The sequence below is a fragment of the Protopterus annectens genome, chromosome 1.part1 (assembly GCF_019279795.1).
Source record: "Protopterus annectens isolate FY-2018-M chromosome 1.part1, PAN1.0, whole genome shotgun sequence".
Classification (NCBI taxonomy): Eukaryota; Metazoa; Chordata; order Ceratodontiformes; family Protopteridae; genus Protopterus; species Protopterus annectens.
The window spans coordinates 1,460,475,113-1,460,763,470 of NC_056726.1; the positions used below are offsets into that span (position 1 = coordinate 1,460,475,113).

The 288,358-nt window shown below is 44.4% G+C and overlaps 1 protein-coding gene across 1 annotated transcript; it reads left to right on the top strand.

Annotated features, from left to right (window-relative positions):
• Window positions 1-46,380: 46,380 nt before the first annotated feature.
• On the top strand, window positions 46,381-215,422 carry ZBTB8B (zinc finger and BTB domain containing 8B). The gene is made up of 4 exons (XM_044082438.1): window positions 46,381-46,499; window positions 81,176-82,174; window positions 138,952-139,130; window positions 212,074-215,422. Exons 2-4 carry the CDS (start codon window positions 81,220-81,222, stop codon window positions 212,380-212,382), a joined length of 1,443 nt encoding a protein of 480 aa, XP_043938373.1. The 5' UTR covers window positions 46,381-46,499; window positions 81,176-81,219; the 3' UTR covers window positions 212,383-215,422.
• The last annotated feature ends 72,936 nt before the right edge of the window (window positions 215,423-288,358 follow it).

Consider the following 288,358-nt stretch of genomic DNA (forward strand, 5'->3'; position numbering starts at 1 on the left):
GCTGGTAGCATTTACTGCAGGTGCAGAGGGGAAGGCTATTTCAAAGCAAACCACTTCTAAATGGATAGGCCATTGCATTCTTTTCTGCTATAAGCACCATGGAAAACCTATCCCCCAGGGGATCAGACCTCACTCCACCAGTGCTGCATCTACCTCTACAGCCTTTCTCAGAGACGTCCCTACCAGGGACATCCTAGAAGCTGCTACCTGGAGTTCTGTACATACTTTCACCAAGCATTATCATTTGCCAATTTTCTCTAAATCCAGAGCTGGCTTTGCCACTGCAGTCTTGCAGGGCCTTATAGATGGTCCTTATGCTATCTAAATTCTTCCTCCCAACCATAGCTTTGGGAATCTACCCAAATGTAATGACTGCAACAGTGAAACACGAAGAACATAGTAGAGTTGTGTACACTTACCATAAATGTAGATGTTCGAGTGTATTCACTGTTGTAGTCCTGGTTACCCTCCCTCCAGCCTCCTAACTTATTTTGGCTATACCTCTACTTTCCTTTACTATGCTTAAAAACCTTTTTGGTGTATTTGCTTTTTTGTTGGAGGTATATCATTGTACTTTTATATTTAATTGCTCCCATTAGGGGGGCACCTGACATCTGGAGCAAGAAAAACTGATGTAATGGCGTCGGCTGCATGCTTTATACCCTTGACGACCTGACGTCATGGAAGAAGGGACAGCAACTGACGCAGGACCCAAAACTTTGTTAATCAGGCCGACTGAGGGCTACCTGCAAGCAGATAACCCAAATGTAATGACTGCAACAGTGAATGCACTCGAACATCTACATTTATGGTAAGTGTATACAACTGTACTTTTCGAGTAGGCCCATGCCTCCTTCGGAATGGGGCATATATAATCTTGCTGTACTGATTTTTATAAGTCATTTGATGAAGCATCCTTCTTGTTTTCTTATCCAACCGATCCAGTGCCTTTTGGGGCTAGTCAGTCACTCCAAAACTGTAAGTTAGGACAGGAAGAGCAAATTGGTTTAAAGCTTGGTCTTTATAGGTTCATAGGTTCATAGGTTCATACTAGGCTATCTGCCTGAGGGCATTTATAAGCCTAGCCCATTGTTTTGTGGCTTACGCCACCCCTTTAGTATGGGGAACTATACCCATTATTTTGCTGTGCCTCTGTCGAGCAGTGACACTGAGGTAATTCCTGGGGTATATCTGCGATCTCCCATCCATTGGTCAAGATTTCTCTTGAACAAGGCCAGCGAGGTGCTCTGCCTCACATGTACCGGGATTTTGTTCCACAGCATAGGGAGTCTTTGGGTGATGAATCTATCTCTCCAGCACGTCCTATTAATAGCCGTGTCGAGGTTTAAGTCTCCCGCCCTTGTGGCTCTGATGGATCTAGATTTTTGAGGTGAAGCATATTCATCAAATCTGGGTTTGACATGGCCTTGTATGTTAGGCAAAGGTCACCTCTGAGCAAAGCGGTGGCGACTGAATAGAGCTGGAGTTCTTTCAGTCGGGCAGCATAGGACAGATTTTTGAGACCCTTTATCCTTTTGGTGAGGAACTTTTGTGGCTTCTCCAGCTGCTGCAAGTGTCGGGTCAGATACATTCGAATGGGGCATTGTACTCAATCATTGGTCTGATGAGTGATGAGTAAAGGGAGACTATGACCTCCCTTGATCTAGATGAGAATCCCTTCATGATAAGGTGGGCAATGTAGAAGGACTTCCTAACTACTTTAGCTACATGGGTGTCGAATGACAGACTACTATCAACCTGGGTCCCCAGGTCCCTGATAACTTCTTCTGTGCTCAGTGGATTGCCACCTATTTGGTAGCTATGGGTAACCTTGTTTTTCCCGAAGGGTATGACTATGCATTTTTTGGCATTTAACTTTAGGCCGTGGCTCTGGCACCAGTTATCCGTTTCTGTGAGACCCTTCTGAAGGATATCTGTGTCAGATGTGTTTTCTACTATGGCGCCCAGTTTGCAGTCATCTGCAAACTTTGTCAGCCATAACCCTCCTGTGTTTGCTTGTACTTCGGAAAAGTAGATGTCAGGGCAGTGCTGTTTTCAGTATAGGTGCCTCCATTTAAAATGAGCTCAGTTGTGTATTGCTTTTGAGGTTGTGCACAAAGCTAAAGACTACCTTGTGGTTGTCATCTGCCTGGAAGGGCGAATTACTTCAAATTTAGCTTTGGTAGACTTTATTTTTCCTCTGAAGTTGTTTAGCTTGATGAGAGTGCTTTTATTCCGCTGGTTGCTAAACCTCCTAATTTTTGCCAGACTTTCTTCCTTTAATTACTGAGCCTATTGATGTGTTGTTTCCACCAGAGTGGCTTGTTTTTTTTGAGTTAGTTCTGTACTTTTTCCAGGTGGGTACAGCTGCCTCTATGCAACTGTTAACATGCCTGTATGTGGTTTTTGTGAACTGTTCCATGCAGGCAGCGTTGTTCTCAGGGTTTGTGGGGGCTTGAAATTTTGATAGGTTATCACTTAATAGTAGGATGTTAGCCTTATAGTAATTCCTGAACATTCCAGGTTAAATTGGGGTTCTGGATTTTATTTTTACTTCAAAGGAGACTGTTTTGTGATCTGACCTTACCATAGAGGACATTACAGTGGGGGGGGGGGGGGTGCAGCACTCTCCCATATCAGTGAGGACCAGATCCAGCATGTTTGCGCCCCTGGTTAATGTATTGACAGTTTAGTCCAGGGAATTTGTGTTTACAAAATCCAGAAATCTGTGCCTGTACATTTGGTATTGTATACGATTCTCAGTTAATAGTGGGGTAATTAAAGTTGCTAATGAATATGGTATTGGGTTGGATGTTGGTGAGTGTTTCCAGTAAGCTTCAATACATGTTCATAGGTTCATAGGTAGATACTAGGCTAGCTGCCCTAGGACATTTATAAGCCTAGCCAGAGTGTATTTGGCTTCCGTCTCCCTATTAGATTAGCCTACTGTGCCTCTGTAAAGTAGGTCACAGAAGGTACCTTTTTAAGATTAGTTTACTGTGCCTCTGTTTAGCAGGGACACACAAGAGATCCCAGGGATGAATTTGCGATTTCCCATACACGCGTCCAGATTTCGCTTGAAGAGGGTCACCGAGGGGCTATGTCTAACATAAATTGGGATTCTATTCCAGAGTGAGGGGAGCCTCTGGGAAATGAATCTGTCCCTCCAGCATGTCCTATTTATTTTTGTGCTGAGGTTTAGGTCCCTGGAGCGTGTAGCTCTAAGGGACTTGGATTTTTTGAGGTGGAGCATGTCCATTAATTCTGGGTTTGACATGGCTTTGTATGTCAGGCATAGATCGCCTCTGAGTAGGCGGTAAGCAACTGAGTAGAGCTGGAGGGTTTACTATTAAATGTTCGAATGCACTCCGTGCGAACGGCGACCCCATCGACGCATTTTTTTTGACGAACGAAAACAAACCGTTTCGATAGAGAGCGGAAACAAACGACTCGACTCGTCGACATTACACACGCGCCAACACCTCCACACCCATGTTACCATGGGTCATCTGGGCGCGGTGTAGTGGCGTCGCACAAAATGGGATCGACAATTTGATAGTAAACCGAGCTGGAGTTTCTTTAGTCGAGCTGCATAGAACATCTGTTTGTAGCCCATGATCCTCTTGGTGAGGTACTTTTGGGGCCTCTCCAGTTGCTGCAGGTGTCGGGTAAGGTACATCCCAAAAGGGGCATTGTATTCAATTATGGGCCTGATGAGTGACGAGTAGAGGGGCACAATGACCTCTCTTGATCTAGATGCGAACCCTTTCGTGATAAGGTGGGCTATATAGAAGGTCTTTCTAACCACTTTGGCAACGTGATTGTCAAAGGAGAGATTACTATCTACGTTGGTCCCCAAATCTCTAATTACTTCTTCCAGTTTAATGGATTACCACCTATGTGGTAATTTGTGGGCACCTTGTTTTTCCCAAAGGGGATGACTATGCACTTTTTAGCATTTAGTTTGAGGCCGTGGCTCTGGCACCAAGCATCCGTCTCTGTGAGACCCTTTTGGAGGATGCTTGTGTCAGCTGCAGATTCGATTATGGCCCCCAGTTTGCAGTCATATGTGAACTTTGTTAGCCGTAATCCCCCCCCGTTTTAGCCTGAACCTCAGAGAAGTATATACCAAACAAGAGAGGTCCCAGAACTGAGCCCTGTGGGATGCCACTTGTAACTGGTTTGGATTCGGACATGGCACCTGCGATTCTGACCATGTGGGTTCTATCTCTGAGCCAGTTTGCAACCCATCTTGTGACATAGTGGTTGATATTTAAGCTGGTAAGCTTATTTATGATGCCCGAGTGGGGTATTGTGTCGAACGCTTTTGCGAGGTCCAGGTAGGCTGTGTGGACTACCTTGCCCTCGTCTATGGCTTTGGTAACTATTTCAAAGAAATCAACTAGGTTTAAGAGGTAAGATCTGCCCTTAACAAAGCCAAATTGGGTAGGGTCCAGTGTCTGGAGGCTCCCAATATCTTTGTTTATGAGTTCCATGATAATACACTCCATAGCTTTACAGACCACACTAGTCAGGCTTATGGGGCGATAGTTTCCGGGGTCTGTTGTGGCACCACCTTTGTGGTGTGGGACCACTGTAGCTGTACGCCATTCTTTGGGTACATATCCTGTAGTAAGGCTAAGTTTGAACAGTGACTTAATGTGAGGGTTCAGTTCTTCTTGGAGCTCGTGTAAGACACAACCTGGGACACCATCCGGTTCCATAGAGGCTGTGTTTTTTGCTTTGGAGAGGGCAGCTTTCACCTGTGCATCTGTGATGTCAGGGAGGTTACATTCAGTTGGGATAGGCATTTGCTCCTTTGGGGGAAGGGGGTTTGCTGAATCTGTCTGCTAGGATGTTGGCTATGTCTGTAGGTTCGGTATATTTTGTACCGTTATGCAACAATTCAGAGCATATCTGGGAGTTTCCGCCCATGTTCCTGACATAACTAAAGAAGGCCTTGTGATTATCTTTAGTGTCTAGGGCAATTTTTCTTTCGAAGCTGGCCTTTGATGATTTTATGAGGGATCGAAGTTTCTTGCTAATACTGATCAGAGATGCCTTCCCTTTTTGGGATTTTGCACTGTCATGTAGTAGCTTCCTCTTTCTTTTGTATAGCTTATTTATGGCCGGGGTCCACCAGACCGGTCTCTTGTTTTTGGAGGAGTGAGTCTTAGTTTTATTTGGGATAGCACGATCCATGCATTCCTGCAGGTGCTCATAGAATGCATTTGTAAAGGATTCTGCGGATTGGGCTGTATTATCCTCTGGCCCAGGGGCTTTGAAGGATTCCACCTCAGTCTTGAGAAGTGCAAAGTTGGCTTTTGAGAAATTCTTTACAATGATTTCCTTGGCTGGGGGTGGGGACGGGATATGGATGTCCAGGGAAATTTGTTTATGGTCTGATCTTACCAATGAGGGTTTACCTCTGGTGTGGAACATAGAGTCCCCATGTTGGTGATGACCAGGTCCAATATGTTGTTCCCTCTTGTGGGAGTGGTGACCAGTTGTTCCATTGCGTTAGAGTTTATAAATTCAAGGAACCGTTGGGCGAGGGTGTTTGGGCTTGAGTAGTTTTCCCAGTCAATGCTTGGGTAGTTGAAGTCCCCCAATAACATAGTGTTTGGAGAGACCTTCATATTCTCCAGTGTTCTCAGGAATGCCAAGTGGGGTTCCTGTAATAGGGAGGGTGTTCTGTAGCAGGCTACAAACTGAAAGGCAGTTTTGCCCTCTGTTAGTTGCACATGGATGGTTTCCGATGCTTCGTGCAGTGACACTAATCTGGAGATGTAGGTATCTTTGATGAATATAGATACTCCCCCTCCTTTTGTGCTTCGGTCTGAGTTTTGGGGCCGAAACGCATGGTATGAGTTATAACCTGGTAGTGCTGGGGTGCTCTCAGGAGCCTTGAACCAGGTTTCTGTTACTGCACAGACATCGATTTTCTTCATACTGAGGAGAGCCTCGAGTGCGTGCATCTTGAGGTTTAGACTTCTGGCATTGAGTAGCATTACCTTTAGTTTTTTTATCGTTGGGTTGTCTATGGAGGTGGGTTTGTCCTTTGAGCCTTGCCTAAAAAGGCACTATGGGGTGGCAAGAGCCTTGGCCAGTATAATGAAAGCCTAAGGGTGACAGGTGCAAGCCGTCCCTAGCGAAGCAACGTGGCTTATCGAGCATGTCATCCCAGGCTGACAGACACTGGATCCCCTTTGATTGACACCAATACTTTAGCCAATTGTTGAAACTGATCATTTTGTCTTTATACTGTGGCATCATTCTTGGTGAGGGCAAGATGCTACTCAAGGTCAGGGTCATACCAGCCTGGGCTACATGGTCAGAGAGCTCCTCTGTCTCTTTTCATGTAGTCCAGGGAGGTACGTTTCAGGTCATTCACACCAGCATGGACAATGACGGAGTCGTACTTGTACTTGCGTTGGAGTGACCTGAGTGCTTGCGTTATGTGGCGGATCCTGGCACCCGACAGGCAGCTTACAGTGACCTTCTCCTTGTTCAGTCTGGTGAGCGGGACGTCAGTGTGTCGGACAGTAGAGTCCCCTATAACAAGTGTATTTGGTGTGTTGTTTGGCCTTAAGGGCTGTGACTGTGAGGCACACTGATTTTGTGAGATATGTGATTCATGGATATTGTTGAGGAGTGGCTGTTGCTTGGATATCTGCTTAGGAGGTCTTTGCTGTTTAGGCAGATTTTTATTTAGAGCCTCCGAGTATGTTTTTGTGTGTTTATGTGTTGGGTATGCAGATGCAATAAGTCTGTGGGAGACTGGATTTGTGGTGTGGATGGTTACCTTTTCCTCCTGACTGACTGTGCCAGTCTTGGGTTGAGAGAGCTATGCCTCCAGTTTGGCTGTGTAACTGCATCTCTCACATGTATTAGAGTTTGTTGGAAGGAGGAGAGGGTTGTCTGTGTACATAAGGCAATTGTAACATTGCCTCAAAAATCCCAGATTCACCAGCTGGACTGGAGAGTAACCTTGAAACTGACCCTTGGACATACCAGATTAGTATAGGGAACTGTTTTTTTTACTGATCAGATTAGGGAAGGGAACTGATTTTTCACTTGATCAGGAAGGACCAATCGGGAGCCTGATACTTATGAGAAGTCAAGGAGGGTGTAGTGCTTTAGTTAGTTAGTGTTTCCTTATAAGAGCTGAGCAAGTGCAGGGCTTTAGAAAGAGAATAGAGTGATTACTTTGAGAGTTATGGGTTTCCTGGGTCAGATTGGGACCTTTAGCTTGTAAGGAAGTGATATGGGATTTTGCCTGTGGTGATCTGAACATGGAGAAGCTCAAGTGCTTCTTCCTGTTTGACCAGCCATGAGGTGTATTCATTTTTGATGTAAATCGAGACACCTTTGCCTTTAGTCCCTGTCTGTGTAGTAGTTGGTCTAAATATGTGGAAGGCATTATAGACTTGCACTGCTTGTGTTCTCTCCATGGCTTTAAACCATGTGTCAGTGATTGCACAGATGTCAGCATTCTGTAGGGTGAGGAGAGCTTGTAGGGAGTGGAGTTTCTTGTTTAGAGTCCTAGCATCGAGCAGTAATACCTTTAGATTTTCTTGGTTTTGATTTGCTGTGTCCAAAGTATTTTCAGTTTGTCATTGCCTAAAAAAGGCTCTATGGAGGAGGACACTGTTTTTGGCTAATATTCAAAAGTCTAGAGAGGAGAGGTGCAGACCATCCCTGGCAAAACAGGGTGGCCTGTTGACCATCTCTATCCATGCTGACAGATATTGCACACCCTTAGAACCACACCAGAAGCTAAGCCAATTATTAAAGTCAGTTTTCTTCCGTTTGTATTGTGGCATCAACCTTGGAGATGGTAAAATGCTGCTCAGTGCTAGGCTCATACCAGCCTGGAACACATATTCCAGGACTTCCATGATGTCTCTCTTGATATAGTCTAGGGAGGTGCAGCTCAGGTCACTTACATACACGCACATAGACTGTGATTGAGTCATATTGGTACTTTTGGTCTAGTGACCTGAGTGCATGCATAATGTGGCAGATTCTGTCCCCTGTGATAAGCATCCAAACGTGACTTTCTCCTTATTCAGCCTGGTGAGAGGGATATCACTGTTTCTCACAATGGAGTCTTCAGTGACCAGAATGTTGGATTGTGTGGTGGCTTGCCTTATGGGCTAAGAAGTAGAGACTCCATGAGAAGTGGTTAAATGTGCTGATGTGGGTGTTTTGAAAGAGTGCATTTGAGGCTGTTGTTTCTGTAGGAGGTCATTAGGGTTTAGGAAGTTTACATTTAAGTGCCTCAGCATATATGGGTCTGTGTGACTGCTCTGTACTGTGTGTGATGGGTGCAGCACGTGTACTACTGACAACCTGATTTGCCTCCACTGACATTGGGTAAATACATCTCTCACATACGTTCCCAGTTTGAGAATTATCTGGTTGTCGGTAAACATGAGGTAGATGTTCATCGTGCATACAGCTGCAGTAATCACAGATGGGTTTTCAGCCGTCAGGCGGTCCCTCGGTCGGCCGAATTCCAAAGTCTTGGTCCGGCGTCGGTTGTTGTTGCTTACTCTTCTGACGTCAGGAAGGCCAGAGTATATAAGACACAGCCGGCGCCATGTTCTTCAGTCTTTTTTGCCACGCGGTGCCCGAAGCAGAAGCAGTTCGCAAGTGCCGGTCGGCCAGCTCCTGAATTACGAAAATATTTGGAACCGAAGTCTTCATTAAAGCTAAGTACCCCGTTGGAGAATCTTTTCTTGCCTCAGACCGATGTCAGAAAAAGTTAATAATTGTATTTCTTGTGGGAAGCAAATACCGCATAAGGATTTCCATTCCCTTTGCATACCTTGTTTGGGCCCAGACCACGACGTCTCGGGCTGTCGCTTTTGCGCTACCTTCAATAAACGCACTATAAAGCGTCGAGCGGAGTTCGCCCAACACTTTTTTGGTAAAGCTTTTGACTATAAAATGTCGTTGGACACTCCGACTACCGTTTTATCCAAAAAACGCAAGGAAAAGGACCGACATGCGAGGCCCGTGGTCCCCACCGACACCACGCCGAAACAGGCTCCACGTGGTCCGGTTCTCAGTGAGACGCCTTTGCAGTCCCTGACTACCGACGACACTCCTTCGGTGGTGTCTTCTGTACCCGAGACCGCTGGGTCATCGGCCCTTTCCCAGACTACAACCGAAGCTCCAGCTTATGTCGAGCCTACTAATGTGGACAGATCTACATCCACCCATGGTGTATTTAGGCCTTCATCCTCTTTTTCTATTAAGGCCTTTACTAAATCCAAAACAGCCAGGCATCAAACTAGGCCTGCTGCACAAAGCCCATCTCCTGGACCCATGCCTAAGAAGCAGATGCTTAAAATGGCTGAGGATCTAATAACTCTTATCAGAGGTTCTCAGCCCCCTCCTGACAAGAGACCCAGAGTGGAGGAAGAATCCCCCTCTTCTGATCAGGGATCCATTTTATCAGAGCATTCTGATGCTGAGGAACACTCTTATTCCCCCTTTGAGGATTCGGATGCAGAGCAGTCTATTCCTTCTGTATCCCCCCCTGAGGATTTTTCTTTTGGGGAAACCTTGCACACCTTGAGGGAACACTTCCATTGGGAAGGCCAAGACTTTTCAGATTCCAAGAAAAGACTTAGGGAATTTCTTTGGTTACCTCAGCACAGACCTCTGGCTATCCCCCCTGTTTTGGAGGTACTGGATGATGTCTATTCGGAGGCTTGTTTTAATCCTGATTCACTGCCTCCTGCACCAGTTAAGCCTGATAGATATTACAGAGTACCCAGCTCTCACCAATTTCTCTACAAAGGCCATAATGCTGACCCTGAAACCATAAGGGAATAAAGGCCTCCACTGCCAAGAATCCACTTCCTGCAGAAAGGGAATCTAGATCTCTAGAAAGGTGGGGTAAGAAGGTTTATACCTCGGCCACCCTAGCCATGAGGGCCTTAAACTGCCAGTTTCATATGATTAAATATCAGCAGTTCCTGTTATCACAATTAAAAAACAAAATGTCTCAACCTGAACAACCAGATTTAAAAGAGTTACAGGATATGATGCATAGTGCAGAACAAGTGGGTAAGCACACTTTACAATGTGGTTATGATGCCCTAGAGGCCTCCAGTAGAGCGGCTGCAACAGGATCAGTCATTCGCAGACATGCCTGGCTTAGAGAACAAAATCTGCCTGATCATGTGAAAGCAAAACTTCTTGATGCACCTTTACAAAAGGATGTTCTTTTTGGTACTGATGCTGAGGATATATTACGAAAAATGGAAGAGAAAGCCAAATCTATGCAAACTGTCAAAGCTTTCTTACAGGTCCAGCCACCACGATTTAGCAGGAATTGGCCATCAAAAAACTGGTCCTTTCCAGCCACTGACAAGCCCCAAAGAGGCAGATACAGACGCGGAAGGGGCAGAGGGCAATCACAAGGGTCATATAGAGGCAGACAATGGCAATCTCCAGCACCAAGAGGTGGTGAAGACAGTGCACAACAATACAGGAAGCAAACTCAATGACTCCCTCATTTCCATGCCAAACAAGTCTCAACTGGCAGCACCTTTGGGAGGGAAACTAGCATTATTTGCAAGCAATTGGCATATTTTCACAACAGACAAATGGATACTGGACATTATAAACAGAGGCTACAAATTTCAATTTCACACTCTTCCAAAAAGGAGAGGCATGCCAAACCTACCACAAAATCAAAGGGTAGAGGCACAACTGCAAATTTCAAAGCTCCTAAACATGAGGGCTATACAAAAGGTACCTACACACCAACAAGGTCAAGGTTTTTATTCAAGACTTTTCCTGGTACCAAGAAAAGGAACCGACTAGAGACCCATTCTGGACTTATCCATACTAAACACATTTCTGCTCGTACCAAAATTCAAGATGCTCACACTACAGCAACTTCTTCCCATGCTGGGCAAGGAGTTTTGGCTGGTAACATTGGACCTCAAGGAGGCATACCTGCATGTCCCAATCAGACAAAGCTGCAGAAGATACCTCAGATTTCTTGCAGGTTCAATCCACTATCAATTCTCTGCATTGCCCTTTGGCTTATCTACTGCGCCCAGAGTATTCACCAAGTGCCTGGCATCAGTGATTGCCTATTGCAGACTTCAAGGGATACAAATCTACCCTTATCTGGACGACTGCCTGATCCAAGCGGACAGCAAACATATACTACTGGAACATCTGGCATATGTGACACGGTTACTGCTTTCTCTGGGATACACCATCAACAAGGAGAAATCAAAGCTAACACCTTCTCAGAAAATAACCTTCCTGGATGCCAGCTTGGACACAAACACCCAGATGGCATACCTTACCAGAAAAACAAGGGCAATTATCTCAGTACTTCAAAATACTAGCAAAAAGTACCAGGCTTACTGCAAGGAAAATCCTGCAGGCTCTGGGATTCATGGCATCTTGCATTCTTCTAATCCCGTGTGCAAAGCTGCATATGAGGAAACTTCAATGGTACCTAAAAAATCTATGGTCTCAACACAGTCACAGCTTGGAAGCAATTATTCCAATAATTCCATGTCTACAAAAGGAATTCCTATGGTGGGCCCAAGCATGTCAAGTAAACACAGGCCTCCCATTCTGCAAGCCTCAAGCAAACCAAGTCATAACCACAGACGCCTCAGATTACGCCTGGGGGGCGCACATGAAGGACAGGTGCATTCAGGGCAGATGGTCCCAAAAGGAAAAGCACCTTCACATCAATCAAAAAGAAATGCTGGCAGTAATACATGCAATTACAGCTTTCAAGGACTTTCTGCATCCAGGACAATTGCTCATAAGAACAGACAACACCACAGTAATGTGGTACATAAACAAACAAGGAGGAACTCACTCATACCCCTTGTGCAGACTAGCCATGACTCTTTGGAACTTGGCTCTGGAAAGACAAATCGAACTTCAAGCACAGTACTTGCCAGGGATGGAAAACACTCTGGCAGACACTCTGAGCAGAAATATGACAGACCCACACGAATGGAAGCTACATCCGCAGGTGTTTACGGAGATAGTCCAAGCGTGGGGGAGGCCAGATATAGATCTTTTTGCCTCCCACAGAAACCATCAATTGAAAAGGTTTTGTTCAAGGACCTCCCATCCAAAGGCCTGGAAAGTGGACGCCCTTTCATTCAGTTGGACAACATGGACAGTTTATGCATTCCCACCTCTACCTCTTCTGCCCAAGGTACTTTTGAAAGCAAGAACAGACAATCCGAGGATGATACTGATTGCTCCAGACTGGCCAAGGCAACACTGGTATCCACTCCTGAGGAGCCTAACACATACTCCTCCCTGGCCCCTGCCTCTAATACCACTTCTGCTGATGCAGAACAACTACAAAACCCTTCACAGCCAGCTGAAAACACTCAACCTCGCTGCATGGAAAATTCCTTAACACCACATCAAACTCTACTCTCCAAGGAGGTGCAGGATGTCATTTTGGAGGCCAGAAGACCATCTACTAGAAAAGCTTACTCCATAAAATGGAAGCGGTTTTGCTGTTGGAATGAGAAAGAGGGCAGGACCCTAGAAAATTGAACTTGCCTCAGGTGTTACAGTACCTAGCTGAACTACTGAGCAGTGGACTTTCATTTTCTTCAATCAAAATACACGCCTCAGCCATTTCTGCAGAATTCAACACGGATCCTCCTTTATTCTCACACCCACTCTTACGGCAGTTCCTCAGAGGGGCTAAGAATATAAGACCTCCAAGGAAACAACCAATACCAGCCTGGGACCTTAATTACATACTAGAAAAGTTAACATTGCCTCCCTTTGAACCTGCTGCTTCAACAGATCTACAATTTCTGTCCTGGAAAACAGCTTTCCTTCTGGCCATCACTTCAGCTCGTAGGGTTTCTGAACTACAGGCCCTCATGGCGGTGCAGCCCTTCCTCATCTTCCATCAGGACAGGGTTTCCCTTTGTACCAACCCATCTTTTATGCCTAAAGTGGTATCTAGGGTAGCCTTAAACCAAGCCATACACCTTCCTACCTTTTATCCTAACCCTCAAAACAAAGTGGAAAGGCTGCTTCACTCTTTAGACATCCACAGGCAGCTACGTTACTATTTGGACAGAACAAAGTCCTTCAGGAAATCAGACCAACTTTTTGTGTCCTATGCCGTAGGGGCTCCAGGGAAACCAGTTACCAAACAGACCATTTCCAAGTGGATTGGCCACTGCATACGTTTTTGTTACTCCCATCATGGGAAACCTGTCCCTACTGGTATCAGATCTCACTCCACCAGGGCCACAGCCACCTCTACAGCCTTCCTCAGAGGTGTGCCTACTAAGGATATCTTGGAGGCAGCCACTTGGAGTTCTGTACATACCTTCACAAAACACTACCATCTGCCCTTATATTCCAGAACAAGAGCAGGCTTTGCCACTGCTGTTTTGCAGGGCATTCTGGCTCAACCCAGTTCCTCATAGTACCTACCACCCTATGCATAGCTTTGGGACTCTACCCATCTGTGATTACTGCAGCTGTAGGCACGATGAACATAGTACAGTTTTGTACCTACCATAAATGTAGATGTTCGAGTGCTAATACAGCTGCAGTACAGGTTTCCTCCCTCCTTCCCCTCTTGGTAAGGCCATGGGGCCTAAAAACCTCTTCATACCGCCTGACTGGGTTATCCTGCTATGTTTTATTTGCTTACATTTGTGGATTAGCTTTATTTATGTATTGCCTTCCTTTTGGGGGCACCTGACATCTGGGGCAAGAAAGACTGAAGAACATGGCGTCGGCTGTGTCTTATATACTCTGGCCTTCCTGACGTCAGAAGAGTAAGCGACAACAACCGACGCCGGACCAAGACTTTGGAATTCGGCCGACCGAGGGACAGCCTGACGGCTGAAAACCCATCTGTGATTACTGCAGCTGTATTAGCACTCGAACATCTACATTTATGGTAGGTACAAAACTGTACTTTTCTGCACTGCCTCAGGATGCCCCGTAGCAACCAAGCTGGTAACAGAGATAGTGGAAAGTTCTTACTCATGGCAACAGGCCTTTTTTTATTGATTAGATGGTTGAGGTAATAATACAGTGTCATGAGTATCTGACTTGCAACTCTGGGGGAAGTGTTTGTCACAACCTTGTGTGCAGCCAGGTATTGGTAAAATTTCAAGGTGCTTTTACAGGAAAAATGTCAACTCAAGGTGCCTCCGTCTGTACAAAGCACTGCCTACCACTTGAAACTACAAAAGTAGACCCCGATGATTTATGGATGAAGTATTTAGTGAGATATTCTGAAGTTAGGTTAGACAGCTAATTAAGCGGTATTTACTGAAAAGAAAGAATTAGCTTTGTCAAGAATGATGAACGGCGGAAATTCACCTGATTGGCTAGTACTAGTGCTGGTCTCACCACAGCTTCATGCTGATGGGATACAGTACCCCTTGGCTTCTTCTCTCAGCAGAAGCAAAAACAGTAGCACCATTCCCAAGATCAGAAGCAGGCCACAAGTTCTTTGTTGACATCCAGTATTACCCGAGATGATACAGGGGGTATGTAGGCTTGTTGTAGCCTTTTCCTGGTGTATGCTTTGTATAGCATCCAGACGAGTGGGGAAGGTCTCACAGAGACCGTCAGGAATCGGTGCCTTCTGCTCCTTCTCTCACCATGCGCAAAATATAACACAGATTCCAAGTTGGCACCTGTGAAACACTTATCAGGCTTTCAGGTGATCAATATTCTCCAGGAAATAATGTCCATGTGCTCCTTCTTTCACCAGGAGCAACACAGAAGCACAAATCCCAAGATGAGTACTGAGGGGCAGAATGTGAGCTGTCCAGTAATTAGTAGCTTTGGACAAGGTGTTGCAGATTTTAGAAGTAAGATGGAAAATGGGGATAATATCCTCAGAGCTACAGTGTGTACTAAGCAGTTAAATATGATAGAGGGGATAACTCAAGCTTTAACAGTCTGAGGGGAGAGCCACTAATTTTAAAGAGCATGATAGAGTGGAAGGGGTGGACACTTAGTATTTTGGCTGAATAGAATACAGCAGAATTGGCAGTAAATGTAAATAGCTGCAGGAGAGTGATTCCACAAAATGATTTGTACTTACTGACAATACATAGGCAATCCGCGGTGGTGCAGCGGTAGCGTTGTTGCCTCATAGCAAGAGGTTCTCCCGTTCGATTCTCGGCTGGAGTGCGGGGAGTGCCTTCTGTGTGGAGTCTGCATGTCCTCCCCACAGTTGGGTGGGCGTTTGAAAGACATGCATAAATGGGCGTGCCTTCGTTGAAGGTTGAACGTCGAGCTGGGACCTCGGCGTTCGTGAAAATCTACTGCCAATCATTAGCGGACTGGAGTTCCACTGTGGCGACCCCTAACCGGGAAAAGCCAAAAAGACAAACAACTTTCTGACAATACATACATTTATACAAATATTTCAAGCACGGGCATTAATGCTCTTCTAGCCTGCCAATATACCAAAACACTTGTTCCCATAATAACTATCCAGGCTGTTCTCAAAAATGTCTAAACTAGTACTTCTTTAATGTAATTTGGTAGTCTGTTCCAAGCATCAGCTACTCTGTCAAAGAACCAATTTGTACACTTCTCATTCCTATAGAATCTTCTACATTGGTTGTCTGATGATTCTCTAGTACTTTTTGATAACCTCAAACATTCCCAGAGGTAGTTGTCCCTAAATGCCCTATATACCTGAATAAGATCTCCTTTTAGATATCTGTAAGAGACATTGTACAAGTTCAGGTATTTTAGTCTTTCATAGTAACTTAAATTTTCATATCCATGGATGCCCCTGGTATATTTCTGCTGTACTCTTTCCAGTTTACTTATACTCGTTTTCTTTTATGGTTTCCATAGTATTATTATTCCATACTCATGGGTGGGTCTAATGTAAATGACAAAGAGTGACTTCATCATTTTTGATTTCTTATACTTAAAATCTTTTTATACAACCTGTAGTTCTATAACTATTAACCAATTGGTTGATATGATTAATAAAATTCATATATGGATCTACCCATATACCCAGGTCCTTAAATAAGCCCACAGTTTCAATCACTGTGTGCTGTATTAAATATTCACCCTTCAGTTTATGTCTCCCAAATCTCATATGCTTAGTTTTTGATGCATTTATCAGCATGTTATTCTCCTGTGCCCAAATGGTCAGTTTAGTCAAGTTATTTTGCAGACATGCCTTATCTGTAACACATGTAATCAGTTTGCCCAATTTCAGGTTTTCTGCATATAGAGTGTAGAACACTTCAGATGAAAAAGGTAGGTCTGAAAGATAGAATCTAAACAAGTAAGGGCCTAGGACAGAGCCTTGTGGGACACCCTGACAGTAACCAAGGATTTCACCTGTCCATTTGCTGTATGGTACTTGCCATGTTCTATTTGTAAGCCATGCAGCTGTCCATCCTGCCATAGATTCATAGGACGATACTAGGCTATTGGCCCGGAGGCCCTTATAAGACTAGCCAAGAATTTCACCCATGTTCCCACAAAGTTGGCACCTATTTTCCCTGTCCAGCAAGACACAGATCTATCCTGCCAACAAGTTCTGTTAATGTCACAGACCAGGTTGAGACCTTGCGTGCAGGTTTTACGAGTGGAGTTTGACTTACTGATATGCAGCAACTCCAGAATACATCAGTACCTTGTTGTTCTAATTTATTGATCAGTGTATTGTGTATGACCCTGCCAAATGCTTAAGTTAAATCTATATAAATTACATCACAGCACAAGTTTTCATTCATAGCTGTTAGTATATTGTTATAGAACATCATGTTACAGGTGGTTGTTGTGTCTTTCGGCTTTTCCCGGTTAGGGGTCGCCACAGCGGAACTCAGGTCCGCTAATGATTGTCAGTTGATTTTTACATGCCGAGTTGCCAGCTTTGATGCACAACCTTCAACTAAGGTATGCCCATTCACGCATGTCTCCACACAGAAGACGCTTTAGCTGAGAATCGAACAGGACAACGTCTTACTGTGAGGTGACAATGCTACCGCAGCAACACCACCGCAGTTATCATGTTACAGGTGGTAATAGATCTATTTTCAACATATCCATGCTGATATATGGATGTCCTTCATGGATGCATCTGCAGTCATAACAACTGGGTTGTCCTGTCGTCAGGCAGCCCTTCAGTCGGCCGGATTCCAAAGTCCGGGTCCGGCTTCGGCTGATGTCGCACTTCACCCGACGTCATCTCTGTTGGTCTTCGGGTATATAAGCATCAGCCGACGCCATTTTCCCCAGTCTTTCTTGCCGCGTGGCGCCCGAAGCAGAAGCTGTTCGCAAGTGCCGGTCGGTCGGATCCAGAGATTACTTCTACCGAATACTACTTCGAAGACTTCTAAAGCTAAGTACCCGTTGGGGACTCTTTCTTGCCTCAGCCGATGTCAGAAAAAGTTAATAATTGTTTAACCTGTGGGAAACAAATACCTCATAAAGATTTCCACTCTTATTGTCTGCCTTGTTTAGGCCCAGCCCACGACGTAGCAGCCTGTTCGCCTGTGCTCTTTGCAACCGACGAACGCTTAGGCGTCGGTCGGAGTTTGCAGAACAGTTTTTCGGTTCTGATTTTGCGTACATTATGCCGTCGGATCCTCCGACTTCCCAATCTGCCAAAAAACGCAAAGATAAAGACCGACACTGCATGGTCCGCGGTTTCGGCCGAAACCATGGTTAAGCAAACATGAGTGTCTCGGTTTCGGCGAAACCGAGAAAACTGATCAAAGTACAGCTGAACCTATCTCTACAACTGAGGCCCCTGCTACCACTCTTGAATCGGCCTCAGAAATTTTATCCACTACGGTGGTTGCCACTGACTTATCAGACACCATTCCCTTGGATGTCTCTACCCCAGCACGTGGTGCTGCTAGGCCTCCAGCAGCCATGTCCATTAAGGCCTTCGCCAGGGCTAAAGCAGCCAAGACTACTAAAACAGTGCCTATTAAACCCCCCACAACCAGGCCCTCTTCTAGTTCTCAAATGCTTACTTTGGCAGAAGATTTAATTTCATTAATTAGAGGATCTCAATCTCACCCAGACAGGGCCTCTCAGCCCCCAGAGAAGAGACCTAGGGCAGAGCCCCCTGAGCCAGTGTCCTCTGATGTCTCTGCTGATGAATCAGACATAACTGACCAGCCAGAGGCTCCTTTCTCCAATTTTGAAGATTCTGATGCTGAAGAATCCATTCCAGCTGCTTCCCCACCAGAAGAATTCTCCTTTGGGGAAACCTTACATGCCATGCGAGAGCAGTTCCAATGGCAGCAACAGGATTTTTCAGACTCCAGAAAAAGACTTAGGACCTTTCTGCACCTCCCACAGCACAGGCCCTTAGCTATACCTCCTGTTCTCTTTGTAGTGGATGATGCTTTCAATGATGTCTGCTCCGCTCCAGATTCTTTACCCCCAGCCCCTGCCAAACCAGACAGATTCTACAGGGTGCCAGATACTCATCACCACCTTTACAAGGCCCCACTTGCAGACCCCGAAACTATATCCCAGGGTCCCAAGGCAGTGGCCGCGACCATAGCTAAAAACCCTATTCCTTCTGAAAGGGAAGCAAGGTCATTAGACAGATGGGGTAAAAAGGTCTACACTTCAGCTACTCTCTCAGCTAGAGCTTTAAACTGTCAGTTTCACATGATACAATACCAAGAGTTTAGGCTTGATCAGTTAACTAAAAAACTAACCACTGATGAATCTCTTGATAAGAAATATGTATTAGACATGGTAAATAACATACAACAGGTTAGCAACCATTCCTTAAAATGTGGCTATGATGCACTGGAGGCTTCATTTAGATCAGCCATGACTGGCACAGTGATAAGAAGGCATGCATGGCTAAAGGAGCAAGTTTTACCGGATCATGTTAAAGCTAAGTTGCTAGATGCTCCTATGGATAAGACAAGTTTGTTTGGTACACCTGCACAGCAGGTTATGAAGAAAATGGAAGAAAAGGCAAAATCTGTTCAAACGGTTAAAGATTTCTTGCAGGTTCAACCACCAAGGTTTAGCAGGAACTGGCCTGCCAAAAATTGGTCCTTTCCTGACTCCACAAAATTTCAAAGGGGCAGGAATAGACGTTCCAGAGGCAGAAACCAATCCAGAGGAGGTGCCTACAGAGGACGGCAGTGGCAAGGTAACAACAGAGGTACAGACACAACCACTGCCACTACATCAGCACAACCACAGTGACTTAACCCTAAATCCGCCTACCAGGGAACAAATAGCAGCTCCTCTAGGCGGAAAGTTAACCTTATTTTCAAAGAACTGGCACTACATAACAAAAGACAAGTGGATTTTACAAACCATAGATCAAGGTTACCGGTTTCACTTCCACACTTTACCAGTCAAAAGAGGAATGCCAAATCTACCTCCAAATCAAAAAACAGAGGCACTACAACAGATAATGGAGTTAGCAAACATGAGAGCTGTAGAAAAAGTGCCAACAGCAGAGCAAGGAAAGGGGTTCTACTCCAGACTATTCCTAGTTCCAAGAAAGGAAAAAAGTTGGAGACCAATTCTCGACCTGTCCACCTTAAATACATACATCATTGTCCCAAAATTCAAAATGCTGACCCTACAGCAACTTCTTCCCATGCTGGGCAAGGAGTCTTGGCTGGTAACTCTAGATCTCAAGGAGGCATACCTGCACGTCCCCATTCGACCAATCTGCAGAAGATACCTCAGATTTCTTGCAGGATCAGAGCACTATCAATTCTCAGCATTGCCCTTTGGCTTATCTACTGCCCAGAGTATTCACAAAATGCCTGGCATCAGTAATCGCCCATTGCAGGCTACAGGGAATTCAAATTTACCCATACCTGGACGACTGCCTGCTACAAGGGGACAACAAAAGCAAGCTGACAACGGATTTACAAAGGGTCATTTACTTGCTACAAGCACTGGGATACACAGTCAATTTACAAAAGTCAAGGCTGATACCATCCCAAACAAGGACATTCTTGGCTGGAATTGGACACAGTAAAACAAATGGCATTCCTGACTACAGAAAACAAAAAGAACTCCCTCTTTACTTCTTAGCACTAACAAAACTGAACAAGTTAACAGCAAGAAAAGTACTGCAGGCCTTGGGCTTCATGGCATCATGCATAATCTTGGTCCCATTTGCCAGACTACATATGAGAAAACTACAGTGGTACCTAAAGAATTTATGGTCCCAACACAGACACAGCCTAGAAACAGAAATCCCACTAATTCCATGCTTAAAACAGGAGTTTCTATGGTGGGCTCAGGCATGCCAGTCAAACCCAGGCCTACCCTTTCGCAGATGTCAAGCAAGCCAGACCATCACAACAGACGCTTCAGACCTAGGATGGGGGGCCCACATGCTGGACAAATGCGTGCAAGGATTGTGGACACAGGATCAACTTCTCCTGCACATCAACCTAAAAGAAATGCTGGCAGTAAAACTGGCAATCCAAAAGTTCAAACCATTTCTCCAAGAGGGCCAGTTGATGATAAGGACGGACAACACCACAGTCATGTGGTACATCAACAAACAGGGAGGCACTCATTCATACCCCCTATGCAGAATGACTTTGGAGCTGTGGACCCTGGCACTCAGCTACAACATCCAGTTACAGGCAATATTTGTACCGGGAAAAGAAAATACTCTAGCAGACATATTAAGCAGAACCACATCGGATGCCCACGAATGGAAGCTGCACCCGGACATCTTCAAGACCATCTCAAAGAAATGGGGAATGCCTCAGATAGATCTATTCGCATCACCTCTCAATCACCAGCTCAAAAAATTCTGCACAAGGACATTCCACCCAGTAGCATGGAAAGTGGATTCGCTCTCCTTCAGCTGGAAAGGCCTAACAGCATATGCATTCCCACCTCTTCCCTTGATACACAAAGTACTACTAAAAATCAAGGAAGAACGTCCAAGGATAATCCTGATAGCTCCAAACTGGCCAAGACAACACTGGTACCCACTGCTAAGGAGATTGTCTCGGAACAATATGTGGCCAATACCCCTGATGCCTTTGATGTTAACTCAGAACAACTACAACATCATACATCCAAACCTAAAAACGTTACAACTGACTGCATGGAACATCACATAGCAGCAGCTAATCCAGAACTTTCCCAAAGAGTTAAAGACATTATTCTTGAAGCACGCAGACCTTCAACAAGAAGGAACTATGCTGGAAAATGGAAAAGGTTTGTCATCTGGAGTACGGAAAGAGGAAAAGATGTGTCAAACATAGATATGCCTAACATTCTGGAGTATCTGGCCGAACTTCTTCATTCAGGCCTGTCCTACTCCTCCATCAAGATACATGCATCAGCTATTTCAGCAGAATACAGCTTTGATCCACCTGTTTTTTCGCACCCGTTGCTCAGGCAGTTCCTTAGAGGAATCAAGAATGTAAAACCTCCAAGGAAACCACCATTACCAGCTTGGGACTTAAACTTTGTGCTAGAAAAGTTGACACTCTCACCCTTTGAACCAGCAGCAACAGCAGACCTACAACACCTGTCATGGAAAACTGCTTTCCTACTGGCAATTACTTCAGCAAGGAGGGTTTCAGAACTACAGGCCTTAATGGCAGTGCAACCCTTCCTAATCTTCCACCAAGATAGAGTGTCCATGAGGACTAATCCTACATTTATGCCTAAGGTGGTATCCAGAGTGTCTTTAAACCAGGCAATCCACCTACCTACCTTCTTTCCCAACCCACAAAACAGAGGGAAAGAATACTGCATACCTTGGATGTACATAGACAGCTACGCTACTACTTGGACAGAACAAAAGTAGCAGAAAGACTGACCAACTTTTTGTAGCCTATGCAACAGGAAGGGAAGGAAAAGCTATTTCCAAACAGACAGTCTCCAAATGGATAGGAAATTGCATACGATTCTGTTACTCCTTCCATGGAAAATCAATTCCACAGAACATAAGACCTCACTCTACAAGGGCAACAGCCACTACCACAGCCTTCTTACGAGGAGTGGCAACCAAAGACATTATTGAGGCGGCTACTTGGACCTCCGTGCATACATTTGCCAAGCATTATAATTTGCCTCTATATTCCAGATCCCGAGCAGGGTTTGCCACTGCTGTACTGCAAGGGATCCTAAACACACCATAATCTACTTTTATCCTCCTCCCCTAGTTGGCTATGGTATTCTACCCAGTTGTTATGACTGCAGATGCATCCATGAAGGACATAGTACAGTTTTGTACCTACCATAAATGTAGATGTCCGAACTGGATAGCATCTGCAGTCAGATTACCCTCCTCCTTCCCTCTGTGGTACTCCTAGGGTGTTTACCCTCCTAATAGCTAGCTGGTGGGGGGGAGTCTTTTATGGTGTATTTGTTTGTATATATGTACATACATGCTTATTTTTGTGTTTACCTCTATCTTTTGGAAACATTGGCATCTATCCAAATTTTAGCCTTCAAGAGGGCTACTGGCATCTGGGGCAAGAAACACTGAGGAAAATGGCGTCGGCTGATGCTTATATACCCGAAGACCAACAGAGATGACGTCGGGTGAAGTGCGACATCAGCCGAAGCCGGACCCGGACTTTGGAATCCGGCCGACTGAAGGGCTGCCTGACGACAGGACAACCCAGTTGTTATGACTGCAGATGCTATCCAGTTCGGACATCTACATTTATGGTAGGTACAAAACTGTACTTTTCAAGTCCCAACCTATCCATTTCTGGCAATAACTTATCCAGTATTACCTTCTCCATTATTTTTCATTGACAATAGTCAGTGAAAGAGGACAGGGAAAGAAATATGTGGTCAAATTAAGATAATGGGCGAGCAAGTATAGAGACAGCTGAATATAAGAACACAACAGCAGGAGTGAGGGGAACATCTATTTTCTGTGTGACTCAGAAAAGATGTAGCTCTGGTCTCTTTCCTAGTTTTTAAGTATGCAATTGAAAACAGAATACAGTTAAAACACGGTGTAAAGAAAATACTCCACAATGTACAAAATAGAAGGAGGCAATGAAGCAATACAAAATACAAGAAAGTAAAAACAAATGGTACTTGTGTATTATCGCACCCAGATTTCTGAAGTGTCCGAAGTGCCATAATTTGTTACATTTCCGCATTAACAGGTATCGTAAACTGAAAAGGAGTCTGTAAAGAAGTACATAGTAGTCTGTTACAATGGGTAGGAGGAAGGAAGAGGAGTAACGGTGATATTTTGTACTCCTGGGTGTCGCGCTTCATTTCTTGTATGAACTGCACGGTGGCACACCGCTGTACACATCCTGCATTCCTGATTACACTGTTAGCAAAGGGAGACTTACTCAGGAATATACACTCTGACTTTTCATGGACAGTAAGCATCCAAAGCAAATATGGCTATAAAGAATAGTAAGGGACAGGGCACAGATTCCTCAGTGAGTGGTAGCTTTGTCCCCAGCTGGAGTCATGTGCGAGGGGTGTTACACCTTATCCTGCTTCAGACACAGATAGTTGTATACATCTCACCTTGCTGACTACCAACAGGCAGTTACAGTACTAAGAAGATGTCCTGTACATGTTGACTGACTCAGGTAAATATGTACCAAATTTAACAATCGCAAATTATGGCATGGTCATGGAAAGGGCTTTGAAATGGGACACTTGCCTTGCTGAGAATATGCTTGTAACATTAAGGACGACTGAGCAGCATCAAGTCATGCGTATACACTTGTAATAGGTGACTCCATTGTCAGACACACTGACGTCCCACTCACCAGACTGAACAAGGAGAAGGTCATTGTAAGCTGCCTGTCGGGTGCCAGGATCCGCCATATAACACAAGCACTCAGGTCACTCCAAAGCAAGTACAAACATGACTCCATCATTGTCCATGCTGGTGTGAATGACCTGAGACGTACCTTCCTGGACTATATGAAAAGAGACATAGAGGAGCTCTCTGATCATGTAGCCCGGGCCGGTATGACCCTGACCTTGAGAAGCATCTTGCCCTCACCAAGAATGATGCCACAGTATAAAGACAAAATGATCAATTTTAACAATTGGCTAAAGTATTGGTGTCATTCTAAGGGGATCCAGTGTCTGTCAGCCTGGGATGACATGCTCGACAAGCCACGTTGCTTCGCTAGGGACGGCTTGAACCTGTCACCCCTGGGCATTCGAATACTGGCTAAGGCTCTTGCCACGCCCATAGTGCCTTTTTTAGGCAAGGCTCAAAAGACAAACCCACCTCCATAGACAACACAAGGAGTAAAAAACTAAGGGTAATGCTACTCAACGCCAGAAGTCTAAACCTCAAGATGCACGCACTCGAGGCTCTCCTCAGTATGGAGAATATTGATAACTGTGCGGTAACAGAAACCTGGTTCAAGGCTCCCAAGAGCACCCCAGCACTACCAGGTTATAACTCATACCATGCTTTTCGGCCCCAAAATCCGGACCGAAACACAAAAAGAGGGGGAGTATCCATATTCATTAAACATACCCACACCTCCAGTTTAGTGGCACTGCACGAAGCATCAGAGACCATCCATGTGCAACTAACAGTGGGCAAAACTGCCTTTCAGTTTGTAGCCTGCTACAGATCACCCTCCCAATCTCAGGAACCCCACTCGGCCTTCCTGAGAACACTGGAGAATATGAAGGTCTCTCCAAACACCATAATACTGGGTAACTTCAACTACCCAAACATTGATTGGGTAAACTACTCAAACCCCAACACCCTTGCCCAACGGTTCCTAGAATTTATAAACTCAAACGCTATGGAACAACTGGTCACCACTCCCACAAGAGGGGACAACATATTGGACCTGGTCATCACCAACATGAGGACTCTATGTTCCACACCAGAGGTAAACCCCTCATTGGTAAGATCAGACCATAAACTAATCTCACTGGACAACCATATCCCGTCCCCACCCCCAGCCAAGGAAACCACTGTGAAAAATTTTTCAAAAGAAAACTTCATACTTCTCAAAACCGAGGTGGAATCCTTCAAACCCCCGGGCCAGTAGAAAATACTGCCCAAACCACAGAATCCTTTACACACTCATTCTATGAGCACCTACAGGAATGCATGTATCGTGCTATCCCAAATAAAACCAAGACTGTCTCCTCTAAAAGCAGGAGACCTGTCTGGTGGACCCCGGCCATAAATAAGCTATACAGCAGAAGGAAAAAGCTACTACATGAAAGAGCAAAATCCCAAAAAAGGAAGGCATCTCTGATGAGTACTAGCAAGAAACTACGACCCCTCATAAAATCATCAAAGGCCAGCTTCGAAAGAAGAATTGCCCAAGACGCTAAAGATAATCACAAGGCCTTCTTTAGTTATGTCAGGAATCTGGGTGGCAACCCCCAGATATGCTCTGAGTTAGTGCAAAATGGCAAAGAATACACTGAACACACAGACATTGCCAACATCCTGGCAGACAGATTCAGTGCAAACTCCCCCCCCCCCACTTCCCCCCAAAAGAGAAAATGTCTATCCCAACAGAATGTTGCCTCCCAGACATCACAGATGCACAGGTGAAAGCTGCCCTCTCCAAAGCAAAAAACACAGCATCAATGGGACCGGACAGTGTCCCGGGCTGCGTCTTACACGAGCTCCAAGAAGAACTGAACCCTCACATAAAGTCACTGTTCAAACTCAGCTTTACTAAAGGATACATACCCAAAGAATGGCGTACAACAACAGTGGTCCCGCTCCACAAAGATGGTGCCACAACAGACCCCGGGAACTATCGCCCTATAAGCCTGACTAGTCTGGTCTGCAAAGCTATGGAGTGAATCATCATGGAACTCATAAACAAAAACATTGGGAACCTCCAGACACTGGACCCTACCCAATTCGGCTTTAAGGGCAGATCTTGCCTCTTAAACCTAGTTGACTTCTTTGAAACACTTACCAAGGCCATGGATGAGGGGAAGGTAGTCCACGCAGCCTACCTGGACCTGGCTAAGGCCTTCGACACAATACCCCACTCGGTCCTCATAAATAAGCTTACCAGCTTAAATATCAACCCCTATGTCACAAGATGGGTTGCAAACTGGCTCAGGGATAGAACCCACATGGTCAGAATTGCAGGTGCCATGTCAGACTAAACCAGTTACAAGTGGCTTCCCACAAGGCTCAGTCCTGGGACCTCTCTTGTTTGGTATATACTTCTCTGAGGTACAGGCTAACATGAGAAGACTATGGCTGACCAAGTTCGCAGATGACTGCAAACTGGGAGCCATAATCGACTCTCCGGCTGACACAAGCATCCTCCAAAAGGGTCTTACAGAGACGGATATCTGGTGCCAGAACCACGGCCTCAAGCTAAATGCCAAAAAGTGCATAGTCATCCCCTTTGGGAAAAACAAAGTGTCCCCAAATTACCACATAGTTGGTAATCCATTAAGTATGGAAGAAGTAATTAGGGATTTGGGGACCCAAGTAGATAGTAATCTCTTCTTTGACAATCACGTTGCCAAAGTGGTTAGAAAGACCTTCTATATAGCCCACCTTATCACGAAAGGGTTCACATCTAGATCAAGAGAGGTCATCGTACCCCTCTACTCATCACTCATCAGGCCCATAATCGAGTACAGTGCCCCATTTGGGATGTACCTTACCCGACACCTGCAGCAGCTGGAGAGACCCCAGAAGTACCTCACCAAGAGGATCACGGGCCTCAAACAGATGCCCTATGCAGTTCGACTAAAGAAACTCCATCTCTACTCGGTTGCTTACCGCCTACTCAGAGGCGATCTATGCCTGACATACAAAGCCATGTCTAACTCAGAATTAATGAACATGCTCCACCTCAGGAAATCCAAATTCCTTAGAGCTACACACTCCAGGGACTTGAACCTCAGCACAGCAATAAATAGGACATGCTGGAGGGACAGATTCATATCCCAGAGGCTCCCCTCACTCTGGAACAGAATCTCAGTTCATGTTAGGCAGAGCCCCTCACTGACCCTCTTCAAGAGAAATCTTGAGGAGTGGATGGGAGATCGTAAGTTTACCCCTGGGATCTCTTCTGTGTCCCTGCTTGACAGAGGCACAGTAAACTAACCTTTAAGGGCCATCTTCTGTGACCAACTATACAGAGGCACAGTTAACTAAAGGGAGGCGAAAGCCAAACACACTCTGGCTAGGCTTATAGATGCTTTAAGGCAGATAGCTTAGTATCTACCTATGAACCTATGAAAGGACATTTCCATGAAAGATTAATGTTACCATTAATCCTCTTCCTATGTGAGAAACAATCTGACACAGTAGTACTTAAACAGTCGACAACACCCCTTCTTAGTTTTGAGAGACATCATTTTGTGAAAAGTTGACAAAGTATAGCACTTCGGAAATCTGGTTGTGATAATACATAAGTACCAAACAAACTAACCTTCTGACTGAGCTTTTCTGGTAAAGTCTGGTGTGGGAACATCTTAGACATGTAGCAGCAGAGTGAGTACATTCCAGGCGATGGAAAGATCTAAAGCTGCAGCAATGTTGAAACCTTGATGGGATTTGGAGTTTGGTTGAAAGCACAGTAGATGCTTTGAAGGAGAGATGGAGCTAGTTCAGCAGCAGAGTGGACACTTGAGTGGAACCACTGGAAGGTCTGAACAGCTACCTGAGAGCAGACAGTAGTTACTAGTCAGATACTTCTTATTGTATGAGTAGTTCAACGCTTGCTTTTTATAAAGGGGGACGAGCAACCTATGCTTGCATTTCTTGTAAATTTTAAGGTGATTCTGTAGTACATGTATAAAGAGAACGGCCGTGTCAGCCGGTCAGATTTCAGTCAGTTGGTGAGGTTTCCTTTGGAATGCTTGCTGCAGTTCTGAGAACTTCATATTCATAAGAAAACAGTAACAACTGACAAAAAAGAAGTCAACAACTAAAATGTTGGAGAGTCTGCCTCGAATGGCATATGAAAAGAAAGGCTACAAAACTCATACGTATTGTGGAGAAAAGAAAAAAGAACGACATAAATTTTCAAGTACCTCAGCAGACTGTACAATGTCCAAAAGAATAACAAATTTTACAATAGATGACAGACAAAAAGATAATCAAGGGGGGTCCAGAAAGAAGGCGAGTATTTTTTTAAAGGAAGAAGAAAACAACAGTATGTTTCGGACAATAACAAATTAGATGACTAAGATGTACATGACATACATGCACTATTGTTTTACTTCAATGTCACTGTCATGTATAAGTCTTACGGTATGCATTGCTCCATTCATTACACAATGTACATAACACCTATCCTCCAGGATCAGAATGATATCCCTTTGCCTCATCAGAATGTTGTCCTCCGCAAGGTTAGCATGATGTCAGTGTCATGGCCAGATAATGACCTCACTAAGACAAACATTGTACTTTCACTGATACCAGGATAACATTCGCACCATGACTGGCAAGACACCCTCACTGAGACAAGCATGATAACCTCACCTACCAACTTATGTGTTTGCAGTGCATTCCTTAGTGCTGTATGTGGAAGTCGAGTTACTGCTAAACATGCCATCTGCAACATGGGAAAGCATTATAGACACCTTTTACAGAAAGAAGCAGCTTGGAGGAGCTTTTTATATTACACCATTTTTTATTTCCTCGAAGAAAGAGATTCTTTATATATTTTATATTGCTGATTCATCCCAGAGGCAATGTTTGCAACATGGATTGCTAAAGGTTTTAGGTTCAAGGCCCGATCAAAGACGTACATTTTCTTTTCATAGTCCCTCATGTTTAGCTGAGAAACAACATGGAGGCTATTTTTCTAGACTGGTAACCAAAATGGTTTCTCTTCCAGGGTGATTACTAGTTTCATTGGTAGAATACGACAGACTTTATATAATACCTTGAACTACTTTCAAAGTAATAATGAATTTAAAGATTCACTAAAACAAAGATGAAGGAATTAAAAAATCAAATTAGGAATGTTGGATCCATACAACTAAAAACTATGTATACACTAGCTATATATTAAAATGCATCCTAAGAGAGAAAACTGAGGCAGTTAAATATTTTAAGCATTAAAATACACTCCGTTCAAATTACTTAACACTTGAAATTCAAAGCAATCATATGGGAGATAAACCCTAGTTAAAGTATACATAGTATAATAAAAAGGCTTTTGTTTTGTTTGATCATGATTTTATAATTTAAATGGTATGTTTATTTTAATTTTTAATGTTTGCTGAGGTTGAGCCTATAATTTGTCATTGTTTGATCAGTGTTCTACGCCAGTAAACAAACTCAAATAAGTAATTAAATCATTTTAGAAACAATTTTTTCAGGTGTGACTTGGTGGCATTTCAAATAGCACTGTCGCCCAAGAGTCTCATCTCTGATTTGAGTCCCAGATATTGTGCTTTCTTTGTTGAGTATGCATGTTCTACCTGTGTATATGTAGGTTTGCTCCGGTTTCCCCCATCTCTCATAGGCATTCAGTAGATGAAATGCCTTCTACAGATTACCTATAGTGTGCTAATATAGTGTGTGAGTAACTGAGGGTATGCATTCTGCAACAGACCGGCACCATATCTAGATAACATTCAATCCCTTGTGCAGCTCTGTAAATGCTAAGTGGCTTATCAGAAAATGGAGGAAAGGGTTTTGCCCAGTATTTCTATAATCTGTTGACATTATGATTTATTTTTAAAGTATTTAAAATTATGTTATCTTATATTTCATAAAAGTATCTACACTAGATTATATGTTCTTTATATGATCAAAGTTTCTATATAGAACAGTTTAATCAAATCATTGTATTAAACGTGACTTTAAGATTAATGCGTAAGATCTGCACCAGTTTAGAAAGCTGAATATATTGCTTTGATTCCAAGAGCTTGCATTTCTAATTAATGTATAAGTAATCTAAAATTTTAATTCTAAATCCACCTTTCATAATAGTGCATGCAATACAAGACTTAAATTTGTTTGGATAACTTTGTTTAATGTCCAGACTGATTATTTGCATATTTAGTCATCTGTATAGCACTTAATATATGAAAATTCATCTGGATAAAATGTCCAGACACCAGATTCACCCCAGTTTGGCTTTGTCAGAAGAAGATCATGCTTACTAAATCTGGTGTACTTCTTTGAAAAGTTCACTAAGGCAATGGATGAGGGGAAAATGGTGCATACTACCTACCTAGATCTGACTAAAGCATTTGGTACAAAACCCCACTCAGGCATTTTGAACAAACTTATGAACTGGTTATAAACCACTTTATAACATGCTGAATGGCTAGCTGGCTCACTGATAGGACCCATGATGTTAAAATCTGTGAGGCCCCTCCACAAAGAGGATGGTCACCAGTGGAGTTTCCCATGGCTCTGTGCTGGGCCTACTCCTCTCTGGCGTCTACTTCTCATATGTCAAAGTGAATGTCAAAGGTCTTTGGCTGACCAAGTTCACAGATGACTGCAAACTGGGAGCAGTCGTCAAATCCCCCCAAGATGAGAACATCCTTCAGGAAGATCTAATACAGACAAACACCTGGTGCCACAGCAGTGGCTTAAATTTCAGTATCAAGAAATGCATTACAGTACCTTTTGGGAAGTCTGCCACCCCAGGTAACTATGTGATAAATAAAACACCCTTAAAAGTAGATTCACTGCTCATGTAGACAGTAACATAGTCTTCAACCAGCATGTGTCCAAGATAGTAAGAAAATCCTTCTATGATGTCCTTCATGGATGCATCTGCAGTCATAACAAGCGGGTTGTCCTGTCGTCAGGCAGCCCTGCAGTCGGCCGGATTCCAAAGTCCGGGTCCGGCTTCGGCTGATGTCGCACTCCACCCGACGTCATCTCTGTTGGTCTTCGGGTATATAAGCATCAGCCGACGCCATTTTCCCCAGTCTTTCTTGCCGCGTGGCGCCTGAAGCAGAAGCTGTTCGCAAGTGCCGGTCGGTCGGATCCAGAGATTACTTCTACCGAATACTACTTCGAAGACTTCTAAAGCTAAGTACCCCGTTGGGGACTCTTTCTTGCCTCAGCCGATGTCAGAAAAAGTTAACAATTGTTTAACCTGTGGGAAACAAATACCTCATAAAGATTTCCACTCTTACTGTCTGCCTTGTTTAGGCCCAGCCCACGACGTAGCAGCCTGTTCGGCCTGTGCCTCTTTCAACCGACGAACGCTTAGGCGTCGGTCGGAGTTTGCAGAACAGTTTTTCGGTTCTGATTTTGCGTACATTATGCCGTCGGATCCTCCGACTACCCAATCTACCAAAAAACGCAAAGATAAAGACCGACACTCGCGGTCCGCGGTTTCGGCCGAAACCACGGTAAAGCAAACCGCGAGTGTCTCGGTTTCGGCCGAAACCGAGAAAACTGATCAAAGTACAGCTGAACCTATTCTTACAACTGAGGCCCCTGCTACAACTCTTGAATCGACCTCAGAAATTTTACCCACTACGGTGGTTGACTTATCAGACACCATCCCCTTGGATGTCTCTACCCCAGCACGTGGTGCTGCTAGGCCTCCAGCAGCCATGTCCATTAAGGCCTTCGCCAGGGCTAAAGCAGCCAAGACTACTAAAACAGTGCCTGTTAAACCCCCACATCCAGGCCCTCTTCTAGTTCTCAAATGCTTTCTTTGGCAGAAGATTTAATTTCTTTAATTAGAGGATCTCAATCTCACCCAGACAGGGCCTCTCAGCCCCAGAGAAGAGACCTAGGGCAGAGCCCCTGAGCCAGTGTCTTCTGATGATTCTGCTGATGAATCAGACATAACTGACCAGCCAGAGGCTCCCTTCTCCAATTTTGAAGATTCTGATGCTGAAGAATCCATTCCAGCTGCTTCCCCACCAGAAGAATTCTCCTTTGGGGAAACCTTGCATGCCATGCGAGAACAGTTCCAATGGCAGCAACAGGATTTTTCAGACTCCAGAAAAAGACTTAGGACCTTTCTGCACCTCCCACAGCACAGGCCCTTAGCTATACCTCCTGTTCTCTCTGTGGTGGATGATGCTTTCAGTGATGTTTGGTGGGCTCCAGATTCTTTACCCCCAGCCCCTGCCAAACCAGACAGATTTTACAGGGTGCCAGATACTCATCACCACCTTTACAAGGCCCCACTTGCAGACCCAGAAACTATATCCCAGGGTCCCAAGGCAGTAGCCGACCACAGCTAAAACCCTATTCCTTCTGAAAGGGAAGCAGGGTCATTAGACACATGGGGTAAAAAGGTCTACACTTCAGCTACTCTGTCAGCTAGAGCTTTAAACTGTCAGTTTCACATGATACAATACCAAGAGTTTATGCTTGATCAGTTAACTAAAAACTAACCACTGATGAATCTCTTGATAAGAAATATGTATTAGAGATGGTAAATAACATTCAACAGGTTAGCAACCATTCCTTAAAATGTGGCTATGATGCACTGGAGGCTTCATTTAGATCAGCCATGACAGGCACAGTGATAAGAAGGCATGCATGGCTAAAGGAACAAGCTTTACCGGATCATGTTAAAACTAAGTTGCTAGATGCTCCTATGGACAAGACAAGTTTGTTTGGTACACCTGCCCAGCAGGTTATGAAGAAAATGGAAGAGAAGGCAAAATCTGTTCAAACTGTTAAAGATTTCTTGCAGGTTCAACCCCAAGGTTTAGCAGGAACTGGCCTGCCAAAAATTGGTCCTTTCCTGACTCCACAAAATTTCAAAGGGGCAGGAATAGACGCTCCAGAGGCAGAAACCAATCCAGAGGAGGTGCCTACAGAGGACGACAGTGGCAAGGTAACAACAGAGGCACAGACACAGCCACTGCCACTACATCAGCACAACCACAGTGACTTAATCCTAAATCCGCCTACCAGGGAACAAATAGCAGCTCCTCTAGGCGGAAAGTTAACCTTATTTTCAAAGAACTGGCACTACATAACAAAAGACAAGTGGATTTTACAAACCATAGATCAAGGTTACCGGTTTCACTTCCACACTTTACCAGTCAAAAGAGGAATGCCAAATCTACCTCCAAATCAAAAAACAGAGGCTCTACGCCAGACAGTGGAGTTAGCAAACATGAGAGCTGTGGAAAGAGTGCCAACAGCAGAACAAGGAAAGGGGTTCTATTCCAGACTATTCCTAGTTCCAAGAAAGGAAAAAAGTTGGAGACCAATTCTCGACCTGTCCACCTTAAATACATACATCATTGTCCCAAAATTCAAAATGCTGACCCTACAGCAACTTCTTCCCATGCTGGGCAAGGAGTCTTGGCTGGTAACTCTAGATCTCAAGGAGGCATACCTGCACGTCCCCATTCGACCAATCTGCAGAAGATACCTCAGATTTCTTGCAGGATCAGAGCACTATCAATTCTCAGCATTGCCCTTTGGCTTATCTACTGCCCAGAGTATTCACAAAATGCCTGGCATCAGTAATCGCCCATTGCAGACTACAGGGAATTCAAATTTACCCATACCTGGACGACTGCCTGCTACAAGGGACAACAAAAGCAAGCTGACAACAGATTTACAAAGGGTCATTTACTTGCTACAAGGACTGGGATACACAGTCAATTTACAAAAGTCAAGGCTGATACCATCCCAAACAAGGACATTCTTGGGCTGAATTGGACACAGTACAACAAATGGCATTCCTGACTACAGAAAAACAAAAGAACTTCCTCTTTACTTCTTGGCACTAACAAAACTGAACAAGTTAACAGCAAGAAAAGTTCTGCAGGCCTTGGGCTTCATGGCATCATGCATAATCTTGGTCCCATTTGCCAGACTACATATGAGGAAACTACAGTGGTACCTAAAGAATTTATGGTCCCAACACAGACACAGTCTAGAAACAGAAATCCCACTAATTCCATGCTTAAAACAGGAGTTCCTATGGTGGGCTCAGGCATGCCAGTCAAACCCAGGCCTACCCTTTCGCAGATGTCAACCAAGCCAGACCATCACAACAGACGCTTCAGACCTAGGATGGGGGGCCCACATGCTGGACAAATGCGTGCAAGGATTGTGGACACAGGATCAACTTCACCTGCACATCAGTCTAAAAGAAATGCTGGCAGTAAAACTGGCAATCCAAAAGTTCAAACCATTTCTCAAAGAGGGCCAGTTGATGATAAGGACAGACAACACCACAGTCATGTGGTACATCAACAAACAGGGAGGCACTCATTCATACCCGCTATGCAGAATGACCTTGGAGCTGTGGACCCTGGCACTCAGCTACAACATTCAGTTACAGGCAATATTTGTACCGGGGAAAGACAATACTCTAGCGGACATATTAAGCAGAACCACTTCGGATGCCCACGAATGGAAGCTGCACCGGCCATCTTCAAGGCCATCTCAAAGAAATGGGGAATGCCACAGATAGACCTATTCGCATCACCTCTCAATCACCAGCTCAAAAAATTCTGCACAAGGACATTCCACCCACTAGCATGGAAAGTGGACTCACTCCCCTTCAACTGGAAAGGCCTAACAGCATATGCATTCCCACCTCTTCCTTTGATACACAAGGTACTACTAAAAATCAAGGAAGAACGTCCAAGGATAATCCTGATAGCTCCAAACTGGCCAAGACAACACTGGTACCCACTACTGAAGAGCATGTCTCAGAACAATATGTGGCCAATACCCCTGATGCCTTTGATGTTAACTCAGAACAACTACAGCATCATACATCCAAACCTAAAAACGCTGCAACTGACTGCATGGAACATCACATAGCAGCAGCTAATCCAGAACTTTCCCAAAGAGTTAAAGACATTATTCTTGAAGCGCAGACCTTCAACAAGAAGGAACTATGCTGGAAAATGGAAAAGGTTTGTCATTTGGAGTACGGAAAGAGGAAAAGATGTGTCAAACATAGATATGCCTAACATTCTGGAGTATCTGGCCAACTTCTTCATTCAGGCCTGTCCTACTCCTTCATGAAGATACATGCATCAGCTATTTCAGCAGAATAGAGCTTTGATCCACCTGTTTTTTGCTACTCTTTGCTCAGGCAGTTCCTCAGAGGAATCAAGAATGTAAAACCTCCAAGGAAACCACCATTACCAGCTTGGGATTTAAACTTTGTGCTAGAAAAGTTGACACTATCACCCTTTGAACCAGCAGCAACAGCAGACCTACAACACCTGTCATGGAAAACTGCTTTCCTACTAGCAATTACTTCAGCAAGGAGGGTTTCAGAACTTCAGGCCTTAATGGCAGTGCAACCCTTCCTAATCTTCCACCAAGATAGAGTGTCCATGAGGACTAATCCTACATTTATGCCCAAGGTGGTATCCAGAGTGTCTTTAAACCAGGCAATCCACCTACCTACCTTCTTTCCCAACCCACAAAACAGAGGGGAAAGAATACTGCATACCTTGGATGTACATAGACAGCTACGCTACTACTTGGACAGAACAAAAAATAGCAGAAAGACTGACCAACTTTTTGTAGCCTATGCAACAGGAAGGGAAGGAAAAGCTATTTCCAAACAGACAATCTCCAAATGGATAGGAAATTGCATACGATACTGTTACTCCTTCCATGGAAAACCAATTCCACAGAACATAAGACCTCATTCTACAAGGGCAACAGCCACTACCACAGCCTTCTTACGAGGAGTGGCAACCAAAGACATTATTGAGGCGGCTACTTGGACCTCCGTGCATACATTTGCCAAGCATTATAATTTGCCTCTATATTCCAGATCCCGAGCAGGGTTTGCCACTGCTGTACTGCAAGGGATCCTAAACACACCATAATCTACTTTTATCCTCCTCCCTAGTTGGCTATGGTATTCTACCCACTTGTTATGACTGCAGATGCATCCATGAAGGACATAGTACAGTTTTGTACCTACCATAAATGTAGATGTCCGAACTGGATAGCATCTGCAGTCAGGATTACCCTCCCTCCTTCCCCTCTGTGGTACTCCTAGGGTGTTTACCCTCCTAATAGCTAGCTGTTCGGGGGGAGTCTTTTATGGTGTATTTGTTTGTATATATGTACATATATGCTTATTGTTGTGTTTACCTCTATCTATTTGGAAACATTGGCATCTATCCAAATTTTAGCCTGCAAGAGGGCTACTGGCATCTGGGGCAAGAAACACTGAGGAAAATGGCGTCGGCTGATGCTTATATACCCGAAGACCAACAGAGATGACGTCGGGTGGAGTGCGACATCAGCCGAAGCCGGACCCGGACTTTGGAATCCGGCCGACTGCAGGGCTGCCTGACGACAGGACAACCCGCTTGTTATGACTGCAGATGCTATCCAGTTCGGACATCTACATTTATGGTAGGTACAAAACTGTACTTTTCTCAGCTTGCAAGCAAGGGCATGGCATCTAGGTCCAGAGATGTCATCATACCACTGTACTTGGTCCTCATCAGACCTATCATAGAGTATAATGCCCCCTTCAGTATGTACTTGACCATACACATGCAGCAACTGGAACATCCACAAAGTTTCCTTACAGAAAGAATACAGTGTGTAAACAAAATGCCCTATGCTGAACACCTCAAATCCCTTTCTCTTTACTCAGTATCATACAGGCTTCTGAGAGGTGATCTTTGACTGACATACGAGGCATCCCTGGACCCTGTTTTGATGAACCTTTTTCCCATCCACAAAACAAATGGCATCAGAACTACTAGATTAATATACCTAAATTTTGCTTGCAACATGAATAGGACATGTTGGAGAAACAGATATGTTTCTCAGAGAATTGCCATTATCTAGAACAGCCTCCCCATTCATGGAAAGCAGAGTTCCTCCCTACCTCTTTTTAAGTACAACTTGAACCAGAAGACAGGTAATTGGAAATTCACCCCTGGTCTTGTTACTATGTCTCTGATGGACAGAGGCAGTCAGTAAATCACCACCTGCATAAATGAAATTTATGACTGACATATGGGTTGCATGGCTAGGCTTATAAGGGCCGTAGTGGTCGTTAGCCTAGTATATACCTATGAACCTATGAGCAACATGTAGATGGTAAATATCACCAGCGGGCAAAAGAAGGTATTTTCCCCCTTTACATCATGAGTAAAATTCTACCTTGACTATTTTCTTACTTTTGGGACTATTTATGAATTATATTTATATTAAGCAGGTTTCTGGACTGCACCACTCAGGCTAGTTTCACTCACACTCTAGTTACATAAAACAAAAATAGTTACAATGAAATAGTATAAACAACGCAAGGAAGCATTCTAACACAGAAAAGATAACTCAGAGGCATGTTATAAAGGACATACAAAGGTATGCCACGAGTACGTACGTGGGAGGTAGTAAACTTATTTTGGTGCAGATTTGTATAGACTGTATCACTAAGCTCTGATCAACTGAGGATGACTTAACAGTGACACTCCTAAATAAAGGAAGACAGTAAGTCAAACATTCATCTTCATATATACCGTAACCATACCTCTCAATTGTACCAAATTCCTTGATATTTACCGGTTTTGAGGGCAAAATAATGGGGTGCCACAAATTTCCGAGTGGCCCCTTCAGTTCCCGAATTTCCAGCGTTTTTTCAAATTTTTTTTGAAAGTTGGTCCTGATGTCATCACGTGCGACGTCAGCTTTGAGAGGCAGACTGCCAGCCTGTCGGAAACAGAGTTCAGCTGAGAGGGGAGGGCTCAAGTCAACTATGTACTGTCCGTATTAACTGATCTGACAGGCTAACAGACCCATTCGTTCGCAGTTTGCAAATGCATACATCACATTCTCATTCACACTGTGAAAAAATTGGATTTAAGTAGCAGCAACCAGGGAGCGGATATATACATCTCTTGTGGGTTGCAGGAGTTGGCAAAATATTTACACAACATACAATGTTAAGTTGTCAATCTCGCCTTCATTCTTGCTGGATGGGTTCGGAGCCGATCCTCGGCTCCGACTCGGCACACTAAAAAGCTCGAGAGCTAATTCCACTGGCTCGAGGCTCCCCTATATCCCACAATGCTAGGCGGTAACTACTCAGATCTCGTTTGCCGCTATAGCTGACGAGGTGCTTCTCTACCGGCTCAGGCAGGTTAGTTTTATTAAACTACTTTTTGGTACTTCAAAAATCTTTTTTATCTTTTATATATTATAGATTTAGCCCCTATTACTGTTTTTTTCTTACCTTAGACTCTCGACTCCATCCCTTTTGTCGAGTATTTAGTGTTTTTCTCTCCCTTCCCCCTTTAGGCCTTTGGCCCTCCCCATTCCCACTAGTGACTAAATTTTTTTTCTAAGGGCGTGTGAGTGTGTTTTTCTTCATAACCTTTTAAAATATTTTACTAAGTGTGTCTGTGTGTTGTGTTGTGTAGACACTATGTCGAAGGAAAAGGTCTCAGGCTTCAAGAAGTGTGATTCGTGCTGTCAGAAGATGTCTCTGACAGACGGTCACACTTCTTGTGTCTATTGCCTGGGGCCTGTGCACCTGCAGGACTCATGTGCTGTATGTCATGGCTTCAGCCCTCGAGTCCTGCAGGAGCGTAAAAATAAGCTCATCCTTCGAGGTTTATTGAAACCTGAAGGTCCCCCGACACAGTCCAGTTCGGGTAGACCTTCTAAGGCTCCAAAACAATCGACTCCTGCCCTTGAGTCGACTGTTCAGGTGGCCAAACAGGTCCTGACATCGGCTCCGGCCGAGCCGCGTTCTTGGGCCAGAGACTACTACCTCGGCTCCGGCTGGAGCCGAGACCATTAAGGCTTTATCGGCTCCGATACCATCGGAGCCATATACTAAGAAAAGGTCAAGATCCCCTTCTGGATCTTCTGTTACCATCTCTTCGGCTCCGGCTGGAGCCGATAAGAGTAAGTCCCCATCGGCTCGATACCAGTATCGAGCCATCTTATAGGAAGAGATCCAGGTCTCCTTCTGTCGGATCCATACATTCGGCACGGGATCTCCTCTCCTCTCGAACGGAGCCATAAATCACATTCCTCTCGGTCTTCCAGGTTATCGGACCATGACTAACAGCGGGAGGTGAGTAGACTTCTTAAGTCCGAGGCACGAGCCCAAATGCTCCATACCCCGTCTCATCAGTCCTTGGCTATTCCACTCCCCCAATATATTCCTCCTCCGACTCCTTGAGTTCGGAGCGCTTGTCGGACCTATCACTGTCGGTGCGTCGGATCCGATACCTTCGTATTCGCTCCGTCGTCCGCTCCGATCTCCTCTTTGGAGGGATCTCGGCGCCGGCTTCCATCGTCGGCTCCGAGGCGAGTGGCATCGGACCCTTGTCCAACCCGTTCTCCCTCTCGGAGCTTGGCTGGTGAGTTCGGCTCCAACATCGGCCGAGCCGTCTCTGTCGGTGCCGGGAGGGGTTCTTGTCTCTTGAGCGAGGGCCTCGGACCTTGCCTGACAGGGATGCTTCGAGGTCATGCGGAGCGTGCTAGAACCCAGTTCTGCCCACAGTTGGTTCCTTCAGCTCCACCTCAACAGTGCCTGCGGAGATCTCTGCTCACCCCCTTGTTTTACATCGTAGAGAACCAACTCCTCAGGTTTCCCCATTGGGAATTTCCTCCTCTTCCGAGGTCTCTCCTGATCCTGCTGGAGATCCCCCTAGGAAGAGGCAGTGCAAGAGGAAGCACATTGACTCCCCTGAGTCTATCACCTCTGACACTGACTTGGAGGAATCCGAAGGGTCCCCGCGTTCCCCCTCTGAAGACGTCTCCTTTGCAGACATTCTAGAGATTCTCAAACAGAGGGGAAACTGTCCAGCCCTAAACCCTTCGGAGGATGAGTCGGTGTATCTTGAGGCGTTTGGTTCTTGCCCTTCTACCTCCTGGGTGTCCCCTCCCTTTGACCCCCTTATGGAAGTGGTGTCAAGGAAGGCTTGGACGGCTCCTGATTCAGTGGAACCTACCCCGAGAAGACCATCCAAATTCATCACGGCTCCTTCAGACAAGCAATTTCTTTCCAAAGGTGTCCCGGTTGATGCTATGGTGGTGGCTGCGGCCACAAAGAAGGAACTAGCTGATCCTTCTGTTCCTGTCCATCCTCCTAATAAAGACTCTAGGACCATGGACAGGTGCGCAGCGGATGTTTTCGTCAGCGACCTTTTCTATGCGGTCACTGAACTACTTATGCCATTTCACCCGTCTCCAAAGAGATTTGATCAAGGATATGGGTGAATTGATGAAGGATCCTACAGCTGAGGGGTTCAAAGATACTATGAACTCCCAGTTGGCTACCCTAAATTCTATAGTGAACTCTTCCATGCAGCTGGTTTCGTACGCAGCAGATGGAGCGAGTAGATCTGCAGGCACAGGCATTGCATTACGAAGGCACGCCTGGATGCGGTTGTGTAATTTCGCGGACCCTTTCAAGGCGTCCTTCACCAACTCCCCATTTGATGGATCATCTTTGTTTGGTCCACAGGTGAAGGATACATTGACCAGGTGCGAGGTGGAAGGTAAGACTCTCTCTGCCATAGGAGTCCGTTTTTCCACCCCTTCTAGACCCTATCCCAAGGGTCAAAGGGGAGGAAAGATGTGGTTCCGCAAACAATCTCAGGGAGTCTCATCTGACGCACAAGGTCGTTTTCCCTCTAGAGGCAGAGGGGGGTACAATAACCGACGCCACCCCAGAGGCAGAGGAGGTCCGCAAAACCAGGGTAGCAGGGAAATGTTCTCTGACAAACCCTTTCAGCACCCCTGAAGGGCTGCCCGGCTGTCCGCCTTCGGAGGCAGTCGGGGGAAGATTATCGCTGTACCCGGAAGCCTGGCTTTCCCTAACTCAAGACAAATGGGTACAGTCGATCATATCCGAGGGTTACAAAATTCCCTTCGTTCACGTCCCATCGCAACCAAAAAAATCCCTTCCAGACGTTCCACCCGGTCTAAGGGAACAAGCAGCTTTGGAAATTTCAAAGCTACTATTAAAAAGAGTCATCCAACCAGTCCCAGCAGACCAGCAAGGATCCGGAATCTACTCCAAATTCTTTTTGGTACCCAAAAAAACAGGGGACTGGAGACCCATCCTAGACCTCAGTCGTTTAAACAAGTTTGTCAAGAAAACAAAATTCCGGATGGTCACGCTACAGTCCATCCTACCCTTCTTGGGTCAGAACAATTGGATGTGCTCTATAGATCTTCAGGACGCGTACTATCACATCAAAATGAACCTACGCTCCAGGAGATATCTCCGCTTCAGGCTAGGAGCCAGTCACTATCAGTTCAGAGCCCTGCCCTTTGGTCTCACTACAGCCCCCCGAGTGTTCACCAAATGCATGGCAGTGGTCACGGCTCACTTGAGGCGCCAGGGATTCCAGGTGTTTCCATATCTGGACGATTGGCTCCTTACGGCTACCACCAGGCATCAGCTCTTACTTTCCAGAAATTTCACAGTGCAAACCTGTCAAGCTCTAGGCATATCAATAAATTTCGAAAAATCTGTCTTGTCGCCTTGTCAGTCTATTACCTTCATAGGCGCCAAATTAGATACGCAGACTCTGTCGGCGACGCTCACAGAGCAGAAGGTTTTAGACATTCGAAACCAAGATGTCCTTCATGGATGCATCTGCAGTCATAACAACTGGGTTGTCCTGTCGTCAGGCAGCCCTTCAGTCGGCCGGATTCCAAAGTCCGGGTCCGGCTTTGGCTGATGTCGCACTTCACCCGACGTCAGCCTCTGGCTGGTCTGTTATGTCTGATTCATCGGCAGAATCATCAGAGGACACAGGCTCGGGAGGCTCTGCACTAGCTCTCTTCTCTGGGGGCTGAGAGGCCCTGTCTGGGTGAGATTGAGATCCCCTAATTAATGAAATTAAATCTTCTGCCAGAGTAAGCATTTGTGAAGTAGAAGAGGGCCTGGTTGTAGGGGGTTTAACAGGCACTGTTTTAGTAGTTTTGGCTGCTTTAGCCCTGGCAAAGGCCTTAATGGACATGGCTGCTGGAGGCCTAGCAGCACCACGTGCTGGGGTAGAGACATCCAAGGGAATGGTGTCTGATAAGTCAGTGGCAACCACCGTAGTGGATAAAATTTCTGTGGCCGATTCAAGAGAAGTAGCAGGGGCCTCAGTGGTAGTGATAGATTCAGCTGTACTTTGATCAGTTTTCTCGGTTTCGAAACCGAGACACTCGCTGTTTGCTTAACCATGGTTTCGGCCAAACCGCGGACGCGGTGTCGGTCTTTATCTTTGCTTTAGCAGTTTGGGTAGTCGGAGGATCCGGCGGCATAATATACGCAAAATCAGAACCAAAACTGTTCAGCAAACTCCGACCGCCTAAGCGTTCGTCGGTTGAATGAAGCACAGGCCGAACAGGCTGCTACGTCGTGGGCTGGGCCTAAACAAGGCAGACAATAAGAGTGGAAATCTTTATGAGGTATTTGTTTCCCACAGGTTAAACAATTATTAACTTTTTCTGACATCGGCTGAGGCAAGAAAGAGTCCCCAACGGGTACTTAGCTTTAGAAGTCTTCAAGTAGTATTCGGTAGAAGTAATCTCTGGATCCGACCGACCGGCACTTGCGAACAGCTTCTGCTTCGGGCGCCACGCGGCAAGAAAGACTGAGGAAAATGGCGTTGGCTGATGCCTTTATACCCGAAGACCAACAGAGATGACGTCGGGTGAAGTGCGACATCAGGAGACACGAGACCCGGACTTTGGAATCCGGCCGACTGAAGGGCTGCCTGACGACAGGACAACCCAGTTGTTATGACTGCAGATGCTATCCAGTTCGGACATCTACATTTATGGTAGGTACAAAACTGTACTTTTCTCTACTTCTGAATTTGGTCAAAGTCAAAGTCAGGCTGGTGTTAAAGGTATTGGGACTCATGGCGGCAGCTATTCCTCTTCTTCCCTTAGTTCGCTTTTACATGAGAATCCTCCAGTGGATGCTCTTCACCCAATGGTCCTTTCAGTGACTCCCGATGTCCCATTCCATACTAATCACTCAAGTATGCAGAAACCAGCTATCTTGGTGGGTCACGTCACCTCAACTTCTCCAAGGAAGACCCTTCTCTCTTCCCCCTCCAGTTGCCACGTTGACAACAGATGCCTCCCTGATCGGGTGGGGGGGCATTATCAGGGCAGGACAGTCCAGGGCACATGGCAACCATTCGAGTGCCACTTGCACATAAATGTCCTAGAGATGAGAGCGGTGCTTCTAGCGTTGCAAGCCCTACACGACTCTCTTCCCTTGGGGACTATTGCAATTCAGACGGACAACATGTCCGTGGTGTGGTACATCAACAAACAAGGTGGAACCAGGTCATACCCCTTATGTCGAGAAGCACTCAGACTTTGGCAATGGGCGATCTCCTCTCAGCGTTTTCTGACAGCAACGCACATCCCCGGGAAATCCAACGTCATTGCAGACAAATTGAGCAGAGCAATCCTCATGCCACACGAGTGGTCTCTAAAGACGTCAATTCTAGAAGAGGTATTTCTAAGATGGGGTTATCCTTGCTGCGATCTTTTTGCTACTCCCCAAAACAGCAAGTGTCAAGACTTCTTCACGCTTTTCCGTTACCAGGCCAACCCACCAGAGACTCTAGTCCACGATTGGCCCGGGACTTCTGTATGCCTTTCCAGAGTTTCCATTGATACCTCGTCTAATACAGAAAGCCATCGCGATGAGAGCGACCATGATCCTCATTGCCCCTTACTGGTCTCGACAGATATGGTTCCCCTTTCTTCATCGTTACCTTTTGGAGCAGCCTTGGCATCTGGACCCAGTACCAGACCTGATTACCCATCAGTCGGGTCAGCTGCACCAATCTCTGTCTTCCCTAAACCTCACAGCATGGTTTCTCCAATTCCTACCTTAGCCAGGCTTCCCTCAATATCTCGCTCGGTCAGAGATATATTAATAGCCTCTCATAAATCCTCTACCCGGAAGATTTATACTAGTAAATGGAAACGTTTTTCCTATTGGGCATCATCGAAAAACATTGATCCTTTTACTGCATCTATCCAATCCATTTTAGACTTCCTGGCGGAACTTTTTCACTCAGGATCGTCTGCATCAACAATCAGAGTTCAGTTGGCTGCCATTTCTAATTTTCATGTCGGGGTTTCAGAATCTAGCATAATGGCTCACAAACTCTGTAAGGCCTTTCTAAGAGGTGTATTTCTCCTCAAACCTCCGATCAAAGACCCTCCACCTCAATGGGATTTAAACTTGGTTCTGGCATCTTTGATTCTTCCCCCCTTTGAACCAGCGGCTTCATGTTCTCTGAAGTTGCTTTCCTGGAAGACACTTTTTCTGGTGGCCATTACTTCAGCGAAAAGAGTTTCAGAATTGCAAGCCCTCTGCAGTCGTCCTCCTTACCTACTTTTTCACAAAGACAGAGTATCTCTCCGGACGAATCCCTCCTTTTTGCCAAAAGTCTCCTCTCAAGTTAACCTAAACCAGGTTATTGATCTTCCCGTCTTTTTCCCTAATTATTCAAATAGATCAGAGCAAAAGCTGCATTTTTTGGATGTTCATCGCCAACTGAGATATTACTTAGACAGAACCAAACATCTCCGGAAATCTGATCAATTGTTTCTGTCATATGCAGAAGGAAGGTTAGGCCTTCCAGTTACCAAAGTGTCTCTGTCTAGATGGTTAACTTCCACGATTACCTTCATCTATGAGATTAGACATCAGAAATTACCCTCAAGACCTAGAGCTCACTCAACCAGGGCATTAGCTACATCCATTGCCTTTCAGGACAGGTTGCCAATAGACTCAATCTGTGCAGCAGCCACATGGGCTTCTCCTCATACATTCATTTCACATTACAAATTGGACATGGTTTCTAGAAGCCGTGCCAATTTTGGTTCCACTGTTCTCAAGAGTCTGTTCCGATAGGCCACCGGGATAAGGTGCTAGGGACGCGGTCCCATCCAGCAAGAATGAAGGCGAGATTGACAACTTAACATTAAGAAGTTATGTACCTACCATAACGTTCCATGTTAGTTGTCTTCTTCTCGCCTTCTTTCTTGCGTCCCACCCTCCTTCCCCCAAGCCCGGACAGACCGACAGGAATTGTTTTGTGTTTCTTTTCCGAATCTTGTTATTCCATTTTGCAGTCTAGTATTGCTTGGTATAGCTACCAAACGAGATCTGAGTAGTTACCGCCTAGCATTGTGGGATATAGGGGAGCCTCGAGCCGGTGGAATTAGCTCTCGAGCTTTTTAGTGTGCCGAGTCGGAGCCGAGGATCGGCTCCGAACCCATCCAGCAAGAAAGAAGGCGAGAAGAAGACAACTAACATGGAACGTTATGGTAGGTACATAACTTCTTATTATACACACACTGCACACAAAAATGCCAGGTAGGCGCTTGCATTATACAGGGTTATACAACTCTGCAAAATTGTATTGAACAGGAAAACATTATTCCTCATATTAATACCCACCCATTCATATGAAATTCAAACGCTGTATTAAATGGAACTTAACCTCAGACACACAGTTAGATGGGCTATCGCACCAAGCACCCGCAGCCCATCCCCTATTACAGCATCATTGCATACTTCCAAATTCTTCTGCGTTGATGTCAGTTCTGATAACACTGAAATGTTCAGTTCTCTGATAGGAACGATGGGCTTGTAGTCCGACACAACTGCTATACCTTAAACAGCACGTTTAACATAAACCGAGAGCATCTTAAGTGAATGGGATCATTCCAAGCACTAGCAAATCATACACTTCTCCATAAATGCAAAACGTACCATCTCAAAATAAAAAAAAAAGAAATGATCAGTAAACACAACTTCAGATTTAATCCTTGAGGAACTTTTCTAACTATGGCAACGAATCACCCCAATACAGTTGCAGTCATCCTGAAACACGAAGATGCTGAGCCTGAGTTTAACTAAATTACCGTTCCTTAATTTGCATCGGATCTATCTTGCAATTTTTCCGTTGTGAAGTAGCTCGGTTTGTGGACACGCCCCTGTGTTGGAAAGCGTGATGACGTGAGCAGGAACACACAAGCGCATGTGCAACAATTCAGTGATGGGGATTGAAAACCTGTGTGCTGTTTAATTGTTGCAAATATTATGTATTGGAGTTGACAGTTGACTTAGACATCTTTTAATGTTATGAAGCACACTATCAAAGTATAGTTTGTTTTTTAATAAGAAATGCAAGCAGATTTGTATCTGATGTGGACATCTGCCACAAGGTTTAATATGTAGACTTGTTCATCAAATTGCTGGAAACTTTTTAAAGTGTGATGTGCTATACTGCTTGATTGTAGCTTAAAGGAAATCACTCATTTTCACTGTGCAACATCATTGTAATACCGTTTGTTCACAAGTTACACTAGATTGTTTGCCACCTATTTCAGACAGTAAATTATAGGCCACCATAAAAGCAGGTTATTTATCTGTACTATAATGTTTCCGGTCAACCTTGAATCATGTTTCATACTTACGTGGTGCATCCTGCATGTCTCATTTTTACATAAGATTTAATGCCATAATGGAGTGGAACGGAAGACGACTCTCTCAGGCAACAAGCTGTTTTAAAATATCTCCGATCATGGCTCCCCTTCCTCCGGCTGCTCCAGACTCCAGGTAAAAAAAAAAAAAATGTGACTGCTATATTTATTTTTGCAGAACATCCAGACCAGATTATTTATTTACTCATATTTTGGCCCATTCCGTTTCTCATAAAATTGTATTTTTCTAGCAAATCACTGTGGTAGTGGCCGATCTTAGAAAATAATGGCAGGCTGCAGAGACATGTCACATTATCGTATATCTGATTTTCAGACTTCATCCTTCAGAAAATTCATGCTATGCAAAATCTGTTATCTGACTGCCAACATTCTAAGTTTGGAAGAAGGTCTGGGTTCATCCTAAAACTACAAAAGTTCAAGCTCTATGTTTTCAGGGAGAGGAGAGGAGTTATTTGGAGCACCCACCGACTCCTCTGATATGCAGAATCTGAGCTGAAAATTCTTGCTGATTTTCTGCATTAATATAACTGCCATTTCCTACTGTCAAGTGAAGAACTTCCTTTATCTTCTAAGACCTACTTTTCGATTTTAAAAATTGAGAATATTACACTGAAATGAGCAGGGCATGTACTTTCTCGATTTAATTTGCCCCTTTCTTGTGGTACTCTGTGTGGTATTTATGTTCTCTGTTGATGTTAAGGCAGTTCTTACTTTCAGGATTTATTTTCCCTTTAGGTTTATTTACGTGAATGATGAGGTGCTGATGTCACATTTAATTCTTCTTTCTCATTGTAGGTAGCAACAGACAACATTCCATCCTGTTTGATGCCATGAAATTTTGTTTTGCTTTGTCTAGATGTTTTGACATGGTCTGTATGTGATGAGAGGCAGTTTCACACCTTAGCAGTACACTGTGAGATTTGTTCAAAGGAAATTATTGGAAGTTACAGTAAAAAGATTTAGCTTTTTGTGTGGGATAATAAGGTTACTTTGGAAGATAGTTTTGCAACTTAAGAATTAATCAAACAAGTGGAAAAATGCTGACACTAGTCAGAGAAGTCTCGATTCATACAACCACCATTTTAAATAAATGCAGAAACAAAACTCCTAATCATTATGGTATCTGGGTCATGTCACGTTGTAAGGGCACAGTGTGTCACTCTAGAAACTCCCTAAAACAATATTATGTTAGCATAGTGGCCCAATCCGGCAATATTTTACAGCAAATTATAAAATTAGCCTCTAATAATGAAAGGGGGTTAGTAGATTATTACTGCATAGAAGGTTAATTGTGTGTGTGTGTGCGTGTCTGTGTGTTATCGAAGTTGTTACTGGTTCAGATAGATATATAGGCTTTGAGGTCTACCTTTCCCAGTTGCCGGCATTCATATTACAGGAGACGAGCTCTGCCGGCATATACTTGTATATTGCATTTTGGGTGAGGTAGTTTGCAGCAAAAGATTAACCACCTTGAGGAGGGAGTAAAATATAATAAAAAATCGGTGTGCATTGTATAGTATATTGAAAATGCTGTTCTGGAAAGGCTTTATGAAAAATTGAAGAAAAAGGTACAATATGGTAAGTTTAGTATGCTAGAAGTGAAATACAGTTTATTTATAGAAACAGGAATAATCTAACAGGATGCTTAAAAAGGTGTACATTTTTTCAGAATAAAATATGACACGCGTTCAAATGTTTAAATAAAATGCTATTTTGGTTATATTTTGTTTTAATATTTTGTCTGTTCTTCAATTTGTGTTTGAATGATGGCATCCCGCAATTCATTTGGAGTGGACGGGGCTATATAATTATGTATGCAAACTGTATGTTAATCAGCGTACAGGTTTGTACCTATTTTCATGGGCCTTTGTCCAGATTTTTGATGTTTCCAGGTTGAGAGGTATAACCGTAACCCCTTTCTGAAGGTTATTTATTTACTCACTTACTTTCTTACTGTTTAGTAAACAGATAGTTGGACTGGTCCAGAGAGCCTTTTCAGCCACAGCTCAGACAGTGCACTGACACACAGGCCATAATATGTAGAACATTGTGCGATAGTAGTTGAGAGTTCTGTCTCTCAATCTCTGGGGTCATTCCCGACCTCTGTTTACAGTCTGTGTGGAGTTTACACATTGTTCCTGTGTCACTGAGTTTCTCTGTATAATTTATTTTCCTGTTGTGTTACCAGTACATGTTGGTTGAGATGCTCGAAAGTTCCATATGTACTTGGCCTTGCGGTTTGGCGTATGTCTAAAAAGAATTCTCATTGGACTGTTAGCAAATTATTAAATCAGTGAATTAGAACTGCATTTAAAATGATTGTATGTATGAATTGGAAAGCCTACTGGGACAATAAAAGGGAAGAGTCGGGGTGTATATCCAGAGTAGAAATGACAAAAGACTTTTAAGTACATCATGGATGTTCGCAAAATGCAGAAAAATGTTTTCAGCTAAAAAGAAAGAAAGGAAGGTATACATAACAAAATAGAAAAGAAATTCCTTAGAATATTAGCTAATTTAATAGCTTACCAGTGAACTTAGCTGCAGTGAGGGAGCTCCATGAATGATCCTGGAGACTGTTAAGACATATTTTATTTGCGATCTTGTGTTCCGTATAGTACTTAACTGTTTTCACAGTTTATCTGCTGAATTCAAGAACATGATGCTTTATGACTCTTATGGAGCAGTTTATTGGGTAAAAGAAAGGTGACAGATAAATGCTGTACCCGTTGATTGCATTATCTTACCTGATTTCTGTCATTTTTTTGCACATTGATGAGCTGGGCTGTGCAGATGCAGAGATGCACCACACCTTTGTACATGAGGTCCCAGAGATATTTTTTGGTAATGATGATGATGATAAACCTAGAGACAGCGGTTATGCCAAAGTATGTGATATATGGATGACCTTGACATCAGTGTTGGACATTATGGTGGTCTGCAGGGACTATGCACGTCAGTCAGGGACATTAGGACATGTTGACATTATTGTTGCGTCTCAGTGATGTGTGACAGCCAGTACATACTCCATTTACATTCTGTTTGGCACATAGTACAGCTTTCTCTACCTGTGCTGCATAGCCATATTCAGCATTTTCCATGCACAGGGTAAAAATGTAGTCCTAGCACATACATGCATATATCGTGTATGTTTACTTTATGCTAGTTCCATTATATAGGAATAGCCATTCCATTTGTGCTACAAACATCTCTCAACTGTACAGACTTTTGTAGAATGTCCAAGAGTTTTACCTCAAATTTTTGGCCTGTTTTTCATAAAATTGCAGTTTTCTGACAAATTATTGGCAAGTCATTAAAGATTCAAGACAGAAAATACTGACAGACATTTGAGTTTCAGACTTCATACCCTTCAGAAATTTCACTCTAAAGCAAAACCGGTCATTCTATCAACTTTGTAAGTTTGTAAGAGCAATATTTATAAATTGTCCCTATTTTTGGGCCTTTGTCCCACCATTATTTATGGCTTTGTCCAAATTTCTTGCTCTAAGAGGTTGAGAGGTGTGGTTACAAAGCTTAAAATTTGAATCTAATTCTCCATTGCTGTGTCCTTTAGGTAAGGGAAGATGGGACTTAAGTTGTTAAAACAGTTCCAGTGTGTCCCTGTCTGTATCAGATGCAGCCACTGCCCCCCTGTAGTTTTGCTGGTGTTGTGACTGTTGTCACCGTGATTATCTTGTGCGCTGAGGGCAGATTTTATCTTTAAGGAATTGAAAGGACAGATGTTCTTCGTGTTTCACTGTTGCAGTCATCACATTTGGGTTATCTGCCTGCAGGTAGCCCTCAGCCGGCCTGAATACCAGATCTGATATTGTTAATCCTCGTTCATTCCTTGCGCATGAGACATTTTCCAAGCTCGCGTTAGCTTCAAACTCTCAAGCTAAACTGTTACCCACAATCCCCCTCTCCTTGTTATCTCAGATTTCGTTTGCCGCATTGCCATTCGGTCATGTCAAGCTACTTCTCTTGAGCTAAGTACAGTCAGTTGTTGTTTAATAGTTTTACAGATTACTTTTGTGTCAGGAAAGTTCATATTTTATTGTCTCTTACCCTATCGCATCCAGCGTTCATAATTTCTTCAGGTTTTTCTGCTTCTTTCTTTACCACCTTTTCCACGAGGTATTCTCTCTTTACCATCGTTGGTAATCCCTTTCCCTTTTCTCTCATACCTTCGGGTACTCTCTTGTACCATTGCTGGTAACTTTTCTATTAATTAATTTGCTGTCATGGCAGATAAGAAATGTAGTCCGGGGTTTAAGTGGTGTTCTGATTGTGGACACAAACTGCCTACTTGTGATGCACACTCTTTGTTTGTTTATTGTTTGGGAGCTTCCCATTTGTCTGTTGCCCCACCCTGTACTATTTGTGAGAACTTTTCTAATAGAACCTTGTTGGAAAGGAAAAACAAGCTGTTACTGAAGGGACTTCTAAAAATCTCCCTTTTCAGAGGCTATTTCTGGGTCGGAGGCCTCAACCCCTCCTAGAACCCATAAGAAAACCTTGGATGTTCCTACTAAGGCTAAATCTTTGCCTCCGTCCCCAGCTGGGGACTCCCGCCAACCAAAACCTAAAAAGGCTAAAGTTTCGGCTCCGGAGCTTAGTCAGCCCCAGTGCTTTTGGTGCCTAGACCTTCGGCTCCATTAGTGATTTTGGCTCTGTCTTCTGCTGCAGCCTTCTGTATATCGGCACCGAGGGGCTCCTCGGTTCAGACCATTACCACTGTATCAGCACCAACCGTTCAGTCGGCGCAGACCTTGACCGCGTCAGTTCCAAGATCTACCTCGGGACCGATGCCTGTATTGTTGACTCCAGTTTTGTCGGTTCCAGCTTTGGCACCGACAACCACTTCGGCACCGATTCCTGTGTCGGTGCAGACCATGACCTCGGCACTGATGACTTCTTCGGTGCAGACAACAGTAGTCCAGTCTCTCTCTGCACTGTTGTCCTCTGCGCGGTCAGATGAGATGGGCACCGATTCTGCCTCTTCTGTGGACAGGCATGTTTCTCCCTCAGTCTCTGTGAGGTCCACTAGAAGCCTTTCCGAACATGTGTGGCGTCTTGTGGACCAGGTACTCTTGGCCAGAGATATCCCACCCCTCAGGAACTATCCTTCCTTGGGGGGTGATCACCCATCTCCAAAGACCCCTTCTTATTCTCCTCCTTCATTGCCTTTGAAGTCCATGGATATAGCACAGTCTTCCCCTTCTGCGGTTCCCTTTATGGATCGCACTAAGAAACCACAGTTGCCTTCGTGGCAGGAAAGTTTTGCTACGACCCAGGATGTCAGTTGTGACACGCATAGTTTGCTGTTCCACAGCCATCCAGGGACTCCGGGTCGGCAGGCTGAGACACTTAGGGGAGGGGTGACCCCTGTCCTAGACATGCACTCCTCTTCGGGTGGACCAGCCTTCCAACTGATGGAGAAGGCTTTCGCTGCTGCTGGTGATACCGGACTGTATATACCTCCGCTCTCCTGTGGCACACTGGTTTCACAAGTCACACCTAGCGGACACCGGGTGCAAGGGCCGCAGGACATATTCCCTCAGGAATCCCCTTTTCCGCTGTCTTCTCCAGCTTCTCCCGCTGAGGAGGTCTACCGGAAAAGTTCGTGTAAGAGGAAGCACATGGACTCCACAGAGGAGTCCCTCACCGAAGACACAGATTTCGATGAGGGGGAAGGATCCCCTCGGTCACCCTCTGAGGTATCCTTTGGTAATATCCTCGAAATCCTGAAACAGAGAGGTGACTGGCAGTCCTCTAATCCGACCTCTATGGAATCTGTGTTCCTGTAGGCCTTTCGCGCCCGGCCCCCTATTTCCTGGGTTACTCCACCTGCCGATGAGCTTGTCCGGCTCATTGTGCAGCATGCTTGGAAGGCTCCTGATACCGTCAAAGCTATTCCTCAGAGGCCAGGTAAGATGTTGTCCCCTCCTGCTTCTGATCCCCATTGGTCCAAAGGTCTTCCTGTGGATGCTTTGGTGGTGGCGGCCGCAACTAAAAAGGATCTGGCAGAAGAAGAAAGCCAGACTGTCCATCCGCCTAACAAAGAGTTCCGGGCCCTGGACAGGATAGGGAAGCGCACCTTTGCTTCAGTGACCTTTGCTATCAGGTCCCTGAATTATATGGCACATTTTACCAGGCTTCAAAGGGATCTGGTTTCTGAGCTCTCCGAAACCTTGGCTGGTGCCGTATCTGATGAGGTCCGTGACAAAGTGGCCATTCAGCTGGCCACCATTGAATCTATATCTAACTCTTCTATCCGACTGATATCTCACGCATCAGAAGGAGCAGCTAGAGCAGCGGGTTCAGCTGCGGTTTTGGGATGACACGCCTGGATGCGCTTGTGCAACTTCGCGGAACCCTTTAAGTCTTCTTTTCTTAATGCCCCATGGAGGCCTCCTCGTTGTTTGGGCCCAAAGTTAAAAGTACACTGGCCAGATGTGAACAGGACAGTAAGACCCTTTCTGCCATAGGTGTCCGTTATTCTTCCCCTCAACGTGCTTTCTTCCGAAACCAAAAGAGTGGGAAGATATGGTTCAAGAAATCTCAAGGTCCTTTCAGTGACACACAGACCGAGTTCTCCCCCAGAGGCAGAGGGGGAAACTCACAGGGAAGACGCTCCTTTCGGGGCAGAGGGGGTCTGCGTAACCAGGGTTTCAGGGATTCTTTCCCTGGTCAATCCTACCAGCGCTCCTGAAGAGCAGCCCAACTCCTTTCCTCTGGAGGTGGTTGGGGAACGTTTCTCCTTGTACCCTTCTGCCTGGCTAACCATCACCACCGATTCCTGGGTACAAAGGATCATAACCAGAGGTTATCATATCCCCTTTGATCTTTGTCCCGTCCCTTCAAAAAACCTTCCCGACGTCCCACCCAGTCAAAGGGAAGAAGCAGCACTAGAGATGGAAAAGCTGCTAAGAAAGAGAGTCATTCAAATAGTCCCTCCAGACCAGATCGGATCCGGATTCTACTCGACTATTTTTGGTGCCAAAGAAAACCGGGGACTGGAGACCAATTTTGGATCTCAGTGTATTGAACAAGTTTGTGAGAGTATAAAAATTCTTCATGGTCACAGTACAGTCTATCCTCCCGCTTTTGGAAAAAGACGATTGGATGTGCTCGATAGATCTTCAAGATGCGTACTACCACATAAAGGTGGACAGGCCATCAAGAGGATTTCTGTACTTCTGTGCGGGAGCCAGTCACTACCAGTTCAGAGTACTGCCCTTCGGACTCTCTACACCCCCCAGAGTGTTCACAAAGTGCATGGCAGTTGTCACAGCTCACTTGCGACTTCAAGGATTCCGGGTGTTTCCATACCTAGACGACTGGCTCATTTCCGCCCCCACCAGACATCTACTGGAAAAGGCCCTGGCATACTCTCTCCTCACTGCTCAAAGGCTAGGTGTCGAAAGATTTTACTCTTCTAACATATTCTGGAAGAATCACACCAAGTTCTTGTAAGCAAGTAAAACAGCTTTATTTTACATGCATGGAGATCTGCTACATGATAGTAATATGCCAGCAGTCTGGCTACTTGTACTTTGAGTTCTGCTTATATAGACCCTCCTGCACGTACATACACGTAGCACACAGAACATAAATTAGAAGTGATAGTTTGATTACTTGTTTTTACCAGCCAGTACCACAGTTATTCTTGCACCATTAACTTTATCAGCAGTTTAAGATTAACTCCTGCATTCCTCAGTGATCAACATTTTCCAGAACATTTCAGTTTGCACGCAGTGAACATTTTTCTGCTTAACCCTTTAAATACAGAATACAAAACATGTTGACTTCAGTATTTTTCCACATTTCCCCCCTTACAACATTTTGTATACTGTTTATTTTACACAATCCCAGATCGTTGTATACCTTCTCATAATCAGAGAAATATGCTTTTGTAGCATTGGCAGAGATAACCTTCGATATTATCATTTTGATACATGGTATGCAACAGCAGCCAAGCAGCAAAAATATGATTGCACCAGCACATACAGCAATTAAAATGTTCATCAACACAGAACCCCAGTTTCCAAACAGGTTTTGGAAAAAGTCAGTCAAGGGGTTTGAACCAGGTTTAGTCAGTTCAGAAACTTGTTGAATTATTTTTCCTTCGCCGCTAGGGTGAAATCGAGCGCCATACGGTTCTGCAACACTACTGTTCTCATCGCTGTTAATTCGTCCATCACCAATTCTAGCACTGAAAATGTCACATTACTCAGAGTCTCTAACAGTTTTGACAGTTTTCTCAGTTCTCAGATGGATTTTACTGTCCCATACGCTGGCAAAATACCAGCCCAAGCAATTACATCATCGCCTAGGTCCATATGTGAGAGTCCTTTGCTGCTGACGTGTGCCAAGTCATGGTGATAAATCCATGACGCATCAATGTTACCTACGGGATTAATAGGTTTATTAAGAGAACGTGCATTTCGTATTTTATCTTGAGGTAATACATTTGCGTATCTGATACCTGGTATCAGATATCCCAAAACAACTTCCTGACCAGCCATATGGTAACCATTTATATGCTTTCCTACCACAAATAAAATAACAATCATTTGTTTTGATGGTAATATTGGTTGCAAATTCATAACTCCCATTTGGCTTTAGCCCTTAAATAACAGGCCATATACATACAGCATTTTTCAACCAAACTAGTATCATTTACATTGATGTCTTTTTATAGCTCCAAACTTGGTCTCACACTGCCCTTCTAGGGTACAATTATGAACTATTGTCATATTACATAGGCTCAGCCCCACCTTAACGTTCCCAATCTTTTGAAAACACACTGTTCCGTTTTGGCACCCCAGAAAGGCAGCCACCTTGTCTCTCAGTGGTACTTCTGTGGTTTCAAACAACAAATTATTCAAGTATCATTTGTTCCCAGAGGGCTGTCCCTAACATTAAGCCACTATATACAGTAGGTATTGCAGTACATACCCAACAATTTGAGACATTCATTGAGGATGCATATGCATATTTAATCGCTTGATATGTATTAAAGTTTGGATGCCAGCTGGTGTGTTTGTCCCTTTTGAATGGCTAGCTTCATTAAAAAACAAAAATATTACAATCACAATAGTTATAAACAATAAAATATTGCAATAGAACCATTTTCTCTTATTCTCATTATTGTCCTTCATGGTTACTGCTATCTGTCTGTTCCTCAGGGGAATTCAATTTTTTATCTAACTTAAAATGTTTTACAATGTGTTAGGTGGATCCATGAGGACCTTTCTTTAATCCGAACTGCCATTGGAGTTGCGATGACTTCCGTGATTTTGTCGTCTCTTGAACCTGAAAAATAATCATTCGTTAAACAGCTGTTAGAATTGGTCAGCATTTTCCTCATGTACTCAGCTAACTCCTCACCCCCCTCACGTTCCGCAGGCAACAAGTTTTGCCACTGCGGGACGTAATAAGGTCTCCCATACAACAACTCAAATGGGGTGACTCCTTTTGAGTTGGGAGTTGTCCGCATGGAAAGGAGGGCTAGAGGTAGACAGGTAATCCAAGACTGATGTGTCTCGGCCATGAGTTTTCTCAACTTGCCTTTTAGAATGCCGTTATGGCGTTCCACCAACCCTGCTGACTGTGGGTGGTAGGCACAATGGTGTTTCAATTCAATTTGGAAAACTGTAGACAGTTTCTGTATGATCTGATTGACAAAATGCGTGCCGTTGTCAGAGTAGATGCGTGTAGGAAGTCCAAAGTGCGGGACGATGTGATTGACCAAAATTTTAGCCACTGATTGAGCATCCGGATGTGTCACCGGAAAAGCCTCAACCCACTTAGTAAATGCATCTACTATTACTAACACAAACTTCTTTAGTTGTGCCGGGTCCAATTCGACGAAAGCCATACACATTGTATGAAAAGGATAGGGGGTGTTGGAAATGATGCGAGCAACTCTGACCCCTCCCGTGGTATTTAGCACATACTATGCAGGATAGACAAAAACGTTTTGCATATGCAATAAAACCCTTGGTCCAAAAGGTACGGTGGATAATTTTAACCATAGCTGCAGGGCCCAGATGGGAAGGGCCATGCACAACTAGTGCTGCATATCTAAAAAGATTAGTAGGCAAAACATATTTATTATCCGGTCCCACATAGATTCCTTTGTTCTGCCTAACACCATACCTAGTCCAGCGTTGTTTTCCTGTACTGTGCTAAGTTCCTGCATGACTTGTAAGGTTTGCAAATCAAATTTATCTGTTGGTTGTAATTCTGTAGGTGTGGTTTCAAGTGAAAAGGTACTGGACATAGCTGCCTCTTTGGCTGCTTTGTCTGCTAGGGCATTACCAAGTGATACCGGGTCTTTAGCACGGGTATGAGCAGCGCATTTACAGATGGCCAAACCCGTGGCCGTTGGACGGCTTGTAGTAATTCAAGGATTAGGTCTTTGTGCATAATGTCTTTCCCGAGGTTGTAACCATCCCCTATTTTTCCATTGCTGAGCAAACACATGCACCGTAGAAGGCATATTGACTATCCGTATAGATAGTGACATTCCTGTCCTCTGAAAGGAGACATGCCCTTGTCACAGCAATCAGTTCCGCTGCTTGAGCGGATAAGTTCCCGAGGAGTGGTCTTGCCTCTATTATCTGAGTTGCAGTAGTAACTGCATACCCTACCTGCGTGGTGCCTGTTTCTGTTTTGCGTGCTGACCCATCTACAAACAGTGTCCAGTCCGCATGTAGTAAGGGTTGATCTTTAAGATCCGGTCTTGGTAGAACTTTAGAATGTATGAGATCTAAGCATACATGCGGAATACCGTCTTCAGCAACAGGTAGCAATGTCGCTGGATTTAAGGTAGTGCATCTCTCAATTGTCATGTGTGGCTGCGATAACAGCGTAGTCATACAAGATAAATGTCTGCTAGGTGACAGAAATGTTAACTTGTCCTGCAGAAGGATGACTGCTACAGAGTGCGGGACTTTTAACGTAAGATCATGGAACAATACCAACGTGGCAGACGCTTGTACCGCCAAAGCGGCTGCAATTACTGCTTGCACACAGTGTGGTAATGCTCGTGCTACTGAGTCTAATTTGCTAGAGTAAAATGCCAATGGTCTTAACTTATCTCCATACATTTGCATTAAAACAGATGTCATAAATCCCTGCTTGCAATCTACAGTCTGTATAAAGGTCTTACTGTAATCTGGAAACCCTAGTGTTGCTGACCCAGCTATCAGTTGCTTGATCCTAGTAAATGCCTGTACTGCCTTGTCTGTCCAGTGCAGCAAATGTTTGGCTGCCATCGGTATTGCAAAAATTAAGTCTGATAGTGGGTGCACTTCTTGGCGTGGTTGGGAATCCAACTACGACAGAAGTTCGTAATGCCTAAAAGGACATCATTTCTTTTTTGTAGTTGGCATGGGGCTTGTAAAATAGCTTTCTTTCTGCTGTCATCTATACGCCTGCCCTTCCCAGAGATAGTATAACCCAGGTAACGACTTTTAATTTACAAAATTGTAACTTAGACTTATTTACCTTATGTCCTTCGTGTGCCAGAAAGTGTAGTAGTCGAATAGTCTCGGACTTACAGAGTTCTTCCGTAGTCGCGGCCAGGAGGATATCATCCACGAACAGCAGTAGGTGGCACCCTTGGGCTGGTTGGAACTGAGCCAAATTGGTGGACATCTCTTGTGAGAAGATGGTCGGACTTTCGCAGTATCCCTGCGGTAACCTGGTATAGGTATAACGCTTGCCCATAAACGTAAATGCAAACCAAAATCTACTATCTTCCTGCAAGGGAATAGAGAAAAGGCATTACTGATATCAATTACAGAAAAGTAGTTATCCGTTGGAAGGATATCGTTCAGCAGAATAGACGGATCCGGGACTATGGGGCCCGAGGTACCACCGGCATTTATTGCCTGTAAGTCTTGTACCATCCTCCATGTCCCATCCGCTTTTTACTGGAAATAAGGGTATTACGGTGAGTCTGTGCACAGAATTAATACTCCAGCTTTCAAAAGTGCTGTGATTACCGGTAAAATGCCCTCCTCTGCCTTTCTGCTCAAGGGATACTGCCGTTTATGAGGTCTAAATTCTGACTTGGGTGTAATCTTTACCTGTCCTGCCGTTCTAATCAGTCCGATATCGTGCTGACCCTGCGACCATAATGAGTTTGGAATCATCTGCAATTGAGATTCTTCCATGGGGTAAGGAGACATAGTCATAATGTCCCAGGGGATTGTATCGGTTTGTCTTCCCTGAGGTGCACGGTCGGTCTGGCTTGTGTAACCCAGTTAAGTTTTTGAACCTGAATGCCCTTACCTGCCAACTGTTCTGGTGTCCATCCTACCCATTCAGTTATTTTCTTACCCACGAGGTACCATGACATTCCTTCACCCTCCGTGACTGAAATATGTGTGGTTAATTCATTCTTATACAGCAGCTGCATATCCCTTGTAAGGCTACATGTGACTGCAGAATTACCTAGTGTGTCCCAAAAAGGCTATGCAATACTAGTTTGGTGTCTTTAAAACTATGAAATTTCTTTTCAGTATTCTAAATCAGGTCCGGCACATCTTCTGTAATACATTGTGCAATGTAATGGATCTGACACCTTCGGATTTGTTATGCCGTATTTGCTTAATGCCAAATTTGTAAGAGCCGTCACTACACTCTGGGGGCCTGTCTCTATCAAATCATTACTATACCAGTAATGTAGATCTCCCTGCCCCTCTAATAGCATTGCACTATTCAGTTCTATTCTCCTTGCCACCATCCCCGTGGAGGTTGGGACAGCTGCTATACCGAACACTTGCATTAAATCTCTTCCTAGTAAATGTATTGGGCAGATTTTTGAAATTATTACTTGGAACCGTATGGTTTGGTTCGTCTCTGGGTCGGTAAACCACAGAGGTTTGGACAATGGCTCTTTGTAAATACGACCATTTGCTGCTTTTACAAGCACATATTCATCCGAGGTAACATCGGATGATATGGCAGTACTTCTGACTAACATTCGAGAAGCCCCTGAGTCACAAAGAAATTCTATGTCTCGGCCCTCAACTTGCAACGTGATCACTGGTTGGGATTCCAATTGCATAGTTGATGCTAGTGCTGTTAGATTTACCATTTGATATTTCTCATTTTCTGCCATTTCCTGTCCCCACCCATCGTCTTCACTTGTACCTACTTTCCCATTCTCACTTTCTTCTTCTTCCTCATACCCTCCATCTACATCTTTTGACCGTCATATAGTCATGCGGTACCACCGAAGCAACCATCGGTTTCTCCGGTCCTCTGCAATCTCTGGCGAAATGTCCCTTCTTACCACACTTAAAACATTCCCCTCTTTTGCCTACCTTGAAATCCTCAGAATGACTTATGCCTCCCGTCCTCGTCCTCTTCCCTGCCACGCCCTCTTCCGCGATTTGGAACCTTGAACTAACATTAAAGTTCCATCTTCACTAACTGTAAAAGTCTGGGCTTTTTATTTTTTTTTCCTTCAGGTATTTCTCAGCATGTCTAGCATAATCCATAAGGGGCTGTAGACGCTGTCCTGTGTGTGATCATATGCTTTTGTATAAAGTTACCAATGGCTGTCTTGCAGCCCTTTAGGAATGCATTTTCAGTTGCTGTTCATAGGGCGAGTCATTGGCCTGATTTTCTGCCTTAATCAACCCACTATGAGCATCAAAACATTGTGTGAGACGATGTAGATAATTGTCTACGGTTTCGTCATCTGATTGAACGCATTGATTAATGCAAGTCCAATCTGCTTTGGGCTTCCAATGTTCTTCTATTTTATCTAGGAGAGTCTTTATTCTGGTTCTACACACCGGAGTTAAACGGCAAGGCTCCCCTTCCTCTGGTAGCAGGGGTCCCAAGTTCCGCAAATAAGGTGCCAATCAGGTCCTAGGATTTGCCTTATTACTTGTTCAAATTCTACAGCGTTTAATCTATAACTCATTCTCATGCCCCTACGCCTGTATGGAATTTACGCATATCTACTTTTGGATGGGGAATCCTCTACCGCTTTTCGATATCATCATGGGTCCACGGTCGGTAGACCAATATGGTAGGACCCTCGCCTTCTCGCGCTTGAGGATTTGCCACTTCTATCAGTGGGTATTCCTCTCCTTCCTGATCTACCTTCTCCTTAATTTTCCAGTCCCTTCTCTCCTAATACTTACGCTACGTAACTCATGAATGTTGGCAGGCTCTCTCTGTAACATAATACGTGGCGTGGGGACACTCACAAGCCTGGTATTGCGGTGGGTCATGGTCGGGGCACCTCAATAACCTGTGCAGGGTCTGGATACTGGATGGGAGGGGCCGAGGGATTCTGGTGACTACGACTGACTATGGAAGTTTCATTATCTTCCTTTTGAACAAAGTACACATCTTTTACACTTGAATTACCACACACTAATTTCAAATTTACTTCCTTATGTTTATTGTTTGCTTCCTCCAGCCATTTCTGTGCCTGGGGAATCCCTACCTTCTTTTGCTTCCTTGTCTTATTTCCTGCCTGTTTGCAGTAATCTTACTAGATTTTGACATTCTGACTTATTTAAACATCCACTAAACCCATGTTCTTTTTCCATTTATCTAAATACTTTACATTCTTTGGGTGTAAATCAAACATAAACTTTTCATCTTCAGTTTTGTCGCCTTTGGCAACTGGTTCCTGTTCCCATTTCTCTTACGAAACTATTCCTGTTCCTGAGATCTCTTGTATATGGAATCTATTCACATATACCCTTATACTTTGAGAAAATTCAATTTCTCCCTTGACTAGTCCCTTAAAATTTAGACAAAAATTCCAATCAGAAACAACAAAAATAGATTTTCTTTTGCTTACCTTTGTGATTCGTCCGCCCTGTTTCTCTGCCACCTCACGGATTGAATCTGGAAAGAGTGACTGGCCTCTAATTTCAACCTGTTTCAGTTGGAGGTCTTTCATTCGAGGAGAGCCTGATCTCTCTCCACCTGCGCAGGTTTTCAGCCTCTCTTTGTTCGATTCGCCCGTGCAGGGCCGCCTCTAACGTTGCCAGTTATGTCGAAAGATTTTACTCTTCTAACATATTCTGGAAGAATCACACCAAGTTCTTGTAAGCAAGTAAAACAGCTTTATTTTACATGCATGGAGATCTGCTACATGATAGTAATATGCCAGCAGTCTGGCTACTTGTACTTTGAGTTCTGCTTATATAGACCCTCCTGCACGTACATACACGTAGCACACAGAACATAAATTAGAAGTGATAGTTTGATTACTTGTTTTTACCAGCCAGTACCACAGTTATTCTTGCACCATTAACTTTATCAGCAGTTTAAGATTAACTCCTGCATTCCTCAGTGATCAACATTTTCCAGAACATTTCAGTTTGCACGCAGTGAACATTTTTCTGCTTAACCCTTTAAATACAGAATACAAAACATGTTGACTTCAGTATTTTTCCACACTAGGCATAACCATAAACTGGCAAAAATACAATCTCACCTCATCTCAGTCGACAGAATTCATAGGGGTTATCTTGGACACAAAAAACTGCAGAGCTGCTATTCCAGAGCACAGAATTCTAAGGATAAAGCAACAACTAATTCCAATCCTTTCAAAGGAAAAATCCATGGTTCACTCTGTTCTACAGCTGTTGGGTTCCATGGCAGCCTCCATCACCATTGTTCCCCTGGCCAGGTTTCACATGAGGCTTCTACAATGGCTACTGCTCACCCAATGGTATCCTTTTCAGCATCCTCTTTCAGCCATGATTTGAGTAACCCACAGATGCAAACAGGATTTAAATTGGTGGATGACACAAATCTCTCACAATGGTCTCGCCCCTTCTCCCCACAGCAACCCAAGGCCACAGTGACCACGGACGCCTCCCTGATGGGGTGGGAGGGGGGCTATGTCAGGGACAGACTGTCCAAGGCACTTGGTCCGAACTGAAGGCCCATTTGCAAATAAATGTTCTAGAGCTCTGAGGGTGATGCTTCTGGCGTTGCAAGCATTCCATCCCCTGCAGCCATCTGGGACAATTGCGATTCAATCACACAACATGGCGGTGGTGTGGTACATCAACAAGCAAGGTGGAACCAAATCTTACTCCCTTTGTCGAGAGGCCATGAGGATATGGCAATGGGCGATGGCTACCAACCGTTTTCTTCTAGCAACGCACATTCCCGGGAGTTCCAACCTGATAGCAGACAGACTCAGCAGGTGCATTCTTCAACCTCACGAGTGGTCCCTGAATCCCTTGATAGCGGTGGAGGTCTTCCACCGCTGGGGCCGTCCTTGCTGCGACCTCTTTGCATCCCCAACCAACTACAAATGCAGCAACTACTTCACCCTGATTCCCCTTCTGGGACAGTCACCCAGGGACGCTCTAGTCCATGATTGGCCCTTGGGTCTTCTTTACGTATTTCCACCCTTTCCCATCATTCCCCAGTTTCTGAAGAAAGCCCATTGGTTGAAGAGCAAGGTGATCCTCATAGCACCATATTGGCCTCGACAGATTTGGTTCCCCTTCCTTTGGCCTCGCCTACTAGATCGACCATGGATCCTCTATCCAATCCCGGAGTTGATATCACACCCACAGAACCTGATTCATCCCAACCTGAACAGCCTGAAGCTAACGGCTTGGCTACTCCAATTCCCTTGATTGCCAGGCAGAATGATCTTTCTTTACCAGTACGGGATATTCTCATTGCTTCTCCTAAGTCTTCCACTAGAATTACTTATCTGACCAAGTGGAAAAGATTTACCTGTTGGCTGAAAGATAAACAAATAGACCCCTTTTCAGCACCAGTGTCGGTAATACTAGACTATTTGGCCGACCTGTTTCAATCGGGTCTATCAGCCTCTACCATTAGAGTTTATTTGGCTGCAATTTCTAATTTTCATGAGGGTGTGCAAGATTCCTCTCTTATGTCCCATAAATTGTGCAAGACCTTCATAAAAGGTGTGAATTATCTGAAGCCACCTTTTAGAGAACCTATTCATCCGTGGGATTTATCATTAGTTCTACAAGCTCTGAGAATGTCACCTTTTGAACCAGCCTCTTCTTGCGACCTCAAGTATTTGTCATGGAAAACCTTGTTTTTGGTCGCCATTACTTCTGCCAGACGTATTTCTGAGCTTCAAGCTTTATGTATCAAGAGTCCATACTTGATTTTTCATAGAGATAGAGTGTCAGAGAACTAATCTGTCATTTCTGCCTAAAGTGATCTCTGAAATGTCCATTAATCAAGCCATTGAATTGCCAGTTTTCTTTCCCAATCATTCAAACAAAGGAGAGTATTGCCTACATACCCTAGATATACACAGGCAAATCCGTTTTTACTTAAACAGGACTAAACCCTTTTCGTACTTCTGACCAGTTATTTTTGGCCTTTTCTGGACCTAGATTAGGATCTGCTGTTGCCAAGGTCACATTAGCTAGATTGTTGAAGGACTGTGTGACCTTTATTTATACACAACGTAATATCTCGATGTTCATCGTGTTACCCTGCTGCAGTCATCACACTTGGGTTATCCTGCCGTCAGGCGGTCCCGCAGTCGGCCCAAATTCCAAAGTCTTGGTCTGGCGTCGGTTGCTGTCGCTTCTTCCCTGACGTCAGTGCGCCAGGGGTATATAAGAGGCATCCAACGCCATTTTCTTCAGTCTTTCTTGCCACGCGGTGCCCGAAGCAGAAGCAGTTCGCAAGTGCCGGTCGGCCGACATCTGAGATTTTCGATTTGAATTTCAGTCCGAAGTCTTCAATAAAGCTAAGTACCCCATTGGGGAACATTTTCTTGCCTCAGTCCAATGTCAGAAAAAGTTAACAATTGCATTTCTTGTGGGAAGCAAATACCTCATAAGGACTTCCATTCCTATTGTATTCCTTGCCTAGGCCCAGACCACGACGTCACAGGTTGTCGGTTTTGTGCTAGGTTTAATAAACGAACTATCAAACGTCATTTTGACTTTTCACAGCATTACTTTGGTAGGAAATTTAATTATATCATGCTGTCAGAGCAGCCAACGACCGCCATACATAAAAAAACGCAAGGATAAGGACAGGCAGCCTAGGAACAAGCCAGACTCCGAGGCCTCATCTGGGCCTGTCGCCGGTTCTCCGGTTTTCAGTGAGGCACCTACGCAGCCCCTGACGACCGCAGAACTGGAACCCCAGACAGCTGCGGATTCCCAAGCGGAGCCTACTAGGCCGACGCAGCCATCTTCCGACACCGGAGCAGAAGTAGACCCTGGTGCAGAGGAAACGCCTTCGGTTGCAGAAGGTGTCTTCAGACCAACTACACTCACCATTAAATCTTATGCTAAGCTTAAAACTCTTTTAAAACCTAAGAAAACTGTACATCAGTCTACAGTTCAAGGCCCCATGCCTAAGAAATAGATGCTTAAGATGGCTGAAGATTTGATTACCCTAATCAGGGGTTCCCATCCCCCTCCTGATAAAAGACCAAGACAAGAGGAGGATTATGCATCCTCTGATCAGGTTTCACTCTCCTCAGATTCTTCTGAGGAACAGTAGTACACTTTTCCACCTTATGAAGACTCTGATGCTGAAGACTCCATTCCCTCAACATCTCCCCCTGAAGACTACTCCTTTGGGGAAACTTTACATACCATGACGGAACATTTCCACTGGGAAGGCCAGGACTACTCTGATTCTAAGAAAAGGCTCCGAGAGTTCCTTTTACTACCCCAGCACAGACCTCTTGCTATCCCTCCTGTTTTAGACATTGTGGATGATGTTTACTTGGAGTCTAGTTTAAATCCAGACTCTCTACCTCCTGCTCCAGCCAAACCAGACAGATACTACAGAGTACCTGACTCACACAAATTCCTTTATAAAATCCCTGTAGCTGACCCAGAAACAATTTCCCAGGGTCCTAAGGGAGCTGAGTAACTTGTTCCCCATTGGCCCTTTTTTTTCAATTATAAAGGAATTCCCAATACTATTCTAGCATGTCCAAAGGTCAGTTGTCAATCTCCTCTCCGGTCCAGCTGGTGAACCTGGGAATCTTGAGGCAATGTTACAACTGCCTAATGTACACAGACAACCCTCTCCTCCCAACAAATTCCAACACATGTGAGAGATGCAACCATATAGCCAAACTGGAGGCTAAGCTCTCTCAACTCAGTAACCAGTCAGGAGGAGAAGGAAACCACACTCACTACAATTCCAGTCTCACATAGACCTACCACGACAGCAAACCAAACACATAAACACACAAAAACATACTTGGAGGCTCTAAATAAAAATCTGCCTAAGCAGCAAAGACCTCCAAAGCAGACACCCAAGCAACCGCTACCCCAAAACAAAACACATGCAACACATAGCTCACAAAGCCAGTGTGCCGAACAGTCACAGCCCTTAAGGCTAAACAACACACCTGATACACTTGTAATAGGTGGCTTTATCATCAGGCACACTGACGCCCCGCCCACCAGGCTGAACAAGGAGAAGGTCACGGTGAGCTGCCTATCGGGTGCTAGGATCCGCCACATAACACAAGCACTCAGGTCACTCCAAGGCAAGTACAAATATGACTCAGTCATTGTCCATGCTGGTGTGAATGACCTGAGACGCACTCCTGGACTACATGAAAAGAGACATAGAGGAGCTCTCTGGGCATGTAGCCCAGGCCGGTATGACCCTGACCTTGAGTAGCATCTTACCCTCACCAAGAATGATGCCACAATATGAAGACAAGATGATCAGTTTCAACAATTGGCTTAAGTATTGGTGTCATTCAAAGGGGATCCAATGCCTGTCAGCTTGGGATGATATGCACGACAAGCCACGATGCTTTGCTAGGGACGGCTTGCACCTGTCACCCTGGGCTTTCGGATATTGGCAAAGGCTCTTGATACCCCCATAGTGCCTTTTTAGGCAAGGCTCAAAAGACAAACCCACCTCCATAGGTATCACAAGGGATAAGAAACTAAGAGTAATGCTACTCAACGCTAGAAGTCTAAACCTCAAGATGCACGCACTCGAAACTCTCCTTAGCATGGAGAACATCGATATCTGTGCAGTAACAGAAACCTGGTTCAGGACTCGCGAGAGCACCCCAGCACTACTAGGTTATACCTCATACCATGCTTTTCGCCCCAAAACTTGGACGAACCACAAAAGGAGGGGAGTATCGATATTCATCAAAGATACCCACACCTCCAGGTTGGTGGCAAAGCACTAAGCATCAGAGACTATCCATGTGCAACTAACAGTGGGTAAAACTGCCTTCCAGTTTATAGCCTGCTACAGACCACCCTCCCAAACCCAGGAACCCCACTCGGCCTTCCTGAAAACACTGGAAAATATGAAGGTCTCTCCAAACACCATTATACTGGGCGACTTCAACTACCCAAACATAGATTGGGAGCATTACTCTAGCTCCAACACCCTTGCCCAAAGGTTCCTAGAATTCATAAACTCAAATGCTATGGAACAACTTGTTACCACTCCCACAAGAGGGGAAAACATACTGGACCTGATCATCACCAACATGGGGACTCTATGCTCCAGACCAGAAGTGTATCCCTCACTGGTAAAATCAGACCATAAACTGATCTCATTGGATATTCACATCCCGACCCCACCCCCTGCCCAGAAAACCACAGTGAAAAACTTCTCTAAAGCAAATTATACACTCCTCAAAACCGAGGTGGAATCCTTCAAAGCCCCCGGGCCTGTGGAAAATACGGCCCAGACCGCAGAATCCTTTATAAATGCATTCTATGAACACCTTCAGGAATGCATGGATCATGCAATCCCAAATAAAACCAAGACCCAATCCTCCAAAGGCAGACGACCTGTCTGGTGGACCCCAGCCATAAACAAACTATACAATAAAAGGAGGAAGCTACTACATGATAGAGCAAAATCCCAAAGGGGAAGGCATCTCTGATCAGTATTAGCAAAAAACTAAGGGCACTCATAAAATCGTCAAAGGCCAGCTTCGAGAGAAAAATTGCACAGGACACTAAAGATAATCACAAGGCTTTCTTTAGTTATGTTAGGAACCTGGGTGGGAATTCCCAGATATGCTCAGAATTAGTCCAAAATGACAAAAAATACACTGATCCCACAGACATTGCCAACATCCTAGCTGACAGGTTCAGCGCAAACTTCTCCCCCCCCTCCCCACCAAAAGGGCAAATATCTATCCCAGCAGAGTGCATCTCAGATGCTCAGGTGAGAGCTGCCCTCTCCAAAGCAAAAAACACAGCATCAATGGGACCAGACGGTGTCCCAGGCTGCGTCCTACATGAACTCCAAGAAGAGCTAAACCCAAACATAAAACTACTGTTCAATCTCAGCTTTACTACAGGATATGTACCCAAAGAGTGGCGTACAGCACCAGTGGTCCCTCTCCACAAAGGTGGTGCCTCAACGGACCCTGGAAACTATCGCCCCATAAGCCTGACTAGCTTGGTCTGCAAAGCTATGGAAAGGATCATCATGGACCTCATAAATAAAGATATTGGGGACCTAAAGACACTGGATCCTACCCAGTTTGGCTTTGTTAAGGGCAGATCCTGCCTCTTAAACCTGGTTGACTTTTTTGAAACAGTCACCAAGGCCATTGAAAGGGAAGGTGGTCCACACAGCCTATCTGAACCTCGCAAAAGCCTATGATACAATACCCCACTCAGGCATTATAGATAAGCTCACCAGCTTAAATATAAACCCCTATGTCACTAGATGGGTTGCAAACTGGCTCAAGGACAGAACCCACATGGTTAGAATTGCTGGAGCCATGTCAGACTCCAAACCAGTTACAAGTGGCGTCCCACAAGGCTCAGTCCTGGGACCTCTCTTGTTTGGTATATATTTTCGGAGGTACAGGCCAACAGGGAAGGTCTGTGGCTGACCAAGTTCGCGGATGAGGACAACCTCACCGCCATAATCGACTCTCCAGCCGACACAAGCATCCTCCAAAAGGGCCTCATAGAAACAGACAACTGGTGCCAGAGCCATGGTCTCAAGCTAAATGCCAAAAAGTGTATAGTCATCCCTTTGGCAAAACAAAGTGCCCACAAATTACCACATAGGTGGTAATCCATTAAGTACAGAAGAAGTCATTAGGGACCTGGGGACCCAAGTTGATAGCAATCTCTCATTTGACAACCACGCCAAAGTGGTTAGAAAAACATTTTATATAGCCCACCTAATCATGAAGGGATTCACATCTAGATTAGAGAGGTCATCGTGCCTCTTTACTCATCCCTCATCAGGCCCATAATCGAGTACAATGCCCTTTGGGATGTACCTTACCAAACACCTGCAGCAACTGGAAAGACCCCAAAAGTACCTCACCAAGAGGATCAAAGGGCTCAAACAGATGCCATATGCTACCCGGTTAAAGAAACTCCAGCTCTACTCAGTGGCATACCGCCTGCTCAGAGGTGACCTGTGCCTGACGATAAGGCCATGTCCAACCCGGAATTAAGGGACATGCTGCACCTCAAAAATCCAATTCCCATCGAGCTACACGCTCGAGACTTGAACCTCAGCACTGAAATAAATAGGACATGCTGGAGGGACAGATTCATAACCCAGAGGCTCCCTTCACTATGGAATAAAATCCCAGTCCAGGTTAGGCAGAGTCCCTCATTGACTCTCTTCAAGAGGAATCTTGATGAGTGGATGGGAGATCATAGGTTTACCCCGGGTATCACTTCTGTGTCACTGTTAGACAGAGGCACAGTATACTAACCTCGAAAAAGGGCATAGCAAAATTAATTTAAAATGGGTGGCGAAAGCCAAACATACTCTGGCTAGGCTTATAAATGCCCTAGGGCAGATAGCCTAGTATGAACCTATGAACCTATGAACCTATGGCTAAAAATCCTGTGCCCTCTGAAAGGGATTCCAGAGCCCTAGATAGATGGGGAAAGAAAATATACACCTCAGTAACTCTGGCTATGAGAGCATTAAATTGTCAGTTTCACATGTTGAAATATCAGCAATTCCTAATGTCTCAGTTAAAACAAAAAATAAGCACACATCCTGAACAGTCTGAATTCAAGGAAATGCAGGATCTGTTGCATACAGCTGAACAGGTGGGCAAACATACTTTACAATGCGGATTTGATTCATTGGAAGCTTCCTGTAGAGCAGCTGTTACTGGCTCTGTCATACGTAGACATGCTTGGTTAAAAGAACAAACCCTTCCTGATCATGTTAAAGCAAAATTATTGGATGCACCTTTACAGCAGGATGTATTATTTGGTGTCAAAGCAGAAGAGGTTTTAAAGAAAATGGAGGATAAGGCAAAGTCTATGCAAACGGTCAAGGATTTTTTGCAGGTACAACCCCCTTGTTTCAGCAGAAATTGGCCAACAAAAAACTGGTCCTTTCCAGCTTCTGACAGATCATAGAGGGGCAAATACAGACGCCCAAGGGGCAGAGGTCAGTCACAAGGCCCTTACAAACCTCGCCAATGGGGTACTGCTACCCAGAAAGGAGGAGAAGACAGGCCCCAGGCTAGCAGAAGACAAACACAATGACTCTATCCTCAAACTACCAAGCAAATGTCTCCTGGCAGCACCCTTGGGAGGAAAATTAGCATTTTTTGCAGACAACTGGCACATCATCACAAAAGACAAATGGGTTCTAAACATTGTCTCTCAAGGATACAGATTCCACTTTCATACCTTACCAAGGATAAAAGGAATGCCAAACCTGCCACCAAATCAATGGGCAGAGGCACAAAAACAAATTACAGCTCTCATGGACATGAGAGCCATTCAACAGGTACCTACACAGGAGCAAGGACAAGGATTTTACTGAAGACTCTTCCTAGTCCCAAGAAAGGACAAAGCATGGAGACCCATTCTGGATCTTTCAATTCTGAACACCTATCTGCAAGTACCAAAATTCAAGATGCTAACACTACAGCAGCTTCTTCCCATGCTGGGCAAGAATGCTTGGCTAGTAACTTTGGACCTCAAGGAGGCATACCTGCATGTCCCTATCAGACAAAATTGCAGAAGATATGTCTGCTTCATTGCAGGTTCAACGTATTATCAATTCTCTGCACTGCCCTTTGGCTTATCTACTGCGCCCAGGGTCTTCACAAAATGCCTGGCACCAGTAATTGCATACTGCAGACAAAGAGGAATTCAAATATACCCATACCTGGACGACTGCCTTATTCAATCAGAAAGCAAGGACATTCTTTTAAAGCATCTGGCATTTGTCAAACACCTTCTAAGTTGCCTAGGGTACACAGTAAACGAAAAGAAATCAAAACTAGTGCCCTCACAAAACATAATATTCCTGGGAGCCAGCTTGAATACAACGGCCCAGATGGCTTATCTCACGCCAGACAAGCAACGAAAGCTGATTCAATATTTCAAAATAATGGCAACAAAGACCCAACTCCCTGCAAGAAAAATTCTGCAGGCCTTGGGATTCATGGCATCTTGCATACTACTAATACCATTTGCAAAACTGCATATGAGGAAATTACAATGGTACCTGAAAAGTGTATGGACTCAGCACAGCCACAGCTTGGAAACAATGATACCACTCATTCCCTGCCTTCAACAGGAGTTTCTATGGTGGGCACAGGCATGTCACCTCAACAAGGGTCAGCCTTTCACCTTACCCACAGCCAGGCAAACTATGACAACAGATGCATTGGACTATGCCTGGGAGCACACATGGCAGGACAGTGCATTCAGGGCAAATGGACTACAGATCAGAGGCATCTGCATATCAATCAAAAAGAAATGCTAGCAGTACAGAATGTCCTAACAGCTTTCAAGGGCCTTTTACCCCCAGGACAACTAATAATAAAGACACATAATACCACAGTAATGTGGTACATAAACAAGCAAGGAGGCACACATTCCTACCCTCTATGCAGGCAAGCAATGACCTTGTGGATCACTGCACTGTCTTACCAGGTTCAATTACAAGCACAATTCCTGCCAGGAAAGAAAAACACATTGGCAGACGACCTAAGCAGAAACATCATGGATCCACACGAATGGAAACTAGATCCACAAGTATTTGCAATGATAGCTCAAAAATGGGGATGCCCAGACATAGATCTGTTTGCAAGCCCCCACAACCACCAACGTCAAAAATTTTGCACAAGGACCTTCCATCCACTAGCTTGGAAAGTGGACGTCTTCTCATTCAGTTGGAAAACATTAACAGTGTATGCCTTCCCTCCACTGCCTCTTCTAGCAAAGGTACTGCTGAAAGTCAGATTAGAGAGGCCACAAATGATACTCGTTGCACCAGACTGGCCACGCCAGTATTGGTATCCAATTTTAAGGAACATGGCCCACGGCCCACCATGGATTTTGCCACAAATTCCTCACCTGCTCACCCAGTGAGACAATCAGATTCTACACAGCCAGCTCAAGACTTTAAACCTGGCTGCATGGCAAATTACCTAAACAACCAGCCAACACCTTTATCCAAAGCTGTTATGGATGTCATTCTGGAGGCCAGGAGGCCCAGCACCAGGAAAACCTATTCAGACAAATGGAAAAGATTTTGCGCCTGGAACCAGGCTAAAGGCCAAAATCCCCTTGATCCAAACATTCCTCAGATTCTACAATATTTAACTGAGATGTTGCACAAAGGACTTTCCTTTTCATCTATTAAGATCCACGCCTCAGCAATTTCAGCTCATTACAACACAGATCCTCCTTTATTCTCACATCCACTCCTAAGACAGTACCTCAGAGGGGCTAAGAACATAAGACCGTCAAGGAGAGCACCAACACCTACTTGGGATCTCAACTTTGTTCTGGAAAAGCTTACACTGCCGCCCTTTGAACCAGCTTTTTCAGCTGATTTAAAATTTCTTTCATGGAAAACTGCCCTGCTACTAGCAATAACCTCAGCTAGAAGAGTCTCAGAGCTACAGGCACTAATGGCAGTGGAACCTTTCCTCATTTTTCATCAAGACAGAGTCTCTATGAACTAACCCTTCCTTTATGCCAAAGGTGGTATCCAGTGTGGCCCTAAACCAAACCATTCATTTGCCCACCTTTCCCCAAATCCCCAGAACAAAGGAGAAAGACTCCTGCACTCTAATTGGACATTCACAGGCAATTACGTTACTACTTGGATAAAACTAAGGCTTTCAGAAAAACTGACCAGCTCTTTGTAGCCTATGCTACAGGATCACAAGGAAAAGCCATCTCAAAACAGACCATTTCTAAATGGATAGGGCATTGCATACGTTTCTGCTACACACATCATGGGAAACCGGTACTTGCTAACATTAGGTCCCACTCCACCAGGGCTACAGCTACATCCGCAGCCTTTCTCAGGGGAGTGCCAACCAAGGATATTCTGGAAGCTGCAACTTGGAGTTCAGTGCACACCTTCACCAAACACGATCACTTACCTCTATACTCTAAGACTAGAGCTGGTTTTGCCACTGCAGTTTTGCAGGGCCTACTAGCTTCTTCTAAAACTGTTTGACTCCACCTCCCATTCTTAGCTTTGGGATTCAACCCAAGTGTGATGACTGCAGCAGGGTAACACGATCAACATAGTACAGTTTTGTACCTACCATAAATGTAGATGTTCCAGTGTTCACCCTGCTGCAGTCCAGGTTACCCTCCCTCCATCCCCTCTGAACTAGCTGAACTTATCTCTACCACTCTATCCTATACTACCTCTGTGGTGTATTTGCTTGTGCCTAAGGGTATTGTTTTATTTTTATCTAGATATATATATATATATATATATATATATATATATATATATATATATATATATATATATCTGGGGCAAGAAAAACGGAAAAAAATGGCGTCTGATGCCTCTTATATACCCCTGGCGCACTGACGTCAGGGAAGAAGTGACAGCAACCGACGTCGGACCAAGACTTTGGAATTCGGGTCGACTGCGGGACCGCCTGACAGCAGGATAACCCAAGGGTGATGACTGCAGCAGGGTGAACACTCGAACATGTACATTTATGGTTGGTACAAAACTGTACTTTGCCTACTACCATGAAAGCTCATTCAACAAGGTCGGTGGCAACTTCTGCTGCCTTCCATGCCAGAGCTTCTTTACATGACATCTGTGCAGCTGCAACTTGGGCTACGCCTCATACCTTCATCAATCATTACAAATTGGATGTGGCCTCCAGGGGAAGAGCATCTTTCGGTTTTATGGTGTTCAGGAATGTCTTTTCCATGAGAGCCTCCCAGGAATAGAGGTAGCTGGGGACTCTGTCCTATGCATAAGGAATAAACAAGGATTAACAATATCAGATAAAGAAGTTATGTCTTACCATAACGTTCCATCTGTATTGTTGATCCTCGTTCAGTCATTACGACCCTCCATCCTTCCCACTCCTGTGGTTTCTAGTAGATCTCACCATCCGGTTCTCTTAGGTTATTTGACCAGAGGTAGCCTCTACCTTCTTTGACTTGCAGACTCAATCTGAGGTAACAGGGAGAGGGGGATTGTGGGTAAGAGTTTAGCTCGAGAGTTTGAAGCTGATGCGAGCTTGGAAAATGGCTGGCTCGGTTCCGAGCTCGGAACCAATACCCATGCGTAATGACTGAACGTGGATCAACAATACAGATGGAACGTTATGTTAAGACATAACTTCTTTATTCTTTGGATTTCTGCATCAGATGCTGTTGCTTCTTCCATGACTTCAGGTCGTCAGGGGTATAAAACATGCAGCCGATGCCATTACATCAGTCTTTCTTGCTGTGCGGTGCTTTAAGCAGAAGCAGTTCGCAAGTGCCGGTCGGCCGACTCCTGAAATTTTCGTTTTCGAGTTTTAGACCTGAAGTCTTCAAAAAGATAAGTACCCCATTGGGGATCCTTTTTCTTGTTCTAACCAGTGTCAGAAAAAATTAATAATTGTCTTCCCTGTGGAAAGCAAATACCTTATAGAGCTTTTCATTCTTACTGCATCACCTGTTTAGGCCCAGACCACGACGTCCCTCGCTGTCGGGTTTGTGCCTTGTTCAACGCCCGAACTATTCGTTGTCAGCCTATTTTTGTAGCTAAATACTTTCGTTCTCGATCTCCGTGCTCCGAAATGGCTTCGTTAAGCCACCCGACTACCGATCTTCCGAAAAAACATAAAGATTAAGACAGAGACAGAATGCATAGGTCCAAAACTGCCGACGATGCTTCCGTTAAGCTAGTCGCCAGTCTGCCGGTACTCAGTGAGGCGCATTCGCAGCCCCTGATACCCGCTACTACAGATTTGCAGGCCTCTACTGAGACTCATTCGGAGTCCTGTATGCCACGAGATGCTTCTTTGACTATGGAACCTGCGGATGTCTCTACCTTGGATGGGTCCGGAGCCGCTCTGCAGGCACCGACTTCTGAGGGTGTATTCAGGCCTACCGATTTTCATATTAAACCGATGACTTTGTTTCAAGCTAAGAATACCGAATTCCTCAGGCCTAAAGCTCGCATTACACCTAGAAAACTGACGACCAAACCTCATTCTCAGGCCCATATGCCTCAAAAACCAATGGTTAGAATGGCTGAAGACCTTATTATCTTAATTAGGGGAAGCCAGTCTTCCCCCTCTAAGAGACCTAGAACTGATTTTCTTTCTAATTCTTCTGATCAGGAATCTGATATCTCTGTTCCTTCTGACTACCAGAATTTACCCTTATCCACTCATGAGGATTCTGATGCAGAGGATTCCATTCCCTCTGCTTCCCCTCCAGAGGATTTTTCTTTTGGTGAAACCTTGCATACCCTTACGGAACATTTCCACTGGGAAAGCCAGGACTACTCATTGAGTCCTAAAAGAGGCTTAAGGAATTCCTAGCTATCCCTCCTGTTATGGAGATTGTAGATATTTTCTTGGAATCCAGCCTTACTCCAGACACTTTGCCTCCAGCTCCCAGGAAACTTGACAGGTACTACAGAGTACCTGACTCTCACAAATTACTCTTCAAGAATCCTACTGCGGATCCAGAGACCATTTCCAAGGACCTAAAGGCATTAAGGCTACTACTGCCAAGAATCCTACCCCTTCTGATAGGGACTCTAGAGCTTTAGACAGATGGTGTAAGAAGGTATACACTTTGCTACTTTGGCCATTAGGGCTTTAAATTGCCAGTTTCATATGTTTAAAGTATCAGCAGCATATTGTGGGACTACTTAAACAGAAAATGATGTTGATTCCTGACTGTGCTGAACACAAAGATTTGCAAGAGTTAATGCATTCTGCTGAACAAGGTGGTAAACATACTTTGCAATGTGGTTTTGATGCTTTAGAAGCATCTTGCAGGGCTGCTGTTACTGGGTCTGTTCTTAGAAGGCATGCTTGGCTTAAGGAACAAAACTTGCCAGATCATGTTAAAGCTAAATTACTGGATGCACCCTTAAACCAAGACCACCTTTTTGGCAACAAAGCAGAAGTCGTCCTCAAAAGGATAGAGGAAAAAGCTAAATCTATGCAAGCTGTTAGATTTCTTACAAGTACAGCCTCCTAGATTCAGTAGGCATTGGCCTTCAAAGAACTGGTCTTTTCCAGTCCCTTCCAGGCCTTCTCAGTCCAAACCCAGGAGCAGCAGACCACCAAGACTTCAGTCTTAGGCTATGTACAGATCTAAGCAGTGGGGGGCGCCCACTTCCAAAGCAGGGAGTACTATGCCACCCCCTATGGAAAAAATGGCACAATGTCTTATCCTTAACTCTTCCAAGCCCTGCTCAACTACTTGCTCCCTTAGGAGAACAGCTCATCCTTCATGCAAAAAACTGGGAACTCATTACCCAGGACAAATGGGTTTTAAACAGTTTCCCTAGGATACAGATTCCACTTCTACTCTCTTCCAACCCCAAGTGGATGGCCAGAACTCCCCCCAAATCAGTGGGCGAAGGCCCCAAAACAAGTGCTCTCTCTCCTCAGTATCAGGGCTATTCAACCTGTCCCAGCAGAACAAAGGGGACAAGGTTTTTATTCAAGACTGTTCCTGGTTCCCAGGAAAGAAAACTCCTGGCAACCTATCCTGGACCTGTCTATTCAAAACACCTTTCTGGTGGTTCCAAAATTCAAAATGCTAACTCTTCAACAGCTTCTTCCTATGCTAGCCAAGGATGCCTGGCTGGCAACCCTAGACTTAAAAGAAGCTTACCTGCACATCCCAATAAGGGAATCCTACAGACAATTTTTACGTTTTCAGGGTGGGCTCCATGCACTATCAGTTCTCTGCACTTCCCTTTGGCTTATCTACTGCGCCCAGGGTATTCACAAAGTGCCTAGCTCCAGACATTGCATTTTGCAGGCAGAGAAATATTCAGATTTATCCATAGTTTGACGACTGCTTGATTCAGGCAGAAAGTCAGAACTTTCTTTTGCAACACCTGGCATTTGTAAAGAGACTTCTAACCTCACTGGGGTACACCATCAATGAGAGAAATCACACCTAGTACCCTGCCAACAGATTGTATTCCTGGGAGCAAGCTTGAACACAACTTCCCAGATGGCATTCCTCGCTTCGGAGAAACAAGTTTATTTGACAACCCACTTCAACCTACTGGCCACAAAAAACCCAGCTTTCTGCAAGGAAAATCTTGCAAGCCCTGGGGTTCATGGCCTTTTGCATTCTGTTAATTCCATGTGCAAGACTGCATATGAGGAAACATCAGTGGTATCTAAAAAGTCTATGGTGTCAACATTCTCAGGACCTGGAAACAATGATTCCTATTATTCCTTGTCTAAGGACAGAGTTCATTTGGTGGGCAGAGGCGTGCTACCACAACAAGGGACTCCCTTTCACTCTACCCCCGTCACCCAAACCCTAACAAGAGATGCATCAGACTATGCATGGGGGGCTCACATGGCAGGGCAGTGCATTCAGGGCAAATGTAACCCAAGGCAGATGCACCTGCATATCAATCAAAAAGAAATGTTAGCTGTACAGAATGCTCTGACAGCCTTCAAAGACCTTATTCTTCCAGGACAACTATTGGTAAAGACAGACAACACCACAGTTATGTGGTACATAAACAAGCAGGGGGAAACCTATTCCTACCCACTCTGCAGACTAGCCATGGCTCTGTGGTTCAGAGTCTTGAGTTACCAAGTGAACCTGCAAGCTCAATTCCTGCCAGGCAAACTAATTTCACTGGCAGATGACTTAAGCAGAAATCTCATGGACCCACACGAATGGAAACTGGAACCCAAAATATTCAAGCTCTTGAGGAACAAATGTGGACACCAGAGGTAGACTTTTTGCCTCCCCTCAGAACTACCAATTGAACAAATTCTGCACCAGACCTCCCCACAGTCAAGCTTAGAAAGTGGATGCCCTGTCCTTTACCTGGGAAAGCCTCTCAGTTTATGCCTTTCCACCTCTGCCTCTCCTCTCGAAGGTTCTACTAAAGATCAAACAGGACAAGCCAAGGACAATACTGATTGCCCCAGACTGGCCATGCCAGCACTGGTACCCCCTTTTGCACAGTCTGACAGTGCTACAACCATGGCACCTGCCTCAGACCCCTTCCCTGCTGTTCCAGCAGGCGGGTCAGATTCTGCACCGTCAGCTTCAAAGCCTGAACCTTGCAGCCTGGCTAATTCCCTGAGCTCACCTCTAGCAGCCCTCAGTAAGCAGGTGCTGGATGTCATTCTTGAGGCAAGGAGACCTAGTACTAGAAAATCCTATTCAGAAAAGTGGAAAAGATTCTGTTCCTGGAGCAAGGCTCAGGGGATGGAAACAACTGTGCCCAGCTTACCTCATATTCTAGATTATTTAACAGAAATGCTCCACAAGGGACCTATCTTTCTCTTCAATTAAGATTCATGCCTCTGCCATCTCAGCACATTATAATACTGAGCCACCCCTCTTCTCTCATCCCCTGCTAAAGCAATTCCTTAGAGGGGCCAAAAATGTAAGACCCCCCCCGGAGAGTGCCCACTCCAGCCTGGGACCTTAACTTTGTATTGGAAAAACTCACCCCCCCCCCCCCCCCTTTGAACCAGCTGCTACAGCAGAGTTGAAATTCCTTTCTTGGAAAACAGCCTTACTTCTAGCCATCATTTCAGCAAGAAGAGTGTCTGAACTGCAGGCCCTCATGGCACTGGAAACCCTACATTATCTTCCATGCGGACATGGTTTCCCTCAGGACTAATCCATCCTTTATACCTAAGGCGGTGTCTAGTGTGGCTCTAAACCAGTCCATTCATTTGCCTACCTTTTTCCCTAATCCTCAAAATAAGGGGGAAAAGATGCTGCATTCTCTGGATGTGCAGAGACAGCTTAGATTCTATTTGGACAGAACTAAGCCTCTCAGAAAATCTGACCAGCTGCTAGTTAGCTTTGCTGCAGGGGCAGAGGAGAAGGCCATTTCTAAGCAAACCATTTCCAAATGAATAGCACATTGCATCCATTTCTGCTACAACCACCATGAAAAACCTATCCCACAGTTGATAAGATCACATTCCACCGGTGCTGCATCTACCTCTGTGGCATTTCTCAGAGGAGTCCCTACTATGGACATCCTGGAAGCTGCTACCTGGAGCTCTGTACATACTTGTACCAAGCATTACCACCTGTCTATCTTTTCTAAATCCAGAGCTGGATTTGTCACAGCAGTCTTACAGGGCCTGATTGCTAGCCCTAGTCCTCTTTAACTGCCACCACCCTTCCTTAGCTTTGGGAATCAACCCAAATGTGATGACTGCAACAGTGAAACACAAAGAACATAGTACGGTTGTGTACACCATAAATGTAGATGTTCGAGTGTATTCACTGTTGCAGTCCTGGTTACCCTCCCTCCAGCCCCCTGACTTCTCTTGGCTCTACCTTTCCTTCTTGTTTGCCATATATTATTTCATGTGTATTTGCTTTTTGCTGGGGGTGTTCCATACCATATAATTGCTTCCTATTGTGGGGGCACCTGACATCTGGGGCAAGAAAAACTGATGTAATGGCATTGGCTGTATGTTTTATACCCCTGATGACCTGACGTCATGGAAGAAGCGACAGCATCCAACGCAGAAATCCGAAGACTCTGGTATTCAGGCCAGCTGAGGGCTACCTGCTGGCAGATGACTCAAATGTGATGACTGCAACAGTGAATACACTCAAACATCTACATTTATGGTAAGTGTACACAACTGTACTTTTTCTGCTCAACATAACTTGTAGCACATTGCCTTGCTGTCTGCACTCTGACTGACTTGGATTTAAGTGCACAGTGTGGAAAAAAATGGATGTCATTTTTGTAGCCTTTTTTTGTTGTTTCATCAAGGAAGGAGCATACATTGGGGTGCTCAAGTCTTGGTCTTAGTTTACTAATTTTTGAGGATAGATTTTAGAGGAGCACAGTTTGGAAACTGTTAATGCCAGGATGGGGGTTCAGCTTTACTTGTTATATAATTCCAGACTATTCCATGTCCATAGATGTTATGTGATTGTTACCAACTGGCCAAAAAGGCTTTTTTAATCCTGTGTGTTTTGACCCGACCCCCCCCCACCCATGAATTTAAGTGGTTGACAGTGAGCATGTGTGAGCTGCTCCTTTGCATTAATATTCATAGGTTTTCTTTTGTAACTTGTACATGTCACATCCTGGTATTTGACAGGATCTGGTGTTGGAAATCACAGATTAACCTTATCCCATTACAAAGGATATGTGCAGTCCTTAGAAACGTTGGTTTCTTCATTTGTACAATCCCAAGGAAGCCCATATTCATTGCTAAATTAGGGATGATAGAATGGAATGTGATTAAAATGTTTTTTGTTTCCGTGGTCTCATCACCAATGTGAAGGATCACCTGTCTTCATTTTCCCCTTTGGGGCCTATACTAAAAGCAGTTCATATTGCATTCATGAATAAACCACAGCATGTATATTAGTTTAAGCTTAGAATGTAATTTTATAGCCAAAGATTAGCTATTACTAGACGTTTGCATAATTGAGCTGTTGTGTTCCTGGTAGCTCTTTGTGTTTGCTTCAGATTTATCACAATTTCCCTGTTTAAACACCTGTGCTGTAAAACTGCTTCAGGAATCTCTGCTTACATAAATTGTTTTGCTGTATAGATGGGTGAAGCCATTTCTTCACAACCTTTTTTTCAGCCACAACCAAAGTGCAGCTGCAAGTGTTAAAATAATTGGTAATGCAGATGTGCTTAATTAGAGAGCAGGACAAAATACATAATCAATAGAAATATATGGCTCATAGGTTGGTACTAGGCTATCAGCCCTAGGGCCTATACAAGCCTAGCTATAACAATTCCATGGCTATTTCTTCCCACAGTATTTACTTCCCTGGACCCCTGTCTAGCAGGGCGACTTACATGATCCCCGAGGTGAATTTCCTATCTCTCCCATCCAATCATCAAGGTTCCTTTTGAAGAGGGCCAAAGAGGCACTCTGCTTGACATGTATGGGCAGTCTATCCCAGAGTCTAGGGAGTCTCTGGGTCAGGAACCTATCCCTCCAGCATGTTTTGTTCATTGTGATGACAAGTTTAGATCCCTGGAGCGTGTGGCTCTGAGGGATTGGGATTTCTTTACGTGTAGCATGCCCAACAACTCTGGGTTTGACATGGCCTTGTATGTTAAGTAGAGATATGGATTGGTTATAATGGAAATAATCAAGAAAATGAGCTACTGTATTTACATATATGTGTCTTAAGTGAAATTCAGGTAGCTGTATGTTCCTGTCTATTCATCAGCATTTTTTTTTTGGGGGGGGGGGGGTATAGTAGCCCTTTTTGCAGCTCTCTTTCATGCATAGAGGTTTAGATCAAACTGACTTGAGTGCCCTTTTTCTTCTTTTTTCCTAATGCTGTCTTTGTTTTATGTTTCTTCTAGATCCACAGGAAAAAAATACTATCCCAGGAAGTAGTACATGAAATATGGAGATGCCTTCTTATTCAGCCAGACTCCTGGGAGAACTAAATGAGCAACGCAAAAGGGACTTTTTTTGTGACTGTAGCATAATTGTGGAGGGCAGGGTGTTTAAGGCACACAGGAATATTTTATTTGCAAACAGTGGTTACTTTCGTGCCCTCTTGATTCACTACATTCAGGACAGCGGGCGACACAGTACCGCATCATTAGATATCGTCACTTCGGAGGCGTTCTCCCTCATTCTGGAGTTTCTTTATTCAGGAAAATTAGACCTCTGTAGTGAAAATGTTATTGAAATCATGTCTGCAGCTAGTTATCTTCAGATGACAGAAGTGGTCAATTTTTGCAAAATGTATATTAAATCCTCCTTGGACATTTGCGTAAAGCAGGAGAAGGAAGACTCTTACAACACAGTGGATAGTGGCAGTTGTAATACTGTTGAAGAAGGTACATCTCGCTTCATAAAGAGTCAGGCCTCTTCTGCTGCATCTGTCCCTACAGCTATGGAGGAAGCCCAAAGTGCGGATAGTCGGAAAGACTTTGCATATAGTGACTGTGGCCCCTGCCGTCCTGTAGACCTTGCCTTAAAAGAGCAAGCTGGAAGCAGCAGTAGCAGCTCCCTAGATAAACTTAACACTTCACCCCCAAAACTGATTGAACCAAAAGTGGAGTTTGATCCAGATGACATAGAAACAGTTGAACGGTTCCAACAGTACCCTCCCTCCTCGTCTGTGGAACCAGTAGAAGAGGGGATGCATTCAGGACCGAACATGGACCTAACTTGTAACAACTACCACATGAAACAGTTTCTGGAGGCCTTACTTAGGAGTGGGACCTCCCAGCGAAGAGAGGACCTTGTGCAGCACTTTGCCCGGGGATTGGGCAGCAGGTCAGAAGAAAGTGCTATTACCATGAGTTCTATCATGGACATTCAGAGCGACTGGTATGGAGAGGATGCAGGTAAGATGTACCTTGTCATTTCTGAATATCTGGCAGGATTAGCCTTATGACCTCAGACTGCTTGTAGAATATTTGCTAACATCTGTGCAGCACCCTTTGTGGTTTAATACTGCTTATTTAAAAACAGTTTTGACTGCAGCTAGACTTTTGTTGATTCAATACAATGTTGGGTTCATAAGTTAGTATTAGGCTAATTGCCCTTGTGAGCCATTTTAAGCCTAGCCACTTACCCCATTTGAGAGTCAAACCCTGATCTTTGTGTCTGTAAGGTAAACACCTTAACCATTATGCCACCCTCCCTATATGAACGTGATCCTAGATTTTTAGTATAGGGTTGTTTCCATACAGTACAGAAATATAACTTTTTAGTAATTATTTAGTTGCATCAACAATTTTAGCATTGTAGTTTCACTTAATACGCAGGATCCTTTTTCAGGAGATAGAGGCGAAATTTAGATGACATGCTGCCACAGTGGTTGGAACTAATTTTCTTGCATTTCTAAAGGGTGGGATTTGAGACTGACTGACTGGAGCTCATATGCACTTCCTTTGTTTTTATGGTGTGCCTTTAGGTATTAGAGATTTATAACATTTTTCAAAGATGTGCCTCTTAAGTTAATTGTCTGCTGTAATTTTATTTATCAGTGCTACTCTGGGGTTATGTATATATATGTATGTATGTATATATATATATATATATATATATATATATATATATATATATGTATGTATGTATATATATATATATATATATATATATATACACACACACTGTGTGTGTGTGTGTGTGTTTATATTCATATTATGTTTTGAGGCAGACACACACACACACACACACACACATATATATATATATATATATATATATATTTACACACATTTTATATACATATATATATATATATATATATATATATATATATATATATATATATATATATATATATATATATATATAAAACACACACACACACACATGTATATATGCGTATATACTTAACGCCGAATGTGTGAGAAGAGACCTTGGAATCCAGGTGGACAGTAGTCTCTCCTTTGATAATCACATCACCACAGTAGTCAGGAAATCCTTCTATGTGGCACAGCTCATCACAAAAGGGTTCTCATCCAGGAAAAAAGAGGTCATTGTTCCCCTCTATTCGGCAGTCATTAAACCCATTGTAGAGTACAATGCCCCTTTTGGAATGTACCTTATAAGACATCTGCAGAAGCTTGAAAGGCCACAGAAGTACCTCACAAAGAGGATTACTGACCTCAAACAGATGCCCTACACTGACCGTCTCAAAAAACTCCAGCTTTACTCTGTAGCATATCGCCTACTCCGGGGAGATCTCTGCCTAACATATAAAGCTATGTTAAACCCAGAGCTGTTGGACATGCTACACCTAAAGAAATCCCAATCTCCCCGAGCTACATGCTCTAGGGACCTAAACCTTGTTACCACAATAAACAGGACATGATGGAGGGATAGATTCCTGTCCCAGATGCTTCCTATACTCTGGAACAAGCTACCCATCAATGTCAAGCAAAGTTCTTCATTAGCACTCTTCAAGAAAAATCTTATGAGTGGATGGGAAATAGGAAATATACCCCAGGGATCACGTCTGTGGCTCTGCTCGACACGGGTACAGGAAATTAACTTTCTTGGGTGGCGTAAGCCAGGGAACCTTGTTAACTAGGCTTACTTAGGCCGATAGCCTAGTACCTACCTATGAACCTATATATATATATATATATATATATATATATATATATATGTGTGTGTGTGTGTGTGCGCATCTTTACTATACTGTGGGATCCTATGTTAGCTTGTAGTGAACATTGCCCTTTTGTACGAAAGACATGGGGAGAAAAGCGTCGTGATTACTAACAAATATTCATTTTATGGTTATGTTTAAGTAAAGACAGCACAAAGGACCTAAAACAGAGTTAACTGAAAAACAAGGAAGATTGCATACATTCTTTGATGTTTTGTGATAAGTTATCGTACTTTGTGAATTCATGCTACACTAGCAGTATGATAGCTAGTTATCTGTAGAGAAAGAGAAGTGAATTCTTATTAATGTAGGATATTCAATAATATACAGAAGTTTATAGAAGTAAAAATGATCTTGTGAAAGTATGCCATAATGCATAATTACAGTACTGAGCTTTTTGTAGGCAAAAAAGGAACAACAAATAGAGAGCCAGGCAAGTGGAAAAGGTACCAGAGAGAGAAAGTAGGCTTATCGTAGAAGAAGTTATTAAAAACTACTACACATAATTGAAAAGAGTGATGTGTATAAATGTAGTGCTAAAGAAGTAGCTGTCTGAACTAAGATGAGGGCGCTAAAGCAGATGGCCTAAATGAAAAACAAAGTGGCTGCTTCTGGCCGATTCGATGTTCTGCATCAAAGATTCTACTAAGATTTATTTATTTATTTAACATTTGTTAACTGGGAAAGTCTGACTTGGAACAAAGCCAGTTTTCAGAGGAAGCCCGGAGAGAAACACTTCAGACGCATGTCTTTGTAACGTGGGAGGAAACTGGAGCACCCAGAGGAAACCCACACGAACGCAAGGAGGACATGCAGACTCCACACAGAAGGCACCCCAGCCAAGAATCGAACAGGAGAACCTCTTGCTGTGAGGCGACAACGCTACCGCTGTACGACTGTGCCATCCAATTTAGTAAATAAAATACACTGTTGGCTTTGTGGTGGTGAGGAACTGTTTGATCATGGATAAAGTTATTTTACACTAGATATTATAGCTCTCTGGGGTGACACAGTGGCACATAAGGTTGTGTTGATGCATCACTGCAAGACGTTCTGTAGTTTGGTTCCTAGCTGGGGTGCCTTCTATGTGAAGACTACATGTCCTCCTTATGTTTGCATGGGTTCTCTGAGTGCTTAGATTTCCTTCTACATTCAAAAAACATGACATAGGTGGTTTGGACACACTGAATTTGTTTAATGGAAGAACAGTCGCTGCAGGCTAGGCACTCAGTGATTGTCACTTTTTATGTGACACCCAAGCCCTTCTATAAAAATGTGTAAAAGGGGTTGTGGATGGCTGGATTATAACTGGTGTTCTGCATGTAACATTTGTGTAGTGCCCTTTTTGGCACTCTGGCGTAGTGGGATAACAGGCTGATAGTGGCTGAGATGACCTTGGATCATTTGGGTGGTGGAGGAGCTGGCAGACAGAGTGGATGTGAATGGTCAGTGCCATTCTGTCCCTTCCTGGGGAGGTGATTGTTCCAGTCCCACTGCAGGAGTGACATCTGCGGGTCAGACTGCAGGTGTACTCTCTATTTCCAGGAAGCAAGTCATGGGGACCCAAGCCTGCCAGGGATGTATAATACTTTTAGTTAGTTGTAAACATCAAAAATAAAAAAATCAAATAAAACAACAAAATAAAAGCAGCAGTTCTATTTTCCTAATGCTTTAGTCAGAAGATCTTCAAGGGTATAAGAAAGAAAACAGACACAAGATCATATACTTCAGTAACCTTGCTCCACAAAGGTCTTGCAGGTCAGACCTAACAAAGCTTGTTAGAATGTTGTTACAGTAAAAACATTTATACCATGACAGAACTGTTTTCCGGTCATTGTTCTTTAACCATGTTTTGCAAACAATAACATCAGTCTTGTGGGAACATAACAAATTTTCAAGTCATCGTTAATGCTAGCATCAACAACCATCAGAGATGCATCAAATGTTACTAATGTCATGTACAGTGAAATAAATGCTATGTGTATTTAAGGGTAACACCTGATAACACTGGTGATCTGTGTTCCTCATATCAAAAGTTGGATTATTTGCTTACCATTATTAATAGTAAAGACTCTCACATAAGGACAAATTGAATGCCAAACAGGTTGTCAGCACACACACACACTTCCCACAGTACATAGGACATGACACATAAACCCACATATGCGGAGGTACTCGCGTAACTTACCAAAAGATCAGAGGGCTCCCAAACGGAAACCACTTACACACATAACAATGCAAAAACAACCCCAACACATAATGACACACATACAAATATCTCAACAAATAAGGCGTAACACCACAAAACCTAATGTATTGGGTCATATGTGACTCCATTGTGAGACACGTGGATGTTCCCCTCAGTAGGCTGGATTAGAAGCGGGTTATGGTTAGCTGCCTGTCAGGTGCCAGGATCCGTTACTTAGAAAATTCACTCAACCACAGGTACCAGTATGACTTCATCATAGTCCATGTGGGGGTAAATGACTTGAAGTCACTGGACTATATGAAGAGAGACATGACTGAGCTCTCAGATTGTGTCACAGGCAGGTACAAGCCTAGCCTTAAGCAGCATTCTACTTTCTCCAAGGATGATAAACAATACAAACAAAAAATGATTGACTTTAACAGTTGGCTTAGCTTCTCATGTCAGTCCAAGGGGATCCAATAGCTGTCAGCCTGGAAAGACATGGTTGACAGGCCACTCTGCTTTGCCAAAGATGGTATGCACCTGTCTCCTCTAGGCTTTCAGATACTGGCAAAGGCATTAGCAACCTATTGTGCCTTTTAGGCACTCTTAAAGTAACCAACCTCCCAACATAACAAAATCTCCTCTAGATAAACTCAAGGAATTGCTGCTTAATGTAACAAGAAACTGCACTCCCTGGAAGCACTCCTCACTTTGGAAAATGCTGGCATCTGTGCAGTCACCGAGACATAGTTCAAAGGCATAGAAAGCACTCCGGTGGTGCAGGGCTACTATGCATTCCATAAGATGTTCATCGTGCATACAGCTGCAGTCATAACAGATGGGTTCTCCTTCCGTCAGGCGGGTCCTCGGTCGGCCGAATTCCAAAGTCTAGGTCCGGCATCGTTTGTCGTCGCTTCTTACCTGACGTCAGTGCGACAGGGGTATAATGGAACCAGCCGATGCCATTTTCTTCAGTCTTTCTTGCCGCGCGGTGCCCGAAGCAGAACCAGTTCGCAAGTGCCGGTCGGCCAGCTCCTGAGATTACGAAAATTTGGAAACCGAAGTCTTCTTAAAAGCTAAGTACCCCGTTGGGGAAACTTTTCTTGCCTCAGACCGATGTCAGACAAAGTTAATAATTGTATTTCTTGTGGGAAGCAAATACCGCATAAGGATTTCCATTCCTCTGTATACCTTGTTTAGGCCCAGACCACGACGTCTCGGTCTGTCGCTTTTGTGCTACATTCAACAAACGCACTATTAAGCGTCGGGCGGAGTTCACCCAGCATTATTTTGGAAAAGCATTTAACTATACTATGTCGTCGGATACTCCGACTCCGGTTTTGTCTAAAAAACGCAAAGACAAGGACCGACACACGAGGTCCGCGGCCTCTACCGACACCACGCCAAAGCCGACTACACGTGGTCCGGTTCTCAGCGAGGCTCCTACGCAGCCCCTGATTACTGACGACACTTCTTTGACGGTGTCTCCTGTGCCCGAGGTCACAGGCTCCTCGGCCCACACCCCGACTACAGATACCGAAGCCACTCTTTGCGTTGAAACTCAGAATGTGGACAGGTCCACCTCCACTCAAGGTGTCTTCAGACCTTCCTCTTCTTTCTCCATCAAGGCTTTCACAAAGTCTAAAGCAACCATGCACCCTAAGAGACCAGCTACACAGGGCCCATCTCCAGGCCCCATGCCTAAGAAACAGATGCTTAAAATGGCTGAGGATTTAATTACTCTAATCAGAGGTTCTCAGCCCCCACCGGACAAAAGGCCCAGAGTGGAGGAAGATTCCCCCTCCTCTGATCAGGGCTCCATTATTTCAGAGCACTCTGATGATCAGGAACATTCTTACTCCCCTTTTGAAGACTCTGATGCAGAGGAGTCCATCCCTTCTGTATCCCCCCTGAGGATTACTCATTTGGGGAAACTTTGCATACCTTAAGGGAACACTTCCACTGGGAAGGCCAGGATTATTCAGATTCCAAGAAAAGGCTCAGGGAATTTCTCTTGTTACCTCAGCACAGGCCTCTGGCTATACCTCTGTCTTGGACATCCTAGATGATGTTTACTCGGAGGCCTGCCTTAACCTGGACTCTCTACCTCCAGCTCCAGTTAAGCCTGACTGGTACTACAGGGTTCCTGACTCACACCAGTTTCTATACAAAAGCCATGCTGCTGACCTAGAAACCATCTCACAGGGCCCCAAGGGAGTTGAGGCCTCCATTGCCAAAAATCCATTGCCTTCCGAGAGAGATTCCAGATCCTTAGAAAGGTGGGGAAAAAAGGTATATACCTCGGCTACCTTATCCATGAGGGCCTTAAACTGTCAGTTTCATATGCTAAAATACCAACAGTTTTTGTTATCACAATTGAAAAGTAAAATGTCACAACCTGAATAACCAGACTTGAAGGAGTTGCAGGATTTGATGCATAGTGCAGAACAAGTGGGTAAGCATACCTTACAGTGTGGTTTTGATGCTCTAGAGGCCTCATGTAGAGCTGCTGTTACAGGATCAGTCATACGTAGGCATGCCTGGCTCAAGGAACAAGCCTTGCCTGATCATGTCAAAGCTAAATTACTAGACGCCCCTCTTCAAAAGGATGTACTATTTGGTGCTAATGTTGAGGAGGTATTAAGGAAAATGGAGGAAAAGGCTAAATCAATGCAAACTGTGAAAGAATTTCTACAGGTTCAACCCCCACGTTTTAGTTTCCAAAAATTGGTCCTTTCCTGCCACAGACAGACCCCAAAGAGGCAGATACAGGCACCCGAGGGGCAGAGGACAATCCCAAGGATCGTATAGAGGCAGACAATGGCAAGCTCCTACACAAAGAGGTGGTGAGGACAACTCGCAATCTTTCAGAAAGCAAACCCAATGATTTTCCCCTTTGCATGCCAACCAGGTCTCAAATGGCAGCCCCCTTAGGAGGAAAGCTGGCATTATTTTCAAAAAATTGGCATGTTGTCACAAAGGACAAATGGATCCTGGACATTATAAACAGAGGCCACAAATTCCATTTTCACACCCTTCCAAAAATGAGAGGCATGCCAAACCTGCCACACAATCAAAGGGCAGAGGCACAAAGGCAAATTACAGATCTCATAAACATGAAAGCTATTCAAGAGGTACCTACATCGAACAAGGTCAAGGTTTTTATTCCAGGCTATTTCTGGTGCCAAGGAAGGGAAAAGATTGGAGACCTATTTTGGATCTATCCATCCTAAACACATTTCTACTGCACCAAAATTCAAGATGCTCACTCTACAGCAACTTCTTCCCATGCTGGGCAAGGAGTCTTGGCTGGTAACATTGGACCTCAAGGAGGCATACCTGCATGTCCCAATCAGACAAAATTGCAGAAGGTACCTCAGATTTCTTGCAGGTTCAACCCATTATCAATTCTCTGCATTGCCCTTTGGCTTATCTACTGCGCCCAGAGTATTCACGAAATGCCTGGCATCAGTAATTGCCTACTGCAGACTTCAAGGGATACAAATATACCCCTATTTGGATGACTGCCTGATCCAAGCGGACAGCAAGCACATTCTTCTGAAACATCTGGCTTATGTAATAATGTTATTGAACTCTCTGGGATACACAGTCAACAAAAAGAGATCAAGGCTAATACCCTCTCGGACGATAATTTTCCTGGGTGCCAATTTGGACACAAACACCCAGATGGCCTACCTCACGCCAGAGAAGCAGGGGCAACTAATTCAATACTTCAGAACACTAGCAAATTGCACCAGGCTGACTGCAAGGAAAATCCTGCAGGCTCTGGGATTCATGGCATCTTGCATCTTACTAATCCCATGTGCAAAGCTGCATATGAAGAAACTAGAATGGTACCTGAAAAACATATGGTCTCAACACAGCCACAGTTTGGAAACAATAATACCACTAATTCCATGTCTGCAAAAGGAATTTCTGTGGTGGGCTCAAGCATGTCAAACAAACACAGGTCTTCCATTCAGCAAGCCTCAAGCAAATCAAGTCATCACAACAGACGCCTCGGACTATGCCTGGGGGGCGCACATGACAGATCGGTGCATTCAGGGCAAATGGTCCCAAAAAGTAAAGCACCTTCACATCAATCAAAAAGAAATGCTAGCAGTAATAAATGCTATTATAGCTTTCAAGGACCTTCTACAACCAGGTCAACTATTGATAAGAACGGACAACACCACAGTTATGTGGTACATAAACAAACGGGGAGGAACACATTCTTACCCCCTATGCAGACTGGCCATGTCACTTTGGAACATGGCCATGGACTTACAAATTTAACTACAAGCACAGTACTTGCCAGGCAAGGAAAACACGCTGGCAGACAACCTAAGCAGGAATATGACAGATCCACACAAATGGAAATTGCATCCAAAAGTTTTTACAGAAATAATCCAAGAATGGGGAAGGCCAGACATAGATCTCTTTGCCTCCCACAAGAATCATCAATTGACAAAATTCTGCTCAAGGATCTTTCATCCAAAGGCCTGGAGAGTGAACGCTCTTTCTTTCAGTTGGACATCAATGACAGTTTATGCCTTCCCTCCTCTTCCTCTGCTTCCCAAAGTTCTATTAAAGCCCAAAGCAGACAGACCAAAGATGATTCTCATTGCTCCGGACTGGCCAAGGCAACACTGGTACCCACTCCTGAGGAGTCTGACGCATTCCCCACCATGGACCCTGCCTCTAATGCCTCTTCTTCTGACTCAGCACAGTTTCAAAACTCTTCACAGCCAGCTAAAGACACTCAATCTAGCCGCATGGAAGATTCCTTAGCATCACAACAGGCCCTACTCTCCAAGGAGGTGCAGGATGTCATTTTGGAGGCCAGAAGGCCATCAACTAGAAAAGCTTACTCCAAAATGGAAACGTTTTTGTGTCTGGAATGAGAGAAAGGGCCAGGATCCTGGAAAACTGAATTTACCTCAAATACTACAATATTTGGCTGAACTGCTAAGCAGTGGACTTTCTTTCTCCTCCATCAAAATCCATGCCTCAGCCATTTCTTCAGACTACAACACTGATCCACCTTTATTCTCTCACCCTCTCTTAAGACAGTTCCTCAGAGGGGCTAAGAATTTAAGGCCTCCAAGGAAACAACCAATACCTGCTTGGGATCTTAATTTAATTCTGGAAAAACTGACCTTGCCTCCCTTTGAGCCAGCTGCCTCATCAGATTTGCAATATTTGTCCTGGAAAACAGCTTTCCTTCTGACTATCACCTCAGCTCGTAGAGTTTCAGAACTACAGGCTCTCATGGCTGTCCAGCCTTTTATCATCTTCCATCAGGACAGAGTTTCCTTACGAACCAACCCGTCCTTTTTGCCTAAAGTGGTATCCAGGGTAGCTTTAAATCAGGCCATACATTTACCTACTTTTTATCCTAATCCTCAAAACAAAGGGGAGAGATTACTACATTCCTTGGACACCCACAGACAACTGCATTATTATTTGGACAGAACAAAGCCTTTCAGAAAATCAGAACAGCTCTTTGTGGCCTATGCGGTAGGAGCTCAAGGGAAGCCAATTGGCTGTGCAACCTTTCATCATTTTCCATCAGGACAGAGTTTCCTTACGAACCAACCCTTCCTTTATGCCAAAGGTAATTTCCAGTGTAGCCTTGAATCAGGCTATCCACTTGCCTACTTTTTATCCTAATCCACAAAACAAAGGGGAGAGACTACTACATTCCTTGGACATTCACAGACAGCTTTGTTATTATTTGGACAGGACAAAGCCATTCAAAAAATCAGAGCAACTCTTTGTGTCCTATGCTACAGGTGCTCAAGGAAAGGCTATTTCCAAACAGACAATCTCAAAATGGATAGCCCACTGCATACGCTTTTGCTATTCCTTTCATGGCAAAACTGTTCCTACAGGCATTAGAACTCATTCCACCAGGGCCACAGCCACCTCTGCAGCCTTCCTCAGAGGAGTTCCTACCAAGGATATTTTGGAAGCAGCCACTTGGAGTTCTGTGCATACCTTCTCCAAGCACTACAACCTACCATTATACTCCAAATCTAGAGCAGGCTTTGCCACTGCGGTCTTGCAGGGCATTTTGGCTCCTCCTAGTTCCACATAGTGCCTACCACCCCTTTCTTAGCTTTGGGATTCTACCCATCTGTTATAACTGCAGCTGTATGCACGATGAACATAGTACAGTTTTGTACCTACCATAAATGTAGATGTTCGAGTGCTAATACAGCTGCAGTCCCGGTTTCCCTCCCTCCTTCCCCTCTTGGGACAGGCCTATAGGCTAACACATCCTCATACAACCTGATTGGGGTTTTCATTTATGATGTATTTGCTTGCAACTACTGTATTTTGATTATATTGCACTGCATTATCACACAAGTTTATGTATTGCCTTCCTTCTGGGGGCACTTGACATCTGGGGCAAGAAAAACTGAAGAAAATGGTGTCAGCTGGTTCCTTTATACCCCCTGTCGCACTGACGTCAGGGAAGAAGCGACGACAGCCGACGCCGGACCTAGACTTTGGAATTCGGCCGACCGAGGACCCGCCTGACGGCAGGAGAACCCATCTGTTATGACTGCAGCTGTATTAGCACTCGAACATCTACATTTATGGTAGGTACAAAACTGTACTTTCAGACCACAAATTGAGCATGAAAGAACCAAAGGTGTACCAAGGATAAGTACACCACAAGACTGGTCAAACAGTATGACTATCTTGAGCTACTCATTGTCCAGTTTAACTATAGGTAAAGCTCCCTACCACATCATAGCCAGTTATAGGTCCCCTACCATAAAAGAGGAAAAGCATAACGCATACCTGGTCTTTCTGGAGTCGCTTACCATACAGCTCAACACCTTACTCATGGGTAATTTTAATTATACTGCCATTGACTGGTAGATATAACCACAAACATATCAGAGGACCACAAACATACCAGAGCTTCTTGGATTTTGTCAAAGCAGATGCTGTGGAACAGCTAGTCAGCACACCCACAAGATGTTCAAATGTCCTGGACATAGTACTCACTAACATGGGAGAACATTGCACTCCTTCTGGTGTGATGTCCTCCCTGGTAAGATCGGACCATAAATCAGTCTCGTTTGATTTAATTATAAGACCAGATATCCCATCAGGCTCAAAAATGCTTAAGAAATTTTCTAAGATAAATTACCTCCTACAAAGTGATGGTATAAAAAGTTTCAAAGCCCCCTCGAATGGAGGTATTATAGACTCCTATGCAGATGTGTACAGTAATTCCCTGTATTAACCACTTAAGCAGTTGTATCGATTCGGCTATACCCGACCAGATTAAAACTGGTTCTTGCCAAAAAATCAAGGTACCCTGGTGGACTATAGTATGAACAGGCTAAACAACAAGAGAAATAAACTAATGTCCAAGAACAAGGGGAAAGTGCCTCAGCAGATCTCTAGCTTAAACAAACAAATTCAAGATCTTGTCAAGTCCTCCAGACCTAATTACGAAGCAAAAATAGCGTCCGTAGCTAAGGATAATCACAAGGCATTCTTCACCTACATCCAAAATCTAAAAAGGAATACCCTGCCATGCATTGAACTGGTTGTGGGTGGCAACACCCACACTCAACCGGAGGTAATAGCCAACCTGCTTTCTGACAGATTTAGAGAAAACTTCATCCCCTCTCCCCTGCAATCATCCCCCAAATTATACCTGCCACCATTCCTCAGCCTATTATCTCAAGAGAGCAGATCATCTTGGTGTTATCCAAGGCCAAAAACACAGTATCAGTGGGACCAGGCAACATCCCAAGTTGCCTTTTAAACAACTTAAAACATGATCTAGCAGACCCACTTGGATCCCTGTTTATTTAACCACAGCCTGATAACTCTTTCTGTTCAGTGAAATGGATGACAGCTACAGTAATCCCTCTGTGCAAAGTGGGACCGTCAACTGACCCTGGGAATTATAGGCCCATAAGCTTGACTAGCCTCATCTGCAAGGAAATGGAAAGAATCATTATGGACCTTATTAACAAGGGCATAGGTAATGTCCAAACTCTGGACTCAACCCAGTTTACATTAATTAAAGGTAGATCATGCCTGTTAAACATGGTTGACTTCCTCGAGAAAGTCATCAAGGCCATAATCAAGGGAAAGACCGTGCATACTGCCTGTCTTTACCTCCCCAAGGCATTTGATACTCTCCCAATTGGGAATCAACCTGTACATTATCAGATGGGTAGCCAGCTGGGTCACCAACAGGACACACACTGTCAAAGTGGTTGATTTCACCTGTAGCAAAAGATCAGTCACCAGTGGCGTACCACAGGGTTCTGTGCTGGACCCCTTAATGTTCAGAATTTGATAAAAAGTATATATATTTAGAAAGCTTGTGAGGAAATTATTACTCTATTTTTGTTTTACTTGGATAGCTTGTCTGTGTACTTAAAGGATTTTCGACTGGAAACAGACTGCCTGCCTTGCTTGGATTACTTTCGAATATTTAGTAATGCTGTACAATTATATATTTTCTATTAGTTTTTGTTTTGTTTTGACTTAAGATGAGTTTACGTTCGCTACTTCTACATCTGATTAATATACAGTGATTAACTAGAAATATATGGACTGAAAATCTTCCACACAGAGAAGTTTCTTACATTGTTTTGTTTTTGGACCCACTACACTTTAGTGGGTTGTTTTGAGACTTCGGGGATACCATGGAGACTACTTGTTTTTTATTTCTCATAAATCCAGGCAAACGTGGATGACCAATGGCTGACCAAACTCGCTGACGATTGGAAATGGAGTGCATTCATCGAGTCCCCCAGCAATCTTAATATACTGCAGGCAGGGTTAACACAGACAAATGACTGTTGCCAAAGCCATGGATTAAAACTAAATGCAAAAAAATGCATGGTTATCCCCTTTGGGAAAGGTGACATCCCTGCTAATTTCATTATAGACAGCATCCCCCCAAGTCTACCCAGTGGTACATGATCTGGGTACACAGGTTGGTAGCAATCTGAACTTTGCACTCCACATATCAACATTAGTAAGGAAATCCTTTTATGTTGCAAATCGTATAAGTAAAGGCATCGCATTTAGATTTAAGGCTGTTTTAATTCCATTATACTCAGTCCTCATCAGACCAGTAATTGAGTACAGTGCTCCCTTTTGCATGTACCTCACCAGACATATGCAAAAATTGGACAGACCACAGAATTTTCTCACCAAGAAATTGCAGGGTACACAAAAGTCTTATGCAGAAAGCCCTGTCACTGTATTCTGTCTCCTACAGGTTGTTAAGGGGTGACCTGTGCCTGGCTTACAGGGCCGTCTGTCACCTGGCCCTGATAGAAATGCTACACATACATAAATCCAACTGAAGGAGGTTCACTCTCTCCAGAGAGCTTAACCTAGTCTCTGGCTTCAACAGCTCATGCTGGAGGGACAGATAAATCTCCTAGAGAGTCCCACTTCTCTGGAATAAGCTTCCTTTTCATGCGTAACAGAGCCCCTCCCTGATCCTTTTCAAATACATCCTAGCTCAATGGATGGGTGACTGCAGATTCACTGCTGGGGTGGTGCCCATGTCCCTCCTGGACAGAGGAAATTGGTATTAACTACCTTAGACCCTTACCTCTGCAAATTTCACTGACTTAACCATCAACAAACTGGGCCAGATCTGGATAAATATGGCTGTGCTTGTAAGGGCTGTAATGGTAACAACCTATGAACCTGTGAACCTAGACTTATCAATAACGATTTCACTTGTGCAGTTGGCATGGCTTGGAGAAATGTTGTTGCATGTATTAATAACTTGACTGATGAGATGAGTAATTTTAGGCAAAAGCAAATAGAACACATTTAGGAAAGGTTGTGTCTATTGTCTGTAAAGATCACTCAACGACTGTGAAGTAAGATAATGCCTCTGACGACTTTGGAATTCTGCATACAGGTATTCAGCAATCAAGGATTCAGAGAGTATAGAAGGAAATAAAAAACAAGAGAGAGAGAGGTAGAAGTTAAAGAAGAAAAAAAAAAGTGATAATTGTCCGTAAAGCAAAGAGAATAAATACCGAAAATGACACTGCTTTGTTATGTGACACACAGATTACAGGGAAAGACAACATTTTTCTGTCAGAAGAGAAAAAAATCAAAATTGAACGTGGAAGGGTTGACAAATGTTACTGTAAGAAAAAAAGGAGTAAGACAGATGTTGATAACATGGCTCCAGCTGTGGATGTACAAAGCCAGCAGGATGAGAATTGTATGCTTGTAAATGTAATCATTTATTTATTGACATTTGGTTACTGGGAAAGTCTGACTGGGTAGAAGCCCATTTTCAGTGGGGAAAAAAGCTCCAAATTATTACAAAGCATTTTAATAACAATAATTTTACAATTTTCAAAAATAAAACAAAAACAGCTGCAGTTTAAGTAATTATAACAAATTAGACATAATATAAAAACTTTGATAAGAATCGATGCAAGGCACACGACAGTCATTAATATTTAGAGAACTTTTAGACAGTTTGCAGAGAAATTAAAGGTAAGTTAGTATACAAATAGGAATTGCAATATTAAGCATTGTAAACAGCGGGATTAATAAGAGGGCATTTTGAGGTTTAGACTTCTAGCACTGAGTAGCATGGCAGTCTTTGCGAGATGAACCTGTCCCTCCAGCATGTTTTGTTAATTGTGGTAATAAGGTTGTGACCTCTGGAGCAGGGAGATTGGGATTTCTTTAGGTGTAGCATTTCAAGTAGGGCTGGGTCGGACATGGCTTTGTAAGTCAAGCAGAGATTACCTCTAAGTAGACGATAAGAGACTGAGAACAGCTGAAGTTTCTTGAGTCTGTCCATGTAGGACATGTGTTTAAGGCCTAGAATTCTTTTTGTGAGGTACTTTTGTGGCCTATCCAGTTGTTGTAGGTGTCTCGTCAGGTACATGCAAAACAGGGCATTATATTCGATGATTGGTCTAATGAGGTATGAGTAGAGAGGGACGATGACCTCTTTCTTCCTGGATGCGAAGCCTTTGATTATAACATGTGCCACGTAGAAGGACTTTCTGACCACAGTGGCAATGTGGTGCTCGAAGGTGAGGGGACTGTCGACCTGGGTGATCAGATCTCTTATGGCCCCTTCAGTGTTCAGTGGGCTCCCATCAACGTGGTAATTCATGGGAACTGAGTTTTTTCCAAAAGGGATGATAACGCATTTTTTGGCGTTAAACTTCAGGCCATGGTTCTGACACTAGTCATTGGTCTCAGAGAGGCCCTTTTGTAGGATGTCTGCATCACTTAGGGTGTTGATAATGACTCCTAGCTTGCAGTCATCAGCGAACTTGGTCAACCATAGGAAAATATTTTATAGATACATATAATGTAGGAGGAGTAAAGACAATAGAAATTGATAAACTGTGTTTAGATTCTATAATTTATTCTTAGATACAACAGATATAGATATATTTACAAAATCGTATGCAAAAGAGTGTGCCTTCACAAAGGGGATGATTAGTTGTCCTAGTGGCATTCAGGTAACCTCAGATACTGAAATCAAATTAGGTTATATTGAAAACGAACTGCTAACTGTATCCCAGCAAATCACAAGGAGGAGGCGGAATTAGTAATAATGACCTGAGAGCACTTATATCTGTTGTTTACTATGTCATATAAATATAAGGAGATTCCTCAAGATTGAAGACGTGCTTATTATACCTGTCTTTAAGGAAAAGGAGAGTAGGACAAACCAAGAGTTGCACAGACCCTTAAGTCTACTTTCATGTTGTGGAAAAATAATGGAGAAGGTTATATTGGATAAATTACTGTCGGAACTGGAAAGGTTGGGACTTCAAAACATATATCAGCATTCATTTGTTGAAAATAGATGTATTACCACCTGTAACATGATGTTTTATAACAATATAATAACTGCTCTGAATGAAAAATTGTGCTGTGATAAAAAATTATCAGTTACTTACTTACCATAACTTGGTATCTGTGTTGTCCTCTTCTCATTCTGCTTCACATATGTGGTCTCGGATCCGAACCTTGGATCCAGCTTGGCCATCTCCCACAGACTTGAACTTCCAGGCTCAAAAACCTCTCCTACTCATAATCCTCTACACCCAACCTCCTCAGATCAAGTTTGCTGACCCCAAAGCCAAGGAAGAAATAAAAATAACCAGGAGTTCCAGTTAAGTCTTTCTAGGATATGCTGGAGCACTGTAGAACCAAAGGACATCCTGCTCCTGGACACAAGATCCAACTTAGTGTGATACAAAGGTGTGAGAGCTAGACCAGTTGGCTGCAGCACAAATGTCATCAATGGGAATCCTAGAAGAAAAGGCAACAGACGCAGCAACAGATCTTGTCGAGTAACCTTTGGGCAGACCTGGCAACTGCCAACCATTCTTATAAATGAAGGCAATACAGTTAGCAATCCACTTTGCAGCTGTCACTTTAGACATAGCTTGACCCTTACGATTAGGGGAAAAAGAAACAAATAACTTCTCAGACTTCCTGAACTGCTTAGTCCTATGAAGATAGAACCTAAGATGCCTGTGAACATTCAAGGAATTCACCTTTATTAGAGTAATTCGGAAATAACACTGGTAATTGAATACATTGGTTAATATTGGAAGATGTAGACACCTTCAGGATGAAAGAAGGATTAGTGTGGAGGAACACTCTGTCCTTGTTAAAAATGATGTAAGGATGTTTAGAAGAAGGTGCTTGCAACTCAGAAACCCTTTTTGCTGATGTAATGGCAACAAGAAAAGTGGATTTCCAAGACAAAAACTTCAAGTCACAGTCCTTAGCCGGCTCAGTGGGACTCTGTGTTAAGGCTTGCAGAACCAGAGTGAGGTCCCACAGAGGTGTAGGATCTTTAACAGGAGGCCTCAAAAGAAAAACCTCTTTCATGAATGCTTTGCATAACCTACTAGAAGCAATAGATCCTGTAGACAATCCTGAATGAAAATTGGAAATGGCCTCTTAACTGAAGTTTAATGCTAGGAAAAATAGAACTTTGCTTATATAAGGATTCCAAAAAGGACAAAATAGAAGTGATCGGAGCTGGAAAAGGATCAACGTTATTATTTCTCACCGAAATGGAGAACCTCTTCCACTTACTCTTGTATACCCTCCTAGTAGATTGTTTCTGAGAAGCCAAAAGAATCGTTTTGACCGGAGTGGAAATCCTGGGCTCTCTAGCAAGCAAAGGAACTTGAGATACCATGCGGTCAACTTGAGGAACATGGAGATCGGGGTGGTGTCCTAATGGGTGAGAAAGGAGATCCGGTTTGGGTTCCAGCATCCATGGAAGATGCTTGAGATGAGACCAGAGAAAGGGGAACCTAATCTGGTGTGGCCAGAAGGGTGCAATGAGGATTACTGAGCTCTTCAACTGTTTGGCTTTCTGAAGAAACCTTGGGATCAAAGGAAGAGGAGGATGGGCATAGAGGAGTCCAGGGGGCCAATCGTGGAACAGAATGTCCCTTGGGGAGACCCCTGAAGGGGGAATCAGAATGAAATAACTGCTGCATTTGGTGTTGTAAGGGAACACAGAGAGGTCGCAGCAGGGGAGATACCAATGGTTGAATATCTGTTTCGCCATTGATTGATTGAGGGACCACTCGAGAGCCAACTGAATAAACCTGCTGAGCCTGTCCACTAACACTCTGGATTTCCCTGGAACATGTGCTGCAAGCAGAAGGCAGTTTGAAGAGATTGCCCATTCCCAGACCCCCAAGGCCTCCCTGTAGAGAGGGTAAAAATGGGTTCCTCCTTGCTTGTTGATGTAACAGACAACAGACATTTTTGTTGGTGTGAATTGCAATAGTCCCTGGTGGGACGACATCCTGAATGGCTTGCAACGACAGAAGATTTGCTCTCATCTCCAAGACAATATGCAGACTGGTCTCTGTCCGAGTCCATGTGCCTTGAACCATCTTCCCCTGGAAATGCCCTCACTCTAGATGGGAAGTGTCTGTGGTCACAGTGGCTGAGGGTAAGGGAAGAGTGAATGGTCTGCCGATTGTCAGTTCTGTTTGAATCCACCACTGTAGAAGGGATCTACAGATGTTGGTCAACCTAATAGGAGCAGATAGGGGTTGATATAGAAAGGGCCATTGAACAGACTGTGTCCATTGGAAAATGCGCTTATAATACCTCGCCAGTGGAACCAGGAGAATGGCAGCTGCCATAGAAACCAAAGCTCTCAGAATCCAACCTGGCTGCAGGGGATGGGGAAAACAGAATGGCCCAAACTTTGGACTTCAGAGTGTCGCTGCGATGTTGGGGCAAGGCAGCTATTTGAGTAGAAGTGTTCAAATGTAACCCAATGAACTCTAAGTTCTGAACCAGCATTGGTTATGACTTGTCCACATTGATAGTAATGCCTAGAAAGTGAGACAAACTGGTAAAGGTAATCCCTGGCCTAGCGCAGTTGATGCTGGGTGGGGCAGGCAGGAGCCAATTGTCCAGGTATGGGAATACCTGAAACCCTTGCAGTCACAGATGAGGTGCATCCTCTGCCATGCACTTGGTGAACACGCGGGGGGGCTGTGGTAAGACCAAAGGGCAGAGCTCAAAATTGGCTCCCAGATGGAAGTACGGATGACTTCTGGATTACCTGCCTATTTTCATGTGATAGTATGCATCCTTGAAGTTCAACGAGCACATCCAGTCGTCCTTCCACAGCAATGGGAGTATGGACTGTACCATAACCATCCAGAACTTGTTTTTCTTCATGAACAAATTGAGATTGCTTAGGTCCAGAATGGACCGCAGGTACCCTGTTTTCTTTGGCACCAAAAAAAAAACAGAAGTTCCAGACATTTTCTGATGAGTCATGACCTTTTGGATAACTCTCTCTTGCAGTAAAACTTCGATATCGGCCACTGCCAACTCCCTCTGACTGGGTGAAATGTCCGAGAGAGATTTCCATGCATTTGGAGGAGGAATGGAAAAGGGAATGTAGTAGCCTATGGATTATAATCTTTCACACCCGAGAGTTTGATGTGATTTGGGCTCAGGTGCTTGTGTGTAGAGAAAAGCGACCCCCAACTGTCTAGAGGAAAACAGTTGTTAGTACTTAATAAGTAAGCACCTATCCAGGCATGTCTAAGGGTCAGCTCCTGGTGTTTCCTCCTGTCTACCTGATGAATCTGGGTATCTTGGGGCAATGCAGCAATTGCCTCATGTACACAGACAACCCTCTCCTCCTACCACTCAACACTACAACCTGTGAGAGATGCACTTTTGTAGCCAAACTGGAAGCAAAGGTCTCTTCACCCAAGACTGGACTAGACAGTCAAGAGGAGAAGGTAAACACTTGCACCACACCACACTCATCATATAGTCCCTCAAAACCTACACCAACAAAGCACACACATAAAAACACAAAACACATACCTACATTCGCAGAGGCTCTCAATAAAAATCTGCTCAAGCAACAGAAACCTCCAAAGCAGAAATGCAAGCAACCTCCACCCCCCCCAACACAACCCAAATGACACATAGCTTACAAACTCAGTGTACCACTCAACCACAGCCCATAAGGCATAACAGCGTACCGAACACTCTTAGTCATAGGTGACTCTATAGTCAGGCACACTGATGTTCCACTCATCAGGCTAAATAAGGAGAAAGTTACTGTCAGCTGCCTGTCGGGTGCCAGGATCCACCACATAACGCACGCACTCAGTTCACTCTACAACAAGTACAAATATGAGTCTGTCATTGTCCATGTTGGTGTGAATGACTTGAGACGTACCTTCCTGGACTACATGAAAAGAGACATGGAGGAGTTCTCCGATCTTGTAGCCCAGGCAGGTATGACCATAGCCCTGAGTAGCATCCTGCCGTCACCCAGAATGATACCACATGCAAGGACAAAATGATTGACTTCAACAATTGGCTAAGCTTCTAGTATCATTCTAAGGGGATCCAGTATCTGTCTGCCTGGGATGACATGATCGACACACCATGATGCTTTGCCAGAGATGGCCTGCACCTGTCGCCCTTGGGATTCCGGATACTGGCTAAGGCTCTTGCCACCCCTATAGGACCTTTTTTAGGCAAGGTTCAAATGAAAAATTCACCACCATAACAGGTACAAGCAAGCAAAATCTGAAGATAATGCTACTCAGTGCTAGAAGTCTAAACCTCAAAATGCACTCACTTGAGGCACTACTTTAAAATGGAGAACATCGACATCTGTGCCGTGACAGAGACCTGGTTAAAGGCTCCAGAGACCACCCCTGCATTACCAGGCTATAAGTCATACCACACCTTTCGGCTACCTAACCTGGTCCAAAACACTAAAGGCGGATGCGTGTCCATATTCATTAAGGATAGCCACACCTCCAGGCTAGTTTCTCAGCATAATGCAACCGAGATTATCAAAGTGCAACTAACTCTGGGCAAGACCGTAATCCACACCCCCACTAGGGGCAGCAATATCCTAGACCTGGTCATTACCAACATGGGCGACTGGTGTTCCACACCAGAGGTCAATTCCTCGTTGGTCAGATCCGACCACAAGATAATCACCCTAGACATCCACATCCCACCCCACCCCCATTAGGGAAACCACCGTAAAAAATTTCTCCAAAGCCAACTTTATGCTTCTTAAGACAGAAGTGGCAAACTTCACGACACCCATGCAGATGGACAATAGAGGTAAGACTGTTGAATCCTGTACAAATGCAGTTTATAAGCACTCACACAAGTGCATGAATCGTGCTATCCCTAACAGAACCAAGATGCTATCTTCCAAAATAAGGAAGCCAATCTGGTGGTCCCCTGCCATAAGCAAACTCTACAACAGAAGAAAGAAACTGTTACAAAAAAGAGTAAAATCCCATGATTGGAGGAACTTCCCTGGTCAGCCTCAGTAAGAAGCCGAAATCCCTCATAAAATCCGCCAAAGCTAGTTACGAAAACAAAATCACCTCTGATTCTAAAGACAACCACAAAGCATTCTATAGCTATGTCAAGAATCTCAGTGGCAACACTCAGATCTGCTCTGAGTTACAGCACAGTGGCACTAAATATACAAAACCAACTGATATTGCCAACATCTTGGCAGATAGGTGCAGTGCTTACTTTACCCCCTCTCACCCCCTAAAGAGCCCATCTCTATACCAGAAGAATGCAAAGTTCCTGTAATCACAGCTGCACAGGGAAAAAAAAAAACACTCTCCAAAGCCAAGAACACAGCATCCATGGGACCTAACAAGATCCCAGGCTGCATTCTACACGAACTGGCAACCCACCTAAGTACCATGTTCAGTCATAGCCTCTCCTCAGGCATTGTGCCCACTGAATGGCGCACAGCGATGGTTATCCCACTCCACAAAGGGGGAGCCACCACAGAACCCCGGTAACTACCGCCCCATTAGCCTGATGAGCCTGGTCTGCAAGGCCATGGAACTTATAAACAAAGACATTGGTAATCTCCAAACACTGGGCCCCATCCAGTTCGGGATTGTAAAAGGCAGATCATGTCTCCTAAACCTGACATACTTCTTTGAAGCAGTCCCCAAAGCCGTAGACGAGGGTAAAGTGGTTCTCACAGCCTATCTAGATCTCGCCAAGGCTTTCGACACCATCCCCCACTCTGGAATTATAGATAAACTCACTAAACTAGGTATAAAGCCCTATGTCATTTGATGGGTTGCCAACTGGCTCACTGACAGAATCCACAATGTGAAAGTAGCAGACTCCAAGTCCGACTTCAGACCAGTGACAAGTGGAGTACCACAGGGTTCAGTCATGGGTCCTCTCCTGTTTGGTATCTAATCTGATTTCACTCTGAGCTAATCGGAGAAAGGGCACTGAGCAAACCCTGATCTGCAATATATAACATTAAGTTTCATGTTTTTTCTTATTTTTATGAGTTATTTATAGCACTTTTATTGTCTGCTGCATACTTTTCTAGCTTGTTTAACTGTGTGTGAGGTATTAACTGGCAATTTTCTACATTTGTTAAGCACCTGTTTGGGTTTGTTTGTTCTGATTTCCTGCCAAGGAGTGTATCATATTTGTTTGCAGTTAAAAGCATTCTCTAGAGTCTCCTTGCTCCTTTATCTGTTTAAAACTTTCAGTTAAAGGCTCACTGCTGCTTTTCTGCTGTGATAAAAATTTCTGCAGTTTTTTCTACCTAAGGAGTGTGGGTAGTTGTAGCATTGTCCATATTCAGGCTTGTGTTTTGGGTCTAGTTGTTTGTTTGTAGAGGCTGTGTGTCTGAGCACATGTTCCAGGCCATCTTAGTTTAGCCAAAGCCATTCTTGCATTTCAGTGAGAGGGGAGTGTTTATCGTCATTGGCTGATTGGGGTTACCTGGACTATGGGTTGGTAAAGGCACCTCATTGGTTCTTTTGAGCTTATTTTTAAAGTTGTTTCAGGTTTCAACTTTCTTGTACTTAAGACGTTAACTTGTGAGTGTTTCTGCCATTTCACACTGAGCTAATTGGAGAAAGGGCACTGAGCAAACCCTGATCTGCGATGTATAGCATTAAGTATCCTGTTTTTTGCTTATTTTCACGAGTTATTTATAGCACTTTTATTGTCTGCTGCATACTTTTCTAGCTAGTTTCACTGTGTGGGAGGTATTGACTGGAAATTTTCTACATTTGTTAAGCACCTGTTTGGGTTTGTTTGTTCTGATTTCCTGTCGAGGAGTGTATCATTATAACTTATTCGTTTGCAGTTAAGAGCATTCTCTAGAGTCTCCTTGCAGCTGAAGTACAGGCTAACACAGAAGTTCTTTGGCTAACGAAGTTCGCTGATGACTGCAAACTCGGAGCCATAATCGAAACTCCTAACGATGTGGACATCCTGCAAAAGAGGTGGTAGGCTAGCTAGGCTCATATCCAAGAGGGAACGGTGCAGGAAGAACCTCAATCTAAATCTGGGCCTTGATTGTGGATCTGACCATCCTGTCCATGTCCATGTAGACGTTTAGAGAGGAACTAGAAGAAGTTACTGATGGACAAGAGTACCTGGGTGTTTGTAAAATCTTGGATGCAATGTAGGGGACACCAAGGAGCTAGATCTCCACAAAGACTGCTCATCCTGAGACCGACGGATCTGAGATGGGGTACTTAGATCCAGAGTCGTAGGATACAAGGGTACAGTGGAAGCAGAGGGTTGACTTAGAGCCATCAGGTTGACAGAGCTGACAAAAAGCCTCGGTGTCGACAAGATTGGATCCGATCACTTCGGAGCCTTGTCAGGCAGCTCCAAAGAAGCCCTTGGCTCTTTAGGATGCTTTTTCTTAGCATCGGAGCCGATCAATGGGTTAGAAGGGGTTGAGCCCTGGAGAAACATTTGTAGCATGCAAAAAGACCTTTCAGTATAAGTTTATTTCTCCTCTCCTGCAAGGCCCTAGGGTTAAAACCCTCACAGATGTTGCAAGGAGAGTTGAGGTGAACTTGGCCCTAAGCAATAGACACAATGGTCATGGGCATGGAATTTTCCGCTCGCACTGAAAGCACCTCATAAATCCAGAAGGCTTCTCCAGCCCAAGAAAAAAAAAGTACATTTGTGTACACTTACCATAAATGTAGATGTTCGAGTGTATTCACTGTTGCAGTCATTACATTTGGGTAATCCTGCTGGCAGGTTGGCCTCAGTCGGCCTGAATTCCAAAGTCCTGGGTCCTGCGTCGGCTGCTGTCGCCCCTTCCTTGACGTCAGGCTGTCAGGGGTATAAAACATGCGGCCAATGCCATTTTCTTTAGTTTTTCATGCCCCAGATGTCAGGTGCCCCCTGAAAGGGTAGCCAAAATGTGTGTGTGTATATACGTATGTATGTATGTATATATATATATATATATATATATATATATATATGCACCAATATAAACTTACCTTCATCTACAAGCAAATACACCATATATGGCGGGTGGGTAATCTGGACTGCAACAGTGACTACACTCGAACATCTACATTTATGGTAAGTGTACACAACTGTACTATGTTCTTTGTGTTTCACTGTTGCAGTCATTACATTTGGGTAGAGTCCCAAAGCTATGGTTGGTAGGCTGGAGCTAAACAGCGTTAGGAGTGGCTATGAGGCCCTGCAGAACTGCAGTGGCAAAGCCTGCCCTGGATTTAGAGTAGAGTGGCAGATAATAGTGCTTTGTAAAGGTGTGCACTGAACTCCAAGTAGCAGCCTCTAAAATGTCCTTGGTTGGTACTCCCCTGAGAAAGGCTGCTGAAGTGGCTGCAGCTCTGGTTGAATGTGGCCTAATGCCCTTGGGCACTTGCTTGCCATGGTGTAAGTAGCAGAAACGAATGCAGTGGCCTATCCACTTTGAAATAGTCTGCTTTGAGATGGTCTTTCCTTGTGATCCTGCAGCATATGCCACTAGTAATTGCTCTGACTTTCTGAAAACTTTGGTTCTGTCCAAGTAGAATCTAAGCTGTCTGTGTATGTCCAAAGAATGCAGAATTCTCTCCCCCTTGTTCTGTGGATTTGGATAAAAAGTTGGCAGATGGATAGTTTGGTTAAGAGCCACACTGGACACCACCTTAGGCATAAATGTTGGGCTTGTCCTCAGAGAGACCCTGTCTGGATAAAAAATGATAAAAGGTTCCACTGCCTTGAGTGCCTGTAGCTCGGAAACTCGTCTTGCAGAAGTTATTGCTAGGAGTAGAGCTGTTCTCCAAGATAAAAACTTTATATAAGCAGTAGCAGCTGGCTCAAAAGGAGGCAGGGTGAGTTTTTCGAAGACATAGTTGAGGTCCCATGCTGGCATTGGTGATCTCCTTGGAGGCCTTAAATGTTTGGCTCCTCTGAGGCACTGCTTCAATAAGGGATGAGAAAAGATTGGTGGCTCTGTATTGTAATGAGCCGAAATGGCAGAGGCATGAATTTTAATAGATGAAAAAGATAGGCCTTTGTCCAGCATCTCAGTTAAGTATTGCAAAATCTGAGGAATATTTGGCACAGCTGTATTACGTCCTTGTGCCTGGTTCCAAGCACAGAATCTCTTCCATTCTCCAGCATAAGATTTTCTAGTACTAGGGTTTCTGGCTTCCAAAATGACATCCATCACAGCTTTTCTGAGAGGTGTTTTGTATGACTACATTATCCGCCATGCTGCCAGGTTTAAAGTCCTGAGTTGGCTGTGCAGGATCTGATTGTTTTGCTGGGACAGTAGATGAGGTATGTGAGGTAAGGTCCAAGCTGAGCATTGAGACAAGTTCCTTAGTATTGGATACCTGTACTGGCGGGGCCAGTCTGGGCAATTAGTATCATCTTTGGCTTCTCCTGTCTGACCTTTAGGAGTACCTTGGGGAGAGGCAGTGGGGAAAAGGCATATACTGATAGGTTTTTCCAGCTGAAAGATAGGGTGTCTACTTTTCATGCCTGTCTGTGATAAATCCTTGTGCAGAACCTTTTTAGTTGGTAGTTCTGAGGGGGGGGGTGAATAGATCTATGTCCGGGCATCCCCATTTCCTTGTTATCATGCTGAAGACTTGTGGATCCAGCTGCCAGTCTTGGGGATCCATGTGGTGTCTGCTTAGTTCGTCTGCCAGAGTATTTTTCCTTCCTGGCAGGAATTGTGCCTGCGACTTGGCAAGTCAATGCTGTGTCCAACAAAATCATGGCTAGTCTGCAAAGGGGGTAAGAATGAGTGCCCCCCTGCTTGTTTATATACCACATGACCGTGGTATTGTCTGTCTTTATCAGTAGTTGTCCCGGATGAAGTAGGTCCTTGAAGGCTGTCAGGGCATTTTGAACAGCTAGCGTCTCTTTTTGATTGATATGTAGATGCATTTGGTTTGAGGTCCATGTGGCCTGAATGCATCTTCCTGCCATGTGGGCCCCCCAGGCATAATTTAATGCATCCGTTGTTAGTGTCTGCCTGGCTGGGGGTAATGTGAATGGCTGTCCCTTGTTTTGGTGACAAGCCTTTGCCCACCATCGAAACTCCTGTTGCAGGCAGGTAATGAGAGTTATCATAGTTTCCAGGCTATGGCAATGTTGAGTCCAAACACTTTTTAGGTACCATTGAAGTTTCCTCATATGCAGTCTTGCATATGGAATTAGTAGGATGCAGGATGCCATGAAGCCCAAAGCCTGCAGAATTTTTCTTGCAGATAACTGGGCCTTTGTTGCCAACATTTTGAAATAGGTAGTCAGTTGCCTTTGTTTGTCTGGCGTGAGATAAGCCATCTGGGCAGTTGTGTTTAAGATTGCACCCAGAAATATTATCTCTTGAGAGGGTACTAGTTTTGATTTATTTTCATTGACTGTGTACCTTAAGTATGTTATAAGTCTTTTCACAAAAGCCAGATGCTGTAGAAGAATGTCCTTGTTCTCTGCTTGAATGAGACAGTCATCCAAGTAAGGATATATTTGTATTCCTCTTTGTCTGCAAAATGCAATTACTGGTGCCAGGCACTTTGTAAAGATCCTGGGAGCAGTAGATAACCCAAAGGGCAGTGCAGAGAATTGGTAATGCATTGAGCCAGCCTTGAATCTGAGGTATCTTCTGCATATTTGTCTGATTGGGACATGCAGGTATGCCTCTTTTAGGTCTAAAGTCATAAGCCAAGCGTTCTTGCCCAGCATGGGCAGAAGCTGCTGCAAAGTCATCATCTTGAATTTTGGTATATCCAAGAATGTGTTCAGAATAGATAGGTCCAGTATTGGCCTCCAGGCCTTGTCCTTTCTGGGTACCAAGAACAGTCTTGAGTAAAATCCTTGTCTCTGCTCTTGCTCTTGCACTTGTTGAATGGCCCCCATGTCCATGAGGGATGAGACTTGTTTTTGTGCCTCTGCCCATTGGTTTTTTGGCAGATCTGGCCAGCCGTTTGCCTTTGGCAGGGTATGGAAATGGAACTTGTAGCCTTGTGACACGATATTTAGAACCCACTTGTCCTGGGTTATGATGTGCCAATTTTGAGAAAAAAGTGCTCATTTTCCCCCTAAGGGTGCTGCCAGGAGATAAGTGCTTGGAGCAGGCAGGGGAAAGTCATTGGGACTGTTTCCTGTATGGTTGTGATTTGTCTTCTCCAACTTTGGAGGTAAAAGCACCTCATTGCTTTGACCTGTATGAACCTTCCACCTGGGATCTGCCCCTTTGAGGTCTGTCTGACGCAGGAAAGGACCAGTTCTTTGTTGGCCAGTGTCTACTAAACCTAGGTGATTGTACTTGTAAAAATCTTTAACAGTTTGCATAGATTTAGCTTTGTCCTCCATTTTCTTTAACACTTCTTCTGCCTTAACACCAAACAAAGTATCATGCTGTAAAAGTGCATCTAATAATTTAACTTTGACATGATCAGGCAGATTTTGTTCCTTTAACCAAGCATGCCTCCTAATTACAGAACCCGTAACTGCGGTCCTGCAGGAGGCCTCCAAAGAATCAAAACTACATTGCAAAGTATGCTTTCCAATTTGTTCAGCTGCATGCAATAAATCCTGCATTTCCTTGTTTTCTGCACATTCAGAGTTCTGTTTAAGCAATGCCATGACATGTTGCTGATATTTGAGCATATGAAACTGACAGTTTAAGGCCCTTATAGCCAAGGTAGCAGATGTGTAAACCTTTTTACCCCATCTATCCAGAGCCCTAGAATTTCTGTCAGAGGGGGCAGGGTTTTTTGCAGCGAAAGCCTTAACTCCTTTGGGACCCTGTGAAATAGTTTCTGGGTCTGCAGCAGGGTTTTTAAAAAGGAATTTATGAGTCAGGAACCCTGTAATATCTGTCAGGCTTAACAGGAGTTGGAGGTAAGGAGTCAGGGGTAAGACTAGACTCCAAAAACACATCATCTACAATGTCTAACACAGGTGGAATGGCTAGTGGCCTGTGTTGAGGTGGTAAAAGGAAATCCCTGAGCCTCTTTTTAGATTCTGAAAAATCTTGGCTTTCCCAGTGGAAATGCTCCCTCATGGTATGCAAGGTTTCCCCAAAAGAATAGTCCTCTGGAGGAGAAGCTGAAGGTATAGATTTTTCAGCATCAGAATCCTCATAAGGGAGAAGAGAATATTCCTGATCAGAAGAGGAATCAGAAGAAATGGAAACCTGATCTGAAGAGTCATAGTCAGTCTCTTGCCTAGGCCTCTTATCAGGAGGGGGATGGGAACCCCTGATCAAGGTAATCAAGTCTTTGGCCATTTTGAGCATCTGTTTTGTGGGCATAGAGGCCTGACCATGTGGCGCTTGAGTTTGTTTCTTTGCTTTAGAAGGTGCTTTAGTCTTTGCCTTTGAAGCTGAAGTCGGTTTAATGTAAAGATGTTTAGGTCTGAATACACCCTCAGAAGCCAGTGCCTGCTCAGCGGCTCCGGACCCATCTGAAGGAATAGTATCCGAGGCTCCAATACCTTGAGTTTCCAGCGGCATGGCCGACTCCATGTGGGAGTCGGTAGCAGCCTGCGACTCTAAAGTAGCAGGCGTCAGGGGCTGCAAAAGCGCCTCACTGAGAACCGGCGACTGGCTTAGGAGAAGCTTCGTCATCGGTTTTGGGCCTCGGTTGTCTCTCTCTCTCCTTTTCTTTGCGTTTTTTGTGAACTTCGGCAGTCAGATGACTATCCAACGACATTTCTGGATAATTAAACCGACATCCAAAATAGTTTAAAGCAAAATCATACCGATGCTTAATAGTGCGTTGGTTAAATCTAGCACAAAGCCGGCAACCAGAGACGTTGTGATCAGGGCCTAGGCAAGGAATACAGTAAGAATGAAAATCCTTATGAGGTATTTGCTTTCCACAAGAAATACAATTATTTACTTTTTCTGACATCGGTCTGGAGCAAGAAAAAGTTTACCCAACGGGTACTTAGCTTTATTGAAGACTTGGATCTGAAATTGAACAGGAAAATCTCAGGAGTCGGTCGACATGCACTTGAGAATGGCTTCTGCTTGGGCACTGCGGCAAGAAAGACTGAAGAAAATGGCGTCAGCCGCATCTTTTATACCGGGAAAGGGCGACAGCAGCCGACGCAGGACCCAGGACTTTGGAATTCAGGAAGACTGAGGGCAACCTGCCAGCAGGATTACCCAAATGTAATGACTGCAACAGTGAAACACGAAGAACATCAGCAGTAGACACTACCACACTAATAGCTAATAATAACACTAGTAACTACAAGATGATTTTTTTGTAAAGAGAAAGAAAGAAGGGCCGAAGTCTGGAGAAAAAGCAGAAAGGGAGAGAGAGAGAGAGAGAGAGAGACCCTAAGGTAGCCCGAACCTAAACAGTGGAGGATAGAACAAACTCTAACTGTAGAAAGAAAATAGCAAGAAAAGTATCAAAGGTCATCAGAATATGATATCACTTAACTGAGCCTGGAAAACCGGGTCTGGTTGTACCGGCGGCAAACCAGATCTGAGGAGGTTGGGTTTAGAGGATTATGGGTAGGGGAGAGTTTGACCCTGCAAGTTCAAGTCTGTGGAAGGTGGCCAAGCCGGATCCCATGTTCGGATCCGAGACCCCATACATGAAGCAGAACGAGAAGGACAACATCAGATTTATATAGATTTTACTTCAGTCTCATGCACAAAACGCTCATCAGTAAATTAGAACAACTAGGTATTGATGTACTCTTAATAAAATGGATAGTTGCCATGTCCTATCTGTAAGATATGCAAGTATCAGCAGTTGGACAGGTGAAATTCTTGGTTACAGTCAGGGTGTCCCACGGGTTCTGTTCTAGGCCCTTGCTTGTTTAGATTGTATTTTTCAGGTCTGTCTTTTTCATCTGAGGTGTTCTGTAGTCTTCATGCAGATGACTTGAAACTGGGTAAACTGATTATATCTGTTACAGATAGGACATGTCTGCAAAAGAACTTGACTAAATTACCATTTGGGCACAGGAGAATAACATGTTGATGTATACATCAAAACTAAGCATATGAGATTTGGGAGACATAAACTGAAAGGTGAATATTTAGTACTGCACACATCGAGTGAAACTGTAGATTCATTTAAGGTAAGGACCTAGGTATATGGGTAGATCCAGCTTTGAGTTTGTCTAATCACATTAACCAATTGGTTAATGATTATAGAATTATAGGTTGTATGAAAAGATTTATAAAGTCTAGGAAATCAGACATAAGATCATAACACGTTACTAAGCTACTGGCCCAGAGCCCCTTGTAAGCCTAGCCAATAAATTAGCCCATGTTCCCACAAGTTAGCACCCGATGCCCCTGTTCAGCAAGGACACAGGTGGAATCCCAGGGGTATATTTTCTGTTTCCCATCCAGTCATCCAGGTTTCTCTTAAGAAGGGATAATTAGGTACTCTGCTTGGTGTGGAGAGGGAGTCTATTCCACAGATGGGGGAGTCTCTGGAAGACAAATTTGTCCTATCAGCAAGTCCTAATGATGTCGCAGACCAAGTTGAGGTTTTGTGTGTGGGTCAAGCGAGTGGAGTTTGGCTTGTGGATATGCAGCAGTTTCATCAAGGTGGGGTCAGAGATTGCACTGTATACCAGACATAGATCACCTCTGAGGAGCCTGTATGAGACAGAGTAGAGGGACAGGGCTTTTAGCCTATTCATGTAGGATAAATTTTTGAAGCCCTGGATTCTCCTGGTCAGGAAACCCTGTGGTCTCTCCAGCTGCTGCATGTGCTTCACGAGATACATGTCAAAAGGGGTGTACTACTCCACGTCAAGCAGTCTACCTCTTTAAACCTTTTTAAGCGCAACCTGGATAACTGGATGGGAAATAGAAAATACATCCCTGGGATTCCACCTGTGTCCCTGCTGGATAGGGGCATTGGGTGCTGGTTTGTCTGTACATGGGCTAAACTCTTAGCTAGCTTATAAGGACCTCAAGGCTAATAGCCTAATAACTTCCTAGGATCCTATGATGGGCCTGATAATGGAGGAATATAGGGAAGTTATAACTTGCTTGTTCGACGTGAGCCATGTAGAAAGCTCTCTGTAGAATGGAGGCTACATGGGTGTCAAACGTTAGATTACTGTCAACTTGTTTGCCCAGGTTCCTCACAACTGCTTGCATGCTTAGGATGTTGTTATTAATGTGATAATTTGTGGAGACATCAATTTCCCCAAAGGGGATGATGCATTTTTTGGCTTTTAGTTTGAGGCCGTGTGTCTATCACCAGTCATTTGTCTGAGTGCGATCCTCTTGTAGTATGTCTACATCACTAGGGGAGTCTTTGACAGAGCCCAGCTTTCAGTCATCTGCAAACTTGGTTGGCCGTAGATCTATGGTTTTGGCTTGCACCTCGGAGAATTACATCCCAAACAGTAGGGGCTGCAAAACCGATCCCCCCTGGGGTACGCCACTCATTACAGGTCTAGTACTGGAGGTAGCTGCCTCTATTTTGACTGAGTGAGTTCTGTCAGTGAGCCAGTTAGCTACCCATCTGGTCGCATACAGATTTACACCTAGCTGGGATAGTTAATCTGTTATGCCTGAGTGGGGAATAGTGTTGAAGGCATTGGCCAGGTCAAGGTAGGCAGTGTACACCGTCTTTCCTTCATCTATGGCTTTGGTGACTGACTCAAAGAAGTCTACCACATTTAACAGGCATGATCTCCCCTTGACAAAACCAAACTGTGTGGAATTAAGTGTTTGGAGGCTGCTGATGTCCTTGTTAATGTGGTTCAAGATAATGCATTTCATGGCCTTGCAAATCAGGCTAATTAGGCTGATGGGTCTGTAATTGCCTGGATCGGTGGATGCTTTACCTTTGTGCAGAGGGACAGTGGTGGCTGTCTTCCACTCAGCCGGGATGAAACTGGTTCTCAGGTTTAGGTTGAATAGGGTGTCTAATGGTGCTGCGACTTCCTGCCTGAGTTGATGCACGATGCAGTCTGGGATGTTATGGATTCCCATAGAAGCTGTGTTTTTAGCCTTAGAGAGGGCGCTAATGACTTGTTCCCTAGAGATAAGGGGTGGGCGACAGGTGCTGGGGATATCCTGGATTACTGATGGGGGAAAGAGGGGTAAGGTTTTCACTGAACCTGTCTGTCAGCAGGTGGGCTATATCCACAGCATTTGTGTTTGTGGTCTTCTTGACCATCAGTTCTGAGCAGATTTGGGTGTTTCCCCTTAGATTGTGGACATATGTGAAGAAGGCTTTATGATTGTTTTTAGTAGATGTGGCCAGTTCAGACTCAAAGTTAGCTTTGGAGGACTTCACTAATACCCTTATTTGCCTGTTTAGGCTAAGGAGAGGTTTTGCAAGATAGAAACCTGTCCTAATTATTGGACAGGTCACTTTGCATGTCATACAAAGTGGATATAAAAAGGGTACACACCCTTGTTAAAATGCCAAATTTCTGTGATATAAAAAATGCGACCACAATAACTCATTTCAAAACTTTTCCCACCTTTAATGTGACCTGTAACCTGTACAGTTCAATTGAAAAATAAACAAATCTGTTAGGGGAAAAAATATAAAAAATAAGAAAATGTACAATAAGCTGGTTGGATAAGTGTGCACACCCTTAAAATAATACTTTGTTGAAGCACCTTGAAGTGTTAACTCTCCTGTCCTCAAATCTGAATCCTATTCCCTTTCTGGATCCTGCATCTGAGCCTTCACATCATCCACCTCTGAGACAGCCAGCCTAGAAGGGTTTCCACACAGTTCCTCCTGTTTTTTCCAATACCTCCCTGGAACATCCCACTGAGGAGGTTCCTTGTAAGGCAGCATGCAAGAGGAGGCACCTGGATTCCCCTCAGGAATCCCTTACAGATGACACCCACTTTGATAAGGGGAAGGGTCCCCTAGATCTTCACAGGAAGATGTCTCATTTGGAGACATCCTAGATATCATTCACCAGAAAGGTGGTTGGAATCAGTGTTTTTGGAGGCCTTTGGGTCTGACCATCTACATCTTAGGTTACCCCTCCCCCCAGTGGATGAGCTTGCAGATATTGTCTTCTACAGGGCATGGAAAGAACCGGACTTCATGGAACCTATCCTGAAGTGACAGTATAAGATACTTAATGCCCTGATGGATAGACAGCACTGGACAAGAAGTGTTCCAGTAGAGCTCCACTCTCCATCCCCCTAATAGGGACTCTAGGGCTTTGGACAGATTCAGGAAGTGGCTCTATGTGTCAGCGATTTTTGCATTGTGCTCACTGAACTAACTGGCACACTTCACCTGATTACAGAGGAACTTCATAAAGGAACTCTCTAATTCTGTCCCAGGGTCCATGTCTGCAGAGAAACAGAAAACATTTTCCTGGAGAATGGCCACCCTGCAGTCAGTCTCGAATGCATCCATGAGGTTAATCTCAAACTCCACAGAGGGTACCTCAAGGGCAGCTGGTTCAGGCATAACCGTAAAGAGACATGCCTTGATGCAAATTATGTGACTTCACAGAACCTTTCAAGGTGTCATTCATCAGTGCTCCCTTTGATGGATCGTCATTGCTTGGCCCAGCAGTGAAAGAGATTCTCTTCTGGAGTGAAGAGGATGGGAAGACCTTGCCTGCTGTTGGAATTCACTTTTCTACCCTACAGAGACCCTTTTCTAGGAACCAGCATGGTGGTAAGAAAATGTGGTTCAAGAAATCTCAAGGTCTTTCCAGGAGTCACAATGAGAATTTTCCCCCAGCAGCAGAGGCGGAAACAGTTATAACAGTAGACGCCTCCTGTGCTGCAGAGGGGGTCTACAGAGTTAAAGATCTCAAGATTTCTTTCTCGGACAGGTCCTTCCAGCACTCCTGAAAGGTTGCCAAACTGTCCCTTTCTGGAGGTAGTTAAGGGGCACCTGTCCTTGAACCAAGACACCTAGCTAGCTATCACAATTGACTTGTGGGTGCAAAGGATCATATCCAGAGGATACTTCATTCCCTTTTTACAACTTCCAGTGAAACCAAAGAAAATTCTCCCCAATTTTCCACCCAATCAGAGGGAGCTAGCAGCTCTAGAAATTGCAAAGTTGTTAGACAAAAGAGTCATCAAGGAGTTCTCGCCAGACTAAACAGTATCCGGAATTTATTCAAGGTTCTTTTTAGTGCCAAAAAAGACAGGGGACCTCAGACCAATTCTGCACCTAACTTATCTGAATGAGTTCATAAAGGACTCCAAATTCCAGATAGTCATGGTCCAGTCCATTCTACTTATTCTTCAGAAGGATGATTGGATGTGCTCAGTCAACCTTCAATATGTGTATTATCACATCAAATTGAACAGGTGATGTTAAGTTGTCTATCTTGCCTTCGTTCTTGCTGGTTGGGATCGGAGACGATCCTCGGCTCCGACTCTGCCATCTTCTATAGCTCGAGAGCTGTTTACTGGCTCGAGGCTACCCCTTATCCCATGATGCTTAGCGATAGCTACCCAGATCTCGTTTGCCGCTTCAGCTGCGAGGTGTCGTTTTTCTGGCTCAGGCTCGTATAAAGTTTTTTGGTATAACTTTATTACTCTAGATTTCTATAATTTCAGTGTTTTATTGTTAACGATTAGTCTTGTTTTTTTGTGATAGCTAGTGTTTAGTTGTAGTATCTCTTCTTTTCCTTGAGAACTCGTTTAACTTAGAGAGTTCTCCCCCACCCCTCCCCCCTATCCTCTTCTTGTCAGGTTAGCCGTTTAGGTTAGAGGCTTTCCTTCTACCTTTCTTTCATAGGCTAGCCGTTTAAGTTAGGGGCTTTCCTATTTAAAAAAAAAAACGTTTAGCTATAGTCTTGTAGTACAGTGTGTTTTTTGTGTAGACTGTATTTTGCTTTTGGTAGCTGTTGTTGTATTTGTTGTTTCCTTCTTTCAGGATGTCAAAGGAATCCAAAGTATCTGGATTCAAGAAGTGTGACTCATGCTGTCAGAAAATGTCTCTGACAGATGGGCACACTTCTTGCGTCTATTGTTTAGGTGCTGTGCACCTGCAGGACTCCTGTTTCTATCTGCCATGCCTTTAGTCCAAGAGTCCTGTAGGAGTGTAAGAATAAGCTTATTCTTAGGGGTCTTTTAAAACATCAGTATTCACCGGCTAAGAGCTATCAGCCTGTGACATCCTCTAAATCTACCAAGCCGTCTGTTCCAAGTTCGGAGCTGTCCTCTGTTCAGACTCTACCTTCTACTTCGGTTCCGCCTGGCACCGATAAGACTATCTCCCCGTTGGCTCCATCAGAAACTTCGGAGCCTTCACGGAGCCAAAAGAGGCTGAGGTCCCCTTCACTGGAATCTGTACATTCGGCTCCTCGGTCTCCGTTGCTTCAGAGCAAGCGCAGTCACCGATCCTCTCACTCCTCTCGATCCTCTAGGCTGTCTGACCACGATGTGGAGACAGTGGTCAGTAGGTTGCTAAAGTCGCAGGCATTTGCCAAGATGTTGTCCAGCCCTCTTCAACAGGTGTCGGCTCCGTCCACTTCTCTCGATGTTCCTCCTCCGACTCCAATGAGTTCAGAGCCGGAGTTCGTTGGGGTTCAAGTAGTGGAACCGTCGGCTCCGATGTCTCTTGTCTCCTTTGGTTCCGACGTTGGCTCCGATCCCCTCGGTGGTGCTGTCCATCGAGGGATCTGGGCACCGGGGTTCCCTTGTCTGCTCCGAGGGGGTGAGTGGCATCGGACCCTTGTCCGACCCTGCTCTCCCTCTTGGAGCTTCGGCGCAGGTGAGCTCGGCTCCTACATCGGCCTCGGAGCCGTCTCCCTCGGTGCGGAGAAAGATTCCGATTTCCTTGGAACGGAGCTTTCTCTGCATCGTGGCAGGGACGCCTTCGATGTCATGAGGAGTGTGCTGGCCACTGAGTCAGCTCCACTATCGGCCTCACCGGCTCCATCCCCTGTAGTGCCTGTGCCAACCTCTGCTCCTCCTCCAGACCCCAAGCGTAGGGAACCGGCGCTCCAGGGCACCCCATTGGGTGTTTCCTCTACTTCCGAGTCCTCCCCTTATCATTCAGAGGAGCCCCCTCGTAAGAAGTGCAAGAGGAAGCACATTGACTCCCCTGAGTCTGTCACTTAGGATACAGACTTAGATGATTCGGAAGGGTCCCCGAGATCCCCCTCTGAAGATGTTTCCTTCCCGGACATCCTAGAAATGCTTAAGCAGAGGGGGAACTGGAATCCCCTAGCCCCTACCGAGGATGAGTCTGTATTTCTGGATGTGTTCAGCTCCCGACCTTCCGCCTCCTGGGTTTCTCCGCCTTTCGATCCACTTATGTCAGTGGTGGCTCGAAAGGCTTGGTCAGCTCCGGATACAGTGGAACCAACTCCAAGGAGACCTGGCAAATTCATCACAGCACCCCAGGATAAGCAGTTCCTTACCAAAGGTGTTCCTGTTGATGCAATGGTGGTAGCAGCAGTCACCAAAAAAGAGTTAGCGGAGATCTCTTCGTCTGTCCATCCTCCTAACAAGGAGTCTAGGATGATGGACAGATACAGGAAGCGAATGTTCGCTTCAGCGACCTTTTCTATGAGGTCACTGAACTATTTGTCATTTTACCTGGCTTCAGAGGGATCTCCTTAAAGAGCTCGGAGATACCCTTCAAGATCCATCAGCTGAGGGGGCTCAAGCTAAAGTAGTTTCCCAGCTGGCAATGCTTAATTCTGTAGTTAACTCCTCCATGATGCTCATTTCCTACGCAGCTGATGGTGCTAGTAGAGCTGCAGGTACGGGTGTGGCCCTTAGGAGGCATGCATGGATGCGGCTGTGTAATTTTGCGGAACCCTTTCGAGTGTCATTCACCAACACCCCCTTTTGATGGTTCCTTTCTCTTTAGACCACAGGTGAAAGACACTTTGACTAGGTGTGAGCAAGAAGGCAAGACTCTCTCTGCCGTGGGAGTTTGTTTTTCCACTCCTTCTAGACCGTACCCTAAAGGTCAGAAGAGTGGCAAAATGTGGTTCTGAAAATCCCAGCCTTGCCTGACACACGTAGCGATTTTTCCTCCAGGGGCAGAGGGGGAAACAATAACAACAGACGCCACCCTAGTGGCAGAGGGGGTCCGCAGAACCAGGGCAACAGAGAATCTTTCTCTGATAAGCCCTTTCAGCATCCCTGAAGGGTTGCCCAGCTGCTCACCTCTGGAGGCAGTCGGGGGAAGACTTTCACTGTACCCCGAAGCCTGGCAAAATTTAACACAAGACAGATGGGTACGGTCCATTATATCCGGAGGTTACAAAATTCCCTTCTGTCAACCCCCCTTACCGTCAGGGAAATCCCTTCCAGATGTTCCACCCAATCTGAAGGACCAAGCAGTAATAGAAGTTTCAAAACTGCTAGAAATAAAGAGTCATCCAGGAAGTCCCGGCAGACCAGCACGGATCCGGAACTTACTCAGGGTTCTTTTTGGTACCAAAAAAGACAGGGGACTGGAGACCGATTCTGGATCTCAGCAGACTAAACAGGTCTGTACAAAGAGCAAAGTTTCGGATGGTCACGCTACAGTCCATTCTACCCTTTCTGGGTCAGAACAATTGGATGTGCTCGATAGATCTTCAGGACGCGTACTACCACATCTAGATGGACAGGCGCTCCAGGAGATTTCTTCGCTTTCGGCTGGGAGCCAGTCATTACCAGTTTAGAGCTCTGCCATTTGGTCTCACCACAGCCCCCAGGGTGTTCATCAAATGTATGGCAGTGATCACGGCTCACCTGAGACGTCGAGGATTCCAGGTGTTTCCATATCTAGATGACTGACTTCTCACTGCTACTACCAGGCATCAACTTGTACAAGCCAGGGACTACACAATCACAACCTGCTCCCAGCTAAGCATTACAATAAACTTAAAAAAATCTGCCTTGTTGCCCTGTCAATCTATCACCTACATAGGAGCAGACTCAGACACAAGAAACATGTCCGCAAGGTTACCGCTAGAAAGGGTGTCTACAATTCGTCAATAAGTACAAATTCTAATGCAGAGCAAAATAATCCAGGTCAGGTTCGTCCTTCAAACTCTGGGTTCCATGGCAGCAGCCATTCTTCTATTCCCACTGGCCCGCTTTCACATGAGGATCCTTCAGTGGCTTCTGTTCACACAGTGGTCTTTCCAACAGCTGCCCATGTCTCACATGATCATGATTACAGCAGCATGCAAAAAGCACCTTTCCTGGTGGATGGTCTCCCCACTAGTGACTCGGGGCAGACCCTTCACTCAGCCCCCTCCAGTAGCCACAGTGAACACAGATGCCTCCCTGATAGGGTGGGGGGCATTATCAGGACAGGACAGTCCAAGGCACTCGGCAGCCTCACGAGTACCATCTGCACATAAACGTCCTAGAAATGAGAGTCGTGCTCCTAATGTTGCAAGCCCTCCAGGACTCTGTTCCTTCTCGGACCATTGCAATTCAAGCAGAGAACATGTCAGTGGTGTGGTACATCAACAAGCAGGGCGGAACCAGGTCCTACCCCCTGTGTTGAGTAGCACTCAGACTGTGGCAGTGGGCTATTTCCTCCCAACGTTTTCTGATTGCGATGCACATCCCTGGGAGGTCCAACGTCATAGCGGACAGGCTGAGCAGAGCTATCCTCATGCCTTATGAGTGGTCTCTGAATCAGGAAGTTGCGGATCTTATCTTCCGCAAATGGGGACAGCCTTGCTGTAATCTTTTTGCCACCCCCTTCAACAGCAAATGCAGCAACTACTTCTCCCTACTTCCGCTTCCAAGTCATATACCCAGAGATGCTCTAGTCCTCAACTGGCCTCAGGGACTTCTTTATGCCTTTCCTCCCTTTCCCCTGATACTGAAACTCATACAGAAAGCAATATCGTTGGGTTGCAAAATGATCCTCATTGCCCCCTACTGGCCTCGACAGATATGGTTCCCGTTCCTGCACCACTACCTTCTCGATCAGCCCTGGACTCTGGACCCGTTTCCAGATCTACTGATTCATCAATCAGGCGGGTTGCATCAATCCCTCCAAACTCTCCAGCTCACAGCTTGGTTGCTCCACTTCCAACCTTAGCCAGGCTTCCCAGCATTTCCCCGGCTGTACGTGAGATTATTGTCTCCTCTTACAAGTCCACAACCCGAAAAACTTATGCTAGTAAATGGAAACGTTTTTCTTGTTGGGCAGAGGCTAGGAACGTAGATCCCTTTTCAGCCCCAGTCCACGAAATTCTTAGCACAACTTTTTCATTCCGGGTCTGCTTCGGCTACAATCAGGGTTCAATTAGTGGCCATTTCTAACTTTCATGTTGGTTCGTCAAATTCAAACATTATGTCAAATAAGCTCTCTAAAGCTTTCTTGAGAGGGACCACTCTCCTTAGGCCTCCAGTGAGAGATCCCCCTCCTCCTTGGGACCTTAATTTGGTACTAACTTCATTAACTCTGCCCCCTTTTGAACCAGCAGTGTCCTGCTCCATTAAGTTTCTATCTTGGAAGACACTCTTTCTGGTAGCTATTACTTCAGCCAGACGCGCCTCTGAACTTCAGGCACTATGTGTTAGTCCTCCATACTTGGTTTTTCATAAGGACAGGGTTGCTCTGAGGACTAATCCTTCGTTTGTGCTCAGAAAATAATTTAAACCAATCTATAGACCTTCCTGTGTTTTCCCCTAACCACACCAACAAGGCAGAGTACAAATTACACCAATTGGATGTTCATAGACAATTGCGTTTTTACCTGCATAGGACTAAGGAAATAAGGAAGTTGGACCAACTATTCCTTTGCTATGCTCTAGGCAAACAAGGTCTCCCAGTTTCCAAGGTGACCTTATCCAGGTGGTTGTCTCACACTATTACTTTCATCTATCAATTAAGGAACAAAGAGTTACCTATCAAGCCGAAAGGTCATTCTACTAGGGCCTTGGCCACCTCTGTAGCCTTCCAATCTAGGTTGACCATGGATTCTATTTGTGCAGCTGCTACGTGGGCAAACCCTCATACCTTTATTTCTCATTACAAGCTAGATATGGTCTCCAGGAGCAGAGCTGACTTTGGTTCCACCGTTCTGAAGAGTCTGTTCCAATGAGCCACCCAGGATATTAGGTGCTAGGGACGTTCTCCCAACCAGCAAGAATCAAGGCGAGGTAGACAACTTAACATAAAGAAGTTATGTACCTACCATAATGTTCCATGTTAGTTGTCTTCATCTCGCCTTCTTTCTTGCGTCCCCCCTCCATCCCCCTATCCTGTTGAACCGAGAGGAGTTCAATTTTTCACTGGCTGAGTGTTTGCTGGTTTGTTTCCTTTACTGACTTAGACAGTAGGACAGGTATGTGTAACCATTTGTTTGGAGGGGTTTCTTCCTATAGCTATGTCTGGGTTAGCTATTTCAAACGAGATCTGGGTAGCTTTCACTAGGCATCATGGGATAAGGGGTAGCCTCGAGCCAGTAAACAGCTCACGAGCTATAGAAGATGGCCGAGTCGGAGTCGAGGATCGGCTCCTATCCCAACCAGCAAGAAAGAAGGTGAGATGAAGACAACTAACATGGAACGTTATATTAGGTACATAACTTCTTTTTCAAAAAGGTGTCTCTGCTTCTGGCTGGGAGCCAGCCATTACCAGTTCAGAGACCTACCATTTGGTCTCACCACAGCCCCCAGGTTGTTCACCAAATGTGTGGTAGCAGCTCACCTCAGACTGCTGGGATTCAGAGTGTTTCCTTCCCTGTTTAGATGACTGGTTCCTGACTGCAGCAACCAGGCATCTACTTGTAAAAGCCAGAGATTACCTGCTTCACCTCTCACCTGCACTGGGAGTCACCATCAACATGCAAAAATCTCATCTGCAACCAGTCCAAGTGATAGATTTCATAGGGGCTCGCTTGGACATAGTCAGCCGTCTAGCTTTTCTGCCTCAGAACAGGATTCTTACATTAAGAACACGTCAGACAGATCCTTTCCATTCCAATGCCCCTGGCAAGACTGAGCTTCAAAGCATTAGGTTCGATGGCTGCCACTAGAACTTTGATTCCCACAGCTCGCTTACATATGAAAATTCATCAGTGGACACTAGTGGTGCAGTGGTCCTTTCATCTCAATCCATTGTGCCATCCCATAAAATTGTCTCAAGTGTGCACAAATTCTCTTCTTTGGTGGATGAACTTCAAAGAAATTGAGCAAGGGTATCCATTTATCCTTCCTCTCCCAATTGCCATATTGACCACAGATGTCTCCCAGTTGGGGATGGGGGGCATTTGTTGGGACGGATGGTCCAAGGCATGTGGTCAGTACAAGAGACCAATTTGCATATCAGCGTCCTAGAGATGAGAGTGGTGCTTGTTATGTTGCAGGCCTTTCAGAGCTTTCTTCCTAATAGGGACTATTGCAGTACAATCAGACAACATGTCAGTAGTCTGGTACATCAACAAACAGGGGGAACCAGATCTTATCCCCTTTGTTGAGAAGCAGTGAGGGTTTGGCAATGGGCGATCTTTTCAAACCACTTCCTACTAGCAGCGCACATACTGGGGAAGTCCAGCATTCTAGCAGACAGGCTGAGCAGGATCATCCTCCTGCTTCATGAGTGGTCTCTTAACCAGTCGGTGGTAAACATGATTTGCATCTCCCTCCAGTAATAAATGCAGCAGGTTCTTTGCCCTGATCCTTCCTCAGGGACACTCACCGAGAGATGCTGTAGTTCGTTTGGCCCTGCAGTCTCCTTTTACGCATATCCTCCCCTACCTCTCATCTCCAAATTTCTTCAAAAAGCATTATGGTTGAAGAGCAGAGGGATCCTCATTGCACCGTTTTGGCCTCGACAGGTATGGCTTCCCTTCCTTTGGTCTCACTTAATACATCCTCCTTAGACACTGGATCCCAGTCCAAATTTCCTGTCTCATCCATCAGGACAGATTCATCCAGATCTTGTAGGCCTCAAACTAAACGCATAGTTTCTTCGATTCCGATGATGGATAGACATTCTAGGCTCTCCTGTCCAGTTCGAAAAATTTTGTTATCTTCCCAAAAAGCTTCCATTAGAAAAATCTACAAGAGTAAATGGAAAAGATTCACTATCTGGGCACACCGGAAACAATTAGCTTCCTTCACTACTCCAGTCCCAACAGTACTGGACTTCCTTGCTTCAGTTTTCCAGGACAGAGCAAGTTTTTTCACTGATAAAGTTCAGTTGGCAGCCATCTCCAATTACCGTATAGGGGATAATGCTTCCTCTTTACCATCATCTAAATTGAATAAAGCTTTTCTTTGGGGTACCTTCTTACTTAGACCTCCAATAAAGGACCCCACTCCACCTTGGAATCTCACCATGGTTTTACAAGCCTTAGTACATTCCCCTTTTGAACCATCAGCAAAGGTGGATCTCAAATTTCTTTCTTGGGAAAACAGTGTTTTTGGTAACTATAACCCCTGTAAGACAAGTATCGGAACTTCAAGCACTATCTTCCAAACCACCATATTTGATTTTTCACAAAGTCTGATCAACTATTTGTTTCCTTTTCTGTAATAAGAATGTAAAGGCCAGTTTCCAAGACTACTCTGGCCAAATGGATAACAAATTGATTTCCTGCATCTTTGAAAGGTTCATAGGTAGGTACTAGGCTATTGGCCCAAGGGCCTACGTAAGCCTAGCCAACAAGGTTCCTTGGCCTACACAACCCAAGAAAGTTATTTTCCTGTGCCACTGTCGAGCAGACACACAGAAGTGATCCCCGGGGTGTATTTCCTATTTCCCATCCACTCATAAATATTTTTCTTGAAGAGTGCTAATGAAGAACTTTGCTTGACATAGATGGGTAGCCTGTTCCAGAGTATGGGAAGTCTCTGGGAGAGGAATCTATCCCTCCAGCATGTCCTATTTATTGTGGTGACAAGGTTTAGGTCCCTAGAGCGTGTAGCTTGGGAGGGATTGGGATTTCTTTAGGTGTAGCATGTCCAACAGCTCTGGGTTTGACATAGCTTTATATGTTAGGCAGAGATCACCTCGGAGTAGACGATATGCTATGGAGTAAAGCTGAAGTTTTTTAAGGCGGTCAGTGTAGGGCATTTGTTTGAGGCCAGTAATCCTCTTTGTGAGGTACTTCTGTGGCCTTTCCAGCTGCTGCAGATGCCTTGTGAGGTACATTCCAAAAGCGGCATTGTACTCTATAATGGGTCTAATGAGTGTCGAGTAGAGACGAACAATGACCTCTTTTTTCCCGGATGAGAACCCTTTTATGATGAGGTGTGCCACATAGAAGGACTTCCTGACTACTGCGGCGATGTGACTATCAAAGGAGAGACTACTGTCCACCTGGGTCCCAAGGTCTCTTATCACACATTTGGTGTTAAGTAGATTGCTGCCTATGTGGTAGTTCATGGGTACAGAGTTTTTACCAAAGGGGATGACACTGCACTTTTTGGCATTGAGCTTGAGGCCATGGCTCTGACACCAGGCATCTTCTGTAGGATGTCCACATCATTTGGGGACTTGACTACGTTTCCTAGTTTGCAGTCATCTGCGAACTTCGTTAGCCAGAGGCCTTCTGTGTTAGCCTGTACTTCAGAGAAGTAGATACCAAACAGGAGAGGTCCCAGGACGGAACCCTGTGGTACTCCACTTGTCACTGCTTTGAGGTCAGATTTGGAGTCTGCAACTTTTACAGTGTGGGTTCTGTCATGGAGCCAGTTGGCAACCCATCTTGTGACGAAGGGATTTATACCTAGTTTAGTGAGTTTAGCTATAATTCCAGAATGGGGGATAGTGTAGAAAGCCTTGGCGAGGTCAAGATAGGCTGTGTGAACCACCTTACCCTCATGTACAGCTTTGGTGACTGCCTCAAAGAAGTTGATCAGGTTCAGGAGGCATGATCTGCCTTTCACAAACCCGAACTAGGTGGGATCCAGAGTTTAGAGGTTACCAATGTCTTTGTTTATGAGTTCCATGATGATACGTTCCATGGCCTTGCAGACCAGGCTCGTCAGGCTAATAGGCCGATAGCTCCCGGGATCAGTGGTGAATCCCCCTTTGTGGAGTGGGATAACTGTTGCTGTGCACCATTCAGTTGGCACAAAGCCTGATGCGAGGCTATTATTGAACATGGTGCTTAAGTGGGGAGCCATTTCATTCTAAAGTTTGTGTAAAACGCAGCCTGGGATGTTGTCCGGTCCCATGGATGCTGTGTTTTTGGCTTTAGAGAGTGCAGCTTTTATGTGCGTAGTTGTGTTTACAAGGACTCTGCATTCTTCCTGTATAGATATGGGCCCTTTAGGGGGTGAGGGGGGGGCAAAGTTTTCGTGCCGTTGTGTTGTAGCTCAGAGTAGACCTGGGTGTTGCCATCGAGATTCTTGACATAGCTATAGAATGCTTTGTGGTTGTCCTTAGAATTAGTGGCAATTTTGTTTTCGTAGCTAGCTTTGGAGGATCTTATAAGGGATCTCAGCTTCTTACTGAGGCTGACCAGGGAGCGCCTCCACTCATGGGATTTTACTGTCTCTTGCAACAGTTTCTTCCTTCTGTTGTACAGTTTGTTTATGTCAGGGGACCACCAGATTGAATTCCTTTTATTAGAGGATAGCGTCTTGGTTCTGTTTGGGTTCGCATGATCCATGCACTCATGTAAGTGCTTATAGAGTGCATTTGTGTAGGATTCAGCAGTTGTAACTGTATTGTCCATCTACATGGGTGCCATGAAGTTCGCCACTTCTGTCTTAAGAAGCATGAAGTTGGCTTTGGAGAATTTTTTTACCATGGCTTCCTTAATGAGGGGTGGGGGCAGGATGTGGATATCAAGGGTGATTAGCATATGGTCGGATCGGATCAACGAGGAGTTAACTTCAGGTGTGGAACACCGGTCACCCATGTTGGTAATGACTAGGTCTAGGATATTATTGCCCCTGGTGGGGGTGTGGATAAGTTGATCCAGGGCAGTAGTTTTCCCAGTTAATGGTGGGGTAGTTGAAGTTGCCCATTTTTAGGGTGTTTGGTTGAACCCTAATATTTTCCAGTACATCAAGAAAAGAGGAGTGGTAATCCTGGGGCATGGTGGGGGATCTGTAGCAAGCTACAATTTGGATTGCAGTTTTGCCCTGAGTTAGTTGCACTTGGATAACCTCGGATGCATTATGCTGAGCAACTAGCCTGGAGGTGTGGATATCCTTAATGAATAGGGACACACCTCCACCTTTGGTGTTTCGGTGCAGGTTACATGGCTGAAAAGTGTGGTATGAGTTATAGCCTGGTAGTGCAGGGGTGCTCTCTGGAGTCTTGAACCCAGGTCTCAAGTCACTGCACAGATATCGATGTTCTCCATTTTAAGGAGTGCCTCGAGTGAGTGCATTTTGAGATTTAGATTTCTAGCATTGAGTAGCATTACACTCAGTTTTTGCTTGCCTCTTCCTGTTACGGTGGTGAATTTGTTATTTGAACCTTGCCTAAAAATGCACTATAGGTGCAGCATGAGCCTTAGCCAGTATCCGGAATCCCAGGGGCGACAGGTGCAGGCCATCTGTGGCAAAGCATCGTGGTCTGTCGACCATGTCATCGGAAGCAGACAGATACTGGATCCCCTTAGAATGACACCAGAAGCTTAGCCAATTGTTGAAATCAGTCATTTTGTCCTTGTACTGCGGTATCATTCTGGGTGATGGCAGAATGCTACTCGGGGCTAGGGTCATACCTGCCTGGGCTACAAGATCGGAGAGCTCTTCCATGTCTCTTTTTATGTAGTCCAGGGAGGTACGCCTCAGGTCATTCACACCAACATGGACAATGACAGAGTCATATTTGTACTTGTGGAGTGACCTGAGTGCGTGGGTTTTGTGGCGGATCCTGGCACCCGACAGGCAGCTGACAGTAACCTTCTCCTTGTTTAGCCTGGTGAGTGGGACATCAGTGTGCCTGACTATAGAGTCACCTATGACTAGTGTGTTGGGTACGTTGTTTTACCTTATTGGCTGTGGTTGAGTGCCACACTGAGTCTGTGGGTTATGTGTCATTTGGGTTGTGTTGGGGGATGGAGGTTGCTTGCGTTTCTGCTTTGGAGGTCTCTGTTGCTTAGACAGATTATTATTGAGAGCCTCCACGAATGTTTTTGTGTTACTATGTGTGGATTTTGGTGGTGTAGATTTAGTGAGACTATGTGATGAGTGTGGTGTGGTGCATTTGTTTACCTTCTCATCATGACTGTCAAGTTCAGTCTTGGTTAGAGAGAGCTTTACCTCCAGTTTGGCTAGTTAAGTGCATCTCTCACAGGTTGTAGGTATTGCATTACCAGACAATAGAAGGTACGTTCGGCCAGGTCGATGACTACTTCAGCAGCTTTTTGTTCAAGAGCTTCTATGGATGATGATTGTGCAGCTACTTTTTGGTGTAATACTTGTACCTTTTACTGTGCATTACAAATTAGATTTCTGTAAGTGTAAAAACTATAAATGATCCCAGTTACTTTACATAATTAACTGAGTGAAATGCATTATAAATGATCCCAGTTTCTGTTATGTGAGTCTTGGTCTGTGTGTATGTCTGTATCCTTCTTCCATGCATGTACGCTCACTGTCATTATCTTATCAGACTGTTGATGATAATACCAGAGAGCAGGGGTCTCAAACTCCTAGCCTTTGGGCCTCAAGCCTGACTGCAGGTGAGGGAAGATGTAAACTCTTCATTCCTCTTTGCACTATCTTTTTGTTGTAGAGACTATGGCCTTCAGTTGTCCTTAGGATCATTTGAGGTTGAGACCCCTGCCAAGAAGTGGTAATAAAAATGTATCACAACTTTGTACGATTGTATTTGGCTCATGCACCAGTCCCCTTACCAAATTAAGAAATAAATAAATAAAAAAAATAACAACAAAAAGGCTACTAGACCAGCAGAATTGCGAGTTTAATAAAACTTAGCGCCTCTGTCTTCAAAAGCCTTCCATGACTCTTGGATGGCTTTTGCAGGCCAAGGCGCTAAGTTTTATTAAACTCGCAATTCTGTTGGTGTAGTAGCCTTTTTGCTGTTATTTTTATCTGCTTTGTTGGTGGCTTGCTAAATAAAGAAAAAATCCTGATGAAAGTGAAAAATTTATACTAACCTTTACAACAGATCTGCAAGAAAAAAGTAAGTCTTCCACTCTGTCCTAATTAGATCTGTTACAAGTATGAGGTCCTTTTTCGATGCACCTATCTAGACAAATTAGATGATTGGAAAGGCCCAAGAGATTCCTTCTTCTTCTTCTCCTACTTCTTCTTCTTCTCCTACTTCTTCTTCTTCTTCTTTTGGCTTTTCCCGGTTAGGGGTCGCCACAGCGGATCATCTGTCTGCTCATGATTGTCAGTAGAGCTTTACGGTGTTGAGTTGCCAGCCCGGCGCCCAACCTTCCACAGAAGGCACACACACTCACACCTAGGGCCAATTTAGTGTGTCCAATCCACCTACTGCATGTGTTTGGAATGTGGGAGGAAATCGGAGCACCCGGAGGAAACCCACGTGACCACAGGGAGGACATGCAGACTCCGCACAGAAGGTACCCCAGCCGAGAATCGAACCGGAGAACCTCTTGCTGTGAGGCGGCAATGCTAATCGCTGCACCACCGTGGCCGCCCCGCCCAAGAGATTTCTAATAAAGACTATTGCTAATCTGAAGACCCTGAGCTACCAGTATATGATGGAAGTAATTTCCTAGTCACTGTCTAACAGGCTGTTACTGGGAGATGTGTTCTTTGCAGGCTGAGCCATTAGGGACCCCATTTTCTGCGATTTCCTGCCTGTCAGCAAATCAAATGGCTCTGCTAACACCAGATCAAGAGTCTTAAATTTCCACCAACAGCTAAATAAAACTTGATATGGGGGATAAATAACCCAATGCCTATTACATCACTGGAATAGACTTCCCATGCAGGTTAAACAGTGTGATACACTAGCATCTTTCTGATATACCCTGGATGATTGGATGGGTACACATAAGTTCATAGGTGTGTACTAGGCTAATGGCCCTGGAGCCTTTATAAGCCTAGCTCATAGAAGTGCCATGGCATCGTGCCGCCAGACGTTAGTTCCCAGTGTCTCTATCAAGTAGAGCCACTGAAGTGATCCCCGGGATGAACTTTCTATTTCCCATTCACTCATCAAGATTTCTCTTGAACAAGGCCAGTGAGGTGCTCTGCTTGACATGTATGGGAAGTCTATTCCAGAGCATGTTCAGTCTCTGGGTTATGAACTTGTCCCTCCAGCATGTTCTGTTGATTGTAGTAATGAGGTTGAGGTATCTGGAGCATGTGGTGCGGATGGATTGTGATTTCCTTAGATGCAGCATTTCTAACAGAGCTGGGTCAGACATGGCTTTGTAAGTCAAGCAGAGATCGCCTCTTAGTAGATGATATGAGACAGAGAATAGCTGGAGTTTTTTGGGTCTGTCCATATAGGACATGTGTTTAAAGCCTAGGATCCTCTTCATGAGTTTATTTTGTGACCTTTCCAGCTGTTGCGTGTGTCTAGTGAGGTACATGCCAAATGGGGCGTTATACTCAATGATTGGCCTAATGAGGGAATAGTAGAGAGAGATGATGACCTCTTTCTTCCTGGATGCAAAACCCTTGGTAATGAGATGTGCCAAATAGAAGGACTTTCTGACCACAGTGGCAGTGTGGTAGTAGAAGGAGAGCTTGCTGTCAACCTGTGTCCCCAGATCTCTTATAACGCCTTCAGTGTTCAGTGGGATCCCATCAATGTGGTAATTAGTAGGAAATGAGTTTTTCCCAAAGGGGATGACAACGCATTTTTTGGCTTTAAGCTTAAGGCCATGGTTTTGACACCAGTCATTGGTCAGAGTGAGGCCTTTCTGTAGGATGTCTACATCACTTGGAGAGTTAATAATGTCCACCAGCTTGCCGTCGTCTGTGAACTTGGTCAGCCAGAGTCCCTCCGTGTTGGCCTGGACTTCTGAGAAGTAGGTGCCAAACAGGAGAGGACCTGGGACCTATCCCTGTGGGACTCAACTCGTGACTGGTCAGCAGTCTGACTTGGACTCCACTACTTTCAAACTGTGGGTTCTCTCTGTGAGCCACTTTGCAACTCACCTAATAATATAGGAGTTGATGCCTAGTTTGGTGAGTTTATCAATAATTCCTGACTGGGGAGTGGTATCAAAGGCCTTGGCCAGAGCAAGGTAGGCTGTATGAACTTTCTTTCCCTCATCCACAGCTCTGGTGACTGACTCAAAGAAGTCAACCAGGTTGAGCAGGCATGATCCACCTTTCCCAAAACTAAACTGCGTGGGATCTAGATATTGGAGATTCCCTATATCCTTGTTAATTATGTCCATGATGATGCACTCCATAGCCTTACATATCAGACTCATCAGGCTAATGGGGCAATAATTCCCAGGGTCTGTAGTCGCTCCCCCTTTATGAAGAGGGATGACTGTAGCAGTGCACCATTCGGTAGAACAAAGCCTGAGGTGAGGCTGTGATTGAACAGGGCACACAGTTGTGGTGCCAGTTCACTTTGTAGTTCATGTAGAACACATCCAGGGATATTGTCGGGTCCTATGGAAGCTGTATTTTTGGCCTTAGACAATGCAGCCTTAACCTGTGCTGCAGTAATGCTGGGTGCCTGGCATTCCTCCGGTATTTTGATTGGCCCTTTAGGGAGGGGGAAGACAGGGGTAAAGTTGGCACGGAATCTGTCGGCCAGTATATTGGCAATATCTGTTGGCTCAGTATAGGAGGTACCATTGTGCAGTAACTCAGAGCAAGCCTGGGTATTGCCATGGAGATTCTTGATGTAACTGTAGAAGGCTTTGTGGTTGTTTTTAGTGTTTGCCGCAATTCTGCCTTCATAGCTGGCTTTAGAGGTTTTAATGAGGGATCTCAACTTTTTGTTGAGGCTAATAAGGGAGTTTTTCCAGTCTTAGGACTTCACCTTTTTCTGCAACAGTTTTTTCCTTCTGTTGTAGAGTTTATTAATGGCAAGGGACCACCAGATTGGCTTCCTTTTTTGGGAGGAGAGCATCTTGGTTCTGTTTGGTATGGCTAGTTCCATGCATTTATGTACATGTTCGTACAGTGCATTGGTGTGCGATTTGGCAGTCATGCCTCTATTTTCCATTGACATGGGTCCCGTGAAGTTAGCAATCTCTGTTTTTAGCAGCCCAAAGTCAGCTTTGGAGATGATTTTCATGGTGGTTACCCTTGTGGAGGGGGTGTGGGTGAGATGTGGATTTCCATGATAATTAGTTTGTGGTCGGATCTAACCAGGGAGGAATTGACTATTGGTGTAGAGCAACGGTTGCCCATGTTTGTAATTACCAGGTCAAGGATGTTGCTTCCTCTAGTGGGGGTAAGAATGAGCTGGTCCAGGGCATTAGAATTGATGAATTCCAGGAAGCGTTGGGCCAGTGTATTGGTGCATGAGTAGTTTTCCCAGTTGATGGAGGGGTAGTTGAAGTCATCTAGTATGAGAGCGTTAGGGTGGACCCTAATAGCTTCCAGGTTGCTTAGGAACGTGGAGTGAGAGTCTTGGGACATGGTTGGGGACCTAGAGCAGACTACAACCTGAATTGCCATCTTACCCAATGTTAGTTGTACCTGAAGTATCTCAGAGGCTTTATGCTGGGCTACTAGTCTGGAGGTGTGCATGTCCTTTTTGAATATGGAGACAGCACCACCTTTGGAAGCTTCGGTCCATGTTCTGCAGCCGAAAAATGTGGAATGAGTTATAGCCTGGTAGCGCAGGGGTGCTTTCTGCTGCTTTAAATCAGGTCTCCGTTACAGCACAAATGTCGATGTTCTCCATTTTGAGGAGTGCTTTGAGCAAGTGCATCTTGAGATTTAGACTTCTAGAGCTGAGCAGCATGATCCTCAGATTGCATTTATTTATAGTTGCTACAGTGGTAATTTGGTCTTTGGCACATCGCCTAAAAAAGGCACAATATGTATGGCAAGAGCCTTAGTCAGTATCCTGAAACCCAGGGGTGACAGATGCAGGCCATCTCTGGCAAAGCATTGAGGTCTGTCAGTCATGTCATCCCAAGCAGAGAGATACTGGATCCCCTTAGAATGACACCAGAAACTTAGCCAGTTGTTGATGTCAACCATTTTCTGCTTGTACTGCGGTATAATTCTGGGCAACGGTAGAATGTTGCTTAGGGCTAGGGTCATACCTGCCTGGGCCAGGTAATCCGAGTGCTCTCTGTCTCTTTCATGTAGTCCAGGGAGGTGCGTCTCAGGTCATTTACACCCATATGGACAGTGATAGAGTCATACTTGTACTTGTTGTGGAGTGACCTGAGTGCGCATGTTGTGTGTCTGATTCTGGCACCTGATAGACGGCTGACTGTTACCTTCTCCTTAGTCAACCTAGTAAGTGGGAGATCAGTGTGCCTCACTATCGAGTCACCTCTGATTAGTGTATTGGGCAAGCTGTTTTGCCTTAGGGGCGTAGGTTGAGGGGCACACTGTGTAGGTGAGTTGCGTCTTGTGGTTTATGCTGGGTTGTGGTGGTCGAGTGCATTTCTACCTTGGAGGTCTCTGCAGATTGGTAGATTTCTATTGAGAGCCTCTGCGAAGGTGGGTGTGTGGTTTGTGTTTTTATGTGAGAGCTGTGGTGGTGGGTGGTCTTGAGGGCTATGTGCTGCATGTGGAGTGGTGCAGGTGTTGACCTTCTCTTCTTGACCAGCTAATTGGGTGTTGGCTTGAGAGTGCATGGCTTCCATTTTGGATATATAAGTGCATCTCTCACAAGTCTGTGTGTTGGGAGGTAAGAGGAGAGGGTTGTCTGTGTACATGAGGCAGTTGCTACACTGCCTCAGGATGCCCATGTTCACCAGGTTAACAGGAGAAAGCACAGGGAACTGACTTTTAGACATGCCAGGACGGATGGTCATTATTACTAAGTACTGGAGCTGTTTCCTTATATATTCCTTTTACAGGCAAAATGTTACTCAAGGTGTCTGAGTCTGTACAGAGCACTGCCAAACACTTGATGGGAAACTAATATGCAGACCCCGAAAATTTAAGGATGAAGTATTTAGGCAGATATTCTGAAGTTAGAAAAAAATAAAGCGATACTTACTGAAAAATAAAAAATTAGCTTGTCAAGAAAGATGAAAAGAGGGGAGTCACATGAATGGCTACTACCTGGCTACTACTATTTCTGGTCTCAGCACAGCTTCACTCTGTTGGGATACAATACTCTTTTGCTTCTTCTCTCACCAGAAGCAAAATTCTAGCACCAATCCCAAGAAGAGAAGCAGGCCACGGCCTTTTTGGTGATCTACAGTCTAGTCCCAGATGATGCAAGGGTCTGCAGGCTTGTAGCCTTTTTCTGGTAGATTCCTCGAATAGCAACCAGACCAGTCAGGTATGTTAAGCACAGACACTCACTCTCCAACCAGAAAGAGTCCGGAATCAATACACTCTGCTCCTACTCTCACCAGGATCAGAATGTATGCACAGATTCCAAGCTGTCACCTATAAAGCAGTTATTATGCTTTCTGGTGATCAGCAATTTCCAGGAAATAATGTAACTGCACTCCTTCTCTCACCAGGAGAAAACAGAAGCACTAATCCCAAGATGACTACTGAGAGACAGAATGTGGGGTCTCCAATAACTGGTGGTCTTGCAGTAGATGCTTAAAGGTAAGATGAAAAAAATGGTTTATCCTAAACACATGAATTTGTTCCTGGACTGGCCTGCTTTGCCTTTCTTGACAAAAGGGTAAAGCATAAAGATGGATGTTGGCAAGATGAAAACTGTCTTTTGACTGAATTGCTCTGAAACTCCTTTGACCCTTTAAATATATATCATTGTGACTTCATGCTTAAAAAGAATATACATTTTTTTGTACAAAAGTAGTATTCCTGTTATTTTAATTGTCATGGAATAAGGAAGTCAGTATACAATTAGATTTTTTTCCCATTGAAATGTAAGCTGTATTTCCTGTTTTGCCTTTGAAGCAAGAAGCACAAGGTGTTCCTTGGGCACTTATTCCTCGCTGTTATTTCCTGAAAAATTAATGAGAATATATCAAACTATTTTGGAGATAGTTATTTATATACAGGGAGCAAAAAAGTCAGTAGTCTCTTAGGACAGTTTTTCTGAAAATGTATGATACTAAAGTAGTTAAATGCTCTCTGATGTTATTGTTAGGTTTTCTCCTTTACAGAGGTGTTTAGTTGGGTGTGAATATCTGTCTGGCAAATGGCTTGATAGTAGCCAACACATGGTTCAGAAAAGAGACAGTCACAAGATCACATACAAGAGTAGCCAACATGCAACTTGTGTAGACTTCCTCCTAGTAAGGAAAAGGCACTGGGGTAGAATCCATGATTGCAAAGTCATCCCCAGTGAAACAGTCGGCCCACAGCATAAACCACTAACTGCCACAATCGGCTGCAAGCAGTGGTCAGAGAAGGGTCTAAGGTCAACAGAGACCAAGCTGAAGACCTGGAAGTTGACTGGAGAGAAAGTACAACATTTCAAGGAATTACTCTGGTCTCTAACTTCATAAGAAGAGGAGGAAAGGAAAGGAACCGACTGGAGACCCATTTTTGACTTATCCATCCTACACACATCTACTCGTGCAAAAAAAAAAAAGATGCTCACACAACAGCAACTTCTCCCACATGCTGAGCAAGGAGAGTTGGCTTGGAACATTGGATCTCAAGAGGCCATGTCCCAATCAGACAAAGCTGCAGAAGATACCTCAGATTTCTTGCAGGTTCAATCCACTATCAATTCTCTGCATTGCCCTTTGGCTTATCTACTGCGCCCAGAGTATTCACAAAGTGCCTGGCATCAGTGATTGCCTACTGCAGACTTCAAGGGATACAAATTTACCCTTATCTGGACGACTGCCTGATCCAAGCGGATAGCAAACACATACTTCTGGAACATCTGGCATATGTGACACGGTTACTGATTTCTCTGGGATATACAATCAACAAAGAGAAATCAAGACTAACACCATCTCAGAAAATAACCTCCCTGGGTGCCAACTTGGACACAAACACCCAGATGGCATATCTTATGCCAGTAAAACAGGGGCAACTATCTCAGTACTTCAAAATACTAGCAAAATGTACCAGGCTTACTGCAAGGAAAATCCTGCAGGCTCTGGGATTCATGGCATCTTGCATTCTTCTAATCCCATGTGCAAAGTTGCATATGAGGAAACTTCACTGGTACCTAAAAAAATCTATGGTCTCAACACAGTCACAGTTTGGAAACAATTATACCAATAATTCCATGTTTGCAAAAGGAATTTCTATGGTGGGCCCAAGCATGTCAAGTAAACACAGGCCTTCCATTCTGCAAGCCTCAAGCAAAACAAGTCATAACCACAGACGCCTCAGATTACGCCTGGGGGGCGCACATGAAGGACAGGTGCATTCAGGGCAGATGGTCCCAAAGGAAAAGCAACTTCACATCAATCAAAAAGAAATGCTAGCAGTAATAAATGCAATTACAGCTTTCAAGGACTTCCTGCATCCAGGACAATTACTGATAAGAACAGACAACACCACAGTAATGTGGTACATAAACAAACAAGGAGGAACACATTCATACCCCTTGTGCAGACTAGCCATGACTCTTTGGAACTTGGCTCTGGAAAGACAAATCGAACTTCAAGCACAGTACTTGCCAGGATTGGAAAACACACTGGCAGACAATCTAAGCAGAAATATGACAGATCCACACGAATGGAAGTTACATCCTCAGGTGTTTACAGAAATAATCCAAGCGTAGGGGAGGCCAGACATAGATCTTTTTGCCTCCCACAGGAATTATCAATTGGAAATGTTTTGTTCAAGGACCTTTCATCCAAAGGCCTGGAGAGTGGACGCCCTTTCATTCAGTTGGACAGCATGGACAGTTTACGCATTCCCACCTCTGCCTCTTCTGCCCAAGGTGCTTTTGAAAGCAAGAACAGACAAACCGAGGATGATACTGATTGCTCCAGATTGGCCAAGGCAACACTGGTATCCACTCCTGAGGAGCCTAACACATACTCCTCCCTGGTCCCTGCCTCTAATGCCTCTTCTGCTGACTCAGCACAGCTACAAAACTCTTCACAGTCAGCTGAAAACACTCAATCTCGCTGCATGGAAAATTCCTTAACACCACAACAGACCCTACTCTCCAAGGAGGTGCAGGATGTCATTTTGGAGGCCAGAAGGCCATCTACTAGAAAAGCTTACTCCACAAAATGGAAGCGGTTTTGCTCTTGGAATGAGAAGAGGCCAGGACCCTAGAAAACTGAACTTGCCTCAGGTATTACAGTATCTAGCTGAGCTGCTGAACAGTGGACTTTCCTTCTCCTCCATAAAAATACATGCCTCAGCCATTTCTGCAGAATTCAACACGGATCCCCCTTTATTTTCTCATCCACTCTTACGACAGTTCCTCAGAGGGGCTAAGAATATAAGACCTCCAAGGAAGCAACCAATACCAGCCTGGGACCTTAATTACATACTAGAAAAATTAACATTGCCTCCTTTTGAACCAGCTGCCTCAACAGATTTGCAATATTTGTCCTGGAAAACAGCCTTCCTTCTGGCCATCACTTCAGCTCGTAGAGTTTCTGAGTTACAGGCCCTCATGGCGGTGCAGCCCTTCCTCATTTTCCATCAGGACAGGGTTTCCTTAACCAACCCATCTTTTATGCCAAAAGTGGTATCCAGGGTAGCCTTAAATCAAGCCATACACCTCCCTACCTTTTATCCCAATCCTCAAAACAAAGGGGAAAGGCTGCTACACTCTTTAGACATCCATAGGCAGCTACGTTATTATTTGGACAGAACAAAGTCCTTCAGGAAATCAGAACAACTTTTTGTGTCCTATTGTGTAGGGGCTCAAGGGAAACCAGTTACAAAACAGACTATTCCAAGTGGATTGGCCACTGCATACGGTTTTGTTATTCCTGTCATGGGAAATCTGTTCCTACAGGTATCAGATCACACTCCACCAGGGCCACAGCTACCTCTACAGCCTTCCTCAGAGGAGTTCCTACCAAAGATATTTTGGAGGCAGCCACTTGGAGTTCTGTACATACCTTCACAAAACACTACCACCTGCCTTTATATTCCAGAACAAGAGCAAGCTTTGCCACTGCTGTTTTGCAGGGCATTCTGGCTCAACCCAGTTCCTCCTAGTACCTACCACCCTATGCATAGCTTTGGGACTCTACCCATCTGTGATTACTGCAGCTGTATGCACGATGAACATAGTACAGTTTTGTACCTACCATAAATGTAGATGTTCGAGTGCTAATACAGCTGCAGTACAGGTTTCCCTCCCTCCTTCCCCACTTGGTAAAGGCATGGGGCCTAACAACCTCTTCATACTACCTGACTGGGTTATCCTGCTATGTTTTATTTGCTTGCTTCCACTGATTTTGGTTTATATTGCATTGCTTGTATATGTAGATAAGCATTATTTATGTATTGCCTTCCTTTTGGGGGCACCTGACATCTGGGGCAAGAAAGACTGAAGAACATGGTGTCGGCTGTGTCTTATATACTCTGGCCTCACTGTCGTCAGAAGAGTAAGCGACGACAACCGACGCCGGACCAAGACTTTGGAATTCGGCCGACCGAGGGACCGCCTGACGGCTGAAAACCCATCTGTGATTACTGCAGCTGTATTAGCACTCGAACATCTACATTTATGGTAGGTACAAAACTGTACTTTTTCTGTAACTTAGGTGTATCACAAATAGGTGAAAAATGCTTTGCTAAATAGAATAAAACTCTTGTGGGTATATTCTATTTCCTTTGATGAATTTCATGGATGGTGCCATAGCTGCTGCAGTAGAAACAAGCAGGATTTTACAGAAGAGTATTGCAAAGAAACATTCTAATTTTAAAGTGGTGTGAAAGGTAAGTACTTGCACATGAAGGGAGCCCTTGTTTTCATGCATAAAGGTGTACATGAAATAACCAGCATTTTGACTAGTGGTCATACATTTCATGTAGTGTAATGCACCCAGTTTACCAACTATTTACAACATTGTCATCATTATGTTTTTGTGAGCATTTCTTTCTTTTTCTTTTTTTTTTTTTTGCAAAGGAGATGGTCTGATTGTGCCAATCAAACTGCACAAGTGCCCATTCTGTCCGTATACTGCCAAACAGAAAGGAATACTGAAACGACACATTCGTTCTCATACTGGAGAGAGGCCGTACCCTTGTGAAACCTGTGGGAAAAGATTCACCCGGCAGGAGCATCTCAGGAGTCATTCTCTTAGTGTGAGTTTTTATACTTCTTTTTTTTTTTACTTCCTTAGGTCCCTCAATATTGTCTTACATTTAGTGCCTCTGAACTTGGGATGACCACGACCACCTTCATTACTCCTTTGTTGGACTCGGTACATTTAAGTCTTAGCCCTGCTTGCCCCTTCTTTGAAGTGTGATGCCCTAGTTTCAAGGAGAGAGGAGCAGAATTTGTGAATACAACCCTCTCTCAAGTAAATGTACAAATCGAGAAACGTAGTGGTGATGTATATTGGTGGGGGGAGTGGTTATTCTGCTTTGTACATGAACTTAGACTGCATTTTGAGTGACTTATTTTCCACCTTTTGGTAATCCCTCTTTTCAGTTGCAATTGTTCAGTGGACAGAGGGGGAATTATTAACATTCAGGAGTAGTGAATGAGATTTGATAGTAGGCTGATAATGTTTTACCTACATCCTGAATAAGTAGGTTAATAAATCAAGCTGGGGTCAGTTGGCTGGGACACATTGCAGCACTTTGAAAGAGACTAGTGACTCCATTTTCCCACTTCATTTGTCATTGAGTACAGTTTCCTGACCTGATTTTATGCTTTTTGTGTATTTCTTTGAAGTTTATTTTGTCATTAATTTTGAAAAGAATCCATCTTTTTCCATCTGCTACAAAATAAAATTAGCTATAGAGAATAAAGATGGGCTTAGTGAGAACTTTATAGCATTTAGAATCTTGATGTTAACACAGCATAAATGAAACCAGTAAAAGAACACTGTTGAATGTATTTAGTTTGCCCAGTATTGCAGATTGCCTGAAATAGCTGCCTGTCAGCCTTCTATCTGACCTTCCAAGAATCCCAAGATGTCCTTCTGATGTTCATCGTGTGACACTGCTGCAGTCATTACACTTGGGTTATCCTGCCGTCAGGCGGTACCCCAGTCGGCCTGAGTTCCAAAGTCTTGGTCCAGCGTCGGTTGCTGTCGCTTCTTCCCTGACGTCAGTGCGCCAGGGGGATATAAGATGCAGCCGACGCCATTTTCTTCAGTCTTTCTTGCCGCGTGGTGCCCGAAGCAGAAGCAGTTCGCAAGTGCCGGTCGGCTGACTCCTGAGATTTTCATACCGAATCCAGAACCGAAGTCTTCTAAAAAGCTAAGTACCCCATTGGGGAAACTTTTTCTTGCCTCAGACCGATGTCAGTAAAAGTTAATTGTATTTCTTGTCGGAAGCAAATACCTCATAAGGATTTCCACTCCTACTGTATCCCATGCCTAGGCCCTGACCACGACGTCACTGGTTGTCGGTTTTGTGCTAGGTTTAATAAATGCACTATTAAACGTCTGTTTGATTTTTCCCGACATTATTTTGGCAGAAAATTTAATTACACCATGCCGTCGGAACTTCCGACGACCGGTATTCTTAAAAAAACGCAAGGACAAGGACAGGCATCCGAGGCCCAAGACTGACGACGAGGCCTCTTCTAGGCTGGTCGCAGTTTCTCCGGTTTTCAGCGAGGCGCCTACACAGCCCCTGACGACCGCTACAATAGAACCCCAGACCGCCTCCGACTCCCATGTGGAGCAGGCTGGGCCTTCGGACGCCCCTACAATTCAGATTACCAAGCTTAATCCCACAGAGGGAACCGAGGTAGCTGACCTTTCTACAGCTTCAGAGGGTGTTTTCAGACGTACACAGTTAACAATTAAACCCTCTGTTTAAGCCTCCTATTAAAGCAAAGAAACAGACACAGCAATCTCCAGGGCAGGCTTCCATGCCTAAGAAACAAATGCATAAAATGGCCGAAGACCTAATCACCCTGATCAGAGGGTCCCAACCCCTTCCAGATAAAAGGCCCAGACAAGAAGCAGACTATGAATCTTCAGACCAGGTGTCCATTTCCTCTGACTCTCATCCTCTGACCTAGGGTACTCCTTACTCCCTTATGAGGATTCTAATGCTGAGGAATCCATTCCATCAGCTTCTCCACCTGAGGACTACTCCTTTGGGGAGACCTTACATACCATGAGGGAGCATTTCCACTGGGAAGGCCAAGATTATTCAGAATCCAAGAAAAGGCTCAGAGACTTCATTTTATTGCCTCAACACAGACCCCTTGCTATCCCGCCAGTGTTAGATACTGTGGATGATGTATACACTGAATCCAGCTTAAACCCTGACTCCTTACCACCAGCCCCAGTTAAGCCAGATAGATATTACAGAGTCCCTGACTCTCACAAGTTTCTTTATAAAAGCCCTGTTGCTGACCCTGAAACTATATCTCAGGGACCCAAAGGGATTAAGGCTTCATCAGCAAAAAACCCAGTCCCCTCTGACAGAGATTCTAGAGCATTAGACAGATGGGGCAAGAAAGTTTATACATCTGCAACTTTAGCCATGAGAGCCTTAAATTGACAGTTTCACATGTTAAAATATCAGCAATTTTTAATGTCTCAGTTGAAACAAAAGATGCTTCAGATTCAGATCCGCCTAATTTGAAAGAAATGCAGGATTTATTGCATGCAGCTGAACAGGTGGGAAAACATACTTTGCAATGTGGTTTTGATTCCTTGGAGGCCTCCTGCAGAGCAGCAGTTACAGGCTCTGTCATTAGAAGGCATGCTTGGTTAAAAGAACATACGCTACCAGAACATGTGAAGGCCAAATTACTGGATGCACCTTTGCAACTGGATGTGTTGTTTGGAGTTAAAGCAGAGGAGGTATTAAAAAAGATGGAAGATAAGGCAAAATCTATGCAGACGGTCAAAGATTTCTTACAGGTTCAACCCCCTCATTTAAGCAGAAATTGGCCAACAAAAATTGGTCCTTTCCAGTCACAGACAGACCTCAAAGAGGCAGATATAGACGTCCAAGAGGTAGAGGTCAGACACAAGGCCCTTACAGACCTCGACAGTGGGGTGCACCATGCCAGAAAGAAGGGGAAGACAGACCTCAACCTTAAAAAAACAATGACTTCCCACTACGGCTGCCAAACAGATATCTCTTGGCAGCCCCCTTAGGAGGAAAACTGGCTCTTTTTTTATCATAATTGGTTTTGCATCATCAAAGACAAATGGGTTCTCAACATTATTCATCAAGGTTACAGGTTCCACTTCCACACTCTCCCAAGATTAAAAGGAATGCCAAATCTGCCACCAAATCAATGGGCAGAGGCTCAAAAACAAAACATGGACATGAGAGCTATTCAAAAGGTACCACCACAAGAGCAAGGACAAGGATTTTATTCAAGGCTCTTTCTGGTTCCCAGAAAGGACAAAGTCTGGAGACCCATTCTGGACCTTTCTTCTCTGAACACTTACCTGGACATTCTGAAATTCAAAATGTTGACAGTACAGCAGCTTCTTCCCATGCTGGGCAAGAAAGCTTGGCTCGTGACTTTGGACCTCAAAGAGGCATACCTGCATGTCCCTATCAGACAAAACTGCAGAAGATACCTCCGATTTCTAGCAGGTTCAATGCACTGTCAATTCTCTGCCCTGCCCTTTGGCTTATCTACTGCGCCCAGGGTCTTCACAAAGTGCCTGGCACCAGTAATTGCATTTTGCAGGCAAAAGGGAATTCAAATTTACCCATACCCGGACGACTGCCTAATTCAAGCAGAGAGCAAGGACATTCTTCTAAAGCATCTGGCGTACGTAAAACAGTTATTAAGTTGCCTGAGGTGCACAGTAAATGAAAAGAAATCAAAACTAGTGCCCTCACAACAGATAATATTCCTGGGTGCCAGCTTGAACACAACGGCCCAGATGGCTTATCTCACGCCAGACAAGCAAGGACAACTGACTCAATATTTTCATTTAATGGCAACAAAGACCCAACTCCCTGCAAGAAAAATTCTGCAGGCCTTGGGCTACATGGCATCTTGCATACTACTAATTCCATATGCCAGACTGCATATGAGGAAAATACAATGGTATCGAAAGAGTGTATGGTCTCAACACTGTCAAAATTTGGAAACAGTTATACCACTAATTCCTTGCCTTCAACAGGAGTTTCAATGGTGGGCTCAAGCTTGTCACCTCAACAAGGGACAGCCTTTTACTCAACCCATAGCCAGGCAGACACTAACAACAGATGCATCGGATTACGCCTGGGGAGCACACATGGCAGGAAAATGTATTCAGGTCGAGTGGCCCGCAGAACAAAGACATCTCCACATCAATCAAAAAGAGATGCTAGCTGTACAAAATGCAATTATATCTTTCAAGGACCTGCTACATCCAGGACAACTACTAGTAAAGACAGACACCACAGTTATGTGGTACATAAACAAGCAAGGGGGCACACACTCCTACCCCCTCTGCAGAAAAGCCATGAACTTGTGGAACACAGCTTTAAACTACCAAGTTCATCTGCAGGCACAATTCCTGCCAGGAGAGAAAAACAAACTGGCAGACGACCTAAGCAGAAACATCATGGATCCTCACGAATGGCAATTGAGTCCACAAATATTCAGAATGATAGCACAAAAATGGGGGAACCAGACATAGATCTGTTTGCAACCCCAATGAACTGCCAAATACAGAAATTCTGCACAAGGAGCTACCATCCACTAGCATGGAAAGTGGATGCCCTCTCATTCAGCTGGAAAAAACTACAAGTATATGCTTTCCCTCCTCTACCTCTCCTTCCAAAGGTACTCATAAAAGCCAGGCAGGAAGAGCCAAAGATGATCCTGATTGCACCAGACTGGCCGCGCCAGCACTGGTACCCAATCTTAAAGAACTTAACACCCTGGATTGTGCCTCAAATCCCACAGCTGCTGACACAACACAACAATCAGATACTTCACAGTCAGCTAAAGACCTTAAATCTAGCTGCATGGAAAATTCCTGTACCAACCAAGTATCGTCTCTCTCCAAAGCTGTTGTGGATGTCATTCTGGAGGCCAGGAGGCCTAGCACCAGGAGAGCCTACTTGGATAAATGGAAGAGATTCTGTGCCTGGAACCAAGCACACAGCCTTGACCTTCTTGTACCAAACATTCCTCAGATACTTCAATACTTAACTGAGATGCTGGACAAGGGCCTCTCTTTCTCATCCATCAAGATTCATGCCTCCGCCATTTCTGCTCATTACAACACGGATCCACCAATTTTTTCAAATCCTTTGCTCAAACAGTACCTCAGAGGGGCTAAAAACATGAGACTGCCCCGTAGAGCACCTGCACCAACTTGGGACCTCAACTTAACTTTACCTCCTTTTGAGCCAGCTAGCACAGCAGAATTAAAATACATCTCTTGGAAGACTGCTCTGCTACTAGCAATAAAATCAGCAAGACGAGTTTCAGAATTACAGGCACTAATGGCAGTGAAACCTTTCCTCATCTTCCACCAGGACAGGGTGTCCTTAAGAACTAACCCTACATGTATGCCAAAGGTGATATCAAGTGTGGCTCTAAACCAAACTTTTCACTTGCCAACTTTTTATCCAAAGCCACAGAACAAAGTAGAGAGACTTCTACATTCCTTGGACATTCACAGACAGTTACGCTTCTACTTGGACAAAACCAAAGCTTTCAGGAAATCTGAGCAATTATTAGTAGCATACGCTGCAGGAGCACAGGGAAAAGCCATTTCAAAACAGACTATTTCAAAATGGATAGCTCACTGTATATGTTTCTGCTATACCCACCATGGAAAACCTGTACCTAGCAGCATTAGATCTCACTCCACCAGGGCAACAGCCACTTCAGCTGCCTACCTCAGAGGAGTGTCCACCAAGGATATTTTAGAAGCAGCAACATGGAGTTCTGTCCATACCTTCACCAAACATTACCATTTGCCTTTATATTCCAAATCCAGAGCTGGCTTTGCCACTGCCGTACTGCAGGGCCTTATAGCCACCCCTAATGCTTTATAGATCCATCCTCCCTACCTCAGTTTTGGGATTCCTCCCAAGTGTAATGACTGCTGCAGTGTCACACGATGAACATAGTACAGTTTTTACCTACCATAAATGTAAATGTTCGAGTGTAGACACTGCTGCAGTCCAGGTTACCCTCCCTCCTTCCCCTCTAACTTTCTGGTACATACCTAGCTCTTCTACCCTTATTTCCTAAAAGGGAGTATTTGCTGGTAATTAAAATTGGTTGTTTGCTTTTCTTTTATATATATATTTCACTAGCTATTTGTAAGCCCTACCAATTTGGGGTCACCTGACATCTGGGGATAGAAAAACTGAAGAAAATGGCGTCGGATGCATCTTATATCCCCCTGGTGCACTGACGTCAGGGAAGAAGCGACAGCAACCGATGCTGGACCAAGACTTTGGAACTCAGGCCGACTAGGGTACCGCCTGACGGCAGGATAACCGAAGTGTAATGACTGCAGCAGTGTCTACACTCGAACATCTACATTTATGGTAGGTACAAAACTGTACTTTCACTTGCTGCAGTATTCTTAAATTAAAGGATACCCCTGCCAGAAGACACCCGACGTCGGCCACTTTACAAAAGTCTTTTGCCACTATAGGATACATGGCACATCCGATGTCCGCTGCAGTCAGATGTAGGCCATAAAATGGATGTAGGCATGTACCATCCTTAGAACTTTTCTGCCACTAGTCAGAACACCAGCTCCTACCATCGGTCATACAGTTTCCAGTATTTCCAGCTTCTGCTTTCAGGTACATGCTCCGTTGGGGAATCTCTTTTCTTGTTATTGTTTTGTTATGTCATCCAGGAAGGGCAAGTGCCAGTGTGGAAGACAGACGCCACATAAGGACAGCCATACCCAGGGTCTTTTTTGCTGAGGCCCTAACCATGATCATAAGTCATGCAGTATCTGTCAGTCATTTCTTCCTAAGACCCTTAGAAGTAGGCTTTCATCACCTTCGTCCAGGCACACTAAAACTCCTGGATCAGTACAACATGACAATTCAGGTCATATACATTCCTCCCAACAGGAACCTTGTGGCAGACTTTCTGAGCAGGTCCTGAACCCAGTCCCACGAATGGATGCTTCACAGGGATGTGTTCCCTGACATAGTCCACCAATGGAGTACTCCACACATAGACTTATTTGTTTCCCCCATGAACAGACAACTTCCAAAATTCTGTGCCAGAGTCCCAAGTCCTGTGGCTTGGAACGTGGATGTCCGCTCCATCTCATGGAAGGGGATGTTCCTGTACGCATTTTCTTCCCTACTTCTAATACCAAAAGTCCTGCTCACAATCAAGCACGATCAACAACAAATCTTGCTGTTGACTTCCTTTTGGCCAAGACTGCATTGGTTCCCCCTTCTCCTGCAATTAGTCAAGGGCCATCACCAAAAGTTACCCCACAGAGTGGACCTTCTCACACACAAAGGATCCCTTGCATATCCACACCTGTCAACACCACAGCTGATGGCTGTGGGTGATGTGATTCTAATTCCCTTCTGACACATTTTCTCTTAGGATGTGCTCAGGGTTTTGCAGGAGGCCAGAAAACCCAACACTGGAAATTCTTACATTTCCAAATGGAAAAGATTTTCACTATGGTGTCTCTCCAAGAACCAAGACCCACTGGCAGTGGGAATACCACTGGTTCTGGAATATATCTGAGAACTGCTGTCAGCTGGCCTGGCTTATTCATCAGTTAAAGCTCACATGTCAGCTATCTCTGTTTGTCTGCGTTTATCCCCTACTCTGGCATCCAGGTTTGAGGTAAAACAGATTTTCATCTTGCATACAGCTGCAGTCATAACAGATGGGTTCTCCTGCCGTCAGGCGGGTCCTCGGTCGGCCGAATTCCAAAGTCTAGGTCCGGCGTCGGTTGTCGTCACTTTTTCCCTGACGTCAGTGCGACAGGGGTATAAAGGAACCAGCCAACGCCATTTTCTTCAGTCTTTCTTGCCGCGCGGTGCCCAAAGCAGAAGCAGTTCGCAAGTGCCGGTCGGCCAGCTCCTGAGATTATGAAAATTTGGAAACCGAAGTCTTCTTAAAAGCTAAGTACCCCGTTGAAACTTTTCTTGCCTCAGACCGATGTCAGACAAAGTTAATAATTGTATTTCTTGTGGGAAGCAAATACCGCATAAGGATTTCCATTCCCTCTGTATACCTTGTTTAGGCCCAGACCACAACGTCTTGGTCTGTCGCTTTTGTGCTACTTTCAACAAACGCACTATTAAGCGTCGGGCGGAGTTCACCCAGCATTATTTTGGAAAAGCATTTAACTATACTATGTCGTCGGATACTCCGACTCTGGTTTTGTCTAAAAAACGCAAAGACAAGGACCGACACACGAGGTCCGTGGCCTCTACCGACACCACGCCAAAGCCGACTACATGTGGTCTGGTTCTCAGCGAGGCGCCTACGCAGCCCCTGATTACCGACGACACTTCTTTGACGGTGTCTCCTGTGCCCGAGATCACAGGCTCCTCGGCCTACACCCCGACTACAGATACCGAAGCCACTCTTGACGTTGAAACTCAGAATGTGGACAGGTCCACCTCCACTGAAGGTGTCTTCAGACCTTCCTCTTCTTTCTCCATCAAGGCTTTCACAAAGTCTAAAGCAACCATGCACCCTAAGAGACCAGCTACACAGGGCCCATCTCCAGGCCCCATGCCTAAGAAACAGATGCTTAAAATGGCTGAGGATTTAATTACTCTAATCAGAGGTTCTCAGCCCCCACCGGACAAAAGGCCCAGAGTGGAGGAAGATTCCCCCTCCTCTGATCAGGGCTCCATTATTTCAGAGCACTCTGATGATCAGGAACATTCTTACTCCCCTTTTGAAGACTCTGATGCGGAGGAGTCCATCCCTTCTGTATTCCCCCTTGAGGATTACTCATTTGGGGAAACTTTGCATACCTTAAGGGAACACTTCCACTGGGAAGGCCAGGATTATTCAGATTCCAAGAAAAGGCTCAGGGAATTTCTCTTGTTACCTCAGCACAGGCCTCTGGCTATACCTCCTGTCTTGGACATCCTAGATGATGTTTACTCGGAGGCCTGCCTTAACCCGGACTCTCTACCTCCAGCTCCAGTTAAGCCTGACAGGTACTACAGGGTTCCTGACTCACACCAATTTCTATACAAAAGCCATGCTGCTGACCTAGAAACCATCTCACAGGGCCCCAAGGGAGTTAAGGCCTCCATTGCCAAAAATCCATTGCCTTCCGAGAGAGATTCCTGATCCTTAGAAAGGTGGGGAAAAAAGGTATATACCTCGGCTACCTTATCCATGAGGGCCTTAAACTGTCAGTTTCATATGCTAAAATACCAACAGTTTTTGTTATCACAATTGAAAAGTAAAATGTCACAACCTGAACAACCAGACGTGAAGGGAGTTGCAGGATTTGATGCATAGTGCAGAACAAGTGGGTAAGCATACCTTACAATGTGGTTTTGATGCTCTAGAGGCCTCATGTAGAGCTGCTGTTACAGGATCAGTCATACGTAGGCATGCCTGGCTCAAGGAACAAGCCTTGCCTGATCATGTCAAAGCTAAATTACTAGACGCCCCTCTTCAAAAGGATGTACTATTTGGTGCTAATGCTGAGGAGGTATTAAGGAAAATGGAGGAAAAGGCTAAATCAATGCAAACTGTGAAAGAATTTCTACAGGTTCATCCCCCACGTTTTAGTAGAAATTGGCCTTCCAAAAACTGGTCCTTTCCTGCCACAGACAGACCCCAAAGAGGCAGATACAGGCACCCGAGGGGCAGAGGACAATCCCAAGGATCGTATAGAGGCAGACAATGGCAAGCTCCTACACAAAGAGGTGGTGGGACAACTCGCAATCTTTCAGAAAGCAAACCCAATGACTTTCCCCTTTGCATGCCAACCAGGTCTCAAATAGCAGCCCCTTAGGAGGAAAGCTGGCATTACTTTCAAAAAATTGGCATGTTGTCACAAAGGACAAATGGATCCTGGACATTATAAACAGAGGCTACAAATTCCATTTTCACACCCTTCCAAAAATGAGAGGCATGCCAAACCTGCCACACAAACAAAGGGCAGAGGCTCAAAGGCAAATTACAGATCTCATAAACATGAAAGCTATTCAAGAGGTACCTACGCACGAACAAGGTCAAGGTTTTTATTCCAGGCTATTTCTGGTGCCAAGGAAGGGAAAAGATTGGAGACCTATTTTGGATCTATCCATCCTAAACACATTTCTACTCGTACCAAAATTCAAGATGCTCACTCTACAGCAACTTCTTCCTATGCTGGGCAAGGAGTCTTGGCTGGTAACATTGGACCTCAAGGAGGCATACCTGCATGTCCCAATCAGACAAAATTGCAGAAGGTACCTCAGATTTCTTGCAAGTTCAACCCATTATCAATTCTCTGCATTGCCCTTTGGCTTATCTACTGCGCCCAGAGTATTCACGAAATGCCTGGCATCAGTAATTGCCTACTGCAGACTTCAAGGGATACAAATATACCCCTATTTGGATGACTGCCTGATCCAAGCGGACAGCAAGCACATTCTTCTGTAACATCTGGCTTATGTAATAATGTTATTGAACTCTCTGGGATACACAGTCAACCAAAAGAAAATCAAGGCTAATACTCTCTCGGAAGATAATTTTCCTGGGTGCCAATTTGGACACAAACACCCAGATGGCCTACCTCACGCCAGAGAAGCAGGGGCAACTAATTCAGTACTTCAGAACACTAGCAAATTGCACCAGGCTGACTGCAAGGAAAATCCTGCAGGCTCTGGGATTCATGGCATCTTGCATCTTACTAATCCCATGTGCAAAGCTGCATATGAGGAAACTACAATGGTACCTGAAAAACATATGGTCTCAACATAGCCACAGTTTAGAAACAATAATACTACTAATTCCATGTCTGCAAAAGGAATTTCTGTGGTGGGCTCAAGCATGTCAAACAAACACAGGTCTTCCATTCAGCAAGCCTCAAGCAAATCAAGTCATCACAACAGACGCCTCGGACTACGCCTGCGGGGGGGCGCACATGACAGATCGGTGCATTCAGGGCAAATGGTTCCAAAAAGAAAAGCACCTTCACATCAGTCAAAAAGAAATGCTAGCAGTAATAAATGCTATTATAGCTTTCAAGGACCTTCTACAACCAGGTCAACTATTGATAAGAACGGACAACACCACAGTTATGTGGTACATAAACAAACAGGGAGGAACACATTCTTACCCCCTATGCAGACTGGCCATGTCACTTTGGAACATGGCCATGGACTTACAAATGTAACTACAAGCACAGTACTTGCCAGACAAGGAAAACACGCTGGCAGACAACCTAAGCAGGAATATGACAGATCCACACGAATGGAAATTGCATCCAAAAGTTTTTACAGAAATAATCCAAGAATGGGGAAGGCCAGACATAGATCACTTTGCCTCCCACAAGAATCATTAATTGACAAAATTCTGCTCAAGGATCTTCCATCCAAAGGCCTGGAGAGTGGACGCTCTTTCTTTCAGTTGGACATCAATGACAGTTTATGCCTTCCCTCCTCTTCCTCTGCTGCCCAAAGTTCTATTAAAGACCAAAGCAGACAGACCAAAGATGATTCTCATTGCTCCGGACTGGCCAAGGCAACACTGGTACCCACTCCTGAGGAGCCTGGCGATTCCCCACCATGGACCCTGCCTCTAATGCCTCTTCTTCTGACTCAGCACAGTTTCAAAACTCTTCACAGCCAGCTAAAAACACTCAATCTAGCCGCATGGAAGATTCCTTAGCATCACAACAGGCCCTACTCTCCAAGGAGGTGCAGGATGTCATTTTGGAGGCCAGAAGGCCATCAACTAGAAAAGCTTACTCCATAAAATGGAAACGTTTTTGTGTCTGGAATGAGAAAAAGGGCCAGGATCCTGGAAAACTGAATTTACCTCAAATACTACAATATTTGGCTGAACTGCTAAGCAGTGGACTTCCTTTCTCCTCCATCAAAATCCATGCCTCAGCCATTTCTGCAGAATACAACACTGATCCACCTTTATTCTCTCACCCTCTCTTAAGACAGTTCCTCAGAGGGGCTAAGAATTTAAGGCCTCCAAGGAAACAACCAATACCTCCTTGGGATCTTAATTTCATTCTGGAAAAACTAACCTTGCCTCCCTTTGAGCCAGCTGCCTCATCAGATTTGCAATATTCGTCCTGGAAAACAGCTTTCCTTCTGGCTATCACCTCAGCTCGTAGAGTTTCAGAACTACAGGCTCTCATGGCTGTCCAGCCTTTTATCATCTTCCATCAGGACAGAGTTTCCTTACGAACCAACCCGTCCTTTATGCCTAAAGTGGTATCCAGGGTAGCTTTAAATCAGGCCATACATTTACCTACTTTTTATCCTAATCCTCAAAACAAAGGGAGAGATTACTACATTCCTTGGACATCCACAGACAACTGCGTTATTATTTGGACAGAACAAAGCCTTTCAGAAAATCAGAACAGCTCTTTGTGGCCTATGCGGTATGAGCTCAAGGGAAGCCAATTTCCAAACAGACAATCTCAAAATGGATAGCCCACTGCATACGCTTTTGCTATTCCTTTCATGGCAAAACTGTTCCTACAGGCATTAGAACTCATTCCACCAGGGCCACAGCCACCTCTGCAGCCTTCCTCAGAGGAGTTCCTACCAAGGATATTTTGGAAGCAGCCACTTGGAGTTCTGTGCATACCTTCTCCAAGCACTACAACCTACCATTATACTCCAAATCTAGAGCAGGCTTTGCCACTGCGGTCTTGCAGGGCATTTTGGCTCCTCCTAGATGTTCATCGTGCATTACAGCTGCAGTAATCACATATGGGTTTTCAGCCGGCAGGCGGTCCCTCGGTCGGCCGAATTCCAAAGTCTTGGTCCGGCGTCGGTTGTTGTCGCGTACTCTTTTGACGTCAGGAAGGCTAGAGTATAAAAGACACAGCCGACGCCATCTTCTTCAGTCTTTTTTGCCACGCACGCGTGCCGAAGCAGAAGCAGTTCAAGTGCGGTCGGCCAGCTCCTGAATTACGAAAAATTTTGGAACCAAGTCTTCATTAAAGCTAAGTACCCGTTGGGAATCTTTTCTTGCCTCAGACCGATGTCAGAAAAAGTTAATAATTGTATTTCTTGTGGGAAGCAAATACCGCATAAGGATTTCCATTCCCTTTGCATACCTTGTTTTGGGCCCAGACCACGGCGTCTCGGGCTGTCGCTTTGTGCTACCTTCAATAAACGCACTATCAAGCGTCGCGGAGTTCGCCCAGCACTTTTGGTAAAGCGTTTAATTATAAAATGTCGCCGGATACTCCGACTACCGCTATGTCTAGAAACGCAAAGAAAGGACCAGTCGAGAACCGCGGTCTCCACCGACACCACGCCGAAGCAAGCTCCACGTGGTCCGGTTCTCAGTGAGACTCCTTTGCAGTCCCTGACTACCGACGACACTCCCTCGGCGGGGTCTTCTATACCCGAGACCGCTGTTTCTTCGGCCTTTTCCCAGACCACAACCGAAGCCCCTGCTTATGTCGAACCTACCAATGTGGATAGATCTACATCCACCCATGGTGTATTTAGGCCTTCATCATCTTTCTCTATCAAGGCCTTCACTAAATCCAAAACAGCCAAGCAACTTACTAGGCCTGCTGCACAAGGCCCAAGACCTGGGCCCACGCCTAAGAAGCACATGCTTAAAATGGCTGAGGACCTTATCACTCTTATCAGAGGCTCCCAGGCCCCTCTGGACAAGAGACCCAGAGTAGAGGAGGATTCTCCTACTTCTGACCAAGAATCCATTTTATCAGAACATTCTGATGCTGAAGAACACTCTTATTCCCCTTTCGAGGATTCGGATGCAGAGCAGTCTATTCCTTCTGTATCCCCCCCTGAGGATTTTTCTTTTGGGGAAACCTTACACTCTTTGAGAGAGCACTTCCACTGGGAAGGCCAAGACTTTTCAGATTCCAAGAAAAGGCTTAGGGAATTTCTCTGGTTACCTCAGCATAGACCTTTGGCTATTCCTCCTGTTTTGGAGGTATTGGATGATGTCTACTCGTAGGCCTGCCTTAATCCTGATTCTCTGCCTCCTGCACCAGTTAAGCCGGATAGGTATTACAGAGTACCTAATTCTCATCAGTTCCTCTACAAAGGCCATAATGCAGACCCTGAAACTATTTCTCAAGGCCCTAAAGGAATTAAGGCCTCCACGGCCAAGAATCCACTTCCTGCGGAAAGGGAATCTAGATCTCTAGAAAGATGGGGTAAGAAGGTTTACACCTCGGCCACCCTAGCCATGAGGGCCTTAAACTGCCAGTTTCATATGATTAAATATCAACAATTCCTGTTATCACAATTAAAGACCAAAATGTCACAGCCTGAACAACCAGATTTAAAAGAGTTGCAGGATATGATGCATAGTGCTGAACAAGTGGGTAAGCACACCTTACAATGTGGTTATGATGCCCTAGAGGCCTCCAGCAGATCGGCCGCTACCGGATCAGTTATTCGCAGACATGCATGGCTAAGGGAACAAAATCTGCCAGACCAGGTGAAAGCAAAAATTCTGGATGCACCTTTACATAAGGATGTTCTTTTTGGTGCTAATGCTGAGGATATATTACGTAAAATGGAAGAAAAAGCAAAATCTATGCAAACGGTCAAAGCTTTCTTACAGGTTCAGCCACCACGGTTCAGCAGGAATTGGCCTTCAAAAAACTGGTCCTTTCCAACCACTGACAAGCCCCAAAGAGGCAGATACAGACGCGGAAGGGGCAGAGGACAACCCCAAGGGTCCTATAGAGGCAGACAATGGCAATCACCAGCACCAACAGGTGGTGACGACAGTGCACAGCAGTACAGGAAGCAGACTCAATGACTCCCTCATTTCCATGCCAAGCAAAATTCAACTGGCAGCACCTTTGGGAGGAAAACTGGCACTATTTGCAAAAAATTGGCATATTGTCACAACAGACAAATGGATTCTGGACATAATAAACAGAGGCTACAAATTCCATTTTCACACTCTTCCAAAAATGAGAGGCATGCCAAACCTACCACAAAATCAAAGGGTAGAGGCACAACTACAAATTGCAAAGCTCCTAAACATGAGGGCTATACAAAGGTACCTACGCACCAACAAGCACAAGGTTTTTATTCAAGGCTTTTTCTGGTGCCAAGAAAAGAAGCGACTGGAGACCCATACTGGACTTATCCATTCTAAACACATTTCTTCGTGCCAAAATTCAAGATGCTCACATTACAGCAACTCCTTCCCATGCTGGGCAAGGGGTTTTGGCTGGTAACATTGGACCTCAAGGAGGCATACCTGCATGTACCAATCAGACAAAGTTGCAGAAGATACCTCAGATTTCTTGCAGGTTCAAACCACTATCAATTCTCTGCATTGCCCTTTGGCTTATCTACTGCGCCCAGAGTATTCACCAAGTGCCTGGCATCAGTGATTGCATACTGCAGACTTCAAGGGATACAAATTTACCCTTATCTGGACGACTGCCTGATCCAAGCGGACAGCAAACACTTACTTCTGAAACACCTGGCATATGTGACACGCTTACTGCTTTCTCTGGGATACACCATCAACAAGGAGAAATCAAAGCTAACACCCTCTCAGAAAATAACCTTCCTGGGTGCCAACTTGGACACAAACACCCAGATGGCTTACCTTACACCAGAAAAACAAGGGCAACTATCTCATTACTTCATAATGCTTGCAAAAAGTACCAGGCTTACTGCAAGGAAAATCCTGCAGGCTCTAGGATTCATGGCATCTTGCATTCTTCTAATCCCATGCGCAAAGTTGCACATGAGGAAACTTCAATGGTACCTAAAAAATCTATGGTCTCAACACAGTCACAGCTTGGAAGCGGAGATACCAATAATTCCCTGTCTTCAAAAGGAATTCATATGGTGGGCCCAAGCTTGCCAAATAAACACAGGCCTCCCATTCTGCAAGCCTCAAGCTACACAAGTCATAACCACAGACGCTTCAGATTACGCCTGGGGAGCGCACATGAAGGACAGGTACATTCAGGGCAGATGGCCCCAAAAAGAAAAGCACCTTCACATCAATCAAAAAGAAATGCTGGCAGTGATAAATGCAATCTCAGCGTTCAGAGAATTCCTGCATCCAGGACAACTGCTCATAAGAACAGACAACACCACAGTAATGTGGTACATAAACAAACAAGGAGGAACTCATTCATACCCCTTGTGCAGACTAACCATGACTCTTTGGAACCTGGCTCTGGAAAGACAAATGGAACTTCAGGCACAGTACCTGCCAGGAATGGAAAACACACTGGCAGACACTCTGAGCAGGCATATGACAGACCCTCACGAATGGATGCTACATCCACACGTATTTACAGAGATTGTTCAAGCGTGGGGAAGGCCAGATATAGATCTTTTTGCCTCCCACAGAAATCATCAATTAAAAAGGTTTTGCTCGAGGACCTTCCACCCAAAGGCCTGGAAAGTGGACGCTCTTTCCTTCACATGGACAACTCGGTCAGTTTATGCATTCCCACCACTGCCTCTACTGCCCAAGGTACTTTTGAAAGTAAGAACAGACAAGCCGAGGATGATACTGATTGCTCCAGACTGGCCGAGACAACACTGGTATCCACTCCTGAGGAGCCTAACGCACACTCCTCCGTGGCCCCTGCCTCTAACACCTCTATTGCTGACGCAGAATAATTTCAAAACCCTTCACAGTCAGCTGAAAACTCTCAGCCTAGCTGCATGGAAAATTCCTTAACATCTCATCAGACACTACTCTCCAAAGAAGTGCAGGATGTAATTTTGGAGGCCAGAAGACCATCTACTAGAAAAGCTTACTCCGCAAAATATAAGCGGTTTTGCTGTTGGAATGAAAAACGAGGGCAGGACCCTAGAAAATTGAACCTACCTCAGATTTTACAGTACCTAGCTGAACTTTTGAGCAATGGGCTTTCATTTTCCTCAATCAAAATACATGCCTCAGCAATCTCTGCAGAATTCAACATGGATCCTCCTTTATTCTCACACCCACTCCTACGACAGTTCCTCAGAGGGCCCAAGAACATAAAACCTCCAAGGAAACAGCCAGTGCCAGCTTGGGACCTTAACTATGTACTGGAAAAATTGACATTACCTCCCTTTGAACCAGCTGCTTCAACAGAATTACAATATTTGTCCTGGAAAACAGCTTTTCTCCTGGCCATCACTTCAGCTCGTAGAGTATCTGAGTTACAGGCCCTCATGGCGGTGCAGCCATTCCTCATATTCCATCAGGACAGGGTTTCCCTTCGTACCAACCCTTCCTTTATGCCTAAAGTGGTATCTAGGGTAGCCTTAAACCAGGCCATACACCTTCCTACCTTCTACCCTAACCCTCAAAACAAAGGGGAAAGGCTGCTTCATTCTTTAGACATCCATAGGCAGCTACGTTATTACTTGGACAGAACCAAATCCTTCAGAAAATCAGATCAACTCCTAGTTTCCTATGCAGTGGGGGGTCAAGGGAAACCTGTTACTAAACAGACCATTTCCAAGTGGATTGGTCACTGCATACGCTTTTGTTATTCCTATCATGGAAAGCTTGTCCCTACTGGTATCAGACCCCACTCCACTAGGGCCACAGCCACCTCTACAGCTTTCCTCAGAGGAGTGCCTACTAAAGATATCTTGGAGGCAGCCACTTGGAGTTCTGTACATACCTTCACAAAACACTACCATCTGCCTTTATACTCCAGAACAAGAGCAGGCTTTGCTACTGCAGTTCTGCAGGGCATTCTAGCTCAACCCAGTTCCGTATAGTACCTACCACCCTATGCATAGCTTTGGGATTCTACCCATATGTGATTACTGCAGCTGTAATGCACGATGAACATAGTACAGTTTTGTACCTACCATAAATGTAGATGTTCGAGGGCTATTACAGCTGCAGTACAGGTTTCCCACCCTCCTTCCCCACTTGGTAAGACCTTGGGGTCTGAATAACTATTCATACCTGCTGACTGGGTTATCCTGCTATGTTTTATTTGCTTACTTTTGTGTATTAGACTTATTTATGTATTGCCTTCCTTTTGGGGGCACCTGACATCTGGGGCAAGAAAGACTGAAGAAGATGGCGTCGGCTGTGTCTTTTATACTCTAGCCTTCCTGACGTCAATAGAGTACGCGACAACAACCGACGCCGGACCAAGACTTTGGAATTCGGCCGACCGAGGACCTGCCGGCTGAAAACCCATATGTGATTACTGCAGCTGTAATAGCCCTCGAACATCTACATTTATGGTAGGTACAAAACTGTACTTTCCACATAGTGCCTACCACCCCTTTCTTAGCTTTGGGATTCTACCCATCTGTTATGACTGCAGCTGTATGCACGATGAACATAGTACAGTTTTGTACCTACCATAAATGTAGATGTTCGAGTGCTAATACAGCTGCAGTCCAGGTTTCCCTCCCTCCTTCCCCTCTTGGGACAGGCCTATAGGCTAACACATCCTCATACAACCTGATTGGGGTTTTCATTTATGATGTATTTGCTTGCAACTACTGTATTTTGATTATATTGCACTGCATTATCACACAAATTTATGTATTGCCTTCCTTCTGGGGCACCTGACATCTGGGGAAAGAAAAACTGAAGAAAATGGCGGCTGGTTCCTTTATACCCTGTCGCACTGGCGTCAGGGAAGAAGCGGCGACAACCCGGACCGGACCTAGACTTTGGAATTCGGCCGACCGAGGACCCGCCTGACGGCAGGAGAACCCATCTGTTATGACTGCAGCTGTATTAGCACTCGAACATCTACATTTATGGTAGGTAAAAAACTGTACTTTTCCTTAAGGTGTCCTCCACATTAGGCCTCCCAGGAAACTAATTCCTCCTTCTTGGGACCTTAATTTTGTTCTAGAGAAATTGACATTCCTTCCATTTGAAGCAGCAGCTTCTGCCTCCCCTCAAACATTGCTCGTGGAAGACTCTTGCTAGTAGCCCTGACTTCAGCTAGAAAGGTCATGGTACTCCAAGCCCTGATGACCATTCCCCCTTTCTTTGTCTTTTATAAGGACAGGGTAGCATTGAGAACTAACCCTTCCTTTATGCCTAAGGTGGTTAATGAACTATCCTTTAACTGATCTGTTTAACTACCAACCTTCTTCCCCTCTCCACAAAATCACAATGAGACGATTCTGCTCTCCCTTGATTTTCAAAGACAACTGATATGTTAGCTGGACAAGACAAAAAACTTCAAAATCTGACCAGCTTTTTGTTAATTTTCATCCAAGGGCTCTGGGTCTTCCTGCATCTAAGCAGACTTTCTCTTCTTGGATTTCTAAATCTATCTCCTTTTGCTGTACTCGCCATGGAAAGGATCTTGCTGCACCTGTGAAAGCCCATTCTACCAGAGCTATGGCTTCATCAAAGGCATTCTTGAAAGGACTGGATAATAATAGTTCCATTCTGTAATCAGCCACCTGGTCTACTGTTCATACCTTTTAAAAAACATTACAAGCTGGATGCTATATCCAGATCTAGAACCAGTTTTGCCAAAGCCATTTTACATGGCTTCATAGACAGTTCCTCTGCTTTTCCTCCTCCCTTTCCTCTTGAGCTGTGGTATTCTCCCTCAAGTTAAGAATACTGCAGCAAGTGAACAGAAGAACATAGAAAAGTTGTGTAAAATCTTACCATAACCATAGATGTCCTTCTCCAAAGTCCGGTCCGCTTCGCTGATGTCGCGACCATCGCCCACGGCGTGCAAGCCCTGTCCCTGTGCCTCTCTCAACCCAACTAACGTGACTTAGGCGGTCGAGGGCAGGTTTTTGAATTCTTTTTCGGTTCTTTTTTTTATTATGCATTATGCTCCTCCGATCTCCCCACTACCCCACGAGAAAGAGGAAGACATTTCATGGGTCGGGTCGCGGGAACGTTTCGGTAAAGCCCAGGGTCCCAAGGCAGTAGCCACCACAGCTAACCATTCCTTAAAATGTGGCTATGATGCACTGGAGGGAGGCTTTAGAAGTTTGTTTGGTACAGTTTGGTACACCTGCCCAGCAGGTTAAAATGGAAGCCACAGTGACTTAATCCTAAATCCGCCTAGGGGGAACAAATAGCAGCTCTAGCGGGAAAGTTAACCTTATTTCAAAGAACTGGCACTACATAACAAAAGACAAGTGGATTTTACAAAACATAGGATCAAGGTTACCGTTTCACTTCACACTTTACCAGTCAAAAAAAGGAATGAACAAGGAAAGGGGTTCTACCAGACTATTCAGAGCACTATCAATTCTCAGCATTGCTTTTGCTTATCTACTGCGCCCAGGTATTCACAAAATAAATGGCATCAGTAGTAATACGCCATTGCAGACTATTCAATTCAAATTTTACCATACCGACTGCACGACCTGCGCTAAAAGGGACAACAAAAGATTTACAAAGGGTCATTTACTTGCTACAAGGACTGGGGATACAATTTCAATTTACAAAGTCAAGGCTGATACCATCCCAAAACAAGGACATTCTTGCTGAAATGGGACACAACAACAAAATGGCATTCTTTACTTCTTGGCACTAACAAAACTGAACAAGTTAACACAAGAAAAGTTCACCCTTTCGCAGATGTCAGCCAAGCCAGACCATCACAACAGACGCGAGACCTAGGATGGGGGCCACATGCTGGACCAAGGAAGAACGCCCAAGGATAATCCTGATAGCTCCACTGGCCAAGACAACACTGGTACCCACTACTGAAGCTTTGATCCACCTGTTTTTCGCACCTTTGCTCAGGCAGTTCCTCAGAGGAATCAAGAATGTAAACCTCCAAGAAACCACCATTACCAGCTTGGGATAAACTTTAGGTTAGAAAAGTTGACATTATCACCCTTTGAACCAGCAGCAGCAGCAGCAGACCAACCGTCATGGAAAAAAAACTGCTTTCCTACTTCAGGCTCAGCAAGGAGGGTTTCAGAACTACAGGCCTTAATGGCAGTATGGCTCCTAATGACTAATCCTACATTTATGCCCAAGGTGGTATCCAGTAGTTTCCAAACCAGGGCACTCTACCTACCTTTTTCCTTCCCACCCCAACAAGGGGAAAGAAATGTCCTTCTCTTCACTGCTGCAGTATTCTATCCCTCCCGCCTTCCCCACTGGTCTATTGTCTTTCCTGGATGTAGTGACCTCTTATATCCTTAGCCTGGCTTTCCTCCCGAGGCATTCACATCTGAGGATGGTACGTGCGTATCTGTTTTACTGTAGGATTGTAGCCGACGTTGGGTGTACCACATATCCTGTAGTGGCAAAAGGCGTTTGTATACTGGTCGACGTTGCACACTTTCTGGCAAGGTATCCCTCAAGTAAAGAATACTGCAGCAGTGAAGATAAAGACATCTATGGTTGTGGTAATATTTTGCACAACTTTTCTTTCATGAGCCAATGGTTAGGGATGAAAGTAGTGTAGAAGCTGAGGAACTTACTGCTGTATCCCATTGTTTTCTGTTAATTAATCCAGTTGTACATTTAATTGTATTACATTTGTTACTGTTTTAAAATGCTGATCATTTGAAAAAGATGGACTGCTGTCTAGAATGGCGGAGTGTTAAGTAAGAAGAGTCGTGGGAAATGATGAGGTGTTTTAAAAGAGTACTTGCTGTGGATATGCTAAAATGCAGGAATATAAAAAAGTATTAATGTGGAATGAAGTGGGTAAGCAGAAACATTTTTGGTGTCAGTAAATAATGATAGAGTTTTATGATGCTGCTGCTTGAGATGATTTGAGTGATGAGATCCAGCACTCAGTATAATATAGAAGAAGGTTAAAGAATGAAGATTACATTGTTGTCAGGAGTTTTATGGGATTATTGTGGAAAAAGCTGCAAATCAAAGGTCTTGTGTATTAGTTCAGGAAGAAAGATTTTGTGGTAAATGCAGAATGGAAGAAACAGTCACTCCTGTTTTTAAAACTGGGAATTACAACAGTAGTAAAAGAGATGCATATGGATATATTGCTATATAAGGCATTACCTGAGGAATACAGATTGGTGGTTTGGCTCTGTAAGTGTTTGGAAGGCAAGAATAAAGGAATTGTAATTTAATAAAAATGGGCTGAGGAAGACATTATAAAGGGTGTCAGAGTTTGGCCTTGGAAAAAGGATGTGAAGGCTTGAGTTGAAAATATGTTGATATATGGACTGTTTGTGCTAGTATTTTCATAGGATCATAGGAGAATACAAGGCTATCGACCCGGAGGTCATTTTAAGCCTAGCCGTTTCAACTCAATGTAATACCGTAGAAGTACTACTCAGTACCCAAGATTGCGTTTAGTTATGACTGCCCGTGTCCAGGAGTGTTATGGGCATTGTCCCCAGTAAGAATTTATAGTGCCCCATCCACTTGTCCAGATTTCTCTTGAACAGTGTCATAGAGGTGCTCTGTTTCACATGAATTGATAGCCTCTTCCAAAGATGTGGCAGTCGCTGGGAGATAAATCTGTCCCTACAGAAAGTCCTATTTAAGTCGCAGGCCATATTTAAGTCCCTGGAACAGGTAGCCCTAGACCCATTTGATTTACAGATATGCAGCAAGTTCATTAGGTTTGGATCTTGGGTTGCTGTGTAGGCCAGGCATGTCTCCGCTAAGAAGTCTGTAACGTTATGTAGATATTCTTCATGTTTCACTGTTGCAGTCATCACATTTGGGTAATCTGCTGGCTGGTTGCCCTCAGTCGGCCTGAATTCCAAAGTCTTGGGTTTTGGGTCCTGCGTCGGTTGCTGTCTCCTCTTCCATGACGTCAGGTCGTCAGGGGTATAAAACAAGCAGCCAACGCCATTTTCTTTAGTCTTTCTTGCCGTGCGGTGCCCGAAGCAGAAGCATTTCGCAAGTGCCAGTTGGCCGACTCCTGAAATATTCGAGTTCAAGTTTCAGAACCGAAGTCTTCACTAAAGCTAAGTACCCCATTGGGGAAACTTTTTTCTTGCTCCATACCGATGTCAGAAAAAGTTAATAATTGTATTACTTGTGGGAAGCAAATACCTCATAAGGATTTCCATTTATACTGTATTCCTTGCTTAGGCCCTGATCACAATGTGCCTGGCTGTCGGTTTTGTGCTAGATTTAACCAACGCACTATTAAGCGTCGGTATATTTTTGCCTCAAAATATTTTGGAAACAGATTTAACTACCCAGAAATGTCGTTGGATAGCAATCAGACTACCGGAGTACACAAAAAATGCAAAGAAAAGGACAGAGACAGACAGTCGAGGTCCAAAACTGACACAGAAGCTTCTCGTAAGCCAGTCGCCGGTTCGCCAGTACTCAGTGAGGCGCTTTCGCAGCCTCTGATACCCGCTACTTTCGAGTCGCAGGCCCCTACTGAGACACATGTGGAGTCCGGCATGAAGCGAGATACTCAAAGTATTGGACCCACGGATGTATCTCCCTCGGATGGGTCCGGAGCCGCTGAGCAGGCACCGGCTTCTGAGGGTGTATTCAGGCCTCAACATTTTTATATCAAACTGATGACAGCTGCAAAACCAAAGACAAAAGCAACTTCTAAAGCTAAAAAACTGACACATGAGCTACGTGCACAGGGCGCTGTGCCTAAAAAACAGATGGTCAAAATGGTTGAAGACCTTATTACCTTGATCAGGGGATGTTCATCGTGCATTACAGCTGCAGTAATCACATATGGGTTTTCAGCCGTCAGGCGGTCCCTCGGTCGGCCGAATTCCAAAGTCTTGGTCCGGCGTCGGTTGTTGTCGCGTACTCTTCTGACGTCAGGAAGGCTAGAGTATATAAGACACAGCCGACGCCATCTTCAGTCTTTTTTGCCGCGCGGTGCCCGAAGCAGAAGCAGTTCGCAAGTGCCGGTCGGCCAGCTCCTGAATTACGAAAAATTTTTGGAACCGAAGTCTTCATTAAAGCTAAGTACCCCGTTGGGGAATCTTTTCTTGCCTCAGACCGATGTCAGAAAAAGTTAATAATTGTATTTCTTGTGGGAAGCAAATACCGCATAAGGATTTCCATTCCCTTTGCATACCTTGTTTGGGCCCAGACCACGTCTCGGGCTGTCGCTTTTACCTTCAATAAACGCACTATCAAGCGTCGGGCGGAGTTCGCCCAACACTTTTTTGGTAAAGCGTTTAATTATAAAATGTTGTCGGATACTCCGACTACCGCTTTGCCCAAAATTTGTACCAAAATTCAAGATGCTCACTCTACAGCAACTTCTTCCCATGCTGGGCAAGGAGTCTTGGCTGGTAACATTGGACCTCAAGGAGGCATACCTGCATGTCCCAATCAGACAAAATTGCAGAAGGTACCTCAGATGTCTTGCAAGTTCAACCCATTATCAATTCTCTGCATTGCCCTTTGGCTTATCTACTGCGCCCAGAGTATTCACGAAATGCCTGGCATCAGTAATTGCCTACTGCAGACTTCAAGGGATACAAATATACCCCTATTTGGACGACTGCCTGATCCAAGCGGACAGCAAGCACATTCTTCTGTAACATCTGGCTTATGTAATAATGTTATTGAACTCTCTGGGATACACAGTCAACAAAAAGAAATCAAGGCTAATACCCTCTCGGAAGATAATTTTCCTGGGTGCCAATTTGGTCACAAACACCCAGATGGCCTACCTCACGCCAGAGAAGCAGGGGCAACTAATTCAATACTTCAGAACACTAGCAAATTGCATCAGGCTGACTGCAAGGAAAATCCTGCAGGCTCTGGGATTCATGGCATCTTGCATCTTACTAATCCCATGTGCAAAGCTGCATATGAGGAAACTACAATGGTACCTGAAAAACATATGGTCTCAACACAGCCACAGTTTGGAAACAATAATACCACTAATTCCATGTCTGCAAAAGGAATTTCTGTGGTGGGCTCAAGCATGTCAAACAAACACAGGTCTTCCATTCAGCAAGCCTCAAGCAAATCAAGTCATCACAACAGACGCCTCAGACTACGCCTGGGGGGCGCACATGACAGATCGGTGCATTCAGGGCAAATGGTTCCAAAAAGAAAAGCACCTTCACATCAATCAAAAAGAAATGCTAGCAGTAATAAATGCTATTATAGCTTTCAAGGACCTTCTACAACCAGGTCAACTATTGATAAGAACGGACAACACCACAGTTATGTGGTACATAAACAAACAGGGAGGAACACATTCTTACCCCCTATGCAGACTGGCCATGTCACTTTGGAACATGGCCATGGACTTACAAATGTAACTACAAGCACAGTACTTGCCAGGCAAGGAAAACACGCTGGCAGACAACCTAAGCAGGAATATGACAGATCCACACGAATGGAAATTGCATCCAAAAGTTTTTACAGAAATAATCCAAGAATGGGGAAGGCCAGACATAGATCACTTTGCCTCCCACAAGAATCATCAGTTGACAAAATTCTGCTCAAGGATCTTCCATCCAAAGGCCTGGAGAGTGGACGCTCTTTCTTTCAGTTGGACATCAATGACAGTTTATGCCTTCCCTCCTCTTCCTCTGCTGCCCAAAGTTCTATTAAAGACCAAAGCAGACAGACCAAAGATGATTCTCATTGCTCCGGACTGGCCAAGGCAACACTGGTACCCACTCCTGAGGAGCCTGACGCATTCCCCACCATGGACCCTGCCTCTAATGCCTCTTCTTCTGACTCAGCACAGATGTCCTTCATGGATGCATCTGCAGTCATAACAACTGGGTTGTCCTGTCGTCAGGCAGCCCTTCGGTCGGCCGGATTCCAAAGTCCGGGTCCGGCTTCGGCTGATGTCGCACTTCACCCGGCGTCATCTCTGCTGGTCTTCGGGTATAAAGGCATCAGCCGGCGCCATTTTCCTCAGTCTTTCTTGCGCGTGGCGCCAAGCAGAAGCTGTTCGCAAGTGCCGGTCGGTCAGATCCAGAGATTACTACTACGAATACTCCCGAAGACTTCTAAAAGCTAAGTACCCGTTGGGGACTCTTTCTTGCCTAAGCCGATGTCAGAAAAAGTCAATAACTGTTTAACTTGTGGGAAACAAATACCTCATAAAGATTTCCACTCTTACTGTTTGCCTTGTTTAGGCCCAGACCACGACGTAGCAGCCTGTTCGCCTGTGCTTCTTTCAACCGATTTAACGCTTAGACGTCGGTCGGAGTTTGCTGAACAGTTTTTCGGCTCTGATTTTGTGTACATTATGCCGTCGGATCCTCCGACTACCCAAATTGTTAAAAAACGCAAAGAAAAAGACCGACACTCGCGGTCCGCGGTTTCGGCCGAAACCACGGTTAAGCAAACCGCGAGTGTCTCGGTTTCGGCCGAAACCGAGAAAACTGATCAGAGTACAGCCGAATCAATTACTACTACTGAGGTACCGGCTACTTTACTTGAATTGGCCTCAGAAATTTTACCTACTACAGTGGTTACTAGTGACTTATCAGACACCATCCCTTTGGATGTCTCTACCCCAGCACGTGGTGCGGCTAGGCCTCCTGCAGCCATGTCTATTAAGGCCTTTGCCAGGGCTAAAGCAGCCAAATCTACTAAATCAGTGCCTGTTAAACCCCCCTCAACCAGGCCCACTTCTAGTTCACAAATGCTTACTCTGGCAGAAGATTTAATATCCTTAATTAGGGGATCTCAATCACACCCAGACAGGGCCTCTCAGCCCCCAGAAAAGAGACCTAGAGCAGAGCCCCTCGAGCCTGTGTCCTCTGATGATTCTGCAGATGACTCAGATATTACAGACCAGCCAGAGGCTCCTTTCTCCAATTATGAGGACTCAGATGCTGAAGAATCCATTCCAGCTGCTTCTCCACCAGAAGAATTCTCCTTTGGGGAAACCTTACATGCCATGAGAGAACAATTCCAATGGCAGGAACAGGATTTCTCAGACTCCAGAAAAAGACTTAGGACTTTTCTGCACCTACCACAACACAGGCCCTTAGCTATACCTCCTGTACTCTCTGTTGTGGACGATGCATTTAATGATGTTTGCACTGCACCAGATTCCTTACCTCCAGCACCTGCCAAACCAGATAGATTTTACAGGGTGCCAGACACTCATCATCACCTATACAAGGCCCCACTTGCAGACCCCAAAACTATATCCCAGGGCCCTAAGGCAGTAGCCTCGACCACAGCAAAAAACCCTATTCCTTCTGAAAGGGAAGCCAGGTCTTTAGACAGATGGGGCAAAAAGGTTTACACCTCTGCTACTCTCTCAGCTAGAGCTTTAAACTGTCAATTTCACATGATACAATACCAAGAGTTTATGCTTGATCAGTTAACAAAAAAGCTATCCTCTGATGACCCTATAGATAAGAAATATCTATTAGAAACGGTTAATAACATACAACAGGTTAGTAACCATTCCTTAAAATGTGGCTATGATGCACTGGAGGCTTCATTTAGATCAGCCATGACTGGCACAGTGATAAGACATGCATGGCTGAAGGAACAAGTCTTACCGGATCATGTTAAAGCTAAGTTATTAGATGCTCCTATGGATAAGACCAGTTTGTTTGGTACACCTGCCCAGCAGGTAATGAAGAAAATGGAAGAAAAGGCAAAATCTGTACAAACGGTTAAAGATTTCTTGCATGTTCAGCCCCCAAGGTTTAGCAGGAACTGGCCTGCCAAAAATTGGTCCTTTCCTGACTCCACAAGATCCCAAAGGGGCAGGAATAGACGTTCCAGAGGCAGAAATCAATCCAGAGAGGCTGCCTACAGAGGCGACAGTGGCAAGGTAATAACAGAGGCACAGGCACAGCCACTACCACTACAACAGGGCAATCACAGTGACTTGATTCTAACTCCGCCTACCAGGGAACAAATAGCAGCACCATTAGGCGGAAAATTAACCTTATTCTCGAAGAACTGGCACTATATCACAAAAGACAAGTGGATTTTGCAAACCATAGACTAAGGTTACCAGTTTCACTTCCACACTTTACCAGTCAAAAGAGGAATGCCAAACCTGCCTCCAAATCAAAAAACAGAAGCTCTACAGCAGATAATGCAATTAACAAAGATGAGAGCTGTGGAAAGAGTGCCAAAAACAGAACAAGGCAAAGGATTCTACTCCAGACTATTCCTAGTTCCAAGAAAGGAAAAAAGTTGGAGACCTATTCTCGACCTGTCCACCTTAAACACATACATCATTGTCCCAAAATTCAAAATGCTGACCCTACAGCAACTTCTTCCCATGCTGGGCAAGGAGTGTTGGCTGGTAACTCTAGATCTCAAGGAGGCATACCTGCACGTCCCCATTCGACCAATTTGCAGAAGATACCTCAGATTTCTTGCAGGATCAGAGCACTATCAATTCTCAGCATTGCCCTTTGGCTTATCTACTGCCCAGAGTATTCACAAAATGCCTGGCATCAGTAATCGCCCACTGCAGACTACAGGGAATCCAAATTTATCCATACCTGGACGACTGCCTGCTACAAGGGGACAACAAAAGCAAGCTGACAACAGATTTACAAAGGGTCATTTACTTGCTACAATCACTGGGATACACAGTCAATTTACAAAAGTCAAGGCTGATTCCATCCCAAACAAGGACATTCTTGGCAGAGAATTGGACACAGTAAAACAAATGGCATTCCTAACAGCAGAAAAACAAAAAGATCTCCCTCTTTACTTCTTGGCACTAACAAACCAGAGCAAGCTAACAGCAAGAAAAGTTCTGCAGGCCTTGGGCTTCATGGCATCATGCATAATCTTGGTTCCACATGCCAGACTGCATATGAGAAAACTACAGTGGTACCTAAAAAATTTATGGTCCCAACACAGGCACAGCCTAGAAGCAGAAATTCCACTAATTCCATGCCTAAAGCAGGAGTTCCTATGGTGGGCTCAAGCATGCCAGTCAAACCCAGGTTTACCCTTTCACAACTATCAAGCAAGCCAAACCATCACAACGGACGCCTCAGACCTAGGATGGGGGGCTCACATGCTGGACAAATGCGTACAAGGATTGTGGATGCAGGACCAGCTTCACCTGCACATCAACCTAAAAGAAATGCTGGCAGTAAAACTGGCAATTCAAAAATTCAGACCATTTCTCAAAGAAGGCCATTTGATGATAAGGACAGACAACACCACAGTCATGTGGTACATCAACAAACAGGGAGGCACTCATTCATACCCCCTATGCAGAATGACTTTGGACCTTTGGAACCTGGCACTCAGCTACAACATCCAGTTACAGGCAATGTTTGTACCGGGAAAGGAGAACACTCTAGCAGACATGTTAAGCAGAACCACCTCGGATGCTCACGAATGGATGCTACACCCGGACATCTTCAAGACCATTGCAAAGAAATGGGGAATGCCACAAATAGATCTATTCGCTTCCCTCTCAATCACCAGCTCAAAAATTCTGCACAAGGACATTCCATCCACTTGCATCGAAGTGGATTCGCTCTCCTTCAGCTGGAAAGGCTTGACAGCATATGCATTCCCACCTCTACCCTTGATACACAAGGTATTACTAAAATCAAGGAGGAACGTCCAAGGATAATCCTGATAGCTCCGAACTGGCCAAGACAACACTGGTACCCATTGCTGAGGAGCATGTCTCGGGACAAAATGTGGTCAATACCCTGATGCCTTTGATGTTAACTCAGAACAACTACAGCATCATGCATCCAAACCTAAAAACGTTGCAACTGACTGCATGGCACATCACATAGCAGCAACTATTCCAGATCTCTCCCAAAGGGTTAAAGACATTATCCTTGAAGCCCGCAGACCTTCAACAAGAAGGAACTATGCAGGGAAATGGAAAAGGTTTGTCATTTGGAGTGCTGAAAGAGGAAAGGATGTGTCGAATATAGATATTGCTAACATTCTGGAGTACTTGGCAGAGCTTCTACATACAGGCCTGTCCTATTCCTCCATCAAGATACATGCATCAGCTATTTCAGCGGAATACAGCTTTGATCCACCTGTTTTCTCGCATCCTCTACTCAGGCAGTTCCTCAGAGGGACCAAGAATGTAAAACCTCCTAGGAAACCACCACTGCCAGCTTGGGATTTGAACTTTGTGCTAGAAAAGTTGACACTCGCACCTTTTGAACCAGCAGCAACAGCAGACCTACAGCATCTATCATGGAAAACTGCTTTCCTACTGGCAATAACCTCAGCAAGGAGGGTTTCTGAACTTCAGGCCCTAATGGCAGTACAACCCTTCCTAATCTTCCACCAAGATAGAGTGTCCATGAGGACTAATCCTACATTTATGCCTAAGGTGGTATCCAGAGTGTCCTTAAACCAGGCAATCCACCTACCTACCTTCTTCCCCAACCCACAAAACAGAGGGGAAAGAATGCTGCATACTTTGGATGTGCACAGACAGCTACGCTACTACCTGGACAGAACAAAAAGTAACAGAAAAACTGACCAGCTTTTTGTAGCCTATGCAACAGGAAGGGAAGGAAAAGCAATTTCCAAACAGACAATCTCCAAATGGATAGGAAATTGCATACGATTCTGTTACTCCTTCCATGGAAAACCAATTCCACAGAACATACGGCCTCATTCTACAAGAGCAACAGCCACTACCACAGCCTTCTTACGAGGAGTGGCAACCAAGGACATTATTGAGGCGGCTACTTGGACCTCCGTGCATACATTTGCCAAGCATTATAATTTACCTCTGTATTCCAGATCCCGAGCAGGGTTTGCCACTGCTGTACTGCAAGGGATCCTAACCACACCATAATCTATTCTTCCTCCTCCCCTAGTTGGCTATGGTATTCTACCCAGTTGTTATGACTGCAGATGCATCCATGAAGGACATAGTACAGTTTTGTACCTACCATAAATGTAGATGTCCGAACTGGATAGCATCTGCAGTCAGGATTACCCTCCCTCCTTCCCCTCTATGGTACTCCTAGGGTATTTACCCTCCTAATAGCTAGCTGGTGGGGGGGAGTCTCTTATGGTGTATTTGTTTGTATATATGTACATACATGCTTATTTTTTGGGTTTGCCTTCTATCCTTTGGAAACATTGGCATTTTTACCCAAAATTTTAGCCTTCCAAGAGGGCAACTGGCATCTGGGGCAAGAAACACTGAGGAAAATGGCGTCGGCTGATGCCTTTATACCCGAAGACCAGCAGAGATGACGTCGGGTGAAGTGCGACATCAGCCGAAGCCGGACCCGGACTTTGGAATCCGGCCGACCGAAGGGCTGCCTGACGACAGGACAACCCAGTTGTTATGACTGCAGATGCTATCCAGTTCGGACATCTACATTTATGGTAGGTACAAAACTGTACTTTTCAAAACTCTTCACAGCCTGCTAAAAACACTCAATCTAGCCGCATGGAAGATTCCATAGCATCACAACAGGCCCTACTCTCCAAGGAGGTGCAGGATGTCATTTTGGAGGCCAGAAGGCCATCAACTAGAAAAGCTTACTCCGCAAAATGGAAACGTTTTTGTGTCTGGAATGAGAAAAAGGGCCAGGATCCTGGAAAACTGAATTTACCTCAAATACTACAATATTTGGCTGAACTGCTAAGCAGTGGACTTCCTTTCTCCTCCATCAAAATCCATGCCTCAGCCATTTCTGCAGAATACAACACTGATCCACCTTTATTCTCTCACCCTCTCTTAAGACAGTTCCTCAGAGGGGCTAAGAATTTAAGGCCTCCAAGGAAACAACCAATACCTGCTTGGGATCTTAATTTCATTCTGGAAAAACTGACCTTGCCTCTCTTTGAGCCAGCTGCCTCATCAGATTTGCAATATTCGTCCTGGAAAACAGCTTTCCTTCTGGCTATCACCTCAGCTCATAGAGTTTCAGAACTACAGGCTCTCATGGCTGTCCAGCCTTTTATCATCTTCCATCAGGACAGAGTTTCCTTACGAACCAACCCGTCCTTTATGCCTAAAGTGGTATCCAGGGTAGCTTTAAATCAGGCCATACATTTACCTACTTTTTATCCTAATCCTCAAAACAAAGGAGAGATTACTACATTCCTTGGACATCCACAGACAACTGCGTTATTATTTGGACAGAACAAAGCCTTTCAGAAAATCAGAACAGCTCTTTGTGGCCTATGCGGTATGAGCTCAAGGGAAGCCAATTTCCAAACAGACAATCTCAAAATGGATAGCCCACTGCATACGCTTTTGCTATTCCTTTCATGGCAAAACTGTTCCTACAGGCATTAGAACTCATTCCACCAGGGCCACAGCCACCTCTGCAGCCTTCCTCAGAGGAGTTCCTACCAAGGATATTTTGGAAACAGCCACTTGGAGTTCTGTGCATACCTTCTCCAAGCACTACAACCTACCATTATACTCCAAATCTAGAGCAGGCTTTGCCACTGCGGTCTTGCAGGGCATTTTGGCTCCTCCTAGTTCCACATAGTGCCTACCACCCCTTTCTTAGCTTTGGGATTCTACCCATCTGTTATGACTGCAGCTGTATGCACGATGAACATAGTACAGTTTTGTACCTACCATAAATGTAGATGTTCGAGTGCTAATACAGCTGCAGTCCAGGTTTCCCTCCCTTCTTCCCCTCTTGGGACAGGCCTATAGGCTAACACATCCTCATACAACCTGATTGGGGTTTTCATTTATGATGTATTTGCTTGCAACTACTGTATTTTGATTATATTGCACTGCATTATCACACAAATTTATGTATTGCCTTCCTTCTGGGGGCACCTGACATCTGGGGCAAGAAAAACTGAAGAAAATGGTGTCGGCTGGTTCCTTTATACCCCTGTCGCACTGACGTCAGGGAAGAAGCGGCGACAACCGGCCTTGGACCTAGACTTTGGAATTCGGCCGACCGAGGACCCGCCTGACGGCAGGAGAACCCATCTGTTATGACTGCAGCTGTATTAGCACTCGAACATCTACATTTATGGTAGGTACAAAACTGTACTTTTCCTTAAGGTGTCCTCCACATTAGGCCTCCCAGGAAACTAATTCCTCTTTCTTGGGACCTTAATTTTGTTCTAGAGAAATTGACATTCCTTCCATTTGAAGCAGCAGCTTCTGCCTCCCCTCAAACATTGCTCGTGGAAGACTCTTGCTAGTAGCCCTGACTTCAGCTAGAAAGGTCATGGTACTCCAAGCCCTGATGACCGTTCCCCCTTTCTTTGTCTTTTATAAGGACAGGGTAGCATTGAGAACTAACCCTTCCTTTATGCCTAAGGTGGTTAATGAACTATCCTTTAACTGATCTGTTTAACTACCAACCTTCTTCCCCTCTCCACAAAATCACAATGAGAGGATTCTGCTCTCCCTTGATTTTCAAAGACAACTGATATGTTAACTGGACAAGACAAAAAACTTCAAAATCTGACCAGCTTTTTGTTAATTTTCATCCAAGGGCTCTGGGTCTTCCTGCATCTAAGCAGACTTTCTCTTCTTGGATTTCTAAATCTATCTCCTTTTGCTGTACTCGCCATGGAAAGGATCTTGCTGCACCTGTGAAAGCCCATTCTACCAGAGCTATGGCTTCATCAAAGGCATTCTTGAAAGGACTGGATAATAATAGTTCCATTCTGTAATCAGCCACCTGGTCTACTGTTCATACCTTTTAAAAAACATTACAAGCTGGATGCTATATCCAGATCTAGAACCAGTTTTGCCAAAGCCATTTTACATGGCTTCATAGAGAGTTCCTCTGCTTTTCCTCCTCCCTTTCCTCTTGAGCTGTGGTATTCTCCCTCAAGTTAAGAATACTGCAGCAAGTGAACAGAAGAACATAGAAAAGTTGTGTAAAATCTTACCATAACCATAGATGCCCTTCTCTTCACTGCTGCAGTATTCTATCCCTCCCGCCTTCCCCACTGGTCTATTGTCTTTCCTGGATGTAGTGACCTCTTATATCCTTAGCCTGGCTTTCCTCCCGAGGCATTCACATCTGAGGATGGTACGTGCGTATCTGTTTTACTGTATGATTGTAGCCGACGTTGGGTGTACCACATACCCTGTAGTGGCAAAAGGCGTTTGTATACTGGTCGACGTTGCACACTTTCTGGCAAGGTATCCCTCAAGTAAAGAATACTGCAGCAGTGAAGATAAAGACATCTATGGTTGTGGTAATATTTTGCACAACTTTTCTTTCATGAGCCAATGGTTAGGGATGAAAGTAGTGTAGAAGCTGAGGAACTTACTGCTGTATCCCATTGTTTTCTGTTAATTAATCCAGTTGTACATTTAATTGTATTACATTTGTTACTGTTTTAAAATGCTGATCATTTGAAAAAGATGGACTGCTGTCTAGAATGGCGGAGTGTTAAGTAAGAAGAGTCGTGGGAAATGATGAGGTGTTTTAAAAGAGTACTTGCTGTGGATATGCTAAAATGCAGGAATATAAAAAAGTATTAATGTGGAATGAAGTGGGTAAGCAGAAACATTTTTGGTGTCAGTAAATAATGATAGAGTTTTATGATGCTGCTGCTTGAGATGATTTGAGTGATGAGATCCAGCACTCAGTATAATATAGAAGAAGGTTAAAGAATGAAGATTACATTGTTGTCAGGAGTTTTATGGGATTATTGTGGAAAAAGCTGCAAATCAAAGGTCTTGTGTATTAGTTCAGGAAGAAAGATTTTGTGGTAAATGCAGAATGGAAGAAACAGTCACTCCTGTTTTTAAAACTGGGAATTACAACAGTAGTAAAAGAGATGCATATGGATATATTGCTATATAAGGCATTACCTGAGGAATACAGATTGGTGGTTTGGCTCTGTAAGTGTTTGGAAGGCAAGAATAAAGGAATTGTAATTTAATAAAAATGGGCTGAGGAAGACATTATAAAGGGTGTCAGAATTTGGCCTTGGAAAAAGGATGTGAAGGCTTGAGTTGAAAATATGTTGATATATGGACTGTTTGTGCTAGTATTTTCATAGGATCATAGGAGAATACAAGGCTATCGACCCGGAGGTCATTTTAAGCCTAGCCGTTTCAACTCAATGTAATACCGTAGAAGTACTACTCAGTACCCAAGATTGCGTTTAGTTATGACTGCCCGTGTCCAGGAGGGTTGTGGGCATTGTCCCCAGTAAGAATTTATAGTGCCCCATCCACTTGTCCAGATTTCTCTTGAACAGTGTCATAGAGGTGCTCTGTTTCACATGAATTGATAGCCTCTTCCAAAGATGTGGCAGTCGCTGGGAGATAAATCTGTCCCTACAGAAAGTCCTATTTAAGTCGCAGGCCATATTTAAGTCCCTGGAACAGGTAGCCCTAGACCCATTTGATTTACAGATATGCAGCAAGTTCATTAGGTTTGGATCTTGGGTTGCTGTGTAGGCCAGGCATGTCTCCGCTAAGAAGTCTGTACGTTATGTAGATATTCTTCATGTTTCACTGTTGCAGTCATCACATTTGGGTAATCTGCTGGCTGGTTGCCCTCAGTCGGCCTGAATTCCAAAGTCTTGGGTTTTGGGTCCTGCGTCGGTTGCTGTCTCCTCTTCCATGACGTCAGGTCGTCAGGGGTATAAAACAAGCAGCCAACGCCATTTTCTTTAGTCTTTCTTGCCGTGCGGTGCCCGAAGCAGAAGCATTTCGCAAGTGCCAGTTGGCCGACTCCTGAAATATTCGAGTTCAAGTTTCAGAACCGAAGTCTTCACTAAAGCTAAGTACCCCATTGGGGAAACTTTTTTTCTTGCTCCATACCGATGTCAGAAAAAGTTAATAATTGTATTACTTGTGGGAAGCAAATACCTCATAAGGATTTCCATTTATACTGTATTCCTTGCTTAGGCCCTGATCACAATGTGCCTGGCTGTCGGTTTTGTGCTAGATTTAACCAACGCACTATTAAGCGTCGGTATATTTTTGCCTCAAAATATTTTGGAAACAGATTTAACTACCCAGAAATGTCGTTGGATAGCAATCAGACTACCGGAGTACACAAAAAATGCAAAGAAAAGGACAGAGACAGACAGTCGAGGTCCAAAACTGACGCCGAAGCTTCTCGTAAGCCAGTCGCCGGTTTGCCAGTACTCAGTGAGGCGCTTTCGCAGCCCCTGATACCCGCTACTTTCGAGTCGCAGGCCCCTACTGAGACACATGTGGAGTCCGGCATGAAGCGAGATACTCAAAGTATTGGACCCACGGATGTATCTCCCTCGGATGGGTCCGGAGCCGCTGAGCAGGCACCGGCTTCTGAGGGTGTATTCAGGCCTCAACATTTTTATATCAAACTGATGACAGCTGCAAAACCAAAGACAAAAGCAACTTCTAAAGCTAAAAAACTGACACATGAGCTACGTGCACAGGGCGCTGTGCCTAAAAAACAGATGGTCAAAATGGTTGAAGACCTTATTACCTTGATCAGGGGATGTTCATCGTGCATTACAGCTGCAGGAATCACATATGGGTTTTCAGCCGTCAGGCGGTCCCTCGGTCGGCCGAATTCCAAAGTCTTGGTCTGGCGTCGGTTGTTGTCGCGTACTCTTCTGACGTCAGGAAGGCTAGAGTATATAAGACACAGCCGACGCCATCTTCTTCAGTCTTTTTTGCCGCGCGGTGCCCGAAGCAGAAGCAGTTCGCAAGTGCCGGTCGGCCAGCTCCTGAATTACGAAAAATTTTTGGAACCGAAGTCTTCATTAAAGCCAAGTACCCGTTGGGAATCTTTTCTTGCCTCAGACCGATGTCAGAAAAAGTTAATAATTGTATTTCTTGTGGGAAGCAAATACATAAGGATTTCCATTCCCTTTGCATACCTTGTTTGGGCCCAGACCACGGCGTCGGGCTGTCGCTTTGCGCTACCTTCAATAACGCACTATCAAGCGTCGGTGAGTTAAGCCCACACTTTTGGTAAAGCGTTTAATTATAAAATGTCGTCGGATACTCCGACTACCGCTTTGCCCAAAAAACGCAAAGAAAAGGACCGCCAGGCGAGGACCGCGGTCTCCACCGACACCACGCCGAAACAGGCTCCACGTGGTCCGGTTCTCAGTGAGACGCCTTTGCAGTCCCTGACTACCGACGACACTCCCTCGGTGGGGTCTTCTGTACCCGAGACCGCTGGTTCTTCGGCCCTTTCCCAAACTACAACCGAAGCCCCTGCATATGTCGAGCCTACCAATGTGAACAGATCTACATCCACCCATGGTGTATTTAGGCCTTCATCCTCTTTCTCTATCAAGGCCTTCACTAAATCCAAAACAGCCAGGCACCATACTAGGCCGGCTACACAAGGCCCATCACCTGGGCCCATGCCTAAGAAGCACATGCTTAAAATGGCTGAGGATCTTATCACTCTTATCAGAGGCTCCCAGGCCCCTCCGGACAAGAGACCCAGAGTAGAGGAGGATTCTCCTTCTTCTGACCAGGGATCCATTTTATCAGAACATTCTGATGCTGAAGAACACTCTTATTCCCCTTTCGAGGATTCGGATGCAGAGCAGTCTATTCCTTCTGTATCCCCCCCTGAGGATTTTTCTTTTGGGGAAACCTTACACTCTTTGAGGGAGCACTTCCACTGGGAAGGCCAAGACTTTTCAGACTCCAAGAAAAGGCTTAGGGAATTTCTCTGGTTACCTCAACATAGACCTTTGGCTATTCCTCCTGTTTTGGAGGTATTGGATGATGTTTACTCGGAGGCTTGCCTTAATCCGGATTCTCTGCCTCCTGCACCAGTTAAGCCGGATAGGTATTACAGAGTACCTAATTCTCATCAGTTCCTCTACAAAGGCCATAATGCAGACCCTGAAACTATTTCTCAAGGCCCTAAAGGAATTAAGGCCTCCACGGCCAAGAATCCACTTCCTGCTGAAAGGGAATCTAGATCTCTAGAAAGGTGGGGTAAGAAGGTTTATACCTCGGCCACCCTAGCCATGAGGGCCTTAAACTGCCAGTTTCATATGATTAAATATCAACAATTCCTGTTATCACAATTAAAGACCAAAATGTCACAACCTGAACAACCAGATATAAGAGTTGCAGGATATGATGCATAGTGCAGAGCAAGTGGGTAAGCACACTTTACAATGTGGTTATGATGCCCTAGAGGCCTCCAGCAGAGCGGCCGCTACCGGATCAGTCATTTGCAGACATGCATGGCTTAGGGAACAAAATCTGCCAGACCATGTGAAAGCAAAAATTCTGGATGCACCTTTACATAAGGATGTTCTTTTTGGTACTAATGCTTACGTAAAATGGAAGAAAAAGCAAAATCTATGCAAACTGTCAAAGCTTTCTTACAGGTCCAGCCACCACGGTTCAGCAGGAATTGGCCTTCAAAAAACTGGTCCTTTCCAGCCACTGACAAGCCCCAAAGAGGCAGATACAGACGCGGAAGGGGCAGAGGACAAGCCCAAGGGCCCTATAGAGGCAGACAATGGCAATCTCCGGCACCAAGAGGTGGTGACGACAGTGCACAACAGTACAGGAAGCAGACTCAATGACTCCCTCATTTCCATGCCAAGCAAAATTCTACTGGCAGCACCTTTGGGAGGGAAACTGGCACTATTTGCAAACAATTGGCATATTGTCACAACAGACAAATGGATTCTGGACATTATAAACAGAGGCTACAAATTCCATTTTCACACTCTCCCAAAAATGAGAGGCATGCCAAATCTACCACAAAATCAAAGGGTAGAGGCACAACTGCAAATTACAAAGCTCCTAAACATGAGGGCTATACAAAAGGTACCTACGCACCAACAAGCACAAGGTTTTTATTCAAGGCTTTTCCTGGTGCCAAGAAAAGGCGACTGGAGACCCATACTGGACTTATCCATCCTAAACACATTTCTTCTCGTGCCAAAATTCAAGATGCTCACATTACAGCAACTCCTTCCCATGCTGGGCAAGGGTTTTGGCTGGTAACATTGGACCTCAAGGAGGCATACCTGCATGTCCCAATCAGACAAAGTTGCAGAAGATACCTCAGATTTCTTGCAGGTTCAAACCACTATCAATTCTCTGCATTGCCCTTTGGCTTATCTACTGCGCCCAGAGTATTCACCAAGTGCCTGGCATCAGTGATTGCATACTGCAGACTTCAAGGGATACAAATTTACCCTTATCTGGACGACTGCCTGATCCAAGCGGACAGCAAACACATACTTCTGAAACACCTGGCATATGTGACACGGTTACTGCTTTCTCTGGGATACACCATCAACAAGGAGAAATCAAAGCTAACACCTTCTCAGAAAATAACCTTCCTGGGTGCCAACTTGGACACAAACACCCAGATGGCCAACCTTACGCCAGAAAAACAAGGGCAATTATCTCAGTACTTCAAAATACTTGCAAAAAGTACCAGGCTTACTGCAAGGAAAATCTTGCAGGCTCTGGGATGTTCATCGTGCATTACAGCTGCAGTAATCACATATGGGTTTTCAGCCGGCAGGCGGTCCCTCGGTCGGCCGAATTCCAAAGTCTTGGTCCGGCGTCGGTTGTTGTCGCGTACTCTTCTGACGTCAGGAAGGCTAGAGTATAAAAGACACAGCCGACGCCATCTTCTTCAGTCTTTTTTGCCGCGCGGTGCCCGAAGCAGAAGCAGTTCGCAAGTGCCGGTCGGCCAGCTCCTGAATTACGAAAAATTTTGGAACTGAAGTCTTCATTAAAGCTAAGTACCCCGTTGGGGAATTTTTTCTTGCCTCAGACCGATGTCAGAAAAAGTTAATAATTGTATTTCTTGTGGGAAGCAAATACCGCATAAGGATTTCCATTCCTTTGCATACCTTGTTTGGGCCCAGACCACGGCGTCTCGGGCTGTCGCTTTGTGCTACCTTCAATAAACGCACTATCAAGCGTCGGGCGGAGTTCGCCCAGCACTTTTTTGGTAAAGCGTTTAATTATAAAATGTCGTCGGATACTCCGACTACCGCTATGTCTAAAAAACGTAAAGAAAAGGACCGCCAGACGAGGACCGCGGTCTCCACCGACACCACGAAGCAGGCTCCACGTGGTCCGGTTCTCAGTGAGACGCCTTTGCAGTCCCTGACTACCGACGACACTCACTCGGCGGGGTCTTCTGTACCCGAGACCGCTGGTTCTTCGGCCCTTTCCCAGACTACAACCGAAGCTCCTGCTTATGTCGAGCCTACCAATGTGGATAGATCTACATCCACCCATGGTGTATTTAGACCTTCATCATCTTTCTCTATCAAGGCCTTCACTAAATCCAAAACAGCCAAGCAACATACTAGGCCTGCTACACAAGGCCCAACACCTGGGCCACGCCTAAAGCACATGCTTAAAATGGCTGAGGACCTTATCACTCTTATCAGAGGCTCCCAGGCCCTCGGACAAGAGACCCAGAGTAGAGGAGGATTCTCCTAATTCTGACCAAGAATCCATTTTATCAGAACATTCTGATGCTGAAGAACACTCTTATTCCCCTTTCGAGGATTCGGATGCAGAGCAGTCTATTCCTTCTGTATCCCCTGAGGATTTTTCTTTTGGGAAACCTTACACTCCTTGAGAGAACACTTCCACTGGGAAGGCCAAGATTTTTCAGACTCCAAGAAAAGGCTTAGGGAATTTCTCTGGTTACCTCAGCATAGACCTTTGGCTATTCCTCCTGTTTTGGAGGTATTGGATGATGTCTACTCGGAGGCCTGCCTTAATCCTGGTTCTCTGCCTCCTGCACCAGTTAAGCGGATAGGTATTACCAGTACCTAATTCTCATCAATTCCTCTACAAAGGCCATAATGCAGACCCTGAGACTATTTCTCAAGGCCCTAAAGGAATTAAGGCCTCCACGGCCAGAATCCACTCCCTGCGGAAGGGAATCCAGATCTCTAGAAAGGTGGGGTAAGAAGGTTTATACCTCGGCCACCCTAGCCATGAGGGCCTTAAACTGCCAGTTTCATATGATTAAATATCAACAATTCCTGTTATCACAATTAAAGACCAAAATGTCACAGCCTGAACAACCAGATTTAAAAGAGTTGCAGGATATGATGCATAGTGCTGAACAAGTGGGTAAGCACACCTTACAATGTGGTTATGATGCCTTAGAGGCCTCCAGCAGATCAGCCGCTACCGGTTCAGTCATTCGCAGACATGCATGGCTAAGGGAACAAAATCTGCCAGACCATGTGAAAGCAAAAATTCTGGATGCACCTTTACATAAGGATGTTCTTTTTGGTGCTAATGCTGAGGATATATTACGTAAAATGGAAGAAAAAGCAAAATCTCTGCAAACTGTCAAAGCTTTCTTACAGGTTCAGCCACCACGGTTCAGCAGGAATTGGCCTTCAAAAAACTGGTCCTTTCCAACCACTGACAAGCCCCAAAGAGGCAGATACAGACGCGGAAGGGGCAGAGGACAAGCAAAGGGTCCTATAGAGGCAGACAATGGCAATCACCAGCACCAAGAGGTGGTGACGACAGTGCACAGCAGTACAGGAAGCAGACTCAATGACTCCCTCATTTCCATGCCAAGCAAAATTCAACTGGCAGCACCTTTGGGAGGAAAACTGGCTCTATTTGCAAACAATTGGCATATTGTCACAACAGACAAATGGATTCTGGACATAATAAACAGAGGCTACAAATTTCATTTTCACACTCTTCCAAAAATGAGAGGCATGCCAAACCTACCACAAAATCAAAGGGTAGAGGCACAACTACAAATTGCAAAGCTCCTAAACATGAGGGCTGTACAAAGGTACCTACGCACCAACAAGCACAAGGTTTTATTCAAGGCTTTTTCTGGTGCCAAGAAAGGAAGCGACTGGAGACCCATACTGGACTTATCCGTTCTAAACACATTTCTTCTCGTGCAAAATTCAAGATGCTCACATTACAGCAACTCCTTCCCATGCTGGGCAAGGGGTTTTGGCTGGTAACATTGGACCTCAAGGAGGCATACCTGCATGTCCCAATCAGACAAAGTTGCAGAAGATACCTCAGATTTCTTGCAGGTTCAAAACACTATCAATTCTCTGCATTGCCCTTTGGCTTATCTACTGCGCCCAGAGTATTCACCAAGTGCCTGGCATCAGTGATTGCATACTGCAGACTTCAAGGGATACAAATTTACCCTTATCTGGACGACTGCCTGATCCAAGCGGACAGCAAACTCTTACTTATGAAACACCTGGCATATGTGACACGCTTACTGCTTTCTCTGGGATACACCATCAACAAGGAGAAATCAAAGCTAACACCCTCTCAGAAAATAACCTTCCTGGGCGCCAGCTTGGACACAAACACCCAGATGGCTTACCTTACACAAGAAAAACAAGGGCAACTATCTCATTACTTCAAAATACTTGCAAAAAGTACCAGGCTTACTGCAAGGAAAATCCTGCAGGCTCTGGGATTCATGGCATCTTGCATTCTTCTTATCCCATGCGCAAAGTTGCACATGAGGAAACTTCAATGGTACCTAAAAAATCTATGGTCTCAACACAGTCACAGCTTGGAAGCGGAGATTCCAATAATTCCCTGTCTTCAAAAGGAATTCATATGGTGGGCCCAAGCATGCCAAGTAAACACAGGCCTCCCATTCTGCAAGCCTCAAGCTACACAAGTCATAACCACAGACGCTTCAGATTACGCCTGGGGAGCGCACATGAAGGACAGGTGCATTCAGGGCAGATGGCCCCAAAAAGAAAAGCACCTTCACATCAATCAAAAAGAAATGCTGGCAGTAATAAATGCAATCTCAGCGTTCAGAGAATTCCTGCATCCAGGACAACTACTCATAAGAACAGACAACACCACAGTACTGTGGTACATAAACAAACAAGGAGGGACTCATTCATACCCCTTGTGCAGACTAACCATGACTCTTTGGAACCTAGCTCTGGAAAGACAGATAGAACTTCAGGCACAGTACCTGCCAGGAATGGAAAACACACTGGCAGACACTCTGAGCAGGCATATGACAGACCCTCACGAATGGAAGCTACATCCATACGTATTTACAGAGATTGTTCAAGCGTGGGGAAGGCCAGATATAGATCTTTTTGCCTCCCACAAAAATTATCATTTAAAAAGGTTTTGCTCAAGGACCTTCCACCCAAAGGCCTGGAAAGTGGACGCTCTTTCCTTCACATGGACAACTTGGTCAGTTTATGCATTCCCACCACTACCTCTACTGCCCAAGGTACTTCTGAAAGTAAGGACAGACAAGCCGAGGATGATACTGATTGCTCCGGACTGGCCGAGACAACACTGGTATCCACTCCTGAGGAGCCTAACACACACTCCTCCGTGGCCCCTGCCTCTAACACCTCTACTGCTGATGCAGAACAATTTCAAAACCATTCACAGTCAGCTGAAAACTCTCAGTCTCGCTGCATGGAAAATTCCTTAACATCACATCAGACACTACTCTCCAAAGAAGTGCAGGATGTCATTTTGGAGGCCAGAAGACCATCTACTAGAAAAGCTTACTCCATAAAATGGAAGCGGTTTTGCTGTTGGAATGAAAAAGAGGCAGGACCCTAGAAAATTGAACCTACCTCAGATTTTACAGTACCTAGCTGAACTTTTGAGCAATGGACTTTCATTTTCCTCAATCAAAATACATGCCTCAGCAATCTCTGCAGAATTCAACATGGATCCTCCTTTATTCTCACACCCACTCCTCGACAGTTCCTCAGAGGGCTAAGAACATAAGACCTCCAAGGAAACAGCCAGTGCCAGCTTGGGACCTTAACTATGTACTGGAAAAATTGACATTACCTCCCTTTGAACCAGCTGCTTCAACAGAATTACAATATTTGTCCTGGAAAACAGCTTTTCTCCTGGCCATCACTTCAGCTCGTAGAGTATCTGAGTTACAGGCCCTCATGGCGGTGCAGCCATTCCTCATATTCCATCAGGACAGGGTTTCCCTTCGTACCAACCCTTCCTTTATGCCTAAGGTGGTATCTAGGGTAACCTTAAACCAGGCCATACACCTTCCTACCTTCTACCCTAACCTCAAAACAAAGGGGAAAGGTTGCTTCACTCTTTAGACATCCATAGGCAGCTACGTTATTACTTGGACAGAACCAAACCCTTCAGAAAATCAGATCAACTACTCGTTTCCTATGCTGTGGGGGGTCAAGGGAAACCTGTTACTAAACAGACCATTTCCAAGTGGATTGGTCACTGCATACGCTTTTGTTATTCCTATCATGGAAAGCTTGTCCCTACTGGTATCAGACCTCACTCCACTAGGGCCACAGCCACCTCCACAGCCTTCCTCAGAGGAGTGCCTACTAAAGATATCTTGGAGGCAGCCACTTGGAGTTCTGTACATACCTTCACAAAACACTACCATCTGCCCTTATACTCCAGAACAAGAGCAGGCTTTGCCACTGCAGTTTTGCAGGGCATTCTAGCTCAACCCAGTTCCGTATAGTACCTACCACCCTATGCATAGCTTTGGGATTCTACCCATATGTGATTACTGCAGCTGTAATGCACGATGAACATAGTACAGTTTTGTACCTACCATAAATGTAGATGTTCGAGGGCTATTACAGCTGCAGTACAGGTTTCCCACCCTCCTTCCCCACTTGGTAAGACCTTGGGGTCTGAATAACTATTCATACCTGCTGACTGGGTTATCCTGCTATGTTTTATTTGCTTACTTTTGTGTATTAGACTTATTTATGTATTGCCTTCCTTTTGGAGGCACCTGACATCTGGGGCAAGAAAGACTGAAGAAGATGGCGTCTGCTGTGTCTTTTATACTCTAGCCTTCCTGACGTCAGAAGAGTACGCGACAACAACCGACGCCGGACCAAGACTTTGGAATTTGGCCGACCGAGGGGCCGCCTGCCGGCTGAAAACCCATATGTGATTACTGCAGCTGTAATAGCCCTCGAACATCTACATTTATGGTAGGTACAAAACTGTACTATTCATGGCATCTTGCATTCTTCTAATCCCATGCGCAAAGCTGCACATGAGGAAACTTCAATGGTACCTAAAAAATCTATGGTCTCAACACAGTCACAGCTTGGAAGCGATTATTCCAATAATTCCCTGTCTTCAAAAGGAATTCATATGGTGGGCCCAAGCATGCCAAGTAAACACAGGCCTCCCATTCTGCAAGCCTCAAGCAACGCAAGTCATAACCACAGACGCTTCAGACTACGCCTGGGGAGCGCACATGAAGGACAGGTGCATTCAGGGCAGATGGTCCCAAAAAGAAAAGCACCTTCACATCAATCAAAAAGAAATGCTGGCAGTAATAAATGCAATCTCAGCGTTCAGAGAATTCCTGCATCCAGGACAACTGCTCATAAGAACAGACAACACCACAGTCATGTGGTACATAAACAAACAAGGAGGAACTCATTCATACCCCTTGTGCAGACTAGCCATGACTCTTTGGAACCTGGCTCTGGAAAGACAAATAGAACTTCAAGCACAGTACTTGCCAGGAATGGAAAACACACTGGCAGACACTCTGAGCAGAAATATGACAGATCCTCACGAATGGAAGCTACATCCACAGGTGTTTACAGAGATTGTTCAAGCGTGGGGGAGACCAGATATAGATCTTTTTGCCTCCCACAGAAACCATCAATTAAAAAGGTTTTGCTCAAGGACCTTCCACGCAAAGGCCTGGAAAGTGGACGCTCTTTCCTTCAGATGGACAACTTGGTCAGTTTATGCATTCCCACCTCTACCTCTTCTGCCCAAGGTACTTTTGAAAGTAAGAACAGACAAGCCGAGGATGATACTGATTGCTCCAGACTGGCCGAGACAACACTGGTATCCACTCCTGAGGAGCCTAACACACACTCCTCCGTGGCCCCTGCCTCTAACACCTCTACTGCTGACGCAGAACAATTTCAAAACCCTTCACAGTCAGCTGAAAACTCTCAGTCTCGCTGTATAGAAAATTCCTTAACACCACATCAGACTCTACTCTCCAAAGAGGTGCAGGATGTCATTTTGGAGGCCAGAAGACCATCTACTAGAAGAGCTTACTCCGCAAAATGGAAGCGGTTTTGCTGTTGGAATGAAAAACGAGGGCAGGACCCTAGAAAATTGAACCTACCTCAGATTTTGCAGTACCTAGCTGAACTTTTGAGCAATGGGCTTTCATTTTCCTCAATCAAAATACATGCCTCAGCAATCTCTGCAGAATTCAACATGGATCCTCCTTTATTCTCACACCCACTACTACGACAGTTCCTCAGAGGGGCTAAGAACATAAGACCTCCAAGGAAGCAGCCAGTGCCAGCTTGGGACCTTAACTACATACTAGAAAAATTGACATTACCTCCCTTTGAACCTGCTGCTTCAACAGAATTACAATATTTGTCCTGGAAAACAGCTTTTCTACTGGCCATCACTTCAGCTCGTAGAGTTTCTGAGTTACAGGCCCTCATGGCGGTGCAGCCATTCCTCATCTTCCATCAGGACAGGGTTTCCCTCCGTACCAACCCTTCCTTTATGCCTAAAGTGGTATCCAGGGTTGCTTTAAACCAGGCCATACACCTTCCTACTTTTTACCCTAACCCTCAAAACAAAGGGGAAAGGCTGCTGCACTCTTTAGACATCCACAGACAGCTACGTTATTACTTGGACAGAACCAAATCCTTCAGAAAATCAGATCAACTCCTTGTGTCCTATGCTGTGGGGGGTCAAGGGAAACCTGTTACCAAACAGACCATTTCCAAGTGGATTGGTCACTGCATACGCTTTTGTTATTCCTATCATGGAAAGCCTGTCCCTACTGGTATCAGATCTCACTCCACTAGGGCCACAGCCACCTCTACAGCCTTCCTCAGAGGAGTGCCTACTAAAGATATCTTGGAGGCAGCCACTTGGAGTTCTGTACATACCTTCACAAAACACTACCATCTGCCTTTATACTCCAGAACAAGAGCAGGCTTTGCCACTGCAGTTTTGCAGGGCATTCTAGCTCAACCCAGTTCCGTATAGTACCTACCACCCTATGCATAGCTTTGGGATTCTACCCATATGTGATTACTGCAGCTGTAATGCACGATGAACATAGTACAGTTTTGTACCTACCATAAATGTAGATGTTAGGGCTATTACAGCTGCAGTACAGGTTTCCCACCCTCCTTCCCCACTTGGTAAGACCTTGGGGTCTGAATACCTCTTCATACCTGCTGACTGGGTTATCCTGCTATGTTTTATTTGCTTTTGTGGATTAGATTTATTTATGTATTGCCTTCCTTTTGGGGGCACCTGACATCTGGGGCAAGAAAGACTGAAGAAGATGGCGTCGGCTGTGTCTTATATACTCTAGCCTTCCTGACGTCAGAAGAGTACGCGACAACAACCGACGCCGGACCAAGACTTTGGAATTCGGCCGACCGAGGGACCGCCTGACGGCTGAAAACCCATATGTGATTACTGCAGCTGTAATAGCCCTCGAACATCTACATTTATGGTAGGTACAAAACTGTACTTTCCCAACCCCCTCCTGATAAAAGGCCTAGACAAGACACTGATTATGAATCTTCAGATCAGGTTTCTCTTTCTTCTGATTCCTCTTCTGATCAGGAATTATCTATACCTCATTATGAGGATTCTGATGCAGAGGAGTCTATCCCATCTGCATCTCCTCCTGAGGATTATTCATTTGGTGAAACCTTGCATACTTTGAGGGAGCATTTTCACTGGGAGAGTCAAGATTTCTCAGAATCAAAAAAGAGGCTCAGGGATTTCCCTTCTCCCTCAGCACAGGCCTTTAGCCATACCCCCTGTTTTAGACATTGTGGATAATGTGTTTTCGGAGACAAGCTTGACCCCTGACTCCTTACCTCCGGCTCCCAGCAAGCCTGACATATATTACAGGGTCCCTGACTCTCACAAATTTTTATTTAGAAACCCTGCTGCTGATCCTGAAACTATTTCACAGGGTCCACAGGGAGTTAAGGCCTCAACAGCAGAAAATCCTACCCTCTCTGACAGAGATTCAAGGGCACTGGATAGATGGGGAAAGAAGATTTAGACATCTGCAACCTTGGCAGTTAGGGCTTTAAACTGCCAGTTTCATATACTCAAGTATCAACAACATGTTATGGGATTGCTGAAACAGAAAATGATGTTGATTTCTGAATGTGCAGAAAATAAAGAATTGCAGGAATTATTGCATGCAGCTGAACAAGTTGGAAAGCATAATTTGCAATGTGGTTTTGTTTCCTTAGAGGCCTCCTGCAGGGCCGCAGTTACTGGATCTGTGATTAGGAGGCATGCCTGGCTAAAAGAGCAAAATTTGCCTGATCATGTTAAAGATAAATTACTGGATACACCTTTACAGCATGATACTCTGTTTGGTATTAAGGCAGAAGAGGTTTTAAAGAAAATGGAAGACAAAGCTAAGTCTATGCAAACTGTAAAAGATTTCTTACAAGTGTAGCCACCAAGATTCAGTAGACACTGGCCTACAAAAAATTGGTCCTTTCCTGTGTCCGACAGAGCTCAAAGGATCAAATCCAGACGCCCTAAGGGTTCCAGATACCAGGCACAAGATTCTTACAGGTCAAAGCAATGGGGTGCTTCTACCTCCAAATCTGGAGGAGATAAAGTGCAACCCTACAGAAAACACTCCCAGTGACTTCCCTCTGCCTTCACCAAGCACTTACCTTTTGGCAGCACCCTTAGGGGGAAAATTAGCACTTTTTGCTCAAAATTGGCAGTTAATAACCCAGGACAAGTGGGTGCTAAACATATTATCACAGGGATACAGATTCCATTTCCATACTCTGCCAGTGGCAAAAACGGTTGGCCGGATCTGCCAAAAAATCAATGGGCAGAGACACAGAAACAGGTTACGTCCCTCATGGATATGGAGGCCATTCGGCCAGTGCCAGAACAGGAAAAAGGACAAGGTTTTTACTCCAGACTGTTCTTGATACCCAGAAAGGACAAGGCCTGGCAGCCAATACTGGATTTATCGATTTTGAACACATACCTGGACATTCCAAAATTCAAAATGCTGACTTTGCAGCAGCTTCTGCCCATGCTGGGCAAGAATGCTTGGCTGGTGACATTAGACCTAAAAGAGGCATACCTGCATGTCCCAATAAGGGAATCGTGCAGAAGATACCTCCATTTCAAGGCTGGCTTAATGCATTACCAATTCTCTGTACTGCCCTTTGGCTTATCTACTGCGCCCAGGGTCTTTACAAAGTGCCTGGCACCAGTAATTGCCTTTTGCAAACAAAGAAGTATACAAATATATCCTTACTTGGACGACCGCCTCATTCAAGCAGAAAACAAGGACATTCTTCTTCAACACCTGGCGTTTGTGAAAAGGCTTCTAACATGCCTAGGGTACACAATAAACGAAAAGAAATCACAACTGGTACCCTCTCAAAAGATAACATTCGTGGGTGCAAGCTTGAATACAATTGCCCAGATGGCTTACCTCACGCCAGACAAACAAAGGCAGCTGACTACTTACTTATAACTGATGGCAACAAAAATCCAGTTATCTGCAAGACAAACTCTGCAGGCTTTGGGCTTCATGGCATCCTGCATCCTACTGATTCCATATGCAAGACTGCATATGAGGAAACTTCAATGGTACCTAAAAAGTTTATGGAGACAACATTGTCACAGTCTGGAAACAATGATTAATCTCATTCCCTTCCTACAACAGGAGTTTCTATGGTGGGCAAAGGCATGTCACCAAAACATGGGACCGGCCTTCACTCTACCCCTTGCCAGCCAAACCTTAACAACAGATGCATCAGATTATGCAATGGGGGGGGCCCACCTGGCGGGAAGATGCATTCAGGGCATATGGACCCCAAAACAAATGCATCTGCATATCAACCAAAAAGAGATGCTAGCTGTTCAAAATGCCCTGACAGCCTTCAAGGACTTACTTCATCCAGGACAAGTACTGATAAAGACGGACAACACCACGGTTATGTGGTATATAAACAAACAGGGGGGCACGCACTCATACCCTCTTTGCAGATTAGCCATGGCACTGTGGGACACAGCTTTGACTTACCAAATACATCTTCAAGCTCAATTCCTGCCAGGAAAACAAAATACTCTGGCAGACGATTTAAGCAGAAACCTTATGGACTCTCACGAGTGGAAACTAGATCCACAAGTCTTCAGCATGATAACAAAGAAATGGGGGAGCCCAGGCATAGATCTATTTGCCTCCCCTCAAAATTATCAATTGAAAAGATTCTGCACAAGGACTTATCACAGACAAGCATGGAAAGTGGACGCCCTATCCTTCAGCTGGAAAAATCTGTCAGTTTACGCCTTTCCTCCTCTGCCTTTTCTTCCCAGGGTCCTACTAAAAGTCAGACAAGAGAAACCAAAGATGATACTAATTGCCCCAGACTGGCCCCGCCAATACTGGTACCCAATCCTAAGGAACTTGTCTCAATACTCAGCTTGGACCTTACCTCAAAGACCTCAACTACTGTCCCAGCAAAACAAATCAGATCCTGCACAATCAACTCCAAACACTGAACCTGGCAGCATGGCTGATCATGTAGCTATGCAAACACCACCTCTCAGTAAAGCTGTGATGGATGTCATTTTGGAAGCCAGAAGGCCTAGTACTAGAAAATCTTATGCTGATAAATGGAAGAGATTATGTGCTTGGAATCAAGCACAAGGAACTGATACAGCAGAACCAATTATTTCTCAGATATTACAATACTTGATTGAGATGCTTGACAAAAGGCCTATCTTTCCCATCAATTAAAATCCATGCCTCTGCCATTTCGGCTCATTACAATACAGAACCACCGATCTTTTCTCATTCTTTACTAAAGCAGTATCTTAGAGGAGCCAAAAATTTAAGGCCTCCCAGAAGATCACCAATTTCTGCATGGGACCTCAGTTATGTGTTGGAAAAGCTCACCCTGCCTTCATTTGAACCAGCTGCTACTGCGGATATAAAGTTCTTATCATGGAAAACAGCTCTGCTCCTAGCAATTACTTCAGCAATTAGAGTCTCAGAGCTACAGGCCCTCATGGCTGTGGAGCCTTTTATCATATTTTACCCAGACAGGGTGTCTCTGAGGACCAATCCTTCATTTATGCCTAAGGTGGTTTCCAGTGTGGCTCTAAGAAAAACTGAACAATTACTAGTGACATATGCTGCAGAATCAGAAGGAAAGGCTATTTCAAAGCAGACTATTTCAAAGTGGATAAGCCACTGCATTTGTTTCTGCTACTTACACCATGGCAAACCTGTGCCCAATGGCATTAGGTCTCATGCCACCAGAGCTGCAGCTACATCAGCAGCCTTTCTCAGAGGAGTACCAACCAAAGACTTTTTAGAGGCTGCTACTTGGAGTTCTGTTCACACCTTTACAAAGCATTATCATTTGCCTTTCTACTCTAAGTCCAGGGCAGGCTTTGCCACTGCAGTTCTGCACTGTCACTTATAGCCGCACCTAATGCTGTTTAGCTCCAGCCTCCCATCCATAGCTTTGGGATTCTACCCAAATGTGATGACTGCAACAGTAAAACACGAAGAACATAGTACAGTTGTGTACACTTACCATAAATGTAAATGTTCGAGGGTATTCACTGTTGCAGTCATTTGCTTGTAGATGAAGGTAAAGTTTGTATTGATGCATGTATATATAGTATGCATATATATATATATAGTATGCATATATATATATATATATATATATATATATATATATATAGTATGCATATATATATATATATATATATATATATATATATATATAGATATAGATATATATATAGATATATAAAAAAAATTTTTTTTTTGCTATCTTTTTGGGGGCACCTGACATCTGGGGCAAGAAAAACTAAAGAAAATGGCGTCGGCTGCTTGTTTTATACCCCTGACGTCATGGAAGAGGAGACAGCAACCGACGCAGGACCCAAGACTTTGAAATTCAGGCCGACGGAGGACAACCTGCCAGCAGATTACCCAAATGTGATGACTGCAACAGTGAATACACTCGAACATCTACATTTATGGTAAGTCTACACAACTGTACTTTTAGTGTCAGGGACTTCAGTCGGTCCGTGTAAGGCACATGCTGGAGCCCCTTGATCTTCTTTCTTAGAAACCTCTGAGGTCTCTCTGTAATTGCTGCAGGTACTTAGTACAGGATATACCGAATGGGGCATTATACTTAATTATGGGCCGGATAAGTGTCGAGTATAGGGGGGGATTATATCCTCTTTTGCTCTCGAGGCAATGCCTTTACTAATCAAGTGAGCTATGTGGAAAGCTTTCCTTACAATGATAGACACGTTGTGGTCGAAGTTAAGGTCGTGGACAATCTGTGATCCCAGGTCCCTTACCACTTCATGGATACTTAGTGTATTGTTGTTGTTTTGATAGTGTGAAGGGATGTTATTTGTGCCAAAGGGAATGATGATGCATTTGTTTGCATTCAGTTTGAGACCATGACTAAGACACCAGTCGTCGGATTGTGTGAGACCCTCCTGGAGTATACTGACAAAAGTTAGGGATTCAGTGATTGAACCTAGTTTGCAGTCATCTGTAAACTTGGTCAGCCAAAACCCTTTAGTTTTGACCTGGTCTTCTGAGAAGTATATACCAAACAGTAGGGGGCCTAGCACTGATCCCTGTGGCACCCTGCTGGTAACAGGTTTGCTGGTTGATCTGGAGTCACCCACTTTGATAGTGTGTGTCCAGTTTGTAAGCCAGTTGGCAACCCATCTTACAACAAAGGGCTTTACATTCAGTTTGCTAAGTTTATTGGTAATGCCTGAATGTGGGGTTGTGTCAAAAGCCTTTGCCAAGATGAGGTATGCTGTGTGTACAGATTTGCCCTCATCAATGGCCTTGGTCACACTTTCAAAAGAAATCCACCAGATTTAACAGGCAGGATCTGCCCTTCATGAAGACGAATTGGGTAGGATCCAGGGTTTGGAGGCCACCTATGTTTTTACTTATGAGGTCCATAATGATATGTTCCATGGCCTTACAGATGAGGCTGGTCAGGCTTATGGGTCTTTAATTCCCTGGGTCTGTTGCTAGGCCACCTTTGTGGAGGGGAATAACCGTAGCTGTTCTCCATTCCACAGGAACAAAGCCTGTGGTTAGGCTGTGATTGAAAAGGGTACTTAGTGGTAATGCTAGTTCATGTTTTAACCTGCTTAGAAGACAGCCCTGGGATCTCATTTGGTCCCATAGAGGCCATGTCCTTTGCCTTGGATAGGGCTTTGAGAACCTGCTCTTTAAATATGTAAGGTGGGGTGGGGGAGAGTTTGTTGTAAGTTAGGAGGGGACAAGGGAGTGAAATTTTCGCCAAACCTATTCACTAACAGGTTCGCTATCTCTGGGGTCTGTGTGTGTGTGTGTGTGTGTGTGTGTGTGTGTGTGTGTGTGTGTGTGTGAGAGATACTGTTGGCCACCAGTTCTGCACATGCCTGGGTCCTACCCTTTAGGTTACATATGTAGCTGTAAAAGGCATTATGGTTATCCTTGGTAGTACTTGCTATGTTTCTCTCAAAGGAGCTCTTGAGGATTTGACAAGTTGTCTTATTTGCCTGTTAAGGCTGAGGAGGGTGCTTTTCCGTTGTTTGGTCCTTGTCTTTGTTTTCTTGGACAGAAACTTTTGCGTTTATTGTAGTTTGTTGATGCTGGAAGTCTACCATGGCAGCCTAATTTTACTTGGGGCTCTGGCATTGATTCTGTCTGGTACAGCTGAGTTTATACATTTATACAAGTGGTTGTACAGGGTTTTAGTGTAAGCTTCGGCGTAGTTACCACTTTCAGCTTGGGGTGGGGCTTGGAATGCATTTATAATTTCACCTAGGAGGGTATAGTTTGCCTTGGTGAATTTTTTAGTCTGATTTCACCCTTTTTGAGTTCTGGTGTTAGTTTCAGTTCAAAGGTGACTGATTTGTGATCAGTTTTAACTAATGAAGGTCCAACAATTGCAGCAGACCACCTGTTTGACGTGTTCGTGAGGACCAGATATAGAATGTTTGTTCCTTTTGTTGGGTATGGACAAATTTGCTCCAGGGCATTTGAATTCACAAAGTCAAGGAACTTTTGTGCTAGCGAGTTTGGGCTAGACTGTTTCCCAGTTGATGGTGCGATAATTGAAAGCCCCCATAACCAGTGTGTTCGGTAGTTTGGTTAAGTAGGTTTCCTGGGTGTCTTGACTCATGGAAGGGGATCTATAACTAGCTAGGATTTGAATGGGGATCTTTCCCACCGTAACCTGGACCTTGAGTAACTCCATGAAACCATTTAACTAGATGGGAGGTGAAGTTATTGGTAATATAGATTGAAACACTGTGTAAATATTTTTTTCTCTTTTCTGAGATGAAAATGTCTATGTAATTTTGTACTTTAAAATAAAAACAAATAAACTTTTTTTTTTTCCCTTTTAATAAGTGTTGTGAGATCATCTTATATCCATGCGTGGGCAAGTCAGGCATATGGGGCACTTGGATTAACATATCATTTAAAATGTAGCACAATCAAGAGTGCAGCATCCCCCCCCCCACACACACACATGCTGCACTGCAGTGTTAATATTGTAAAAATAATTCTAGGTACCTGATTTAGGAATAGGGCCCACAGTCTTCTGATATTCTGGCACCAAAGGCACAAGTATGCTACCTGCTAAATGAAAAAATTATTACACTATATTCCACAATATCTTCTCAGTTCATGTACTGCTCTTCGTCTTGCAATTAGAAGACGGCAATCATTTACTTCCTTTAGGACTAATATTGATATGTATATGGGAGGTAGAAAAATATCAATATGGGATTATGACAGTCAAGCCTCTTAAAAGCCACTAGATCATAAACGTGACATTCAAACCTGTGAATCTGTCATTTAAGTGAAACTGCCACCCTGTAGGCCATGAAAAGCCTTTCATTTTGTCTTGTGGTGCCTGTTAGGGTTTCAGAACTTCCAGCTTGTTTAGTTGAACATCCGGTGCTAATTTTAATTTAGTATTGTCAGATTCCACACAGCTGTTGCTGCTTACAACCCCCTGCATACATGTTTTACTATCCTTACTAAATACACCATGCTTCTCTGACAGTTATTTTTGAGTAAAGAATTAGGAATGTTTAGTTCATTAATTACTGTGCAGATAATACATGATTGCAGCATCTTAACAGTACAGTGTTAAACCAACTTTTTCCATACCAAGTCATTTTCCCCAGGCATGAGGTGTGTTGATTCTTGTTTGGTGCATGTTGTGCTTTGCAGAAAACCAACTCCAATCTACTGACAGACTGTATTGTTAACTATATTCTTATTATTGTAGGATCATAGGAAGTTACGAGGCTATTGGTCCTGAGACTCCTGTAAGCCTAGCCCATGTTTAGACAAGTCAGCACCCAATCCCACTGTCCATCAGGGACACAGGTGGAATCCCACGGGTGTATTTTCTGCTTCCCATCCAGTTTATTTAGGTTGCGCTTAAAAAGGGTTAAATAGATATTCTGCTTGACGTGGAGAGGGAGTCTATTCCACAGATGAGGGAGTCTCTGGGACACAAATCTGTCCCACTCACAAGTTCTGTTAATGTCACAGACCAGGTTGAGGCTGCGTGTGAGAGTTACTCAAGTGGAGCTTGACTTGCGTATATGCAGTAGTCCCATCAACGCGGGGTCCGAGAGCGCCTTCTTTGCCAGACAGACCTCTGAGGAGTCTGTATGAAAGGAGTAGAAGGATAGGGCTTTTAGCCTATCTGTGTACGGTAGATGTTTGAGGCCCTGGATTCTCCTGGTGAGGATTGTAGTCGGTTCAGCTGCTGCATGTGCTTTGCAAGGTACATGCCTTATAAGGGAAAAATACAGGGATGTTATGACCTCCTTGTCCCTGGATGAGATACCCTCACTTATGAGGTGGGCCATATAGAAAGCTTTCCTTACAAAGGAAGCAACATGGTGGTCAAAAGTCAGGTTGCTCTCAACCTAGGTGACTAAATCCCTCATGACTGACTGTGTACTTAGGATGTTGTTGTTAACGTGATAATTTGTAGGGACGTCACTCTCAAATTATCACATTAATAGCAACATTCTAAGTCATATTATTATCATAACAGTTATGATTTTCTTCATCAAGCAGCTAACAACACATTGGAAAATGCTGTTGTCCAGGACAGCTGCTTCTAGAATGCCAGCACTGTAAATAATTCTGGCATGAATTCTTAGAGCTCATTTAATACCTCAGGTGTTATTACTTAGACTGCGATTGCAGGACTTTGGGCCTCTTTTAGCTCTCTGGTATTACAAGATTTGGCCTTCTGAGGTTTCTCCTCTCGACATTTCTCCAGCAACATTTTGGGACATTGTTTTTACTGCTTGTGAATTTTCCCAGTAGTTTACTGTAGAAGTCCTGGACGTCCGGTATGGCAGATAATGTAACTCACATCACCAGCTGGACTTTGTTGGAGTGGGAGGCATCTGCAGTGGGTGGTTAATACACTTCTGCAGTACCTATGTATCTGGAAAGTCCCTTTTTACACTGTTGGGGAGAGTTTCCTCTAAGTCAGACAAGTATCTCTTTAGATGTCTTTTATATATTTTATTTTGTTAATGGCCTGTCGTGGAGGTGTGGCAAGTGGATCATAGTCAAACTGAGAAGTGCAAGGACTGTGCCATCTAAAGTAAAGACCATGGTGTACACTGACAGGGAGTACCTGTTCCCCCAAGTGCAGGGATTAGAAAGAAAATATATTGATAAGCGGGGACTGCAGAAATGGAAATCCATACAGTTATACACTGCAGAAGTACCCCCCCACACACACACACACACACAAACACTTTAAGTGATTGATGTGGTAAGTACAGAACTTGTCATTTGAATAATTTCTGTATGCACTCCGTTGCTGGTAGCGATAAGAAGAATACACCAGTCTGTACATAGATGTTTTATAAGAAGCAGTGTGGCCTTGTTGGTGTCATTTTTATTCCTTGGCTGTTTGCTTATCCTATGGGTGGCTTGGGGACTCCTCAGATAGGCCTGGGTGAACCCCTATGGAGTGTTATATACCCTACCTTTTACTACATGGGCTTTTGTTCTCTTTTAAGCTTCTCGCTAGCTTCTGGTACTATCCTGTTACAGGAGTTCACAGTTGCTGGAAACCTTATACTTATGATTATGTGGGAATGAGGGGTTCTCCTTGTTGATTATGATGGGGTCCTTACTATCTGATGAGGGGTTCTCCTTGTAGATGATGTGGTCCTTACTATCTGATGAGGGGTTCTCCTTGTAGATGATGGGGTCCTTACTGTCTCATGAGGGGTTCTCCTTGTAGATGACTGGGTACTTGCTATCTCATAAGGGGTTCTCCTTCTAGATGACTGGGTATATACTATCTGATGAGGGGTTCTTCTTGTAGATTATGGGGTCCTTACTATCTCATGAGAGGTTCTCCTTGTAGATGATGGGGTCCTTACTATCTCATGAGGACTTCTCCTTGTAGATGATGGGGTCCTTACTGTCTGATGAGGGGTTCTTCTTGTAGATGATGGGGTCCTTACTATCCGATGAGGGGTTCTCCTTGTAGATGACTGGGTACTTACTATCTCATGAGGGGTTCTCCTTGTAGATGACTGAGTACTTACTATCTCATGAGGGGTTCTCCTTGTAGATTATGGGATGTTCTTCGTGTTTCACTGTTGCAGTCATTACATTTGGGTTATCTGCTTGCAGGTAGCCCTCAGTCGGCCTGATTAACAAAGTCTTGGGTCCTGCGTTGATTGCTGTCCCTTCTTCCATGACGTCAGGTCATCAGGGGTATAAAACATGCAGCTGACGCCATTACATCAGTCTTTCTTGCCGTGCGGTGCCCGAAGCAGAAGCAGTTCGCAAGTGCCGGTCGGCCGACTCCTGAAATTTTCGTTTTCGAGTTTCAGAACTGAAGTCTTCAACTAAAGCTAAGTACCCCATTGGGGAAACTTTTTCTTGCTCCTTACCAATGTCAGTAAACGTTAGTAATTGCATTACTTGTGGAAAGCAAATACCTCAAAGATTTTCATTCGTACTGTATTCCTTGCCTAGGCCCTGACCACGATGTACCTTGCTGTCGGTTTTGTGCTTTATTTAATCAGTGCACTCTCCGTCTATGGTATATTTTTGCCTCTAAATATTTTGGTTCTCAGTTTAATTATCCAGAAATGTTGTCGGTTAGCCATCCGACTACCAGGATTCCAAAAAAACGCAAAGATAATGACTGAGACAGGCCGCCGAGGTCCAAAACTGTTGACGATGCTTCTCCTAAGCCAGTCGCCAGTTCACCGGTACTCAGTGAGCTGCTTTCACAGCCCCTGATACCCACTACTTCTGATTTGCAGGCCTCTACTGACACCCATTCAGAGTCCGGTATGCTCCAAGGCGTCAGCTGCCAAGAATACAGCATCCATGGGACCAGATGACATCCCGGGCTGTGTACTACATGAAATACAATATGAACTGGCACCTCACCTAAGTGTCATGTTTAATCATAGCCTCACCTCAGGTTTCATGCCCACTGAGTGGCGCAGAGCTACAGTTATCCCAATCCACAAGGGGGGATCCACCTTGGATCCCGGAAACTACCGTCCCATCAGTCTGACAAGCCTTATCTGCAAGGCCATGGAGCGTATTATCATGGAACTTATAAACAAAGACATTGGCAACCTTCAAACACTGGACCCCACCCAGTTTGGGTTTGTGAAGGGCCGATCTTGTCTCCTGAACCTGATTGACTTCTTTGAATCAGTCTCCAGAGCCATGGACAAGGGTAAAGGTGGTCCACACAGCCTATCTAGACCTTGCCAAGGCCTTTGACACCATCCCCCACTCTGGAATCCTAGATAAACTTACTAAGTTGGGCATTAATCCCTATGTCACCCAATGGGTTGCTAAATGGCTTACTGATAACCCACACTGTAAAAGTAGCCGACTCCAAATCCAGCTCCAGACAAGTGACAAGTGGAGTACCTCAGGGTTCAGTTCTGGGGCCGCTCTTGTTTGGCATCTACTTCTCTGAAGTACAGGTCAACACTAAGGGACTCTGGCTAACAAAGTTTGCAGATGACTGCAAACTGGGAGCCATTATTGAATCCCCAAATGATGTGGATACTCTACAAAGGGCCTTACAGAAACAGATGCTTGGTGCCAGAGCCATGGGCTCAAGCTCAATGCCAAGAAATGTATTGTTATCCCCTTTGGGAAAAACATGTATCCATGAATTACCATATAGGTGGCAGTACACTAAACACAGAAAGTGTGGTAAGAGACTTAGGGACACAGGTGGACAGTGGTCTCACCTTCGATAACCACATCGCCACAACAGTCAGGAAATCCTTCTATGTGGCACACCTCATCACGAAGGGCTTTTCATCCAGAAAAAAGGAGGTCATTGTCCCACTGTACTCATCCCTCATTAGACCCATTATAGAATACAGCGCCCCATTTGGTATGTACCTCTCAAGACATCTGCAACAACTGGAAAGGCCTCAGAAATACCTCACTAAAAGAATCACAGGCCTAAAGCAGATGCCCTACGCTGACCGCCTTAAAAAACTCCAGCTATACTCTGTCGCATGTAGTCTACTCAGAGGCGATCTCTGCTTAACATACAAGGCCATGTCAAACCCAGAGCTGTTGGACATGCTACACTTAAAGAAATCCCAATCCCTCAGAGCTACACGCTCCAGGGATCTAAACCTTGTCATCACAATAAACAAAACCTGCTGGAGGGATAGGTTCCTGGCCCAGAGACTCCCCAGACTCTGGAATAGATTGCCCATACATGTCAAGCAGAGTGCCTCTTTGGACCTCTTCAAGAGGAACCTTGACGATTGGATGGGAGAAAGGAAATTCACCCCAGGGATCACGTCAGTCGCCCTGCTAGACAGGGGTCCAGGAAAGTAAATAATGTGGGAAGAAATGGCCAGGGAATTGTTATGGCTAGGCTTGTATAGGCCCTAGGGCTGATAGCCTAGTACCAACCTATGAACCTATGAACCATGTGATGCTTCAACTATGGAACTCGCGGATGTCTCTACCTTGGATGGGTCCGGAGCCGCTGTGCAGGCACCGGCATCTGAGGGTGTATTCAGGCCAACGGACATGCATATTAAACTGACGCCTCCTTCTTTACTTGGTCCTAAATCTCGATCTATGCCTAAAAAACTGATGCCCAGGCCACATGCTCAGGCCTCTATGCCTAAAAAACAAATGATAAGAATGGCTGAAGATCTAATAACTCTAATCAGGGATAGCCAACCCCCCCACCTTCTAAGAGGCCTAGGACTGAAGTTGATTATGAATCTTCTGACCAGGATTCTGTTTTTTCTGATTCTTCTGATGATCTGGATTTGCCCTTATCTACTTATGAAGATTCTGATGCAGAGGACTCCATTCCCTCTGCTTCCCCTATTGAGGATTTTTCTTTTGGGGAAACCTTACATACTCTAAGGGAGCATTTCCACTGGGAAAGCCAGGTTTTTCTGATTCAAAAAAGAGGCTTAGGGCTTTCCTTCTCCTACCTCAGCATAGGCCTTTAGCTGATGTCCTTCATGGATGCATCTGCAGTCATAACAACTGGGTTGTCCTGTCGTCAGGCAGCCCTTCAGTCGGCCGGATTCCAAAGTCCGGGTCCGGCTTCGGCTGATGTCGCACTTCACCCGACGTCATCTCTGTTGGTCTTCGGGTATAAAAGCATCAGCCGACGCCATTTTCCTCAGTCTTTCTTGCCGCGTGGCGCCCAAAGCAGAAGCTGTTCGCAAGTGCTGGTCGGTCGGATCCAGAGATTACTTCTACCGAATACTACTTCGAAGACTTCTAAAGCTAAATACCCCGTTGGGGACTCTTTCTTGCCTCAGCCGATGTCAGAAAAAGTTAATAATTGTTTAACCTGTGGGAAACAAATACCTCATAAAGATTTCCACTCTTATTGTCTGCCTTGTTTAGGCCCAGCCCACGACGTAGCAGCCTGTTCGGCCTGTGCTTCTTTCAACCGACGAACGCTTAGGCGTCGGTCGGAGTTTGCAGAACAGTTTTCGGTTCTGATTTTGCGTACATTATGCCGCCGGATCCTCCGACTACCCAATCTGCCAAAAACGCAAAGATAAAGACCGACACTCGCGGTCCGCGGTTTCGGCGAAACCATGGTTAAGCAAACCCATGAGTGTCTCGGTTTCGCCGAAACCGAGAAAACTGATCAAAGTACAGCTGAATCTATCTCTACAACTGAGGCCCCTGCTACCACTCTTGAATCGGCCTCAGAAATTTTATCCACTACGGTGGTTGCCACTGACTTATCAGACACCATTCCCTTGGATGTCTCTACCCCAGCACGTGGTGCTGCTAGGCCTCCAGCAGCCATGTCCATTAAGGCCTTCGCCAGGGCTAAAGCAGCCAAGACTACTAAAACAGTGCCTGTTAAACCCCCACAACCAGGCCCTCTTCTAGTTCTCAAATGCTTACTTTGGCAGAAGATTTAATTTCATTAATTAGAGGATCTCAATCTCACCCAGACAGGGCCTCTCAGCCCCAGAGAAGAGACCTAGGGCAGAGCCCCTGAGCCAGTGTCCTCTGATGATTCTGCTGATGAATCAGACATAACTGACCAGCCAGAGGCTCCTTTCTCCAATTTTGAAGATTCTGATGCTGAAGAATCCATTCCAGCTGCTTCCCCACCAGAAGAATTCTCCTTTGGGGAAACCTTACATGCCATGCGAGAGCAGTTCCAATGGCAGCAACAGGATTTTCAGACTCCAGAAAAGACTTAGGACCTTTCTGCACCTTCCACAGCACAGGCCCTTAGCTATACCTCCTGTTCTCTCTGTGGTGGATGATGCTTTCAATGATGTCTGCTCCGCTCCAGATTCTTTACCCCAGCCCCTGCCAAACCAGACAGATTTTACAGGGTGCCAGATACTCATCACCACCTTTACAAGGCCCCACTTGCAGACCCGAAACTATATCCCAGGGTCCCAAGGCAGTAGCCGACCATAGCTAAAACCCTATTCCTTCTGAAAGGGAAGCAAGGTCATTAGACAGATGGGGTAAAAGGTCTACACTTCAGCTACTCTCTCAGCTAGAGCTTTAAACTGTCAGTTTCACATGATACAATACCAAGAGTTTATGCTTGATCAGTTAACTAAAAAGCTAACCACTGATGAATCTCTTGATAAGAAATATGTATTAGAAATGGTAAATAACATACAACAGGTTAGTAACCATTCCTTAAAATGTGGCTATGATGCACTGGAGGCTTCATTTAGATCAGCCATGACTGGCACAGTGATAAGAAGGCATGCATGGCTAAAGGAGCAAGCTTTACCGGATCATGTTAAAGCTAAGTTGCTAGATGCTCCTATGGATAAGACAAGTTTGTTTGGTACACCTGCCCAGCAGGTTATGAAGAAAATGGAAGAAAAGGCAAAATCTGTTCAAACGGTTAAAGATTTCTTGCAGGTTCAAACCCAAGGTTTAGCAGGAACTGGCCTGCCAAAATTGGTCCTTTCCTGACTCCACAAGATCTCAAAGGGGCAGGAATAGACGTTCCAGAGGCAGAAACCAATCCAGAGGAGGTGCCTACAGAGGACGACAGTGGCAAGGTAACAACAGAGGCACAGACACAACCACTGCCACTACATCAACACAACCACAGTGACTTAACCCTAAATCCGCCTACCAGGGAACAAATAGCAGCTCCTCTAGGCGGAAAGTTAACCTTATTTTCAAAGAACTGGCACTACATAACAAAAGACAAGTGGATTTTACAAACCATAGATCAAGGTTACGGTTCCACTTCCACACTTTACCAGTCAAGAGGAATGCCAAATCTACCTCCAAATCAAAAAACAGAGGCTCTACAACAGATAATGGAGTTAGCAAACATGAGAGCTGTGGAAAGAGTGCCAACAGCAGAGCAAGGAAAGGGTTCTACTCCAGACTATTCCTAGTTCCAAGAAAGGAAAAAAGTTGGAGACCAATTCTCGACCTGTCCACCTTAAATACATACATCATTGTTCCAAAATTCAAAATGCTGACCCTACAGCAACTTCTTCCCATGCTGGGCAAGGAGTGTTGGCTGGTAACTCTAGATCTCAAGGAGGCATACCTGCACGTCCCCATTCGACCAATCTGCAGAAGATACCTCAGATTTCTTGCAGGATCAGAGCACTATCAATTCTCAGCATTGCCCTTTGGCTTATCTACTGCGCCCAGAGTATTCACAAAATGCCTGGCATCAGTAATCGCCCATTGCAGACTACAGGAATTCAAATTTACCCATACCTGGACGACTGCCTGCTACAAGGGGACAACAAAAGCAAGCTGACAACAGATTTACAAAGGGTCATTTACTTGCTACAAGCACTGGGATACACAGTCAATTTACAAAGGTCAAGGCTGATACCATCCCAAACAAGGACATTCTTGGGCGGAATTGGACACAGTAAAACAAATGGCATTCCTAACTACAGAAAAACAAAAGAACTCCCTCTTTACTTCTTGGCACTAACAAAACTGAACAAGTTAACAGCAAGAAAAGTACTGCAGGCCTTGGGCTTCATGGCATCATGCATAATCTTGGTCCCATTTGCCAGACTACATATGAGAAAACTACAGTGGTACCTAAAGAATTTATGGTCCCAACACAGACACAGCCTAGAAACAGAAATCCCACTAATTCCATGCTTAAAACAGGAGTTCCTATGGTGGGCTCAGGCATGCCAGTCAAACCCAGGCCTACCCTTTCGCAGATGTCAAGCAAGCCAGACCATCACAACAGACGCTTCAGACCTAGGATGGGGGCCCACATGCTGGACAAATGCGTGCAAGGATTGTGGACACAGGATCAACTTCACCTGCACATCAACCTAAAAGAAATGCTGGCAGTAAAACTGGCAATCCAAAAGTTCAGACCATTTCTCAAAGAGGGCCAGTTGATGATAAGGACAGACAACACCACAGTCATGTGGTACATCAACAAACAGGGAGGCACTCATTCATACCCCCTATGCAGAATGGTTTTGGAGCTGTGGACCCTGGCACTCAGCTACAACATCCAGTTACAGGCAATATTTGTACCGGGAAAAGAAAATACTCTAGCAGACATATTAAGCAGAACCACATCGGATGCCCACGAATGGAAGCTGCACCCGGACATCTTCAAGACCATCTCAAAGAAATGGGGAATGCCTCAGATAGATCTATTCGCATCACCTCTCAATCACCAGCTCAAAAAATTCTGCACAAGGACATTCCACCCACTAGCATGGAAAGTGGATTCGCTCTCCTTCAGCTGGAAAGGCCTAACAGCATATGCATTCCCACCTCTTCCCTTGATACACAAAGTACTACTAAAAATCAAGGAAGAGCATCCAAGGATAATCCTGATAGCTCCAAACTGGCCAAGACAACACTGGTACCCACTGCTGAGGAGCATGTCTCGAACAATATGTGGCCAATACCCCTGATGCCTTGGATGTTAACTCAGAACAACTACAGCATCATACATCCAAACCTAAAAACGTTGCAACTGACTGCATGGAACATCACATAGCAGCAGCTAATCCAGAACTTTCCCAAAGAGTTAAAGACATTATTCTTGAAGCACGCAGACCTTCAACAAGAAGGAACTATGCTGGAAAATGGAAAAGGTTTGTCATTTGGAGTACTGAAAGAGGAAAAGATGTGTCAAACATAGATATGCCTAACATTCTGGAGTATCTGGCGAACTTCTTCATTCAGGCCTGTCCTACTCCTCCATCAAGATACATGCATCAGCTATTTCAGCAGAATACAGCTTTGATCCACCTGTTTTTTCCCACCCTTTGCTCAGGCAATTCCTCAGAGGAATCAAGAATGTAAAACCTCCAAGGAAACCACCATTACCAGCTTGGGACTTAAACTTTGTGCTAGAAAAGTTGACACTATCACCCTTTGAACCAGCAGCAACAGCAGACCTACAACACCTGTCATGGAAAACTGCTTTCCTACTGGCAATTACTTCAGCAAGGAGGGTTTCAGAACTACAGGCCTTAATGGCAGTGCAACCCTTCCTAATCTTCCACCAAGATAGTGTCCATGAGGACTAATCCTACATTTATGCCTAAGGTGGTATCCAGAGTGTCTTTAAACCAGGCAATCCACCTACCTACCTTCTTTCCCAACCCACAAAACAGAGGGAAAGAATACTGCATACCTTGGATGTACATATACAGCTACGCCATTACTTGGACAGAACAAAAAGGAACAGAAAGACGGAACCAATTTCTGTAGCCTATGCAACAGGAAGGGAAGGAAAAGCTATTTCCAAACAGACAATCTCCAAATGGATAGGAAATTGCATACGATTCTGTTACTCCTTCCATGGAAAACCAATTCCACAGAACATAAGACCTCATTCTACAAGGGCAACAGCCACTACCACAGCCTTCTTACGAGGAGTGGCAACCAAAGACATTATTGAGGCGGCTACTTGGACCTCCGTGCATACATTTGCCAAGCATTATAATTTGCCTCTATATTCCAGATCCCCAGCAGGGTTTGCCACTGCTGTACTGCAAGGGATCCTAAACACACCATAATCTACTTTTATCCTCCTCCCCTAGTTGGCTATGGTATTCTACCCAGTTGTTTATGACTGCAGATGCATCCATGAAGGACATAGTACAGTTTTGTACCTACCATAAATGTAGATGTCCGTACTGGATAGCATCTGCAGTCAGGATTACCCTCCCTCCTTCCCCTCTGTGGTACTCCTAGGGTGTTTACCCTCCTAATAGCTAGCTGGTGGGGAGTCTTTATGGTGTATTTGTTTGTATATATGTACATACATGCTTATTTTTGTGTTTACCTCTATCTTTTTGGAAACATTGGCATCTATCCAAATTTTAGCCTTCAAGAGGGCTACTGGCATCTGGGGCAAGAAACACTGAGGAAAATGGCGTCGGCTGATGCTTTTATACCCGAAGACCAACAGAGATGACGTCGGGTGAAGTGCGACATCAGCCGAAGCCGGACCCGGACTTTGGAATCCGGCCGACTGAAGGGCTGCCTGACGACAGGACAACCCAGTTGTTATGACTGCAGATGCTATCCAGTTCGGACATCTACATTTATGGTAGGTACAAAACTGTACTTTCCTCCTGTACTAGACATTGTTGATGATGCTTTTTCGGAATCTAGTTTGGCTCCTGATTCCCTGCCTCCTGCTCCCAGAAAACCTGACAAATACTACATGGTCCCTGAGCCCCACAAGTTCCTTTTTAAAAATCCTATTGTAGATCCAGAGACTATTTCACAACTATTTCACAGGGGCCCAAGGACATTAAGGCTTCTACTACTAAAAATCCTACCCCTTCTGATAGAGAATCCAGGGCGCTGGATAGATGGGGTAAGAAGGTTTACAATTCTGCAACCTTGGCCTTTAGGGCTTTAAACTGCAAGCTTCATATGTTAAAGTATCAGCAACATGTTATTGGACTGCTTAAACAGAAAATGATGTTGATTCCTGCCTGTGTGGAAAATAAAAAATTACAGGATTTAATGCATTCTGCTGAACAAGTTGGAAAACGTACTTTGCGATGTGGTTTTGATTCATTAGAGGCCTCTTGCAGGGCTGCTGTTACTGGGTCTGTGCTCAGAAGGCATGCTTGGCTCAAGGAGCAATCTTTGCCTGATCATGTTAAAGCTAAATTGTTGGATGCTCCTTTAAATCAGGACCGCCTGTTTGGCAACAAGGCCGAGGAAGTTCTTAAAAATATGGAAGATAAAGCTAAATCTATGCAAACTGTTAAAGATTTTTTATAAGTTCATCCTCCTAGATTTAGTAGGCACTGGCCCTCTAAGAATTGGTCCTTTCCAGCCCCTTCCAGGTCTTCTCAAGCCAAACCCAGACACAGCATAAACCCCAGGTTTCAGTCCCAGGGGACACGCAGAACTAAGCAGTGGGGGGCCTCCACTTCCAAATCTGGGAATAATAAGACTCTCCCCCTATGGTAAACTGCCTCAATGACTTCCTTTTAAAATATCCAAGCACTTATTAACTGACTGCCCCTTTGGGGGGAAAGATTGCTCTTCATGCAAAAAATTGGGAACTCATTACCCAGGGCAAATGGGTTTTAAATATAGTGTCCCAGGGATACGGATTTCACTTCCACACATTGCCAACACCAAGCGGGTGGCTGGACCTACCCCCAAATCAGTGGGTAGAGGCCCAAAAACAAGTACTTTCTCTCTTAAGCATGGGGGCAGAAGAGAAAAAGGGACAAGATTTCTACTCGAGACTTTTCCTAGTACCCAGAAAAGATGATTCATGGCGTCCTATCCTGGACCTGTCTACTCTAAACACCTATTTGGAGATTCCAATATTCAAGATGCTGGCTCTTCACCAATTACTTCCTATGCTAGGCAAAGATGCCTGGTTGGCAACACTGGTTTTAAAAGAAGCATACCTGCTCATCCCAATCAGGGAATCTTGCAGAAGATACCTACGCTTCAAAGCAGGCTGCACGCACCATCAGTTCTCTGCACTGCCCTTTGGCTTATCTACTGTGCCCAGGGTATTCACAAAGTGCCTAGCTCCAGTTATTGCATTTTGCAGGCAAAGAAATATTCAAATATACCCATACCTGGACGATTGTCTAATTCAGGCAGAAAGCCAGGACATACTTTTGAATCATCTGACCTTTGTACAAAGGGTTCTAACTTGTCTGGGGTACACCATAAATGAAAAGAAATCACACCTGGTACCCTGTCAACAAATTATATTCCTGGGATCAAGCTTGAATACAACTTCCCAGATGGCTTACCTCACGCCAGAGAAACAAATTCATTTGACAAACTACTTCAAACAAGTGGTCACAACAACCCTGCTATCTGCAAGACAAATACTGCAAGCCTCGGGGTTCATGGCCTCCTGCAGTCTTCTAATTCCATATGCAAGACTGCATATGAGGAAACTACAGTGGTATCTAAAAAGCCTATGGTGTCAACATTCTCAAGACCTGGAAACAATGATTCCTATCATACCTTGCCTATGCCTAGAGTTCCTTTGGAGGGCAGAGGCCTGCCACCAAAACAAGGGACTACCTTTCACACCACCCCCTGCCACCCAAACCCTAACAACAAACGCATCAGACTATGCATGGGGGGCTCAGCTGGCAGGGAAGTGCATTCAGGACAAATGGAACCCAAGTCAAATGCACCTGCATATCAATCAAAAAGAAATGTTAGCTGTACAGAATGCTCTGACCGCCTTCAAGGACCACATTCTTCCAGGACAACTAATGGTAAAGACAGACAACACCACTGTTATGTGGTACATAAACAAGCAGGGGGGGTACACATTTTTACCCCCTCTGCAGACTAGCCATGGCATTGTGGAACACAGCCTTGAGCTATGAAGTGCACCTACAAGCTCAATTCCTGCCAGGAAATTTAAATACACTGGCAGACGGACTAAGCAGAAACCTCATGGACCCACATGAGTGGAAACTGGAACCAAGGATTTTCAACATGTTGACAAGCAAATGGGGGAGCCCAGATATAGACCTGTTTGCCTCTCCCCAGAACTACCATTTAGACAAATTTTGCACAAGGACTCCCCACAACCAAGCCTGGAAAGTGGATGCTCTGTCCTTCAGCTGAAAAAACCTATCAGTCTATGCCTTCCCCCCTCTGCCTCTGCTCTCCAAAGTACTACTAAAAATCAAACTGGACAAACCAAGGATGATTTTGATTGCTCCAGACTGGCTGCACCAACACTGGTACCCCCTCCTGCGCAGTGTGTCACGGTTATCTCCATGGCATCTGCCTCAGAATCCTTCCCTGCTGTGTCAGCAGGAGAACCAGATTCTGCACCCTCATCTTCTAACACTGAACCTTGCAGCCTGGTTAATTACTTAATCTGTCCTTTACCATCCCTCAGCAAACCTGTGATGGATATCATTTTAGAGGCAAGGAGGCCTAGTACTAGAAAATCTTATGCTGAAAAATGGAAAAGGTTCTCTGTTTGGAACCAATCTCAAGGGATGAGCACAGCAGCGCCCAATTTACCTCAGATTTTACAATACTTAACTGAGATGCTTCACAATGGCCCGTCTTTTTCCTCCATTAAAATCCACGCCTCAGCCATTTCAGCTCATTATAACACAGAATCGCCCCTCTTCTCATCCATTGCTCAAGCAGTTCCTCAGAGGGGCCAAAAATTTGAGACCACCCAGGAGAGCTCCAACCTCAGCCTGGGACCTTAACTTTGTCTTGGAGAAACTCACTCTACCTCCTTTCGAGCCATCTGCTACTGCAGACTTAAAATTTCTTTCTTGGAAAACCGCTTTCCTTTTAGCAATCACTTCAGCTAGAATGGTATCTGAATTACAGGCCCTTATGGCAGTGGAGCCTTTCATCATCTTTAATGCAGACAGGGTGTCCCTCAGAACCAATCCATCCTTCATGCCCAAGGTGGTATCCAGTGTGGCTCTTAATCAGTCCATTAATTTGCCAACATTCTTTCCCAATCCACAGAATAAAGGGGAACGGATACTGCATTCCTTAGATGTGCACAGCCAGCTTAGATTCTACTTGGACAGGACTAAACCTCAAAGGAAATCTGAACAGCTGCTGGTGGCATTTGCTGCAGGGGCAGAGGGGAAGGCTATTTAAAAGCAAACCATTTCTAAATGGATAAGCCATTGCATTCATTTTTGCTATAAGCACCGTGGAAAACCTATCCCCAGGGTATCAGACCTCACTCCACCAGGGCTGCATCTACCTCTACAGCCTTTCTCAGTGGCGTCTCTACCAGGGACATCCTAGAAGCTGCTACCTGGAGTTCTGTACATACTTTCACCAAGCATTATCATTTGCCAATTTTCTCTAAATCCAGAGCTGGCTTTGCCACTGCAGTCTTGCAGGGCCTTATAGCTGGCCCTAATGCTATCTAAATTCCTCCTCCCAACCATAGCTTTGGGAATCTACCCAAATGTAATGACTGCAACAGTGAAACACAAAGAACATTGTACAGTTGTGTACACTTACCATAAATGTAGATGTTCGAGTGTATTCACTGTTGCAGCCCTGTTTACCCTCCCTCCAGCCCCCTAACTTCTTTTGGCTATACCTCTACTTTCCTTAAAGCCTTTTTGGTGTATTTGCTTTTTTGTTGGAGGTATATCTTTGTGCTTTTATATTTAATTGCTTCCCATTAGGGGGGCACCTGACATCTGGGGCAAGAAAAACTGATGTAATGGCGTCGGCTGCATGTTTTATACCCCTGACGACCTGACGTCATGGAAGAAGGGACAGCAACTGACGCAGGACCCAAGACTTTGTTAATCAGGCCGACTGAGGGCCACCTGCAAGCAGATAACCCAAATGTAATGACTGCAACAATTAATACACTCGAGCATCTACATTTATGGTAAGTATACACAACTGTACTGCCCTTACTATCTCATGAGGGGTTCTCCTTGTAGATGATGAGGTCCTTACTATCTGATGAGGGGTTCTCCTTGTAGATGATGCGGTCCTTACTATCTCATGAGGGGTTCTCCTTGTAGATGATGGGGTCCTGACTCTCTCATGAGGGCTTCTCCTTGTAGTTGACTGGGTACTTACTATCTCATGAAGGGTTCTCCTTGTAGATGATGGGGTCCTTACTGCCTCATGAGAGGTTCTCCTTGTAGATGACTGGGTCCTTACATTGCATTTTTAAGTAACCCTGCTTTTGAGGACTGCTGCTGTCCACTTGTGGGGTTTGTTTTCATGTGTATTAAAGTTCTGCTAGTCTTGTCTGCAGATCCTAGGCCATGTCATGAAATTCATCTGTGGGTAGCCATTCCTAGTAGAACTGCCTCATCGGGATACTTCAGGTCTGTGGAGTCATTTGCTATGTTCAGGACTCTCGGTTACTCACTGGGGACAAGGACAAGATTATGTTCTCTCGTCTGGGAGGATGAACTTACACAGAATGGATCTGTTTCCACACTGGTCAAGAAGATGCTAGTTCATCCTCTGGTACCTCATAGTAAAGCATACTACTTAACATCTTAGCTCAAGAATTTTGGACAAAGCTGAAAAGTAATGGGGGAACAAAGGACCAAAATCAGGATTTAAATGATGTTCTTGTACATTTGGAATGTTCTTATACACTTAGAAAGTTGCTAGAGTAGGTCTTGCATTAGCATGCATTTTTCTGAAGGATATGAAGTCAGAAACTCAAATGTCTGTTATTGTTTACTGACTTCACTCAGTGATTTGCCAGAAAACTACAGAATTTACTAGGAACAGTTAGAAATATGTGGCAAAAATGTAGCCATTTTGCAAAGTTCTGGACAGTTGAGAGGTGTATAGTATAGCAATGGGGGACTTGTGCTTCCTTCATCAATTGTGGCTAAATTCTTGATGACTTTGTGTGATCTGTATGGTCTGCCTTCTGACTTTGGTTTATATGCAAAGTTACTGAAGTAATCAATACAACAACCAAGTATACAAAAATTACAAAAAAATGCAATGAATTCATTCATTTTAGCTGTGTCAGTTAAATTCTTATAGCTGAGAAAAGGACAGTAAGAAAGTGGTGAAAAGAAAGTGTTTTTAGAAAAAAAAATCAGTTATTTACAAGCATGTATAAGAAAATTCAAGTAACTGCATATTAAGCAAATTTGGCTCTTTGGACTTTAAACCATTGGCTGTGTGTTAGATTTGAGGACATTCTGTTTTATTTTTTTAGGAAGGCTCAGGCTTTTATTTTAAAAACTGCACAGTTTTCAGCAATAGGGACCTAAACCGTGTCACCACAATAAATAGGACATGCTGGAGTGATAGATTCTTGTCCCAGAGACTTCCCATACTCTGGAACAAGCTACCCATCTATGTCAAGCAAAGTTCTTCATTAGCACTCTTCAAGAAAAATCTTGATGAGTGTATGGGAAATAGGAAATACACCCCCCTGGATCACTTCTGTGTCCCTGCTCGACAGGGGCACAGGAAAATAACTTTCTTGGGTGGCATAAGCCAGGGAACCTTGTTGGCTAGGTTTACGTAGGCCCTTGGGCCAATAGCCTAGTACCTACCTATGAAAATATATTCCTTTTGGCAGCTGAGAGAAAATCTTAACTTACTGCACCCTGTTTTTATACAATTTTATTCATGTATGTTGCTGATCTCAAAGAGATGCGAACACTAGTTTTAGGCAGGGTTAGAGAGGTCTCCTGCCCACAGTTTATCAGTCATAGATGGACACTTTTCTTTAATTTAAAGTCAGTTCATTGTTCACACTGTTTTTAAGGTTCAGTTCCTTGTTATATTTCATGTCCCCCCCCTCAGACTGGGTGGTGCCTTCTCATGTTTAGAATACCACCTGTATCCATTTTCAGTATGCTTGGCAATCACAGCCTGTGCTATCCTCTCAGCTCTGCTTGTCGTTGTCCAAGGCATACACTGATGCAATGTTTTAGTCTCAGCACATTCCAGAGACTATTTTTATGAACAGAATAGCCTACAAAGCAGCAGGAAAAATGATTTTACATAATAAGGACATTTTCATGTGGCAGTTTTCTACTTAGCCATTTTTGTGAAAAATACTTTACTATTACCTTGAATCGTATGCCTTCCCAACACTCTGAGGCTGTGAGTATTTCTTGTTCTGACATGACATACACCTTTGTTTCAAATTGATTTTATTCATTTCTCACATTTAAAGTTCATTTTCTTCCCTTTTTCCCCTCATCAGAGAACTTTTGGTGTAAGAGTGGGCGTATTTGCCTGTTTTTTGAAGGCTAACTTTTTAATATGGAGACTTGTTAGTGTGAGTCCTGAAACGGCAAGACTGAATAAGTAAAAGTGTGTTCTTACATATACTAAGTCTGAAATCTATGTCCTTTAGAGTATTCACTTTTCTCCAAGATACAATGATGATGATGGCATTAGTACAAGTAGAGAGTGGTGGGGGTGGTAGCTTGCGATACTGCAAAAATCAGCTTTAAAGGAGAACAATTTAATGTTTACTGCTTTGCCATAGTTTTCTAGTTTTGTTTTCATAATTTCAAGTCTCAAAATCACAAGTATTGGAATTACAGTGGAAGACCCTGAGATCATGGTTTTCCAGGGTGAAGATCTCTTTCATTTTTGTATCGTTGACTTATTTACTGTCTTACAAATTATACTTTTTTTTTTCTGTTATAAGGTTCATCGATCAAACCGCCCAATTGTTTGTAAAGGCTGTGGAAGAACATTTATCAGCTCCCTTTCTCAAGGCTTGCGGAGGTTTGGTCTGTGTGACAGCTGCACGTGTGTGACAACCACTCATGAGGAACCGATACCTATGAACCTGAGCCAGGTGGAGCCAGCGTCGGAGAGCCAGGAAAGGAGTGACACTGACCCTGACTGGCCTATATATGTGGAGTCTGGAGAGGAGAATGATCCAGTGGGAGAGGACAACGATAACAAGCAACAATTACATAGGAGCTTGTCCGAAGGAGAAGCTCTTATTTAGCTGCCAAGAAGGCAGTTTCATTCATTTCCATGTAAAGCAGACTACAATCAGAATTTGTATTTCTGATTAAACAGTCTACAGTTTCAAAGCCTGTAAACCACCTTTAAAACAAGTTGCAATAGTTTCTAAACATTTTCATAATGTAGTAAATGTATTAAGTAAGCAAAAAGTCATCTTTGGTTTAAAATGTCCTTCCAATGGCTGTAAACTTTACGTTAACAAAGACTACCTAGCTCCTGCCCATTGAGTGACAGAGAATGGCTAGATCAGTGTGGAACCTCCTTAGAAACGGTCCTAGAACAGTGATTAGATTCATGGGAGACAGCTGTATGGTGGTAACCGTAGCCTGAAACTCTCAATGTCTTCTTTATAACCATACTAGTCTCTTTGCAGAAAGCTTAATGTGGTGTTTCACACTGATCATTCAAAGTTACTGCCTTTCTGCTTATTTTCAGTGTCAGTTGTGATGACAAGTGGTTCTTGTTGATTTTTAGTTTGCAGAACAAAAAATCATCTCTGTTTTAAAGTTAGTCTGTGAGAATCAGGTTGTTTCGGGTAGGCAAGTAATGAGAAAAACTTGTTACCTGATTGGCCATTCAGCACAGCATACCATATTTACTAATTAGTGTTAAGAAGTTGTAATTTAGGTATCAGTTTTATTTCCCTCCCTAAAATGATAGATCATTATTTTCCTGAACAGGAGCTGCGGGACTATGGGATGCAAATGGAATTTTGAAGCTGTATAACTAACGGCATAATTTTACATTTGCTAGCAAAACAGTTTGGGGACTTTTTTAACAAATGTTTATTTTGTTTTATATTTATTAATTTAAACATTTTTATGGCAAATTGAAACCCACTTTGGGGATTTATCATCAAGGACTGAGATGCGAGTTAAATCTGCCACATTAACTTCTTGGCTGGATGATGCACTACAATTTTGCAAACCAAATAATGTAGACTCTTCTATATACTCTGTAAATTTCTTTTGGCTCCTAGGGATAAACACTTTCAGAAGTAGCATTTGAAGCACCACACTGCCTCTGAACTTTGTGTCACCTGCAAGAAAACGTGCACAATCCAGGATAAATGGCTTACAGTTTACTAGCTCGTACGACAATACAGAAGGAAGAGAGATTTTAACTGTGAAGCATCAGTAAACCATGCAGTCTGTTCAGAGATTTGATAACTTTCAAATGAAAAAAAGAAAAGAAAAAAAACAATTAAGTTTTACTTGTATCATTGTCCCCTGCAAGATGAGCACTCTTTACTAAAAACTTTTTTTCCAAGACCGAGAAAAACATGTGATCCTATAATTTGAGTTTATGTTTCTGTACAATGCTGATACAGTCTCAGCAGATGTTTTTCTTTCTTTCTTGTCTTGGCCTTTCTTGCTTTACATACATATTTGCTGTCTTATTTGTTTACATTGCACAGAAATCTCTCATAGGGTTTAGAATATTTGCTCTAATTCATTGCAGAGTTACACAAGCTTTTAATTGTGGGATTAATCTTTATGAATCTTGTTTTGCAGTTGTCCCTAATGTAACAGATCAGAGGTCAGTGTGAGCAGAGATGTGTGTTTGAGTTCATTAATATACAAACTACAAGACTACGAACTGTAGAATATTGCTGTCTTAACTACTAGGTGTAGACTTTTGTACTGCAGGTCACCATAACCCACTTTTTCTTCAGCAGACATATTGGTACTCGAGTTTGGGTTATGTGAGCTGTGCTGCCTGCTAGATGACATTTAAGTTTCATAAGTGTCTTCATCATCATCATCATCATCATGTGACTAGTTCTTTATTCTAAGTGATTGCGCAGCATTCCTGTGCTGAGCCACTTCAGTAATGTGAAAAACCTGATAACACTTTTAGTATGCATCAGCAGAAGTGATAATTAAAAAAAGCTGCCCGTTGTACACTACCTTAATTTCACACTGGTATTTAGTGCTTCTTAAATGAAAGAAAATGATTTTTTAAATAATCTGACACTTGTATAGCCAAAGTGTGAAACTTGGTGTAATGAATTTAATTTGTATTTGGTAATCACATTATAATAAATGAGGGTGGGTGGGAGATTTGCGAATGGTAATGAAATGGTTTATAATATTATGTTTGTATATAAGTATATATTTGTTGTTTGGCAGTGACCTCTGATTTTTGTATGCACTACAGCCTGTGAATGGAAGAATAATGCCCAAAAAACTGTTTCAGTGCATGTGTTTTTGTTTCTGTTAGAAAAGGTATCTTAATAAGCATTTAACACTGTAGCAGCTAGCAGAGTTATTAATTCTGTAAGGTCAATATGGAGCAAAGTAAACTGACCAGCACTGTTGTTTGACTTTGTACTCGGGTGACTGAATGAGTACTGTTTGCGTTAGAATTCCTAACTACCATTCACCATGGAACAGAGCTTAATTCATACAGAATATCCAGAAATATAAGAAATATGATAGCATGACATACTGTATATCTCAAATTCATGGCCAGGACCTGAATGGCTTGTTTTGTGTAGTCTGTGATGTATGAATTGTAAGTTTCATGTGCAATTACAGTGTTGTATGCAGTCGGATGTCACCTGCATCAAAGCAGTTGTGATAAAATTGCAAAAGTTATTGGTTAGAACATCCGACTCGGTTAACAGTTGCTGTGTCTAAACCGATTTTAATTACTTAATGTTTAAGTTCATCCTGTCTGACCACCAGCTAAATGAGGTTTTGATAAAATTACAAAAGTTATTGAAGTTAGGACATTCGACTCAGTTAACAGTTGCAGTGTCTAAACCCATTTTAATCACTTAATCTTTAGGCTCATCCTGTCTGACCACCAACTAAATGAGGTTTGCCTTTTTTTTTTCTGTAACTGAGTTTTGTGGTAACGTTTATACCATACTGTTAACAGATTTTGAAGTGACTTAGTAACCATTTCAGATTGCTGACTACATTCCAGTTACAAATGTGTGCTGGCCTCTATTAAATAAATGACCACTTTTATACTGGGCTTTAATCGCATATAAAAATTAATGTGGGAACTTAGTCTGTGTTTGCCTGTAGTGTCTGTTTCTAATGATGGGGTTTATTAGAAGCTGTGTTTCTTAAGAGAATCACTTTTTTGCCATTGACTGCAGAATTTATTTGAAATTAATTTTGTTAACAGGTGGTAACATGAATAGGACTCTTTAGTGTTGTAAAGCAGAGTAGTTAGCAGGGTAAAACCCCAAATCCCCATGTACCAGGGTTCTCCCCATTCTGTCTTTTAGCAGGCATCATTTTAAGTTACATGCCTTTAATTAACTAGTTGCAAGAGGTAGATGAACAGCCCGAGACCTAAAGGTTATTCATAAACCCTTTGCATTTTCAGTGTTACACTGCAGTAGTTGTCTTAGAATTATTTTTATGTAGAGGACGTCTGCAGGAGCTGTTACTTTTGGTCCTTGACTCTGTAACCCTGACTAAATTTTCCCAGGTGGCATATATAAATGGGATTTAAGAAACTTGTCTGAAGTTGACATGCTGCATCAACAAGTTTTCTGTCCCGATTGTTGAGTGCAGAAACTTGTTCCTGTTTTGACACACAGCTGTGATATAATTGTAGAAGCGTAGAATGTGTTAACGGTAAGAACCCCATTGCCATCGTGTCAGTCGGTTGTCCTGCCTAATGGATGTCATACATTTTCATTATCACTGCAGGGTAACATTACTGAACAGGATGCCTGCAGTTAAGAAGTTGGGTCTTCAGTCCAGTCCATTCAGCAATACATTTTCCATTTAGTCACAAGAAAATTAATTCCCAAGATGTGGATGTTAGAAGGAATGTGACTGTAAAAGAGAGTGCACCCTCTGCCTGGAGTCGTTCTCTCTAGGTATCGCAGTATAGCGCTCACTGATCACTACACTCTACAGATGCCTTATCTGGGACTCTTTAATCTTACTGATGCTACATACCTTAAAGATTTTTAAATAAAGTTTAAGAGAGGATTGTAAAATTGAAAATTGGGAGTAGGAGTTGTTTTATACATCTTAATACTGTACATATTTTACATTATTTACCTTTCTTGATCCCAACATTTACACTTTCATTTCCACAGTAATAATGTTTATACTTTTCATATTTGTCCTATCACAGTAACAAAATCCTCTTGCTACTTATCTTGTATGACATCTTCTTTTCCACAGTACTCGTAATGTGTCCCGTTATCAGTTTAACGTTTCCTTCCTTTCTCATACTTTCCATACACTGTCCTATCCATATTTGTATTTCTGAATCAATTCCCATTTATATTCTTTATTTAAATTTTCTCCAAAACATTTCATTCCTTTTACATTCCAAAAAGCAATGTTTTGTTGTTTCTTCCCCTTTACTTTTCTCTATTGCTTTGTATTTAATAATACCTTTTATAGGTAATTTATCCAACTAAATAATGTACAGAAAATACCCAACTTCCTAAAACAACTCAAGCATTTTCTTCAGTTTTTTCAGCATTCTTTACCTCTTTCTTTAATTCTTTACTCGGATAGTGGTACATCAAATACTCAGTTAAAGGAACTAAACCTAGATAATTGGATGGGCAGCCTCAAATTCTCTTCCACTCTATCTTGTCTTGCCCTCCTTGAGGCTTGAGGGAAATTTTGAATGGGGTTTTTAGCTAGGCTTGAAATGGTCTGCAGACTGATTGCCTAATACTTGCCTGTGATATACCAAGTAATATTTTCCATAACTTGATTGTAATGTACCATTACTTACTATTTCCATTAAATTTTAACTTCCTTAACTTTAATTTTCATTTTCTTTTCATTCCATGTTTTCTTGCTTGCTTTTCCTTTTTAACCTCCTTCATTTTTAATGTTGTACTTCTCAAATACCAGATTTTTTGATATTTTTAGTCTGTCCTTAATAAGATTTGTAGTTTTCTGCCAAGTCATGGAGGATTAAAGTCACTAAAGAATGACTGACATTTCAGTTTCGGACTTCATACCCTTCAGAAAAATGCATGCTAATTCAAAACATATCACTCTACCAGCTTTCTTCGTTTATGGGGCTAAGTCCAGATTTCTTGTGCTAAGAGGTTGAGAGGCATGTTTTCTGTACTTCATATTTCACATGTAATGTTTTTCCTGTCATTTTTGTTTCCTTTTATATTCCTTATTACCGAAAACAGATGCATAGAAGCTGTCTATACTACATTTTAATCCAAATCTAATTTTTTTATTGTATATTGTCTGTTTTTCAACTGGGTTCAGTCTTGACCACCAAGCAAGTATGAAAAATACACCTGACAGATGTTTTTTGTGTTTCACTGTTGCAGTCATTACATTTGGGTAATCTGCTGGCAGGTTGCCCTCAGTCGGCCTGATTAACAAAGTCTTGGGTCCTGCGTCAGTTGCTGTCCCTTCTTCCATGACGTCAGGTCGTCAGGGGTATAAAACATGCAGCCGACGCCATTACATCAGTCTTTCTTGCTGCGCGGTGCCCAAAGCAGAAGCAGTTCGCAAGTGCCAGTTGTCCGACTCCTGAAATTTTCGTTTTCGAGTTTCAGAACCGAAGTCTTCAACTAAAAGCTAAGTACCCCATTGGGGAAACATTTCCTTGCTCCTTACCGATGTCAGTAAAAGTTAATAATTGTATTACTTGGGGGAATCAAATACCTCATAAGGATTTTCATTTGTACTGTATTCCTTGCCTAGGCCCTGACCACAATGTGCCTTGCTGTCGGTTTTGTGCTAAATTTAATCAACACACGATTAAACGTCGGTATATTTTTGCTTCTAAATATTTTGGCTCAAGATTTAACTATCCAGAAATGCCGTTGGTTAGCAATCCGACTACTGGAATACCTAAAAAAACGCAAAGAAAAAGACAGAGACAGACCGTCGAGGTCCAAAACCGATGAAGCTTCTCCTAAGCCAGTCGCCGGTTCGCCGGTAATCAGTGAGGTGCTTTCGCAGCCCCTGATACCTGCTACGTTTGATTTGCAGGCCTCTACTGAGACCCATTCAGTGTCCGGTATGCCGCAAAATACTTTAAGTATTGAACCCACGAATGTCTCTACCTTAGATGGGTCTGGAGCCACTGAGCAGGCACCGGCTTCTGAGGGTGTTTTCAGGCCTAAAAATTTGTATATTAAACTGACACCATCTTCTAAACTAAGGCCAAAAACTAAAAAAAGAAATGATCAAAATGGCTGAAGATTTAATTACCTTGATCAGGGGCACCGATTCCCCTCCTGCTAAGAGGCCTAGGCAAGGCACTGACTATGAATCTTCAGATCAGGTTTCTATTTCTTCTGATTCCTCTTCTGATCAGGAATTATCTATACCCACTTATGAGGACTGTGATGCAGACGACTCCATCCCTTCTGCTTCTCCCCCTGAGCATTTCTCTTTTGGAGAAACTTTGCATACCTTAAGGGAACACTTTCACTGGGAGAGTCAGGATTTCTCAGAATCTAAAAAGAGACTTAGGGATTTTCTTCTTCTTCCTCAGCATAGGCCTTTGGCTATAACTCCTGTGCTAGACATGGTTGATAATGTTTTCTCAGAATCCAGTATGACTCCTGATTCCCTGCCTCTGACTCCTAGTAAGCCAGACAGATACTACAGGGTTCCTGACTCCCACAAATTCCTTTTTAAAAACCCTACTGCTGACCCTGAAACCATTTCTCAGGGTCCCAAGGGTGTTAAGACCTCTACTGCTAAAAATCCTACCCCTTCTGATAGAGATTCCAGGGCATTGGATAGATGGGGTAAGAAGGTTTACACGTCTGCAACAGCATGTCATGGGTTTACTTAAACAGAAAATGATGTTGATTTCTGACTGTGTAGAAAATAGAGTTGCAGGATTTATTGCATTCAGATGAACAAGTTGGAAAACATACTTTGCAATGTAGTTTTGATTCCTTGGAGGCCTCCTGCAGGGCTGCTGTAACTGGATCTGTGATAAGAAGGCATGCTTGGCTCAAGGAGCAGAGTCTGCCTGATGATGTTAAAGCAAAATTGTTGGATGCTCCTTTACAACAGGACAATCTATTTGGTAATAAGGCTGAAGAAGTTTTGAAAAAGATGGAAGATAAAGCTAAATCTATGCAAACTGTGAAAGGTTTCCTACAAGTGCAGCCACCCAGGTTTAGTAGGCACTGACCTACTAAGAACTGGTCCTTTCCAGTACCCACTAGAGCCGCTCAGGTCAAACCCAGTCATTCCAAAGGCTCCAGGTTTCAGTCGCAAGGAACTTTTAGAACTAAGCAATGGGGTGCCTCCACCTCCAAATCTGGAAGCAACAAGGCACCTTCCTATGGTAAACAGTCTCAATGACTTTCCACTGCAATCACCAAGCACTTATCTTTTGGCCGCCCCTTTGGGGGGAAAACTAGCATTTCATGCACAAAACTGGCAACTGATTACCCAGGACAATTGGGTTTTTAAATATAGTATCCCAGGGATATATATTTCATTTCCACACGTTGCCAATCCCAAATGGATGGCCAGATCTGCCTCCAAATCAGTGGGCAGAGGCCCAGAAACAAGTTATGTCCCTCATGAATATGGGGGGGCTATTCAACCAGTACCAGAAAAGGAAAAGAGACAAGGTTTTTATTCAAGACTTTTCCTGGTATCCAGAAAGGACAAATCATGGCGTCCAGTTCTGGACTTATCCATTCTAAATACATTTCTGGACATTCCAAAATTCAAGATGCTGACTCTTCAACAGTTATTACCTATGCAAGGCAAGGATGCCTGGATGGTAACTCTAGACTTAAGAGGCTTACCTGCATATCCCAATCAGGGAATCTTGCAGACAATACCTCCTCTTCAAAGCAGGCTATTGGCATTACCAGTTCTCTGCACTGCCCTTTGGCTTATCTACTGCGCCCAGGCTCTTCACAAAATGCCTGGCACCAGTAATTGCATTTTGCAGGCAAAGAAATATTCAAATTTATCCATACCTGGACAATTGTCTTAATTCAGGCAGAAAACAAAGACACCCTTCTAAAACATCTGACGTTTGTAAAAAAGCTTCTAACTTGTCTAGGGTACACCATAAACAAAAAGAAATCACAACTGGTACCCTCTCAAATAATTACATTCCTGGGTGCAAGCTTGAATACAACTGCCCAGATGACTTACCTTACACCAGAAAAACAAATTCAATTGATGACTTACTTCAAACAGGTGGCCACAAAAACCCAGCTATCTGCAAGACAAATTCTGCAGGCCTTGGGGTTCATGGCCTCCTGCATTCTTCTAATTCCATATGCAAGACTGCATATGAGGAAACTTCAATGGTACCTAAAAAGCTTATGGAGTCAACATTGTCACAGCCTGGAAACAATGATTCCTATCATTCATTGCTCTGCAACTAGAGTTCCTATGGTGGGCAGAGGCCTGCCACCAAAACAAGGGACTGTCATTCATTCCACCCCATGCCGTCCAAACCCTGACCTTAGACGCATCAGACTACGCTTTGGGGCGCATCTGGCAGGGAGATGCATTCAGGACCAATGGAGCCCAAATCAAATGCACCTACATATCAATCAGAAAGATATGCCAGCTGTACAGAATGCTCTGACAGCCTTCAAGGACTACCTTCATCCAGGACAACTACTGATAATGACAGACAACACCACAGTCATGTGGTACATAAACAAGCAGGGGGGGTACACATTCCTACCCCCCTTTGCAGACTAGCCATGACATTGCAGAACACGGCCTTGACTTATCAAATACATCTACAAGCTCAATTCCTGCCAGGAAAGCAAAATACTCTGGCAGACGAACTAAGCAGAAATCTTATGGACCCACATGAATGGAAACTAGAACCACAAATCTTCAACATGTTAACACGCAAATGGGGGAGCCCAGACATAGATCTTTTTGCCTCACCCCAAAACTATCAGTTGAACAAATTCTGCACAAGAATTCATCACAAAAAAGCTTGGAAAGTGGATGCTCTATCCTTCAACTGGAAAAACCTATCAGTCTATGCCTTTCCCCCTCTGCCTCTGCTCTCCAAAGACTTACTAAAAGTCAGGAAAAAACAAAAATGATTCTGATTGCTCCAGACTGGCTTCGCCAACACTGGTACCCGCTCCTACGCAATGTGTCGCACCTTCTTCCGTGGTACCTGCCTCAGACGCCTTACCTACTGTCTCAGCAGAACTATCAAATTCTGCACACTCAGCTCCAAACTTTGAATCTTGCAGCATGGCTAATCAACTAATTTCACCCGTTACATCTCTCAGCAAACCTGTGATGGATGCCATTTTGGAGGCTAGAAGGCCTAGTACTAGAAAATCTTATGCTGACAAATGGAAAAGATTCTGTGCCTGGAACCAAGCACAAAGAATAAGCACAGCAATGCCCAATATTCCTCAGATTCTGCAATACTTAACTGAGATGCTTCACAAGGGCCTATCTTTTTCTTCCATAAAAATCCATACCTCTGCCATTTCAGCTCATTACAACACAGAGCCTCCCCTCTTTTCTCATCCTCTGCTAAAGCAGTTTCTCAGAGGGGCCAAAAAATTTAAGACCTCCCAGGAGAGCACTAACACCTGCATGGGACCTCAATTTTGTTTTGGAAAAACTCACTCTACCTCCTTTTGAACCAGCTGCTACTGCAGACCTAAAATTTCTCTCTTGGAAAACAGCTTTTGTTTTAGCAATCACTTCAGCTAGAAGGATATCAGAACTACAGGCTCTAATGGCAGTGGAGCCTTTCATTATTTTTTACCCGGACAGGGTGTTTCTCAGGACCAATCCATCCTTTATGCCTAAAGTGGTATCTAGTGTGGCCCTTAATCAGACCATTCATCTGTCAACTTTCTTCCCAAATCCACAGAACAAGGGTGAGCGGATTCTACATTCATTGGATGTACACAGACAACTAAGATTCTACTTAAACAGGACAAAATCTCTAAGAAAATCTGAACAACTACTGGTGGCATTTGCTGCAGGGGCAGAGGGAAAGGCTATTTCAAAGCAGACTATTTCCAAATGGATAAGCTGTTGCATTAGTTTCTGCTATATTGCACCATGGTAAACCTGATGTTCTTTGTGTTTCACTGTTGCAGTCATTACATTTGGGCAATCTGCTGGCAGGCTGCCCTCAGTTGGCCTGAATTCCAAAGTCTTGGGTCCTGCGTCAGTTGCTGTCTCCTCTTCCATGACGTCAGGTCATCAGGGGTATAAAACATGTAGCCGATGCCATTTTATTCAGTCTTTCTTGCCGTGCGGTGCCCGAAGCAGAAGCATTTCGCAAGTGCCGGTCGACCGACTACTGAAATATTCCAGTTTGAGTTTCAGAACCGAAGTCTTCACTAAAGCCAAGTACCCCATTGGGGAAACTTTTTTCTTCCTCCATACCGATGTCAGAAAAAGTTAATAATTGTATTACTTGTGGGAAGTAAATACCTCATAAGGATTTCTATTTATACTGTATTCCTTGCCTAGGCCCTGATCACAATGTGCCTGTCTGTCAGTTTTGTGCTAGATTTAAACAACTCACTATTAAGCATCTGTATATTTTTGCCTCAAAGTATTTTGGAAACAGATTTAACTACCCAGAAATGTCATTGGATAGCAATCCGACTACCGGAGTACATAAAAAATGCAAAGAAAAGGACAGAGAAAGGCAGTATGGATCCAAAACCGATGACAAAGCTTCTCCTAAGCCAGTCGCCAGTTCGTCGGTACTCAGTGAGGCACTTTCGCAGCCCCTGATACCCGCTACCTTCGAGTTGCAGGCCTCTACCGACACCCATGTGGAGTCCAGCATGCCGCAAGATACTCAAGGTATTGGTCCGACGGATGTATCTCCCTCAGATGGGTCCGGACCCGCTGAGCAGGCACCGGCTTCTGAGGGTGTGTTCAGACCTCAACATTTGTATATCAAACCGACGACAGCTGCAAAACCAAAGACAAAAGCAACTTCTAAAACTACAAAACCGACGCATGAGCCACGTGCACAGGCCTCTATGCCTAAAAAACAGATCATCAAAATGGCTGAAGACCTTATTAACTTGATCAGGGGTACCCATCCCTCTCCAGATAAGAGGCCTAGGCAAGACACTGATTATGAATCTTCAGATCAGGTTTCTATTTCTTCTGATTCCTCTTCTGATCAGGAATTATCTATACCTCCCTATGAGGATTCTGATGCAGAGGAGTCTATAGCATCTGCTTCTCCTCCTGAGGGTTATTCATTTGGGGAAACCTTGCATACCTTGAGGGAGAATTTTCACTGGGAGAGTCAATATTTCTCAGAATCAAAAAAGAGGCTCAGGGATTTCCTTCTCACTCAGCACAGGCCTTTAGCCATTCCCCCTGTTTTAGACATTGTGGATGATGTGTTTTCGGAGTCAAGCTTGACCCCTGACTCCTTACCTCCGGCTCCCAGTAAGCCTGACAGATATAACAGGGTCCCTGACTCGCATAAATTTTTATTTAGAAACCCTGCTGCTGATCCTGAAACTATTTCACAGAGTCCAAAGGGAGTTGAGGCCTCAACAGCAAAAGAATCCTACCCCCTCTGACAGAGATTCAAGGGCACTGGACAGATGGGGTAAAAAGGTTTATACATCTGCAACCTTGGCAATCAGAGCCTTAAACTGTCAATTTCATATGCTTAAGTATCCACAACATGTTCTGGGATTGCTGAAACAGAAAATTATGTTTATTTCTGAATGTGCAGAAAATAAAGAATTGCAGGAGTTACTGCATGCAGCTGAACAGGTTGGAAAGCATACTTTGCAATGTGGTTTTGACTCCTTAGAGGCCTCCTGCAGGGCCGCAGTTACAGGATCTGTGATTAGGAGGCATGCCTGGCTAAAGGAACAAAATTTGCCTGATCATGTTAAAGCTCAATAGTTAGATGCACCTTTACAGCATGATACTCTGGTATTAAGGCAGAAGAGGTTTTGAAGAAAATTGAAGCCAAAGCTAAGTCTATGCAAACTGTTAAAGACTTCTTACAAGTGCAGCCACCAAGATTCAGTAGACACTGGCCTATAAAGAATTGGTCCTTTCCTGTGTCAGACAGAGCTCAAAGGGGCAAATCCAGACGCTCTAAGAGTTCCAGATACCAGGCGCAAGAGTCATACAGGTCAAAGCAATGGGGCGCTTCTACCTCCAAATCTGGAGGAGATAAAGCGCAAGCCTACAGAAAACAGTCCCAATGACTTCCCTCTGCCTACACCAAGCACTTATCTTTTGGCAGCACCCTTAGGAGGAAAGTTAGCATGTTTTGCTCAAAATTAAATTGGCAGTTAATAACCCAGGACAAGTGGGTACTAAACGTATCACAGGGGTACAGATTCCATTTCTACACTCTGCCAATGGCAAATGGTTGTCCAGATCTGCCCAAAAATCAATGGGCAGAGGCATAGAAATAGGTTACGTCCCTCATGGATATGGGGGCCATTCAGCCAGTACCAGAACAGGAAAAAGGACAAGGTTTTTACTCAAGACTGATGTTCTTCGTGTTTCACTGTTGCAGTCATTACACTTGGGTTATCCTGCTGGCAGGCTACCCTCAGTCCGCCTGAATTCCAAAGTCTAGGTCCCCGTCGGTTACTGTTGCCTCTTCCCTGACGTGAGTGCGCCAGGGGTATAAAAGATGCAGCCGACGCCATTTTCTTTAGTCTTTCTTGCTGCGCGGTGCCCGAAGCATAAGCAGTTTGCAAGTGCCGGTCGGCTGACTCCTGAGATTTTCGTGTTCGAATTTCAGATCCGAAGTCTTCATTAAAAGCCAAGTACCCCATTGGGGAAACTTTTTTCTTGCTCCAGACCGATGTCAGAAAAAGTTAATTGTATTTCTTGTGGGAAGCAAATACCTCATAAGGACTTTCATTCTTACTGTATTCCTTGCCTAGGCCCTGACCGCAACGTTGCTAGTTGTTGGATTTAACCAACGCACTATTAAGCGTCGGTACGATTTTGCATTACACTATTTTGGCAGAAGATTTAATTATACCATGTCGTCGGATAGCCATCCGACTACCGGAATTCACAAGAAACGCAAAGAAAAAGAAAAGGACAGGCATCCGAGGTGCAAAACCGATGACGAGGCTTCTTCTAAGCCAGTCGCCGGTTCTCAGTGAGGCACCTTCGCAGCCCCTGACGCCCGCTACTTTAGACCCGCAAGCCGCTACCGACTCCCACATGGAGTCACCTAGGCCACTGGAAGGTCAAGGTATTGGACCTTCGGAGACTATTCTCTCAGATGGGTCCGGAGCCGCTGAGCAGGCATCGGCTTCTGAGGGTGTTTTCAGACCAACTCAATTATACATCAAAACGACTTCAGCTTCAAAGGCAAAGACTAAAGCACCCTTAGAGACAAAGAAACAAGTACAACAGCCTCATGGACAGGCCTCCATACCCAAAAAAATGGCCGAAGACTTAATTACTTTGATCAGGGGTTCCCATCCCCCACCTGATAAAAGGCCTAGGCAAGAGACAGAATATGAATCTTCAGATCAGGTTTCCATTTCATCTGATTCCTCTTCTGATCAGGAATACTCTCTTCCTCCCTATGAAGATTCTGATGCTGAAGAATCTGCCCCTTCAGCCTCTCCTCCTGAGGGTTACTCCTTTGGGGAAACCTTGCATACCATGAGGGAGCACTTCCACTGGGAGAGCCAAGATTTTTCAGAATCTAAGAAAAGGCTCAGAGACTTCCTTTTACTACCACAACACAGGCCCCTAGCTATTCCACCTGTGTTGGACATTGTTGATGTATTTTCAGAGTCCAGTCTGACCCCTGACTCCTTACCTCCAGCTCCTGTTAAGCCGGACAGGTACTACAGGGTCCCTGACTCTCATAAATTCCTTTTCAAAAACCCTGCTGCTGACCCAGAAACCATCTCTCAGGGTCCCAAAGGGGTCAAAGCTTCCTCTGCAAAAAACCCTTCTAGGGCATTGGACAGATGGGGAAAAAAGATTTACACTTCCGCCACCTTGGCTATAAGGGCTTTAAATTGTCAGTTTCATATGCTCAAATATCAGCAATATATTATGACACTGCTTAAACAGAAAATGTTGACAAATTCTGAATGTGCAGAAAACAAAGAAATGCGGGATTTATTGCATGCAGCTGAACAAGTTGAAAAGCATACTTTGCAATGTGGTTTTGATTCTTTGTAGGCCTCCTGCAGAGCCGCTGTTAAGGGTTCTGTCACCAGGAGGCATGCTTTGGTTAAAGGAACAAAGTCTGCCTGATCATGTCAAAGCAAAATTATTAGATGCCCCATTACAGCATGATACTTTGTTTGGTGTTAAAGCAAAAGAGGTGTTAAAGAAAATGGAGGACAAAGCTAAATCTATGCAAACGGTTAAAGATTTCTTACAGGTTCAGCCTCCAAGATTTAGCAGACACTGGCCTACAAAGAATTGGTCCTTTCCAGTGTCAGACAGACCACAAAGGGGCAGTTACAGATGCCCAAGAGGTAGATCCCAGCCCCAAGGTTCGTACAGGTCTAAACAATGGGGTGCTTCTACCTCCAAAAGTGGAGAAGACAAATCACAACCATACAGGAAACAGTCCCAATGACTTCCCCCTGCCTGCACCAAGCACTTATCTTCTGGCAGCACCTTTAGGGGGAAAACTAGCACTTTTTTCACAAAACTGGCGCATAATAACCCAGGACAAATGGGTCCTAGACATAGTGTCACAAGGCTACAAGTTTCACTTCCATACCCTGCCAAGGACAAACAGTTGGCCAGACCTGCCAAAACATCAATGGGCAGAAGCGCAAAAGCAAGTCTCATCACTCATGGACATGAGGGCCATTCAACAAGTACCAGAGCAAGAACAGGGACAAGGATTTTATTTGACTGTTCCTGGTACCAAGAAAGGACAAGACCTGGAGACCAATACTGGACCTATCTATTCTAAACACATTTCTGGATATACCAAAATTCAAAATGTTGACTCTACTCTACAGCAACTTCTGCCCATGCTGGGCAAGAAGGCTTGGCATGTGAATTTAGACCTAAAAGAGGCATACCTGCATGTCGCAATCAGACAAACATGCAGAAGATACCTCAGATTCAAAGCTGGCTCAATGCACTACCAATTCTCTGCACTGCCCTTTGGCTTATCTACTGCGTCCAGGGTCTTCACAAAGTGCCTGGCACCAGTAATTGCATTCTGCAGACAAAGAGGAATACAAATATATCCTTACTTGGACGACTGCCTCATTCAAGCAGAGAACCAGGACATTCTACTACAGCATCTGGCATTTGTAAAGAGATTTCTAGCAGGCCTAGGGTACACAGTCAACGAAAAGAAATCAAAACTAGTACCCTCTCAAGAGATAATATTCCTGAGTGCAAGCTTAAATACAACTGCCCAAATGGCTTATCTCATGCCAGACAAACAAAGGCAACTGATTACCTATTTCAACCTGTTGGCAACAAAGGCCCAGTTATTTGCAAGAAAAATTCTGCAGGCTTTGGGCTTCATGGCATCCTGCATTCTACTAATTCCATATGCCAAACTGCATATGAGGAAACTTCAATGGTACCTAAAAAGTGTTTGGACTCGACACTGCCACAGCCTGGAAACAATAATTTCCCTCATTCCCTGCCTGCAACAGGAGTTTTGTTGGTGGGCGAAGGCTTGTCACCAGAACAAGGGACAGTCATTCACTTTACCCCCAGCCAGGCAGACATTAACAACGGATACATCAGATTATGCCTGGGGGGCCCACATGGCAGGACGATGTATTCAAGGCACATGGTCCGCAAACCAAATGCATCTACATATCAGTCAAAAAGAGATGTTAGCTTTCAGAATGCCCTGATGGCCTTCAAGGACCTACTTCATCCGGGACAACTACTGATAAAGACAGACAACACCACAGTCATGTGGTATATAAACAAGCAGGGAGGCACTCATTCTTACCCCCTTTGCTGGCTAGCCATGACTCTGTGGGACACAGCATTGACTTACCAAGTACATCTGCAGGCACAATTCCTGCCAGGAAAGATAAATACTCTGGCAGACGAACTAAGCAGAAATCTCATGGATCCCCACGAGTGGAAATTGGATCCACAAGTCTTCAGCATGATAACAAGAAATGGGGATGCCCGGATATAGATCTATTTGCCTCTCCTCAGAACTACCAACTAAAAAGATTCTGCACAAGGACTTATCACCGACAAGCGTGGAAAGTGGACGCCCTCTCCTTCAGCTGGAAAAGCTTAGCAGTATATGCCTTCCCTCCACTGCCTCTCCTCCCCAAGGTACACCTAAAGGTCAGACAAGAGAAGCCAAAGATGATACTGATTGCCCCAGACTGGCCCCGCCAGCACTGGTACCCAATCCTAAGGAACTTGTCTTAATGCCCGGCTTGGACCTTGCCTCAAATACCTCATCTACTATCCCAACAAAACGATCAGATCCTGCACAGCCAATTAAAGACCTTAAATCTGGCAGCATGGCGGATAATGTAGTGATACAAAACGCACCTCTCACTAAAGCTGTAATGGATGTCATTTTGGAGGCCAGAAGGCCTAGTACTAGAAAATCTTATGCTGGAAAATGGAAGAGATTCTGTGCTTGGAATCAGGCACAAGGAACAGATACAGCTGTGCCAAATATTCCTCATATTTTACAATACTTAACTGAGATGCTGGACAAAGGCCTATCTTTTTCATCAATTAAAATTCATGCCTCTGCCATTTCGGCTCATTACAATACAGAGCCACCAATCTTTTCTCATCCCTTGTTAAGGCAGTACCTCAGAGGAGCCAAAAACTTTAGGCCTCCAAGGAGATCACCAATACCTGCATGGGACCGCAATTATGTTTTGGAAAAACTCACCCTGCCTCCTTTTGAGCCAGCTGCTACAGCTGATATAAAGTTTTTATCTTGGAAAACAGCTCTGCTCCTAGCAATAACCTCTGCAAGACGAGTCTCAGAGCTACAGGCACTCATGGCTGTGGAACCTTTTATCATTTTTTATCCAGACAGGGTTTCTCTGAGGACAAACCCGACATTTATGCCTAAGGTAGTGTCCAGTGTGGCCCGTAACCAAACTATTCATCTGCCTACTTTTTATCCAAACCCACAAAATAAGGGGGAGAGAATTCTGCATTCTTTGGACATACACAGACAGCTACGCTTTTACTTGAACAGAACCAAAGTTTTCAGAAAGACAGAGCAACTACTAGTGGCATATGCTGCAGGATCACAAGGAAAGGCTATCTCAAAGCAGACTATTTCAAAGTGGATAGGCCACTGCATTCGATTCTGCTATTCACAACATGGCAAGCCAGTGCCTAAGGGCATTAGGCCACATTCAACCAGACCAGCAGCCTTCCTCATGGGAGTACCAACCAAAGGCATTTTAAAGGCTGCTACCTGGAGTTCAGTGCACACCTTTACAGAGCACTATCATTTACCACTCTACTCTAAATCCAGGGCAGGCTTTGCCACTGCAGTTCTGCAGGGCCTCATAGCTGCTCCTAATGCTATTTAGCTCCAGCCTCCCAACCTTAGCTTTGGGATTCAACAAAAGTGTAATGACTGTAACAGTGAAACATGAAGAACATAGTACAGTTGTGTACACGTACTATAAATGTAGATGTTAGAGTGTATTCACTGTTGCAGTCCAGGTTACCCACCCACTATCCCCCATATCTTTGCTGCAACTTATCTGATCTTCTGTAACCTATACAACCTGTGTGGTGTATTTGCTTGTAGATGAAGGTATTCTGTATATATTTCGGTGCATGCATGTTTTATTGGCATACTTTTAGCCTACCCTTTTAGGGGGCACCTGACATCTGGGGCAAGAAAGACTGAAGAAAATGGTGTCGGCTGCATCTTTTATACCCCTGGCACATTGACGTCAGGGAAGAGGCGACAGCAACCGACGCCGGACCTAGACTTTGGAATTCAGGCCGACTGAGGGTAGCCTGCCAGCAGGATAACCCAAGTGTAATGACTACAACAGTAAATACACTCGAACATCTACATTTATGGTAAGTGTACACAACTGTACTTTCTTCGTACCCAGAAAGGACAAGGCCTGGCGGCCAATACTGGATTTATCAATTTTGAACCCATACCTGGACATTCCAAAATTCAAAATGCTGACTTTACAGCAGCTTCTGCCCATGCTGGGCAAGAATGCTTGGCTGGTGACATTAGACCTAAAAAAGGCATACCTGCATGTCCCAATAAGACAATCGTGCAAAAGATACCGCAGATTCAAGGCTGGCTTAATGCATTACCAATTTTCTGCACTGCCCTTTGGCTTATCTACTGCTCCCAGGGTCTTCACAAAGTGCCTGGCACCAGTAATTGCATTTTGCAGACAAAAAAGTATACAAATATACCCTTACTTGGACGACTGTCTCATTCAAGCAGAGAGAAAGGACATTCTTCTTCAACACCTGGCGTTTGTGAAAAGGCTTCTAACATGCCCAGGGTACACAATAAATGATAAGAAATCACAACTGGTACCCTCTCAAAAGATAACATTCCTTGGTGCAAGTTTGAATACAACTGCCCAGATGGCTTACCTCACGCCAGACAAGCAAAGGCAACTGGCTACTTACTTCAAACTGATGGCGACAAAAAAAAAACAGTTATCTGCAAGACAAATTCTGCAGGCTTTGGGCTTCAAGGCATCCTGCATCCTACTGATTCCATATGCGCGACTGCATATGAGGAAACCTCAGTGGTACCTAAAAAGTTTATGGAGTCAACATTCTCAGAGTCTGGAAACAATGATTCCTCTCATACCCTGCCTACAACAGGAGTTTCTATGGTGGACAAAGGCATGTCACCAAAACATGAACGGGCCTTCACTCTACCCCCTGCCAGCCAAACCTTAACAGACTCATCAGATTATGCCTGGGGGCCCACATGGCAGGAAGATGGATTCAGGGCATATGGACCCAAAAACAAATGCATCTACATATCAACCAAAAAGAGATGCTAGCTGTTCAACAGCCTTCAAGGACTTACTTCATCCAGGACAACTACTGATAAAGACGGACAACACCATGGTCATGTGGTATAAAAACAAGCAAGGGGGCACACACTCATACCCCCTTTGCAGATTAGCCATGGCACTGTGGGACACAGCTTTGACCTACAAAATACATCTCCAAGCTCAATTCCTGCCAGGAAAGCAAAATACTCTGGCAGACGATTTAAGCAGAAACCTTATGGACCCTCACGAGTGGAAACTAAATCCACAAGTTTTCAGCATGATAACAGAGAAATGGGGGAGCCCAGACATAGATCTAGTTGCCTCTCCTCAAAATTATCAATTGAAAAGATTCTGCACAGGGACTTATCACTGACAAGCATGGAAAGTGGACACCCTATCCTTCAGTTGGAAAATCCTATCAGTTTACACATTTCCTCCTCTGCCTCTTCTTCCCAAGGTCCTCCTAAAAGTCAGACACGAGAAACCAAAGATGATACTAATTGCCCCAGACTGGCTCCACCAATACTGGTACCCAGTCCTAAGGAACTTGTCTCAATACCCAGCTTGGACCTTACCTCAAAGACCTCAACTACTGTCCCAGCAAAACAATCAGATCCTGCACAATCAACTCCAGACACTGAACCTGGCAGCATGGCTGATCATGTAGTTATACAAACAACTCCTCTTAGTAAAGCTGTGATGAATGTAATTTTGGAAGCCAGAAGGCCTAGTACTAGAAAATCATGCTGATAAATGGAAAAGATTCTGTGCTTGGAATCAAGCACAAGGAACTGATACAGCAGAACCAAATATTCCTCAGATATTACAATACTTAACTGAGATGCTTGATAAAGGCCTATCTTTCTCTTCAATTAAAATCCATGCCTCTGCCATTACGGCTCATTACAATACAGATTCACCAATCTTTTCTCGTCATTTACTAAAGCAATATCTTAGAGGAGCAAAAATTTTAAGGCCTCCTAGAAGAGCACCATTACCTGCATGGGACCTCAATTATGTATTGGAAAAGCTCACCCTGCCTCCATTTGAACCAGTTGCTGCTGCTGATATAAAGTTCTTATCATGGAAAACAGCTCTGCTATTGGCAATTACTTCAGCAAGAAGAGTTTCAGAGCTACAGGCCCTCATGGCTGTAGAGCCTTTTATCATATTTTACCCACACAGCGTGTCTCTGAGGACAAATCCTACATTTATGCCTAAGGTGGTTTCCACTGTGGCTCTTAACCAAACAATTCATCTACCAACCTTTTTTCCATGTCCACAGAACACGGGGGAGAAAATTCTGCATTCCTTGGACGTACACAGACAGCTTAGATTCTACTTGAGCAGGACTAAAGCTCTAAGAAAAACTGAGCAATTACTAGTGACATATGCTGCAGGATCAGAAGGAAAGGCTATTTCAAAGCAGACAATTTCAAAGTGGATACGCCACTGCATCCGTTTCTGCTACTTACACCATGGTAAACCTATGCCCAAGGGCATTAGGTCTCATTCCACCACAGCTGCAGCTACTTCAGCAGCCTTTCTCAGAGGAGTACCAACCAAAGACATTCTAGAGGCTGCTACTTGGAGTTCTGTTCACACCTTTACAAAGCATTATCATTTGCCTCTCTACTCTAAGTCCAAGGCAGGCTTTGCCACTGCAGTTCTGCAGGGCCTTATAGCCGCACCTAATGCTGTTTAGCTCCAGCCTCCCAACCATAGCTTTAGGATTCTACCCAAATGTATTGACTGCAACAGTGAAACACGAAGAACATAGTACAGTTGTGTACACTTACCATAAATGTAGATGTTCGAGTGTATTCACTGTTGCAGTCCTGGTTACCCTCCCTCCAGCCCCTGTTTTTCTCTAACTATACCTCTCATTTCTGTTACTATCCTTAAAAGCCTTTTTGGTGTATTTGCTTTTGTTTGGAGGTATATGTTTTGTGTATTTTATTATATACATATATATATTTTTTTTCTCCCCATTTGGGGGGCACCTGACATCTGGGGCAAGAAAAACTAATGTAATGGCATTGGCTGCATATTTTATACCCCTGATGTCATGGAAGAAGGGACAGCAACTAATTCAGGACCCAAGACTGTTAATCAGGCCGACTGAGTGCAATCTGCCAGCAGATTACCCAAATGTAATGACTGCAACAGTGAATACACTCGAACATCTACATTTATAAGTATACACAGCTGTACTTTTTTTTATACATCTTAGCCGAAAACATACATACTCCAAAGTATGCTGGTTATCCCAATATGTATATAAATGTGTATGTATACCCTTGTCTTAAGAGACAAATAAAATCTTTTTTACCAAATGCTGACGATTCAGCTATCATCTTTTCCTCCAACAATTTCTCTAACCTCCAAAAGATTACCCAAAATTCATTTAGATCCATAGAAACCTGGCTAAATGATGCTCAACTATTGTTGAACCCCAACAAAACTACACTGTTACTATTTTCATCAAAACCAGCAGCCACAGATTTCAATATTTTTTTCACAAAATAATATAGAAATTGAACAAATGAAAAGTTCAAAGCTTCTAGGAATCACCATTTATAACAAACTCTCTTTCGAGCAACACATTCTCAATACAGTAAAAAAAAAAAAAAAACACACATTTGGAAAACTATACCGACATAAACTTTACCTAGATAAGCAAACTAAGATAAAACTAGCAAGCACTCTCCTTCTCCCCTCCCTCTTGTATGGAAGTTCCATTTTCACAACCCTCCATACATCTATTAGTAATAAGCTGCAATCTTGTTACTATAAGATAGCCAAATATGCCTCTAACATGCCTAACCGCTCATACCACTGTAACGCTATTACTAACCTGTCCTGGCTTGAATTTCACCACTATCTCCATTACTCCCAGTTAACACTCTCCCACAAGCCAATATTCAAACCTAATAGCTACCCAGCACTCCAGTCTGTTCTACACACATACACCCCAGCTGGAACACTCCAGTCCACAAACAAGTACATTTTAAATGTAAGTAAACCCAACAAAAGAGCTGGGGAATGCCTATATTCCTTTAATATTGCCAAACTATGGAATGCCCTCCCTTCTAACATTACTCGGCTTGACTGCAACACATAGCTCACAAAGCCAGTGTGCCGAACAGTCACAGCCCTTAAGGCTAAACAACACACCTGATACACTTGTAATAGGTGACTCTATCCTCAGCCACACTGACGTCCTGCTCACCAGGCTGAACAAGGAGAAGGTCACGGTGAGCTGCCTGTCGGGTGCTAGGATCCGCCTAATAACACAAGCACTCGGGTCACTCCAAGGCAAGTACAAATTTGACTCAGTCATTGTCCATGCTGGTGTGAATGACCTGAGATGTACCTCTCTGGACTACTTGAAAAGAGACATAGACGAGCTCTCTGAGCATGTAGCCCTGGCCGGTATGACCCTGACCTTGAGTAGCATCTTACCCTCACCAAGAATGATGCCACAATATGAAGACAAGATGATCAATTTCAACAATTGGCTTGAGTATTGGTGTCATTCAAAGGGGATCCAATGCCTGTCAGCCTGGGATGACATGCTCGACAAGCCACGATGCTTCGCTAAGGACGGCTTGCACCTGTCACCCCTGGGCTTTCGGATATTGGCAAAGGCTCTTGCTACCCCCATAGTGCCTTTTTTAGGCAAGGCTCAAAAGACAAACCCACCTCCATAGGTATCACAAGGGATAAGAAACTAAGAGTAATGCTACTCAATGCCAGAAGTTTAAACCTCAAGATGCACACACTCGAAACTCTCCTTAGCATGGAGAACATCGATATCTGTGCAGTAACAGACTCCTGGTTCAAGGCTTCTGAGAGCACCCCAGCACTACCAGGTTATACCTCATACCATGCTTTTTGGCCCCAAAACTTGGACCGAACCACAAAAGGAAGGGGGAGTATCAATATTCGTCAAAGATACCCACACCTCCAGGTTGGTGGCACAGCATGAAGCATCAGAGACTATCCATGTGCAACTAACAGTGGGTAAAACTGCCTTCCAGTTTATAGCCTGCTACAGACCTCCCTCCCAAACCCAGGAACCCCACTCAGCCTTCCTGAGAACACTGGAAAATATGAAGGTCTCTCCAAACACCATTATATTGGGCGACTTCAACTACCCAAACATAGACTGGGAGCATTACTCTAGCTCCAACACCCTAGCCCAAAGGTTCCTAGAATTTATAAACTCAAATGTTATGGAACAACTTGTTACCACTCCCACAAGAGGGGAAAACATAGTGGACCTGATCATCACCAACATGGGGACTCTATCCTCCAGACCAGAAGTGTATCCCTCACTGGTAAGATCAGACCATAAACTAATCTCACTGGATATTCACATCCCGACCCCACCCCCTGCCCAGAAAACCACAGTGAAAAACTTCTCTAAAGCAAATTTCACACTCCTCAAAACCGAGGTGGAATCCTTCAAAGCCCCTGGGCCTGAGGAAAATACGGCCCAGACCGCAGAATCCTTTATAAACACATTCTATGAACACCTTCAGAAATGCATGGATCATGCAATCCTAAATAAAACTAAGACCCAATCCTCCAAAGGCAGACGTCCTGTCTGGTGGACCCCAGCCATAAACAAACTATACAATAGAAGGAGGAAGCTACTACATGATAGAGCAAAATCCCAAAAAGGGAAGGCATCTCTGATCAGTATTAGCAAAAAACTACGGGCACTCATAAAATCGTCTAAGGCCAGCTTCGAGAGAAAAATTGCACAGGACACTAAGGATAATCACAAGGCTTTCTTTAGTTATGTTAGGAACCTGGGTGGGAATTCCCATATATGCTCAGAATTAGTCCAAAATGACAAAAAATACACCGAACCCACAGACATTGCCAACATCCTAGCTGACCAGTTCAGCGCAAACTCCCCCCCCTCTCCACCAAAAGGGCAAATATCTATCCCAGCAGAGTGCTGCCCCCCTGTCATCTCAGATGCTCAGGTAAGAGACGCCCTCTCCAAAGCAAAAAACACAGCATTAATGGGACCAGACGGTGTCCCGGGCTGCGTCCTACATGAACTCCAGGAAGAGCTAAACCCAAACTTAAAACTACTGTTCAATCTCAGCCTTACTACAGGATATGTACCCAAAGAGTGGCGTACAGCAACAGTGGTCCCTCTCCACAAAGGTGGTGCCTGAATGGATCCTGGAAACTATCTCCCCATAAGCCTGACTAGCTTGGTCTGCAAAGCTATGAAAAGGATCATCATGAACCTCATAAATAAAGATATTGGGGACCTACAGACACTGGATCCTACTCGGTTCGGCTTTGTTAAGGGCAGATCCTGCCTCTTAAACCTGGTCGATTTCTTTGAAACAGTCACCAAGGCCATTGACGAGGGGAAGGTGGTCCACACAGCCTACCTGGACCTCGCAAAAGCCTTCAATACAGTACCCCACTCTGGCATTATAGATAAGCTCACCAGCTTAAATATAAACCCCTATGTCACTAGATGGGTTGCAAACTGGCTCAAGGACAGAACCCACATGGTTAGAATTGCTGGAGCCATGTCAGACTCCAAACCAGTTACAAGTGGCGTCTCACAAGGCTCAGTCCTGGGACCTCTCTTGTTCGGTATATATTTCTCGGAGGTACAGGCCAACATGGAAGGACTGTGGCTGACCAAGTTCGCAGATGACTGCAAACTGGGTGCCATAATAGACTCTCCAGCCGACACAAGCATCCTCCAAAAGGGCCTCATAGAAACAGACAACTGGTGCCAGAGCCATGGCCTCAAGCTAAACACCAAAAAGTGTATAGTCATCCCCTTTGGCAAAAACAAAGTGCCCACAAATTACCACATAGGTGGTAATCCATTAAGTACAGAAGAAGTAATTAGGGACCTGAAGACCCAAGTTGATAGCAATCTCTCATTTGACAACCACATGGCCGAAGTAGTTAGAAAAACATTTTATATAGCCCACCTAATCATGAAGGGATTCACATCTAGATCAGAGGAGGTCATCGTGCCTCTTTACTCTTCCCTCATCAGGCCCATAATTGAGTACAATGCCCCTTTTGGGATGTACCTTACCAGACACCTGCAGCAACTGGAAAGACCCCAAAAGTACCTCACCAAGAGGATCAAAGGGCTCAAACAGATGCCATATGCTGCCCGGTTAAAGAAACTCCAGCTCTACTCAGTGGCATACCGCCTGCTCAGAGGCGATCTGTGCCTGACGTATAAAGCCATGTCCAACCCGGACTTAATGGACATGCTGCACCTCAGAAAATCCAAATCCCATCGAGCTACGCGCTCGAGAGACTTGAACCTCAGCACTGAAATAAATAGGACATGCTGGAGGGACAGATTCATAACCCAGAGGCTCCCTTCACTCTGGAATAAAATCCCAGTCCAGGTTAGGCAGAGTCCCTCATTGACTCTCTTCAAGAGGAATCTTGATGAGTTGATGGGAGATCTTAGGTTTACTCCAGGTATCACTTCTGTGTCACTGTTAGAGACACAGTATACTAACCTCGAAAAAGGGCATAGCAAAATTAATTTAAAATGGGTGGAGAAAGCCAAACACACTCTGGCTAGGCTTATAAATGTCCTAGGGCAGATAGCCTAGTATGAACCTATGACTCCATAAAAGCCTTCAGAAGTGCACTATAAAAGCCCACTATCTGAATAATCCTACCTGCACCTGAGAAATACACTGCAAGCCTCCTTAGCGCTACACACTTAACTACTCAGACCCTACATCTAAAACCTCTACTGCATTAACTCCTTCCTCTTTATATTACTAATTTTCCAACTTACAATATTGTATTTACGCTTATGATTACATTATGTAATTGAAAAATATATCATTACAGTGTAATATGTAAATTTTCTAAATTCACTGTGTACCAGTTTACCTGTCCTATGTACTGTATTAACTCTGTAATGTTATGTAGTCCTATCTCACCCCCATTATTACGTGTGGGTTCGGAGCCGACTCGGCCGCTTAGAAAGCCTGAAAACTTCTGATTGGCTCATGGCTAGGAGGTATTCCATGGTGCATGAGCACATTCCCCAGATCTTGCTTACCGTGTCTTCAGTCGGAAGCTTCTTTTGGTTGGCTGTGGCTAAGTGATTCAATTCATTATTATTACTGTTTATTAGGAGTTTTTTGCTTCTTGTCTAGTTTTTTTCTGATTGCTGACAGTCTTATTGTGACTACCAATTTGTGTCTTGAACCGGATTTGACTTATTGCTGTTTAAAATTTCTTGGGCCTGTTGGCCGTTTGTGCGTGTTTCCCATGAGTGTGTGTTTTTTTGACTAGACCGTTTAACTTAGAGGTGCTAGTTTGTCCCCTTTTTCTTTCTTGCACTAGGTTCGTTTAAGTTAGAGAACCTAGTAAAACCTTTTTAATTTTGTTGTGGATGTTAGGGCTAGATCTGCTTAAGTTAGAGGATCTAGTTCCTCTCCTGTTGTGTGAGTGTGTTGATTTTTTCTCTACTGCCAGTATGTCCAAGGATAAACAGTCAGGGTTTAAAAAGTGTACTAAATGTTCGCAAAAAATGTCCATCACCGAGTCTTTGTGTACTGCTTAGGGGCCATACATCTACAAGAAACTTGTCTCTTTTGTCATTCTTTTAGCCCTAGAGTACTCCAGGAATGGAAGAATAAGCTAATTTTAAAAGGCATGTTAAAACCTTCCTTCGAGGAAGACCTAGCCAGATGTTCATCGTGTTTCACTGTTGCAGTCATCACTGTAGGGTTCTTCCTGCCGGCAGGCAGCCCTCGGTTGGACAGAATCCCAAAGTCTGGGTCCAGCGTCGGCTGCTCAGTCATGCTCCCTGACGTCAGATCGCCAGGAGTACAAAGCTGCCAGCCGACGCCATGTTCTCCAGTCTTTCTTGCCGTGCGGTGGAAGCAGTTCGCAAGTGCCGGTTGGCTGACTCCTGATATTTTTTCGTGCTTCAGTCCAAAGACTTACTTCTTCTTCTCAAAGCTAAGTACCCCGTTGGGGAAACTTTTTTTTTCTTGCTCCAGTCCGATGTCAGAAAAAGTTAATAATTGTATTTCTTGTGGGAAGCAAATAGCTCATAAGGATTTCCACTCTTACTGTATTCCTTGTTTAGGCCCTGACCACGACGTAGCTAGTTGTTGGTTTTGTGCTAGATTTAACCAACGTACTATTAAGTGGAGGTACGATTTTGCTTTTTACTATTTTGGCAGGCGATTTAATTATAAAATGTCGTCGGACACGCTTCCGACTGCCGGAGTTCACAAATGACGCAAGGATAAGGACAGACCTCCGAGGTCCAAATCAGACGACGGTTTACAAGCGGAGCCAGCTACATGTTCGGCCGTAGTCAGTGAGGCGCTTTCAAAGCCCCTGTCGGCCATTTCAGAACTGATTGCCGAAATGGACTCCCACGAGGAGCCATCTAGGCCTTTGAGTACTCCAGCTGCAGGACCTTCGGACAATGCTCCCTCGGATAGGTCCGGAGCCGCTGTGCAGGTACCGGCTTCCGAGGGGGTTTTCAGGCCTACACAGCTTCTGATAAAGGCAAAGACAAAGGCGAAGACTCCTTCTAAATCAAGGACACCAGCCCAGGCCTCTTCTGATCCGGGACCCAAATCTCAGAAACAGCTGCTTAAAATGGCGGAGGACTTACTAACCATGATTAGTTCACATCCCCCTCCAGACAAAAGGCCAAGGCAAGAATTGAATTATGAATCCTCTTATCAGGCATCTATTTCTTCAGTGTCTTCCTCTGAACAGGAATATACTTTCCCTCCTTATGAGGATTCTGATGCTGAGGAATCCATTCCATCAGCTTCTCCCCCTGAGGGGAGAAACATTACATGACATGAGGAACATTTTCACTGGGAAGGACAGGAGTACTCTGAATCTAAGAGAAGGCTTAGGGATTTCCTTCTTCTTCCCCAACATAGACCCCTGGCTATTCCTCCTATTTTGGATATTGTGGATGATGCTTTTTCTGAGGCTAATTTAACTCCTGACTCCTTTCCTCCAGCCCCTGCTAAGCCTAACAGATATTACAGGGTCCCTGACTCCCACCAGTTCCTTTACAAAAATCCTGCTGCTGATCCAGAAACCATTTCTCAGGGTCCTAAGGGTGTTAAGGCCGCCTCTGCTGAAAACCCTATTCCGACAGATAAGGATTCTAGAGCTTTGGAGAGATGGGGCAAAAAAGTGTACACTTCTGCTACTTTATCTATTAGGGCTTTAAATGGTCAATTTCATATGCTAAAATATCAGTAATTCCTGCTGTCTGTTATGAAACAAAAGCTAGGTACCATTTCTGCATGTACAGATAAGGAATTACACGATTTGATGCATGCTACTGAGCAAGTGGGGAAGCATGGCTTACACTGTGGTTTTGATGCCTTGGAGGCTTCATGCAGGGTGGCTGCCACTGGCACAGTCATTAGAAGGCATGCTTGGTTAAAGGAACAAAACTTACCTGATCAAGTGAAAGCAAAGTTACTGGATGCTCCTGTTCAGCATGTTTTGTTTGGGTCTAAGGCTGAAGAGGTGATAAAGGAAATGGAGGATAAGGCAAAATCCATGCAAACGGTTAAGGATTTCTTACAAGTTCAGCCCCCAAGATTTAGCAGAAATTGGCCAACTAAAAATTGGTCCTTTCCCAGCTCGGACAGGCCTCAGAGGGGTAGATATAGGCGCTCCAGAGGGAGGGCCCAAGCACAGACCTCTTACAGACCTAGACAGTGGAGTGCTTCCACCCCCAGGGGTGGAGAGGACAGACCTCAATCTTATAGAAAACAGGCTCAATGACTCCCCCTGCACGGCTCCAGAAACGTCTCTCCTGGAAGCCCCTCTAAGAGGAAAACTCTCTTTTTCAACAAAATTGGACTTACATAACCCAAGACAAGTGGGTTCTGGATGTTGTTTCAAGAGGTTACAAATTCCACTTTCATACCTTGCCAAGACCAAACGGATGGCCAGGCCTACCAAAAAAAACAATGGGCAGAGGCATTAAACCAGGTGGGATCCCTCATGGCTATGAGAGCCATAGAACTGGTTCCACAATCAGAGATGGGGCAAGGCTTTTACTCAAGGCTCTTTCTAGTTCCCAGAAAACAAAATTCATGGAGACCCATCCTGGATCTGTCAGTCTTAAATACTTTCCTGGAGATACCAAAGTTCAAGATGCTTACTCTGCAGCAGCTCCTGCCAATGTTGAGCAAAATGCATGGATGGTGACATTGGATTTAAAGGAGGCTTACCTACACATCCCTATCAGACAGGAGTGCAGAAAATACATCAGGTTCAAGACCGGCTCAAAACATTACCAATTATCTGCGCTGCCCTTTGGCTAGTCTACTGCGCCCAGGGTCTTCACCAAGTGCCTGGCACCAGTAGTAGCTTATTGCAGACTCAAGGGAATTCAAATTTACCCTTATCTGGACGACTGCCTTATTCAAGCAGACAGCATGGATGTCTTACTCCAGCACCTGGAATTTGTTCAAAATCTACTCAAGTACCTGGGATTCACTGTGAACATAAAAAAGTCAAATTTGACACCCACACAACAGATAACTTTTCTGGGTGCTCTTCTAAACACAACAACCCAGATGGCATTCCTGACATCCGAAAAACAACTACAGCTGGCTTCAACTTTCAAAACCTTGGCGTTAATGTCTCAGCTAACTGCAAGGAAATTCCTGGAGGCTTTGGGTTACATGGCCTCCTGCATCCTTCTCATACCAAATGCAAGACTACATATGAGAACAATACAATGGTACCTAAAACGTGTATGGTCCCAGCATTGCCACAGTCTAGACACACAGATTGCTGTCTTGCCTTGCCTACAAAAGGAATTCCATTGGTGGACCATGGCATGTCTTCACAACAAAGGGAAAGCCTTCAGTCTGCCTCCAGCCAGCCAAGTGTTGACCACGGACACCTCGGATTATGCATGGGGAGCCCACTTGCAGGGGAAAGGCCTGCAAGGTTTTTGGACAGAGGATCAGAAGCACCTACATATCAATTTAAAAGAGATGCTAGCTGTACAGAATGCCCTCTTGGCTTTCAGGGATCTTCTACAGCCAGGACAACTACTGATACGGACAGACAACACCACAGTTATGTGGTACATAAACAAGCAAGGGGGTTCACACTCCTACCCCCTTTGCAGACTAGCCATGACTCTATGGAACACAGCTCTAGCTTACAAAGTGGATCTACAAGCTCAGTTCCTGCCAGGGAAACAAAATATTCTGGCAGACAGCCTGAGCAGGAACCTGTCAGACCCACACGAGTGGATGCTAGACACCCAAATATTCAAGATGATTACAGAAGCCTGGGGCTGCCCGGACATAGATCTATTTGCATTCCCCCTCAACCACCAGTTACAGATTTTTTGCACAAGGACATTTCACAAACTAGCATGGAAAGTGGATGCGCTCTCATTCAGTTGGAGAAACCTCTCTGGGTATGCCTTTCCTCCACTATCTCTTCTTCCATGGGTGTTATTAAAGATCAAGCAGGACAAACCCAAGATGATTTTACTGGCCCCAAATTGGCCTCGTCAATTTTGGTACTCAACATTGATGAATCTATCCCAGGAGCCTCCTTGGATTTTACCTCCGATTCCAAATCTTTTGTCCCAACACCAGGGCCAGGTTCTGCACTCTCATAGCAAAACTCTCAGCCTGGCAGCCTGGCGAATTCAGGGTCTATGATTAATCCTACCCTTCCCAAACAGGTCATGAATGTCATCTTAGAAGCCAGACAGCCTAGCACTAGAAAATCTTATGCAGGTAAATGGAAGAGATTTTGCACCTGGATGCATGCTCAGGATTCGGATCCTCTCATTCCTAACATCCCATTGATTTTACATTACCTGACAGACATGCTACATAACGGTTTATCCTTCTCCTCCATAAAAATACATGCCTCAGCTATCTCTGCACATTACAATACAGGTCCTCCAATCTTTTTGCATCCACTTCTGAAACAATATCTCAGAGGAGCAAAGAATTTAAGGCCTTCTAGGACACCACCCATACCTGCCTGGGACCTCAACTATGTTCTGGAAAAACTCACTCTGCCTCCTTTTGAGCCTGCTGCCACATCTGATATTAAGTATTTATCATGGAAGACAGCTATCCTATTGGCTTATACTTCAGCCAGGAGAGTCTCGGAGTTACAAGCACTCATGGCTGTGGAACCTTATATTATTTTTCACCAAGATAGAGTGTCTTTAAGGACTAATCCTACTTTCATGCCTAAAGTGGTTTCCAAAGTGGCTTTAAATCAAAATATTCACCTGCCAACTTTTTTCACTAATCCACAAAATAAGGGGGAAAGGATCTTGCATTCCTTGGATGTGCACAGATAACTTCGTTTTTACCTGGACAGAACCAAGGATATTAGGAAAACAGAGCAACTGTTTGTTTCTTATGCAACAAATTCCCAAGGCAAAGCTATTTCAAAACAGACCATTTTCAAATGGATTGCTCATGGAATCAGATATTTTTACTCTCATCATGGAAAGCAAATCCCAGGAAAAATTAGGACTCACTCTACCAGAGCTGCTGCTACTTCAGCTGCCTTTCTCAGGGTAGTACCTACCAAAGATATTTTGGAAGCTGCAACTTGGAGTTCAGTGCATACTTTCTCTAAGCACTATAATCTCCCTCTTTACTCTAAGTCTAGGGCAGGCTTTGCTTCTGCAGTCTTGCAAGGCCTTCTAGCCGCCCCTTCTACTGTATAACCACCACCCTTTATCTCAGCTTTGGGATTCAACCCTACAGTGATGACTGCAACAGTGAAACACGATGAACATTGTACAGTTGTGTACACTTACCATAAATGTAGATGTTCGAGTGTCTTCACTGTTGCAGTCTGGGTTACCCCCCCTCCTGACCCCTCTTATATTTTCATTAGTGTGGCTTCCTACTTCACCCTTCTTCTGAGGTGTATTTGCTACACGGTATGGGGTTTGTTGTAACATTTTTGTTGTACTATTAGCCTTCACTTTTGGGCACCTGACATCTGGGGCAAGAAAAACTGGAGAAAATGGCGTTGGCTTGGCAGCTTTGTAGTCCTGGCGCTCTGATGTCAGGGAGCATGACTGAACAGCCGATGCCGGACCTAGACTTTGGGATTCTGGCTGACCGAGGGCTGCCTGCCGGCAGGAAGAACCCTACAGTGATGACTGCAACAGTGAAGACACTCGAACATCTACATTTATGGTAAGTGTACTCAACTGTACTTTCTTCCTCCTCTGCTAGGTCGCAGTCTTCTAGAAAGGATAAGGGCAAGACTCTAAACGGCCTTCTCCAGCCTCAACTTCTGTCTCTGAACCTCCACAGAAGTTACCAAATTTGGAGTTGGCCTCTGTCTCTTCAGCTCCACAGTCTTCAGGACCATCTGAGATTTTGCACACGGACCCTGTAGTATCGGCACTAGGTTTCGGTGCTGATCACTAGCAGTTCTCTTCGGAGCCGGTCTACAGACATTCCACTGGTCTCCCCTACTCTAAAATCGCCTATATTGCAGAGAACAAGGTCTTCAACATTGTCCTCCAGATCCTCCAGGAGCTTATCTGAAGAAGACATCGAGAGAGTGGTGCTCAAACTCCTCAAGTCGTCGGCCTTGCCAAAATTTTTATTGGCTCTGACCCATTCGGACTCATAGCCGACTCCTGCTACCGATCCTGCTCTCTTTCCTCCAACCCAGATTGGGCCCTTGGAGCCGATATTGCCGGTACTGACTATAGTGGTGTCCTTGGCTCCAACACCCCGTGTGGTTGTCTCAGAGCTCAGCTCTGCTCTGCTCCGACACACTCAGCACCATCCAAAGTGTCAAGGGTCCGAAGCTCTTTGGTCGGCCCCTAGGGGGACGCTTGGAACCGAACCTCTTTGGTGCTGAGTCTTCCTTTTGGTGCATCGGAGCCGATTCTTTTGGAGCCATCGGCACCTACGTTCTCTTCAGAGCCGGGGCATCGTTTGGAGCCAGAGGAATCGGTCTTCGTGAGGATGAGGAGCATGTTGGATAGTTCATCCATCCCACGTAGAGGTACCGATGCTATACTCCCTCAAGCACCGACTACAGTCTCAGCATCCTCTCTCCCCGGGGATGGCAGAGACCCACAGCCTCAGAACCCCCATTTGGGTGGCCCCTGATCTTCCGAGACCTCCCCAGAGGATCCCGCTGAGGAGCCCCCTCAGAAGAGATCATGTAAGAGGAAGCATGTAGACTCCCCTGATGAGTCTGTCACATCTGACACTGACCTCGATGAGTTATAAGGGTCCCCTAAGTCTTCTGAAGATGTCTCCTTTGCAGACATTTTGGAGATCCTCAGGCAGAGAGGCGGCTGGCCCACTGTTACCTCGTCTGATGAGGAGTCAGTGTACCTGAAGGCTTTCGGGTCTCAACTCTCAGCTTCATGGGTGTCTCCTCCATTTGATGAATTACTGGATCTTTTGAGTCAGAAAGCATGGCAGGCTCCTGATGCCGTGGAACCGGTCCCCAGGAGGCCGAATAAATTTCTTTCCATCCCTAAAGACAAAGAATTTTTATCCAAGGGCTTACCTGTTGATGCCATGGTGGTGGTGGCGGCCACTAAGAAGGAGCTACCAGAGACTTCTTCTGTCCATCCACCCAATAAGGAATCCCGAACGATGGATAGGTATGGGAAGCGTATCTTCTCTTCATCGGGTTTTACACTCCGATCGCTGAACTATCTATCACATTTTACGAGACTTCAGAGAGATATAAAGGAGTTAGGAGATACTCTTCAAGGTACCTCTACTGAAGTAGTCCCATCTACAGTGTCTGCTCAGTTGGCTATTCTCACATCCATTGTTAACTCCTCCATGCGGCTGATCTCGTACGCAGCTGATGGTGCGAGTAGGGCTGCGGGTTGAGGAGTCTCCTTAAGGAGACATTCCTGGATGCGTCTATGCAACTTTGCTGAGCCTTTCAAGTCTACATTCACCAATGCCCCCGTGGACGGATCCTCTCTTTTTGGACCCAAGGTGAAAGATACCCTCACCAGTTGTGAACAGGAAGGAAAGACTCTCTGCCGTGGGAGTCCGTTTTACCGTTACTTCTAGACCTTACCCTAAAGGTCAGAAGAGCAGTAAAATGTGGTTCAAGAAATCACAGAGACCTTTCCAGGATACACAGGGTGATTCCTTCTTCAAAGGCAGGGGAGGAGCAAATAATGGTAGACGTCGCCCTAGAGGCAGGGGAGGCCCACAAAATCAGGGAGGTTGCGATTCCTTTTGTGACCGTCCCTATCAGCATTCCTGATGTGGAACCCGACTGTGCATCTCTGGAGCCGGTCCTTGTACCCAGAAGCCTGGCTAAATCTCAATCGAGACAAGTGGGTACAAGACATTATCACCAGAGGTTACTCTATACCCTTTTCCCTTCCACCTCACCCTTCCAAAAGGATCCCAGATGTACCACCCAATCACAGGGATCAAGCGGCTATAGAGATAGAAAAGCTGCTATTAAAAAGAGTCATCCAAAAGGTCCCAGCAGACCAGACAGGATTCAGAACATACTCCAGGTTCTTTTTAGTTCCAGAAAGAACAGGAGACTAGAGATCCATCTTAGACCTCAGCAGGTTAAACGAGTATGTAAAAAAAGTCCAGGTTCTAATGGTCACTCTACAATCCATATTCCCTCTGTTAGAGAAAGACAGATATGCTCAATAGATCTCCAGGATGCCTACTACCACATAATGATGGACAAAACATCAAGGAGCTACCTACGCTTCGGGCTGGGAGCCAATCATTACCAATTTTGGGTGCTGCCCTTTGGTCTTACCACAGCCCCCCAGGTGTTCACCAAGTGCATGGCAGAAATGACAGCTCATTTGAGGCGTCAGGGAATCCAAGTCTTTCCATACCTGGACGATTGGCTCCTGACCGCCACCACCAGGCATCGTCTAGTTCAATCGAGAGATTCCACAATCAAGCTCTGTTCCCAGTTGGGAATCTCTATAAACTGGGAAAAATCCTCAACTCTGCCCACTCAATCTATAACATTTATAAGAGCAAACATAGTCATGGTTTCTATGGTAGCCAGTCTACCTACAGACAGAATACAGAATCTTGCGTAGCAAATTTACAGGATACTTCCCCTTCGAAGAGTCAAAGCGAAGGTGGTGTTGCAGCTTCTTGGAACTATGGCATTGACCATAACTTTGGTACCTTTAGCAAGACTACATATGAGGATACTCCAATGACTCCTGTCATCCCAGTGGTCCTTTCAGCAGTTGCCTCTGCATCACCAGATACTGATCACAGATTCTTGCAAAAAGAATCTACGCTGGTGGATTCAGCCAGGTCATCTTACCACAGGGACTCCCTTTGTACTGCACCAACCTGTTGCCACTGTGACCATGGATGCCTCCCAGATAGGGTGGGGAGGGCATTATCTTGGCAGGACTGTCCAAGGCACATGGCAAGATCAGGAGGCCCATCTGCATATCAGTGTCCTAGAGATGAGAGCGGTGCTTCTAGCGTTGCAAGCACTTCATGACTTTCTCCCTCTAGGGACGATAGCTATCCAGATCGACAACATGTCGGTGGTTTGGTATCTAAACAAATAAAGGGGGACCAGATCATACCCTTTATGTCGAGAGGCCCTGCGAGTTTGGAATTGGGCGATTTCTTCCCAACGCTTTCTCATTGCAATGCACATCCTGTGGACTTCCAGCGTGATAGCAGACAAGCTAAGCAGGGCAATATTGTTACCTCACGAATGGTCTTTGAACCAGAAAGTAGCCCATCTGATCTTCCACAAGTGGGGACAACCCTGCTGCGATCTCTTTGCCAGCCCCATCAACACCAAATGCAGCACCTTTTTCTCCCTCATCCCTCCTCTGGGAGAGTCTCCAAGAGATGCACTCGTCCACGATTGGCCCCCAGGACTTCTTTATGCTTTTCCTCTTTTTCCACTCAATCCCAAGGTCATACAGAAAGCAATGTTGTTGGGAAGCAAGATGATCCTCATTACTCCTTACTGGCTCATCAGATTTGGTTTCCTTTTCTCGAGCCTCACCTGTTAGACTATCCATGGACTCTGGACACACATGTCAGGTTCTCTTCACCCCAGTCACCACACTCTCAAACTGACAGCATGGCTGCTCCAGTTCCGTCACTAGTCAGGCTTCATGATCTGTCTCCAGCTGTAACCCATATTATTACCTCTTCTCACAAGCCTTCGACTAGAAAATTGTATCACAGTAAATGGAAGAGATTTTCTATATGGGCACACAACAGAGAAGTTGATCCATTTACAACTCCCATTACTATTGTTTTAGAGTTCCTTTCAGAACTGTTTCACCAGGGTTCAGTGGCTGCTACTCCGAGTTCCGCTAGCAGCAATATCTAATTTTCATGCGGGGTTAATGATTCCAGTCTTAGTCTCACAAACTGTGCAAATCTTTTCTTAGGGGTTCCATGATGTTAGGACCTCCTGTTCAAGACCCCATTACTCCCTGGGATCTGAATCTAGTCATGCCTAGACTTACTTTGCCACCCTTTGAACCAGACCATAGTTGTCAGTTGAAATTCCTGTGTTGGAAGACTCTTTTTCTGGTGGCAAAAGCCTCAGCCAGACGAGTTTCTGAACTGCAAGCCCTATCAGTTAAACCTCCATATTTAATTTTTCACAAAGACAGGGTTTCTCTCCGAACCAATCCTTCTTTTATTTTTAAAGTCTGTTCTCAATTTCACTTAAACCAAACAATTGAATTGCCAGTGTTCTTCCCTAATCACACCAATAAAGCAGAGTATACATTCCATCAATTGGATGTGCATAGGCAACTGTGTTTCTATATCCACAGGACCAAAGGATTTAGAAAATCAGAACAGCTGTTTATTCCTTTTGCTGAGGCGAGAATGGGCTTGCCAGTTTCTAAGGTCACACTATCAAACTGGATCTTTAGTTGTATTTCCTTTATTTCACTTCTCAGCGAAAGGAGTTACCCTTTAAAGTCAAAGCGCATTCTACCAGGTCCTTTTCTACTTCTGCTGCCTTCCAAGCCAGGACACCTATTGATAACGTATGTGCAGCAGCAACATGGGCTACCCCTCATACCTTCATTTCCCATTATAAATTGGATTTAACTTCCAGGGTTAGAGCCTCGTTTGGTTCCACGGTACTCAGGAGTATTTTTCTAGTGAGCCACCCATTCAAGATGCTAGGGATGCTGTCCCACATGTAATAATGGAGGCGAGATAGGACTACGTAACATAAAGAAGTTATGTACTCACCATAACGTTTCATGTATGTAGTCATCTCGCCGAACATTATTACAAACCCACCCACCAGCCCCCTTCCTGGAGGATCTGGAAACAATTTTTCCTTTTCTACAGTGGTTTATACCATAAAGGGCACCTTTATTACAGTTTATTCTTCCGGACCTTTGTCCTTTTCCTGTCTTACTCTGATAGACCAGTAGCAAACAAGATCTGGGGAATATGCTCAAGCACCATGGGATACCTCCTAGCCACGAGCCAATCAGAAGATTTCAGGCTTTCTAAGCGTCAGATTCGGAGCCGAGGATCAGCTCTGAACCCACACGTAATAATGTTCGGTGAGATGGACTACATACATGGAACGTTATGGTGAGTACATAACTTCTTTTTTTTGTATGGAACATTACAATGTCTGTGGAGCTTTTCTCCCCAGGCCACCACTCAAAATGGGTTTCTGACCTAGTGGACTTTCCTGTCAACAAATGTCAATAATAAAATAATAACTTTTTAATTTTTTACATTATTTGTTTCCATTGTAGTGTTATACTTTTATACTCCTAAAATACAATGTTGACTATCTCACCTTCGTTCTTGCTGGTTGGGATCGGAGCCGATCCTCGGCTCCGACTCGGCCATCTTCTATAGCTCGAGAGCTGTTTACTGGCTCGAGGCTATCTCTTATCCCATGATGCCTAGCACTAGCTACCCAGATCTCATTTGCCGCTTCAGCTGTGAGGTGTCGTTTTTCTGGCTTAGGATCGTATAAAGTTTCTTTATAGAACTATTTTACTAGAAATAGTCTCTTTTCTAAGGGTTTTTGTTAGCTAACACTACAAATATGACTAAAAACTAAGTGTGTATTTGTAGCTTCCTTCTCTCCCCTTTTGAACTCGTTTAATTTAGAGAGTTCTCCCCCTCCATATTCCTGTCAGGTTAGCTGTTTAAGTTAAGATGCTTTTCTTCTATCTTCTTTATAGGCTAGCCATTTGAGTTAGAGGCTTTCCTATTTAAAAAAAAAAAAAAAAACTTTAGCTTTAGTGTGTAGTGTACTGTGTTTTCTCTTTAGACTGTATTTTGATTGGTTAGCTATTGTTCTATTTTTTTATTACAAGATGTCCAAAGAATCCAAGGTGTCTGGGTTCAAGAAGTGTGACTCATGCTGTCAAAAAATGTCTCTGACAGATGGGCACACTTCTTGCATCTATTGTTTAGGTGCTGTGCACCTGCAGGACTCTTGTTCTATCTGCCATGCATTTAGTCCAACAGTTCTGCAGGAGCTTAAGAATAAGCTTATTCTTAGGGGCCTTTAAAAGCCCCAGGATTCACCGGCCAAGACTCAGCCTGTGAAATCCCCTAAATCTACCAAATCATCGGCTCCAAGTTTGGAGCCGTCTTTGGTTCAGACTCTACCTGCTACTTCGGGTCCAGCTGGAACCGATATCTCCCCGTCGGCTCCATCAGAAACTTCGGAGCCTTCGTGGAGCCACAAGAGGCTGAGGTCCCCTTCTTCTCTGGAATCGATACATTCGGCTCCTCGGTCTCCCCTGCTGCAAAGCGAGCACAGTCACAGATCTTCTCACTCCTCTTGATCCTCTAGGCTCTCGGATCATGACATGGAGTGAGTGGTCAGTAGGTTGCTAAAGTCGTAGGCACTTGCCAAGATGTTGTCCAGCCCTCCTCAACAGGTGTCTGCTCTGTCCACTTCTATCGATGTTCCTCCTCCGACTCCATTGGGCTCGGAGCCGGAGTTCGTTGGGGTTCGAATAGTGGAACCGTCGGCTCCGATAACTTTATCTCCATCGGTTCCGTCGTCGGCTCCGATTCCCTCGATGGTGCCATCCATCGAGGAATCTGGGTGCCGGGGCTTCTTCATCGGCTCCAAGGGGGCGAGTGGCATCGGACCCTTGTGTGACCCCATTCTCCCTCTCGGAGCTTCGGCGCAGGTGAGTTTGGCTCCTACATCAGCCTCGGAGCCGTCTCCCTCGGTGCGGAGAAAGATTCCAATTTCCTCGGAGCCTTCTCTGCATCGTGGTAGGGATGCCTTCGATGTCATGAGGAGTGTGCTGGCCACTGAGTCAGCTCCACTATCGGCCCCATTGGCTCCGTCCCCTGTAGTGCCTGTGCCAACCTCTGCTCCTCCTCCAGACCCCAAGCGTGGGGAACTGGCGCTCCTGGGCACCTCATTGGGTGTTTCCTCTATTTCCGAGGCCTCCGCTGAACATTCAGAGGAGCCCCCTCGTAAGAGGAAGTGCAAGAGGGAGCACATTGACTCCCCTGAGTCTGTCACTTCGGATACAGACTTAGATGATTCGGAAGGGTCCCCGAGATCCCCCTCTGAAGATGTTTCCTTTTTGGACATCCTCAAAATGCTTAACCAGAGGGGGAACTGGAATCTCCTAGCCCCTACCGAGAATGAGTCTGTATTTCTGGATGCGTTCGGTTCCCGACCTTCCACCTCCTGGGTTTCTCCACCTTTCGATCCACTTATGTCCGTGGTGGCTCGAAAGGCTTGGTCAGCCTCTGATATAGTGGAACCAACTCCGAGGAGACCTGGCAAGTTCATCACAGCACCCCATGATAGGCAGTTTCTTACCAAAGGTGTTCCTGTTGATGCCATGGTGGTAGCAGCAGCCACCAAAAAAGAATTAGCGGAAACCTCTTCGTCTGTCCATCCTCTTAACAAGGAGTCTAGGACAATGAACAGATACGGGAAGTGAATGTTTGCTTCAGCGACCTTTTCTATGAGGTCACTGAACTACTTATGCCATTTTACCTGACTTCAGAGGGATCTCCTTAAAGAGCTCGGAGATACCCTTCAAGATCCATCAGCTGAGGGGGATCAAGCTAAAGTGGCTTCCCAGCTGGCGGCCCTTAATTCTGTAGTCAACTCCTCCATGAGGCTAATTTCTTATGCAGCCGATGGTGCGAATAGAGCCGCAGGTACGGGTGTGGCCCTTGGGAGACATGCATGGATGCGGCTGTGTAACTTTGCGGAACCCTTTAGAGTGTTATTCACCAACACCCCCTCTGATGGTTCCTTTCTTTTTGGACCACAGGTGAAAGACACTTTGACTAAGTGTGAGCAAGAAGGCAAGACTCTCTCTGCCGTGGGAGTCCATTTTTCCACTCCTTCCAGACCATACCCCAAGGTTCAGAAGAGTGGTAAAATGTGGTTCCGAAAATCCCAGGGAGCCTCGCCTGACACGTAGCGATTTTTCCTCCAGGGGCAGAGGGGGAAATAACAATAGACACCGCCCTCGTGGCAGAGGGGGTCCACAGAACCAGGGCAACAGAGAATCCTTCTCTGAGCAGCCCTTTCAGCATCCCTGAAAGGTTGCCCGACTGCCCGCCTCTGGAGGCAGTCGGGGGAAGACTTTCACTGTACCCAAAAGCCTGGCAAAATTTAACGCAAGACAAATGGGTACGGTCAATTATGTCCGGAGGTTACATAATTCCCTTCTCTCAACCCCTCTTACCGTCGAGCAAATCCCTTCCAGATGTTCCACCCAATCTGAGGGGCCAAACAGTCATAGAAGTTTCAAGACTGCTAGAAAAAAGAGTCATCCAGGAAGTCCTGGCAGACAAACACGGATCTGGAACTTACTCAAGGTTCTTTTTGGTACCAAAAAAGACAGGGGACTGGAGACCGATTCTGGATCTCAGCAGACTAAACAAGTCTGTTCAAAGAACAAAGTTTCAGATGGTCATGCTACAGTCCATTCTACCCTTTCTGGGTCAGGACAATTGGATGTGCTCCATAGATCTTCAGGATGCATACTACCACATCAAAATGGACAGGCACTCCAGGAGATTCTTTCACTTCTGGCTGGGAGCCAGTCATTACCAGTTCAGAGCTCTGCCCTTTGGTCTCACCACAGCCCCCAGGGTGTTCACCAAATGTATGGCAGTGGTTACGGCTCACCTGAGATGTCGAGGATTCCAGGTGTTTCCATATCTAGATGACTGGCTCTTCACTGCTACTACCAGGCATCAACTTCTGCAAGCCAGGGACTACACTATCACAATCTGCTCCCAGCTAGGCATTACAATAAACTTCGAAAACTCTGCCTTGTTGCCCTGTCAATCTATCACCTATATAGGAGCAGACTTAGACACAAAGAACATATCGCAAGGCTACCACCAGAAAGGGTATCTACAATTCGCCAGCAAGTACAAATTCTAATGCAGAGCAAAAGGATCCAAGTCAGGTTCGCCCTTCAAACTCTGGGTTCCATGGCAACGGCAATTCTTCTAATCCCACTGGCCCGGTTTCACATGAGGATCCTTCAGTGGCTTCTGTTCACACAGTGGTCTTTCCAACAGCTGGCCATGTCTCACATGATCATGATTACAGAAGCATGCAAAAGGCACCTTTCCTGGTGGATGGTCTCCCCACTAGTGACTCAGGGCAGACCCTTCATTCAGCCCCCTCCAGTTGCCATGGTGACCACAGACTCCTCCCTGATAGGGTGGGGGGGCATTATCAGGGCAGGACAGTCCAAGGCACTTGGCAGCCTCACGAGTACCATCTGCATATAAACGTCCTAGAAATGAGAGCCGTGCTCCTAGCATTGCAAGCTCTTCAAGACTCTCTCTCTTCTGGGACCATTGCAATTCAAATGGACAACATGTCAGTGGTCTGGTACATCAACAAGCAGGGTGGAACCAAGTTCTACCCCCTATATCGAGAAGCACTCAGACTCTGGCAGTGGGCGATTTCTTCCCAACAATTTCTGATTGCGACGCACATCCCTGGGAGGTCCAACGTCATAGCGGACAGGCTCAGCAGAGCTATTCTCATGCCTTACAAGTGGTCTCTGAATCAGGTAGTTGCGGATCTGATCTTCCGCAAATGGGGACAGCCTTGCTACGATCTTTTTGCCACCCCCTTCAACAGCAAATGCAGCAGCTACTTCTCCCTTCATCCGCTTCCAGATCACACACCCAGAGATGCTCTAGTCCACGATTGGCCTCAGGGACTTCTTTATGCCTTCCCTCCGTTTCCCCTGATACCGAAACTCATACAGAAAGCAATATCGTTGGGTTGCAAAAATGATCCTCATTGTCCCCTACTGGCCTCGACAGATATGGTTTCTGTTCCTGCACCATTACCTTCTCGATCAGCCCTGGACTCTGGATCCGATTCCAGACCTACTGATTCATCTATCAGGCAGGCTGCATCAATCCCTCCAAACACTCCAGCTCACAGCTTGGTTGCTCCACTTCCAACCTTAGCCGGGCTTTCCAGCATTTCCCCGGCCGTGCGTGAGATTATTGTCTCCTCTCACAAGTCCACAACTAGAAAGACTTATGCTAGCAAATGGAAATGTTTTTCTTGTTGGGCAGAGGCTAGGAACGTAGATCCTTTTTCAGCCCCAGTCCACAAAATTTTGGAGTTCCTAGCACAACTTTTTCATTCTGGGTCCGCTTCTTTTACAATCAGGGTTCAATTGGCGGCCATTTCTAACTTTCATGTTGGGTTGTCTAATTCAAACATTATGTCTCATAAGCTCTGCAAAGTTTTTTTAAGAGGGACTACTCTCCTTAGTCCTCCAGTGAGAGATCCCCCTCCTCCTTGGGACCTTAATTTGGTACTAACCTCCTTAATTATGCCCCCCTTTGAACCTGCAGCATCCTGCTCCATTAAGTTTCTATCTTGGAAAACACTTTTTCTGGTAGCTATTACTTCAGCCAGACGCATCTCTGAACTTCAGGCACTATGTGTTCGTCCTCCATACTTGGTTTTTCATAAGGACCGGGTTGCTCTGAGGACTAATCCCTCATTCCTTCCGAAAGTCTGCTCAGAAAACAATTTAAATCAATCTATAGACCTTCCTGTTTTTTTCCCTAACCACACCAACAAGGCAGAATACAAATTACACCAATTAGACGTTCATAGACAATTGCATTTTTACTTGTATAGGACTAAGGATATAAGGAAGTCGGACCAACTATTCCTTTCCTACACTCTAGGCAAACAAGGTCTCCCAGTTTCCAAAGTGACCTTATCCAGGCAGTTGTCTCACATTATTACTTTCATTTATCAGTTGGGAAACACCAAAAGGTCATTCTACTAGGTCTTTGGCCACCTCTGTAGCCTTACAATCTAGGTTGCCCATGGATTCTATCTGTGCAGCTGCTACATGGGCAAATCCTCATACCTTTATTTCTCATTACAAGCTAGATATGGTCTCCAGAAGCAGAGCTGACTTTGGTTCCACTGTTCTGAAGAGTCTGTTCCAATGAGCCACCCAGGATTGTAGGTGCTGGGGACGCTGTCCCAACCAGCAAGAACGAAGGCGAGATAGGCAACTTAACATAAAGAAGTTATGTACCTACCATAACGTTCCATGTTAGTTGTCTTCATCTCGCCTTCTTTCTTGCTTCCCACCCTCCGTCCTCCTGTCCTATTGGATTGAGAGGAGTTTTGGTTTCACTGGCTAAGTGTTCTCTGGTTTGTTTCCTCTACTGACTTAGAGAGTATGACAGGTATGCTCAACCTGTTTGGTTGGACAGGTGGATTCTCTGGCTGTCTAGGGTTAGCTATTACAAACGAGATCTGGGTAGCTAGCACTAGGCATCATGGGATAAGGTATAGCCTCGAGCCAGTAAACAGCTTTTGAGCTATAGAAGATGGCCGAGTCAGAGCCGAGGATCGGCTCCAATCCCAACTAGCAAGAAAGAAGGCGAGATGAAGACAACTAACATGGAACGTTATGGTAGGTACATAACTTCTTTTTTCTGGTGTAACACATGCCATTAATCCATCTTTTTTGAAACATATTTTCAATACTTACCATAATCCCGCTCATCCAGACCTTGTTTTTAGCTACAGTAACTAAATCATCTGCATATGGCAGATACATACATATTATGGTTCCTTTCTTCATCTCCCATTTTGATTCAGTCATGCTGCAAATGCACACTTGTATTACATTCATCACCAGTGCAGAGTGATACATGCTCAAGGGACATCCTTGATTAACTCCTCTATTAATTGTTATTTTTCTTTTCTTCCATCCATTTACCATAAGTTTCACCCAGGATCTTTTGTAACTCAGTCCTATTACATTCACTACTCTCCTTCCAATCTCATGCCTCTGCAGTACCTTCCACATTGTCTCATGGCATAGCTTGTCAAATGTTTCTCTGTATCACGTTACTAATCTTGCAGCCTTGTTTTCTTTAAGAGTCATGTATACCAATTCTTTTACCATTACTGATTTTGTTTCATTGCTCTGCCTTTTACATCAAACTATCGCCTACAACCTTGTCCAATACTTTCTGCATCCTTTTTTGCATTATTTATATAAAAAAAGAAACATTTGTAGTCTATATTTCATAGTGCTATTGGCATCCAATTTGTATATATTTTTTCTGTGCAAATTCAATCACCCTACCACATAGATCTTGTTTTATACCTTTCGCCAACCATTCATTCAGTATTTTAACAAGTACTATCTTTTCACTTTCATACATTCCTTTATAATATCCATAACTTAGTACATTCAGTTCTGGTGCTAATTCTTCTCTTCTGTCCCTCACTGTTTCTTCCTGTTCTTCCATTTTAATTTTTGATTGTAAATATTTTGAAACATTTTCAGATTTTCTTTTTACCTTCTATTTTTCTCCTTCTACTACTACTTTTTCTTACATTCTACTTCCAACAAAAATTCAACCACCTCTACAATTTATTCCTATTTATATATTATATTCCCATCTTCATCTCCCTAAAAAGATGAAGCTTTTTTTTCCTTTTAAAAATAATAGTTTATACTTTCTTTACTTTATACTTCTGTACAGTTATATTTCTATTTATTTTATTCTGTCATTGCATTGTTCCCTTTTTCACAGAATCTCATAATTTCTTGTCTTTTCATTCTGTTATCGACATCTAAAAAACTATACTTTATACACCAACCACCAATATTTCATAATGCATTCTGTTCATCATTTGTTCTTTCTATGATTTCCTACATTCTTCCTCATTTCATCATCTTTGCTAACTTCACCAGTTAACTTTTTTTATTCCTTGTTCTAACAAAGGGCAGACAAACCAAAAATGTCGCTTTTTTATTATATTTTTTGCATACTTGTTTACAATTCCTGATGGTATGCCCCCTCTCCCCACATTTTCTTTTGTTACAGTCTTGCACCAAATGTGTTTCTACAAAAAAAAAAATGAAGATTGTCTCTAGTATCTCAGTGCCCTTTTTTTACATTGCTGTATTTCTCCTTTAATCTCATGTAGAGTTACCCATACTTCCCAACCCCTTCCTGTCCAAACTTTTTTTCATCATTCACTTTCTTAACATCACATACTTTTCTATAAACAGAAGAAAAGTTCTAAACCCATGTTCTTCTACATCTGATGTTCTGAAGTGTACATTTAATTTTAATTGCATGCTTAAATAAATTCTGAAACACAAAGTCTTTCCATGGTGTTAACATGATTTTTCCTCTGTTTCATTCCCAAAGGATTCTGCTAACAATTTAGTTTAAAATATCACTTCACAAACATTTCCATTACCTGAATTAATTAATGCTCTTATGTCTTTTAAATGAAAACCCAGTGGCAAAATATTTTCCATATTATCAAGTGGCATACCCCAGGGGTCGGTCTTGGGGCCTCTGTTATTTGGGATATACTTTTCTGAGGTACAGGCCAAAACCAGTGGGCTATGGCTGACTAAGTTTGCAGATAACTGCAAGTCGGGAGCTGTCATCAATTCCCCTAGTGACGTGGACATCCTCCAAAAGGGTTTAACCCAAACAAATGACTGGTGCCAGCAACATGGCCTCAAGCTGAATACAAAAAAATGCATCATAATCCCATTTGGGGAGAGAGATGTCCCCACAAATTATCACATTAATAACATTCTAAGCACTCAGTCAGTCATGAGCGATTTGGGCACCCAGATTGATAGCCTGACTTTTGACCACCATGTTGCTTCCATTGTATGGAAAGCTTTCTACATGGCCCACCTCATAAGTAAGGGTATCTCATCCAGGGACAAGGAGGTCATAACATCCCTGTATTCTTCCCTTATAAGGCCCATTATTGAGTACAACGCCCCGCCCCATTTAGCATGTACCTCGCAAAGCACGTGCAGCAGTTGGAGAGACCACAGAGGTTCCCCACCTGGAGAATCCAGAGCCTCAAAAATCTACCATACACAGGCTAAAAGCCCTATCCCTCTACTCTGTTTCATACAGACTCCTCAGAGGTGACCTCTGTCTGGCATACAAGGCGATCTCCAACCCCGCCTTGATGGGACTGCTGCATATCAGCAAGTCAAGCTCCACTCAAGTAACTCATACACGTGGCCTCAACCTGGTCTGTGACATCAATAGGACTTGCTGGCGGGACAGATTTGTGTCCCAGATACTCTCCCATCTATGGAATAGACTCTCTCTCCACGTCAAGCAGAGTACCTCTTTACCCCTTTTTAAACACAATCTGGATAACTGGATGGAAAATAGAAAATACATCCCTGGGAATTCCACTCATGTCCCTGCTGGACAGGGGCATCAGGTGCTGATTTGTCTATGCATGGGCTAAACTCTTGGCCAGGCTTATAAGGGCCTCAGGGCCAATAGCATAGTAACTTCCTATGATTATACCTGTTAATGACTTCATTTTTTTCTGCTTTTTACCACTGATTTTTTCTCTGCACATTCAGTTGTTCAGTGCTCCTGTGCAGGCCTGTGTTCTCCTCTTCCTCCATGCTTCTGCTGTCTGCCTGAGTTGTAGTTTTAGCATAAGGTTTTATAGTTATTCTTTCAGGGTTCATATTAGTTCTGTATTTACCCTGTTGCAGGTGTATAGCCTTAAAGGAAAGTTCCACCTTCTCCTAAAGTTTAACTCAACTCTTAGGGTTATTTTCTCCCTACAGTATGATTTCAGTACTGTGTAGATCCCTGAAACCTGCTTGTACTTTATAAAACTTTCATTGCCTCACTTTGGTATCAAACGAATGGAAAACCACTCACTTTTTAAGCTTAACTTCTCACATAAGTTGCAGAGGAATTTGTCTACACGTGCATGACAAACCACAGACAGAGAAATTTGTAGTCAGGCATTGCTGACAATCTTATATGGGTAATTAATCCTGCTAATGTCAGGAGCTCAGGCTGCTGTAAACAAGACAGAGGTGTGAGACTGTTTAACACTGTCTTTAGTGCAGAACGGAAGACAACTTACACTGATTTACAGCTGCTTCCAATGTAGCCATGCCTTTCATAGCAAAACAGAGCATTTAAATCAGTCAGTGGTTCAAAGGCAGTTGTCTCATCTTTTAACAGATTTACATAAGCAGCATCACAGTATTGAAATGCTAAGCTTTAAATTTTATTTATTTTACATTTGTTTACTGGGAGAGTCTGACTTAGCAGTACCCATTTTCAGCAGAGGCCTGGGAAGAAAAGCTCCACATAGTAAAATACATAAAAACATAGATATAATGATAATTTATACAATGATAAAAGCCATGACAGAAATATTGTAATTATACAGTAGGTCATAACTGGCTAGAGCTGGCTGAGTTTATCTGGTGATTGCAAGAATACAGATGTCCAGTATATAGTGAGAGACTAGTCCAGTGGTACATATTGTGACACATGGCTTACAGTTGGCAGTAGAAACTTAGCAAATTAATTGTGCAAATGTATTTATAGTTAGCAATAAAAGAAAAGTAGAATAAGCAAACTACTTTTTGGGCAATTAGATTAAAGAAGGGGGAGAGAAAGGCAAATTGAGGAGGAAAGGAGGTCAGGATGAGAAAAATGAGGGAAAAGAGAAGTTTTTGGTGGTGATAATGAATAAGATGTTTCTATTTAGTTTACTAAGGTAATGGATAGGTAGAATAGAAGAAAGATGTGCGGGTGAGATAACATGTTAGTGTGATAGTTTTATGAGTAAGGGAGAAAATAGTTGTATTTGTTCATAATTTGCCTGGACTGTTATATGAGCAGAGATATGAGTCTGTTAAGTAATATTTGATTAGTTTTTTAGATTGAGTTGAGTTGGTAGTGGTTCTAATAGGTTGAGGAAGCAAATTCCAGGTTTTTGCTATATGGCATGATTATAGAGAGTCCCCTGCAGTGTTTGTAGATTTGGTAACTTGTAATAATGATTTATTTGTTGAAGCATATTTTTGTTGGAATAAGGTTGTATGTTTAGGAGAGCAGGGGTTTTCTTGGGCTGATAAAGTAGTTTGTGAACTATGGATAACTGGTTATAAACTAATAGGTGTGGTAGTTCTAGCCAGAGTGAGGAAGTGGTGTCCTATGTGTAGAGTCTGTGGCATATTTTGTTATAACATGTTTCTAGTTTGTCTAAGTCTGTCTTTTTAAGATTGGTAAGAATGGGTGAGGCATAGAGGAGAGTTGACAGGAGGTGGGTTCTGACAATAGCTACTCTAGAACTATCTGCTAGAATGTTATTTCATACAGGGTTCCCATTTTTTGTGTATTTTCTTAATTGTTTGTGATGTGTAAGTCAAATCTCAGATTATTATCTATTATAACTCCTAGTAAATTTGTTTGAGGGTCAGGGGTATTTTGTGTATTATCATTAGCAGTGGTACAGAAGGTGGGAGGGTGTTCTGAGGCTCCGGTGGGTTAAAAGATCATAAGTTTGGTTTTGTTGGGGTTGAGTATGAGCAGTGAGTTCGACAGCCATGATTCAGTTTCAGTGAAGGATGTTTGAGTTATGTCTTGAAGCTGTTGTATGGTAGGTGCTGCACATATAAGTGTAGAGTCATATGCATATTGGATTATAGAAGCTGTTGGGGTGTTAGTATTAAGGTTGTTAGTAAAAATGCTGAAAAGAAGAGGACTGAGAATGGAACCTAGTGAGACTGGGAGTAGGGGCGGAGAGGTCTTGTAGACACTTAACTGCCTGCTGACAGCCTGTGAGGTAAATTTGGAAACAGGAAAGGGCAGAAGGGCTGAGTTTTAGGTTTCTGAGAAACTGTATCAAAGGCCTTAGACATGTCTAGAAAGACTGATGAAACTATTTTCCCTTCATGTCTGTATTGGTTTTTGGTACTGGTAAAGCTGAGGAGTACATTAGTGGTGCTATGATGGGGTCTGAAACCATGCTGGGATTTGTTAGGTTATTGTTTGTGAGATAATACAGAAGTTGAGAATTTATACACCTTTCTAAGAGTTTAAATAGTGGGATAGAATGTCAAACTTTAAATGTTTCCTGTTTATACTACTTGACATTTTAGGATGATTTGAATGTAGTATCAAAGATGTCGTTGACATTTAGAGAAAAGTCAAAGTATTTTTATAGTTCTTTTAAAATATCAGCACATTTGCCAGAGTGTAGCGGGAGGGGCTGTCAATTCTTGGCCTATAAAAAGATCATTTAAACAAAGGCCTGCAATTTAGCAACTGTTTTGGTTGCAACTGTATAATTCTTTAGTATAGTATAAAACAAGCCCAGAGACACACACAAATGAGGGTATTGAAGAAATAAGAGAAACAGTCCTGTTACTACCAGTATATAAGATGACAGTGACTGACACTAATCCTATTATATGTCAATGACATGGGAATACACCACTACTTTCTTATGCCTAGCATAAATCATATAAAGCAGACTTGAAATGAATTATGGGAAAGAGAAAAGCTTGAAGAAAAACAAGATCACGTTGATATGTCAAGCCCTATTAATAGCCATTTTGCAGAAAGCATATTAAAATTCTATAGAAGCAGTCAGTGATTCTGAGGTGTTAAAATAATCTCAGAAAACAGAGAGAGAGTGAAAAATTTGATTTTTCTAGTTCTATGGTGGAGTTTTACTTTGACTGGCTTTTCTACCAGCAAAACATATACCCAGATTTATATCATGTGTTTCTTTCTCTCCCAGCTTCTTCCCACCAGTTTCAGAAACTTCCAGTAGCACTCATTTTTACATTGTCATTCCCATTTTAAGGCTCTTCCCCCCAGATTAAATCCATTAAGACTTGAATTTCAAGTACTTCTTCATCAAAATCAGCAATAATTATCTGTATAATCTCAGTATCAGGCTCCACAAGCCCTGCAGCATTCCCGGTTCTGGAACTGCTGTCCTGTGGCATGTTAGAAGTGTCCAAGTCCAGTAGCAGTCCTCTGCTGCCACTGAGTGGCTCAATCCAAAGAGTATGGATGCTTATTAACATTTACATTCATTTTATGCATATTTAAAAAAACAACTTTAAATCAGTTTACACCCACTTTTTACATTCACACTTAATATTGTTTATAGATTATCAACACAAAAGAATTTAACAATTCTGTTTCAGTCTTTTTTCTCTTTATCCTCTATCCCCACCATTTCTTTACAACCATCTTCTTATTTTATATAATACATCACCCTCTTCCATTTTCTTGTTACATAACACATATTGTCACAAGCAGTACTTTAACCCATTTGTCAATATCACATTTCTTTACTTTATCATATGTCCCCTATAATATCATAATTGTATTTATACATTTAAATCCTTTGCATCTAATTCATCTTTAAACGTTCCCAAAATTATGTATTCATTTTGCAGTCAAATAAAATTGGTGTTTCTTCTTCACTACAGTCAGCACTTTTTCTGTTTCCCGTCACTGTATATTTCGTATTCCCTTTCACCAGTAACTTGTCTAATAAAATTCTGCATTAAAATAGTGTGCTTCATAAAAAAAATCAAACCTTTTTCATCATCTTTTAATCCCTTCCATGGGTGAACCATTTTTTTTCTAAAATCATAAAACATTCTTTTCCCATCAAAGTCACACACTTTAAACTTTCATAATGTTCTGTAGTCCTCTCTCACCTTCATTCTTACATATGGGATCTGAGCTGATCCTCGGCTCCAGCTCGGCCTATTTACAAGCTGGAAGACTTCTGGCTGGCTTGTGGCTAGGTAGGTATCCCATGGTGCACCAGTACAATCCCCATATCTCATTTGCCATGTGGACGAGTTTGGTTGTGCTTCTCTTTGGATCTGGCTAAGTGATTGCATTTATTTCCACTTTTACAGAATTTCTTGGCTCTGTTTAGTTAAAAATAGTTTAATATAGTTAAAACTCTTACTGCTTATAGTAATCAGTTAGCGTAGTAGTTATTAGAGTTGTTAGCTTTTACTTGTGCCATTTGGTGCAATTTTTGGCCTTTGGCCCTTTCTTATTTAGTTGGTATCCCGTGTACTGGTTTTTCATAGATTAGTAGTGTAGGCACCTTTTGCGCACTGTTATACTGTGTGTGTTAATAGATAGCTAGTGTTTCTGGTGGTTTTCCGCTTGTTAATTAGCCTAGTTAATTAGCTTGTTAGCATTGTTGGATTGCTACTATTGTTAACAAAACTACGTTCTGTTTGTGCATGGCATAGCCTAATTATTTGCAAATTCCCACCATTATTGTGTTTACTGTTGAGTGTGTGATACTTTCTAACTTTCTCTGTCTGGGTCTGTTTCAGTTAGAAGACCTTATCTCTTCCTTGCCCGGGCTAGGCCTGTTTAAATTAGAGGTCCTAGTCCTTGTGGTGTCTTTTCTTTCTTGCAGGGCTAGGACCATTTAAATTAGAGGACCTAGTTCTCTTCCTTTCTTTTCTCTATGTGCGTGTGTCCTCCACTGCAGAATGTCTAGAGAGAGTAAGGATCATAAGCCATCCGGCTTTAAGAAATGTATTAAGTGCTCTCAAAAAATGTCTATAATGGATGGTCACGGTAACTGCGTTTACTGTTTAGGGGCCATCCATTTACAGGAGACCGGTTTATTTTGCCATGCATTTAGTCCTAGGGTGTTGCAGGAAAGGAAGAACAAGCTCATCCTAAAAGGTCTTCTTAAACCTTCCTTTGAGGAAGATTTTTCTAATGCTCTTCGTGTTTCACTGTTGCAGTCATCACATTTGGGTTATCTGCCTGCAGTAGCCCTCAGTCGGCCTGATTATCAAAGTCTTGGGTCCTGCGTCAGTTGCTGTCTCATCTTCCATGATGTCAGGTAGTCAGGGGTTTAAAGCATGTAGCCGACGCCATTACACCAGTCTTTCTTGCCGTGCGGTGCCTGAAGCAGAAGCAGTTCACAAGTGCCGGTGGTCCGACTCCTGAAATTTTTGTTTTCGAGTTTCAGATCCGAAGTCTTCAGCTAAGCTAAGTACCCCGTTGGGGATCCTTTTTCTTGCTCTAAACCGATGTCAGTAAAAGTTAACAGTTGTATTTCTTGTGGAAAGCAAATACCTCATAAAGATTTTAATTCGTACTGCATTCCTTGCTTAGGCCCAGACCACGACGTACCTCGCTGTTGGTTTTGTGCCTTAGTCAAACCTCTTACTATTCGTCGTCGGTTCATTTACGCATCTAAATATTTTGGTACTTGGTTCAATTATCCAGAAATGGCTTCGGTAAGTCACCCGGCTACCAACATTCCAAAAAACGCAAAGATAAAGACAGAGACAGACTGCATAGGTCCAAAGCTGCCAACGACGCTTCTCTTAAGCTAGTCTCCAGTTCACCGGTACTCAGTGAGGCACTTTCGCAGCCCCTGATACTCACTACTTCAGATTCGCAGGCCTCTACTGAGACCCATTCGGAGTCTGGTATGCCACGAGATGCTTCTTCGACTGTGGAACCTGCAGATGTCTTTACCTTGGATGGGTTCGGAGCTGCTGTGCAGGCACCGGCTTCTGAGGGTGTATTCAGGCCTACTGACTTGCATATTTAACTGACACCATCTTCTTCAAGGCCTAAAACTCGATCCATGCCTAGAAAACTGATGCCCAGACTGCATGGTCAGGCCCCTATGCCTAAAGGGGGCCGGTTAGCTCAGCTGGTTAGACTGTGGTGCTAATAACGTCAAGGTCGCGGGTTCGATCCCCGTACATGCCAGCTACCTTTTAGAAAAACAAATTATAAGAATGGCGGGTTCAATCCCCGTACATGCCAGCTACCTTTTAGAAAAACAAATTATAAGAATGGCGGAAGACCTTATTACTCTAATCAGGGGAAGCCACCCTTCCCCCCTCTAAGAGACCTAGGACTGATTTTCCTTCTGATTCTTCTGATCAGGATTCTGAAATTTCTGATGTTCATCGTGCATACAGCTGCAGTCATAACAGATGGGTTCTCCTGCCGTCAGGCGGGTCCTCGGTCGGCCGAATTCCAAAGTCTAGGTCCGGCATCAGTTGTCATCGCTTCTTCCCTGACGTCAGTGTGACAGGGGTATAAAGGAACCAGCCAACGCCATTTTCTTCAGTCTTTCTTGCCGCACGGTGCCCGAAGCAGAAGCAGTTCACAAGTGCCGGTCGGCCAGCTCCTGAGATTACGAATATTTTTCAACCGAAGACTTCTAGAAAGCTAAGTACCCCGTTGGGGAAACTTTTCTTGCCTCAGACCGATGTCAGACAAAGTTAATAATTGCATTTCATGTGGGAAGCAAATACCACATAAGGATTTCCATTCCCTCTGTATACCTTGCTTAGGCCCAGACCACGACGTCTCAGCCTGTCATTTTTCTGCTACATTCAACAGACACACTAGTAAGCGTCGGGCGGAGTTCGCCCAACACTATTTTGGCAAAAAGTTTAATTACATGTCGTCGGATACTCCGACTCCAATTTTGAGTAAACGACGTAAAGATAAGGACCGACATACGAGGTCCGCGACTTCTGCCGCCACCATGCTAAAGCCGACTACATGTACTCCGATTCTCAGTGAGGCTCCTACACAGCCCCTGACTACCGATGACACTTCATTAGCGGTGTCTTCTGTGCCCGAGGTCGCAGGCTCTTTGGCCCACACCCCGACTACAGATACCGAAGTCACTCTTGGCAGGGAAACTCAGAGTTCAGACAGGCCTGCCACCTCTCAAGGTGTCTTCAGGCCTTCTTCTTTTTCCATTAAGGCTTACACTAAATCTAAATCAGCCATGCATTCTAAAAGACAAGCTCCACAGGGCCCCTCTCAAGGCCCCATGCCTAAAAAGCAGATGCTCAAAATGGCTGAGGATTTGATTACTCTTATCAGGGGTTCTCAACCCCCCCCCCCGGACAAAAGGCTCAGAGTGGAGGAAGAATACCTTTCCTTGGACCAGGCCTCCATTACTTCAGAGCATTCTGAGGACCAGGAACATTCTTACTCCCCTTTCGAAGATTCTGATGCAGAGGAGTCCATTCCCTCTGTCTCCCTCCCTGAGGAGTACTCTTTTGGGGAAACCTTGCATACCTTGAGGGAACACTTCCACTGGGAAGGCCAAGAGTACTCAGACTCCAAGAAAAGGCTCAGGGATTTCCTCTTGCTCCCTCAGCACAGGCCTCTGGCTATACCTCCTGTCTTAGACATATTAGATGATGTGTATTCAGAGGCCAGCCTTAACCCAGATTCTTTATCTCCAGCTCCAGTCAAGCCTGACAGGTATTACTGGGTGCCTGATTCACACCAATTCCTATACAAAAGCCATGCGGCTGACCCAGAAACTATTTCACAGGGTCCCAAGGGAATTAAGGCCTCCACTGCCAAAAATCCATTACCTTCAGAGAGAGATTCCAGAGCTTTAGAAAGGTGGGGGGAAAAAGGTATACACCTCGGCCACTTTAACCATGAGGGCATTAAACTGTCAGTTCCATATGTTAAAGTATCAACAGTTTTTGTTATCTCAGTTGAAAAGCAAAATATCACAACCAGACTTGAAGGAGTTGCAGGATTTGTTGCACAGTGCAGAGCAAGTGGGTAAACATACCTTGCAATGTGGTTTTGATGCTTTAGAAGCCTCTTGTAGAGCTGCTGTTACAGGATCAGTCATACGTAGACATGCTTGGCTCAAAGAGCAAACCTTACCAGATCATGTCAAAGCTAAATTACTAGATGCACCTCTTCAAAAAGATGTATTGTTTGGTGTTAAAGCTGAGGAGGTATTAAAGAAAATGGAGGAAAAGGCAAAATCAATGCAAACAGTGAAAGATTTCCTACAGGTACAACCGCCACGTTTCAGTAGAAATTGGCCTTCAAAATATTGGTCCTTTCCAGCCACAGACAGACCTCAAAGAGGTAGATACAGGCGCCTGAGAGGTAGAGGACAATCTCAAGGATCATTTAGAGGCAGACAATGGCAAACACCTACACCAAGAGGGGGTGAGGATAGTTCACAGCCATTCAGAAAGCAGACCCAATGATTTTCCCCTTTGCATGCCAAGCAAGGCTCAAATGGCAGCACCTTTAGGCAGAAAACTGGCATTATTTTCGAAAAATTGGCATATTGTCACAAAAGACAAATGGATCCTGGACATTATAGACAGAGGCTACAGATTCCACTTTCACACCCTTCCAAAAATGAGAGGCATGCCAAACCTGCCACACAATCAAAGGGCAGAGGCACAAAAACAAATTTCAGATCTCATGGACATGAAAGTTATTCAAGAGGTACCTGCACAAGAACAGGGTCAAGGTTTTTATTCCAGACTATTCCTGGTACCAAGGAAGGGCAAAGATTGGAGACCTATTTTGGACCTATCCATCCTAAACACATATTTACTCATACCAAAGTTCAAGATGCTCACATTACAGCAGCTTCTTCCCATGCTGGGCAAGGAGTCTTGGCTGGTGACATTGGACCTCAAGGAGGCATATACCTGCATGTCCCAATCAGACAAGATTGCAGAAGATACCTCAGATTTCTTGCAGGTTCATCCCATTATCAATTCTCTGCATTGCCCTTTGGCTTATCTACTGCGCCCAGAGTGTTCACGAAATGCCTGGCATCAGTAATTGCCTTCTGCAGACTTTAAGGGATACAAATATACCCATATCTGGACGACTGCCTGATCCAAGCGGACAGCAAACACACTCTTCTGAAACACCTGGCGTTTGTAATAATGTTGTTGAAATCTCTGAGATACACAGTCAACAAAAAGAAGTCAAGACTAATACCCTCTCAAACAATAATTTTCCTGGGTGCCAGCTTGGATACAAACACCCAGATGGCTTACCTCACTCCAGAGAAACAAGGGCAATTAACTCAATACTTCAGAAAACTGGCAACCTTCACCAGGCTGACTGCAAGGAAAATCCTGCAGGCTCTGGGATTCATGGCATCTTGCATCCTGCTAATCCCATGTGCAAAGCTGCATATGAGGAAACTTCAATGGTACCTAAAAAACTTACGGTCTCAACACAGCCACAGTTTGGAAACAATCATACCACTGATTCCATGTCTTTAAAAGGAATTTCTGTGGTGGGCTCAAGCATGCCAAAGAAACATAGGTATCCCATTCTGCAAGCCTCAAGCAAATCAAGTCATCACAACAGACGCCTCAGACTACGCCTGGGGGGGCGCACATGACAGATCGGTGCATTCAGGGCAAATGGTCACAAAAAGAAAAGCACCTACACATCAATCAAAAGGAAATGCTAGCAGTAATAAATGCTGTTATGGCTTTCAAAGACCTACTGTATCCAGGGCAGCTATTGATAAGAACAGACAACACCACAGTGATGTGGTACATAAACAGGGAGGAACTCATTCATATCCCCTGTGCAGACTAGCCATGTCCCTTTGGAACGTGGCTCTGGAATTGCAAATCCAACTTCAAGCACAATTCCTGCCAGGGAAGGAAAACACACTGGCAGACAACCTGAGCAGAAATATGACAGATTCACACGAATGGAAGTTGCATCCTCAAGTTTTTACAATGATAATTCAAGCATGGGGAAGGCCAGACATAGATCACTTTGCCACCCACAGAAATTACCAATTGACAAAATTCTGCTCAAGGACTTTTCATCCACAGGCCTGGAAAGTGGACGCACTCTCTTTCAGTTGGACAACAATGATGGTTTATGCCTTTCCACCTCTTCCACTGCTGGCCAAAGTTCTATTAAAAGCCATAGCAGACAGACCAAAGATGATTCTCATTGCTTCAGACTGGCCAAGACAACACTGGTACCCACTCCTGAGGAGCCTGACGCATTCCCCACCATGGACCCTGCCTCTAATGCCTCTTCTACTGACTCGGCACAACTTCAAAACTCTTCACAGTCAGCTGAAAACACTCAATCTAGCCGCATGGAGAATTCCTTAAATTCACAGCAGACCCTACTCTCCAAGGAGGTTTAGGATGTCATTTTGGAGGCCAGAAGGCCTTCTACTAGAAAAGCCTACTCCGCAAAATGGAAACGGTTTTGTGTCTGGAATACTGAATTTACCTCAAATACTGCAGTACCTAGCCGAGCTGCTAAGCAGTGGACTTTCATTTTCCTCCATCAAAATCCATGCCTCAGCCATTTCTGCAGAGTACAACACTGATCCTCCTTTATTCTCTCACCCTCTCTTAAGACAGTTCCTCAGAGGGGCTAAGAATATAAACCCCCCAAGGAAGCAACCAGTACCGGCTTGGGACCTCAATTTCATTCTAGAAAAACTAACCCTGCCTCCTTTTGGGCCAGCTGCTTCAACAGATCTGCAATATTTGTCATGGAAAACAGCCTTCCTTCTAGCTATCACCTCAGCACGCAGGGTTTCAGAACTACAAGTCCTCATGGCTGTGCAGCCTTTCATCATTTTCCATCAGGACAGAGTTTCCTTAAATCCTTCATTTATGCCAAAGGTAATATCCAGGATAGCCTTGAATCAGGCTATCCACTTACCTACGTTTTACCCTAATCCACAAAACAAAGGGGAGAGGCTACTACATTCCTTGGACATTCACAGACAGCTCTGTTATTATTTGGACAAAACAAAGCCTTTCAGAAAATCAGAGCAACTCTTTGTGTCCTATGCTACAGGTGCTCAAGGGAAGCCTATTTCCAAACAGACAATCTCAAAATGGATAGCCCACTGCATACGTTTTTGTTACTCTTTTCATGGTAAAACTGTACCTACAGGCATCAGATCTCACTCCACAAGGGCCACAGCTACCTCTGCTGCTTTCCTCAGGGGGGTTCCTACCAAAGATATTTTGGAAGCAGCCACTTGGAGTTCTGTACATACTTTCTCCAAGCACTATCACCTACCATTATACTCCAAAACTAGAGCGGGCTTTGCCACTGCAGTCTTGCAGGGCATCCTGGCTCCACCTAGTTCAACTTAGTACCTACCACCCCTTTATTAGCTTTGGGATTCTACCCATCTGTTATGACTGCAGCTGTATGCACGATGAACATAGTACAGTTTTGTACCTACCATAAATGTAGATGTTCGAGTGCTAATACAGCTGCAGTCCAGGTTTCCCTCCCTCCTTCCTTCTTGGGACAGGCCTTATGGCTAACACCTCCTCATACAACCTCATTGGGGTATTCTTTTATGGTGTATTTGCTTGCAACTACTGTTTTTTGATTATATTGCATTTGCTTTACTACATAAATTTATGTTTTGCCTTCCTTCTGGGGGCACCTGACATCTGGGGTAAGAAAAACTGAAAAAAATGGCATCAGCTGGTTCCTTTATACCCCTGTCGCACTGACGTCAGGGAAGAAGCGACGACAACCGACGCCGGACCTAGACTTTGGAATTCGGCAGACCGAGGACCCGCCTGATGGCAGGAGATCCCATCTGTTATGACTGCAGCTGTATTAGCACTCGAACATCTACATTTATGGTAGGTACAAAACTGTACTTTTTCTCTGATGTCCAGGATTTGCCCTTATCTACCTATGAGGACTCTGCTGCAGAGGACTCTATTCCCTCTAATTCCCCTCCAGAGGATTTCTCTTTTGGAGAAAACTTGCATACTCTTAGGGAGCATTTTCGCTGGGAAAGCTAGGATTACTCTGATTCAAAAAAGAGGCTTGGGGATTTCCTTCTCCTACCTCAGCATATCCCTTTAGCTATTCATCCAGTACTAGACATTGTAGATAATGCCTTCTTGGAATCTAGCCCGGCCCCGGACTCTTCACCTCCTGCTCCCAGAAAACCTGATAGGTATTACAGGGTACCTGACTCTCACAAGTTCCTCTTCAAAAATCCTACTGCGGATCCTGAGACCATTTCACAGGGCCCCAAAGGCATTAAGGCTACTACTGCCAAAAATCCTACCCCCTCTGATTGAGATTCCAGGGCGCTGGATAAATGGGGTAAGAAGGTATACACTTCTGCAACCTTGGCCATTAGGGCCTTAAACTGCCAGTTTCATATGTTAAAGTATCAGCAGCATATTATTGGATTGCTTAAACAGAAAATTATGTTGATTCCTGACTCTGATGAAAATAACGATTTACAGGATTTAATGCATTCTGCTGAACAAGTTGGAAAACATACTTTGCAATGTGGTTATGATTCATTAGAGGCATCTTGCAGGGCTGCTGTCACTGGGTCTGTACTTAGAAGGCATGCTTGGCTTAAGGAGCAATCTTTGCCAGATCATGTTAAAGCTAAATTACTAGATGCTTCCTTAAACCAAGACCACCTGTTTGGCAACAAAGCAGAAGAAGTACTTAAAAAGATGGAGGAAAAAGCTAAATCTATGCAAACTGTTAAAGATTTCCTGCAAGTACAATCTCCCAGATTTAGTAGGCATTGGCCGTCTATGAATTGGTACTTTCCTGCCTCTTCCAGGCCTTCTCATTCCAAACCCAGAACCAGCAGAACACCCAGGCTTCAGTCCCAAGGTACTCACAAGCCTAAGCAGTGGGGGGCTCCCACTTCCAAAACAGGGAGTAGTAAGACTCCCCCCTATGGTAAACTGTCGCAATGACTTAACTTTAAATCTTCCAAGCCCTGCTCAGCTGACTGTTCCTTTAGGGGGAAAGATTGCCCTGCATGCAAAAAATTGGGAATTCATTACCCAGGACAAATGGGTTTTAAATATAGTTTCCCAAGGATACAGATTTCACTTCCACTCCTTACCAACCCCAAACGGTTGGCCAGACCTACCCCCAAATCAGTGGGCAGAGGCTCAAAAGCAAATTTTCTCTCTTTTAAGCATCAGGGCTATTCAACCTGTCCCAGAAGAAGAATGGGGGCAAGGTTTCTACTCAAGACTTTTCCTGGTACCCAGAAAAGACAATTCCTAGCCTAGACCTGTATATCCTAAACACATTTTTGGTAATCCCAAAATTCAAGATGCTAACTCATCAGCTGCTTCTCATGCTAGGCAAAGATGCCTGGTTGGCAACACTGAATTTAAAGGAAGCCTACCTACACATCCCAGTAAGGGAATCTTGCAGACGATACCTACGCTTCAGAGCAGGCTACATGCACTATCAGTTTTCTAGACTGCCCTTTGGCTTATCTACTGCGCCCAGGATATTCACAGAGTGCCTAGCTCCAGTCATTGCATTTTGCAGGCAAATAAATATACAAATATACACATACCTGGACAATTGTCTAATTTAGGCAGAAAGCCAGGACATACTATTAAATCATCTGGCATTTGTAAAGAAATTGCTAACGTCTCTGGGGTACACCATAAATGAAAAGAAATCACATCTTGTATCCTGCCAACAAATTGTATTCCTGGGAGCAAGCTTGTATACAACTTCCCAGATGGCCTACCTCATGCCAGAGAAACAAGTTCATTTGACAGTCTACTTCAAACTACTGGCCACAAAGACCCAGCTGTCTGCAAGGAAAATACTGCAAGCCATGGGGTTCATGGCCTCTTGCATTCTACTAATTCCATATGCAAGACTACATATGAGGAAACTACAGTGGTATCTAAAAAGCCTATGTCAACATTCTCAGGATCTAGAATCAATGATTCCTCTCATACCTTGTCTACAGATAGAGTTCCTTTGGTGGGCAGAGGCCTGCCGCCAAAACAAGGGACTGCCATTCACTCTACCCCCTGCCGCCCAAACCCTAACAAGAGACGCATCAGATTATGCATGCTCACTTGGCAGGGCAGTGCATTCAGGGCAAATGGAACCCAAATCAAATGCACCTGCATATCAATCAAAAATAAATGTTAGCTGTACAGAATGCTCTGACAGCCTTCAAGGACCACATTCTTCCAGGATAATTATTGGTAAAGACGGACATCACTGTTATGTGGTACATAAACAAGCAGGGGGGGGAACCTACTCCTACCCTCTCTGCAGACTAGCCATGGCTCTGTGGAACACAGCCTTGAGCTACCAAGTGCACCTACAGACTCAATTCCTGCCAGGAAAGCTAAATACACTGACAGACGACCTAAGCAGAAATCCCATGAACTCACACGAGTGGAAACTGGAACCAAAGATATTCAACATGTTGAGAAACAAATGGGGGTGTCCAGAGATAGACCTATTTTCCTCCCCCCTAGAACTACCAATTGGACAAATTCTGCACAAGGACTCCCCACAAACAAGCTTGGAAAATGGATGCCCTGTCCTTCACCTGGAAAAAATGATCAGTTTATGCCTTTCCCCATCTGCCTGTCCGCTCCAAGGTACTACTAAAGATCAAACAGGACAAACCAAGGACAATACTGATTGCACCAGACTGGCCGTGCCAACACTGGTACCCCCTCTTGCGCAGTGTGTCACTGCTACCACCATGGCACCTGCCTCAGACCCCTGCCCTGCTGTCCCAGCAGGAGGGCCAGATTCTGCACCCACAGCTTCAAACTCTGAACCTGGAGCCTGGCTAATTACCTGATCTCTCCATTACCATCCCTCAGTAAGCAAGTGATGGATGTCATTCTGGAGGCAAGGAGGCCTAGTACTAGAAATTCCTATGCTGAAAAATGGAAAAGATTCTGATCCTGGAGCCAAACTCAGGGGATGGGCACAGCAGTGCCCAATTTACCCCATATTCTTCAATACTTAACTGAGATGCTTCACAAGGGCCTTTCCTTCTCCTCCATCAAAATTCATGCCTCAGCCATTTCAGCTCATTGCAATACTGAACCACCCCTCTTCTCTCATCCACTGCTGAAGCAATTCCTCAGAGGGGCCAAAAACTTAAGACCACCCAGGAGAGCCCCTACTCCAGCCTGGGACCTTAACTTTGTATTGGAAAAGCTCACTCTACCTCCCTTTGAGCCAGCTGCAAATGCAGAGTTGAAATTCCTTTCTTGGAAAACACCCTTCCTTCTAGCCATCACTTCAGCAAGAAGGGTGTCTGAATTACAGGCCGTCATGGCAGTGGAGCCTTTCATCATCTTTCATGCTGACAGGGTGTCCCTCAGGACCAATCCCTCCTTCATGCCCAAGGTGGTATCCAGTGTGGCCCGTAATCAGTCCATTCATTTGCCAACCTTCTTTTCTAATCTTCAGAACAAAGGGGAACAAATACTGCACTCCTAGGATGTGCACAGACAACTTAGATTTTACTTGGACAGGACTAAGCCTCTCAGGAAATCTGAACAGCTGCTGGTTGCATTTGCTGCAGGGGCAGAGGGGAAGGCCATTTCAAAGCAAACCATTTCTAAGTGGATAGGCCATTGCATTCATTTCTGCTGTAAGCACCATGGAAAACCAACCCCACAGGGGATAAGACCACTTTCAACTAGGGCTGCATCTACCTCTACAACTTTTCTCAGAGGCGTCCCTACCAGGGAGATCCTAAAAGCTGCTACCTGGAGTTCTGTACATACCTTCACCAAGCATTACAACTTGCCAATTTTTTTCTAAATCCAGAGCTGGCTTTGCCACTGCAGTGTTGCAGGGCCGTATAGCTAGTCCTAATGCTATCTAATTACCTCCTCCCATCCTTAGCTTTGGGAATCTACCCAAATGTGATGACTGCAACAGTGAAACACGAAGAACATAGTATAGTTGTGTACACCTAATGTAGATGTTTGACTGTATTCACTGTTGCAGTCCTGGTTACCCTCCCTCCAGCCCCCTGACTTCAATTGACTATACCTCTATTCTGTACTGTGCTTAAAGCTTTTTGGTGTATTTGCTTTTTTGCTTGGGGGTGTAACCTTGTATATAATTGCTTCCCATTATGGGGTTACCTGACATCTGGGGCAAGAAAAACTGATGTAATGGTGAGAGCTGCATGCTTTATACCCCTAACTACCTGACGTCATGGTAGATGAAACAGTAACTGATGCAGGACCCAAGACTTTGATAATCAGGCCGACTGAGGGCTACTGCAGGCAGATAACCCAAATGTGATGACTGCAACAGTGAATACACTCGAACATCTACATTTATGGAAAGTGTACACAACTGTACTTTCTTCATCATCTTCTAAATCCAAGGGAAAGTCAAAATCTTCTAAGAGGTGCTCCACGGCACCGGCTGGTGCCTCGGAGCCATTTCTTAAAGTTTCAAAAACAGACAAGTCCACTGTCTCATCAGCTCCACAGACCTCAGGGCCGACTGAGAGTGGTATTGTTATTGCAGGGTCGGTTCCAAGTATTTCGGAGCCAACCACTGAGACTATTGAGACTGTTTCTTGGAGCTGGTCTATGGACCCTCTACCGGCCTCCTTGTTATTGAAGTCTCCTATACCTCAGAGATTCCGATCTCCTACTATGTCATCCAGGTCTTCCAGGAGTCTATCTAAAGAAGATGTGGAGAGGGTAGTGCTGTCTTTGCCTAAATTGTTGTTGGCTCCGCCCCAGTCGGTTCTGGAGCCACTCGAGTCCATTCAACCCTCTGTGATCATTTCTCCTGCGAGCCATGCTGGTCCTTCGGAGCCGGAGTGCTTGGTACCACTGGTGGAACTTTTGGCTCCAGCTCCCCTTGTGGCAGTTTCGGAGCAGAGTTCTGCTCCAACACTTTTGGTGCCGTCTGTAGTGTCTAGGGACCGAAGCTCTCCAGTTGGCCCCGACAGGGATGCTTGGAACCGAGCTTCTTCGGTTCTGAGTCTTCCTCTCGGCGTGTCAGCTAGGGTGAGTTCGGACCCTACGTCTCTCTCAGAGCCGATGGCATCCTCAGTCTCCTCGAAGCCACAGAGGTCCTCATAGCTGGAGAGGTCAGCATCCAAGATGATGAGGAGTGTGCTGTCCCGATCATCAACTCCTGTCTTAGCTCCTACTCCCTCCAGCGGCAGCAGAGACCCTCGACCTCAACTGCTACTGGCTGGTGGTCCCCACTCTTCTGAGACCTCCCCAGAATGTCCTTCTAAGGAGCCCCCACAGAAGAGGACTTGTAAGAGGAAGCATGTTGGCTCCCAGGATGAGTCTGACATCTGACACTGACCTCGGGTAGTCAGAAGGGTCCCCCAAGTCATCCTCTGATGATGTCTCCTTCGTAGACATCCTGGATATTCTTAAACAGAGGTGCGACTGGCCCACTGTCACCCCTTCTGATGAGGAGTCTGTGTACCTGAAGGCTTTCGGGTCTCAACCTTCTGCCTCTTGGGTGTCTCCACCCTTCGAACTGATGGATTTAGTTAGTCGAAAGGTGTGGGATACTCCTGATGCCGTGGAGCCAGTCCCCAGGAGACCAAACAAGTTTCTTTCTCCCCCTCCAGGAAAAGACTTTTTATCTAAAGGTGTGCCTGTAGATGCCATGGTGGTGGCGGCGGCCACTAAGAAGGAGCTAGCTGAGACTTCTTCTGTTCATCCACCGAATAATGAGTCTCGAACAATGTACAGATAAGGGAAGCGTATCTTTTCTTCAGCCGCATTTACCCTTAGATCGCTGAATTACCTTACTCACTTTACGAGGCTTCAGAGAGATCTCCTTAAAGAGTTAGGAGACTCTTTACAAGGTACATGTATTGAGGGAGTCCCTGACAAGGTTTCTGCCCAGTTGTCCACCTTGAATTCTATCGTCAACTCTTCCATGCGGCTTATTTCATATGAGGACGATGGAGCGAGTAGAGCAGCGGGTTCAGGAATTTCCCTAAGGCGTCATTCCTGGATGTGTTCGTGTAACTTTGTGGAACTGGTTGTCTACCTTTACCAATGCTCTCTTTGAGGGTTCCTCATTGTTTGGATCTGAGGTAAAGGACAATCACCCGGTGCAAGCAAGAAGGAAAAACACTCTCTGCTGTGGGAGTACGTTTTACTGTTCCCTCTAGACCATACCCTAAGGTCAGAGGGGCAGTAAGATGTGGTTCAAGAAGTCCCAGAGGTTTTCCAGGAGGCAGAGGAGGAGGAGGAAATGGTAGACATCGCCCTAGAAGCAGGGGTGGTCCACAAAACCAGGGAGGTCACGATTCCTTTTGCGGCTGGCCTTACCAGCGCTCCTGATGTTGGGCCCAACTGTGCTTCTCTGGGGCCAGTCGGGGGTTGCATTTCTTTGTATCCAGAAGCCTGGCTAAGTATCACTCAAGACAAGTGGGTACAAAGAATTATTACCAGAGGTAATGTCATACCCTTTTCTCTTCCACCTTTTGTTCCCAAGAAGATCCCAGATGTTCCACCCAATCACAAGGATCAGGCAACTGTGGAGGTTAACAAGTTGCTTTCAAAAAGAGTCATCCAAACCATCCCAGCAGACCAAATAGGATCCAGAACTTACTCCAGATTCTTTTTAGTGTCAAAACGTACAGGGGACTGGAGGCCCCTTCTGTACCTCAGCAGATTGAATGAATCAGTAAAGAAGGACAAGTTCCAGATGGTAACACTGCAGTCTATACTCCCATTGTTAGGGAAAGACAATTGGATGTGGTCAATAGATCTCCAAGACGCCTACTACCACATAAAAATGGACAGGGCGTCAAGGAATCATCTATTCTTCTGGCTGGGAGCCAGTCACTACCGGTTCCATGCTCTGCCCTTTGGTCTCGCAACAGCTCCCAGGGTGTTCACCAAATGTATGGCAGTAGTGACAGCTCATCTGAGACATTGAGGATTCCAGGTGTTTCTGTATTTGGATGACTGGCTCCTGACCACCCCCCACCAGGCATCTACTCCTTCAGAGCAGGGACGCTACTATTCAGCTTTGTGCTCAGCTGGGAATATCTATAAATTGGGAAAAATCTGCCTTATTGCCCTCTCAATCTGTGATTTTTTTATAAGCACAGAGATAGACACAGTAAACATGGTGGTTTGTCTTCCTGCCGAAAGGGCACAGAACCTGGTTCTTCAAATTCAGCGTCTTCTCCCCTTATGATGGGTCAAAGCCAAAATTATTCTGCAGCTCCTAGGGTCCATGACTTCCACCATACTATTAGTGCCACTAGCCAGGTTACACATGAGAATTCTTCAGTGGCTTCTGTTATCCCAATGGTCCTTTCAGTAACTTCCATTATCCCATCACATTCTGCTGATAGAATCTTGCAAGAAGGACCTCCCTTTGGTGGACATCAACTGACCACGGGTGCTTCATTTGTTCCTCGCCAACCCATTGTCACTGTGACCACGGATGCCTCACAGATAGAGTGGGGTGGCATTATCTAGGCAGGACTGTCCAAGGCACATGGCAAGATCACGAGGCTCACCTGGATATCAACGTTCTAGGGATGAGGGCGGTGCTCCTGGCACTGCAAGCATTTCACAACCTTCTTCCTCTGGGGACTGTTGCAATACAGTCAGACATGTCGGTAGTATGGTATATCAACAAACAGGGCAGAACCAGATCTTACACACTCTGTCGAGAGGCCATGTGAGTTTGGAAATGGAGGATATCTTCCCAGCATTTTCTGGTGGCAACGCACATTCCAGGGATGACCAACGTGATAGCCGAAGAGCTCAGCCGGGCAATCCTGATGCCTCACGAGTGGTCTCTGAAACAGCAGAACAGATTTTTCGCAGATGGGGACAGCCTTGCTGTGATCTCTTTTCCAGCCCAATCAATTCCAAATGCAGCAGCTCCTTTTCCCAAATCCCCCCTCCGGGGGAGTCACTGAGAGATGCACTGTTGTTGTTCACAATTGGCCCCTGGGTCTCTTGTATGCTTTTCCTCCCTTTTCTCTCATTCCCAAGGTTATTCAGAAAGCAGAATGGCTGGGAAGCAAACTGATCCTCATTGCTCCTTACTGGCCTCGTCAGGTTTGGTTCCCCTTCCTTGGGCCTCTTCTCCTGAATGATCCTTGGATTCTGGACCCAGTTCCAGACCTGTTGACTTGCATGTCAGGTTCGCTTCACCCCTCCTTGCACACCCTCAATTTGACAGTGTGGCTGCTCCAGTTCCATCCCTAGTCAGGCTTCACAACTTTTTGCCTTCCATGACTCCTATCCTTACATCTTCTCATAAACCTTCCACTAGGAGACTATATTCCAGTAAATGGAGATTTTCTCTTTGGGCGGAGAAAATGGATGTTGACCCCTACCCTACCTCCATTCCAGTGGTTTTTGAATTCCTTTCTGAGCTTTTTCACCAAGGATCGCTTCACCCCTCTTTACACACCCTCAATTTGACAGCGTGGCTGCTCCAGTTCCATCCCTAGTCAGGCGAGTCAACAAGTGTGGGAGGGTGGCCTAATGGTTAAGGTGTTTGCCTTACAAACACAAGGTGCAGGGTTTGAGTCTCACAAGAGGTAATTGGCTAGGCTTAAAATGGCTCGCAAGGGCAGTTAGCTTAGTACTAATCTATGAACTTATGAATCTGCGGCTGCCACTATCAGAGTTCAATTGGCAGCGATTTCAAATTTTCATCTAGGTTTTCCAGGTTCTAACTTGATGTCTCATAAGCTGTGCAAAACCTTCCTTAAAGGTGCCACTTTGTTAAGACCACCTGTTCAAGAACCTGTGGCCTCATGGGATTTAAATTTTGTGTTATCTAAATTAACATCTCTGCCCTTTGAGCCTTCTCATTTATCCTCCTTGAAATTTTTGTCTTGGAAGGCATTGTTTTTGGTGGCTATCACATCAGCCAGATGGGTGTCAAGAGTTGCAAGCATTGTCTGTTAAACCACCTTATCTGATTTTTCACAAAGACAGGGTATCCCTTCGTACTAATTCCTCCTTTGTCGTCAAGGTCTGCTCCCATGCCACTTTGAATCAATCCATAGAACTTCCAGTTTTTTTTCCAAAACACTCCAATGCAGCTGAGTACAGGTTTCACCAGCTGGATATCCATAGACAATTACGTTTTTATTTGCACCAGACTAAAGACATCAGAAAATTGAATCAGTTATTCATTTCCTTTTCCAAATCCAGGTTGGGCTTACCAGTTTCCAAAGTGACACTCTCTAATTGGATTTCTAGCTGTATAGCTTATGTTTACAACTCTGAGGGTAAACCTTTACCCTTTAAAATCAAGGCTCATTCTACCAGATCTCAATCTACCTCTGCAGCCTTTCAAGCCAGGGTCCCACTTGATAATATTTGTGCAGCAGCTATGTGGGCTATCCCTCACACTTTTATTACTCATTACAAATTGGATTTAACCTCTAGGGGTAGAGCAACTTTTGGTTCCACGGTACTCACCCAAGAATACGGCGCTAGGGATGCTGTCCCATATGTAAGAATGAAGGTGAGATAGGACTACAGAACATAAAGACATTATGTACTCACCATAACATTCCATGTTTGTAGTCCATCTCACCCTTCATTCTTATGAACCCGCCCTCCTGCCCCTATCCTGGAAGTACCTGGAGACAGAAAAATGTTAATTTCATTATTTATGTAGACCTTTTAGCATTGTCTTCTTTCTGTATGTTGTTATTATTTCTTCTAGTCAACAGCAAACAAGATTTGGGGATTGTACTGGTGCACCATGGGATACCTACCTAGCTACAAGCCAACCAGAAATCTTCCAGCTTGTAAATTGGCCGAGTCAGAGCCGAGGATCAGCTCCAATACCATATGTAAGAATGAAGGGTGAGATGGACTACAAACATGGAATGTTATGGTGAGTACATAACTTCTTTTTATACTAGATCCATGGCTACCTTGGTGGATTTTTGGTCTAGGGTATCGCTGGATGATATTTGTTCTGTGGCTACTTGGTCCTTATCTCATATATTAATTTCTCACTATAAACTTGACTTGATATCCAGAGGGAGAGCATCCTTTTGCTCTGTGGTGCTCCAGAATATCCTTCCATGAGGGCCACCCAAGTGTTTAGTAGCTGGGGACTCTGTCCCACAGGTTGAAGAGCAAATGAAGTAAACTACTTCAGATAAATGTTATGTACTCACCATAATATTCCATCTGAGTAGTTCTACTTCATTTGTCTTCAACCATCCCTCCCTCCTTCCCCCTGACTTTATGGTTTATTAATCTGGTAGGCAGGGGAGAGCATCTTGACCACTCTCCTGTTCTTACTGGTAGGTTTCTATATAAATTGTTGTGATAAGGTCTTATTGGGTTGGGCTTAGGTGGATGGTGCAGCAAACTTGATCTGAGGGAAGGAAGAAGATGGAGGGGTATTATGAGTAAGGGGAAGAGCTTGGAGCTTGGGTCATATGCTGGTGAAACTGCCGTCTCGGATCCAATTCAGATCCGTAACCCATAGGTTGAAGACAAATGAAGTAGAACTACTCAGATGGAACATTATGGTGACTACATAACTTCTTTTTTCCTTCCATCTCACATCCCTAATTTCATACATACATACATACATACATCTGAACTGCTGCATTTAACACCAGAACAAATAAACACATACTCATTGGGCATCTATTATGATAAATGGATGGACGGGGAAAAGGAAAACTTGTACCCATGGGTTTTCATAACATTTCTTTATTGCATTAATATATTTTCTCCTATGTTATATGCCTCTGAAATCTGCACAATGCATCAAAGGCTTTAGCCATGCTGTCCGTTTTCTTTCAGTATCATCTCTACTGCTTCTTTTTATACCATAGATCCCTTCTCCATCCTTTTTTGTAATATTTTCATAAATATTTTATAGTCCACCTTCCCTAGTGTTACAGGCCTCCAATATTTTTATATGTTTTCTTCCATCCTTTTTCCTTAAAAATACCCTCACCCAACCTAATCAAAGGGGGTTCTCTCTCTGGTTCCCAAGCTCTACAACTCTCGTAGTTATCTTCCTATGAGCCTATCTAAGCTCTCAACAATTTCTATAGCTTCTCTCTAAGCTCTCAACAACTCCTACAGCTACCCTCACACAGCCCAACCTTGTAAATATTGTAAATAGCATTCTTCTGTTGATTTGTGTATGTAAAGCGTATTAACATTTTCTTAAAAGGTTTGTATGTAAACTCTTTCCACACCTAACACATATCTGTTTTCCTCAAATGAAACTGTATGATCCCTACCTTCAAGCTTAATGAATTTGTTAACTATGCATGATATTGAATGCATTTATGAGTAACTATTCTACATAATATTATCTTTAATATTAATGATCAATTGTATCTAAATTGTATAATGCATCTTGGAGCTTTTCTCCCCAGGCCTCCACTGAAAATGGGTCATTTCGGCCCAGTGGACTTCCCCAGTAATCAAACTGCAAATAAAATAAATAAATAAATGTTATGCTCCTCTATGTTTTCTTATTTTAGTCATTCATTTAATATTTAAAAAACAAAACATCTGATATTGTTAATCCTCATTCATTCCTTATGCCTGGGTTATCGGTTCCGACCTCGGAGCCAGCCATCTTCCAAGCTCGCAACGGCCACAAACTCTCGAGCAAAACTCTTACCCACAATTCCCCTCTCCCTGTTACCTCAGATTTTGTTTGCCGCATCGCCATTCAGTCATGTCAAGCCACTTCTCTTGAGCTAAGTAAACTTCTTTGATAATACCTTATCGTACTGCAGTTATTCTCTGTTCTAAATTTGTTGAATCTTTTACCCTATCGCGTCTAGAAACTCCCTTTTTTTTCTCTAGCCTTTCTTTCTTCTTACCGTAAGGTAACTCCTTTACCATTGTTGGTAAATTCTTTCCTGCTTTACCTTTGGGTATTTCTTGTGCCATTGTTCGTACCTTCTTCCTTCCTCCTATCATGGCAGAGAAAAAAGGTAGTCCTGGATTTAAAAGATGTGTGGATTGTGGGCATAAATTGCCTATTTTGGATGCACATGCATTATGTGTTGACTGTTTGGGTGTGCCTCACTTGATTGTTGACCCGCCATGCGGGATTTGTGCTAATTTCTCTAACAGGACTTTGGTGGAAAGGAAAAATAAGCTGATTTTAAAGGGACTACTTAAATCTTCCTTTTCAGAGGCTGTTTCTGGGGCAGAGGCTTCAACCCCTCCTAGTTCCCATAAGAAAAGAGATGAACACAAGAAGGCCAAGTCTCTCCCATCATTTCCTGCTGGGGACAACCAGGAACCGAGACCTAAGAAGGCCAAACTTTCTAGTTTGGATTTGACTTCCTCAGCCCCGAGGCTTTTAGTGCCTAGATCTTCAGCACCACCCGTTACTTCGGCACCAAGTTTTGTGCCCTATACCTCATCGGAACCGAGGGGCCCCTCGGTTCAGACTTCCTTATCGGCACCGATTTTTTTTCCTCGATGCAGAGCTTTCCGGTGTCGATGACTGTTCCACCGCCAGCTTCTGCTTCCACTCTATTTTCACAGCACCGACTATTCTCTCGGTACCGACTACCTCGTTTTCTGCACAGACTCTTTTGGCACATACCATAGTGCCAACTACCACTTCGGCACCGACCTCATCAGTGCAGTACCTTCAGCACCGATGATCTCCTCGGTGCAGACACCAGTAGTACAAGCCTTTATGGCTCCATTGTTTTCAGAGCAGATGCCTATTTTAGCACCGTCTAAAGACCCCTTTGTGGGCACCGAGTTTCCTGCATCCTTGAATAGACTTGACTCCCCTTCAGCTATATCTGTGCGATCCACTAGAAGCCTCTCGGAACATGATGTGGTGCGCCTTGTGGCTCAATTGCTTTTGGCCAGAGGTATCCAACCCTCCAGGAACTACTCTTCCTTTGGAGGTGATCACCCTTCTCCCAGGATTCCTACTTATTCTCCTCCTTCATTGCCTTTGAAGCCCCCTGCTGTAGCACAGACTTCCCTCACTTCGGCTCCTTTCATGGACCTCACTAAGGAGTCGCAGTTGCCTTTGTGGCAGGAGAGACTTGTCACTCCAGTCACTGCTCTGGATGCTAGCTGTGATGTACGTATTCCTGTTTTTCACAGCAATCCAGGGACTCCGAGTCGGTGGGCTGATTTGCTTGAGCGGTGTGTGACCTCCTTGGGTGGACCAGCCTTCCAATGCATGGAGAAGGCTCTCGCATCTGTTGGCGATCCTGTGCTGTCGGTGCCCCCATCCTCCTCTGGACCACAATTTACACAAGACACCTCTGGCGGACTCCGGGTACAAGGGCCTCAGGACACATTACCACTGGAGGCTCCTCTTGTGCTGTCTTCTCCAGATTCTCCCCTGAGGAAGTTCATTGCAAGAGTTTGTGTAAGAGGAAGCATGTGGACTCCCCAGAAGAGTCCCTCACGGAAGACACAGACTTTGATGATGGGGAAGGGTCCCCTCAGTCACTCTCTGAGGTATCCTTTAGAGATATCCTCGAAATACTTAAGCAGAGAGGTGATTGGCGGCCCTCTAACCCGACCTCTGAAGAGTCTGTGTTCCTGCAGGCCTTTCGTGCCTGGCCCCCTACCTCTTGGGTTACTCCACCTGCCGACGACCTTGTCTGGCTCATCATGCAGCATGCTTGGAAGGCTCCTGATGCCATTGACGCCATTCCCCGCAGGCCAGATAAAATCCTGTCCCCTCCAGATAGTGAGCCTCACTGGTCCAAAGGTCCTCCTGTAGATGCCTTGGTGGTGGCAGCCGCAACAAAAAAGGATCTAGCGGAAGAAAGCCAGACTGTCCATCAACCCAACAAAGAGTCCCGGGCGCTGGACAGATTAGGGAAATGTACCTTTGCATCAGTGACCTTTGCAGTCAGGTCCCTGAATTATATGGCACATTTTTACCAGGCTTCAAAAAGACAATTTCTGAGCTCTCTGAAGCCTTGGCCGGAGCTGTGTCTGATGAGGTCCGGGACAAAGTGGCCTCACAGTTAGCCACCCTTGAATCAATTTCTAACTCCTCCATGCGTCTGATTTCTCACGCATCAGAAGGAGCAGCTAGAGCAGCGGGTGCAGGCATAGTCATGAGACGGCATGCCTGGATGTGCTTGTGTGATTTTGCAGAACCTTTCAAGGCTTCCTTTGTGAATGTTCCCATTGAAGCCTCTTCATTGTTTGGACCCAAGGTTGAAGACACACTGGCTAGGTGTGAACAGGACAGTAAGACCCTTTCTGCTGTCGGTGTCCGCTATTCTTCCCTTCAATGGGCTTTCTCCAGAAACCAGAAGAGTGGGAAGATGTGGCACAAAAAGTCTCAGGGTTCTTTCTGTGACATACAAGCCGAGTTTTCCCTAGAAGCTGAGGGGGAAACACATATGGAAGATGCCCCTTTTGGGGCAGAGGAGGTCTGCGTAACAAGGGTTCCAGAGATTTTTTCTCTGGCCAGTCCTACCAGCGCTCGTGAAGAGCAGCCCAACTGCTTTCCTATGGAAACGGTTGGGGTCGTTTCTCTTTTTACCCTTCTGCCTGGCTAACCATTACCACCGATTCTTGGGTACGAGAGATAATAATCAGAGGTTATCATATTCCCTTCAATCTTTGTCCCGCCCCACTAAGGAGCTTATCTGATGTTCCACCCAGTCAAAGGGTAGAAGCAGCATTAGAGATTTCAAAGCTGCTAAGAAAAAGGGTCATCCAAATAGTCCCACCAGACCAAATAGGATCCGGATTCTACTCAAGATTATTTTTAGTGCCAAAAAAGACCGGGGACTGGAGACCAATTTTGGATCTCAATGTACTAAACAAATTTGTAGAAGTACAGAAATTCCGGATGGTCACAATAGTCTATCCTCCCACTCCTGGAGGCAGGCAATTGGATGTTCTCTATAGATCTTCAAGATGCATACTACCACACAAAGGTGGACAGACCCATCGAGAAGATTCCTTCGCTTCCATGCAGGAGCCAGTCATTACCAGATGTTCATCGTGTTACACTGCTGCAGTCATCACACTTGGGTTATCCTGCCGTCAGGCGGTCCCGCAGTTGGCCAGAGTTCCAAAGTCTTGGTCCAGCGTCGGTTGCTGTCGCTTCTTCCCTGATGTCAGTGCACCAGGGGTATATAAGATGCATCCGATGCCATTTTCTTCAGTCTTTCTTGCCGCGCGGTGCCCGAAGGAGAAGCAGTTCGCAAGTGACGGTCAGCTGACTCCTGAGATTTTCATAAGTCATATTTCAGATCCGAAGTCTTCAATAAAGCTAAGTACCCCGTTGGGGAAACTTTTTTCTTGCCTCAGACAGATGTCAGAAAAAGTAATTTTTTTTTTTTTATTGTGGAAAGCAAATACCTCATAAGGACTTCCACTCTTACTGTATTCCATGCCTAGGCCCTGATCACGACATCACTAGTTGTTGGTTTTGTGCTAGATTTAACAAACGTACTATTAAAAGGCGTTTTGAATTTGCATTGCACTACTTTGGCCGAAAGTTCAATTATACAATGCCGTCGGATCAACCGACGACCGCAATACCGAAAAAACGTAAGGATAAGGATAAAGACAGACATCCAAGGTCCAAAACTGATGACGAAGCCTCTTCTAGGCCAGTCACCGGTACGCCGGTTCTCAGTGAGGTGCTTTCGCAGCCCCTGACACCTGCTACCTCAGAGCCACAGGCCGCCTCCGACTCCCACATGGAGACAACTAGGCCTCTGGAAACTCAATGTATTGGGCCTACGGAAACTAATCCCTCAGATGGGTCCAGAGCTGCTGAGCAGGCATCGGCTTCTGAGGGTGTTTTCAGACTTTCACAACTTACCATTAAAACTACAGCCAAGACAAAAATACCACTAAAGACAAAGAAACAAGAACAGCATTCTCCTGGACAAGTCTCCATGCCTAAGAAACAGATGCTTAAAATGGCCGAAGACCTCATTACTTTAATCAGGGGTTCCAATCCCCCACCTGAGAAAAGGCCTAGGCAGGATACAGACTATGATTCTTCTGATCAGGTTTCCATTTCCTCTGATTCCTCTTCAGACCAAGGGTACTCTCTACCGCCCCTGTGAGGACTCTGATGCTGAAGAATCAATCATTTCAGCCTCTCCTCCTGAGGATTATTCTTTTGGGGAAACTTTACATACCATGAGGGAGCATTTCCACTGGGAAAGTCAGGATTACTCAGAATCTAAGAAAAGGCTCAGAGATTTCCTTCTATTGCCTCAGCACAGGCCCCTGGCTATTCCTCCTGTGCTAGATATTGTGGATGATGTGTTCTCTGAATCCAGCTTATCTCCTGATTCCTTGCCCCCTGCACAAGCCAAGCCAGATAGGTACTACAGAGTCCCTGACTCTCACAAGTTTCTTTATAAAAACCCTTCTGCTGATCCAGAAACTGTTTCCGAGGGTCCAAAAGGGGTTAAGGCTTCCATTGCAAAAAATCCAGTACCCCTGACAGAGATTCCAGAGCTTTGGATAGATGGGGGAAGAAATTATACACATCTGCAACTTTAGCAGTAAGAGCTTTAAATTGCCAGTTTCACATGCTTAAGTACCAACAATATTTAATGGCTCAATTAAAACAGAAAATGCTTGCAAGCTCAGAAGCCCCTGATTGTAAAGAAATGCAGGATTTATTGCATGCAGTTGAACAGGTGGGAAAACATACTCTGCAATGTGGTTTTGATTCTCTAGAGGCCTCTTGTAGAGCCGCAGTTACAGGTTCAGTGATTCGAAGGCATGCCTGGTTAAAAGAACAGAGTTTACCTGATCATGTTAAGGCAAAATTATTGGATGCTCCTTTACAGCATGATACCTTGTTTGGTGTTAAGGCAGAAGAAGTCTTAAAGAAAATGGAGGATAAAGCTAAATCTATGCAAACAGTCAAGGATTTCTTACAGGTACAGCCACCTCGATTTAGCAGAAATTGGCCTACAAAAAAATTGGTCCTTTCCAGTGTCAGACAGACCACAGAGAGGCAGATCTCAACCCCAAGGCTCAAACAGACAATGACAGTAGAGCACCTCAACCCCAAAAGGAGGTGAGGAC

What these genes read in the sequence shown, in the direction of transcription:
- ZBTB8B (XM_044082438.1), top strand. Translation starts at nt 81,220, where the DNA reads ATGGAGATGCCTTCTTATTCAGCCAGACTCCTGGGAGAACTAAATGAG. An exon ending in CTGGTATGGAGAGGATGCAG is followed by an intron (nt 82,175 to 138,951) that starts GTAAGATGTACC and finishes TTTTTTGCAAAG; the next exon opens with GAGATGGTCTGATTGTGCCA. An exon ending in TCAGGAGTCATTCTCTTAGT is followed by an intron (nt 139,131 to 212,073) that starts GTGAGTTTTTAT and finishes TTCTGTTATAAG; the next exon opens with GTTCATCGATCAAACCGCCC.